Here is a 288,358-nt window from a genome sequence, read left to right as displayed (position 1 = left end):
GTTAGGATCAAATTGAATTCTGTCTTCATTGTGGAATCACAAAAATGGGGCACATGGATTCTGACATCCTTGTTCCTGAGATGCAACTATCAGCAAAGTAGATTTTCTAAATTACTATTCAAGCTTCATTTCCCTGGAATCACATTGGTCCTACTTTAAAACCAGTTCCCAGGTTCCCAGATTCAATGACTTTGGCAATTTTGTTATAACTTTCTCTTTGTGGTAGATAAGCCAAAGAGACTGAGCGGTACACTTTCAATTAGCATGGTATAATAGTTATATTGTCACTTTATTAGTTATAAAAACATTTGCTTCTTTCCAGTAGATGGCATTTGAGAAGCCTGTGCTCTTGATAATCACATTTTCCACCCCAGATTGAGCAGTTCAGAGCAGAAATAGGTTGCTTAAGAATATCTTAAGTTTCCCAATACTGGAGATTTTCAACAATAAACTAAGTAGACATTTGGTAAAAATGTTTAAGAAAGGACTCACCATTTTTCTAGGTACTTCTTCTATGAGATAGTTGGAGGTAAGTCCTTCTAACTCTGGAAATACAATTTTCACTCTTTTTCTACAGCCATCTGAATCTGTTTGGCCTCATAATTGCTCTAGATGAACAGGGAGAAACATCTGGCTCCTTTTTCTGGGATGATGGTGACTCTATTGCCAAGCATACCAACATGTAGAACAGTTGAAATGTTCTGGATTTCAGTGACTTGACGTAAAATGAAATATTGGAGACCTGGACCAACAAAGTAAGTATTAATAATAGATATCATGACAAGATTCAGCTTCCCCCAACATTACTGTACAGGAAGCTGAAATTTTCCTTATATCTGGACACTCCTCTTGGTTAAGCAACACAAGTGAGACTGTCATCTCCAGGAAAATGCTATCAAACTCACTATGTTTACCTGGGAGAAGAGAGAGTTTATCTTATTCATCTGCTACAATAAAAATTTTTCATTAATTAATTCTCACTATGGAAGGGATGAAGGTTCCAGTCTTAAGGAATCAAACTTTCAATGAAAATTTTTGAGAACTTGGCTTTGGTAGCATAGGTGTTAGGTTGGAAGTAGGAGGAATTGCTGAGATTCTATACTGAGGAGATATGGACCATTGTTTAAAGAGTAATGTATAGTAGAGGAAGAGGTATAGCCTGAATTGAAAAAACAGGTCAAGACTTAGCTGGCTAAGGCATAAAATCAGTGGTTTTTATTTATTCACTTGTCTCTTATTATCCCCATGTTCTCCTTCAGTCTAATCTCATAGATCAGCAAACTATAGGAAAGGCTTTCCCTGGAACAGTACAAGTGACTTCTATGTTAAGAAAAGTACCAGGGTATGGGGCGCCTGGGTGGCTCAGTTGGTTAAGTGTCCGACTTTGGCTCAGGTCATGATCTCAGGGTCTGTGAGTTGGAGCCCCGCGTCAGTCTCTGTGCTGACAGCTCAGAGCCTCGAGCCTGCTTCGGATTCTGTGTCTCCATCTCTCTCTGTCCCTCCCTCTGTTCATGCTCTGTCTCTCTCTGTCTCAAAAATAAATAAACGTTAAAAAAAATTTTAAAAAAAGAAAAAGAAAAGTACCGGGGTACCTGGGTGGCTCAGTCGGTTACACGTCCCACTCTTGGTTTTGGCATGGGGCGTGATTCTGCGGTTCATGGGTTCAAGCCCAGCATCAGGCTCTGTGCTGGCCCTATGGAGCCTGCTTGGGATTCTCTCTCTCCCTCTCTCCCTCTGCCCCTCTCCGAGTCATGCTGTCTCTCTCAAGATAAATAAATAAACTTAAAACAAAACAAAAATTTTAAAAAGAGAAAAGTACCTACTGATATACACTGATAAATATATTCAAAGCAGCCACATTTTAAAAATCAGCAATGGACTTCCAAGGAAATGGGCATTATACCACAGAGACAATAATGCGTGTGAAGTTACTGCTAAGAACATTTCTTCTGTCCCTTATTAGTTAACTTCGCATTCATTTATCTTTCTTTGCCCCTCTTTCATGAGAAAGAAAGGGAGGAAGGAGAATCATTTTCATAAGGAAGAGGAAAAGGCAGAACAAGAGAATGTGAAGGTAAATAGGAAAATACATGTCTAATATTACATATAAACAATATGACTAGATGCTTCTTTAGTAGAAATTAAGAGAAGGTACAAAGGCTGCCAATGCCTGTATTTTCATATTAACCAGAATTTTCTGCATCCTTTTTCCGTTTTCTTTTTTCTTTCTTTTCAGCAAACTACCTCAAGAGACACTGATTAAGTTTCTAACCTTCACATTGTTTTTGAATTTTAGAAGACAGGGATTGAAATCAAAAGACTATTAGGAACCAAGGAAAAAAATGGGTATGTCCACCTGTGGTTGTATTTGCATCTGTGGATAATAGAGATGTGTGAGGAGGTTGTCTATAAAGTTGTTAAGCTCTATCCCTCCTTATTAAATTAAAAAGTTGAAAACATGTCTAAAACAAATCTCCTTCCTCCTTGTTTTTCCATATAAAATAAGCATGAAAAATGAAGGATAGGTGGGTAAGATGCTGAGGCCCCTTCAGATGAATTATTTTTTATTTTTCAAAGAGCCTCATGAATAAGTTTGAGGTCAGTGATTATTCCGTGATTTTTAAAAAATTTTACTTGTTTATCTTGAGAGACAGAGCCGGGGAGGGGCAGAGAGACAGAGGGATAGAGAGAATCCAAAGCAGGCTCTGTGTTGTCAGCCCAGAGCCTGACATGGGCTCGAACTCAAGAACCATGAGATCATGACCTGAGCCAAAACCAACAGTTGGATGCTTAAACAACTGAGCCACCCAGGTGCCCCCAGTGATTATTCAATGATTTTTTTTGCCCAGTATTTGTTAGGTCACTTAGTGGATTCAAAGCATAAGGGTTAGGCTGAGACCTTCTGGACTTGGAGACTAGTTGATCAGAAATTAGATTTAAAAATAATAATAAAAGTAAATTGACATTTATTTTCTAATGCTAATACTTTTTTTTTTGCAGATTCTACTGAAAGGGAAGAGTACTTCTATGTCAGATACAAATTAAGTAATGTAAATTTAACCATTCAGCATTTATAGTGACATAACAGTTCATTTTTATAAAGAAAAATATGTTCTAAGAGACTTTAAAAATAAGTATTTCAAAGTATTGGCAGTTATTCAAACCCCATTGCACTCTACGCTTCTGTGTATTGTCATAATTTAAAAAAAAGAATGTAAAAATCTTTTCTCTCCTCCATAACAGAAAGTTCTGAGAGCAACTGTGCTTAAAAATGGCTACCATGAAATTGCTACTCTGGCATATGGTACTATTCAGATCCTTGGTTTCATTTCAAAGCCCAGTGTTATTTTTCATGAATGGAGAAACTATCTCAAGCAACATAATACCATATCATTTCAATAGGGTAAGTTTTAAACATGATAATTGAATTAAACAACAAAATTTATTTTGTTATATCTCAACTGCTAATAATTGAATTTTCCCTGAATATTGCTTCCTTGCAAAAACCACAGATTGCATTTCTAAAATAATACCTTGCATGTTTTTGAAGTTCAAGGAAGAACAATTAGCATAAAGTTGTATTTCTAGATAAAAGTGTGCCTATGTCAGGGCTGGGAACTTTGTTGGATTGAATGTCACAGATAATATGCAAGGCTGGGGTGTTCCTTGGTGAATGTTAACATAAAGGCATGATACATAATTGGGTAAAATAAACAAGAATTAAAATTTATAGGAAATTAGAAGTGGACGATTCTAGAGGGACTCGATTCCAATTCCTTCATTTAACACATGAGGAATCTGAGCATCCAGGGAGGTGAAGTTACTCACCAAGATCATGTACTTTAATAACTCAATTGACAGAACTGAGTCTTGATCTTGAAACTCCTGACATTGCATAGCTCTTTCCTTCTACTCTGTCCATCTGGAAATTAAACATTTATTTATTGAGCTCTTACTGAGCTCCTGAAAGTATCTATTTGCTATAAATACAGGCTTATAGATACAAGATGTAATCCCCACCACTGAAGGATTTAATAGGAGGTGAAATAGACATCAAAGCCCTGTAATAGGAGGAGGATCTAGAGACTTTAGAGCCTCTGAAGCAGTCTTGCATTTCTTTTCATTTTTTCTTTTTCTTAGTTTATTTACTTTGAGACAGAGAGCGCCCGCGTGTGTGCACGTGCATGCATGTGAGTGAGGGAGGGGCAGAGAGAATGGCAGAGAGAGAATCCCCAGCAGGCTCCCTGCTGTCAGCACAGAGCCCCGATGCAGGGCTCAATCTCAGGAACCATGAGACCATTTCCTAAGCCAAAATCAAGATTCAGATGCTCAACTGACTGAGCCACCCAGGCACCCCTGTCTTGAATTTCTAATATCTTATCACACAGTACAACATAATGGTCTTTAATACTAATGCAGAACAGTGACACAGAGCTCAAGACACTGAATTTTTGTTTCCTTTTGCTAACTAAGGAAATAATTGATAACAAGGTCATTTGAATGATCATCTATTCAAAATTTACCCCTTTCTAATTGAATGGATTTTTTTCTCTGGGGAGTTTTGTTGAGCAAGTTGTTCAATATCTCAATCATAATAATAATTCTTTACTTGAGATGTTATAATTTACGGAGTACTTTGTAACATGACTCCCTTTGATTCTTACCATAGCCTTGGGAATAGATCTGTATGGTCAATATTATCATCCAGATATTAAAGAGGAAGAAATAGTGTCTTAGAATGACTTTACAGTTAGGAACAAAGGGGCAGGAAACCTGGGCTGTCCCTCCTTTTACCTGTGTGCTCTTTCTCTTTTCTAAGTCCTGATAAACTAAAAGTGATTGATTAGGTTAAGAAAACAAAAACATCTTTATTGGGAAATTAGTTTCACAAACTTTGGTTTCATACATGTGTATGGCTGATCTTGAAAAAGAGAAAAAAAAGAGAAGAGCATGCTAAAGTTCTATAAGATATAAAAAATTTCTTGAATAAACTAAGCTGTTTAATCGGAGCATTTCATAGACTTATATTGGTAGAGTCTGTGAATCATCAAATAACTGTAATTTACTTCACTTTATGCATATTACACATTACATGCAAATATATGAAAGTTATCCCTTAACACTTGATAACATTTGATTATCTCTATAGCATTGTAAGTTAATTCTGATGACTTCACTTATAACTAAATTTCTTTACATTGATTTACTTTTGCTACTTTATTTCCCTTCTCATCTGTTACACAAAATCACTTTGTGGATATTGGCACCCCTTTTCCAGGAGCTGACCATTTTATTAGAGTATTGAAAAAAAATTTAAGAGATAACAGCTCAAGCAACAGTGGTGAAAAGCTATCTACAACAGTTATTTACAACTGCTAAAAATTATTTGAATAATATGGAAAATGTAGTCTAATTTAAATAGCAATACAATTGAAGGGGCGCCTGGGTGGCGCAGTCGGTTAAGCGTCCGACTTCAGCCAGGTCACGATCTCGCGGTCCGTGAGTTCGAGCCCCGCGTCGGGCTCTGGGCTGATGGCTCAGAGCCTGGAGCCTGTTTCCGATTCTGTGTTTCCCTCTCTCTCTGCCCCTCCCCCGTTCATGCTCTGTCTCTCTCTGTCCCAAAAATAAATAAACGTTGAAAAAAAAAATTTAAAAAAATAAATAAATAAATAGCAATACAATTGAAATATTTCAATCTTGTATATTGTCTGTGTGTATTACTCAAATTCCCTGATAGTGTTTCTTACAGAAGCTAGATAAAATACTGGATAGAACTCCTTCCACTTGGGGCACCTGGGTGGCTCAGTCCATTACGCGTCCAACTCAGATCAACTGTGAGAATGTGAAACAGGAATAAGTATAGACAAATTTTCAGAAGGGCTTAGTTGTAAAGGGCAGCAAAGATCAGACAGTGGTTGGAGGAGATGTGGATACAGGCTTATTGTTTTTTAAGATGGGAATTTTTCCAGCATGAATGATGAGACAACTGGTATGATAGATAAAAATAAAGACTGATAACGGGGATAGAGGGAAAAATTTCAGGAGCTAAGTCCTTAAATATGTGTGAGTACATGGAATCTAATGCCCAAATGGAAGATTTGTCATTGGATAGGAGCACAGAGAGTTCATTCATCCCTAAAGAATGGAAGACAGCATATGTGTTGGTGGAGATGTAGGCTGGTTTGTGGATTTAGGGGTGGAAATATGTGGATGTTCTTTTTTAATGGCTTCTATTTCCTTAATGAAATAAGAGGCAATGACATCAGTTGAGAATGAAGATAGGAAAGGGGGTGTTGGAAATTTGAGGAGAGAGAAGGTGGGAGGGAGAGGAAAGGTAAATTGATGAAGGGGGTGTAATGGGATTTGTGGCTTCGCACTAAGATCCCATGTAAAATTAGACCAGTCGGTGGGGTTTGTGATTTCTGTAGCCCAAAGCCAGCTGCTTGGGTACAGATAGGAACTGACAAGAGAGTAGAATTTAACTGAGGTGGGAATTTTTCCAGGGGATTAAAAAAAAGGGGCAAAGAAATAAAGTATAACAGAGAATGATTATAATGATGGATCGTGGAATCTAAGCTTGGTAAGGAAAGAAGTGAGGACAGGCAGGCTGTGAGGTACAGAAAAAGCATGGATAGGGTCAATAGGTCAGAAGTCCCACTGAGCTGGAGGAATTGTTGGAGAGAGAAGGGTTTGGGAAATTGCCAGTGGGAGAAATTTCTTGAAATTAATGTTATATGGCTGGTGTCAGATAAATACTGGTCACAGATGTGCTGTGTATGTGCGTTTGTTGTTTTTGTCTGATTTAAAAAACAAACTGTAGGCAATGATTTGGTGATGTCTAAAGTCTGTGTTTGGATGTACTCTCTGTTTAAGCTTAAGACTGAGTAAAAAAACAAATCCATACAACAAAACCCACTGCATACCTATGAGAATGGCTAAAATCTTCTAAAAACTGGTGATACTAAGTGCTGATGAGGATGCAAAGCTGCAACAATTTGAGCAACAAAATGAATAGCATGGTGTTGGATTTTAACCTTAAGTATAAAATACGGGTCTACACTGAGATAACCGAATGATTGAATAAATGGAGGACAAGAGACATATCTCCCGGAGAGAATTTGACTCTTAACTCAGGAAGAACTTCCCCCTCAACTGTGGGCTCTGCCTGGTGACTTCCTTCCAAAGTATATAAAGAAAAGGGGGGAAATAAAAAAATATAACTATAAAAAGAAGAAACCTGACAGCCACCACCTCAGCCAGGCGATCGAGGTTAATATCATTGGTGATAAGTGATGCTGATAGTATGTTCTTTGAATTGTTGTGTTGCAAATGACACTTTACGCTCTGTGATCTTCCTCCTGAAAACCTGTCCTCCCAGTCTAAATCTGAGAAGAATATCAGACAAACCTAAACTGAAGGATATGCTACAAAATACCTCACCAGTACTGTTCAAACTGTTAAGATGATTAAGATCAAGAAAAGTGTGAGAAACTGTCCCAGTCCAGAGGAAGCTAAGGAAACAATGAAGATGAATGTAATCTGATATGTTGGATAGGATTCTGGAACAGAAAAAGACTGTTAGAGGAAAACTAATGAAATCTGATGAAGCATTGTGTAGTTAATAACAATGTATCAATAGGGATAAAGTAATTATGACCAAAGCACCATAGTAATAAAAGATGCTAATAGGAGAAACTGGATACAAGATATATGGAAACTCTGTGCACTATCATTGAGACTTTTCTGTAAAGATTTACTTTTCTGTAAAATTATTGTAAAATAATACAGTTTATGAAAAAGCAAACATTCGGAGCTTCACAAGAATTCACATATTTGCCAGAAATTTGGCATCCACTTCCCAGCAGGAGTCACTGTAGTCACTGTTAAATTATCTCTTCAGGTCATTACCATTTCAACTTCACATTCACTTTGACTTCCTCCAAAGTTGCTGTGACACCAATATGGCACTTGTAACAAAGTAGCTGGTTATCTTAAGCTTGTACACAGTGCAAAACAACTATGGAAATATAATTATCTTTTTAATGTCAAGAGCTTCCAGCTGTTTACACTATTCTAATGAAACTGTTATTAGAATCCAGATTGTTCCAGTATTAAATTTATGTTTGACCCAGTATTACAGAGGTGTAATAGGTATGGTGTGCATATACTTAATGATACTCGCAGTTTGTGACTCCTAGTATTGTCAGCATGGGATTAATAAACTCATTTATTTATGAGGTCTGTTGTGGGCCTCCTGTGTGACAAGCATTGTGCTAATGGCCGGGGACATAAGGGGGAGAGACATCTCTCAGGTCTCTAGTACATTTACATTCTCTTTAAGAAGCCTGGACCAGCCCACTAGGAAAGAGACAGCAACTTATGGCAAAGACCAAGCATCTAGCCAAACTCTTTAAAGGTCCCAAATGCTGGTACTGAGTCCAAATTATCCAGGTCCAGACGGCCTTGGAACAGAATAAAATTTCCAAGCCCCTTACAGGGGGCTTATTTGTTTACAGAATAAAATTTCCAAGCCCCTTCTAATGAGAAGAGATAGCAGAAGATTTTGAAAAACTGTACTCTGTTTTTGAACCAAGGGAAAAGGCATCAAACATTTCTCAATGTTGGAGAACAACTTATCCTATAACCTGACCCCCAGAGATGTTTGAAATTTCAAGAGGATCTCTTAAAGAACTACATAAAATAAATGTTTCATTTCAGGAGACATAGACCATACCACATAGCAGTGTGCCTCATCCCATCAAAAAATCACATGATGACTATCTTCTGAATGAGTGCCTTCTGCTGTAAGGATCTTTCAAGTGACTGCATTGAATCCTTAGCTTTTTGAGACTATCAAAGTTCCCTCACGTTGCACTTTCCAAAACAAATGTAATTTTATAAAGAGAAAGAGAATGATTTTAAAACATATTGAAATGAATCAGTTGACCATCTTTCATCTTTAAAATATACCTTGAGCTGTCCTGACACTTTCTTAAACCAATCTCCCTGAACTTTAAAACCTGAGATCACTTAGAACTAAGTCACAAAATCCTTCATGCAGCATTCATCAACAAAGCCCTATATGATTTCCTTGGTTTTGGAGTCCTACATGGTGTCTAACATTTTTTATTTATTTTACTAGAAGTAAACAATATTCAACAAAAACAGTTCCATGGAGATATTATGGTTGTCAAGCTTAACTGCACATGGTAAACATGGGATTAATTTGTTTTCAAATATTTCAGGTATATTTTGAAGACTAATTACTACATATTCCTAACCCACCGAAAATGTGAATTCAAACAAAGCGTATATCAAAAATAATGTTACCTCGGTCCAGTTCCAGTACATGTCATGAAGTGAGCAAGATGGAGGCTACATCACAAAATGTATTTCACATATTGATTATGAATCAGTTCTCCTTATTTGCAAGCAAAACAAGGGACCTCTGCTTATTTTCCTCCGTGTATTGATACAGAAAGTGAACTCACTCCGCTTTTCCAAACCAAGGAAAACAAATGATCCTGCAATTGGAGGGAAATTAGTGCCAATTAAGACAATTGTGCAGCTGTGAAAGAGGGCATGTTTATACTTAGATTGCTGCCCTTATGGTGTGCTTAATAATGGCCAATCTAACAATGTGATGTATAATTCAAGGCTTATAATTTTCAACAAAGTTTTAACTTTTATTTGACAAATTGTGCTATTTTTGTTCTGGCTCACAAATTGGAACAGATTTGTGTAAATTATGTAAAATGCATGCTGGGGTGTTCATTGTACCATCACATTTTTTTCATTCGCATTCCTCATTCCATCTGTCTTTTTTTTTTTTCTCCCCCGAGAGAATTCTGTACATGTTAAAATAGATAATTTCTTGAGTTGTTAATTATGTACAAGAGAAAACCCAACTGTGAATGGATTGTTATCATCAAGGTCTTTACTGTTTTACTCTTTAAGTGCTTTTTTATACGTGGTAGTAAAGTGTTCAAAGCTCGGCAGACATAATAATGTCAGTAACACATCCTACACCCTCAGACATTTTGTAGATGGATTTGTAGGTGACTTACAAACCTACAAGCAGAAAGACAAACAAAAAGATATGAAATGAAATGCTCACATTGTATAGAAGTATAGTACAGATCATGTTTCTTGGGTAAACATGAGGGCATTTTGGGGAACTCGTGGTAAGATACAGTGGCTTCTCTGGTTGGTAAGAGATCTTGTGTGTGAGAAAAAATTTCAGAAGTTTTCACACGAAGAAAGAAAGCGATCTGGTTATACCTAAGGAAAGAATTATGAGGGGGCACAGAGAGGAGGGCAGAAAGCACTTTCGAAGTAGAAAACGTTGGAAATCTTTCTAAAAGGACAGAAAATGGCATAACACAGGGAAGAACAAGGAAATGAGAGAGTTCAGGATGACTCAGAAATGGTTTTAAATCAGATGAAGAGGAAGTTAAACACTATTTATAACAAAATGGGAAAAATACTATACATGATTTAAAATAGGTGAGTTAAACTTCTTTTTTTAATTTAAAAAATTTTTAATGTTTATTTATTTTTGAGACCGAGAGAGAGACAGAGACAGAGTGTGAGCAGGTGAGGGGCAGAGAGAGAGGGAGACACAGAATCCGAAACAAGCTCCTGTCTCTGGGGTGTCAGCACGAAACTAGAACAGGGAGATCATGACCTGAGCTGAAGTCAGACCCTGACTTAACCACCCCGGCACCCCAGATGAGTAAACGTCTTGATTACAAAACTCATGGTGATGCTGAACATGATGAAGGACCAGGGAGAACCAAGATGTAGACAGAACCAACACCCCACAAATGAAGACAGTTGATAGGCAAAGAAATTATTGTACCTGGGCAAACATCACAACATGTTGTATGTTATTGCTCATGGTCCTGGAACATACAAGTGTGTGTGTGTGTGTCTTTGTGTGTATGTGGGTGTATAGAGATATGCACACACACCACCCACTTCCTCTCCCACACAGAAACACGCAAACGCAGATATTCAGCGGTAGGTCTTGGGCAGTTAAATGAATATTGTGTACTTTTAACTTGTAGATTCTCTAAAAAAGAGAATGTGGGTATGAACATATAAACAAAGCACAAAGGGAAGTATTACAGAAAACAGAATTTAGGGAGACAACCGAAGGTGCCCTCTTGCTATGCTCAAATTGGCCTCCTGGTGAGGAAGCATCATAGCATAGAACAAGCCCGTGAATTCAGCAATGAGCCAGTCATTTGATCCTGGTAAATGTTGCCTCTGAGGAGGTAATTTTAAATCTTTAAATTTTAAAGACTAAAATAGCATTGAAAGCATTCCTCTCTACTAAAGGTAAACGAAAAAGAAGACTGCACGCTCTTGGACATGAGGGACTATGAGATTTACTTCCCCCCATTGAATAACTGAAAATAAAAACAGACAAGCTACGTGAAAGAACAGTTTTCAGGCAGTAGGCACAAAGCAGTGCAGGACAGTGATCCCCGAGAGACGGGAAACAAGGAGGTGAGACATAGGAGTGCTCCAGCTTCTTGCCAGGACAGAGCTTCCCTCAGAGGCGACTGAGGCACAGCCCAGCTTACTCTGCAGTCAGGAGACAGGATATGGAGCCTGAGGCGAAGGCAAGAAGAATTTGTAGGGCAGAGGACCACAGAGGAAAGAGCTGCCCTGTGCTTTCTACAAAAACAGTCTGAGATTATTAGAGTCAAAGAAATCAAGTATCATTTTGGAACATGAGTTGTAACCTACTAATCTACAAATCGAATCCACTGACCAGTTCTAATCAAATTCAAAAGCACTTCTGTCTTTTAAATACTATTAAAAGGTATAATTTCTTTTTTTTTAATTTTTTTAACGTTTATTTATTTTTGAGACAGAGAGAGACAGAGCATGAACAGGGGAGGGTCAGAGAGAGAGGGAGACACAGAATCTGAAACAGGCTCCAGGCTCTGAGCAGTCAGCACAGAGACCGACGCAGGGCTCGAACTCACGGACCGCGAGATCGTGACCTGAGCCAAAGTCGGACACTCAACCGACTGAGCCACCCAGGCGCCCCTAAAAGGTATAATTTCTAATCCACAATAGTACTTCCTTAGAAACTAATTCCATCACTCTTTGCAGCTGAACTCGGGTTACAACTTCTCTTCAACTCCGAAATCTCAGCAAGAGGTAAGAGTGGGCTTTACTCTGCAGCCCCCTTCGTCTCGCCCATTGCCTGACCCTCTAGATTTTACCTGTCCGTTCTCCATATTCTCTATGGTATAAGCCCAGCATCTGGTGTCCCTTATCATTCTCCTTAAGGAAGAGTAGCTGAGTGGGCAGAGACAGACTTTCCTAAGCAACACTGGTGGAGGAGGAAAGAGGGAGGGCAGGAAACATCTGCATGTGAATAAATATTGTTCCTTCTATGAAAAGATGAGCTGTCATACATACTTCTCATCCCTTTTTTGGATGGAGTTCAACAACCTCTTCAATTCAGCCAAATGACTGAATTCTGGGTATTGTGCAGAATGGCTGCTACAGAATGTGCAGTCCAAAATATTAAATGTGGATCAATGTGACCAAAGCCATAATTAATTCAACTCCAAGTATTTTCATAGTCTTCATTTGGGAAAAGCAAATGGCTAGAAAAGAATTTTTGACAAATTTCTGGCAAAGCTTAAAAATATTGAATTTATTTGAAGGTAACAAACAAATTTAGAAGCCAGAATATTTTAAGACTCTATTGTTTCTTGAGTAACAAGTCATTTATTTTCATTAGATTCTATATACATGCACACAAAGATGCCAGATTCCTCCCACATAGATTTTCTTGGTAAATAGGGAACTTTTGAATGTCTCTTATAACCAATGCCAAGTGAAAAGTACAAAGGCGATGCTGAGCCCATGGAATTATTTTTTTAAAAAATTGTTTTAATGTTTATTTATTTTTGAGAGAGAGACAGACAGAGAGAGACTGAGATACAGAGTGTGAGTTGGGGAGGAGCAGAGATACAGGGAGACACAGAATCTGAAGCAGGCTCCAGGCTCTGAGCTATCAGCCCAGAGCCTGATGCATGGCTTGAACCCACAAACTGTGAAATCATGACCTGAGCCAAAGTCAGACATTTAACTGACTGAGATGGAATTATTAATATGATGACAATAACCCATGAAAATTTCTTTACATTTCTTGAAAAAATGGACAATTAAATGAGATCATTGCACATTCATATACTTTAGTTGTTAAATTCTGAGTAAAATTCCTTGGTTGCAAATTTTGAGGTATGAATTTTAAGTTGAGTGTTGTAACTGAAGATAATCAGAATTTGCTTGAGGAAAGAATATTATTGAAAAAGAAATACAAGGTCACATTCATATTTAAGTCTTTAAATTGTTTTAAAGATTTATTTATTTTTGAAAGAGTGAGGCAGAGCACAAGTGGGGGAGGGGCAGGGAGGGGGGAGACACAAAATCCAAAGCAGGCTCCAGGCTCTGAGCTATCAGCACAAAGCCCGACAGGGGACTCGAACTCATGGACCATGAGATCATGACCGGAGCCAAAGTCGGACACTTAACCAACTGAGCCACCCAGGCGCCCCAAGGGCTTTTAAATCTTTTGATTTAAATGTTACTAGTCAAAGACAAATCATAGGATGAGAATAATCTATAAATGAAACCTTTTCTTCCTCAGAAACTTGTCTTAGCATCAAACACAAATACAACTTTTTACTTCCAACTTTAAGCTTGGGTGATCCACAAAAGCAGTGTCTTATTGTAGAAATAATAAAGTGAATTTATTTCCATCCTCTTCGACATAATTAGCAATAGGGCAGAACTAGGACTTGTCAAACGGAAGATGCAAAGATGCACTGAAATGGAGGCTAAGGGTTACGTATAGTAGTGAACAGCATATGTCCTGAAAGAGGGGCCAGTGGGGTCACCTTTTGGGTGCAGAGTAGGATGCTGAAGGTTAGAAAACAAGAAAAGTGGTATTTCCAGGAAAGGGAAGAAAATGAGTAGAAACAAAGATTTATGAGGTAAGGTTTTTAAAATTGTTTTCAGTTTGCCAGTTTTTTCCCTCATCATGATTTTACTGAATATATCTTCCATGCCCCACTGATTTGGGGGCATTACTTTGGTAATATTTTAAATTTCAGGGGGAACAGTTCATCCCATGGAATAGCTGAACAATCACATTCCACTGATGTACCTGCTTTAGGGATCTCCATGTTACTAAATCTATATATTGGCGTCTCTCACTTAATGCCAGTAATCTGTTGCTGAAAATGAGAAGTTTTGTGTGAGAACACTAACCAAGAGCCTATAACCCATTATTTTAATAGAGGAAAATGACAGTGCATTATACATCATCCCAAATTCCCCAGCAAATTTCCAGAATTAAACTAAAAGCTAGTAAATACATATACAAAAAGCATACTGTAATGGTAGGAGCTACAATGCTTTAAACATAGCTTCCTGATCATCAGTGATTTTTTTTTAAATATAATGGTTGCTTTTTAAGCAGTAATATGTAGAATTTGCATGAAATACCATGTTAAACACACAGGAAAAAAATAGTAGTAAATAAATTTGTTATAAATAAGGCAGATCAAAGTAATAATTAAAAACAAGAACATTTCCCGTAATACCCTCTACTTACCAAGTAAAGTGCAGACTTAAAACTTGAAAGTTGTGGATGGAGGAGAGTTTAGATGCACATTTGCTTAGTATGGTTTTTAAAATGTTTAACACATTGTTCTGATGATCTACCCAATCTACCCAATAGTATACAGAATGTAATTTTCCTACACATCTCTTTTAAATATGTTTTATTGCATTTGGAGGAAATTAACATATGTTTTTCCATATAAACATTGCTCAATAAAACATAAATTGATAGCAATGTACATTCTTTACATCTGGGTACTAAAAACTAAGAAGCTTGTAAAAACTGGTGAAATATGAATAAGGTTTGTAGTTGAGTTAGTAGCATTATTTACTACTTACAACATAAATTTCCTGGTTTTGGCAATGTATTATGACTATATAAGATGTTTTCAGTGGGAGAAGCAGAGCAAAGGTAGATGAGAATGCAACTATTTTTTCACAACTTCTAATGAATCTTAAACTATTTCAAAATTTAAAAGTATTTTAAATAAAAAAGTATCAAAAAAGGATTAAACTGGGAAGATACTGTGTGGAGGATGTCTGTACTTTATTGATGTTATTGACTTATGATCTTGAGCTTAAATTAGGTTCACAAAATTAGAACTGTTCTTTGTACTGAAGGTTCTTTGTCTTCGAGTTTAGTTAGAATATGTTGATTACCATAATCTGATCACATTCCTCATTTTAGAAACTATATGACTTGTTAATTAGAATTGATACAGTCAATGGATTAACAGCTTCCAGCTGGAGATATTTCTGTGTTTTATACAATGTGATGAATTCATTCTAGGTTTTTAAAGTCAAAAGAAATAACTCATACTGCAATGAATAAAATGTGTGTACCTATCATTTCTTTTACAAGAGCCTTAACATCACTAAGTATATCATAAGACTGTAGTCTTTCCTGTGAGCAGAGGAAACGGAGTGAAGAAACTCATATTTATAGAATATCTATTGTGTATCAAACACTATGATGGGCACTTCCATTTTCTCATTAAATCTTCCTAATGACTCTACAAGTCAAGTATTATTATCCCCACTTGAAAGATGGGAAAATTGCCTAAAAGAGATTAAGCAATTTATCAAAGGTTTCATAGCGAATAAGTGTTTGGAATCATGATTTAAACTCAGATCTGCAGCTTTCATTTAGCTCTAGCTCTCCACTGATGGCATGGGGATACTGATTTTGATGCTTACTTAGTAATTGCACTTGTCAACAGAGATAATAAATCTTTGATCTTCCCCTAGCCTGAAAAATTATTCTGTATTGATCATTTTGTCCTTCTAATCTTCCTGTACTTATGGGCAATATTTGTTCAGATATGGACTAATCTCTACTTTAAATATTCCTGAGCACTTGTAATTTTCTACTGTGTTCTATACAAGGATTACATCTGCCTTGTTTTGTTCTGTTTTTTTTTTCCAAGTGCAATTTACTCCCACCACTTACAAGAGAAAGAATTTATTTAAAAGATGTAGGGTAGATCACAAATCTGTTGGTGAAGCAGAGAAGCAAAGAAGCCAGAAACAATGTCCAACCATATCTCAGGACTTTTCTAGCTAAAATGTCATCCTTATTTTGGTTGCCTCATGCTTAGTTTCTGTGATACTCAGAATTGGACCTTAGAACCTACAGTATAGGTTCCTCTAACAAGCCAATATGGCCTGGAGACATGAGCCATGAAATCAATTTTCCTAAATATAACTGTGACCACATAATGCACATTTCCACATCCAAGACTTCAGATACGTTTTATTGGCAGAATCTAGAATTTGATGACTTTATTTTGATGTGTTTTTTAAATTTATTTTTGAAGGAGAGAGAGAGAGAGAGAGAATGAGTGGGTGAGAAGCAGAGAGAGGGAGACACAGAATTTGAAGCAGGCTCCAGAGTCTATGCTGTCAGCACAGAGCCCCATGCAGGGCTTGAACTCACAAACCGCGAGATCATGACCTGAGCTGAAGTCGGACGCTCAACCGACTGAGCCACCCAGGCACCACTGATGACTTTATTTTGAACAACTAGAAGGCCAAATCTGTTTGAGGAAGCACCTTTCAATAGTGGTGACAGTAAAGTCTTCATAGCCTTCATCAAAAAATTATAGTTGTTTATCAGAGTGACCTTGCAATGCAGAATTGGGATAACAGAGCAGTGGCCCAGAGCTGACATGAATCCCAGAGGACCTAAAATGGCTTCATGCTCTATCAGTCAGTGTGAGGTCTAATGGAGGCCAAGAGAGATGAAGTTTTGCCTCAAGTTCCTTTAAAAATGGACTCCTAGACCTATGAGTCTACCCTAGACTTATTTACCAAGTTCCTAAATCCATGATTGGGATAGATAACTCAGCACTTGCTGCATAACATACTTATTACTAGCAAAAATCAACACTGCATATCTGAAATGGCACCATTTACCACATAATTATTTGACTACCTTTCCTTCCATTATGGAATAGGCAGTAATTTGACTTCACAGGACCAGACACTAAAAATACGGATTTTTTTTTTCCTACCCACAATATTTGGGACAGTATTATAATCTAAAGACTTAATGAATGCTTTATTAAAAATCATGATATTCAATAACAACAACATTACTTCTGACCAAAGAACTCATTTTACAGCAAAATAAGTGAAGTTCTTTGTTCAGACTCATATCCATGACAGTAGTAAGTCTTACCATATACACTGTCAACAGAAGAAGCAGCTGACATGACAAAACTGCGCAATAGTATACTAAAAATGAACTTAGACTAGAGATTCAGTAAACAACTGTGAAGTACTGATATGCTGTCCCAGAAGATTTACTGGGTATGCTAAACCAATATCCAGTTTATAGTGCTTTTTCTTCTGTATCCAAAATATATGGATCCAAGAACTAAGGATGCAAATACCTTCAATGTTTCTAATACCTATAAGTCTGGGCTCTATTAGTTTAGAAGTCTTATTTCTGAGAGAGTCAAAGAAAGGAAGGGGGTCATTGTATTTGATCAAGTGACTGGTTCTAATTATTAATGAAGAAAGAAGGCTGTTGCTACCCAGGGAAATCAGGAGAAGTGTGAAACCCAGAGTGTTTCCACATACAGTGATGGAAGAATAGAAGACTACATCAACTCAATGCAGTTAAGAACACTAATGGTTTAGTTCCTTCAGATGTAAAGGTTTGGGTAAACAAACAAACTTATGATCAATTGAGGAACTTAGTAATAAGTATTGGAAGAAGAAAATGATGAAAATCAAAATGGCCTCATGACTGGTTACAAAAATAAGGGCTGTATTGGCTATACATATTTTCTTGCTTTATATATACATATTGTAATATATATATATAATACAATGTATATTATATATGATATAATACATATAATATATAGTATATATTAATTTTTTCTTCTCCACTGTCCCAATTTTATGTACTGTGTGTCAATGATTTATTTTAGACTTCTAATTCTGTAGTTTATTTACAGAATGTCAAAAGAGATTGTGATTGTGCTTTAAAAAAATGACCATTACCCACAGAAGCATATGGTGTCTTATGGGAATTTGCATTTCCTTTGCCTTTAGGGTTAGATTACAAGAAGGGAGACAATCATGAAAAATTCTTAAGGAGAAAAGGAAAAACAATTCATCTCCAGCAGCAACTGCAAGAAACTCATGGACATCAACAGACAATATCTAGAGCTATAAAGGGTGTGAAATTGTACTCTGTTTAAAATTATCCTACTACAGTTTCATAAATGCTTGCAGTGATAGGAGACTTCTCGATCAGAGACAAAGATGGTACAGCAGGCAGCACAAGCTTCTTGTTCACACACTTGCCCAAGTCCCATAGGAGTGATGTGGAGCCACATGGGTAGATGATGCACACAAAGTAGCTTTGTGTTGCAGGTGAGAAATCCTGAACTTAGGAGACCTCTAGTCTTACAAGAAGACAGCCAATGTGTCCAATCTTTATCAGGAGGGAAGACATCTTTATTATCCTGATCAGGAAACAAACCTACTCTGTGCCCAGGAGACCTTATCTCTCTGTTCCAAGTTTGTTTGCTGAAAATATCCTTGGAAAGATAGTCTAGAACAAGATGCTATACAAAATATTCAGAAACACCATGGAGAATTGTCTTTTATTTATTTTTTTAATTTTTAAACTTTTATTATTATTTTTTTAATCTGAGAGAGAGAGAGCACCTGATTGGGGGAGAGGGGCGGAGGGAAGGAGAGAAAGAGAGAATCTTTTTTTTTTTAATGTTTATTTTTGAGAGAGCAAGATCAAGCACAAGCAGGGGAGGGACAGAGGAAGAGAGGGACAGAGGACCCGAAGCAGGCTTTGCACTGACAGCAGAGAGCCCAATACGGGGGTTGAACTCATGGACCCTAAAATCATGACCTGAGCCGAAGTTGGATACTTAACTGACTGAGCCACCCAAGCGCCCCATGAGAGAGAGTCTTAAGCAGGCTTCGTGCTCAGCGGAGGCCAAAGTGGGGCTCAATCCCATGACCCTGGGATCATGACCTGAGCTGAAATCAAGAGTCGGATGCCACCCAGGCGCCCAGAGAATTGTCTTTCAATAAGCAGGTATGGATGTGCTAAATTTCTTTCTACTCAAATTAGTTCTGTTTTCCTAATCAAACCCTGATAGACATTATTGTTTTTAGAAACTTTAGCCAAGACAATAAAATACAAAACAAAGATAAGACAAAATGGGGGTAAAATTATTATTATTTTCATAACACATAATTACATTTCAAGAATATCCTTGAGAATTCCCTGAAAACATTATAATTTCTAGAAGTCATTTAAGTGACTAGAAAAGTATATTATATATAAGTAAGCAAAAATTTCTAATTCCCCTATGTGTCAGTAATAACCAGTGAAAACACCACTTAAAAACTCAAAATTAAGGATAAATTAATCACAAAGCATCTAGGAATTAATTTAAATTAAGAAAGACAACTCTGTGACATAAACTAAATATTCTTATTACTAGATATGGAAGGATTGAATAAATAAAGAAAAATATAGAACTCTTGGGTGGTATAACTTGATATAAATATTTAAGTTCTTTCTAAGTTAGATTAAAAGATTTAAGATAGTGTTTATCAAAATTTCAACAGCATGAACAAAAGCTCAGAGCACTGAAAAGTGGAACTATACCTGAGGAGTAATCATCTAAGAATCTAGGAAGAAAGGAAACCCTGGTCTGGCTGAGTTAGGCCAGAGGGGAAAACCAGATCCAGATCCAGTGATTCAAAGTGCATTTAGTTCTTTCACTCAAAGTCCATTTATTCTGTCATAGTAAAAGCTTAAAATTTGTACAGGTGCCTGGCTGGCTCAGTTGGTAGAGTGTGAGACTCTTGATATTAGGATTGTGAGTTTGATCCCCATGTTCGGTTAGAGATTACTTAAAATAATATCTTTAAAAAAAAAGTTTAAGTGCTGTATACATTTCTCTCACAAAGTAGATTAATGAATAATTTTTTTCTCTAACAGAATTTCTTCAATTTAATCCCAAATTTTTAATGTAAGGTATGTGAAGGCAGCATATTAAAAGTTTTTTTTATTATATATAAATATGATATTAGTGCCAGATGAAAATTATGTGTGGAAGACTTTCTAATGAGCTGTGGTTTTTGTTATTCAGCATCCACTCCTCCCTGCATTTTTGTAATAGTACTGTTATTTCCCTTCAAGGACCACCTCTACTCAATTCCTCCATTCTCAGTCCATGTATTTTGATACATTGGCTCTTTTGGACTCCAAGAGTGTACATAAAATGCACAGATGGGTTGAAAAGTGGGGGGTTGGCTAATCAATAAGAGCATCACATCTTCATGCCATTGAGATTGGGTCAAGTTTCTTCATGGGTCCCCATCAGACCTAATGAAATGTAATGTGACAGATTTCTACCAGGATCACCGAGGGAGGCAAGTTGTCTTCTCTGGTGTGACTTTGGTATTCATAATGATGTGAGGCTAGTGCTAAGAGTATGATAATTAAGCCAAAAGAAGGGAAGAAGAGAACACATGAATTCCTGGGTCAAGTTCTGCTTTAAAAATATCATTTAAGAGGCACCTAGATGGCACAGTCAGTTGAGTGACTCTAGGTTTTGGCTCAGGTCATGGTCTCCTAGTTTGTGGGATCAAGCTGACAGAGCGGAGCTTGCTTAGGATTCTCTCTCCCTCTCTCTCGGCACCTCTCCCACTGGTGCTTTCTGTTGCTCTCTCAAAATAAAAATAAATCATGTTAAAAATACTATTTAAAATATTGTTACTAAGATTTTCAGGTTTTTTTATTGAATAAATTTTCTTTCTGCTTCAACTGATTGAGTGTTGTGCTCCTGGCAGTCAAAAAGAGTCCTAACTGGTGTAACCAGCTATCTAAAAGTAGGTAGGGTGAACACATTTTTTGGAAAAGAAGGGGAAGAATTTTATATGTTGATATACCACACAAAGTATAAATGTAATACAAGATAACTTCACTGACAATAATGCTTAAAAGTTTTTAAATTCTAGTCAGGAAATACCTATAGCTTTTGTTTTGAGATAAGCAGTTCTTTTGAAGGACACTTGCTTTTTAATGCAAATTTCCTTAATACTATTTAAAGAGTTCCATATGAAGAATTCCACTTGAAGATGCACAATTAATCATACTCAAGATAAGTATATATTCATACTTACTAATTCTGAACACAATTCCTTCATTTGTAGAAGGAAAATACGAACTGTGAGAGTCGACAAAATTTAGCCTGACTACTGAACTACTGAACCAATAGCAACGTGGAGATCAAAATCTTCCTTTCCAAATTTCTGACTTTTATATAGTTCCCTCACTCTTTACATACCTGATAACTTTTGTCTAGTTTGGGGAACCTCAACATGCCTGTGGTCACCCATTTGAAACCTGGCTGCTGAGACCCTGATCTTAATTCCTCTTCACAATTATATACAATGACTATTTATCAAGCTCCTACTTTTTATTTGTAGTGAACTAAAAATTTTCTGCCTCTAAAAAGCTTACATTCCACTGGAAAAGACTTGAAAATAATGCAATAAATAACTATATAATATAATTTCAGGTAGTTAAACAATGCAAAACGAAATATTACAAAGACAGAATGCTACTTCAAAAAGAGCGGTGGGGAAGGACTATGAGCAGTGACATTTAAGCAAAGATTTCAGTAACCTAAGGGGCGATACATAAAACATATTGGGAAGGAACTGATGAAACAGTAAGAATATTGTGCTTGAGGCCAAGTTTGCTTTATGTTTGAGAAAGAGCAAGAAACCTGGAGCAGAGCAAAAGAGTGACAGAACCTGAACTAGAAAAGGTAACCAGACGCCAGATACACATAGCCTTTAGGTGGAAGCAATTTTAATTTTATTCCTAAAAAGCTTTTGGAAATTTGAATGAGAGGAGATAGATGATTTGAATCTTTTTTTTTTCTTGAATGTTTATTTATTTTTGAAAGAGAAAGAGAGAGAGCAGGGGAGGGCAAAGAGAGAGGGAAACAGAAAATCCCAAACATGTTTCCCACTGTCAGAGCAGAGCCTGACATGGGGCTCAAAGTCACGAACCATGAGATCATGACCTAAGCTGAAATCAAGAGTCAGATGCTCAAGGGACTGAGCCACCCAGGTGTCCTGATGATTTGCATTTTAAAAGGACTACTGTGGTTGAAGTGCAGAAAAGAGACTATTCTCTGATTAAAGGAATAAAGAATGATATGAGTAGAAGCAAGAACAGCTGGAGTATTGCTTTAGGCAAGAAGAGAAATGGTGGACCATAGATCAGAACAAGAGAGTGGAGGAGTTTGTCCTCCTGATCACACATTCCTGAGGTCACACTTCTACCTTGTTATCGTTAGGGCAGTAATTCTTCTCTACAACCAAGAGTTCATGACATTCCAGGTTGCTTGATAAATTTGTCCAATTATGATCTTTCTTTGGCATCACTGGGGCCTCCAAGCCATTGGTTCCTATGCTCATTCCTGATCCATCAGCCTTCTCTCTCATTTACTCTCCTTATCCAGATTAGATTTCATGGTTCCTTTTTAAGTGACAGTCATGATAACATCAGGAATGCCATAGTTCTTTTTTGAACTTTTTAATGTTTACTTTTTCCTAATGTTTTTAATGTTTATTTATTTTTGAGAGAGACAGAGACAGAATGTGAGTGGGTTAGTTGGAGAGAGAGAGGGAGACACAGAATCAGAAGCACAGAGCCGGACGCGGGGCTCAAACTCTCTAATCCGTGAGATCATGACCTGAGCCGAAGTTGGACGCTCAACCAACTGAGCCACCCAGGCGCCCCCTTTAATGTTTATTTTTGAGAGACAGAGTGAGAGAGTGTGAATGGGGGTGGGGCAGAGAGAGAGGGAGACACAGAATCCGAAGCACAGAGCCCGATGTGGGGCTCAAACTCTCTAACCCGTGAGATCATGACCTGGGCTGAAGTTGGACACTTAACCCACTGATTCACCCAGGTGCCCCTGGAATGCCATAGTTCTTTAGCATGCTCATCTCACTAATCTGGCAAAAATTCAAGGCTACATGACACCATTGTTGACTTTCTCTTTTTTGGTACCACAACTTTGTATCATTACCCAACACATATCACAGAAGAACCTGGGTAGCATGCTTAAGACCTCCTCTCCCTCATCTCTTTTACCCTTTTCCATATATCATCAATTTGTCACCATCTGGTGTCCTAAATGTCTCTCAAATGGATTCAATTCCTTATGTGTAACTCACCAGTCTTGTCAGTCATTTTCAACTCTTGCCTAAACTCTTCAAGAACCTATAACTAGTCCTCTACAGTGTTGTACCCGTATAATGCAATCTCATTGATGAAACCAGAATGACACTATTTACAATCAAATCTGATCATCCTCCTTCTTTGATTAAAAATTTTCAATCACTTGTTCTAGGATTATTTCTGTAGGATGGCCTATAAAAGTAGGGGGAATATACATTATTGTCCAAAATGAGCCACTTTTGAAAGCAAAAGGGGAAACTATTAATAGGTATGTTAGGACAATTTACATAAACCTAAAAAACCTGAGACATATAGTCAAACAACATAACATCCCATTGATCCAGTCACTCTCTAATGCTCTAGTCTCATCTCACGTTCCATCCCGATCAAATAAAAATATTCCAGGGGTGCCTGGGTGGCTCAGTAGGTTGAGCATCTGACTTCGGCTCACGTCATGATCTTGCAGTTCGTGGGTTCGAGCCCCGCGTCGGGCTCTGTGCTGACAGCTCGGAGCCTGGAGCCTATTTCAGATTCTGTGTCTCCCTCTCCCTGCTCCTACCCGCTCATGCTCTGTCTCTCTCTGTCTCTGAAAGATGAATAAACGTTAAAAAAAAAAATATTCCAGCCACAGTCACGGTTCCTCTTTGCCAATCTAGATCTTTCATCCAGTATGTTCACACTAGAACACACTTCTTGTCCCTTCACCATGTTACCTTGTGAACTTCTTTTTCATTTCTCAAGTCAAATTTCTCTATTCTCTCCTCCCCCTTTACAGCAGAACCTTTGAAAAGAGGTGCTCATTTTTCCTTATTTTCTATTCACTCCACAGTCTGTGCCAATGCGGCTTCTCTCTCATCCAGGAAAGCCGTCTCTGGTCTTCCTGTTTAGGTCAAGTCCTCCTATTATATTCTTTTATAATATCACCTTATATTTAATAGTTTAAAATATAAATTTAAATTTAAGTAAATTTATATTTTATAATTTAAAATGTAAATAAATAAATGTATAACTTAAAATATAAATATATAAATTATAACTCCTTCTAATTTAACATTTATTTGTGTTATTATTTGATTGTTTTACTTTCTAGATTAATTTTGCTTATTATATACTTAAAATTCCTGGAGAAATGTCTACCACACTAGTAGACACTCAATACATGTTCATTTGCTAAACTTCTGACTAAATCAATGAAAATTTAAAGCAAAGAAGAAAAGAGAGTAACCACACTTATCACACGGTTCTAATGAATGGTAGATCTGAATAAGTCTTTCTCTATGTGTTAATTCCAACATGGTTTGGTTGGAAAAGAATGTGATGTATTTTTTTTACTAGTATGCTCCAAATATTTGCTACTAGTCTTTAGAGAATCTATAACTTTGCCGTGTCCTTTATTGGAGCCACATAGACCCATTTGTAGGATATTTCTTTTCCTTTTGTTTTGTCTCTTAAATTTATTGTGACTGATACACATGGCATAAAGGGACATAAGAACCAACGCATAAATGCACAAGAGAATTTACCCGTGTATCTTCTTCTATGTATATCCTGTTTCTACTGCCCCTACCACTACCCCACCAGAAAATTAGTTTGGGTATGAGACATAAAATTCCTCATATCTAAATGAAGGCAAAAATATCCTCCCCCCCCCAAAAAAAAAAATAAATGTGTATGGAGTAGAATGGGAATGGGGTAAACAATCATTTTGGTGTTTTAGTAAGCTAGATGAAGTTGTTTGGGTTCATCCTGTTTTATTCTTCCCACATCTGAGTCATAGTTTTTTCCTCATTAAGTTAGAGAAACTAGTACCAAACTTGTCAGCTTGTGAGAACAAACTTCACAACATAAAAGCGTAAACTCTTTTCAAAACTGAGTATCTCTAAGAGTGTAAGCAGTTAACATTAATGACTACCCAAATCACAAGGCAGACAACCAGAAACTATGTACCTGAGAACAGCACACAACACCATGTATATAGTAGTTTTTCCAAACAATTGAATCTGAGTCTGATCAACCTTTGGGTCTAACCAATTTATAGGAAATATAAGGGATAGAGGAACACATTAACAGACACAACAGAGATATAATCAATAAAATTCAGACTGTGGAAACTCTACAAAACAAAAGGTAGAAACAGAAGTTCCTACCATAAATAAATTGCAAGGATGGGGGAGGGTGGCTGGAGGGGACTCTACATTAAAATAAATTTAATAGATACGCTAAACAAATTGCAATGTGTGGAGTTGATTTTGATCCTGATTCAAGTAAATAAACATCAAAAATGTGAAAAACAAAACTATTAGGGAAAAGTGAATACTGACTGGATATTTAATAATAATGAAGGGCTGTGGTTAACTTTTTTGGTGGAATGTTTTTAAACAGGAATTGTGTTTTTAAACAGGAATTCTTGTCTTTTAGAGCTACATACTGAAGTATTTGTATATGGAATAAAATATGATGTCTGGGATTTGCTTCAGAATAATTCAGGGGAAGGGTGAAAGGGAGTCAGGTATAGATGAAACAAGATTAGGTTTGAATAGGTAATTATACAAGTGAGGTGATGGGCGCATGTGATTTTATTAAACTATTCTTTATATATTTATGTATTTGAAAAATTTTATGAAAAACACCTAATTTAAAAATAATCCTTAAGGGAAAGAAGCAATTCTTTTCCTTTTTCTTTTCCTTCCTCCTCTTCCTCCCTCTGCCCCCTTCTTTCTTTCTCTCTCTCTCTCTCTCTTTCTCTCTCTATCTCTCTCTGCTTTCCTGTCATTCTCTTTTTAGTGAGGAAATGGAGACTACGAGAGATTAAGTGACTTTTCTAAGGCACATTAATCTCCAAACTAACAGCTTCTGGAATGGAGATCATTAAATTCATATCCCTGCAAGAAGTATCTATATGAGTGTGTGTGTGTGTGTGTGTGTGTGTGTGTGTGTGTCTCCTTGTATATTGTTTCTTCCTCTGGAAAAAGATCCTTTCTTTTGCTTGGACTCTCAAAAGAATCTGATGTGGATGCGAATCTTTTTGAGAGTAAATATGGATGAAGAATCCGATGAGGACATAAAACTGATACTCTGTTCTTTTATTTTTTTAATTTTTCATTAAATGATTTTGTGCATCCAGATAATTTCTATCTGATTAACTATAAATGATAAAGTATACACCTTTGTCTACCTTCAGTCTTGGCCTAATTGTAGCTGCAAAATAATTGAAAGCTTCTTCTCAGAGCAATTTTATCGTAAGGAAAATAAGTTTCTTTTTTTCCCCTAAAAACTCAAGAAATAGATGCATACTCCTTGTTAAAAATAAAAATCAGGGGCGCCTGGGTGGCGCAGTCGGTTAAGCGTCCAACTTCAGCCAGGTCACAATCTCGCGGTCTGTGAGTTCGAGCCCTGCGTCAGGCTCTGGGCTGATGGCTCAGAGCCTGGAGCCTGTTTCCGATTCTGTGTCTCCCTCTCTCTCTGCCCCTCCCCCGTTCATGCTCTGTCTCTCTCTGTCCCAAAAATAAATAAACGTTGAAAAAAAAATTAAAAAAAATAAAAATAAAAATCACTAAGTATAAAGAGCTAAAGAGGAAATCCTACTTCTCCACAAACTATTTTTTTGGAAGTGTCTCCTGTTGACAGTTGAGTGCATATCTCTTCAGACTCTTCTCTAGGTTAACATATTTATGTAGATTTGTACACACACACATACACACAAATATATGTTTTTTAAAACACACAAGTGGTGGGGCATCTGGGTGGCTCAGTCGGTTAAGCGTCTAACTTTGGCTCAGGTCATATCTTGCGGTTTGTGGGTTCAAGCCCCACACTGAGCTCTGTGCTGACAGCTCAGAGCCTGGAGCCAGCTTCGGAGTCTGTGTCTCCCTCTCTCTCTGTTCCTCCCCCACTCATGCTCTGTATCTCTCTTTCTCAAAAATAAATTAAAAAAACTTAAAAAATAAAACATACAAGTGGGAGCATTCTATACATTATTTTCTTGTGGCCTGCTTTCCCCCCTTAATAATGCATATAATTCTCTGCAAGCTTGTACAGATTTCCTTATTCTCTTTAACCACTTTATTTTAATAAATAGCATATGCACTATAATTTAACTTCTCCCTTACTAAGACATATTTAAGTTGTTTCCAGTGTTTGTATTACAAACACTATTGTGGTACATATCCTGAACATGTAACTTTGTTGGCTTGCGAATATATTTCTATAGGATAAATGCCAATTTCTGTAGGATAAATTCCCAAAAGTGGAGTTATTGGATCAGTGGTTTTCTTTAAAGTTGTAGTCAGTACTACTAAATTGCCCTTTAAAAAACCATGCAAAGTACTCTCTCAACAGTTAATTTCAGGGTCCATTTCCCCACATTAATGGTAATAATAGTTATTATTAATCCACTTAATTTAATTCAATTTTGTGTACAAAACATATTTTTCTGATTCCTAGTCAGTTTGAATGTAACTTACAGATTTATGGAACCATTTCTACTTCTTTTGTAAATTTTTCTCTTTATTCTTTGCCTATTAAAAAAAGTTTTTTGTAGACACTCTACAACAGATATATATTTTTTTCTATTAATTTCAGATATTCTCTTTCAGTCCTTTGCTTGTCGTTGATTGTGATATCTTTTGACATAGGGAAGTTTTAATTTTTGTGCAATTTTTATTGTATGTAGTGTTATTTCTTGTTAAGAAAGCCCTCTTGAATATCAAAGTAAAAAATATGTATATGTGTACTTTGGTTTTTAAATGTTTTATTCTAGTAGTGTTATAGACTTGTTTTATATATTTGGGTTATAGTCCATTTGATATTTTTTAAATAGGATGTGAGGTAAAATTTTTTTCCAACTTGATTGTTATTCTGTTCACACCATTTATTAGATAAACTATGCTTTTATCCTTTTGATTTGGCAGTTTTATCATAAACTATATTTGCATTAAAGCAGGGTTATTTTTTTCTTTTTCCCAATTCTTTTGGCAACACGGTGGTATTTTTTATGTGTTTTAGTTAACATAGCCTTTCCTATATTTAAATGTACATTATTTTTTAAAACATTTATTTGTTTTTGAGAGACAGAGCATGAGCAGGGGAGGAGAGAAAGAGGCAGACACAGAATCTGAAGCAGGCTCCAGGCTCTGAGCTGTCAGCACAGAGCCCAACGTGAGGCTTGAAATCACAAACTGTGAGATCATGACCTGAGCCAAAGTCGGTCGCTTAACAGACTGAGCCACCCTGGCACCCCTAAATGTACATTACTGATTGGTATGTATCAAAAATATGTAATATGTAATATACATAATACAACAATATAAATAATATACCTTTTATGAACCATTTTTCAAAGATTTGTCTATTCATGCACATTTCCTATTTTCTTGAATTTTAGTATTCCAAATATCTGCTGGCATTTTACCATAATTACATTCAGTTCATAGAATAATTTCATAAATTTGGTTTTAATTTATTGGCAAAAGTAAAATGTATCTGTCTAGTTGAGACTGTTTTTATAACATTCTGTCAAATTTGGGTGGTTCTTACCATGTTCATTGTAGTGCTGGGACAAGGAAGCGCATAAGATGAACCCAAAGCATCCTTTCATACCACAAATACGAAACAACAAAACACTAGTAGAATCATGTCAAAAAGGTCCAGGAGCCAAGTTGAATGGACTCCCAGGCCAAAGATGAGAAAAAGAGGTTACCAATATAGGCAGTATCTACAATGGTTTGAACCAAGAATATGTTTAAATCCATATTTTCAAAATGCCACTAAAAATCATTTGTTAACTTTAAAGATTGCTAAGGAACTTGTTGTTTGGAAAACTACAAAGGAAAGAATCAAATAGTGATTATGCCTTTCCGATATAAACTTTACCTCAAGGTAATCACATATTTGATGAGAGGATGTTTCCTTTTATAGAAACATTCCAGATAACCAAAGAATCATTGCCATTTTGAATTATCTTAAGTGCATTTTGAGAATCATAATCAATGGTTGCTAACATTACATAGGGACAAAAAGATATTCCCTACATCTTGATAGAAGCCTACATCACCACATACACATGCCATGAAATAAAGGACACTGAATCTAATTAAACCACTACATATAACTATAAAAAATACAGAGGACAGAAGAACATGTTAATAGATAAAGCAGAGATGTGCTCAGCAAAACAAAGACTGTGATAAACCATATAGGACAACAGACAACCAAATTCTTTAAGATACAGCAACACCTCTCAAAAAGAAAAGGAAGAAAGAAAGAGAAAGAGAAAGAAATATAAAAAAGAAAAGAAGAAAAGAAAAGAAAAAAGAATGGAAAAGAAAAGAAAAGATATGGAGGGGAAAACTATAGAATACAATAGACCTAAGAGACCTATCAAAAAACTTAAATGTGTGCCTGTTTTATTTCCTGATCCAATAAACAGTAAAAACAATGGTTAAGAGTGAAGTAACTGGAGAGATGATGATAGATGGAAATTATTGTTACTTTTTAAATGATAAAATGAAATTGAAGTTATGTTTAAACTGCATTTTGAAGAAATTCCTTTATCTTGCAGCTCAATAGTGTAATCTTTAGCTATATTTATATTGCCATTAAGTCCATTTGTTGAATTTTTTATATTTTAACAATAATTTGTTTTACATTTCCACGAAGTTTCTCTCCTAAAATTGCATTAATGTTTTATGGGTGTCATAGGTTTTGTTTCCTTTAGGACATTATTTTTTTTTTTTAATTTTTTTTTCAACGTTTATTTATTTTTGGGACAGAGAGAGACAGAGCATGAACGGGGGAGGGGCAGAGAGAGAGGGAGACACAGAATCGGAAACAGGCTCCAGGCTCTGAGCCATCAGCCCAGAGCCTGACGCGGGGCTCGAACTCACGGACCGCGAGATCGTGACCTGGCTGAAGTTGGACGCTTAACCGACTGCACCACCCAGGCGCCCCTAGGACATTATTTTTAATTTAATGTGTTTTAAAGTTGTAGTCTGTGTTTCTTCCCCCTGAGATGTTAGTTGTATTTTTGACTGAATTCAATGATTCTCTTTCACAATGTTGATTTTCCCTAACTTTTTACAACTCTTTTTAAATATCTTCATATTTAAAAAACATTTTATTGTTTATTTATTTATTTTTGAGAGAGAGGGAGACAGAGCGCAAGTGGGGAAGGGGGCAGAGAGAGAGACACACAGAATTGAAGAAGGCTCCAGGCTCTGAGCTGTTAACACAGAGCCTGTTATGGGGCTTGAACTCATGAACCGTGGGATAATGACCTGAGCTGAAGTCAGACACTTAACTGACTGAGCCACCCAGGTGCCCTAATATCTTTATTTTGGAATAAATGCAATGTATTCATTTGCGTAGGTATGACATGACATATAGATGAGAATTAGCCAGATAAGATGAGGAGCAGAGCAGGAAGAAGGACCAAGTGAGGAAAAACTCAGGGCTAGTATGAAAAAGCACATTGTGAAGTATGGCTGAAACAATTTTTAAACAGGTATAATTATGATAGAGTAAGCCAGAGGCTTAACAAAAATAAGTCAGGAAAGGCTTTCTGGGCAATGCTAAGACATTTTGGTTTGCATTCTATAATCAACAGGGAGTAATAATTGTAGCTTATAAAAATTACTTTGAATAAGTGGCTTTTAAGGAAATGTAAAGCATTCCTTAAAAAGAATAAGCTTTGGAGATATAGGCTTCATTTGATAGCTGGCTCTACAAATTACAAGCTTCAGTATTAGGGCAAATTGTATTACCACACCTTCCTAAATTTCAGTGCTTTTCAACAATTGTAGCTAGTAATACCCACCTTATGGGTTGTGTAAGAATTCAGTGCTGTTGCCTGGCCAGCTCAGTCAGTAGAGCATGTAACTCTTGATTGCAGGGTTGTGAGTTCAAGCTCCACACTGGATATAGAAATTACTTAAAAGAAAAAAAGAATTAAGTTAGTCTTGCATTGGACTTTCCAGGAAAATGTAGTAAATGCCTAAGGAATGATGGCTGTCATAATTATTACCAAAGAAGGCTGGTAAGCCTTCCTTTGGACTTCTTGAGTTGGAGTTGTTGTAGGATATTATTAAAAGCCAAACAATTGACCTTTTAGTTTGTGCAGAGATTCTTAATGCATGCAAAACATCCTATATTTCCTCACCTCTCTTGCAGTAAGCTTAGGGTCAGATGATTAGTTTGAGCCAGTGAAATATGATATATTAAAAATAACTTGTAGATCATGTTTCATTTGGCATGGCTAGAATATAAAGATGAGATACCTGATTTGTAGAGGTATACAATATGAAGAAGAAATAAAACTTTGTTGTGTTAAGTCACTGAGTTTGAGGGGGTTTATTTGCTGATGCAGCCTATTTGATCTAAATATTCAAATATGGCCAAAATGATAGATGGTAGCATGGGGAACCTAGGGAAATTTTTTAGTCCACTGGCACATAGGCAAAATGTTTTAAAGAAAGAGCTTGTTAACTCGGCTGTAGGTGGAAAGGTAACATTTTTGGATCCCAAGGAGAATAAAACTTAGAATACCGAGAACATGTTGAAAGGATAGATTCCAAGGCCCTACCATGAAACTTTGGACTCAGAATTTGTGGGAGTGACAATCTGAATCTTTTACACATTATCCAGATGATTCTTAATCCATGTTGTAAAGTTTGAGAACCTCTAATCTGAGAGAAGGCTTGAAGACCTTATCCAAACAACTAAAATACAAGACAAAAAGCGTGATAATTATCATGAAGGATGTAAAAGGGAAAAAAATGTTTGAGGAGCTGAGAGGACATTTCTACAATGTGTTTGTGTCTGAGTCTATATTAGACAACCAGGGAAGATATGCATTTGAGATGGGAGATAAAAGGATAATAAGATTTTGGCCTATGGACACAGGCAGTTTAGGCAAAGAAAATGATGTAAGTCAAGCAAGAGTAGAGATAAATATTGAGTTTGCACCAAAGGTAATCTGATAGCTAATATTAATAGAGAGTCCGCAAGCTTTAGGCAGAAGATCTTCTATTTTAATGGCTCTCCTAAATATGGGTCTCCAGTTTTCATCTCTCTCTCAAGATCCTGTTACGAAGAAAAATGTCAGAATTTTTGGTTTCATGTAGTAGATATTCCCATACTTAAATTCGCCATACAATACCTTAGAAATACTTTTTGAAAATGGCAATTTAATGATTAGAGAACTAACATTTCTGCTAATATTATAAGCTGATTTTTGTCATAAATTTATAATGTTTTAATGTCAATGCTTACATTTATTACTTGTTTAAATTTTTTTCCCATAAATGGATAGATTACTAATCCTTCTTGCCATGACAACTGTTGGGTTTTCCTAGCTCTTCCACCAAATAATAGTTTTTAGGGCTCTCCTTAGATTCTGAGTCATAAAAGATCTCCAAGATGTGTTAATTAATGACTTCCAATGGAAACGAAGAAGGAGGTTGTGGGGGAGTGATTGATATTTACATCCTGTGGTACTTGAGTTCAATTATACCACTGAAACCTAGAACAATGCAATGCTTTAAAGACCAACTTCTCATATTCTTAAATGTTCTGTATCTACTTATTCTGGAGAATTGTAGGTTGCTTACAGGCTCTGGGGGGAAAGACTTTTGCATTTTAAGGTAGGTGAGAACTCAGTATTTTGCGTCTATTATTTGTGATGATATCTTGTCATCTACAGCTACCACTATGGCACTTACACAATATTTCTCTAAGTCCTGTTTAGTGTGTTACTATAGAAACCCATGTTCATATAAAAATATCTCTTTCAATTTAAAAATTAAGTTTAGCTCAATTCCCTTCTTATTTGTTCAGGTTCCTTGAGTCAAATGCATGGGGTCCTCTGGAGCAAGTGTCAAAACATGGAATACAGTAGGAAATAAATTTTTCTAAAGACATATTCTCCATGTAAACCCTCCATGTTAACATTTCCTGCCTTTCAAAATGAAGAGAATGTCTGGTGTTATTTCCTGCAATTACTTGGTAGGAACTACATAAAAGGGCACAACGAATGAAAGTTTTTTAAGTCACCATCTTGCAGTAAAAGCAAGTCTTGGAATAAGGCTCATTCTTTCCATCTAATTTTAGGCATAGTTGCACAGTGCTACTGAATACAAAAAAATCAAAGTAGGATGTAAGAAATTGCATTTCATTTTGTAATGAAAATCTCTGGGTTCAGCATTTATGGCTCATCTGGCTATCATTTCAAAACACTAGACTTGTGATACTAGCTTTTTCTGACAAGTGGCCTATGGGATTTTGGACTAGTTATCAATGAGTAACTTAGAACTGGGGAGACAGGGAGTCTACTGACTGGTTCAATTTTAGAAGTGCTCTTAATTCTAGTCAAGGATTTTCAATGAGTAAAGGTATGTGTGTAAGATAATGGAGTGGGTGGAACAATTCATTACTGTTGATATTGTACAACTAACGGAATCATTTTGCTAATGTGTTTCTTTCTTACTTTGTTCATTCATTCATTAAACACTTCTGAGTATTTATTCAGTGCTAAGAGTAAGTAGAAAAGTGAATATGACATGGCCGTTTGTCTCCAGAAATAAACGCAGTCTAGTGAGAGTTAAATATCATTATTGCATATAGGGGGAGATTTTAATTATTGATCATTTAAATTTGGTGCTTGCAACTGACTAAATATATAAGTAAGCATGAGTGTGATGGGGGTAATTTTGTCTCTTAAAAGGTATCATATTCTACACTACTAATTCAAAAAAAGAAAGAAATTTCTCCTTCTACAAAACTCACGTTCCTCCAAACTACTTTAGATTTTCTATGAGTGAACTTTTAGTCTCGGGTCCCTATTACACTCTGTGGAAGAAACTTAATCTTGCAAATTTAAGGTAAACTCAATCAATGTATTGTATTCTCTTCTCTTCCTCTCTCTCTAGGTTACCATTTAATTTTCTTGAGACTTCCATAGCATTCATGACAGCATAGGTCCAGGATAAAAACAGTTGAATGTCTGCTGTTACTATTAAACCTAAGAGTCCATTCACACTTGATTCCTTTCCCTGTGTTTCTGGCCTTTACTTCATTATTTAATTTACTGTAAGAGAAGTTCCTTGGACCGAAATATGGAATATGGTATTCCATGACAGTGATTAAGGTTTGGACATATTAGCATTTAAGGCAGGAATGCTTTCAACAGTAAAAACGGTACTGGTCTTTCTGTTGAATTAGATGCAGTGACTGTCAGCTGGATGGGTGTTTCGTATCTGGTGTTTTGAATATTGAGTCAGTCGATATTCCAAAGACATACACTTGTGGTACAGTGGGCTGATGTGTATGGGATTTCTTGGGTTTACCCTTTACCATAACATTGAGAAGCAGTTTGTCTTATAAAGCCACAGAAGATTTAGTTACAGTGCCAGCTGGGAGACAAATTTTTGCTGAGGTTGTGGTGCTCTCCTAGAGAATGGCTTTTATGCTCTGAATTCATCAAATAGTGCATTTTCTCATAGTCACAGTATTTGCTTCTTACGTATTCACCTCTAGTTCCTCTCATTTACAGGTTTCACCATCCCCAGGAAAGAATGTTTTCCCTGGAAATACTATAAAAAGTTCCATTGAATTGGGAGCTGAGATTGCTGCCTGTCAATTTTAGGCTCCCATTGCCACTTAATGAGAGGCATAAATATTCAGCTGGCTTGGGTGATTTAGCTTGAGTTTGAAAAGGAAACAGATTTGCTGCTACACCATGGGGACAGAAAGGAGTATAGATAGAACCCTGGAGGTCTTTGGTACATCCATGTCCATTAAATGGAATAAAAAGCAATATGATAGAGGGCAGAGCTTCCAGGGTATGGTTTCTAAAAAATGAAGATTTAGGCCAAAAATATAGGCAAGGAACTTAGCCCAGATTAGGTGGTGGCCGAAGGCAAAGGGAATGAGGTTATGGGATGATTAGTGAGATATGGAAGTCATAAATACTGATTGTAGCCTTACAACCAGTATAGATACAAACTGGGTATACTCACATTGTTTTTCCTTGAAGGGTTCGGTGTGTATACTCACTACAAACTAATTTTTATTTTCTTTCTTTTCTTTGCTCTCTCATGGGATTTTATGTTAGTTCATACTTTTAAAGATAATTGAGACAGGATTATGTTGGAATAAGAAAAGGAATGGGCATCTGCTTGAGGTCTTGAAATAGGATGTAGTAACTAATAAGTCTTCATGGAGGGAGTGGGTGTGTTGGTGTGCAAAGCATAGTTATGATATCTTATGTGTCATCACACACATAGGTATATGCATACAAATAAATATTTAAAAGTTCTAATAGAAGAATCTCACTGGATATTTTTTGGCTGCTCAGTGCCATCATTCCTTTCTGTATTTAGATTATTCTCACTGTGAGTTTCGGTGGGTGACATAGCCCATTTCTCAATATAAATGCTAATAAACCGGATACTAATTTTCTCAGCCTCTCTTGCTTTAAAGAAAGGGCCCTTTTTCTAAGTCCAGTAGCTTCAAGTAAAAGGGAGTGAGATATTCTCTTTTTTTAAACAGTGGTAGTGGTGTAAGTGGTATATGTGGTGGAAGCCGTGGTGAAGATGTGGCTATAGAGGTAGGAAAACTCGTGACAATGGTAACAAAGGTGGCAGTTGGGCTATGGTGCAGCATGTGCAGGTCTGTTTTCCAAAGATAATAATTAAGTGGGACTAGGGTCGGTATCAAGCAGCTTATTCTAGCAATAACAACAATGCAAGGGCAACATCTAATATGCAATGGTAGAAGTGATGGTATACTCACTCATACCCAGTAAGGTGTGATTTATGGGCATTGTTTCTAACTTTATTGCCTTTGAGATCGATTCTCTTGAGTTCCTACTGTTCCTGAGCTACACAATAACCAATCAATTAATTTTTGTATTTTCTGCTTAAATCAACCAAAGCCAGCTTTAGTTGCTTACAATTAAATTACGACTGGTAAAACTTGCTGATTTAAAGCCTTCCTCTGAGAGGGAAAAATATGTGGGCTCAGGGAGAGGCATTGTCAGTTTTACCAACAACAAGGATTTCTTCATTCTTCCTTGATTACATTCTTCCTTTGAATATGAGTCTTGGAATTTCTTTCTCACATCTAGATTAAACCTACAAGGAACCTGTGTCCTATAACCTTAAAAAAATGTATCATTTAGGGGTCCATTAAGTTACTTCCTTAAATATTAGATAGGCCCTTTCCCACCTTAAATGTAAATTTTCTTATGTGCTATTTTCTGAGGGTTTTCTGTTGGGGTCTTTTTTGTCCTAAATGGTTTATAAAATCTTATTTTTAATTAAGACTTTGGCTCAGTGTGAGAGAGAAAAAAGTAAGAAGGCTATTTATTTATTTATTTATTTATTTTTAATTTTTTTTTTTCAACGTTTATTTATTTTTGGGACAGAGAGAGACAGAGCATGAACGGGGGAGGGGCAGAGAGAGAGGGAGACACAGAATCGGAAACAGGCTCCAGGCTCTGAGCCATCAGCCCAGAGCCTGACGCGGGGCTCGAACTCACGGACCGCGAGATCGTGACCTGGCTGAAGTCGGACGCTTAACCGACTGCGCCACCCAGGCGCCCCTAAGAAGGCTATTTAAATAAAACTGGGAAAAGACCTTTAATTAAATGCTGTGTGCTTGGAAATTTAGAGATGGCTGAATTTAACATCAATTTAAAAAGGTAAACTACTGTATATTTGTTATAGGTGGTGTCAATGACATCGACCCAGACTGAAATATGTTAAATACATTATGCTTCTTAAATTAACTTGGTTCTAAAATAAAATAATTTAGTGAAAGATTTTAAAAAATATTTTAGGGTGGCACAAAAAAATGTGCAAGAGAAAAGAATAGAAAATATCTGTTATTTATGTTTATGTAAGGATTAACAATAATTTAAAGAAAATATGTACACTACTATATTATTATTTTTTAGTTTATATTCTCTGGAGAATTTCATAATAAAAGCTATACCTCTCCTTAGATAAAATACTCCCCAACACAATATTTTGTACATAATCGTAAAGGATTCATGGGCCCGTTGAGGTGTATCCATTAACTTTTTCTTTGGGTCCTTGGCTATTACATTTAAAATCTTTCTTCTACTCTAAATACCCTACAAAATATTCACTCACATTTTCTGCCATTTAATTTGTCGGTTTACATTATTATATCATAGATTTAATTGCTTCTTTAGAATTTAAAATTAACTTGATCCAAATCATTTTATGACATGGACTAGCTTAAGTAGAGTTTGGGGAAACATGATACATCGAAGAATAAATGTCATTATTATTTTAGGAACAGAATCTTATTTCTATTTGACTCAAGTAAGACGTTAAGTAGAATAATGGGACAAAATCTTTAGGAAAAACGACAGTAATTTAAAAATCTGAATCTGACCAGTCACAGCTGTACACAACAGCAGGAAAAGAAGGCCCTGGCAGATATTGTGGTTACTGATTATTCGTGCTTACATGCAGGTAGGCATGTGCCACCTGCTGGTCAGATAGTTTGAACTGTGCCTACTCCCGTTATGTTACAAGCATGAGTCAGAGTCAAGAGCAGTGATGTATTTTTTTAAGTAAAACCTGTTGGGAGTGGTCATTGTTTACCCTTGCTCTCATTTTTGTTTGGCTTAGAGTTCTAAAAAGAGGCGTTATGGTAGCATAAACCTTCAAATCAGACTTTCAGTGCCTGTTGGTTTAATTTATGAAGCAATAAGGAAACATTTATTATTTTTTGTTACATACTTGAACAGTTACATATTTGAACTGGCATGCACTTTGAAAAAACATAAGCCCTAGCTTTGATGTTGTGTTTTTCCTATTTGCTGAATCTCCCTTTCCATCAAAGCAGATACACTATAGTGGAATTTTCAACTGAGTTATAGAAATGATCCTTGGAAGAAGACGCATCTATTTAGCCATAATGGTCTGAGGTGGAGTACAGACTAAGTAGTCTATCAAGACCTCTTATGGTGATGTTCAAAAATTTGTAGATAACTTCTTGAAGTGAGCACGTACAAGGCCATAAAAGAAGTCTTCAGAAATCCTAAACTGTTATCACATATTCTGTGTTATCTGCTAACATTACAATGAAAGTATTAATTAATAATAAAAATGTTAAATAAAATGTCTTTGGAGAAAAAAAAGACAGGCTCATAATCAACTCTTTATAGATGTAAAATGAAATTTATTAAACATTTAGTTTTGAACAACAAAGTACTGTATATCAATTCTTGTGAGATGCAGCTAAAGTGGTACTAGAGGGAAATTTATAGCTTTACGTAATTTATTATAATACCAAAATAATAAACTAAGAATTAAACTTAACAAGTAAGAAAAATGTAAACAGAGTAAAGGCAAAAGACATATAAGAGCATAATAAGAATGGAAATTAATAGAATGGGAAATAGAACATGACACACAAAACATGTAATATCAGCAGAGTTAAATGATTGTGAGCAATAATAAATGTGGTGGGAGTTCAGAGGAGGAACAGATTAACTACAAAGGAAGGAAAGATAATGTGCTGCAGTGAGAAGACTCCAACATTTGGAGTTATCTGAATCCATCTGCCATGTGATCTAGATAAGTCACTCTGACTCCTTAACTCAGAACTTTCTTACTTTTTAAAGGAATAAGTAATACCTATTGTATATAATATTCACTTCACAAGGTTTTGGTGAGGATTAAATTATGTTAGTTATTAACATTATTTAATATGCTTTAACTTGGGCTTTCATTGCCCAGGAGTGCTCTGATAGACAGGGACAGTCTCTTGGAAGCTAGCTTAATAATTTTTTTGTGGGCCATTTTGCTTTGGATGAAGTATTTTGTTTTTGCAGTCATGGAGGGCAGTGTGGAGATCAATTTCAATGAAGAGAAAGAGGACTAAATTTGAACTTTTAGCCTGTGTAATATTTTCCCCCACTGGTTTGACTATATGTATTGGACTACATAGAGTTGTTTGCTTCTTTAAGTAAATCTATTTGTGTGGATCTTTTACATAGTTGTAAAATAAGCATTGGAAATTTCAGCATTTATTTGTAAATGCTAGAGTCATAGAGCTACAACTTGAGTGAAAAAAAGCAGATTTGTGAAAAAGGATTCACACTGAAGAAACATCTAACATTCACACTGTTGAGATTACATCATATCCTGCTATTTGGGGCAATAGCCGGCATAAAAACAACATAACAGGATTAAGTCTCTTGAAAAGAATAAGAAAATCGGGTCTTTCCAATCTGCAATTCTTTCAATGTTAGTACTTTTTGAAGCAGGAAAACATCCCAGAATGTTTTTCTTTTTTATTTTGTAAACCCAATGTAGTTGTCAGTCTTAGTAATGAAAATTAACTGCCCAACTCATACAATGAGTTACATTGCAAATGCTTCTTAAAATAAACACATCAACCACTGCTACCACATAAACAAGGAAACCTAAGATTTAATGGAAAATGTTTTTCATGGCCCTTGTTAAAGGTATGTCATTCCAAAGTATACATGCAGTCAACTAATACACAAATTAAATGTTGATATTTGTTGTATGACTGTTGACATTATTGGGATAAGTGTGAATTTACTTGTACTAATTTTACTTTATTTTTATTATTTAAAAAATTTTTTAATGTTTTTATTTATTTTTGAGACAGAGAGAGACAGAACATGAGCAGGGGAGGGGCAGAGAGAAAGGGAGACACAGAATCTGAAGCAGGCTCCAGGCTCTGAGCTGTCAGCACAGAGCCGGACATGGAGCTCCAACTCACGAAGTGTGAGATCATGACCTAAGCTGAAGTTGGATGCTCAACCGACTGAGCCACCCAGGCGCCCCAAGCTTGTATTAATTTTAAAGTCTATTTATTTTTGAGAGACAGAGAGAATGAGTGGGGGAGGGGCAGAGAGATGGAGACAGCTATCAGCTGTCAGAGCAGAGCCTGACATAGGGCTCAAACTCATGAACCATGAGATCATGACCTGAGCCGAAATCAAGTGTCGCATAACCGACTGAGTCACTCAGACTACTTGTACTAATTTTAAAAGCTCATAATAGAGATACATTGACTTTGAACCCTAGAAATACCAGATAGAATGAATAGGAATCATAGTGTTATTACTCTCTACACTGTAGACAGCTGCTACTACACCAAAATACAGGCCACTAAAATTCCTGTGGCATAGTGTAGCACTAATAATTTATGAAAATCAAACAGAAGGAGGCAGAAAGGAACGGCTAGAAGGGAAGTTAGACAGCACACACCCCCAAGCAACTTGCTTTTGTGGTTTGTGGTCAGCAGAGTTGGAAAGGATGTCAGTTATGAGTGGAAAATGAGGAATAGTTGGTATGATTGAATTGGTTTAATATTTTACCAAAGATCTAAGAAATATTTACTAAATATTTAAAGAATGAAGAGTTTTAGCTAAAAGTGTGCATCGTAATCAAGTTTTGGGAGTAAAAGCTGTCTTCCTTTAATTGAGTGACAAGGTCACAGAATAGTCATTATTATATCTGAGCCTTGGAGGATATAATTTCCTGGTCCAGTGTATCAATGTGTTCTTTTCTGGATCATGCTTTCGGTTTCATATGCATGAAATCTTTGCCTAAACCAAGGTCATAAAGTTTTTCTCCTATATTTCCTTCTATAAGTTTTATAATTTTAGGTTTTACATTAAGGTTTATGACACATTTGGGGTAAATTTTTGTATATAGTATAAGATATGGATTAAACTTCATTTTTTTTTCAAATGGACATCCAATGGAACTGTCTATAACTTTGATAAATATTACCAGGTTGTTCTTTATAAATGTATGTCATTTTATACTTCTAGCAGCAAAGTGTGAGTAAATACTCAACAGTCTACTGGGAAAATCTCATCTACTCATTTAACTCATCTACTGTTAAATTGCTTTTTGAAATTATAAGTGAGATTGAACATCATTTAATATATTGTATTTATTTTTTTAAGTAATGTTTATACCCAATGGGGGCTCAAATTCACTACCCCATGATTAAGAGTTATGTGCTTTACCAACTGAGCCAGCCAGGCACCCCATATCATATATTTTAGAGCTATTTGCATCTCATTTCTGTGAACTATTTCCTTGGTTCAATATTTTCCATTGGATTGTTTGTCATTTTTCTTCTTGTTTTAGAAAATTAAAGTGTTGAATTCTATTTGATTGCTTTAAAAAATACCTTTGAGATGGTAGTACATGAACAGTGAGTTTGTAAAACAAAATGAATTTTTAACACACTAAAACAATGTTTTTAAAGGAAGTCTCATACTACTTCATCAGAAAACTATTGCAGAGTCAAATGTGGGACTTTCAGTCTCTTAATTCACCAGGATAATTTTTAATCACACACCCTGACTTAGATAAGCATTTGAAAAGTCCAATGACATGGTGAGGCCATGTAAATAAACTGCTTTGACTTAAATAGACTAAATGTTTTATTTTCTTTTACTGTCTATATTTGCAAAACAAGACCATATAATACAAAAATTTGTCTTCAGTCAATAAAACATTCTGTCTTCAACAGAAGAATTTCCTATAGTGGCTTTCTTTGGCAACATCAGTGCTATTTGGCAAAAGTATCATCTGTGGGGGTTTGGTCCCTTAACACCAACGGGCAAAAATAGGAAGATTTATGATATCGAAACTTAAAGATAATTGTGACTTGGATAGCCCTTGGTGGATGAATTTAAACTTAAGAAGAGCTTAATGAATGCCATAAATTGGCCTTTTATTAAAGCAGATACTAAACCTCCACAGATTCTGTTAGGATAAATAACTGAAGTCCTTTCTCCTAAGGTTATTAGTCTTGGTGACTGGGAAAACTTTCCTCAACATCTGAAAACCAAAACAACAACAACAACAACAACAACAAAAACCCAAAAACATTTCCCCTGCCCCGTCCCCCATCCCCAAGACCCTATTTATTTCTGTAAACCCAACAACATTCTAAGGGACTTGTTCGGGAAACAAAGGTTTAATTATTTGAGCATGAATAGAAAATACTCCATCTACTGTGACAAATCATGGTAAATTTAACAGCAATTATCATAGTTATGGAAAAGTTTCATGGGTGATGAAATTCTGCCCAAATCTGTTGGACAGTTAGAGAAAGGTCCTGCAAAATTTTAGTATTTTCACATTCAAATAGTTATTTTCAAATATACTAAAAGGCCAGGTTATCCTAGAAGAATGTTAATTTCAGCAAGTTATTAAATACTCAAGATTTACATTCTTTTCTCTGTGTGTCTCTCTAGTTTCCAACAAAAGTTTTATTCTTTTGCATGGTAGCACATTTTAATTGTCCAAGCAGGAAAGAAACCAGAGTAGACTCTGACCACATACTAATTAATGCTTATTTGCCCTGCTCAAGGAGCGATCTAAATCAGGTTTGAAAATTAGGCATTAGTTCCTCACACAACATGGCAATAAGATGCCAGTGGGGCTCATTCCTGTGTGAGGTCTTCAGCAATGTGCTTGCTGTCTGGAGACCTGTTTTCTGTACTCATGACTTCTGGAGTAGGGTGGGTTTCAAGTTCAAGGTAATAAAGTGGGGCTAGGAGTGACCTGCCAGGGGCATTTCAGCAGAAGAATCTGAAAGACCTGGAATGAAAACTGAAAATCTGTATGGGTTTCTGTAATGTTGCTAACTCTCCAAAAAAGAGAGTGAGGCAAACCCACAAAGACCACAGAACAACGCAATAATGTGGCCTCTACAACATCTGCTATAATGATCCCATTGGCCTCTTTCTCTTTCAAAACCGCTTTTTCCTTGTCCTTAATGTGTTGATCCTGGGGGTTTTCTTCACCTTCTTGCCTACTTGTCCAAGTGGTTCTTCCCCACCAGTTTCTTTAGTAGGACTTTTTTTTTTTTTTTTTGGTGCACCTTTATTCAGGACTGATACTAATCAGATGTGATTCTTTTTATTTTTTTAATGCTTATTTATTTTTGAGAGAGAGAGAAAGAGACAGAGAACAAGTGGGGGAGGGGCAGAGATGTGATTCTTACTGTTATTCCTCTTTCCTTTTTCCCTGGAGTGTATACCCAAATGCTTGGCTTCAACTGCTAACTCTAAGCTATTGATTCCAACCTGATAATCCTGTCCCCTCAACTTAGCCCCAAATGCCTGTTGGTCATCACACCTGAGAGCCCAGCTCTCACCTGAACTTGACAAATCAAAACAAATTTACCCACTTTTCAATAGTCATGGCTACATGGGGACTGCCTCACATCAGTCTGCATGCTGGGTGCAGGAGATCATCAGTGGAGAAGATAGATGGGTACTTAGCTCTTGAAGCTCAAAGTCTAGCAGGAGGAGTAGGTATTGAGCAAGTTGTCACACAATAATTATTCTAATTGTGATAGCTAAAGGTAAAAGGTGCTGTGGCCTAGCCTATTTGGGAAAGCTCCTATAGGAGCAAAATATTTCAGGTATTATAGTCCTTTTGTAAGAAGGTTTCCTTTTCTATACTCTTTTGATAAGTTTCAAAAACTTTTAGGGCTGCCCTTTCTGATTCACTCTTACAAATGGATTTCTTCTGGCAGCCTTGAAAAATCAAACTCTCTGAATTAGCAGATGTACTGAAAAGCTTCTTGGAAGAAACTTTAAATTTGGAGGCTGAAAACATTTATAAAAAATAAGACCTGTTCTTCATTCAGTAACTGAAAATATGTCCTTATAAAATTCTAATGACAGACTCCTTTTAAGCACATTTGTATTTCAAGGAGTGTAAGGTTTATTCTATGAGAGTTCTTAATGTTAACTGGTTATCATTGTATAATCATATTCAAATGAACATCTGTAAGTCTAGAAGAAATGAAAACTGCCATTTTCCCTATTAGATAAAGCAGCAATCTTAGAATTTCATCTTTCTCTATGCATAAAGTAAATTGTTCTGTTAGAATAGTTACTTAAAAGCAACACAAAGATATTTGCCGGATACTTCCAGGAGGAAGTGACATTTTAGATAGATCATGAGGGATGAATAGTAGTTTGACCAAGTGAAGATGAAGTTAAGAAGATATATGTGTACATATAATAAAAACTTTGAGAAGGAGAGAAACATAGAGGGTTAGAATGGTTCAGGAAAGACCATGTGCCTGAATATAGTGAATGTGGATCTCCGTTAGTCGTACAAGTCATGTAAGAAATTTTAAATTACTACTCTGGGTAGCTTACATGAGAATATAGATATAGCTTAAACCATCATCACCAAATTGTCATCATCACCATAAGCATTATTAGTAGTTTCATTTATTACATAATCTTTAATTTTCATCAACTATGGATCATAGATGAAAGTATCATTTTAAAGATAAGAATACTGAGGCTCAGAGGTATTTGAGAAGGCCTGGTTGAAGAGGTGACATCTAACTTGGGACCTCAAGACTAAGCGTGAGCTAAGGAAACAAGCATGGAGGAAAATTCCAGGCAAAGAGAATGGTATGGGTGGTTTCAGGAGGAATTTTACAAGGCCAGATTAAAAAGTTTTATAAAGTGCATTTTAGCTGTAGAATAAGGCATGACTGGAAACAGGGAGACGAGGTAGGAGAGCGTTGCATTATCCCAGGTGAGAAAGTATCGTAAATGGAAATAATGATAATGGCAGAGGGAAAGTGAAAGTTGAATAGATTTCAGAAATATTAGGAAGTAGAAAAGGTTGTCAGCACTGTCCAATAGATCTCTATAGTGTGAACGATAGGTCCTAAAATTTGCACTATCCAATAGGGTAGCCACTACCTATATGTGGCCACTGAGCTTTTGAAATGCAACTAACTGCATTTTAAATTTTATTTAATATTAACTAACTTAAATTTCAGTAGCTACTTGTGACTTGAGGCTATCCTATTGGACAAGGCAGGATTGGATAATTTTAGCTTCTTCTCTTTTTTCATATCTTCTCTCTAATTACAAGGTCTTTTAAGATAACGTCACTCCATCTAAACTTGGCACGCTTCTTCTCTGGTGTGTTGGGTCTTCTCACTACTGTACAAACATATGAAATATTTATTTTTACTTCTAGAGTTGCTCATATTTCCACCCTCACCTATATTGCTCTATCTTCTTATTTTTACCTATTTAAGACCCCTTTTTCCAGGAAAGTTTTAATGCTTATTCTTTCTCATTAATATGTCCTCCCTTGAGTGGAGCCTGGGTGGCTCAGTCGGGTAAGGATCCAACTCAAGATTTCAGCTCAGGTCTTGATCTCACAGTTTGGTTCATGAGATCAAGCCCTGCATCCGCACTATCAGCTCATAGGCTGCTTGGGATTCTCTCTCTTTCCCTTTTTTTTTCTGCCCCTCCCCGCTCTTTCTTTGTGTCAAAATAAATAAGTAAACTTTAAAAAAATACATGTCCTTGAGCATCAGTCATTCCAGTCTATACTACACAACCTCATGACAAGTCATGGCTTATTTCTTGCTCATTCTTACTTTTTATTAATGTGATGAGTTGATGCTAATCTCATATTAAACAAAGATGCTTGAAAGTAGGAAACATATTCTTCATATTTTCTGTATTTCTTCCTCTACTGTTGAATACGTAGTTAGCAAAGGCCTTATTTCTTTTCTTTTCTTTCTTTCTTTCTTTCTTTCTTTCTTTCTTTCTTTCTTTCTTTCTTTCTTCTTTCCTTCTTCTTTTGAGAGAGTGAGGGAGGGGCAAAGAGAGAGGGGGACAGAGGATCTGAAGGGAGCTTTGTGCCGAAAGCAGAGAGCCAGATGTAGGGCTTAAACTCAGGAACCATGAGATCATGAACTGAGCCGAAGTCTGAAGCTTAACCAATGGAGCCACCCAGGCACCCTGGCAAAAGCATTCTTGAAGACAAACCCTTGCTTACTACTGTGATCCTACTCATTACAATGTACGCTATGAGGTTTCTGGTTCCTTATATACATTTTTTTTTTCAAACAAAACGAATTTAAAGTAGTGAAAAAGATCAGTGTTGTTTTTTTAAAATAAGAGATATACGATTATTTAAGCCTTACCCGAATTGACTGTTTTTAGTGGGTAGTCCCCAAAGATGACGGCTGTCAGTTCCTTCTCTTCCAATTTGTGCGTGCTGCTCCACCTTTTATGTCACTCAGCCACCTCCCCTGGTCCCTTTGAATCTGGACTGGCCTCATGACTTGCTTTGACAGATAGAAATCAGTGGAAGCAATACTGCGCCTGTTCCAGGCCTAGCCTTTTAGGCTCTGGCAGCTTCCACTTTGGCTGTAGGAAAGCCGGTCACCATGCTGTGCAGTTGGGGCTAGACTAGACTGAATGAGGAGAAACCACGGAGCAGCCACGTGGAGGAAGGGCACTGAGCTGCCAGACGTGGAAATGAAGGCTTCTTGTATTTTGCAGCCCAGCCAGCCTCTAGCTAAATGCAGTCTATGTGCATGACTCAAACTGACACTACATGGAGCAGAATTGCCTGGTGGAGGCCTATGCTAATTTCTGACCCACAGAATCATGAAAATTAATACAAGCACTGTTGTTTTGAGTGGTTGAGTTTTGGATTGGCTTGTTACACGGCAATAAATAACTGAAATGCTATCATTTAAAAAATAGAAGATTCAGTCGTAGTAAGATAACTAACCCCAGTTTGATCACTTCCTTGACACACCCCTCCCTCATCCCAAGTTTAGGGCATCTCTTTATGGAACAGGCAGTGGATGAGTCAAATGACTGTGTGATAATAGGAAACCAAATACTATCCAAACCAACATGAGACTTTCAACACACAATTTGAAGTATGTTCTTCCATATGTTTGAATATTAAGTGTAAAAATTCTGAATTGAAAGCATCCTATATTCTAAGTGTTCTCTCGAGTGTAAAATTTATTTATCAAACACAGGGGGAGAATCTTGTTCGAGAATAGGTTTACCTAAATAATTATCTAAGATCCTTTATAAAGGCATTACTTAATTGAAATATTGGGTTTAATGTTCCTGGATACTTACTCAAGACCTATCTTAATTTTCTATTATTTGTAAGATTTTAAAAGTGATATTTTTTTAAGTGCTTTAACCAGTAAAAGGGTGGTGTTTATAAAATTGGTGAGATATTGATCTCTTTTAGTCACAAGGTAACTTCAAGTTAAAGTTGGTAATATTGTTTTAATGTCTGGAATGATTGAGTTATCTGCAGATTTGACCAGTTTGAGTAAATCATCTTCAAATGATTAGCAGGTCACAGAAAAGGTAGGTATTCAGAGAACATATTTTGGCCACTCATCATAAAGTCTTCCTTGAGCTGCCATTTTTCCATAATTAAACAGTCAATTCTTTGCTCTTATATGTTTATTTGATAAGCTGTATTGTCACAGAGCAGGTCATGTGGCCCAGTGATTATACAGCTATCCGCATATCCTCATAGGTTAAGTAATGACATAGCTATTTTCTTCAATTTCCCAAGGGCATTATTATTATTATTTTAATTTTTAGAGAGCAAGAGAGAGTGAGAGAGAGAGCATAAGCAGGGGAGAGGGGCAGAAAGAGAGAGAGCAGAGAGAGGAGAATCTTAAGCAAGCTCCACACTTACCGTGGAGCCTGATGTGGGATTCAATCCCACACCCTTGGAATAATGACCTGAGCTGAAATCAAGAGTTGGAAGCTCAACCTACTGAGCCACCCAGGTGCCCCTCCCAAGGACATTTTGAAGATGAAAATATGGTAACGCTGTTATTTCTGACTTATCCTGGTGTGGAATAGTTGTTGGGTCCAGTAGAGCAAATTTTCTATTGCTATAGCTATAGTCTGAAGAACTGCTCAGTCTAGTTTGTTTTGGACTTCTGCACCAAAACACCACTTGCTAGATGAGGTAAATGCACTTTGTCCTATTATTATGAGGATATGCTCTTTTAGGCTAGCTGATTTATTTATTTTTTTTAAAGCAGGCTTAATGCCCAGCGTTGAGCCCATTGTGGGGCTTGATCTCATGACCCTGAGATCAAGACCTGAGCTAAGACCAAGAGTCAGACACTTAACCAACTGAGCCACCCAGGCGCCCTTACATTTTTTAAAATTTATTTTGATTTATTATTGTTATTTTTTATTACTTTTATTTTTCTCTTTTTATATCTATACAGTCATCATGCATCTCCTTGGCAGAAGGATCTTTACCTTTAAGATCTAACTCAGTGCCTAGCACATAGTAAACATTCAATTAATATTTGCTGAATTCCTGACTTGGTGAATAATGGCTGCTTAACAATTTTAGTAAATGAAATTTACCTTTGACTTTTAGCAATTCTAAAACCATTCATATTATTTAAATACATGTCAATAAATATAAAATTTATATTAAAATTTCTCAAAAATAAAAGTTAAAGGAAATAAACATGCCATAATTCACGATATTTATTAGGTTATTAAAATTATTTTTAAAAATTGTAGTTCTTTATGTACTGGGTTGACCATATTAACAAAGACTTTGAATATACTTGAAATGTTTTATCATTTAAAGCTTACCTCAATATGATGGATTTAAAGTACCAAACTTGAAAAAAAATCAGAAAAACGGAAATAATTAGTGTTAATATCATGCATTAGTTTTCTTAGGACTGCTGTAACAAATTACCACAAAATGGTTGGCTTAAAACAACAGAAATTTATTCTCTCATGGTTTTTGGATGCAAGGTGCTGGGAGGGCCATGCTGTCCCCAAAGGCTCTAGGTAAGATTGCCTCCCTGACTTTTCTAGTTTCTGGTAGTTACCAACAATCCTTGGCATTCCTTGGTTTGTGCAGTATAATTCCAATCTCTGTCTCTGTCTTCACATGGCTTTCTTCCCTGTGTGGCTGTCTCCAAATGTTTCTCCTTTAAGGGTACCAGTCCATTGCTGATAGACATTAAAGAAGACCTAAATAAATGGAAGATATATAATGGTCATGGATCAGGAGACTAATGTTATCCACTCTTCTTTAAGTGGTCTATAGAATGAATGGAATTGCAATCAAAATCTTGATAAAAATTTTTTTTGGTAGACATTACCAGGCTGATTCTAAAATTTACGTGGAAATTCAAAGAATCCAAAATGACAAAAGAATTTTTATTATTATTTTTAAAATTTTTTTTAATGTTTATTTTTGAGAGAGAGAGAGAGAGAGAGAGAGAGAGAGAGAGCAAGCAGGGAAGGGGCAGAGAGAGAGAGGGAGACACAGAATCCAAAGCAGGCTCCAGGCTCTGAGCTGTCAGCACAGAGCCTGATGCGGGGCTCAAATCCACGAACTGGGAGATCATGATCTGAACCGAAGTTGGACGCCCAACCCACTGAGCCACCCAGGTGCCCCGACAAAAGAATTTTTAAAATGATCACTACCTGCTTTCAAGAGTTATTTGCAAAGCTGCAGTAATTAAGACTGTGGTATTTGTTTAAAGAAAAACAAACAGATCAATGGAATAGGATAGACTAAAAAATGGACTCATGGAGAATTGATTTTTGACAAAAGTACAAAGATGAGTCAATGGAGAAAGGTTGGTCTTTTTAATGATGGTGCTAGAAAAATTTGATGTTGATGTGCAAAAAAGAGAACTTTGATTTAAAAAACTCAAATTAATCATGGGCCTAAATGGAAAGCCTGAAAATATAAAATTTCTAGAAGAAAACATAGAAGATAATTTTTGGCCTCAGATTAGGTAAAGATTTCTTTAATTCAACACCAACATGATAATCAGTATTAGAATAAAGTTGAATAACTGGATTCATCAACATTAGGAACTTCTGCTCTCTGACAGACCGTTAAAATGAAAATACAGGCCAGGGGTCCTGGGTGACTCAGTGGGTTGAGCATCTGACTTTGGCTCAGGTCATGATCTCACAGTATGTGGGTTTGAGCCCTGTGTGGGGCTCTGTGCTGACAGCTCAGAGCCTGGAGCCTGCTTTGCATTCTGTGTCTCTGTCTGCCGCTCCCCTGCTCATAGGTGTGTGCTCTCTCTCTCTCTCTCAAATACAAATAAACATTAAAAATTTAAAAAAAAATACAAGCCACAGACTGGCAGAAGTTATTTTGTAAATTGTATAGAAAATATATAAAGAACTCTCAAAACTCAGGAATAATACAACTAATAATGCAATAAAAATGAGCAGGGGTGCCTGGGTTGTTCAGCCGTTAAGCAACTGATTCTTGATTTCGACTCAGGTCAAGATCTAAGGGATCCTTAGTTTGAGCCCCACATCAGGAGGCTCTGAGCTTACAGTGTGGAGCCTGCTTGGGATCTCTCTCTCCCTGTCTCTCTGCCCCTCCCCCGTGTACCCGCGTGCGTGTATTCTCTTTCTCTTTCTCTCTCTTTTTCTAATAAATAAAAAAAAAATTGCAAAAGATTTGAATAGACACTTTACCAAAGAAGATATACAGATAGCAAATAAGCACAGAAAATATTCTCATCACTAGTGATTACTCCACAACGAGATCCATAATTACAACATTAGTAGTCATTAACCCACTCTAAGACACCTATTGGATTGACTAAAATTTAAGAGAATAACAATAATATGTATTGATAAGGTTATGAAGCAACTGGAACTCATATAATGTTCATGTATCAGAAGACTAATAATGTTACCCACTCACATAATGTTGTGGGAAAGGAAAATAGTAAAACTATTTTGGAAAACAGTTTAGTAGTTTCTTAAAAAGTTAAACATTCACATTCCTTATGACCCAGGTATTTCACTTCTAAGTTTTTTTTCCTCAAAACTAATGAAAGCATATGCCCACATAAAGACTTATACATAAATGTTCATGGCAGTTTTGTTTGTTATAGCCCAAACCTGGAAAAAACTAAAACGTCCCCTAACATGTGAATGGGTAAACAATTTGTGGCACATCTATATTATGAAATACTAGTGAACAATAAAAAAGAAATGCTCTATTGATGCACTCAACAAGGTGGCTAAATCTCAAAAGAATTTTGCTTAATGGAAGAAGTCACACAAAAAAGAGTACAGGTTATATGATTCCATATATATATGGATATATATATCTCCATATACAATTATATACAATTGTATATACATATACATTGTAATTATACATATACAATTACAATTGTATATATATACAATTATATATATACATATACAATACATACATATACATATACATACAATACATATACATATATATATATATACATATACAATTATATATATATAATTATAGAAATGCAAACTTATCCATAGTGATATAAAGAAGACCAGTAGTTGCCTGGAGGGTTGTTTTTAGTGGTGAAAGGAGGGACTGATTACAAAGGAGACATCAGAAAACTTTTGGGGTGATGGAATGGCTCATTATTTTGATTGTGGTGATGGATTTACAGGAGTATATATGTATTGAAATTTATTAAATGGTACACTTTAAATATGTGCAATTTATGATATATCAATTATAGGTCAATAAAGTGGGAAAAATTAAGAAGTAAAGGACCTACGGGCTGGGTACTATTTTAAAGTTCTAAACTTTTATTTCTTCTGTTGGCTTCTGTGAGATAAGTCTGGTTACCTTAAAAAAATTCACCTAGGTCTCGTCCTCCAAATTAATTTTGGCCAGCATAAGAGAAATGTCTGGAGTTTTAGGACATTTCCAAATAGTAATAAACCACAGGTTAATCTGTGATGGTAAAAGAGAACCAGAGAACCTCCGGATTTAAGGGATGAAAAGGGGTGGGCTGGGTGATGAGGAAAGGAAACCAAGACTGAAACGCAGGAAGGATCTTGACAGGGGGGAGAGAGGCAAGACTACGCCTACACATCCTCGCGGGCAACTGTACAGATTCTCCGGGCAGGTGGCTCCAAGTGGATTAAAATGTTACAACGTATGGCTGGTTCTGAACCATGAAAACAGTTCCTTTCTGAGTTAGTCCTGCCAGCTGGAAACTCCGTGCTTGGCGCGTTGAGAAGGCGGCCACCCTCCGACGCTCCCCGCTTCTTTACCTAAAGCCGCGTCCAGCTCTCCGTCGCCCCCTGGTGGCGAGCGCTCGGGGACCCGTAGGCGCACGGGTGAGGCCGGAGGGAAGGTGCAGCCAATGAGGTCATGGCAATGGAGGGGAGCCTCGGGTACCTCCCCAGGCTGTGTCTGCTTCGGCATTCTGGCACCAGCATGGCTGCCCCAGAATCCAGTTTCCCAAATGCGGCGCTCACTCCGGCTCCTCTGTGCTAGCGTCCGTCCAGTGTCATTCGGGTCTTACTGGGTGGGAGTCAGGGTGAGGGAGCTGCATTAAATAGTAGTGACCTCCAGGTTTCAGGGCAGAACTTTTCATGCATTTGGGAACGAGGGGCCGCAGCAGGGCCCTGGCTATAAGAACTGTCCCTATTAGACCCCCATGTTCCGAGGAATTGAGGGAAGAGGGAAACCAGATGGCCCCCTTAAATCCCAAATAGTTTTTCTCCCCACATTAGAGTCCACCCTGTTCCCGCCTTGTCCCAGATATTGATATGTCACTTTAGCACCGCGTACAGAACGTTGGAGATCGTCCTTCTGCCCCCTTGTCCTCAACCCTCAAGGGGCCGAGGGTGGGCAGTTCAGAAGCTCGGACCGGCTCTTCGGCCCGAGGGCAAGGACCTCCATGGGTTTCGAGGGTGCGGTGAGGACCAGCGCGGGGTGGGGAGGGGTGGACCTACGGTGGGGGGGGGGGGGGGGTAGGAGCGGGCAGAGGCGCCCACACCTCCAGCTTCCAGCTCAGGCAGGCGAACTGCGTGACATTCCCGTCCACACCTGATTGACAGGAGGAGGGAGTCGCGGCCCAGGAGGCGGGAGTGGGTGTGTAGAGGCGGAGACAACCCCAGCCGCACGCCCAGCCGGCCGGGGCTTGCGCTCCTAGACGGTTGAGGTCTGGGTCTCTTGCCCCCCGTCCCCCCCTCGCCGGGTGGCCCGCTGGCTGCTCAGAGCCTGACACCCAGAGCGTGGAAAGGATCACGGAGTGTCCCCTGCTGGGGCTGCTGCCTGCAGGGAGGGGGCAGGGAAGCCCGGAGCCCCGTGCGCCACTTCCCCGGCAGCCTCGGCCTGGGTCAGGACTGGCTCGCGGTTCCCTCGCGGCTCTGCGCGGGTCCGCCTCCCCCTCCCTCCCCCTTCCCGCGAGCTGCCTCCGCCCTCCTTCCTCTGCCTCCACCCTCAACCCCCATCCCCGGCTGTCGGGAGCTGGGCTCCGAGCCCTCAGTCTGCCCGAGCTCTGCATGTGGGCGCCGGACAAGTCCGCGGCGCCTCCATCCAAGATGGACAGCCGCTACACCAGCACTGCGGGCATCGGGGACTTGAACCAGCTGAGCGCGGCCATCCCGGCCACGCGGGTGGAGGTGTCGGTGTCCTGCAGGTGAGGAGGCTAGCCCTTCCCCTCCCTCCTCCTGCTCTCCGGTTTGCCGGGTGGGTAGCGCTTGCGAAGCGCTCGGGGCACCCCGAGGCTTTGCTGGGGTGAGAAGTTGCGCGATGAGTGGGAAGCACCCCAGCTGGGGGTCCGAGTCACCCCAGTGACACGGAGCGGAGAGCGGGAACGAGAAGCGAGTGGTGGGCTACGGAACTGAGACTTTTCGTTTTCTTTCTGGGAAATGCTGTAAAAGTTGGCTGGGCTGTGACTCAGCGGCGGGAACGCCGGCCGCCGCCCACTTTGCAAGCCCTTTTTACGTCCCAGACCCGAGCTGTTGGGTTGGGTGATGACGGGAGTCGAAGGGGGACAGCATTGCCAAAAGCGCTTGCGACCGCTGCGCGCGGTGGCCCGGGACTTCCTCCGCTAGGCGTGTGCGAACCTGCTAGTGCCACAGTTGGCACCAAACCCGGCAGCTGCCTCCCCACCCACTTCCTGGAGCCATCCAGCTTGCTTCCCCCCACCCTTCCGGGCTTCTTGCCTCGTGCCTGTTAGGTAGAGATTTGGGCTCCAGCCCTGTTTGCAGACGAATCTGTGCCGTACCTGAAATCTGGGAAGTCACGACTTTCTGCCTGCAAGTAGACACAGTTTTCAGTGCTTATAACAACTGACACTCTGCCCAAGGACTGTAAATTTCAACTCCTTGCCTGAGTTGCTTGGGTCAGTTTTCCTGTAAACAAAGCAGCATAATTGCTGTTTCGCAGAAGATTTTGAGAAGGAGATAGGCGGACTATATTTACTAAATTGATAATGGCACCAGGAGAGGGAGAATTTGCATAATATTGACTCTGGAGCCCACTTTCTTGTTTGCATACTTGGGTCTCTCTCAGTGGAAAACTCTCTTCCCTTTTGCCCACTTTGGCCTCAGGATTGTTTTCAGTGCTTCAAATTCCCCGCCCCCCTCCAATTCTTTTCCTTAGCAAAACTTGCCTTGAGAGAATGTAACAAACAAGGGGAATCTTGGATGTAAATAAACCCGGAAACTTAAAATGCTGTCACCCCACTCGTACTTTATTTTGCATTTTCACAAGACTAAGTCTAAAGCCCAAGGGATGGATTTTTTTGTGTGTGTGGAAATTCAAGCACCTACAACCCTAATTGAGGTGTTAATTAGGGGCGAGGCTTTCGGCTACCCCTGAAACTACATCCCATGATTGCTTGCTTCCTCTTAAGGCTGACCTCACAACTGTGGAGATACTAATGCTGATAGTGATAGCTAAGGTGGGGCTCTTGCCTTATTATGTTTATTGCTTTAAGGGTTGCCTGAGATTTCTTCCTGTCAACTGAACAGGTGAAACTATATGGAAAACTCTTTTCAGGCATTAATTTCTAGGCCTTTTTCTTTTCCCTGAAGCTGGCATTGGATGCTCCAGGGAAGTCATTAGTATATACACATCATACATAGCCAAAAGTCCTACAATAAGAGTGTTTTCTAGAGTTCTTCTCTGCTGAACATCCTGCAAAGCCTGAATGACATGTGGGCTGTATCTGGCATGAATATAAAAATGTTATAAATTAAATCTGAGTTTCCCAAAAGCTCTTTAGGACTGATGGGGAAATTGTACCTTCACTGGTCTTTCTACCAGTGGGATCCACATTTAACCACTCTTTTTGTGTGTGTATTGGGTGTGCCTGGAATCTTGTAATTAATTGGGTTTAACCCAGTTTGTTTAAGCTTGATACCTCAGACCCTGGACATCCTTGTTCCAGCCTTTTTTCCGTATCATTGATTTGGTGTCTTGTTGTCTTGTTTTTTGTTTTTAAGTTTTCAAAAGCAAAAAAAAAAAAAAAAAAAAAAAAAAAAAAAAAAAGTCCTGAAATAGAACCCAAGTACTTACAGTACTTACATTGTTGAGAATTGAATCTTGTAAACATAGATGGTGTCCTCTGGGCTTTGGCATAAGAGACCTGGTTACAGATTCTGGCTTTGTGTCTCAATCATGTTACTTTGGAGTTCTTAATCTGAGCTCCTTCATCTCTAAAATGAGGATAATTGTGGTATTTATCTTATATAGAATGTTATCAGAGCTTCATAACATGATGTCTGAAAAGTGCTCACACAATTTGTGACACAAAAGGAAGTGTTAAAACAACATTAACTATTTTGAAATTGGAAATAGTATTTACTGAATAAATGTTTTCTATATGCTTCAGTATGGAATTCTGTGAATATTCCTCTTTTGTTCTGCAGTCAATTAGTAAAGAAGACAGGGATAGAGGCAGTCTTGGGATACCTGCTCTCTCTTTCTCTTTCTTCTTTGATGAAAGTATAAAGAGCGTATATTCTAGGATGTTTGGGGGGAATTTCACTTAGCAACAAGGCTCAACTGGAGGTCTCTCAGTCTTACTCTGGACGAGCAGAGTAGGGAATTCCCTTGCTTTCTATGTTAGAGACCTCTGATGATTTGCTGACACTCCAAAAGCAACTCAGGAATAGAATCCTTTTTAATAACCTCCTTTCATTGTCCCCAGTCGAAGACCTTTAAAAAAATCTTTATGACATTTTCATCTTCATTTTGGGGGAGGTGAGAAAATTAACAATTGAAGCTTGAAGCTAAATATAATTCACGGAAATCAATTAGTCTATTCCCTCACCAACTATTTAATGTCTTTTGTATGTCGAGAATTATGCTCTGCTCCAGGAGAAATGTAAGAGAAGTTCTCTGAAAATGTAAAGTCTGGTTGGGAGATAAGTATTACGTAATATGTGATGACGTCGGACTAAATCCAAAGATGTGGTTCGTGCACAGAGAGGGAAGAGACCATAGTCGAGTGGAATGCTTGGAACATATTACAAAGAGAAGATGGGGCTTGAGGGGAGACGAGAAGGATGGGCAAGGCTTGCATTAGAGAAGGGACGGTAGTATAGCGTGGAGGTTTTGGGATGGCTACAAACTTGGTGTGTTAACGTGATGAGTGCTCTTTTCTAGCTGTGTTTATGTAGAGACAAGCTCCTACCCTATGACTTCCCTTCTATCCAGTTTAGTTCTCCCAGCATTCATTTTTCTCATTATGTTAATTCATAGATTTTTTTTTAAGTTAATTGGGTTACCTAATTAAAATGTCTGTAGCTGAAATGATACAACCTTACACACATAAAATAACATTTACAACATTCCCATTGTATTCTGAAAACAGATTAATTAGAATGAGGTAAAAACCAGTGGGAAAAATAATATGCAGTAATCACCTGTTTCCCTGGGCCTTTGGTTTAGTGAACTGTTTCCAACACATAATTTTGGTCATTTTCTCTGAGAAGTTAGCTTATCAATGAAAAAAAAACAGGAAGAACATTCTGTATTTCTAGACTTTGTGGGTTAGCCATCACATGTAAATTCTTTCACAGCAATAATTTTATAATGCTGATACAACCAATTTTAACTACTCAGGTTGAGGGAAGGATACAAAATGTGAGCCCCTACTTTGTGCTAGATATTCCGTGAGGTCTTATCTGACCTGGCCATGACTCTTTTGCCTAATCTACCACCTCTTCTCACATGAACACTGTGACTGAATATAGTCCAACCAATATGTGTTTACCATATGCTAGAACTGGTGACGGATAAATGTGGCTGCAATACACGAATAAGTGGTACAGTCCCATAGCACGTGCCGTTTTGCCAGTGAACTGACTTCCTCTTTGCCTATGGGGCTATGCTGAATGCCACTCTCTCTGCCTTGAATAGCCCTTCCTCCCTTCTTCCCCCTTGTCTTTTTGATTAGCTTGTGCTCTTTTCTTCAAGACTCAGGTCAAACATCCCTCTCACAACTCCTCTCCCCAACTGGGTTTTGCTGTTTTCCCAAAGCAGCTGGTATGTACTAGTATCATAGTTATGTTGTTAATTCTTGGTCTCTGCATTCACCTTGAGGACAAGTTTTGTTTCTTGAATAATCCGCGTGTCGTGAGTCTGGCACAGAGTATGTAGTCCATCAGTGTTGGATGCTGTCATTCTCTGAATAAATCAGCTGGCATGGAGAGGGCTGTGTGCCTGTTAAAATACAGATTTCTAGGTACCCACACCAGATCTACTGAATCAAAATCTCTGGGACTAGGGCCCAGGAATCTGGGCTTTTAACAAGTTTACCATGTGCTGATGATACACATTAAAATGTTTACCTGTTTGATGAGGAAATGACTGTGACTGTAGTCATTTTATACGGATTAGCAATCCCTGCCCTACACAGGTGCGAGGAGATAACTTTTCAGGGGTGTGCTGGACCAGACTTAAATGGGATTGAGACAGGAATTTGTCCACCAGTTGTTAAATATAGTGGTTATTAAAAATTAAATTATATAAACCTAAAATTAATGCATTATATTTTAAAATAAAGGCATAGTCAAAAGTTGTCACTTCCTAATTGTTTTACTACAGTTCACTGTTTTCTCTACTCTTTCATGACATCTATGCTCTTTTTAATCTGCGTGGTGAAAGTATTATGCAATCTTGTGCTACTGCTCATCTCTTCAGTCCTGTTCAGTGACGTCCTATTGGTAGACTGAAGTTGGTCACGGCGAATATTTACACCACGGAAACTGGCAAATAATGAAAGTCAAGATCAGGGCTTGATTTATGATTTTGTTGTTGTCTGCACTTAAGACCTTCTGTGGGAATCAATTGACCTTATGGAATTTAAGTAAAAATATTATTATTATTATTATTATTATTATTATTGTTTAGAAGTTGTGTGCTCAGCTACACATACTGTATGTCGGTAAGTTTATAACAAATTATATAAATACACACATGCATACACACATTTATGCATCTAGTTTTTTGTTTTTTGTTTTTTTTTTTGGAGAGCCCATTGTTAAACATGTGTTACATACACATCACTGTTCAGAGGCCTTTTGTAAAAGATTATACAAAGGAAAAAGTTTGTTGCTGTTGGACTGTCACTATTAGAAATGACACATTAGAAATGACAGTGTCCGGTTCAGCACTTTTGTGTCTTGCTTCTCTGCTTAGAATAAGTGGGGCCGTGTGGTTTCAGAATCCATGAGAGGCTGTGACAGTTTGCAAGTGTATTGTGAATGAAACAAGAAGATAATTGAAATTCTGTATGCTCTTTGCTTTCTTCACTTTTTCATGTATTTCTTTCCGCTTGTTCCTTATTCTCTTACTTTGAAGACTTTGTTTTTCTGTTTCTCCATCCACTGGTAGCATATACTTTGCAAGTTTACACGTTACAGTTCCAGTTCCAGACCACCTGGGAAAGCAAATTCGTATTGCAAGAGAGAGAATCTGCTTGGTCCAGCGGGGATTGGCCCAGTTTCGTTGAAGTAGGTGCATTCGCTGTTCTTATTATCTATGGCAAAAGAGGAAAGAGTTCAAACACAGCAATTGGGGTTTATACCCCAGTCCCTGTTGGTTTATCTTTTAGACATATTCTACCCTTTTTAAAAAAGACAAGAAGTTTGAAGTTAATTGTTAACTGATAATGTTACTATATGCTAGGAGAAGTAGAACGTCTGTTATGCTGTTAATAACAGGTAAACTGAGGGCCAAGTGTGGTATGGGCATAGCATCCTATTCTTCTGGCTCTGTAGTTTCTGAAGTCCTGTGGTTCAAAATTGTAGTGACCCCATGATGCTTTTTTCAGCCCTATTTGGGTTTGGCTTAGCCCCAGAGTTTCAGGAATATTTGTACTGGGGCATTTGTACTGTGATCTTAAAGTCTCAATGTGCAAGGTGTCCAGGTATATCTTAGCAGACAAAAGCCTTACTCATGTGGTTGTTCCACCAATGTTTTGGTCTGCCTTTTGTATTTTTTAATATTTGGGGCCTGCGATGTTCTAAAACAGCCCTGTGATGTGGAGAATGTGAGTCTGGACGCAATTCACAAAGCAGGGCCCCAAGGAAAAGGGTGTAAACGTCTGTGCTCTTTTACATACCTTTTTGTGGCAGAACAGGCAGAAGCCTCCCTACTTGTTTCACTCAAGACAGGGAAGAAAAACAATCCCTCTCAAAGGGGTTTTATGCAGTTGTTAACCTGTTTTATAATAATAACATTTGCTTATGAGAGCCAGTTTTACTTAGCCTTGAAGAGCATGGGTGTGGAACTAGACCAGTTCTACCACTACTGGCTGTGAAACGTTGGAAAGTTACTTAATGACTCTGTTCCTTAATTTCCTCATCCGTAAAGTGGGGAGAATAATAGCCCCTGTGACTTGTATTTGTTTTGAGGGTTAAATAAGTTGTTGCATCTATGTGCATTAAAATACTGCTTTTCATACTAGTTAAGTACTCAGAATTACAAATGGATATCCATACAAAATAAAAATCGCTCATATTCCATCCAACTATGAACGTTAAAATTGTTTTAATGTTTTATTTTTGAAAGAGAGAGAGAGAGAGGGAGAGAGAGAGAGAATGAGTGGGGGAGGGGCAGAGAGAGAAGGAGACCCAAAATCTGAAGCAGGCTTCAGGTTCTGAGCTGTCACCATAGAGCCCAAAACGGGGCTAGAACTCGCAAACCGTGAGATCATGACCTGAGCTGAAGTCAGACGCTTAACCAACTAAGCTACCCACGCGCCCCAAACTATGAACATTTAGTTCACTTCTTTCCCATTTATAACGCCATACTTACAGTCCCTCTCTTTCCCTTGAGTGTATGTGTGTGTGTGTGTGTGTATGCTCACATTATATAATGGGATCATACTATATTCTACATAATTTATCTTCTGTATTTTTTGTATTATATCATGTATATATTGCTGTCATTCGTTTTTGAAAAAACAACCTTCTGTGTCTCTAGTCTATTTTATGCACACACTATTTATTTGACTTCTCTATTTTCCAAAATTTATTTCAAAAAGTTACTATTCAGAATAATGCTAACGAGTATTCTTATTCACGAACACTTGACAGCAGTTATGGTTTTTTTTTTCTCCTGAGGATAGTTTTCTAGGACTGAAGTTATTAGTAAGCTGTCTTCTCAAGGGGATTTTAATAGCTTATTTTCATTATTCCCCCCTATTCCTCTTTAAATAAGCAGAGTCAAGTCTAAACTACTGGCTGCACCTTTCTAAATACTTTTATTCCCATGAGAAAGTTGCATTTAAAGACTAATGAGAATTTGGGGCAGCAGAGTATAGCAGCAAGAAAGTGGAATTAGGAGCCAGACAGATGTCTTTAAATCCCAGTTTTATCCCTTTTTGGAACGTTATTTTGGGTATCTTATTTCAACTTCCAGAATTTAATTTCCTAATCAGTAATACAGAAATGATTTAAAAACTAAATTTATAGTCTTCTTGGAGAGGTAAATGAAATAAAGTCTACAAAGTGCCCAGGATTGTGCCTGTCACAAGAAATGCACTTAGTAGTTGTTAGTCTTAGCTAAGTTTTTTATGAATACGTTACTAGCTGGCATACAAGCAACACAGAAGAGAGGACACCTGTATCTTGGACAAATTTATAATCAGTATGGGAAGTCATAGAAACGTGAAATGCAGTGTGAGGGAGGTACAGAGTAAAAGTGGTCACAAGAGTGTGGATTTGGAAATGCATAGGAAGTTCCTACAGATTCAACCCCATGGCTCCCAACACCACACACCAACCCACACAGTGAGACACGTGGCCCCAATGGGATTTGACAGATTGGAAGTAGTGTTTAACAACAAAGTTTTAGAGTGAAAGCATATTCTTGTATCCCACCAACAAAATCAGTGGGCTGACATTTAGACAACTCTTTCGTGTCTTACATGTGATAAAACGGATCCAACTAGATGATAATTCAGGCTGATGGCGGAGAAGGTTTTTATTGCCAATAATAAAGTGAGATATATTTAAAAGGTGCCTTGTCCCAAGGGCCAATGTTCACGGCCTGACTTACAATACCTTAGTGTTTTCAAATGTATTACAACCATCAATGTTATAGCCTCTTCAGCCAGAGACATTAGTTCTCGTGTATTCTTGTTCAAATTATGAGACCTTTTGTCAATTTTAGTCTATAAAGAATAAAACTCCAAACACTGAGGGAATTATCGGTTAACTTTGTGAAACACCGAAGAAGCAAAGTATCATTGATAGTCCCTGGGAAGCATTTCTATCTGTTAGACCGTACAACTATTCAATTATAAGCTAAAGTAATGAAGTCAAGAAACATGCTATATATTTTATTTAAAGTCAAAATGTATGCAAGACAATGTAGAAAACACTTAACATATACTGATTGACTCAGTCCTCACAATTTCTATAAAACAGGCGATTTATGTCCTATTTTATAGGTGAGGAGATTGAGGTTCAAAGAAGGTTTAAATAATTTGGCCTAAGTCGCACATCAAGGAGGTGGTGAGGTTGAGTTCCCAGTCCATATATGTCTGGTTCTTAGGTGTATGCTTCTGTCCACTAGACATACTCTGGCATTCTTCCATAAGTTACTCATTTTAGGCTTTAAGGGTGGGATTGTTTCCTATCAGTATTGATGTGTTGGGAACTAAAGAGAAAGGACAAAGCTGAGAGACACAATTATAGTAGATGATATCAATACCATCACAAAGGGGAGTACAGTTCCTCTGTGCTGTTTCTGTTCCCTATTGGTGAGAGCTGTGGGTAGAAACAGTTCAGATGAGTGCCATAAACCTTAACAATTTGGTGTTTGACTTCCAAGTATCGATTCTTACCTTTTTCTGCTGCTGAGTTACCTAATGAAGCTGTGGGAAATTAAGTAATGAGAGGGCTTTTTAACTAGAAATCAGCAGGCAGGGTGAGATGAAAGTTAAATGCTGGACAAAGGTGATGGACCCAGTAAATGAAAAGTAGAGGGAAATTAATTGAATTGACTATGTGACATTCATACATACCATTGGAGTTGAGAACCGATTGCAAGCTCTGTCATTTCCATCCCCTGCTTTCTTAATAATGAAGTCACCACTTAACTTGCTTGCTTTTCAATAATAGATTCCAGGGTTTCCTTTCACGACAAATATGCTCTTCAGAATTCTGTATAAATAAAATAATTGTTTAGATATTGAAAATGTCAGCACAGTATTCTGACTAACTGCGTTGTGACGTAACTGTAAAAGTCAATATTTTCTACTTGGCTAATTAGTTGCTCTCTCTCTCTGCAAATAAATAAATAAATAAATAAATAAATAAATAAATAAATATATTCTTAATATATATAATATATATATAATATATATATAATAATATATATATTAAGAATATCTCAATTGTCAAGAGAGTGCAGAGAACCAGATATGGTTATAATTGTCATACCTGATCGAAAGTAACATGTTTCTCAGCCTTAGTTAGTATATTAGTGGTTTTAGAGTCATTTTGAGAAATCTGCTTCTCAGTGCCCACAGAACTTTGTATTTTGTGTCATCTCTGTGTGTATGATGTTGTGGGCATTCTTAAAAATCTTTTTTTTATCTAAATGTCCTCCTGTAAAGGGAATATCACATTATTTGTGGCTTTCTAGGTAATTGAAAGCTCAATCATTCTTCTTTAATGTCTTCAATAGGTTTTCATGTTTCCCAGCCATAAAGCAAAGAATGAGAGAGAGTTTGGACAGAGCTTATTACCTTGCTATCTCAACGTTCAAATTAATTGTGGAAGCAGAAACACTACAAAGCTGATTGCAATTGATTTTATGTTAGAGGTTTCATCCAAAGCCTCTTTGTAGGCATTGGGAAAAGGAGGCATAATCAATATTAAGTGGGTAGTGAATGTTTCTCCTAATTGGTAATTTGAATTGGTGAATTTAAAAAATGTTTTTGGAGAGGAGTTTGAAGTATACTAGCTGAAAGATGATTGATTTTCAACCTAAGATATGTCTCACAGTTTAAATTAAATGGTTTTAATTTCTTTGTTTCACTGACGTCATTTTGTCATTTGAATGTCATTTATGTGACTTCTTCTTTCCTTGTGGAATATGACAGTGAAGTCTGGGAAATCCCTGGGCTTACGTTGTGTTTCTGATGCCTCTGTGACCTTTGGCAATGCCACCAGTACTCTGAGAAAGCATCATTTCCTAGGATGGTTGAATCCCTGGTTTAGACAACCTGGGATGTCACTCAGAGCTTGATAAGTCAATGGCACTGGAAGTGAGACCTTGAAATACAATGTAAACGTGCTTTGATTTGAGGAAATCTTATGATTGGCAATGCCATTTGAAAACCTAGGCCCTAATTCCAGTGTCTGAGTTTTTAAAGGGATATTAAGGTAGACTCTGTCTAATGCCAACCGCTTCCCACTTCAAAGTCCTCATTTCACTTAATATTCTCCCAAAGGGATGTCAAATTCTACTGTTGCCGTTCCAGGGATCTATAGCTTGCTTTCTTCATCCTGAAAATGAACAATGTTTGATATTAATAGATGTCTGTGCCTTTCTTTCAATTTACTTTCGTCATATGTTACCCCTGTGCCCCCCCCCCCCCGCCCCCAACTCTTGGCAAAGATAGAGCTTTGAGTGGAGATGGCAAATTGCTTCAATTTTGTGTTTACCAATCAGTTGTTCCTAAGCGCTGGCTGCCTGAAGTAGCACCTGGAAAGATTCTTAGGGAACATCTGGGTTTTGTGGGAAAGCATACTGTCTACATTTGACTTTGACTTTTGAAATAAAGTAAACCAATACCAACATGTATACTATTACTTTTCTATTGTTATAACCTTTAACCTACTTACAGTGTCTGCTCAGTCACAACTTTCTATTCGGCTCGGCTCTCCAAAATGTTTGTTGCTTCCCTTTCCATTCCTGCTGCCAGCCTTTTTGTTCAGGAAGTTGTATTTTCCCCCAAGAATGTTAAAATATTCTCTGAACTATTCTCTGTGACTCCAGAATTCATGTTTTTGGTCTATTCTTCACCTATTATGTAGTTAGCTTCCCAAACAAAGGTTGAATTATGTGGTTTTCCTTTTGCAGAAACTTTCAGTCTTTCTCCTTTGCTTACAAAATAGAATCCAAGCACCTTAACTTGGTGTTCACAGTCTTCCCTCATCCTGGACAGACATCCCCTGCCAGTCACATCTCAGACATGGACTCTAGCCAAAGTGGAGTACTTGCCAATCTCCATGTCTCCTGTGTATGCTCTTGCTTCTCACCATTGTTGGTACTTTCCTTCAGGCTGAAAAGCCTCCCACCACGCCCCCCCCCCCCCCCAATTTCTGTACCTATCCTTGATTGTCAGGGTATACATTGGAGATATTGTGGGTTTGGTTCTAGACTGCCACAGTAATGGAAATATTGCATTAAAATGAGTCAATTTTTTTGGTTTCTCAGTGCATGCGAAAGTTATGTTTATACTGTACTGCAGTCTGTTAAGTATGCAGTAGCACTGTGTATAACAAAACGTGCATTCTTTAATAAAAAATCCTTTATTGCTAACAAATGCTGACCATCCTCTGAGCTTTCTGCAAGCCATCACTTTGCTGGTGGAGGTTCTTGCATCGATGTTGATGCTGCTGACTGATCATGGTGGCGGTTGCTGAAGATTGGGATGTCTGTGGCAAGTTCTTAAGAGAACAACAAAGTTTGCTGCATTGATTGACTTTTCCTTCCATGAAAGATATCTCCCTCTAGCATGTGATGCTGTTTGAGAGCATTTTATCCACAGAACTTCTTTCAAAATGGGAGTCAGTTTTCTCAAACCGTGCCACTTCTTATCAATTAAATTTATGTAATATTCTAAATCCTTTGTTATTTTAAGAATCTTCACAGTATCTTTACTAGAAGTGGATGCCATCTCAAGAAACCACTTTCCAGGCGCCTGGGTGGCTCAGTCGGTTAAGCGTCCAACCCTTGATTTTGGTTCAGGCCATGATCTCACAGTCGTGAGATCGAGCCTCACGTTGGGCTCCATGCTGAGTGGAGTCTCCTTGGTATTCTCTCTCCCTTTTTTTCTGCCCCTCTCCCCCTCTCAAAAAACAAACAAACAGCAACAAAAAAAACCGACTTTCTTTGCTCATCCATAACAAGCAATAACAAGCACCCCCTCATCCATTCAAATTTTATCAGGAGGTTGCGGCAATTCAGTCACATCTTCAGGCTCCACTTCTAATTCTAGTCACTATTTCCACCACCTCTGCAGTTATTTCCTCACTGAAGTCTTGAACCCCTGAAACTCATCCGTGAGATTTGGAATCAACTTCTTCCAAACTCTTGTTAATGTTAATATTTAACCTCTTCTTATGAATCACAAATGTTCTTAATGTTGTCTAGAATGGTGAATGCTTTCCAGAAGGTGTTCAATTTTCTTTGCCCAGATCCATCAGAAGAATCACTGACTGTGGCAGCTTTGGCCTTATGAAAGGTATTTCTTAAATAATAATTCTAGAAAGTCAATATCACTCTTTGATCCTTGGGCTGCAGAATGAATGTTGTTAGTGGGCATAAGAACAACGTTAATCTCACTGCACACCTTCATCAGAGCTCTTGCATGGTCAGGCGCATTGTCAATAACCAGTATTTTGAAAGAAATCTTTTTTTTTTTTTTCCTGAGTAATAGTTCTCAATAGGGGGCTTAAAAGATTCAGTGAACCATGTTCTAAATATTTGTACAGCCATCCAGGCTTTGTTGTTCCTTAAATGGAGAACAGGCAGAGTAGATTTAGCATAATTCTTAAGGGCCCTAAGATTTTGGGAATGATCCATAAGCACTGGCTTCAACTTCAAGTCACGAGCTGCATCAGCCCCTTGTTAGGGGGTCAGCCTGAGGAGAAGGTATTGGCTTCTCTTCTCTACCTATGAAATCGCATCTTCTTCTAGTAGAAGGCTGTTTCATCTACACTGAAAATCTGTTGTGTAGTGTAACCACCTTCATTAATGATCTTAGCTAGAGTTTCTGGATAACTCGCTGCAGCTTCTCCATAAGCAACTGCTGCTTCGTCTTGCATTTTTATGTTACGGAAACGGCTTCTTTCCTTAAGCCTCATGAGCCAACCTCTGCCAGCTTCCAACTTTTCTCCTGCAGCTTCCTCACCTCTCTCAGCCATCACAAAATTGAAGAGAGTTTGCACCTTGTTCTGGATTAGGCTTTGGCTTAAGGGAACGTTGAATGTTGTGGCCAGTTTGATATTCTATCCGGACCTCTCAAGCTTTCTCCATATCAGCAACATAGTTTTTATGCTTTCTTATCATTTGTATGTCCACTGGAGTAGCACTTTTAATTTCCTTCAAGAACTTTTTCTTTGCATTCACAACTTGGCTAACTGGCTCCAGAGGCCTGGCTTTTGGCCTCTCTTGGCTTTCGACATGCCTTCCTGACTAAGCTTCATCATTTCTAGCTTTTGATTTAAAGTGAGAGGGGCGCCTGGGTGGCTCAGTTTGTTAAGCCTCCGACTCTTGATTTTGGCTCAGGTCATGATCTTACGGTTCATGAGTTTGAGCCCTGTGTCGGGCTGTGTGTTGACAGTATAGCCCCTGCTTGGGATTCTCTCTCTCCCCCTCTTTTTGCCTCTCTCCTGCTCCCAATCTCTCTCTCTAAATAAATGAATAAACTTAAAAATAAAGTGAGAGATGTACGACTCTTTCTCTCACTTGAATAATAATTTCGGTATTGTTAAGTCTCAGGGAATAGAGTAGCCTGAGAAGGAGAGAGATGGGGGAACATTAGGTCAGTAGAGTGGTCAGAGCACACACAACAGTTACGATTAAGTTTGCTGTCTTCTATGTTATATGGGTGTGGTACGTGGTGCCATAAACAATTAGGTGTTACAATAGTAACGTCAAAGACCACTGATTCACAGATCACCATAACAAACAATGCAAAAGCTTGCAGTATTAGGAGAATTACCAAAATGTGGACACAAAGTGAGCAAAAATCCTCCTGGGAAAATAGCACCGAGTGACTTGCTCGACATGGGTAGCCGCAAGCTTCAGTCTGTAAAAAAAAAAAAACAACAAAACAAAACAAAACAAAAAAAACCCCACCACAGTTATCTGTGAAACACAATAAAGGAAATCAAAATAAAGTGAGGTATGCCTGTATACCATAAAATAGATTCCCAAAGTAGAATTAATAATTTCTTCCTTGGAGTTCCTACACTACATTTCTTGTGGTTTTCTTTTATTCTGACATAATTATTTAGGTTTTTCACATGTTTGTCTCTATCAGCTTCAAGAGTGCAATATCTGTCTTACCATTGATTTTCACAAAACCTGTGTGCTTTGCACATGGAAGGAGTTTAATAAACATTTGCTGCCTTATGGACAGATTGGAAGAATAATTCTGGACACATGAATTTACACATGTGTAAAGACATGAATTTGTGTATATCTGTACTTTAAAAATATTGGTTTGTATATATAATAAAAGCATAAAAATGACTCGTTTTACTAGTATAATTTGGTAAAAACATACAATGAATCAAACTTAGTTTATCTAAAACATCCCATAAAGTTTTATTTGTGAACAATTGAAAGACAAATAAATAATTTTAAATGAACTTACTTTGCCTCCAAGTAACAAAACTAGTTTTAGAAGTGGACACTTAGTACTTTCTGAATACTGACAGGTGATTTGCTTCTTTAATCTGGGATGAATAATATGTGAAAAAGAAAAATGATAGAATTTGTATGTATGGGGATATCATATATAATATACCCAAATAAGAACATAAATGAGCAAATCTTTGACCCAAAGAAGATTTTGTCTTGGGGAGAGCTGTTTCTAATAAATAACTTGGTGAGCTGATAAGGTGCATCGACATGATGGTTTCACTTAGGTATAATCTTGGGGAAGGAGATCTGTTTGGTGGCCTGGCCTCTTTGAGAAGCAACGGGTTTCTTATCTAACGGATTTTCTGTCAGTCCCTGTGTTTTTGTTCCACCAATTTTAATTTTGTGCCATGAAGTGGTAAAACAAAATTTCAGAAAAGTCTAAATTCAACTAAAAAAAAGTATTAAGAATGGGATGATGGAAGAGGAAACAATGCTTTCTATAGAAAAAGGAAAAAAAAAAACCCTCACAGAACTTCTTCTCATGTGCACAAGTAAAAAATGAATATATTACTTAAGTCATTCTCCATAAACCACATTGTTTCCTGCACTTGTTTGGTTATAAAGTTTTGTTGGATAGGCTAAATGGTTTACAAAGTGCTTGTGACACAGCTGAAGTATCTAAGCGCTCAATTGATTGTATTTTGCCTAAAATGTTATATCCTGCCTGATTACAAATCAAATCGTTCCAGAGACACTGACCTCAATAGTGGTTCTTACTAGGAAAACAGAAACAAAAACAAAAGACAAAATTATGAAAGGGTTTTGTTTCGGTGAGGGCCATAAATGGATGAATTAGTTTAATACACGATGATATGATGATGATGATTGGTGAACATTTTCCAGTACACATATAAAAAGCTGTGATTTAAAAAAATGAAATTATTGGGTGGTTGGATCATTTTCATTTTGGGGGAATGATTTACACCATCTGTTCTAAACTAGGGTTATCATTATAAGAATTGATTCAGAGATTTTTCAGACTGTGTATGGGCACTCCTTAGAATTCCAGTTTGCCTCCCTGAAGGGAATGACTCCTCAACTCCATTTTCTCCATTTCCCCAAGTCCCATAGAATTTCTGTCAGTTGAGCCTCAAACCTTGATCTCCTGCCTCTTCTACTTCTACGTTAGCTCTTTAATGTGGCCGACTTCTCTGGTTCTGACTGGGCCCAGACCTATCTGACTCCTGCGGACACCATGGCAAACTGTTTCAACCCCACATCTTGTTCTGTCCCCTTGCCTCCTTCCTGCCATGAATCCTGCTCTTTGGGCTACTAGAGGCCTGTTCAGAAAGCACAAATACCATCATACTCTTACTCCCTTGTGTTATACCCTTTAATTGTCTATGTATTAAGGCCCTGAGAACGTTACAAACCCTCACTTATCTATTCAGCCTCTTCTCTTTCTCTCTATGTCCCACCACCCTCTTCTTCCCCCACTGGGCTCTAAAAACTCTCTCCAAAACTCTAAGTCATTTCAGACCCCCTGTATTTCCTGAGGCAACTATGATGCTTAATCCTTGTTTTTGGTGGCAATAGTTCTGCCTCACTTTGTTATCTCACTCGATAGACAGAATCTACTGATAGTTCAGGCATCACTCTCACTATGAAGACGTTCCCTGATCCTTCAGGTAGAATTGACTATCCCTCCTTTTCTGTCTTATGTGATGAATTTGTTATACACATTCCACATTCTGCTGCACGTATTTGTTTACGAATCTGTCCTCTTAATAGAATATAAATAATCCAGGGTCAGGAGCCCGTGTGTTCATATCACAGTCTCCAATGCCAAATCTTTTTTCTGTCATTTAGTAACTTAGTGTTTGTTGAATAAATATTTGAGAGTATCAGACAACTATTACATTATAAATTCCTATAGGACAGGAACTGTGTTTTCCCTTTGTATCCATTTAATATCTAGTAAAATGTTTTGCATATAGATAGTGTTTACTTATTTATTCAATGTATAGTTGACGAAAGGAAAGTAGAGCATCCCAGATGAATGGAACCATGACTGGAAGGCATTAGTACAGGAAAGAGAGTAACATCATTTGATTTGAAAAAAAAAAAAATCAGTTGTATAAAGGCAGGAACAATGAGGCTTGGCTGAACAATTGCCTATATCTGTTTCAGTATGTTATTTTTAGGATTTGTATAATATTATAGGCAGCATGGGTTCATAGTTGCTACTGAGCTTTATTTGTTTATATATTTATTTTTTGGACCTAGATGAGTATTTTTGAGTCGGGGAGATTCCTTGCGTAATCATTAGTAACAAGTATAACAGATGGTATTAGAAAATTATTTTCCATCATCCTGTCTCACCTGGTCATTTATGTTTACAAACAAATTTCCTTTCCAGATTCTTTCTGTTTAAAGTTTTTTTTTTTTTTTTTGATGTTTATTTATTTTTGAGAGACAGAGAGAGAGAGAGAGACAGAGAGAGAAGAGAGAGAGAGAATGAGTTAGGGAGGGGCAGAGAGCGAGGGAGACACCGAATCCAAAGCAGGCTCTAGGCTCAGAGAGCAGCACAGAGCCCAACGTGGGGCTTGAACCCGTGAGATGTGAGATCATGACCTGAGGTGAAGTCCTGACCTGAGCTGCAGTGGGCACTTAACTGACTGAGCCACTCACGTGCCCCCTAATTCTTTCTATTTAAATTCTGTTGTTGATTCTCAGATTGCTCTTAAGGACATTTCAATTGTTCAATGATCAGTGATCCAAAGAAATTACAGAAGATGTTACTTAAAATCTGGAGGACCAAAACTCAGCCAATCTAGCCTTACCTTCATAGGCAAAAATAATCAACTGTGCATTGATTAATAAATCTTAAAGAGAGCTGACTCAAGACAACCTTACATATAAAGATTCTTTTTGGAAATACTGAGCCTGGAGACACATTACTTCTTCCCCGCATAGAAGCAATATGTTGCTCAACAGTTAATAGATAAAGAAACAGTTAGAAAGTCTAGTCATGTGACCAATATATTTTTGAAATGGTGCACAGAAGGCAGCTACCTCTGAGCTGATGTTGACAGAGTAGTGTTAGCCTTCAGCTTTTTACTTGGTGGTGATTTGTGGACCTATCACGGTCACTAGCTCTTAGTGTTTGGACAAGTGATTGTCACCTGCAAATATGCTTTGTGCAATGACTCTGGGAGAAGTAATAAACCCTGAAAATTGTTTAAAATATGTGCAAGGTCATTGCCCACCTAGCTGTTAGCAAGTGAGCTGAAAGCAGTTCCTGCTTTTAGAGCAAGCAGGAGGAGAGATTGGGGAAAATGATGATACCTAGTCTCAAGTGTTGTAACATAATAAGGGAAATGGTGTAATGTATTAAGGAGCAGAGCACAGGTTTAGAGATGGAAATATCTGTATTGAAACTGCAGCTCCATATATTGCCAACTAAATTTAGGTAAATTAATCTCTCTCAGCTTTGGTGTATAAGTGAGGATAAAAGTTCCTTCTTGTATAGTTGCTACAAGGATTGTATGATATAAAATCATTTAAGTGTATAGAAAGTTCCTGTCACTTAGCAAGGAACTCTTATTTTTATACTGGTATTCAACAGAAATAGTTGGAAAACAGTGGATCACCTCATGAAGGTGGCAAAGGTTCTCTAAAAAATCTATTATTTTAGAAAAGTGCTACATGCTTGTATAAAAACCCATGTGCACATGCACACACACATAGACACACATACACAGACATATACACACAAAACCAAGCAGCACCGGAAAGAACAAAAAAGAATGTACAAATCACCCCAAATCCCGCCCAGTGATAGAGCACATCAACCTAGGCATCTCTTTGTGCCTTTTAAAAATTTAAACAGTATCTTTTTAATGAAAAAAAAAAAGATTACTTTTTGAGAGAGAGAGAGAGAGAGAGAGAGAGAGAGAGCCGGGGAGGGGCAGAGTGAGAGGGAGTCTGAGGGTGTGAAGCGGGCTCTGTGCTGACAGCAGAGAGCCCAATGCGGGGCTTGAACCCAACGAACCACGAGATCATGACCTGAGACCAAGTTGAGGCTTAACCGACTGAGCTAGCCAGGAGTCCCTCTTTGTGCCTTTATTTAGATATATTTAAAGAATATATCCATTTATATCCATGTTATGATGACTTAGACAAGATGGTAGTCTGCTTTTTTTTTCTTGTATTTTCTACTCCGGATATAAATACCTGAACTTGATTTCCTTTCTACAAGCCTAGAGAGCAGGAACTCAGAGCACACGACTCCACGTGAATGATCTCCGCTGCTATCCCGATAAATCCCTTTCCACCGCCTCCACAGAACCCTCACTGCTATTGTTAAAATGCTCCTGTTGACATGCCACTGGAAAGTTTCAGGAGGCCTGGCATGTGGTCTTGCTGTCTGCCGACCCTGGATTCCTGCTCATTGCCTCATGGTGTTGTTCTCTGCTGATTTGTCAGGGCTTTGTGGTTCAGTTCTTTCCACGGGGACTGCTACATTCCTAATTCTGGGTTCCATAAAACATCACCAGGCTTTCATCCTGTTTCCCTTTTTTATGTCACTTACAACTAAATGAGCCTTATTAATTCACGCAGCTAATATTTATATCACAGGAGAACACTATCTTAGTGTATTTGCATGTCATTGATGACTACTGAGTATGAACTTCATTTAGCACGTTCAGTGAGTAACTGTATTTCTTCTCTTACAAAATGCCTATTCACTTCTTCAGCCCATTATTTAGAGAATGTTTTGCATATTTATAGCTTTAACATTTTATCCACCGTATATGTAACAAATATTGTATTTTAATTTTAATTACTGTATCATTTCTGTGTAGAAGTTTAAAATGCATTTATTAACAGTGGTGCCTGGGTGGCTCAGTCGGTTGAGCACCCAACTCTTGATTTCAGCTCATGTCATGATCCTAGGGTCTCAGGATCAAGCCCCACCTCAGGCTCCGCACTGAGCATGGAGCCTGCTTAAGATTCTCTCTCTCTCTCTCTCTCTCTCTCTCTCTCTCTCTCTCTCTCCCCCTCAGCCCCTCTCCCCTGCTTGCTCTCTCACTAAAATAAAAAAAAATGCATTCATTATCAATGAATCAATGTTCTCTGAGCTTTGTGTAAAGCTTAGAAAGTATTCTTCATGCCAAGATTTTAAAAGCAGTATGTTAAATTTTCTTCCAGTCTTTTCTAATTGATTCTGGCTGATGTTATATTTTCCATAATTTACTTTCAAATATTTCAGCAGAGACAGTATCATATAGATGTGTGTGTTAGATTGTAGAGTTAAATCCAACATATCTTAGGACCACATACTTTGGATGTGATCTGGTAGTATTTGCAGTTAATCAGAAGTCCACACTCCAGAAGTGCCTACTCTGGACTGTTCTACTCTCTTTATCTTGTTCAACACTAGAGGGTTTTGTTGTTAATATGGATATCAGAAATGATCAGATTTGTGGGTTTACCACTTTACGCAACTAGATGATCATAATTAAAAAAACACCAGACAATAATAAGCACTGGAGAAGATATAGAGAAATTGCAACCCTCATTTATTGCTGGTGGGGATGTCAAGTGGTACAGCTGCTCTGAAAAGTACTTTGACAGTTCTCCACATGTAAAAAACAGAGTTACCATGTGATCTAGAAATTCCACTCCTAAGTATATACCCAAGAGAAATGATATCATGTGTCTCCATAAAAACTTGTATGCAAATGTTCATGACAGCATTATCGACAAGAGCCAAAAACTGGAAACAGCCCAAATGTGTATTATCTAATGAGCATGTGATATATCCATACAATGGAATATTATTTGCCATTAAAAAGGAATAAAGCACTGATACTTACTGCAACATGGATGAATCTTCTTTTTAAGTTTATTTATTTTGAGAGAGACAGAGAAAGAGAGAGAGAGAGAGAGCGCGTGCGTGTGTGCACGCATGTGTTAGTGGGGGAGGGGCAGAGGGAGAAGAGAATCCCAAGTAGGCTGCATGCTAATAGGGGGGCTTGATCTCACAAACTGTGAGATTATGACCTGAGCCGAAATCAAGAGTCAGATAGATGCTCAACTGGCTGAGCCACCCAGGTACCTCCAATATGGATAAATCTTAAAAACATTAGCCTAAGTGAAATAATCTAGTCATGAAAGATTATATATTGTATGATTTCATTTAGCCAAATACATAGAGACAAAGTGGATTAGCGATTACCAGGGGCTGTGGAAGGTGGAATAGGGAGTGATTACTAATGGGTAGAGGTTTTGGGGGGATGGATGTGGATGGTGCCAATGTTTTAACATGAGACAGTGGTGATGATTGATTATCATATATTTCACAATCATTGCCACTGTCTCATGTTAAAACATTGGCACCACCCACATCCACCCCCCAAAACCTCTACCCATTAGTAATCACTCCCTATTCCACCTTCCACAGCCCCTGGTAACACTTTAAAAGGGTGAACTTTACAGTAAGACAATTATATCTGAGTAAAGTTGTTATAAAAGAAAGATATGTATATTAGCTAGAAATATTGCACGAGTGAACAGGTCACATACATACCTCATGAATCCTGTGATTCTGCCATTTGTAGTGGTGCTTTAGGCCTAAGGACTTCCTTGGTTATAGGCACAGAATGTTTAGAGGATTCTCTAGACTGATTTGACCAGAAGGTTAGTTGAATCTTGCTACCAGAACATTGTCACATAAGCCTTACGGTGCTATTTGGAATGCCTGAAATCAGCAATAGAGAGCTGGAACTTGGTTAAACCTGTAAAGCATATTGCCTGTTTTGAGTTCCACTTGGTAACAAATGTTTCTTTGTCAGAATTTGGTCTCAGTCTTGGTAGCAAGGTTATAGTATGCTGAAAGAGTTGCATAGTCCTCACAATACTTCAGCAATTGAAGGCAACAGACAACTACCAAAAAGTCCACATGGCATAGAAGAATTATTAACAGTTGATACCTAGGAAAATTATTGGCTTTTATGTATTCATCATGTCTCCAATTGCTTTTTACTGAATTATCTCATTAATTTTGAAAGATTTTATTAACCAATTCTCTTGTTTTTTTTTTTTTTTCCCTAGGTACAAAATTAAATCTGCAAGCAATGATAATTTGCAATACTGTGTCTCATTATCACTTTCTATCTTACTCCCTAGTGCTTCCAAAGTGATGAATGATAACATTAGTTGCAGTTCATTTCATTTTGTTCAGAATGTAGCAGGTATTTAGTGCTATGTTAAGGAGTTTGAAGTTTTTGTAGATGTAACGGATTTTATGCAATGAAGCCATTTGATTAGGTTTTACTGTGGAGAACTTTCTCTTGGAGGTGTCTTGACAAATGAACTGAGATACAGGAGGCAGAAAGATGACTTGAGGCTCTAGGGTCTGGGAAGTAGTTGGGACTTGGAAACAGAAGCCAAGGTGGAGAAAAAGCATTAAGGGAGAGAGGGATAGGGAAATGGGGGGTTGGGGAGGATGACTCTGGACTCTGGCTTGGAAGACAGAGATGTGAGTTGGATCGTGTTGCTGTATTAGCGTCCTGTGTAACAAAGGACCACAAACTTGTTGGCTTACAACATCAGAAATTTATTTTCTCACAGTTCTGGAGGCTGGAAGTGTGAAGTCAGTAGCAGAAACCGAGATGCTGGCCAGGCTGCTCTCCCACTGGGACTGTGATGGAGAATCCCTTTCTTGCCTTTTCCAATTTCTGATGGCTGCCAGCATGCCTTGGCTTGTGGCTGCATCACTTCGGTCTCTGAGGCCAAAGTCTTCTAATCTCTTTCTGCTTTGTTCATGTCATTGTCTCCTGTCAGTGTCAAATCTCCCTCTGGCTTCCTCTTATAAGGATATATGTGATTGTGTTTGGGGCTCACTCAGATAATCCAGAATAATCTCCTCATCTCAGGATCCATGTCTATGCAGGATTTTTTCCTCTCACATTAAGGCACTTTTAGGTTCTAAGGATGAGGACCTGTCTGGTATGTTTGGGAGGGAGCATTTTGCTGCCTTCCATGGTTGCCACTTACTGAGATATGAAATGGAGCCACAAGATTGGGGTAAATATAATGAGATTAGTTTTGTGCATGACTTTTTGTTTTTTAAGAAGCTCCATGTTCTGTTTTCAGTGTCTTTTTATCCTGCCCATTTTTTTTTCTTTTTTCTTTTCTCTCTCTCTCTCTCTTTTTTTTTTTTTTTTTTTTTTGGTTAAATGTTATGTATCACTTCTCTAGGTGAAAGAAGAGGATTGGGTTTTGTACCTTTTTCTGAAAGCTCGTATTGCCCCAAGCTGACCTTACATTACTTCAAACCAATGGGTTCTTCTGTTTACCTTAGCTCGGGCAAACCAGAGCTCTGATATGTCACATTTTGAAAAAGCCTGGGTTTTCTTTTAAGTAGTTGCCAAGAATATCAATCATACTGAATGCCTCTAGAGAAGCATAAAACTTTTCAGCATTATCTGCCCCTGAAATTTCTTTTAATATCAAAACCAAATTCAACCCATGCAAAGGTTGAAAATAGATTTTTGTCACTAACCCATTCAGCTCAGCAGTACTAATAAATAGTTTAAACAGCCAATTTCAGCAAAACTGAGAAACACTTAAGGTTATTTTATTTCCAGTTTTAGTGGGGTAATATGTATCACACGTGATAGAGTTCTCCTTGGTTGCTCAGGCTATGAGAGGCAGCTCTTGAACTGAATTTTTAGTCTATTTGCACAACTTCAAACCTGAAAGTCTATTCTTATTTTCTTGAAAGCCAGATAATCTTGTTAAGTACTTTCCAATGACCCTATCCTTCAGAATTACTTGGTATCTTAGAGTCTAGCTGACTTCAGCTTTTCAGTAAGCTTCAGTTTCAAAATACTTCATTTTTTCATTTCTAAAAGCTTTACTTTTTGCCTGTGCATAATCTGTTTGCCCTTTGCCATAGAAATTGTAGTTTCAAGGCACCTGGGTCGTTCAGTCAAACTTCTGACTCTTGATTTGGGCTCAGGTCATCATCTTACAGTTGTTAGACTGAGCCCCATGTTGTTGGGCTTAGTGTGGGGTGTTGAGCCTGCCTGGGATTTTCTCTGTCCCCCTCTCTCTACCCACTTCCCCGCTCATGCTTGCTCTCTGTCTCTCAAAATAAATAAATAAACTTTTTTAAAAAAGAAATCGTAGTTTCAGGAAAAATATTTTTTCCTTAAATTTGTGTGCTAAATTTCCAGAGATAATATTTGTTCAGTGAATAATAATAAAAGGATGACTAAGTGAGTCAAAGAGGATTAAATCTTACATTCAAATCACTTCAAAGATGGGATACATTTTCTTTCAATTGCTCAAAAAAGTTTTGATTTCCTTGTTTTATATAAAAAAATCTGGGGGTACCTGGGTGGCTCAGTTAAGTGTCTGACTTTAGCTCAGGTCATGATTTCACATTTGTGATTTTGAGCCCCATGTTGGACTCTGTGCTGACAGCTCGGAGCCTGGAGCCTGCTTTGGATTCTGTGTCTCCCTCTCTCTCTGCCCCTCCCCCACTCACACTCTGTCTCTCTGTCTCTCTCGCTCTCAAAAATAAATAAATGAACATTAAAAAATAAAAATATTAAAAGTATCTGAAAACCATTTTGTGTGTATGTGCGTTAAAATATGCTAAGTGTGTGTGTGTGTGTGTGTGTGTGTGTGTGTGGATATAGTGGAGATATATATATATCAAGAACTTCCTCGTTCTAGTCTATAAGACAATATAATGCCCAGAGTAAGGACCCTGGGCATGGCCTAGTGACATGGAGCATATTTATGATGCCAGTAAAGAAGTCATAGGTTTTTTCAGTTAATGGATTACTTATTAGGGCAAAGGCCATGAATGCCACCTTCTTCTGTTCTTCTTTCCATAATAAGATACTTCACCATACCTAAAGTGAAAAATGCTGATGCTTTTGACTGGATACTAAAAGCATTCACTCATTCAATTGGTGCATGTTGAGCCTGTGCTTATGTGCTAGGTTCTGTGGCTGCCTAAGCAGTGTTTGATAAAGACCTTGAAGGCAGTCGATGATGCCGAGACTATACTGAATAACAGGTAAATAAAAGGCTCCCAGTAATTTCCTAAATTTTAATTAAGCCCAGAATCATTCTGTTTATAGATACAAAACAAATTTTTAGGAGAGATTGTATGATTCAGAGATGTGGTTCTCTGTCCACATGTGGAAAATTTAAGCTGGACCCTGTTTATTTATAGCTTATATTTTTGCTCCTATGGAAAATTAAATAGAACAGTATCTTATTTGGCTCTATTCATAAACTATATTTTTGTTTTAATTAAAAATTAAGTAGATCAGTTCCAATCACATATAGCAGTATAACCCTTTATGTGTAAACTTTATTGACCACAAGTAGCTGTACTTTTGGAGCTCACTTCATATCTTCAATTTGAAGATTTAGTCCCTAAAACAACTATGTTGTGTGTTTTGTTAAATTAGCACTTTAGAAGGTCACAAATAGCAAAATTGTTTCTACAGTGAAACTATTAACTTTAAAATTCATAACATATATAGAGTAAATTTTCTTGTCCAAATTGCATTTGTGTTAGAATGATGACGTTTCCCTTTTAAAGAATTTTAAATCGAAAAGAATATTTATCAGGTGATTTCATTTACTGAGTGGGAAAGAACGAGCAGCATGCCTACGACTTTTAGGTTAACTTGCTTACAGATCACTTTATCTTAATTGATCATGTTATTCTATGATCACTGTACATATGAAGTATTAGAAGTTTTAATCCACTCATATAGCCAAATTATATATAACAGAGATGGATACTTGAACTTTTTATTTATTTTATTTTATTATTATTATTTTAAATATTTATTTATTTAGAGAGAGAGGGCGTGAGCATGTGTGAGCGGGGAAGGGACAGAGAGAGAGGGAGAGACAGAATCCCAAGAGTCTCCAGGCTGTCGGCAAAGATCCAGATGCCGGTCTTAATCCCACAAACCATGAGATCATGACCTGAGCCAAAACCAAGAGTCAGATGCTTAACCAGCTGAGCCGCTCAGGTACCCCTAACTTTTTATAAATAAGGTAGTTCAAGATGTTCATTTTTTAAGGTTTTAATTATGTAGACATACCTATAAATTGTTTTTTCCCACTAGTATATTTTTAAAAATATAGGATAGGGGCGCCTGGGTGGCTCAGTTGGTTGAGCGTCCGACTTCCGCTCAGGTCATGATCTCACGGTCTGTGAGTTTGAGCCCTGCGTCGGGCTCTGTGCTGACAGCTCAGAGCCTGGAGCCTGCTTCCGATTCTGTGTCTCCCTCTCTCTCTGCTCCTCCCCAGTTCATGCTCTGTCTCTCTCTGTCTCAAAAATAAATAAATGTTAAAGAAATTAAAAAAAAATAAAATAAAAAAATAAAAATATAGGATAAAAGCTAACCATTGTACGTGATTTGTTTTGATGTTGTATCTTAGTCAATTTGACTGTTTTTAGGTTACTGTTCCTTCTCCCCATAATCTACTGTCATTTTCTATACCGTCCAATGTTGCTAATTAGTTATTCCTGTGAATTTGTCTACCTAGCACAGTTCAGGTTTCTTCAAATAAAGGAACATGCCTTTAATATTTATTCTATCTTTGGTAGTGTTTAATTACGTCTTGGGCATAGAGTATTTGCTTGAAAAACACTTGCAGAATTGCCCTGAAGCTTTAAGAAAATTACTATTTTCCAGTGAGAAAAAGACAAGCCTGAGAGGTCGTTTTAAGGGACTAGTCAGCTGTTCAGTATGGGTCTTGGAATGATAATTAATAATAAAAACTAGAGGGGTGCATGGGTGTCTGAGTCGGTTGAGCATCTGACCCTTGATTTCTGCTCAGGTCATAATCCCACGGTGGTGAGATCAAGCCCTGCATGGGGCTCTGCACTGTTCATGGAGCCTGCTTGGGATTCTTTCTCTCCCTTGGCCCCTCTCTCGTGCTGGTCTGTGTTCTCTCTCTTTCTTTCTCTCTCTCTCTCTCTCTCTCTCTCTCTCTCTCTCTCTCTCAAAAAAATTAAAAAAAAGAATAAAAACTACAGTGATCAAAAAAAATTGTAATTTTCATGTTGGTCACTCAGTATAGTTCTGTGCTAATAATGATATGAGAACTACCTTACAATTGGAAGGTGACTTGGGCATAAAATCAGAGAAGGCAGAGTTATAGAAGGAGCTGACTTGTCATCAAGGGGGGGTAGGTTGATGTATCAGTCACTGTTACAAGGGATCAGTACCTATGAGGATTGAATAGTTAAGGGGGAGTCAGGGAAGCCTTTCTCCTGGATGGTCCTGGAAAGGTGTTACTAAATTCTTGCTTATCTGTTCTCCTGTTTCAGGTTTTGTGCAAAATACACCTCTTCCATTAACCTAGTATTTCTTCATGCAGGTTAGAGCTTAATTAATTGGGCCTCAGTTTTAGTGATGCTATTTCAATTGTACTCTTTTAAGTCCAGGGATTTTAATTGAAATTTGAGAATGAATGGTTACTAGAACAACTCAGGCAATTTGTGGATTATAATTTTGATTGGGTTATTTCTTCAGGTAAGTTTTCTTCTCATATACTGTATTTTTCAATAATTTATTTTCAGGACTTTGCTCTCTTTCTTGTTTTGGCTACATCTAGATTTACAGAATAGAAAGATACATTCGGGATTTTTAATCTATTCTTGAAATGCAACATCACATTATAAAATTATAGGCATAAAGGGATAGGTATCCTGACTCAAGCAAATTACAACCCCCATGGAGGGAAGAGTAACTTTCCCATATAAAAGTTAATGAGTGGTGTGTGTGTGTGTGTGTGTGTGTGTGTGTGTGTGTATGCGTGTGTGTGTGTGTGTGTGCGCGCGTTGTTTCTTATAGTGCCTCATATAGAAAACTAAGACATTTTTCTATGAATAAATACGGTTATGTTTGGTCTCTTATCCTAATGTCTTTATTCCGTAGTCAGGATCACTCTTCATATTGGTCTATGGACAATTTATTTTATTTTATACTTCAGTGGCTCAACTAGTAGATGTAATGGGAGACCTTCCAGATTTCCCAACCCTCATAGGAAAATAAGTTGTTTCTTTTGGACTTCTCCAGACACTGTGGCATTTTGTAAAGAACAGAGAAATCCAGTTCAGAGATACAGAAGGGTTGACTCTTTTGGATTAGTCAGTCCGAGGCTGTGTGTACTCTTATTCATTTATTCAGTGCCTCTGAGCCTCAGCTTAGCTTCTTTTTTATAAAACAGCCTTTGCAACACCTCTTATTTTACTTAATGTGAATGTGCTTTATTTTTAATAGGATGTTGAAAAGGTAAAAACCTTCATTCCTATCATCAAACCAAACTTTGTGATGCATTTTGGTAATTGCTGGCCTTTTACAGTATATATACTATTTAAGAATATTTGCCTTTTCTGAACTTTTAAATTCATACATGTTTGAATTTAGTAATGAAATTTATTGTCAAACAGCAACGGGAAAGTCAAATTGCAAATTTCAGGGGCTAATTTATGATGAGATTATGGAGTTTTATTTCTCATCATATATTGAACCTAAGATTTTTTTATTTCTTTATTTTTGGCCTTACCATGTGTAATATGGACCATAATGGTTAGAAGAAACCATGTGACCTCTAGAATCTATGTTTTAAAATATTTGTCTTTATTATTGATAGAAATCCATTATTGTATATTTGGGGCTAAAAACTGTAGTTTTTTTTTTTAAAGAAAATGTAGGGTTTTTTTTTAAAGCATGGAAATCACATTATTTTCTTTTAAATATGTGTATAATGTAGTTTTTGAGTCCCAATCACATTGCAATATTTTGCACTATCTTCTCTCCTGCATTTTTATGAACTCTGAAAGGAAGAACTAAATTACATTTTTAAGGACACTAATGAGTGAAAAGCTAGAGATATGGGAAGGGCTGAAGAACTTCCACTTAAGTGGAGAAGCACCTTTGTAAATATGTATCACAGTAATTTTTCAAATGGAAATGCTTTAATTTACTGTTTGCTAACCATTGCTGGAGTCACTATGTCTGCTTAGGATACAGAGGATTATTTTAATTTGATTTTTGACTAGTGGTTCTTTGAAGCTGGCTTAATTCCAAATATAAATATATCTGATATTTTCTCTTCCTTTTAGGAACATTTCAAGACATAATGTCATTTATTTTGGTCTGTGCTGCATTGTTCTGTTGATTGTTTTAATTTTCTCTTTGTACAGTGATTCTATGGATGCAGTAACTTTTGAGAACCTGAAATAAGAAAGGATATCATTGGATAATATCAAAGGATAACATTGATATTAAAATAGGCCTTTCAAATACCATGGGCAGCACAGATATATGCACATGAGTAGCAGTCCTGAGTGGAGGAATAAGACAGTTTGTAAATATGAGATTTTTAGTATAAGTATTAAGAATAAAAATGTAATTAATGATTACAAATTATTGCCCATTAATAAAAGATGAATATGAAATTTAACTTTGGAACCTTTAAATCATCATTCTAGATAGCCGCATTTTTCATGCAAGGATATAGCTTCAAATTACTACGTTTTAGGAAAAAATCTGTTTTTGATGGAAACTTTTCTTTTTTGTCAAAGTTTATTTTTGAGAGAGAGAGAGAGAGAGAGAGCACAAGTGGGAGAGGGACAGGGAGAGAGGGGGATGGAGACTTTGAAGTGGGCTCTGCTCTGACAACAAAGAACCCAATGCAGGGCTTGAACTCACCAACTGTGAGTTCACGATCTGAGCGGTAGTCAGATGCTTAATTGACAGAATCACCCAGGTGTCCCTAGATGGAAATTTTTCTAATTGTCTTATTAATCAGGGCGTACCGAGTTAACTTTTTTTGATTACTCAGGGTTATTGTTATGAGCATATTGTTATGAGCATAAATGACAGCATTACTGTCCTTGAAGGTAACAGGATACCCCAGTACCAGAGGAACCGAGACCTTCACAGTTACTGATTTTCCATTTTTATTCTGGTTTAGATACAGAAATATCTGTAAATAAGAACCAGTAGATGCTAATGATGGCCTCTTCTACCTTTTAAACGTTTTCTTCTACTGAAAAAATCTTCAGGCAAGATCTGTATGTTCATCTTGAATTCCCAAACCACAATAGCAATGTAAAATTCCTCAGAATTGATGTCACAGAAATGTCAATAGATGGTGCTTCCCTGTCACCTTCTAATTGTGTGAACTAATGTGATCATGTGCTCTGAATCCAAAACAATTTTTCATCAGTAACAGCTCACAGTTCAATTCAGGAAACATTTCTGACCATCTGTATACTGATTAATGAAGGGATAAAAGGAAACTTGAAATAGTTAAATTTCTTTCTTTCTTTTTTTTATTGTTTTATTTATTTTTGAGAGAGCATGAGCAGGGGAGGGGCAGAGAAAGAGAGGGGGACAGAGGATCCGAAACAGGCTCTGCACTGACAGCAGACAGCCCGATGTGGGGCTCGAACTCATGAACCATGAGATCATGGCCTGAGCCGAACTTGGATGCTCAACCAACTGAGCCACCCAGGTGCTCCAATAGTTAAGTTTCTCAAAGAGATTTTAATATAAGAATGTGGAGTGTTTTTGATATCAACCAGCTGTAGTACAAGACTGAACAAATAGGCCTCCCTCACCCTGGCTTCCTGAACTTCAGTGATGTTCATTTTGAATAAGTATAACCAGATCTTTAGTGAATTTTTATTTAGTCATATGTGTATATATAATATACATATATAATGTGTATATAACATATATCAAAGACCTATATATTACAATATATACTCTATATGTATTACATATATAATCTATATAAAGGTTACATATTTATATACATTTATGTATTTATGTAAATGTTTTGGCCTTATATTCATTTAACATTTTCTTTTATTCAACAGAAATCTCCTTGACAGAGACACATTCTCCAAATCTGATCCAAGTAAGTATCTTTTACTTGCTTTTTTGAAACAGTCTACTTATTTTTCTTACTTGATTTTGCAAAATTTGTATGAAACTTATTGTTCTTGTTTATTTTTTAATTTAATTTTTTTAAGTTTATTAATTTTGAGAGAGGAGAGAGCGCAAGCACTAGCAGTGGAGGGAAAGAGAGAGAGGGAGAGAGGAAATCGCAAGCAGGCTCCGCCCTGTTAGGGTGGAGCCAAATGGGAGCAGTGAGATCTTGACCGGAGCCCAAATCAAGAGTCATATACTCAACTGATTGGGCCACGGGGGCGTCCCCTCCCCTTTTTATCTTAAATACAGTTCTTGTTTAAGTATTTGTTTTAAAGCGCAGACAGCACGAAGTGGGATAGTCTCAAGCCCTGCATCTCATGTACCTGGGCAGTAGTCTGGCTAAAGAAAGGGAGTTGCTTAGCACTTTGAGAATAAGACAAAGATACAATGGGAGACAGTTGACTTTGAAATTGAAACCTCATGGTATTGCCATATGGTAGGAATTATATTTGAAAGGCGACCATAATGGACCATAATTTTAAGTGATTTAGCCCCAGAGTAAGACTTTTCCTCCTCCTCCTCCTTTTTTTTTTTTTTTTTTTTTTTTTTAAATAAAAGGAGTGTGCAAAGGTAGGTTTAACCATGGATGTGCTGAATTTTTTGATTCCTAATTACATATATTGAAAAACTGGAGATAACTTGTCAAATGAAAAAGATAGTTTAAATTAGAAAACAGCTGCAGTAATGTGCACATCAACAAGTGTTTCCAAATCTTGTAGTAGTTACAAATTAATATCCTGCACCTCTTCATCTCTACAAATATGTGGGCCAATGTGGATTAATTACAGGTGGAAGGTTTTGTAAGATGTTAGAATTCTTGAGGTACTCATTGGGGAAAAAGCATTATAATTTGTGGGTATTAAAAATTCCCGGGGCTCACTTGACAAATGACTGGGAATTTTTTTATCCCTTAATCTTTACCCCAAACACTTCATTTCTCTTTTTGTGACTTCCTTTCATGGTTGACAGGCTTTCTTACCAGTTTACAAATATTGAGGGTGGGAGTTGTAAATGTCATATGTAGACTGTGATATGTTCCAGATTGTCCTTCTTGTGATGACATTGAGCATTATAGGTATTGTAGGAAGAGCTTGCCTTATGTCTAGTAACATAACGAAATATTTCAAACTGTTAAACTGTAATTTAAAAATTTATGTATATGTGTAGAATAATGTAGATGAAAACATTAGTGAATAATTATTACATGTTTTTGTGCCTAGATCTATGCATGTTAGGTTCTAAAGATCTGATATAGTTTTCATTTCATTTCATTTCACTTATTTTATTTTATTTTTTAGGTAGTTTTTATCATTTGATGTTTTACTAGCAAGTTTCTTATAAGAAGAAGGCTAGGAATTAGGAATTTTTTTGTTTTTGTTTTTGTTTTTTTTGAGAGCAAGCAAGCAAGTGAGCAGGGGCGGGGAGCAGAAGGAGAGAGATAGAGAATCTTTTTTTTCTAAATTTTTTTTAATGTTTATTTTTGAGACAGAGACAGAATGTGAATGGGGGTGGGGCAGAGACAGAGGGAGACATAGAATCTGAAGCAGGCTCCAGGCTTTGAGCTGTCGGTACAGAGCCCAACATGGGGCTTGAACCCATGAACCGTGAGATCATGACCTGAGCTGAAGTTAGCCGCTCAACCAGCCAATTGAACCACCCAGGTGCCCTGAGAGGTAGAGAATCTAAAGCAGGTTCCGTGCTCAGAGATGAGCCTGACTCATGTCTCCATCTCACGACTGTGAGGTCATGACCTGAGACGAAATCAAGAGTCAGACACTTAACTGACTGAGCCACCCAGGGACCCCCAGAAATTATTTTGATGTAGCTTTTGGACAGCTGGAAAAAAAATTGTATACGTTCATATGTTGTATTTATAAAAAGACATTTATACATTTATTTTTTCATCTTTTATAGTTTGTGTCTTATATGTACAAGGAGTTGGAAATAAAGAATGGAGAGAGGTAAGAATTAAAAAATTTTTAAAAATCATTGTACTGGAAAATATGGTATAAGTTAAAATTTGGTCAAGGTGATACTGTCTTGATTTTAGTTATTTTAAGTGTTCTTCAACCCAAAGATTGGATTTTTTTAATTTATGAAAGTCATTTTGTGTGTGTGTGTGTGTGTGTGTGTGTGTTTTATTTTGGAGAGCAAGAGAGAGAGCATGAGTGGGGGAGAGGGGCGGGGGGTGAGGTATTGAGAGAATGTTAGGCAGGTTCCATGCTTAGCATGGAGCCCTATGCGAGGCTTGATCCCATGGGATCATGACCTGAGCTGAAACCGAGAGTTGGAGACTCAACCAACTGAGCCATCAAGGCATCCCGTGTTTTGTTTTTAATAATCCTCGATGTTTGCCTGATTTATGGCCTTCTTATAGAATAGTCTAGCCTTGAAACTTGTCTCTGTCTAAAGTAAATTTAATAGTTGCAATCCTTACACAATTGAAGTCTGGATTTAAGTCTCACTTTTAGAAGTCAACTGCTGATTTTATAAAATATTACTTTAAAGGATTTTAAGTGTGGAGCTTGATATTAACTATCACCTTCTTTTTGCCAGTTAGTAACTTATTGTTTGAAAATGAGGTAGAAACTCAGTTTCCTAATGCAGACCTACTTTGTTTAATGAAATAAAAACAAGGAGGCAGAATTATTTTAATTTATATTCTAGAGTATCTCTCCTTTCAAATGGAAGGATGATCCCTGGAAGACGGGGGTGCATATTAAAATAAAAGGCATTTCTATCTGCTTGTAGTTGCTGGTTATCCCAGGAAGTTAGCGCATTGTTTTAATGAGGTTACAGTTTCTGGTGAGATTTCCCTGGTGAGATTTCCCTAGTGAGATCTGTGCTATTTGTTGCCATAGATTGCTTTGCGGCCAGCCCTTTTACCAGCGTGTCTCAACTGTGAGATAGAGGATAAGAATAGGTCATTGTAATTTATTCTCAAAACTGGCAGAATAAACCAATTCAAAAATTGCCCCTACTGATAATGGGTCAGTGGGATAGTGAGCACCAGTTTCTCATATTTAATTGTTGCTGGACATTTCCATGTGATATTTTTCTCAAAGTCTATTTATACAAATGTAAATTCATCAGCTTTACCTTACGGCCACTGCCTCTTTGCTCCACATATAGCTAATGGCATCACCAGCCAAAATATCAAACTGCAATTTTTGCAGTCACTCTTGACTTTTCCTCCCACACCTTTCCTGTTTATCAGTTATCCAGTGGTGTGAATTCTCTTTAATCAAAAAAAAATCTCAAATGAACCACGTCCTTTATTCATTCAGACCTATGTTATCTTAGTCTTCTCTGTTATAACATTCTCGTGAGTGCATGCTTCTCTCTCATTCCTCTAATTTTTCCTGTGATTATTTTCCTAAGAGATATGCTGTCTCTTGTCATTTACTCTAGAGTTCCCTTTCTCAAAGGCCTGGGGCCGTCCAGTGGAACTGCTGACTGACCATAAGAGTCAGGCTAGCTGGGGGTAAGCACTTACTAGGAGTGTTCAGAAAATAATATTACTGGAGGGGCCAATAAAGGAACTGAGATAAACATTCAAAAGGTATGGGACCAGGCATCTGGGCCAATACAGATCCCTAGTGAAGAGGCTTTTCTATTGCCTACACAATGAGATATGAATTTCTTTCTTACTTTATAAGATCTTTCATAATAATAATGACTAATATTCTAAGTTGTTTAGATATATTGACTAATTTAGCTTGTACAATAACTTTAAGAGGTAGAGACTATTATAATTCTTATTTTACACATGAGGAAACTAAATCACAGAAAGCTTAACTGATATTATGAAATCTACCCACTTATAAATACTGGAGTAGGGATTTCAACCCAGGTCATCTGGCTCCAGAGCCCTTGCTATTAGATCACCTTGCTTTGCAGAATCCTTATCTGATCCCAACATTCACATTCTGGTTTTATTGATGGAAGGAAATTCTAGAAATTGATTTTTGGGTTTTATTCTTATTTAAGCTTGACTCTGAATGAAAGAAAAATAGGAAAAAGGTCTACTATTTAGGGAAAATAACCATAATAATAAAATAAAACAGAAAACACTATTCTTCTTGTTTATTTTTTTCTCCTTGAAGGAGTAAAAAGAATTCGTAAGAGGGAACAATACTCAAAGGGGGCATAAGAAAAAGTAGAAATTGCAAAAGTGATGAGAAGTAGGACCCAGAATTATCTAGTGTGGATAGGAGCAGATGGAGGAAGATGAAGAGAAAGCAGTTAAGAGGCAGTTTCAATAGACAGCATTTAAGAAGAATTAAGTGTTAAAAACTGGAGAATAGTCTGGAACAGTAGAAAGGAAGTGCCAGATGCAGGAGACAAGCATTTAGGAGCTAAAATCCATTGTATTTAACAGCTAATTGAACTTGCTGGATAAAGGAAAGGTGTGAAGGAATTAAATACATTATGTATATTATTAAATCTCCACAAAACCATGTGAGAAAGACAGTTTCCTTATTTTGAGAGCCAGTGTGATATAGTGGCTAAGGAAATGCACTTGACCCCTCTTGTTTCTTAATCTGTGATGTGGGAAATGGTAGAGATTCTAGCATATGGTGGTTCAGAGGATCAAATGTGAACCACTGATAACAGTGTCTGGCACATAGTAAACGTTATATGATTAAGGATACATGGGGACTCTAAGAGATCAAAAAAAACTTCTATAAGGGTAACAAAACTAGTAAGGGGCAGGTCAGTAAATTCCTGCATTATAAAATTCTGTAGAATTCATTGCACAAGCCCAGCTGTTGATGGGAAAATGACCTATGGGATTTACTTGGCCTCAAACCTAATATGAAGCAGTGGTGTTACGCAGCTGCTAAAAGGCTAATGCAATCTGAGGATGCGGTGATGGATGTGCAGCGCTTGCATCAAAGAAGATAATGCTGTTATGATGAACTACATGAGATTGTCATTTTCGCATGTCAAAAACGGTCGAGTGTTGGCAATTTCATGTGATTCAATCAGATTCTATTGTATTTTGCTCTGGTGGGAGCAAATCTGGAGTGTTACTTCTCAGTCCTCCATTTGAGACCCCCAAAATGCCAACTATGTATTTAAGGAGGGTTACCATCTTGAAGAAAGGGATAGAGGCTACGCTATAGGAATAAAGGAATGTTTAATCTAAAAAATGCAAAGACTCTGACTATTCATAATAAATGTCTTTAAAATCTTAATGTATTTTCATTTAGAAAACGGGAGTACACTTACTTGATGTTGAAACAAACAAGGAGGAAACAAAAAAAAATTGGCTCAAAGATGGAGAGACAGACATTATTTGATCGAATGTGAGGAAGACGTTTGTAACACTTAGAGTATCCCTCGGTGGAATGTATGTGGATATAGTGGAACTGTAGCCACAGTTCCTAGAACTGTATGCTGGCACTAGAGTGGATGTCCTATTTCTGGAAGTATTCAAACGGGCTGGACTAATTCACCAGGAATGAAATTGGTCTCAGTTCTAATTACCTAACTAGTCTGCTTTTTTTATGAGACTGTAGGGTTCAAAAGAGTTTTCTAGTCATTTTATCAGTTCTTCCAATCATCTTTCAAGTATTGAACATTATTTTACAAGATGACAGCAAAAATCACTGTGGTAACTACACTCAAGATATTTGGAATCAGATAAGCAAAACAATATTATAGATACTTTATTAATAACTTTAAATCCATTCACCCATTTATCAATTTGACATATTTTTAAGTGCCTGTTATGTGGTTGCAATGGTGGGTTAGATTTTTAAATAGAGGGTATTTCTGCCTCAAGGAGCATGTAAAATATGGTAGAATTTTACCAGCAACTTTAGTGTATCTGTACTATCAATATACTGATTTAGGTATCACAACTGTGTCGTAATATAGCAGTTGTGTTTGTATTTGAATTTAGTTATATTCTGGAAAAATACATAGTAATTAGCTATATGATTTTATGTTCTGGGATGAATTATCTTTAGATACCAAGGATTAATAAAAAAAAAAGGAGCTTAAACTATGTTGAAATAAATGCTCCAAATAAAGAGATGGAAAAAAATATTTAAAATTGATCTGTAGTTGAAATCTGCAATTTAAAAATTATATCTGACACTATTAGAATTACCTGCATATCTTATATAAATTCTAATGACTATGAATTATCAAAAGCTCTTGAAGTAATTGATCTTTTAAAACTAAAATTATATTTCAGTGCATAACAGTTTTGGAGCTAGAAATGATACTTAAGTGCCATGAATTATGAAAATATGAAAACCTCTTGGTGGCAAGTGGAAACTGCAAAGTATTATCCCTGAGGATGCACACTTAACTTTGAGAGGTTCTGAAAATGTTGCAATTAACTTCTTTGAGTTAAATTTTAGTTATCCATAGGTAATCTATTTTGTGAATTACCTTTTTTTGTAACATTCTTTTTTTTTTAGACTTTATATATTTATTTACTTTGGGGGCAGGGAAAGAGAGAGAGAGAGAGAGAGAGAAAGAGAGAGAATCTCAAGCAGGTTCCATGCTGTTGGTGCCAAACCCGACAAGGGGCTCAATCTCAAGAACCATGAAATCATGACCTGAACGGGAATCCAGAGTCCTATGCTTAACTGAGTGAGCCATTCAGGTTCCCCTGTGAATTACTTTTAAATATTTAAAATTATAGAGTTAGTTTCAGATTCTCTAAGTTTGTATGTTATAAAAGAAAGCAAGCTGAAGTTTTTATAATCCGCAGCGATCACAGTTTGGAGGCAAATCTACTGCCACAGGTTGATTACTGTAATTTGACATTGTCTCTGCTTCTGAACCATTCCTCTGATTTTGAGCTATTTTAACATGTATTTATCTCCATACTGAATAATATATGTATAATATGTGAACACACAAACATATTCAGAAAGGATGAGAATATTGCTCATAGCCCAGCTTAAATAATACTTTACCTATTTGACTTTTCTTTTTTTTTTTTTAATTTTTTTTTCAACGTTTATTTATTTTTGGGACAGAGAGAGACAGAGCATGAACGGGGGAGGGGCAGAGAGAGAGGGAGACACAGAATCAGAAACAGGCTCCAGGCTCTGAGCCATCAGCCCAGAGCCTGACGCGGGGCTCGAACTCACGGACCGCGAGATCGTGACCTGGCTGAAGTCGGGCGCTTAACCGACTGCGCCACCCAGGCGCCCCCCTATTTGACTTTTCTAAACTTCACAACTAGATTTTCTACCTTGCCCCTTTGAAATTCTGTAATTTCTATATGTTTCTCACGGTCCTTGTCACCTTCTTCTTTATATCATTCAACAAATATCAGTTTTGGTTTTTTTTTTTTTTTTTTTTTGTGAACATACTGTCTTTGGAATCTCAGCTTCACTTCTTAACTCAGTGCTCTTTAAAGGTCAACCTCTTGCACAATAGCATTTAGGATAGGGCTTTGTTCTTACAAGGTGCTCAGTTAATATTTGTTAAAAGGATAATTTTGAGGATACCCTCAAACGTAGGCACACACTCAACTCTCATGGTTTCAAAACTTATGAGTTTGAACAACCCCTGTAGATCATTGGGTGTAAAGGTCACATTTTTCATGTGAGAACATTTATGTGGTACTCTAACTAGTCATGAGTGCTTGTTCTTCCACTCCTGATCATAACTTTAACTATATACTTTCTTCAGCTCCTGATCATAACTTTAACTATATACTTTGGAATGTGAATTGCAGCATCCATTGAAAACATATTTACCTCTTGAAGCTTAGGGATACAAGTTTCATCCTCTCCTTTTTGTTCTATAAAAAATATTAGACTGAACCATCTAAGGTTATTGATATAGGACTGGCAGCTCCCTACAATCTTTAGGCATGCACTATGGCTAAGCCCCTGAGGGTCCTGTATGGCTACTGACACCACCTTTGCTCTTGGATTCATGCTGCAGAGCAACTGAACATTCTGTTTTGTTTAGTCTTCTTTTCTCTTTTTTTAAAAAGATCTTAAGGACAATATACTGTTGAGCATTCAATCTGCAGAGATTGTATTCTTCTCATTGGCATTTGAAGGATTCTTGTGATATATGTCATGACTTCTTCACTGTGATTGCTTGAGGGGATTGTAATGAAAGACATGTGAGGTTCTCTTACAAGAACATTTGCATGGCATACAGTTGAAAGAATTTTGTAGTACCAGTATCTTTGATGGTGTATATAGTCAATCTTATGGCATTATTATTTTAGCAAAAATATTTTGTGTGCCCCTCAGGAAGATACCCTATACACTCATTTGAATTCCCAAGGTCAGCCACACCAGTGTTGGAAAGAGACCTTTGGGCCTTGAAATTTTTCTGTTTAGAAAAGGACATAAAGTAGATTGACAAATATTCCTGGTTACAGATAACTAAAAGCTGTGGCTTAATATAAGTGGTCCATTCTTTATAAGGCTCAGGGAAAGTCGATTAACTCAATGAGTATTCTATGACCCATTGAATAAGAATCATACTTTGATAGAACTTTGCTGATTGATTATTAGTTGAAGAATTAGTAGAATAATTTTGGTCTTGAGTTATTTTTTTCCTGCCATTTATTTTTTTATTTTTCCAGCTTTATTAAGATATAATGGACATATAACATTATATAAGTTTAGAGTGTACAATGTAATAATTTGATATTTGCTTATATTGCAAAATGATTATCAAAATAAGGCAAGTTAACACATACATATATCACATCCCATTATATATATTTGTGTGTGTGTGTTATGGTGAGAACTTCAAAAATTGACTCTTAGCAGCTTTCAAATTTACAAAATAGTTCTGTTAACTATCATCACTATGTATACATTACATTTTCAGAACTTATTCATCTTATAACTGGAAGTTTGTACTCTTTGACCACTTTTGCCTATTCCCACCACCCCTGGCAACCACTAGTCTGTTCTGTTTCTATGAGCTTTGCTTCTTTTAGAGTCTACATATAAGTGAGATCATGTAGTATTTGTCTTTCTCTGACTGACTTATTTCACTTAGCATAATATCCTCAGATTTCATCTATGTTGTCTTGCAAATGGCAGAATTAATTTCCTTTTTATTAATGGCTGAATTTCTATTCTTTTTTTAAATATGCTTTTTTTTAACTAAAATTTTTTTTAATGTTTATTTATTTTAGAGAGAGAGAGAGAAAGAGAGAGAGAGAGAGAGAGAGAGAGAGAAATAGACAGAGCATGAGCAGGGGAGGAGCAGAGATCCCGGGGGGACAGAGGATCCCAAACAGGCTCCATACTGACTTTAGAGAAACCAATGTGGGGCTTGAACCTTTGAACCGCAAGATCATGACCTAAGCTGAAGTTGGACGCTTAACCGTCTGAACCACCCTGGCGCCCCTTTAATATACCTTTTTATTGACATAAAACATACTCAAACCAAAGGGAAAATAATACGGCATAATAATTTGTTATAGTGAGCACATTCATGTAACCACCACCTAGAGCAAGAAATAGAACCTTCCAGCAATCCAGCAATTCTGATTGTGCCCTTCTCTCCTTCCAGATTAAACCACTATCCTGAATTCTAACATTATAGAATAATTTGTTTGACCTCCTTGACTCATATTTTTCGCTTCCCACTCTTGCCTCTGGCAGAAACCACCAATGTGTTCTTTGTACCTGTGAGCTTTTTAAATTTATTTTTTATTTATTTTGTTAATATTCTACAAATAAGTGGGATCATGTAATATATGTCTTTGTCTGACTTATTTACTTAGTATAATGTCCTCATGGTCCATTCATGTTGTCAAAAATGGCAGATTTCCTTCTTTTTTTATGGCTGGATAATATTTTACTAAGTATAGTAGAATATAGTATAACCCTTTCTTTATCCATTCATTCACTGATGGACACTTAGGTTGTTTCCATCCCTTGGCTATTGTAAATAATGCTGCAATGAACATGGGGATACATGTAATTTTTTGAGTTAGTATTTTTGTTTTCTTTGGATAGATACACAGAAATGGAATTGCTAAATCATATGATAGTTTTATTTTTAATTTTTCGAGGAACTTCCATACTGTCTTCCACAGTGGCTCCACCAGTTTACATTCCCACCAATAGTGTAAAAGGTTTCTCTTTTTTCCACATCTGCCCCAACACTAGTAATTTCTTATCTTTTTGATAAGAGCCATTCTAACAGGTGTGAGGTGCTATTTCAGTATAGTTTTGGTTTGCATTTCCCTGATACTTAGTGATGTAGGGCACCTTTCATGTACCTATTGGCCATCTGTATGCCTTCTTTGGAAAAATGTCTATTCAGATCCTCTGCCTATTTTTTAATTGGATCGTTTTTTTTTTTTAACCATTGAGTTATAGGAGTTCTTTATGTATTTTGGTTACTAAACCCTTATCAGATACATGATTTGCAAATATTTTCTCCCATTCAGTAAGTTGCCTTTTCATTTTCTTGATGGTTTCCTTTGCTGTGCAGAAGCTTTTAAATTTGAGACATTTGTTTTTTATGCTTTTGTTGCTTTTGCTTCTGTTGTAAGACTGAAAAAAATTATCACCAAGACCATGTTAAATTGCTTACTGCCTATGTTTTCTTCTAGGAGTTTATGGTTTCGGGTCTTAAATTTAAGTCTAATCCATTTTGAATTCGTTTTTGCATATGGTGTAAGATAATGGTCCAGTTTCATTCTTTTGCATTTGACTGTCCTGTTTTCCCACCATTTACTGAAGAGACTGTCCTTTACTTACTGTTTATTTTTGGTTCCTTTGTTGTGAATTAATTGATATGCATAGGTTTATTTCTAGTCTCTATTCTGATCTATTTATTTTTGTGTCTGTTTTTATGCCTGTACTATACTGTTTTGATTACTGTAAGTTGGTAATATGATCTGAAATCAGGGATTTTGATATCTCCATTGGTGTGCATATTTTCATTTTCAGTACACACTATCACATCATTTTCCAGAATTTTCCATGTGTCATTCTCATTGCAAAGCATTCTTGCTAATGCTTTGTATTGCCAGTCTTTTTAATGTTCCATTCTGGTTAATGTGCAAAGATATCTTGTTTGGATTTTAACTTCCTGCTAATTAATGTGGCTGAGCACCCTTTGTCAGGCCTCATGCCCATTTGGCTATCTGTTATGAAGTGCATGTTTGTTGTTTTTCCCATTTTCCTGTTGATTTTTAGGAGTTATTTATATCGTTGGGATAGGAATTTTTGTTGTGAATATGTCTTGCAAATGTCTTCTTTCCTTTTGCAGCATGATTTTTTACTCTCTGAACTGTGTATTTTGATGAATAGTCCTTAATTTAGGTCAACATAGCAGTCTGTTCCTTTATGAGCTATGCTTTTGTTCTGTTAGAGGAAACTTTCTTATTTGAAGACCATGATGATGTTCCCCAGTGTTATAATTCTAGAAGTTTTATTGTTTTAACTTTTATATTTAGATTTAAAATTCCTCTGGGATTAATTTTTGGGTATGGTTTGAGGTAAAATTTACATTGATTCCATATGGTATCTAATTGACCCAGGAACATTTATTGAAGAAATTTCCTTTCTCCACTGCACAATCATATTACCATTATCATAAATGAAATGACTGTATACGTGATGGCCTTGTTAGGATTCTGTTGTGGTATACTGTTTAATAACTCTGTTTTAATAACTAAATCTGGTTGTTTGTGCTTTGGAGTTTTTTTTTTTTCCCCTTCAAGATTTTCTAGGCCAAAGATTAGCATTTTTTCTTTTTTTTCCTTGTAAAGGACCAGATGTAAATAAGGGCTGCATAAATATTTTAGGCTAGGTGGCCCTATGATCTCTCTGGCCATTGTAGCATGAGAACAGCCATGGACAATACATGAATGCTTTATCATGACTTTGCTCCAAAGAATCTTAATTTATTCAGCAGTCAGCAGGCCAGATTTGGCTCAGGGGCTGTAATTTTCTGAATCCTGTTCTAGGATAGTCTTAGGTTTTTACTTTACCACAGAAATTGTGGAATTATTTGCCAGCTTACACACATACATATGCACATATGAGATCTGAGATTGTGTTGAAACTGTAGATCAATTTCAGAGAATTGAAATATGTGAAATAGTATGCCTTACGACCTATGAATATGGATACCCCTCTATTTAAGTTGTCATTGGTTTCTTTTAATATGTGGTAATTTTTTATGTAGAGCTCTTGCACATCTTTAGTTTTATTTTCCTTTAGTGATTCTATATTTTTATTTTAATGTAACTCATCATTTTTCCTTTTTATTTTTTATTGTGATATAGAAAATATAATTTAGCTTTTGGATAATAACTCTGAAGTGACCTTGCTCAACTTACTAAGAATAGTTTGTGGATTTTTAAAAAATTTCTGCATAAATTATGCTGATCTACACATTAGAATTTTATTTTTTCCTATCTAATCATGATATTTATTGCACTGACAAGTACTTTTTGTACAGTGTTGAATAAAGGTGGTGATAGGAAGCATCCTTGTTTTGTTCCTGATCTTAAGGGTAAAGTTTTCAGGTATGCATCTATTGAGAGGATTATGTTATTGTTCTTTATTTTGTCAATGTGGTGAATTACATGTTTGGTTTTCAGTTAAATATATTTATGGAATAAAACCAACTGATTATGATGTGTTTCCTTTTAGATATATTGCTTGCTATGTTTTGCTAATATTTATTAGAATTTTGAATTTATGTTGTGATATTGATCTATAAATTTCCTTTCTTGTCATAGACTTCAAAAGTTTATTTAGTTTTGAGAGGGGAGGAAGGGAAGAGAGAGAGAGGGCAGAGGATCCAAAACGGGCTCCACGCTGGTAGCAGCAAGCTTGATGCCAGGCTTGAACTCACAAACTGCGAGATCATGACCTGAACTGAAGTCAGACACACTACCCACTAAGCCACCCAGGCGCCCCTCTTATGATAGACTTTAGAGTTTGTTATTTATGCTTAGGCAAGTCTCATTAATTTACTTGAAAGTATTTCCACTTTTTCTGTTCTCTGAAAGAATATATGAAAGGTTAATTTTATACTTAAATGTTTGGAAAAATTTGCTGCTAAAGCATTCTTAGCCTGGATATTTCTTTGTGGGGTATTTTAATTTCAGATTCATTTCCTTACTTTCATATATGTTTACCCAAGGTATCAATTTCCTCTTCTGTCAATTTTGTGTGCTATGTTTTTCCAAGAATTTGTTTTGCTCAAATTCTTAAACTCATTGGTGTAAAGTTTTTTATAATATACTTTTATGATGTGCTTAATTTCTGTGTATTCTATAATGATGCCCTTTTTACTTTCTGATTTTGATAATTTGTATTTTCCCTCTTATTTTCCCCTTGATGCATCTTAGTAGAGATTTATCAACTTTATTAGTCTTCTCAAAGAATCAATATTTGCCTTTATTGGTTATTTAATATATTGTTTTAAGTTTATTAATTATTGCAATTATCTTTGTTACTCTCCTCACATTGTTGGGGGTTTAATTTGCTGGTCTGTTTCTAAATTCTTCAAGTAGATAACAATATTTATTTTTAGTCATTTTTCTTTTCTACTATATGCAGTTTAAAAAAAATTAATGTTTATTTAGTTTTGAGAAAGAGAGACAGAGTAAGAAGAGGGGCGGGGCAGGGAGAGAGGGAGACACAGAATATGAAGCAGTTTCCAGGCTCTGAGCTGTCAGCACAGAGCCGCATGTGGGGATCAAACCCATGAACTGTGAGGTTATGACCTGAGTAGAAGACCAGTGCCCCACCGATCGTGCCACCCAAGCTCCCCTCAACTGTATGCATTTTAGGCTACATTTTTTTAATAAGAAGCTTTATATCCAGCAAGTTTGATATGTTGTACTTTTGTTAGCTTTCAGATTCAAACTATTGTTTTTTTTTTTAATTTTGAAACTATCTTTAAAAGTTTTTTTGGAAACTATCTTATATTTATAGAAAAGTTGCAAATATATAAAGAATTTTTTTTTCCTTTAAACCATTTGAGAATAACTTGCCAATATGATGACCTACAGCACTTGAATACTTTATTGCACAAAGGATGTTCTCCTACATAGCCATAATATAATACTGAGACTTAAGGAATTGACATTGACATGTTTCTACCACCAAATCCTAAGACCCCATTCAGTTCTCACCAGTTGTCTCAATAATACGTTTTAGAGCAGACAGATTCCATTCAGAATTATTTGTTGCCTTAGTTGTCATTTTTTTAGGTCTCTTTTGATCTTGAATACTTAGTCTTTCCTTAACTTTGATGACCTTGACACTTTTGAAAATGGAATGTCAGCTACTGTATAGAATTTCTCTCATTTTGATTTTGTGTGATATTTTCCTTCATGATGCAACTTGGATGAAATATCACAGAGGTGATACTACGTCGCTCTTCTTGTATCCCATCTGGTGGCACAGGATTTTGATTTGTCCCAGTTTGGGTTAGGTTATTTTTGATCACTTGATTAAAGTGATGTCTGCTAGCCTTCTCTACCAAAAGTTACTTTCCTTTTTTGTAGTTAATACTTATTTTGGGAGGAGACTCTGGGAATTATGTTGGGAAGGTAGTTAACGAGTGTGTGGTGAGATACTTTTTAAGAGTATATAAATATCTCCTTCCTCATTAAACTTTTAATTTATTCATTTATTTTATAAGTGTGGACTCATGGCTTCCTCTTTTATTCAATGGAGTTTTATATGTTATACCGTTTATTTTGGGGTTCAAATTTTCATAAATTTGCTAAATGGAAGCACCTTCAAGTTGGCTTCTGTATGTTTTAAAAATGTGCCTTGTCATTCTTTTTTAGCAGTTCCTTCCTTCCTGAGACAAGATGTCTAGGGCTTTTACTCTTTCTCTGGAAATATTTCTTAAATTCTACTTCACGTGATATTTGAATAGTTAATCTGGCTCTCTTTCTTTAAAGTTTGTATAGTTTGTCTTTTTTTCCCCACGATTTACTTTGAATTTTCTTGTGTTTTTGTATTTATAGTGTGTTACTTGTAAGCAGCTGACACTTGGGCTTAAAAATAAATCTACATCAATAATATTTATCTTATTTGAACTGTTTAGGTTATTTACAGTTAATGGGATTGCCAATATGTTTCAGTTTAAACCTACCATTTAGCTATTTTTTTAACTTTTAAAAATTTTATTATATGTTTTAAATTCTTTATCTCTCATTTCTTTTCTTCTTTGGATTTGACTAAATAATTTTTTTAGCATTACTTATTTTTTCCCTTATATTAGCTTGTTAGTTTTACTTTCTTTTACTATTTTTAGGAGTTACCCTAAAGATTTCAACATACCTATGACAATTTCTTGATATTTTAGAATCCGATAAATTAGTTTTGTCACAACTTTCCAGAAAATACTTAGTCCTAAAACACTTTAATATATAATGTGTGTGTGTATATATATATATATTTGTGTATATATACATTATGTATATATATTGTGTATATATACACAAATATATATGTGTGTATATATATACTATATATATATAATGTAAACACACAAGATAGTTTATTATTATTTTATATCATCAATATTCTTTTTTATTCTACATATATTTACTCTACTAGGTGCTCTTCATTTCTTCGTGCATTTGAAGGTTTCCTTCAAGCATCATTTTTTTTTTTAATGTTTATTTATTTTTGAGACAGAGAGAGACAGAGCATGAACGGGGGAGGGTCAGAGAGAGGGAGACACAGAATCTGAAACAGGCTCCAGGCTATGAGCTGTCAGCACAGGGCCCGACGCAGGGCTCAAACTCACGGACCGCGAGATCATGACCTGAGCTGAAGTCGGCCCCTTAACCGACTGAGCCACCCAGGCGCCCCTCAAGCATCATTTTAATTTCATATGAAGAATTCCCTTTAAAATTTATGTTGGTGCAATTTTGCAGTTGTGTTGTCAGTAACTGTCTCAATGACTACTCTTGTAGAGGGATGTCCTTATTTTGCATTCACTTTTCTCTGTTGTTTTGTTGGAAACACATACACAAAGCAATGCAAAAAATGAAAACCTTGGTGAATTATTAGAAAGCAAACACCCATGTAAACCATTAACAAGGTCAAGAAATAGAACTTTGCCAGCACCTCATGAGTTCCATGAACTTTCCCAATCAGAGTACTCTTTTAAAGAGTAACGGTGAGTGTGTTTATGGTTTTTTTATTCAAGTGTGCACTTCTCAACATTACAGTTTGGTCTTGTACACTTCAAAAAATGGTATGTATTTTCTGTGTCTTTTAGTGTACAGCTTTCCCTCCATTCCTTTGTTTTTCTTACAACTTATCTGTTACAGAAACTAGACCATTTGACCTATAGTTTCACAGTCAGGATCTTTTTGACTATATGCTTATGGTGCAGTGCAGTTCATGGGTTTTGTTTTTTATTTTTTGTTTTTCTTTTTTTTTTTTTTTTTTGTATTTCTACAATTTAACAGATTATGTCAGAAAGTTGATCAGACATGGGTTCAGTTCCTTTAGCAAATTTGTAGGTGATGGCGTGAACTTTCAGTAGGAAGCAAATGATGTCTTGTTTTTGGTCTTTTTTGATGTTAGCACCCATTGATTCTTAGTGCCTTGATTTTTGTTCTTTTTCTACTTGTTAGTTGGAGTGATGTTGTATTCTATTAACATTAGCAGATCATATTGCCATTGCATACTTTATTTTCTCCCTTTTAGCCCTAATTTAGTCTTAGTTCTATAAGTAGTGCTCACCACCACTCTGTATGTCAATATCTCTGTAGTAATTTTGGTTATCTAAAGCTCATTCTCTAATAGATTCTTTGGAAGAGCTCATGGGAACAATATTTATTATTCTTTTTTTGTGTGTCAACAACAATTTGTGTGCTTTGAATATACAGAACATAAAATTTTTTATTACATTTTCTTTCCTTAAGTATATTAAATGTTACTCATTTTCTTTTGTCATAAAGCATTTCTGTCAAAAATTCTAAAGAAAAACTAATTTTATCTTTCTTTAAGCCACATGCTAATGAATTAGAGTTTTTTATACTTGTCTGTTCCTTGCTATGATTTTCTTCCTTGTGGGCTTCTCTTATTTTATGATAGGCCCACTTTGCCTCTGTTCAGTATTTGTTACTTTCTTCTCATTTTCTTTTTTTTCCATTTCTTTTTGATTCTTAAAAACAAAAATATTTTTTTTCCAATTTCTGTTAAGGCTTTATCTATTGTGATGACTCTTGGGTCCTTACTAGTTTATTCCGTTTCTAAAATGCTGTTTTATTTATTTTCTCTTTATTTCCTCTTTGATTTATATCACCTCCTTTCTCAGTACCACTAATTCTGGTTTACACAATTCTTTTAGGATTGTATGTGTTTTAGCTCTGTTTGAAATACTACATTATAGTTTTGGTTTGGTTTTTGATTATATCTTTTGGCATACTTTCATTTCCTGTAGAGATATTTATTATTCTGCTCTCTAATCTCTCTCTCTCTTTTTTAATGATAACATTGTAATTGAGCCTTGACACCTTTAATTTTCTTGAAATTTTAAAGAAACCTGGGTTCAGATAGCCCTTCTAACTTCACTAGGGTCCTACTTCTGTTCAGTTGTGCAGTCTTCAAAAGTATAGCTCATTGTTGCTGAGATTTCCTGGCTTTGCTTCTCTCTCCATTTTTATGTGGACTTGTTCTTTTCTGTGTCACTGCTTGTTCCAGATAAAAGTTGGGATCATGTTAATTAACTTCTTTTCTCTAGCATTGGGCCTTTCAGCACCAGGATACCCTTGCATCTCTGCAATAACATCCAACGATACATTTGTGTATTTGTCTACCATTTCTGGTTCTCCACTCGAATGCTGGTCTGTTTTAAGTGACTCCATTAGAGCTGGAAGCATGTCTTCATGCCTGATAATAATTGCTGAATATCATATAAGAACAATTAGAGACATACTTGAGGTGTTGGATGATTTTTTGTTTCTCCAGAGTTGGTTTACTTTTCTTCTGGGGAGATAACTAGACTAGGAAAATTTTATTTTAATTCAATATTAGATTTGATTCACTCTGAGCTGAGATTCATTCTTCTTCAGGGTTTCTCTTCTGATTCGTCCTTATTCCTTGGTGCAGCCTCTTGGAGCCCCAACTCAAAGCCTTTGTTACCTTATTTAAAAAAAAACACTTAAACATGTGGAAAGAAAGCATGAACATGCATATAACCCCTTTGGAGATTTAAAATTTTTTTTTTTTTAACATTTATTTATTTTTGAGACAGAGAGAGACAGAGCATGAGTGGGGGAGGGGCAGAGAGAGAGGGAGACACAGAATCGGAAGCAGGCTCCAGGCTCTGAGCCATCAGCCCAGAGCCTGACACGGGGCTTGAACTCACAGACCGGGAGATTGTGACCTGAGCCGAAGTCGGACGCTCAACCGACTGAGCCACCCAGGCGCCCCTTGAGATTTTTAAAAACTCCATTGTCTCCCCTAGTTTGATGAGATTGCTGAAATCAGTTTGGTTGGCGTCTTTTCCAAATACAGGGCCCCTCTTTTGGCATCTCTTTTCTCTGGGTTTTTGGTTCCACGTGTATAATTTTTTTATCAGCTCTCTGCTGCCTCCAAAAAGATTATTTTAATATTTTGTCTGATTTCTTTAGCTGTCCTCAGTGGAAAAGTTAGTCTTAAGCAACCTAATTTGCCATTGGCAGAAGCAAAAGTTTGTTCTGATCACTTTTGAATGAAAATAATTCCCAGACTTAGCTTTGCAGTGTTTCTGTTTTCTTGCTAAGTTCTCAAAAAAGATAAAGTGAATAAAACTCACAAAAACAAACACACTGAGAATTTAAGAATTTCAGCATTGAAACCATGCTTGAAAGTCTATCTTACACAATAGTTTTAGGAAGAAGAGAAAATTAAAACATAGGAATTATTCCTTTGGGGGATTTTTAAGATAATGATCAAAAGTTAGTTTTGAGTATATGAAATTAATAATTGTCTACTTTCTAATGAATGTGAATAAACATTTATTGTACATCTGTGTGTAGAACTGCTTTTAAATATTCAAAGACTTCAGGGTTAGTGTGAATACATTTTCAAGTTTATTTTCAATAGAATTTAGGTAATAACCTAACTCAGACAATCTAATTTAAAATAATTGGGTAGATTAAAATAATAATCTACCCAATTCATTTAAAAATATTTTGCCTCATAAATGAAAATCTAACTGATAATATGATAAAAATTAACCCATATTTCCCAATAAGGACCTCTCAGATAAATTGAGTCCATTTTTTTTCCTCTTCAGATGGTAAAACATGTCACTAATCACAGAATTAATGGCAAGCAATGACATGGTTATCAGTTTCTTGAAATACTGTTATTTTTTAGAGTATGATTTCATCTTAAAATGTTTTAACTGAGGTTTTAAAGTACTATAATTTAAAAAATTGATGGAGTTAATGTCCTTTCTATATTTTATGTGTAACCATTATAGAGAGGTAATCAGGGTGTCTTTTTTTCTTGTTGTTGGCTAATGATTTATGTTCATTCCTAAAATCAGAAGATCCTAAAAAGTGAATAAAAGCCACGTATGTGTAATATACTTTTTTAACCAAGAATATTTTCTCTGTGTGTTTATTTACTTTCTTATCTACATCTATAACTACATCTCAATGATGTATAATAATGTAACACCTAGATAAAGCCTTCAGATTTCCTACTTGTCTTTTTATACTTAAGTGACTTTCATATCTTTGATCTGTTAAAAAAGAAAAGAAAAGGAAAGAAAAGTCTTATATGATGAGATACACAAGAAGACTATATCTCTTTCCATCAGAGGAAGAGGTCCATGGATTTTCTGGTAATCCAAGTGTTTAACGTACAAGAGGAAATGGATACAAGTGGTAGTAGTGTGTGTGTGTGTGTGTGTGTGTGTGTGTGTGTGTGTTGTATACTTTATGCAGGGTGGATATGTATAGTCCTAAACTGAGCTTTTTAAATTGAATTTATCTTAATAGTCTCTTTGCAATATTCAGTTTCTCTAGTCTTCCTGTCTGCTTTCTGGAGACTATGTTCTGTGTATCACCACCACTGAGATTTAATTCTAATCTAATAACCAAATTACAGATGTGCACTAGTCCAGATGACCTTTTTCCTTCATCACCTTTTCTTTATTTGACAAATGAACATGAACTAGGTGGCTGTTTTGGACCTTCACAATATATTAAATCTTCCTGAACATTTTTCTCAAAACAAAGGTCACCTGCTTGGTGCCATAAATAGATGAATGTTCTTCTGATACTCCTCCCTTGAAGCATTTTAACAATTAGCTGATTTAGAAATCAGGAGTATTTCCAGTCTATCATTTTCTGCAGGATTTGTTCCTAAATTGGAAAAGTAGGTATTTATCTGATTAGCTCAAGCATAAAACAAAGGAAAACTTTTCAAAAACTTGTGTTTTTTTTTTTTTTTTGGTTAAAGTTTTACAAGAAACAATGTTTTATCTTCCAATAAAATTAAGTTTACCTACTTTTTTCAAATGACTGAAAACTTTCACACTTGCAGAGGAAAATAACATTTTTTCTCACATTTTCCTAATTATAAGGTGATGAAACTTAATACTGTATAATTATGTAAAAGTGCTTGACTGTCTCGTATTTGCGTATGTTCATTGTTCCAGACAGTATTGTAGTCAAGTTTGCAGGTACTTCTGGCAATCTAGGGTAGTTGATACTCAGAAAAAGACTTTTTATTCATTTATTTTTATATTAAAATATTTTTAATGTTTATTTATTTTTGAGACAGAGAGAGACAGAGCATGAGCAAGGAAGGGGCAGAGAGAGAGGGAGACGCAGAATCTGAAGCAGGCTCCAGGCTCTGAGCTGTCAGCACAGAGCCCCACGCAGGGCTCGAACTCCTGGACCGTGAGATCATGACCTGAGCGGAAGTCGGACGCTTAACTGGCTGAGCCACCCAGGCACCCCAAGAAAAAGACTTTTTAGAATATAACTTTCAATTCTTTCAAATGTAGCTATTTCCTGGGGTATACCATCAATAAATGTTATTAATAATTGTCTTTCCTCCAAGTTTTATTTTTATTATTTATTTATTTTTAAAAAATTTATATATTTATTTTGAGAGTGAGTACATGTGCAATCAGGGCAGGGACAGACAGACAGGAAGACAGAGAGACTCCCAAGCAGGCTCCATACGTCACTGGGGAGCCTGTCACAGGGCTCAGACTCAGGAACCTTGAAATAATGACCTGAGCCAAAATCGAGTCTGACGCTTAACCAACTAAGCCACCCAGGCACTCCTTTCTTCAACATTTTAATCCTTTCTGATCTGCATAGAATTATATGTGAATATACATTTTCCAAGGAATTAGAAATTTCTTATTTAGTAGTATAAGGCATTAGCTGAGACAAATTAGGTTTCGAGTCAAAAAGATTAATCACTTAGTTGATAGCTAATATATTCCAGCCTCTGGGAAAGAACTAATATATTTCCCATAAGCTAAACCAGTCATAATGTATCTGTGATTTCTTATTATTGCCAGTTTTCACTTTTCATAGTAGAATGAATTAAAAAAAAACAAGAACATTGCTTAAAAGTTTTATGCTTCTGATTTTAAAAGTAAGACATAGTCATTGCAAGAAATTAGGAAAACCCAGAAATGCATAATAAAAAAAACAATTGGATGATAATTTCTACATTCTTGTATATCTTCCTCTATTTTTATTTCTATCAACATAAACATATATTTATAAAAATTTTTTTGCTGTTTATTTTTGAGAGAGACAGAGACAGAATGCGAGTGGGTTGGGGCAGAGAGAGAGGGAGGCACAGAATCTGAAGCAGGCTGCAGGCTCCGAGCTGTCAGCACAGAGCCTGACATGGGGCTCGAACTCATGAGCTGTGAGATCATGACCTGAATGGAAGTCGGACACTCAACCGACTGAGCCACCCAGGTGCCCCAACATAAACATATATTTTAATCAAAATTGGTATTATACTGTAAGTTATCCTTGATCTTTCTTTCTTTGAATAATATATTATAAATCTCCTTTAGTTAATCATTTGTTCAATTTTGTATAGGTGTAAGTAAAACAGGTATGCATGTCTTGTGCCCTCATGAAGCATACTGTCTGGTGAGGGGACTCTAAAACAAAAGTGTAATTACAAAATACAAGTTTTATGGAAGAATAAACAGGTGCTATGAAGGAGAATAATTTTAGTGGTAAGGGACCAACATTACTGTATTTAGAGCCAGAATGCTGACATTTAAATAGAGGCTTAAGGGATGAAAAAAGTCAACCATGCAAGAGTGGGGTTAAGCGCATGCCAGGAAGAAGAAATAACAGGTGCAAAGGCTATAGGAGGGAAAGGATTTGGTGAGTAGAGGGATCTAAAAGGCCAACAGGCTTGGATAAAGAGGAAGGGGAGATACTGGCCCATGATGAAGTTCATGAGGTAGACAAGGGTCAGTCCTACAGACAGAAGAGGTTTAATTAGAAGTATTATGGGAAGCCATTAAAGACTTTTTGGGTGGTGAAATTGCATACCTGTGTTTACATGTTTTTAAAAGATTATTTTGGATGTGATATGGGGGAAGAATTGGAGGGAGAGCAAGAGTTCACAAAGATGTGAGTTAGGAGGCCCTTGAGGTGGTCCCTGAGAAAGATGAAAAGTTGTAATTAAGCTGTTGACAGGAGATATGGAGAGAGGTAGACAGCTGTGAGGTGTGTTTTGGGGTTGGAATTGACAGCTTATGAGGTGGTGATGAGTAAGAGTCAGTGGGTTAAAGACAAGGAGTTAAGAAGGATGACTCTCATTTATGGCCTGAGTAACTGAGTGGATGATGATGTCATTTATTGACAAGGGGTGGACTTGGTAAGGACCAAGATTGGGTATGGTTGTGATATAAAAAAAGTATTTAAAGTCAGGTGATAATTCTGAGGGACATGTTAGACAACCACATGTATGAGCCAAGAAGGCAGTTGTGTGCATGAGTATACTCAGAGGTGAGTCTGGGCTGATGCTTGCATTTGGAAGTTATCATCATGTAGATGGGATTTAAAACCAAAGGAGCAGATAAAATAATCTAACGGAAGAGTGAATATAGACAAATAAAGAGGCCTAGAAGTGTGCTCTGACAACTAGAGATTGCATGGCTGAGAATCTAGGAAGGGAAGAGAAATGGGAGTGTGGTGTCAAAAGCTAGAAAAGACTGCTTCAGAAAGGAAAGTGTGGACAGCAGTGTCCCCATGGTGCTAGCAATCTAGTGTGAGAAGGGTCAGAGTGACCACTAGATTTCACAGTGTGAAGGTTACTGGTGAGGTCATCAGAAGCAATTTCAGGGCTTTGTGTTGACTAGCTAAAAATTTAATGGCTACGTTATTAATCTTCACTTGAGATAGCAGAGTATATGCAGTTACCTGTAATGCTGACAAGCCAGTGGTCCCTAGGAAACAAGCTTATGGGATGGCTCAGGCCCTGGGAAATTGTTGGCTTTAACTCCGGGGGCTCGCACTTGGAAATTTCACTCTCTTTTCTTCCCTCTGAGTGTGAGTTTGGGTTAAAATCCACTAGAGGGTTTTGGGTGCTAAGGAATATGGATACTGGCTGGGTTTCTATCTGAGAGTGTTGGACGTTTGTTTGGTGCTCTCTTCTTTGGTCTGGGGAGCTTCCAGGCAACAGAAAGGCTGGGAGGGCCCAGCCTGTGTCTGCTTCAGACTTAAACTTCTTGACTTCTGTACTTCTCTTATGGGGTGCGTGGGCACTGTCAGCACATGGTTACTTGGTACATGTTCTTATTCCCACTTTTTAAAAATTAGAAAACCCTGGATAGGCCCATTGTTGGGTCTTCTCAGGGCATCACATGTTTTATTCTGAAATAGAAGAGGGTCTTAGAAAGAATGTAGATATTGTAGCCAAAGTGAATGTAGATTTTGTAGCCCAAAGTTGGGACCCTTTGCCTCAATGTTCTCATCTTTAAAATGGGCTAATAATACCTACCTTTCATGGTTAAAGTAATGTGTAAAAAGTACTTGGAACAAAGTAAATAATAAATGGTAACTGTTATTATTATTATTGTTCAAAGTAAATGTTCAATATTTTGGACATACTGAATTAGTTACTTGGGTTGTGGTTTACCTGTATGATATTGGTCCATGATTTAAAAAAATTGTCAGATACATAAAACTAGTTCTTTTTGGGGTAATTAGTTAGCAATAGCCATAGTAAATCCTTTGTCATCAATATTTTGTACCATAGTTTTATCATCAAAATTTATGTAAACATGACCTTCACTTTTTACTGGATTATCACAGTTCTCTTATTCCTATTAAAAAATTGTATTTCCATGAACTTTAATAAAAACTGGTTCTCTGATAAAATGACATGCATAATGCTGTTCACAAAGGTTTAAATTCCCTTATTAGAATTCCATGGGAGTGAGAGGGGAAGAATGCAAGCCAAATACAAAAAGATGTAAAATTTGAATATCGCTCTGTCTTTGGAAGCAGAGCCTGGTGGCCTTCCTTCACAGTTAGAGGAGGGACTAGAAAGTGTCTTTTCTTGTTTTCCACTTCCGCTAAGATGGAGAGACTTAATGTTTTTAAGCAAAAGTGCAATTCACTAGCTTAAAACATGTAAGTATCATAGGTCCTCATCTGGCTGTCTAGATGCCATAAGAATTAAAGCAAAGCCAAACAAAACTCACATGATTAAAGTGTATATTAGATTATAAGAAAGTTCTCCCCAAAACATAGCTGATGAACCCTTTTGTGTGGAGAACTTCTGGAGTATGAATACTTGGACCCCTCCAGTTGTAAAAATATATGTTGCTTGGCCTAGTTTTACACTAGGTTAGGAAAAATAATCTGTGATACATTAAAATTTAAGGGAGAAATAACTTCTTTTGACTAGAATGAGATTTGGTTTTCAAGAGGGGAGGATGAGGAGGGAAGAAGGTGTTACAGCTTGTTATATGAATTTTCAGAAGCTGCTTTTCTAATAATGTGAATGAACTCCGTGCTCATTTTTTCTGATTTCCCTGAGTGAGTCAGAGGGAATGATTTTGTCTCCAAAGACTTTTTGGTAGTACTTTATTTTATCAAGCCATTGGGATATTTTTTGCTTCTGTTTTCAAGGAACTGTATTACTACAAAGTAGTATACTGTAATAATCATGCAAGACTTGATTTTAACCTCTCTCTTTCTCTTTTTCTCTATAGTTTGGAAGGACTGAAGTAATTGATAATACTTTAAATCCTGATTTTGTAAGAAAATTTATCCTGGACTACTTTTTTGAGGAAAGGGAGAACCTTCGCTTTGACTTGTAAGTTCTGATATAACTTGCATTAAAAAAAAAAATGATTGTTAAAGGCAAGTTGTGTAACATAAGGCTGGGTCTGGTTGCACTGAATACTAGATTACACTGGCAGGAAACCAGATTAATTCTATTTAGAATGTGTCCTGAGCACTGTCTCTAGCATTGCTTTACATTTTATAGGTTTTTGGCTATATATTTATTGAAAAATTAATGAGCAATTTAACCACGTAGAAATGCTGCATGGTATATATGGACATTCTTTCAAACCATGTTAAGCCTCAGTGATTTCTTTTCAAGCTCTGCATATATTCCAAGGTGATCTCATGTACTCCCATGTCCCCCAGATCTTTGTTTCTCTCAGCCATTTCTTCGTATAGTATATGGATATCTGCCTTCCTTTTATCCCTTTGTGGCCTCATATTGCCAAGGCATAGGGTTCTAGAGCCAGACTGCTTGATATTTTTAATATTCTTGTTATTTTGACACTAAATTAAGCAGATCAAAATATTATCGTCAAATTCAACTTCTTGTCCACAGGGAATCTAGTGTCAGTTTGTAAGATGTTATTTGTTATTGAGTTTTTGTTTCACAGAGGGAAATTGTGGTGATTGTTGAAACATCTGGATATTGTTAAAAGAAAACCTATTGAGAGGGAAAAGTATAACATATGTTATAGCATGTATTTAATAAATTTAAATAATTAAAGAGAGTTTATGAGCATTGCAAGCATTTAAAAATATAAATGTCTTACTTTAAATAGCTGGAAACAATAAAATGTACCAGGCTGTCACAGTTTATAGATTTTTTTTGATGAAAGCTATCATCTCTTATTTGAAAAAGTCACCATTTGCCTCTTAATGTAGAAAGTTGTTTACTGTTAACAGTCTTTCTTGTTGTCCCCTAAAATGTGTGCAGTAAAATAACCCACCATGCTTCTGTTTAAAAAAGGAGAATTTTATGCCAGGCCCTTTCCTTCAAGAGTTATAAGAGTTTTTACTATTCATTATATTTATCAAACAAAATTTATTATGGCCTGTTTGGTTTTTATTTTATTGAAACCCCTTCTGAAATAATAAAAATGATACTTAGGAGAAAAAGTAGAATGTAATGGTTTCCTGACCATGTTTATCCTGGAGATTACTCACAGTGATATTATTTAAAAATGAGATATAAATCATGTGAATGTGGTTTCATTTTCTCATTGTTCACGGCCTTCATAGCCATTGTTTTTAAGAATTCTCTTTCATATACCAGTGTGGTACTCCCTTAATTTTTTGCCCCTGGTTTTAGACTTAACTTTATCCTAAAACCAGCCATTATTTCATGATTCTTGTTCTCTTTATTTCCCTTTCCCTCTCTCTCTTTCTTATTCATTTATATTGTTTTCTCTCATTTAAAAATAGTAAATATTGATTATAAATTTTAAATAATGTAGGCATTTAAAAGTGAAAGTTTTGGCACTTGGGTGGCTCAGTCAGTTAAGCCTCCGACTTCGGCTCAGGTCATGATCTCATGGCTCCTGAGTTCGAATGCCCTGTCGGGCTCTGTGCTGACAACTCAGAGCCTGGAGCCTGCTTCGGATTCTGTGTCTCCTTCTCTCTCTGCCCTCCCCCACTCGCACTCTGTCTCCTTCTCTCTCTCTCCCTCTCTCTCTCTCTCTCAAAAATAAACATGAAAAAATTTTTTTTAAAGTCAGAGTTTCTTGTTCTTCCAATACCAAAAAAAAAGTACCAAAAAACAAAAAATTCACAAATAACCAAAAATGTACATGACTCAATGTATATACTTGCATATGGGAATCTCAGTATTTTGAAAATCACGAATACTTTCCTATTACTTGCATTTTTCAGATACCTTTTTATGCCATTATGTGTGTGTGTGTGTGTGTGTGTGTGTATTTCATTCATTTTATTTAGCCAAACATTTACTGATGGATCCTTTGGCTGGTTCTATTTTTACTATTACATATAATCTTGCAGTGAGTATCCTATTAGGTAAATTTCTTATATATTTTTTTCATTTTCAGAATGTAAATTATTCAGAGTCAGATATTAGGATGAAAAGATGTATGTGGTTTATATACACAATGGAGTACTACATGGCAATGAGAAAGAATGAAATATGGCCCTTTGTAGCAACGTGGCTGGAACTGGAGAGTGTGATGCTAAGTGAAATAAGCCATACAGAGAAAGACAGATACCATATGTTTTCACTCTTCTGTGGATCCCGAGAAACTTAACAGAAACCCATGGGGGAGGGGAAGGAAAAAAAAAAAAGAGGTTAGAGTGGGAGAGAGCCAAAGCATAAGAGACTCTTCAAAACTGAGAACAAACTGATGGTTGATGGGGGGTGGGAGGGAGGGGGGTGGGTGATGGATATTGAGGAGGGCACCTTTTGGGATGAGCACTGGGTGTTGTATGGAAACCAATTTGACAATAAATTTCATATATTGAAAAAAAAAGATGTAGATAGGAGTACTCACTCTTCATGCTAATCTTTGAGACCAACTTAGAAATCTTTTTTATGTTAATTTTTAAAACTTTTTAAAATTTAATAAAATTTAATTTATAGTTATTTAATTTTTTATATTTTTATATGAATTTAAATTTATTTTAATTTCATTAAATTATATTTCATTTTCATATTTTTCATTAAATTAATTTCATTTTCATATTTTGTTTTAATTTAAATTCATATAAAAATAAATTTAATTTCTCTCTGTCTCATTGTTTTTCCCCTTTGTTTTATTTCTTAAAATTTACATATAAGTGAAATCACATGGTATTTGTCTTTCTCTGGTTATTTTGCTTAGCATTATACTCTCTAGCTCCATTGATGTCATTTCAAAAGGCAAGATTTCATTCTTTTTGATGGCTGAGTAATATTCCATTGCATATATACACCACATCTTCTTTAACCATTCATCAATTGATGGACACTAGGGCTCTTGTGTCCATCAATTAGCCAAATAGACATTTTGGCTATTGTAAATAATACTGCTATAAACGTAGGGGTGCATGTGTCCCTTTGAATTAGTATTCTTATATTCTTTGGGTAAATACCCAGTAGTGCAATTGCTGGATCATGAGGTAGTTCTATTTTTAACTTTTCTATACTGTTTTCCATAGTGGCTGCACCAGTTTGCATTCCCACCATCAGTGCAAGAGGGTTTCTTATTCTCCATATCCTAACCAATACCTGTTGTTTCTTGTGTTGTTGATTTTAGCCATTCTGAGAGGTGTGAGGTGATAACTCATTGTAGTTTTGATTTGCATTTCCCTGATGGTGATGATGAACATCTTTTCATGTGTCTATTGGCCATCTATATGTCATCTTTGGAGAAATAACTGTTCATGTCTTCTCCCCATTTTTCAATTGAATTATTTATTTTTTGGGTGTTGAATATGATAGGTTCTTCATAGGTTTTGAATACTATCCTTTTATCAGGTATGTCATTTGCAATATCAGGTATGTCATTTCTCTCATTCCATAGGTTGCCTTTTAGTTTTGTTGATTATTTTCTTTGCTGTGCAGAAGCTTTTTATTTTGATGTAGTTCCCATGGTTTATTTTTGCCTTTATCCTTGCCTTAGGAGACATACCTAGAAAGAAGTTGCTACAGCTGATGTCAAAGAAGTTACTGCCTGTGTTTTCTTCTAGGATTTTTATGGTTTCAGATTTCACATTTGGTCTTTCATCCATTTTGCATTTATTTTTGTGTGTGGTGTAAGAAAGTGGTCCAGTTTCATAGTTTTGCATGTTGCTGTCCAGTTTTCCCAGCACCGTTTGTTGAAGAGACTTTTTCCCGTTGCATATTCTTGCATGAATTGTTGAAGATTAATTGACCATATAATTGTGGGTTTATTTCTGGGTTTTCTATTCTATTGATCTGTGTGTCTGTTTTTGTGCCAATAATAAACTGTTTTGATTACTACTGCTTTGTAATATAACTTGAAGTCCAGAACTGTGACGTGTCCAGCTTTCCTTTTCCTTTTCAGGATTGCTTTGGCTATTCGGGGTCTTTTCTGGTTCCATACAAATTTTAGGATTCTTTGTTCTAGTTCTGTGAAAAATGCTGTTTGTATTTTGATGTGGATTGCATTAAATCTGTAGATTGCTTTGGGTAGTATGGGAATTTTAACAATATTTGTTCTTCTAATCCATGAGCATGGCATATATTTCCATTTCTTTGTTTTGTCTTCTTTCATCAGTGTTTTATAGCTTACAGAGTACAGGTCTTTCACCTGTTTTGTTAGGTTTATTCCTAGGTATCTTATTATTTTTGGTGCGATTGTAAATGGGAATATTTCCTTAATTTCTTTTTTGGCTGCCTCACTGTTGGCCTATAGAAATGCAACAGATTTCTGTACATTGATTTTGTGTCCTGCGACTTTACTGAATTCGTTTATCAGTTCTAGCAGTTTTTGGTGAAGTCTTTCAGGTTTTCTGTATATAGTATCATTACATCTGCAAATAATGAAAGTTTCACTTCTTCCTTACCAATTGGGGTGCCTTTTATTTCTTTCTGTTCTCTGTTGTTGTGGCTAGGACTTCTAGTATTATATTGAATAATAGTGGTGAGAGTGGGCATCCCTGTCTTGTTCCTGACCTTAGAGGAAAAACTGAGAGATTTTCCCCATTAAGGATGGTGTTAACTGGGTTTTTCATATATGGCCTTTATTATGTTGAGGTATGTTCCCTCTAAGCTTACTTTGTTGAGGGTTTTTTTTTTATCAATAGTTTTTTATCAATACTTTTTTTATCAATACTTTTTTATCAGTACTTTGTCAAATACTTTTTCTGCGTCTACTGAAATGATCATATGGTCTTACCCTTTCTTTTATTGATGCAATTTATCAAATTGATCAATTTATGAATATTGAGCCACCCTTGCAACCCAGGCAAAAATCCCACTTAATCACCCTTGCAACCAGGCAAAAAATCCCACTTGATTTTTTTAATGTGTGGTTGGATTCAGTTTGCTAGTATTTTGTTGAGAATTTTTGCATCTGTGTTAATCAGGGATTTTGGCCTGTAGTTCTCTTTGTTGATGGTGTGATTATCTGGTTTTGATATCAGGATAATACTTGCCTCATAGAACAACTTTGGAAGTTTACTGTTTATTGGAATAGTTTAAGAAGAGTAGGTATTAATTCTTCTTTAAAGTTTGGTGGAATTTGCCTTTGAAGCCAAGATCCTATATACTTTGTTCTCTGAGCCCCTTGCCTATGTTTTAGCTCCAATTTTCAGAACCCACTTCTGTTTCATTTTGGTTGCTGTCTGCCAACAGGCTCCTGTCACTGTCACAAGCAGCTGCTGCCAGGTGACTGTTTCACCACTGTACCCACTTGGCCCTGGCTTCTTAAGCCCGTGTCCTACTCAGCCTTTATCACTTATATCATAACTGTGGCTATTATAGAATGTCACAAGTGGAATGAAAAGAAAGGAAATAGTGCTTTCAAAAGGATGATAGCAATCAAATGTTTGTTAGAAGATGAATGAGCAAAAATTGAGAGCTGGGCTAGTCATTCTGGAGAGGAAACGAAGGTAAAGAATGATTTGCCTGTATGGAGGCTAACGATTGCATTCTCATCTCTACTGAAGATGAGGATGTGGAAGCCAATGGGTTTTAAAACGTGTTGAGTGCAAGAAATGTAATTCCACTGAATTCAGTGCTGGTTAGTCTCCAAATATTATGCCTGTTTTAAGAGATAGCATTTCAAAAATCACTCTGACAAAGTAGTGAGTCCAAATGAGAATGTATTGTGGTAGGGAGGCACCTGATACTTATTTCATGTTTCTAAGCTTTCTTGGTATGCTTAGCATGGACAAGGAAAGGCTTAAAGGTAGGAAGAAGTTAGGGCATTGCTAGAACTTACCACACCTCTCTAGTATTTGATGATAAATGAATGACATTGTTTAACTTCACTGTATGTATTTCAGAGACTTAATAAAAGAAAACAAAACTTCAATACACTTACAGGTAGAAATATAGAAGGAAAGAATGATAAGAAGGTTTAATATATTTGTTGCTAATATCTTCCAGTTATTTATAAACTAAATGAAATAATTACAGAAGCTCATGGAGTTTGAGTTAGCATGTAAGTTTTGTAGGCACAGACACAAAGAGGTTATTTTTGTTAGCACTACTACCCTTATTCACAGTGTATAATAGAATCATACGAATACATAACTAACCCACCCAACACATTTGTGAGGTGGAGTTAATCTATTTTTGTAAATGAGAAAACCAAGTCCCAGAAAGTTTAATATGTTCAAAGGATCTGTGCTCTCCAATATTGAGTCAGATTTTGCCTGAAATAGTTTATAATTAAATGGTGCAAAACACGAATTTCTAAAATGTTATGAATATTAAAGTTAATGTCTAAATTGGGATATTTTTATTTTTGCCTTGGTTATCTAGTACTGATGAGCGTCTACGTCTATGTAGTCTGCCACACATTGAATACAATAATATGATAGAATATATTTAATCTAAGTAAACAAAGTAAGACCGTTTGGGAAATTGTTTTGTTTGATTGGAATGGGAGCATGTTGTATTATTTTATCTCAGTGTGACAAGAAGAAATAATGTGACAGAAATTAGTGTAGGTAAATTGATATGTTTTAACTTCTTCAGCTTCCTCTTTTCTTCTAAAAATTATAGCAATTTTTATGGAAGTTGTGTAATGTTCAAAATGTGAAAGCATATTGCAAGACTGAATTAAGTATCCTTTTACCTTTTGAATGCATTTGGGTAATTTCAGCAATTTGATTCAAATAACTTTATTTCAATTGTGTATTATCTCCAAATAATTCAAACAATTAGGGCCAGAGAAAGGGATACTTGGAGAAGATTACCAAGAAAAGCAACAAGTATATTTTCTTGGTTCATGTAGTATTTTTCATATCATTTTAATTAATTCCTTTTGACTTACCATGTATTAGAATATTTTACATAACACCTTTCACCTGTGAGAGCAGACTTTTTTCTTTCTTTCTTCCTTTTTGTTTTTATTTTGCGATTTTTTCAGCAGATCTACCCAAAGTAATGTGGAAAACACTGTATTTCTTCTCTAGTTATGTGGATCTACTTACTCATTAGTATACATGATTATAATCAATTTTTAAATTTTGCCTTAGCAATGTCTTATTCCTAGGGGAAAATATTCATTGTAGCATATTTGGAAAATTAAAATAGGATAAGGTAGGAAATAATTCACCTATAATCCTGATCTGCATCTCTCAAAAAACTACAGCAATACTCCAACACATTTATGTAACATGTTCTCTTGAGGGAACAGCAATGTTGAAGATGACAGTAGTCTGAATTGGCCAATAGACAGATGTAAATGGTTTTCAGTGCTGTTTTTTATTTAATTGGTCTATTGATTTTATAAAATTCTAAAAAGTAAGAATTAAAAATAGTCTGTAAAAGTGTGTCATAGAAAGAACTGCATATTATGGTAGGTTTGAGAAACGGTTTTTAGGAGCCTTTTTTGTTTAACTTTCAATAATAGAAAATTGTAATGACAGAGATAGAGAGGGAGAGAGACAATGAGTATGTATTCTTGTCACAATTGGCCCAAATTCTTGTAAATTCTGGTTAATCCATAGTTGTTATTGTTATTACCATAATATGCTTGAAATGGATATTTAAGATTAATTTACCAATCACAAATTTTAAAATTCTCCTGATTTTTTGATGTGATGTGTACTTCTTCATTCAAGATCATGGTTTCTAAAAAGGAAAAAAAAAACCCCACCAAATCCCAAAACCAAAACAAACAAAAAAGAGACATGGTCTCTGTCATCATGCTATGCCTGTATCAAGATAAAGTCATAAACTTTGGCATTTATTTATTTTGTTACAATTGTCACACTGACAATAGTATAGGTACCTCATAAATCACTTTTTTGCCACAGTTGAAAACTATTACTGGCAGAACAGCTGCACAAAAATGAGTTTGAGCAAAAGGTGTGAGTAGTCACGTCACTGCATAACATGAGCAGAAGAATAGGAGAAATTAGATACAATATATTTCACTCTTGCTTTTCCACTTTTCAACAAGATAGTTATGAGTCTAGATTTGCCTTACCTAGCAAATTATATTCCTTCTTGATAAATCAATGGCAATAATTATGTATTGTATAATATTATTCCATTTTATTTTTGAAGGATTTCAATACTTCGGGGCAATTAAGTTTTTTATGTTTTCCCAACACCATTAATTCCAGTTTTTCCCATTGGTTAAGGACTCCCTTAACAATGTCAAGGTCTATGGGGTGCCCGGGTGGCTCAGTCGGGTAAGCTTCCGACTTCAGCTCAGGTCATGATCTCATGGTTTGGGAATCTGGATTCTGCTTCGGATTCTGTCTCCCTCTCTGTTCCTCCCTCGCTTCCACTCTTGTCTCTGTCTCTTTCAAAAATAAATAATGTCAAGGTCTAATTTCATGAGTTTTCAGTCACTTTTGTTTATTAGAACCATTTTATTTTATTTTATTTTTTTGGTGTGTATTTTATTTTATTTGAGTGGGGAGGGGCTGAGAGAGAGGGAGAGGGAGAGGGAGAGAGAGAGAGAGAGAGAGAGAGAGAGAATCCTAAGCAGGTTCCATGCTCAGCACAAAGCCTGAAGCAGGGCTCAATCTCATGACCTTGAGATCATGACCTGAACCAAAATCAAGAGTTGGACACTTAACTGAGTCACCCAGGCGCCCCTAGAACCATCTTATTTTGTTAATCATTATACTCTTCACTTTAAAACTTTAATCTCAAACTTCAGAACTCTTCACTTCCTCTCCCATCAGTTGGAGCTATTTTCAGCTACTTGGGGGAGAGCAGAGGGTGGAAAAGGGAAAGGGTAGATGAGCTGGGAGGCAGAGGTGTGGGTCTCTTATCTTCTGAAGAATCTAGACCTTAAAGGGGACACATGTCACACATTCTACTTGTTTCTCAGCCCTCAGAAGGCACTTCCTAGGACTGTCAGCTGACATAGTTTTTAATGGCAGCCACAGGCTGGACTTGTAGGCAGTTTCTGTAGCTCAGCAGCATCTGACTGGGGACTCAGATGCTATCTTTTTCTTCAGGCACCCCAGATTTAGGAGATCCCCTTCACTTGACTTTGGGGAATGGGACGAACCTCCCCTTGCCCCCCAAGGGGTAGGAAATAGCCTGTCACTTTATGAGTAAGTTGTGAAGAAGGGTCTGACCGCACCTCTGACCTAAGCATATTAGCATCTTTTGTTTTTAGCTTTGGACCTTAGCTGGAATTCCAGAAGTACAGGAAAAACTCTAGTCAACATCTGTTACCTCTAACTGAAAGGTAATCTTTAGGATCAACCCAAATCAGTTACTGCCAATTCAGTAGCAGCTTCAGGTTTGCAAAATTAACGTTAGTAAATTTAGGCAGTGGGATGTACCCTTGTAGGTGTAAACTACTTAACCTCTTGCTTGCCAATATGATCTTTCTTTCTTAATAAGAGTATGGCATTCAAACACGTAAACGCGCGCGCACACACACACACACACACACACACTTTAACTATTTAGGATGTGGGGTTTATGTCTGAGGGTAAGGACCAGAGTAGTCTTGATACTTTTAGAAAAGTTAGAAGGAAAAGTCCATTAAAGGAAAACTCACGATAATTTCAAATGCGTCATAATCCAACTATTATCTAAAGCCATCAGAACTATGCTGCAAATTACATATTTTCAAGAGAGTAGCATTGAAAAAGCTTTGTTAAAGGCAATGAAAGAAGATTATACTTGAAGATACTTAAACTTTGTGATGAAAATAAACTCCTTTTCTTTTTGCTTCTTTTAGCACAACTGAACATACCATGTTGTTTCTCCCCGGTCCACAGTATACCCTTTATAGAAAACAGTTTCCAGGACTGATTCTTGGGAAGGAACCAGCACAGTTATTTTTCACCTTTGATACTGCTGTAGTTGCTAATTTCAATTTTCTCTTAAAAAGTTGTCTTGAATAAGAAAAATTTCTTGAATAAGAATTTTTTTTTGGTGCTAACACCTGTAGGTTTTCAGTAGATGTTGGCAGTTTGCTGACTTAAAATTCTAGGTTACAGGTGTTCAGAGTTGATCGGAATGCCCTAATGTGAAGAAGAGTAATTTGTAATTCTTCTGAGGCAGGTATTTGCCTCATACAATTTGAAAGCCAATCTGTGGTAAACATTCTTAGCTGGGGAGTACGTGAACCTCTGCCCAGCATTGGTACACTCAGTGAACTCTGTTTCTTTGCCTTTTATTGATGGAGATGCTTTGTTTCTTTGTAAAAACATTCTTGTTATGTGAGAGTGAAGGCTTTAATTAATCTTTAAAAAGGCAGTTAATTTTTGGTAGGAAGCTATGGACAAGGAATGTGAAAGGAGTATAATTTGGGAGAAACACTGGAGCCAGTGTTGAATAGGAAAAAAATATTTTCCTATTCAAGACTTCATTTATTTGAGGTTGTTTTGACTGGTAGCGACCTTTCCATTTCTACAATTTCTTTAAAATGAGAGGTTAAGGTAATAGTGAGTGATGTTTTCCCAGGATCTTTCTAAGAAATCATTTATTTCCAGTACCAACTGGTCAAAATCAGGACCTAACGTAGTACTATATGAATGTATTTATCTTTCGTAAAATATTCGGTTTCCCTAAGTCCAGTGATTGGGGAAAAGTAATGTCTCCTTACTTTAGCCAAATTTCAAAGTCAACAGTAGCATTTAAAATATTAAATAGAAGTTAAAAGGTACACAAACAACAGCCTGTTCCCAGCACCTGCTTGCTTATTGAGTGATTGATTGATTGATTGATTTTAAAAGATTTTATATTTTTAAGTAATCTCTACACCCAACATGGGTCTTGAACTCACAGCCCTGAGGTTAAGAGTTGCATGTCTCACTGAGCCAGCCACGTGCCCTGCACCTGCTTATTTTTAAATGGTATCCAGAGGAGAGGAATTGCAGTTGTTAGGGAGTTTTAAACAGTTAGGATACTACTCATTCACACAAAAGAGAACGGTTTTTGTGTTTTGTTTTACTTTTCAAACTTTTTTTTAATGATAGTACGAAAGAGAAGTTTATAACTTTCTTATCAAGCAGCAGAATTAATGACTGAAAATATCAGGACTTCTACTTAGGTTGTGGAAATAAAAGGACCCAGAGATTGTGAATGCTACTATTGGTATATAGACTACAGATTATAAGAAACTTCTTAATTTGCTAATTTTTCCCTACTGGTATATTTTTGGTTCATTATAATGTTACTTATTTTTTGGGAAAATACTGATATTTTTTCTGTAGCTCTCTATTTTGTGGAAATAATCTGAGTTTCATATTTTAATCTTTTAGGTATGATGTTGACTCAAAGAGCCCCAACCTGTCCAAACATGTAAGTTCACACTTTATGTTTTTAGGATGATTACATAATATAGACCGCAAAATCATAATATATGATTGGTATTTATGTTGATGCATTAATATTAAAGGTATATTTCCATGAGTTTTCATGTAATAATTGTCATAGAAAATAAATAACATTTTTAAAGGACCCTAGAATAGCACGTGAAAGAAATTCTTAAAGCAAAGGTACCTTTAGTGTGTGAAATGGATTAACCTTATTTATTTATAGATTTTTAAAAGAAATTCTTTCAGTTCCCTGCAATGTTTGAAATTAATTCAGGTTGAGCAAGATGAAGCCCGTGTCATTTGGAGAGGCTTCGCTTGTGCGAGAATGAGAAGTACTTGGGTGTAGGGCAGAGTGATTTGCCATTCTTCAGTCCTTGTGGCTCATTTGTTCAACCATATTTTCTAAGTGCCTCCTCATGCTGGCACCATGTCTGTTTCAGAGGGTACAGTATGAGCAAGATGGACATACAGAGTCTGTCCTCAAGTTCACTTACAGTCTTTTTTTCTTTTTGGGTCCTGATCTTCCCTCCTTCTACCCATTCCTCTTTTCTCAAGAGCTCTACTCCCCAGGCCATAACTATTCCCTGGGGATATTTTTAGGTTCAGGGGCAGCAAAGGCATCAGAGCTAGGCAGATGCAGAGGTTGAGATCTGGAGGGAGAGTTAGGTCAAACTAGCAGGAAGAGCTGAATGGGGGTGGGGGTGGGTTGAGAACAGCATTCTGAAAGTTTAACCAGGTACCAAGTGGAATCTGAATAGATGGATGTAGAACTGGCAGCCGTGTCAGAGTTGAGAGGTGGGAGGCTGGCTGGACTCACGGTCATGCCCAGAGGGTCAGGCGGGTGAGATTTTTTTTTACTTCTCCATTGTTGTAGCCTATTGACTAGAACAGATGGATATGATTTCCAATGTAGTTTGGAGAGGAGGGATGTCTTAATTCAGAGAAGAGAAGACACATGAGAGGTAATCTCAAGCTAAGAGGTTGAGAGGCTGATTTGTGGAAACTAAAAAGCTGGGTATGGTGGTAAAAATCACAATTTACTGTTCCTTTCCTTCATTGTAAAGAAGCTATGATATTTATTTTTGTCATGAAGCAAAGAGAAGAATCATTTGATGAAGGATTCAAAGAATAGTCTTTCTGATTGACTTTTCTACAAATTGAAAGCAAATACTGTAATAAGCTCATTCCTCCCCATAAGTAATGCTCATTACCATTGCCATGCTGCCTTCTTGCTCCTCATAAGACTCGGAGCATTGTGGCTGGATATTTAAATTTTATTTGCATAGCTTTGTATTGGAAGCTTTCCAAATTCCACTGGAAGAACCAGAAAAAGAATTCCATTTTCTAGTAAAAAATTTAGTTGCAAGGAAAGAAAATGCATTATATTTATTTCACATGTAGGTGGTTAATATTAAAGAGATTTAGGAGCATCTCATAAATGTGATGTGTAGCTTGTCCTTGTAGGAGCTACAGCCAGAAACAGGCCTGGAGGGTTGGGATTGAGACAGCAATTTTCTCCATTTCTTTTTCTCTGAGGCTACATATTCTTTGCATTATGACTCTTCTCTGAGCTTCTGTTTCTCTCTGAAAACCAAGTTTCTCTGTTTATTCATCTTTGTGCATGTAGGAAAAATGAACCCCCTAAACTCTTGAGTGGACATAGGTTTTCAAGTGCCCATTCTCCCTGAATATAATTTCTATGTTTCTCAAACTACTTTTTAGAGGGCATGATAACTTGGCAGTTAAGGACATTCCATAGGGTTGGATATTTTGAGGGTGAGTGTGAAGGTGGTAACATGTGGTCCTTACCCAAGTGGTGGCCTTGAATTCAGGGAGAGACTAGTATATGGGATAAGAAGGTACCTCAAACATGATATAACTATATTTTCGTTAAATAATCCATACTGAGGTATGTACCATAGAAGGCATGAATGTATATATCTTTTAAAATATTTTTTTTTGCAGAATAGCTTTTTATATTTTCCATAAGAAAGATTTCATGTCTTCCTCCTGACATCTTGACTCTGCTTCACTCTCATGCTATCTCCTTTACCACCTTCTTACTGCTGCAGTTCTTTTCAGAGCAGCCTGGGTTTCTCCCATCTTACTCTACTGTATTCTGGTTTTCATTTCTGCTTGAACTATTCTGACATGGGTTAGAGAAAAATATCTTGACCTCTCTTCACTTTCTGCTTTACCTGGCCTTCCCATTATTTTGGATACAATTGACTGTTCTTAACAAACTCATCTGCTCTTAATTCCACAGAAATGTCTCCCTCACTTCTTTTCTTACTTCTTTGTCTACTCATTATCTATCCTTTTTCAGTTTCTCTTCCTCCTCCTCTCCCTTATTACTGCTTTTTCCCGGTTTTGTTTTCCATTGTCATCTCATCTCACTGAATAAGCTCTCCTTGGGAAATCTCAGCCATTTCCATGCCTTACCCTGATGACTCCCAAGTGTCTATCTCTCTTTGTACCTTAGCAAAAACAAGTTTCCAACTGCTTGTTAGCTAGTCTGCAGAAGCCTAAAACTCAAATTATCAAAAATGTATGACCTCTTCCATTCCGTTGTTGGTCCTCTGCTTGTATTTTCTATCTTGAGAATTATCATCATCATGGTATACTAAGTTAGAAAACGTGGATGTATCGTTAACCTCTTTCTGTCTCACATACCACATCTTGTGAACTATAAATCCTGTTCATTATAATGAAGTATTATTTCTCTTCTGTCTTCTTTCCTTTCTTACTGTTACTTAATTCAGATTGTCATCACCTTTCTCCCAAAGTATTGCATAGCTTCCTATAGTTCCTGTGGTTCGTATTACCTCACATTTTAATGTATTTGTTTACAGTAGTCTCTGTATTATATTTCTTAAATATATTAAGCACTCAATACAAATTAGTTAATAAGTGCCTGAGCTTACAAATGGATGAAGCATGTCAGATGAGGAAGGAAATGTGTTTTGGAATTGTGATATGAATTGTTAGAAATTAGTGTCCCGAATTTCTGTTAGAAATTAACAACAAAAGCCCTTGCTATTTGAAAGCATCCAAGTACAGATTTTATAACTCATTCAACCCAAAATGAGTTCAGGAGCGATTTAGATTAGAGAAGCCAATAAACAAACTAGGTCTACTCCCTGAGGATACAATTGTTTAAAAGTGTGATTGTCGACCTGCCAACTTTGCAAAGTGAAATAAAAACTGGAACCTTTTAGGAAAGACTGCTAAGTGCGTGGGTTTGCATGTGGAGTGCAGGCACTTACCTTTTACAAAGGGGATTTGGTAGCAAGAGAGACTCCTTGAGTTAACAATAATAAAATCTTTTTTTTTCCTATTCTCATTTCTGATAATTTTGACAGAAACCCATTTCGGGATGACTTTATTTGATTTCCAATATTCAGGGATCTTGGGTCAAATTCTTAAATTTTTGGTACTAGTAGGGAAAATAGAGATATAATATAGCATTGTACCTTAGATTCCTAATACTGCAAATGAATACAGGGTGAGTGGATACAGGATCGGTATACTTTTAACTGATTTTATTTATTTATTTATTTATTTATATTTTTTTTTTTAAATTTTTTTACATTTATTTATTTTTGAGAGACAGAGAGAGACAGAGCACAAGTGGGGGAGGGGCAGAGAGAGAGGGAGACACAGAATCTGAAGCAGGCTCCAGGCTCTGAGCTGTCAGCACAGAGGCCGATGCGGGGCTCGAACTCACTGACTGCGAGATCATGACCTGAGCCGAAGTCAGATGCTCAAATGACTGAGCCACCCATGCACCCCTATTTTTTTTTTAATTTAATGTTTATTTATTTTTGAGAGAGACAGAGACAGAGTGTGAGCAGGGTAGGGGCAGAGAGAGAGGGAGACACAGAATCCAGAGCTGTCAGCACAGAGCCCGACGTGGGGCTTGAACCCTCCAGCCCACGAACCGTGAGATCATGACCTGAGCTGGAGTCAGACGCTCAACCAACTGAGCCACCTGGTCGCCCCTTAACTGATTTTATTCATGGTAGGAAAGTTTGTAGTGGAGAAACATGCACCAGAAACATTACGTGATGCAGGCACTGGAATCCAGGGACATTTTCCTTAAGAGGTTTTATCCATTTTATGATTTTCTAGGGAAATTAGTAAAATATTAGTCCCCCAAAGTGTTAGATCCTGTGAACAAAATCTGACATTTTGAATTCCAGTTTTGTTCTCTAAGTTGCTGTCGAACCCACTCATCTTAATGCCATTAGCAGAACTGCATAGCATACTTTCATTTGCATAATTTAATTGCACCAGCCAAATCATTAATGAAAAGATTAATAACAGGCCCATAATTGGTGTATCTAGGATTCTGCTTGGCGCTCTAGACCAGATGACATCAAAACTGTACTTTGTGTACTAAATTTTCATACACACCAGGCAGTCCAAAATGCATTTTTCCATTTGGATGATCTTGGAAGGTACCTGCTAAAATTTTTGTTTTAGACATGTTAATAGCTCATTGGATTATTTTGGCCATGAAATACCAGCCTTCGGTGAAGGTGTGTATGTTCTTTAATATATTTTCTAAATACCATATATGTATAAACTTCCACATGTAGATCAGTTGTTTTGAAAATTTCATTTGAAAGATAATTGTTTGGACCATGAAGTGCATTTTCTCATAGAAAGTGGGGTAAAATTTTTCTCATCAGAAGAAAAACCAATTTAACCCATATATAACTGAACCAAATTCTAATGTATTTTCTTAAAATCAGGCAAACAATAAATATATTTAAGTGCTGTTCAAGTGCTCAGTAATGTAGCAGTGTAGAAGACAAACAAGGACCCCCTATCCTAAAACAGCTTACATTTTGGAGTTGGGGAAGTGGAATGGGCAGATTTATTTAATAGAAACAAATGCAAAATGATTAAGATAACTTACTTCTTTATACACTTAAAAGAAATTGATAGTGAGAAACAGTGACTGATGAAGAATGCTAGCTAGAAGCTTAGGTTCCTCTCAACCAGGTGGAGTGATTCTGCACAAGTTCTCATCCTGGGTATACTTATGCAAAGAGAAGAAGGGAACTACTGATAATCTAGACAAAGAGCATTCCAGGTAAAAGGAACAGCAATGCCAGGACCTTGAGTCAGGAAAATATTTGGAATGTTGATGTGACTGAAGATAGCTACCATATATGGGATTTTGTGAATGATGAGGAGAGCAGAATGAAATAGATTGAAAAGGTACACAGAATTCAGATGATGCAGAGATTTGTAGGCCATGGCTTCAAAAAAAGTTTAATGAATTTCACCGGAAGATGATTTATACATTTAAATAACAACCGACAGGGGCGCCTGGGTGGCGCAGTCGGTTAAGCGTCCGACTTCAGCCAGGTCACGATCTCGCGGTCTGTGAGTTCGAGCCCCGCGTCGGGCTCTGGGCTGATGGCTCAGAGCCTGGAGCCTGTTTCCGATTCTGTGTCTCCTTCTCTCTCTGCCCCTCCCCCGTTCATGCTCTGTCTCTCTCTGTCCCAAAAATAAATAAACGTTGAAAATAAATAAATAAATAAATAAATAAATAAATAAATAAATAAATAACAACCAACAGCTGAAGTGGAGAATGGGGCTGGGAAGCAAGACTGAAATTAAGGAGACTGTTGGAGGAGAACATGACTGCTGGTTGACCTGTGAACTGGATCTGGTCACTCCCTTCCCTGTCCTTGAAAAGTATGTTCTGCCCACTGGCCTGTTTCATAGACATAGTCTGAGAGAGTAATGGATGTTGAGACCATCTGGACTGAACGTATGACTGAACCCCATTAAGGCCTCTGTAAAAAAGTTGTGATTCTGGCAGGCAGGTGTGGAGATCTACTCATCTTGCAGCCATCCAAGACAGCCTCATAATGTAAGTTCCCTTGCTTATTAAACCTGCCACCTACCAATCTGGAGGGACCTGCCTTTTTCTTCAGTCTTTCCTTGCCCTCTAGGTATGGGTTCCAGTTTCAGATTTTACCCAGGGAACTCCCCTGATGGTGACCCAAAAGAGACCAACTGTAAGGCTATTGTGATTTGGCTAGATGAATAGTATTTGGTGGGCAGAGCCCTTGAAGGGCTAAGAAGTGGTCAGTTTTGGAATATGTTTTGGTGATATGATTGCTGATGAATTGGATTTCAGGTGAGAACATAAGAAAATAATTTAGAATGACTTACGTTACTGGCGAAAAGCCACTGAATAAATGGTGTTTAGTTTATTGCGAGGGGTACATCGTGGAGGAAGAGATTGAGGTGGTGGGGTGAGATTGGAGAACTCAGTGTTCAGAATGGGTTTATGTTGTTTGAGACCCCAATAAGCATCCAACTGGAGATATTGACTAGGCCGTATCTGGAGAATAGAAAGATGGTTTTGCAAACCATCAGCCTATAGAGTTGGAACTCATTAAAGTTACCTAAAAAAAAAAAAATACATATATATATATATACACACACATATATATATAAATATAAATATATATGCCTGAAAAAATATATATAAATGGAGAAGAAAATAGAATTTAAATTAGAAATTTTGGTGAACTGAAGCATTTAGAAATTTGAGGGAAGAATATTAGCCAGAATTCGCATTTTGAGAAGCTGGCCAGAACATGTTACTTTTCAATTCAAACCCTGCAGTGGCCTCCCTCTACACTCAGGAAGAATTTACGGTCCCTTGGGTGAAGGACCAGGCCCCTGGTTCTGTTTAATTCTTTTCCTTGCTCATTCTGTTCCAGGTCTACTGGCCATCTTGTTTTTCCTTGAATGCCCAAGTATATTCTTGTTTCAGAAACTTTGTTTTTGCTTTTCCTCCAGCCTGGAATGTTTTTTATGCCAAATATTCACATGGTTCTTTTTCTTACATTATTTAAATCTCTACTCAATTGTGGCTTCCTGAGAGGCCTTTGCAATAATGACTTTCTTTTTCTATGAAACATGCTTTCAGGCCCTTACTAGATGATGAGAGCTAGCTTTTTTAAGCACATGCAAGCTAAACTATTAATGACTGATGTTTTGTAAATGAATTATGTTTCCATTTGCATTTCCAGTAAGGGCTTGTAGAATCTTAGACTTTAAGAGACAATGCCTGAATTAGGTCTGATGACAGTATCTTCAGCACTCATTAAGTTATATTAGGTGTGATTGTTTGCATGCAAAACTGGCCCTTGTTTCGAATTCAGTATTTAATAATGATTTTGAATGATAGTATTACATTATATTTAATACTATTATCTAGTATCTAATAATGCTATATTATGTTTAATATTATTTAATAATAAGTAGTAGTAAGTTTTCTAGTTATTTGGCCTGTCAACGTCTTACCATGACTACCAGCAGAGAGAATATTTAACTTACTTTCTGTAAGCTTACACTTCTTGCTTCTTTGCTAATGAGAACAAACATAAAGTGATATGCCCCCAAAAGGTAAATATTTTCCATAGGTTTATCTCTGAAAAGTATAGCTTTATTTTGTAGTCTCTATATAGCATGGTTTTCAATTAAATATATATGTTGTGAATAATTTTAAAAAATTGGTTAATTTAGCTCAATGGCCATCCCTCATTGTTGAAAGCTTAATTTTCATTCAGTGGCTTAACTGCTTTCATCTGGACTCTTAACAAACAAAAACTATCTTTAAAATCAACATTTGTGCTGAAATAAAAGAAATACATTCAACTTTAGAGTATAATTTTGAAACTGTATTTGTAATTTAACCATCGATGTCTAAGTTTAGAAATTTTATTAATCTCTTGGAGGTAGATTAGCATTTTTGAATTATAGATGGATCTATCCATTAAATAGACAAATCCCTGCCTTAAAAAAAGTTGTATTATTATGTTAAAATGTGACAAATTGTTTCTACTAAAATATTGAATCCAATTGTTTCATGTTGAGTTTGCCTTATTTTCAAAATAGCATATAGATGTGCTAACAACCTTAAAGAAAGTAGAAGTCATTATTGGGGAATGGAAGTACCATATTTGATTATTATAAATGATTGCCATATTAGCATAATATAACTAAGTCACACCTCAGTCTTTATAGTTGATGTGATTAGTATGAATTAAATAGAGAGGTAGTCAGCAATATTAGCAGGGAATACCAGCAATAAAATAGATAATGCCAACAATAAATTTTCACAGGTAATATAAGCTTTCCTCATTAATTTTTTCTGCAATGGTTAAAATATTGTAAAAGCAAAATATTTTGTATTACTTTATCTTGCTCTTTGTGGCTTAGCATGAATATGCTTAATATGAGTTAAATGATCACAAAATGGGTACGAGCAATAAATGGAGGCAAATAGTCTATCTTATCAACAAATAGAATGATTAACTACTGAACAGTTGACTGCACCCAATTACTGTGCTGTGTTAAAACTTAGCTATCATAAATCAGTTTAATGTCTTTTCATCTAAATTATCTATTAATTAGAGATATTATATTTTCAGATGTTCCTTGATCACATCATAAAATAGGAAAGCCATTTACAGACTATCTTTATAAACTTTTAGGAGAAAGATGCCATGCTATTGAATGCTTATGAAATTGTTTATGATGATGCTGATGATCAACTACAGTTGACTGGCTTTGTGATAGTGTAGAAATCAGAAATTTCACTTACCATGAAGGCCTCCTGGTTCACTATACCATTGTTTTAAAAATATCATTCTTTTACATATGTATGTTTATATGTATACTACTTAACATGTAAGATAAGTTAGTGTATAAGGCACTTTAGGATTTTATGATGACACTTAATATGAGTATTTGAATTGGCTATGAGTGTAAAGGGGATATAAAAATATTTTATTCAGGTAATTATAGTACCTGCAGTACTGGAATCTAGTAGTCAGGGATAAGTTTTAAGTACATAGTAATATCCTTTTAACCCCAGGGAGGTAGGGAGAAGAGAAGCATATATTTATTACATGCTTACCATGTTCAAGCATCTTTTCTAAGGGCTTTGCATAAATTATCTGCATATATAATCTTATTAAGTACCTTGCATATAATATCTTATTTAATCCTCCCAATAATTTAATACATAGGCATTATTCATTATCTCTATTCTATGAGTCAGGATATCGAGACATAGAGTCATTAGTAAATGATTCAGCCAGAATATAAACACAAACAGTATAGACATTCATAATTCTCACTCTTAAGGAATATGTTATACTGTGTTGCTAAATAAATAAATAAATAAATAAATGTAAAAGATCTTTTATAAAGGATGTATCAGAATTTATACTGGTACCTAGCAAGCAAGCAAATAAACCAACAAAACAAGTTCATTTATTGCAAAGTAAGTTACCTTATTAATATGTGTGGAATTATTAAAGTACATAGCATTAATGTAATTTTTATGAATATAGATAAGTAGCTAGCTACAATATAATAAGAAATGTAGTAGAGGAATTGATCAGTAAAAATTGGTATGAAAAAATAATGAAGTAATAAGTTTGAAGGAATTAGAATATTTTGCTCATGCATGCAATTAAAGGAGACGCTCTTCTGAATGTTAAAAAGAAAAAGAAGAGAAATACAGTTGACCCTTGAACAACATGGGGTTTAAGGGTCCCAACCTCCACAACAGTCAAAACTCTGTGTATAATTTTTGACTCCCCCAAAACTTAACTGCTAATAGCCTACTGTTGACCAGAAGCCTTACTGATAACATAATCAATTAATACCTATTTTGTATGTTCTTTGTATTATATACCCTAATCTTACAATCAAGTAAGCTATAGAAAAGAATATATTAAGAAAATCATAAGGAAGAGAAAATGAATTACAGTACTATACTGTATACACTGAAAAAAAAAATCCACATATAAATGCAACCGCACAGTTTAAACTATCATGTTGTTCAAGAGTCAACTGTATATTTGTTCAATAATCAGCTAGACTCTGATAGTATAGCAGTGTTTCCTTGGATTTTTGTCTGCATTGTATTAGTAATAAAACTAGATTTAAGTAGTTATAGGAGTAATCCAAAGACTCCTTCTGATGTGCTGATAACTTTTTAACTACCTATGTAGCACAAAACTCATTGTTATATTGCTTTGTGTGCTATGCTTTCTGCTTTTTTCTTCTTTACTTTACTTTGCACTGCTAGATATTTCAGATTGAATACCAGCATATTGTATTCAGGGCGATATTGGGATATATTCAGGGTAATATTGGTAGAATGCATCCTATGTACTAACAACATGGTATTTATGTATGTTTAAATAGATTTCAAAACTAAGGTCTATCTGTGTATTATTTAGATTATAAAATAATAATTAAATTTGGCAAATATTTATTGATCTCTTGGTCATTTGAGGGAAAGCACAATAGTTAATATGGCTGAATAAATGGAAGCATTTCTCAATTGCCAGACACCGTGAACTAGATTTGGTCTATGTGTGTGTTAAAGCTGTGGAAACATGCCTGGATTTATTACTGGAAGTTCTATTTTAATGTAATTCTAATGACTCATCAACTGGAACACAACACCATAGTAAGAAACAGTAAAGCAGTTTGTGTTAAAGGTAATTTTTATTTCTATCTTTATCTAACTACAGACCAAAATATCTAAAAATAGCCATTAAAGGACACATGTATTCTGTTACCGTACTGTGTAAAATGCATAGAAAATGTGAAGCATTGAGATGAGTAAAAAATAAAGATTCAGTAGAAATTTCCAGCGCAAGGAGTAGTTAGTTGACAGACACTATATGCTTATTTTTTTCACTGTGAGTAGTAAATGTGTTGCTTGATAAGGAGTACGGAAGCACAGACAGATTAAAGGAACTACAAAAATGCTATAAACATTTAGGGGCAAAGTGTGCAATAACTATAGAAATAGTGTGTACAGATGCATGCCATAGCTTTTTGGTATACATTTTATTTTATTATTTTAATTTCCTTTTTGTTCATCACTGATGGTATTTGTGTGTTCTCCGTTTGCTATTATGTCTTCTCTAATATGGATATGCCCAGTACTTCAGTTCTGTTTTCTTGAGTAATGACAGTACAGAACAGCTTTTGGTGAGACTTGGCCATATCCATTTAACATGTAGTATGCACAGCTATCTATCAGTATTCATATTTTTTTTTCAACGTTTATTTATTTTTGGGACAGAGAGAGAGACAGAGCATGAACGGGGGAGGGCCAGAGAGAGAGGGAGACACAGAATGGGAAACAGGCTCCAGGCTCTGAGCCATCAGCCCAGAGCCTGACGCGGGGCTCGAACTCACAGACCGCGAGATCGTGACCTGGCTGAAGTCGGACGCTTAACCGACTGCGCCACCCAGGCGCCCCTATCAGTATTCATATTTTTTAGAAAAGAGTTCCAGAATCCCCCATGTTTTTCACTGCTAACGCAGAACAATGATCTATTCCAAATCTTGAGTATTCAGCACTTTCTGCCATGAGACTTAGAGAAATTTAGGTTTGTTTTTTTTTTAACCCATAAACATATTTGTAAAGTATCTCTTTTGAAATTTTGTATCTCTTTTGAAATTGGGAAAGACATGTTGCTACTAAGGATATTTAAAATATGTCCAGGCTCTACCTTAAGTACTTTCTAATTACTCAGAACCAAAATGTAAAATGATTTGCACTTTCATGAAGGTGTTGTAACTGAACTAATGTGAATTTGCTCCTTGGTGAGTCACCAAGGTGGAGATACACCAGATGGAGTTGTCACACAAAGGAATCAATTTGCAGCAAATAAGGAGATCATGGGGAATAACTTCCAAAGCCCTGACTCTCCGAGCAGGAGTGGATGGATTCTTTTATTTAGGGTTAGGATGAATATTTAGAAAGGGGAACCCTGTCATCATATGCAGACGTGGGCATAAGGTTGCATGTGCACCTTAAAACATGCCTATACCTATATTGTATGTTATGTTAATGAGGCTTGTGTTCCTCCTTGGACAGATAATTTAGCATTATATTGAAGTAGGAATAACTGTCCTTCACTCCATAGTCCATCTGCGCAGGTATGAGTCTGTGGTTGAGCTCAAACTGATCTGGGTGGTCTGGGCCTCTGGAACTCTTTGCCAAGCCAGTCATTATAGCTTAAGGGGTAGTTTCAGTTTCCATCATGGGATGCAGGGCCCGTTGGGCCTTTTGCCTGAGTTAAGTAATAGATAAACTGTAAAGAACTTAAGGAAAAATGTGGGACAAAGGTCATTGGGTACAGACAGGTGAGCAATACAGGTCATGTCTTGGGTTTAGCTGGTGATGATGTCATTCTGGAAGCCACCAAATTTCAGATCCAGAGTATTTCCTGTCCCTCCCTTCTTGTCCCCACTGTCCCCCTCCCCATCCTCATCATGTGCAAGGATACTTTACACCAAATCCTGTCACTTTTCTCTGCACTGTTTCCTACCACTTGCTACAACTTCAGTTTGGGTCTTAACACTTGGCTTCTTATTAACTGCTATAGCCTGATTGATCCAGATTGCAGATTTTACCTCATTCGTCAGTCCATTCTTCACACTGGTACCCGAGAAATTTGAATGTACTGTTCTAATGGTGCCCCTGCATTGCTAAAAGACTTCCAGTTGCTTCTGATTATCCTAAGACAACTTCCTTGTTTGTTTTTGACCGGCCAACTGGACCTTCTACAGTCTGACTTGGCTCTTCACCTTCAATTCTCCCCTTTACTTGAAGCCCATTCTTTTCTTATTACATTCTTGCCTGTAACTCTGATCTGTTCTCTAGGATTATGTAAGGGAGGAAAAATAATTCTCCCTCTACCCTTCTTATTAGCCTCTGTAATAAAAAAGACGATTAATAGGAGAAAAACAAATGAAAGTTTAATAACATGGTATACCTCCTGTATACATGGGAGATACTAAGGAAAATGGAGTAACTCCCTGAAATGGTCCAAGCCTTATACCATCTCTAACTAAAGACAAAAAAATGTTGGTGAGTGGGGAAGCAGTTATGGGAGGTTTTCAGGCAAAGCATTTTAAAGAGGGCATAGTTTATGCAGATTTAAGTCTCCACCTTCTCCACTGAGAAGAGATTTAGTAACCCCCTTCATCCTAGTACAGTGAGGAAGACAGCCTTAGAAATGGAAATTTTTCTTGTAAATGTCTCCTGCAAAAGGCTAACTTCTAACCTGGTTTTCTGAGCTTCCCCCATGTCTGCTATTTCTTAAAAATAATTAGCCTAAAATAATCCTTATGCCAGGGCACCCAGGTGGTTCGGTCGGCTAAGCATTGGACTCTTGATTTTGGCTCAGGACATGATCTCACAGTTGGTAGGATTGAGCCCTGTCAGGCTCTGCACTGACAACATGGAGCCTGCTTGGGCTTCTCTCTCTCCCTCTCTCTCTCTCTCTGCCCTTTCCTTGACAGCACTTTCTCTCTCAAAGTAAATACATAAACATTAAAAAAATAATAATCCTTATGGCAAAGAGATATTTTTGGGTAGCCAATTCTCTTCTCCTTTAACTGGAATTGTAACTGTACTCAAGGAGTTCACTGCCTGGGGTGCATTAAATTGAACACAACCGAAGGAAGTGTTGAAAGCAAAGAACTTTTTATTACTTTTCACAAGTAAGGAGCTGGAGGCAGCTCTCAAAGCACTGTCTGTCCCTGAAGTTAGTACAGGAAGCTTTTATCCAGTGTATTAGGGGGTGGGATCAGGGAGCTTGCATATGCATTACATATACATTAAGGAGTTATACATATTCTATTATTTAGGCACTTGGGTTCAATTCCGTATGCCTAGAATGTCACCATGCTAGTACATGCACCTGTGTTCAAACAACAGGTGGAAAAATAGGCGGAAAAATCTCATTTATAGGAGGGGATCCTAGTTTTATAATGAGCTAAAGGTAACTGCAGGACAACTTAGGCGAGGGGTGGGGGTGGGGGTGGGGGAACTTCTGCAGGTACTCAACTCCAAAATGGCTCAAACTGACTCAGCTGGTTCCTGTAAGGGTCTGTAAGGGGTTATCAGGTGAAAGAAGCACCTACCAAGGGACTAACAGGTGAAACACCTTACTGGGTGTCTGTTGGTTGGGAACTGCTGGTTTTTGCAAAGCAAAACACACTCGTTCCCTGCTTTTGTCCTTTCCCCCTCCTCCCTTCTCCTGATAACTTTCAGCCCTTTGATCTGAGTAACTTCCCATTGTATCCTAGCTAACAGAATATCCAACTCTCTTCTCTCCATGATCTGATTTCTCCTTGGCTCTCAAGGCTTACTGCCTTTGGGAAATATTACCCTGACTATCCTAGTCTCCAGCATGGATTTCTTTCATCAGACTTAGAACACTCTCTCCTAAGGGGCGCCTGGGTGGCGCAGTCGGTTAAGCGTCCGACTTCAGCCAGGTCACGATCTCGCGGTCCGTGAGTTCGAGCCCCGCGTCAGGCTCTGGGCTGATGGCTCGGAGCCTGGAGCCTGTTTCCGATTCTGTGTCTCCCTCTCTCTCTGCCCCTCCCCCGTTCATGCTCTGTCTCTCTCTGTCCCCAAAATAAATAAAAAACATTGAAAAAAAAAAAGAACACTCTCTCCTTTTACTTTTTAGAACTGAATACATAGCTTTTACTTGCTAGGCATTTAAAATTTTTACTTATTAAAAACTTTGAATATTTTGTTTCTTCATTCCTGTCCATCCTTCTTAGGGCTTCCCATGGGCCAGTTCTCTACAATTTAGGGAGATCTTCCACCTTCTCTTTTAGGACAGATTGAAATCCTATACAAGCTAAACTAGAGTGTGTGTATCTCTCTGAAATACTTGCATATTTTCTTGATTCAACACGCCCAGATGATGTTGGAACTCTTATTTTATTGGCATGTGAAATTGCATTGTGTTTATGATATTTAAATTCTTAGGCAGCATATTAATCTGGAATCAGAACATCTGGGTTAGTCTGCTATTTCTGACTGCTCAGACCATGAAAGAAATCAACCTCTTGTATGATTAGGATTTTCTTTATATGTGAAACAAAGATTAATAACAGATCTTTCATTGTGCAAGGTTATTCTGAGTCTTGAAAATAAGTATAAGATTGTACTTGAAATAAGGTACATCTAGTTTGTACATTAATGAACTTTACAATGTATTACACTTAACCTATTTTTAGGTATGTAACATATGCTAATATTAACTCATGTAATATTAACTCGTTCCTCCTCAAAACAACTCTGTGAGGGGAACTAGTACAGGTTAGCAATGAGGAAACTGGAGAGCTTAATTAATTGCCCAGTCCCAGGTAACGAGTGTCAGTAGTGGAACAGACACCTGGCTGTGTGGCTTGGGACCCCCTCTGTAGCCACCTCACATAGCCTGTGTGTAGGTAACGCTGAGTATGGTTAACCACCTCTGCTCTGTGTTTTCACAGTCTACCTCCTCAGCCCAAAGCTTACTAGTTTCAGAGATATCCAAAGCCAACTGTGGATTCAAATCCTGGAACTTCTTTCCACTGTTGTTGTAATTTCAAGAAGAAAAAGAAAGTAAAAGCAGTTTCCCGCTTACTTGCATTAACAAGCTAGCTGCGATAAAAGGACAAAAGGCTTTGCCAGTTTGCAGGAAAATCACATGCTAAAATTCATGCTTGTTGAGCTCATTTTATTCATTATTGGGAGTCGGGGAATTCAGTATTTCAGCAATGAAACCAATACAGATATGATGTACAAAATATGTAGTGTAAAGACAGCTTGAGAACTTATGAGCTTTAATCCTTTTATCTATTTTAGGACTTTCTGGGACAAGTGTTTTGTACATTGGGGGAGATTGTTGGTTCTCAGGGAAGTCGCCTGGAAAAGCCAATAGTGTAAGTATTTTTTAATGCAGACAATGAAATGTTAACTCTTCAGTTTTTATTTTGGTAGTTTGGAATTGGTAAATATGTGGTTGTAGACCAAAAGTGGGTTTAAAAATCTTCCTGAGTTTTTTCTTCTAACAAAATAGTTCTGACATGTTTGTAAAGAATCATTTATATTTTAGCTGTCATATGCCCTGCTGCAAAATGTTCACAAAATGAAAGGAGGAGACTTAAAAAAGCAAATGTATTGTTTTCTGTTTGGTTATAGTATTAATTCTTCTGTTTTTAAGAATTAAACATTTTGAAAAAGATATTTTCCTCCTTTGGGCTAGGAACTATATGTAGCACCATTCTTCATACCATATATTTAATAAAGGCATTTATACTGATTGAGATTGTAATAATAATTTTTACTACAAAATTGGGTCTGTGAAAAAGAAAGTAAGTGTATAAAGATTAAGAGAAGATGGTATCTCAGAATTATGTATTCTTCCTTCACTTTCAGTCACTGGGATCATATTTCATTTTCAATTTCAGATCAATTGCATGGGATGATCCTATTTTTCTCCAGTTCCAAATAAGACAGCAAACTAACTCCAGATATTTCTCCTAAATCTTCCCCCTTACTATCCTCCTTCTTCCTACCCTCACCCAATCTCAATTATTTGGATTCATTTAACTGTTCATAAAAAATCAGATGATTTATTAAGAATACTGAGAAAAAAATTGCAGAACTAACCACAATATCAAAAGGTTTGGGAAATTTGGAAGTCAGATTCTTTTAAGAATCTCAAACTCATAAAATAAATTTGTCAAAACTTTCCAAAATTATTCACCTTTGACATCCAAATACTTAAATGTCCAAGGGCATCATTCTCACATTATCTGTATAAAATTGAACTTTATGTTTAGTGTATTCTTTTCAGGTTAATAAGAAATCTATGAATTCTCACTTCTCACTTATTAACTTATTACTTAGTGCCAGTTTGAAGACTTTTGCATATCAACTACCTTTTTTAACATTCTTTCATGTATAATTTTTTTTATCTTTGTAGGATTTGTAAGCTTATAATTCAAATATGTTTATGCTCACTTTAATATGTCAGTAAAAAGTAATCTGTAAGGCAAATGCAGATAATTTTATTAAGTATATATAATTGTTACTGTATTGTTGAGTCTAATAATTTAGGCCCATGAAAATTCTTGGAAGGTCACTGAATCACCCTTCTTACTGAAAAACGAATCAATAACATACACAATGCTACCTCAGAGCTGCCTTTAATATTCTTTGACAGAAAACAAAAGCAATTAAAATAGAGAATTTTTATTTCAGTGTAACAGAATAGAGATTTTTATAGAACTTGCACTCATATTTTTAAATTGATCATTTTACTGGTTATTTTTATCTGGTGTTATTTTCTCCATAAAAGGAAAATATAACTCTACTTTCATAAGACTATTAAATTACTTAAAATTCTTCCCAATAGAAAATTTTTTTTATGTTGGTCTTGAAACATGTTAAAAAGTTGATATTTTATTGGTTGGGGCATGTGGTGAATAGAATATAGTGTGAAATGTGGCCCTTGTTCAGGTCATTCGACACTTTCCATTAGACAAGACCAACAAAAACACAATTAGGCTAAGGGGTGAAGATGTCTAGAGTAATGATTATGCAAATGTTGAGAGTATTTTCTGGCAGTTGGGTCATGATTATCTTATGTAATCAGAAAAGATGAGATGCCCTTTAGATTTTTCCTAGCTCCTGCTGAGGTTGGAGTAGCATAAGTGAGACAAAGCCTTGGAAACCTGTTCAGGCAACATGAAGCCATTGTAACCACCTGCTTTGCTTCATCTATAGGGTATTTTGTAATTTAGACAAGTTTATTGAAAGTGTTGATATTATATCTATCTTACTGACCAAGGTAGAATTCATTCATTGTTGTAAAGTGTATGTAACTAATCTTTTATTCAACCTTGGACCTTACTAGGCAGTCTTCTCAGGCAAATAAGTATTAAGAAAAGGGTTACTGAGAGAAGATGCATCTTCTGTTCAAATGGCAATTTACTCCCTTACCTCAACATCAAATGAAAAGCAATGAAAATCATTTATCCTTTTTGTTTAAAAGTGTAGTTGGGTTGAGGAAGAGAGTGAAATGTTATTTTCATGGAAGTTTTATCTGCCCATAATGTCGAAGTAGCCCTTAAAATTAGCAGGTCCACTAGATGGATGCTTTCAAATTCCACCCTCATCCCTGATCACCTTTAGTCACTGCCATGTATTTTTTTTCCTGTATGTGGTTTTTCAAATCAATCGAATGGAGAGATGGGAAGGTTGGAAGGTATGTGGTACTTCAGTGGAGGAGAGAATGGTTTTGGAAGAAAGGATAGAGCCAGGGAGAATATTGGAGATGATGTAAGGTCAGGGAAGTGTTTTCTCACAGGAAACTCAATGATAACCATAACTTCTAAAGGAGGATACCATGTTTTATCACATAATACATAAACATAGTGGAATATCTTAAAGCATGGCAGAAACAATAAACTTTGCATTGGGAAATAGTACGTATCTCACATGTAGCTCTTACATCCATTGCTCACAGCCCCCTCTGTCTCCTTCTGCCCTGCCCTCACCCCCACCCCCATGGAGTGAACCTGCCCTGGTCAGGGTTTAGCTATCCAGTCAAAGATAACATTGTAAAATGGTCACTAAACATCCCATTGTTTTTCCATGGTTGATTCATAGTGACTGGAGATAAAAATAGAATTTGTATACTCTCCTGTTGTAGCCATTACTTTTGCCTATCTTGTTAGGGAGTTGGAGGATTTTCCCTGTCTGGAAGGGTATAGGCTTTGGAATTGTAGCACAGGACACCTTCGGAGGCAGATTATCCACCTGCGATTAACAAAATTGACTCATCTTGAGTTTAGAAAGTCTCCCTGTGTCTCAAATGTTATTTATCTTAAATAGCATTATCCAAGTGATTTAGGGCTTATTCACCAATTTGTTTTAGATTAGAGATTTATTTTCCAGTTAGTTTTCCTTTTAAATTCTAAGTTACTCCAAAGATTCTATTGTTTTCTTCCCTTTAAAGCCTTCCCTTTAAATGGCCTAGTTTAAATTATTTTCTGTTAAGGCATGAAAAATAATTTCTTTTGGCTTCTAAATTGCACTTGTGTTATAATATCTCCTCAGTGTTGGGCTTTTAAAAATGATGATAACTATAAAATTTGGAGATTTAAAGCAGATATACTAGAGCTTTAAATTGTTTGTTACTCATCAAGCCTTTGAAAACTAAGTTATATTTATTACAAAGGAAAAATGGATTTCTAGTGTATAGCCTCATGCTCTATTAAATACAGAATGTGAATTTAATGTTTATTTATTTTTGAAGTTTATTTTTATTTTTTGAAAGACAAAGAGAGAGACAGAGTATGAGCAGGGGAGGGGCAGGGAGAGAGGGAGACACAGAATCCGAAGCAGGCTCCAGGCCAGGCTGTCAGCACAGAGCCCGGTACAGGGCTTGAACCCACAAACCATAAGATCATGACCTGAGCCGAAGTCAGACGCTTAGCCGACTGAGCCACCCAGGCACCCCCAGAATGTGAATTTAAAATCACTTCTTATTTTCTGTGCTTCAGTTATTGTTGTCACTTTTATTGTGAGATTCTCTTCTTTATGAGAATAAGAATTAATTTTTAAGGAGTGCCTGGGTGGCTCAGTCGGTTAAGCGTCTGGCTTTTGGTTTCACCTCAGGTCATGATCTCACAGTTCGTGGTATCAAGCCTACATAAGGCTCAGCACTGACAGCATCGAGCCTGCTTAGGATTCTCTCTCTCCCGCTCTCTCTGCCCCTCCCCTACTTTTGCTGTGTCTCTCTTAAGGTAAATAAACTTTAAAAAATTATTTTTTAATATTTTGTAGGAACTTAGGTTAATTTTTTTGAAATTGATGTTCAAGAATTTTTAATTTACTTTTTAATAGCAGCTCACGATTTTCACAATTTCCAATAATCTGTTCTGTTGAATTCAAGTTTTGAGCAAATTTGGATTCAAGTTTTGAGCAAACACATTTCTCATATCTTAATTCCATCTAACATTTTGGTCTTTTCCCTGAGCCCTCCTAAAATGACTCTTGTGCTACTTAATTTGTCTGCAGCACTTACTGTGTCTTCCTATGACTCACTGGCTCCTCGCTTTAGATCGTCCCATTATTATTTACCATTATACCCACTCAGCAGTGTGTTTTCTCATGCTGTGAGATTGTATCCAATTTTCTGCGTGATGCTGTCAGAGAGTTTTACTTCTTCTATCTTTAGGGAGCTCAGTGATGGATTCAGCAAAGCCTTCCAAAATGCTAGAATCAGCACCAGTTTAAGAAAGATTGCCATTCTCTTCTCTGGGAGGAAAGCATTTATTATATTCATCAAGTAATAGACCTGTTTGTTCCTGTTACGCTCATCCAGGCATGACTGGTTCTGTATAAAAGGATGGAGTGAGGAGGCAGGGACTGGTTGTGATTAGAAGGAAGATTCTTACCCTGGAAAGGAGGGGGAACTCCATGGGTAATTGAACCGGCAACTGTTTTGGCTAAGGGAAAAGATTATGTTCTTTGTAGGGTGGCTGTAGCAGCTTGTGATCTAGGCAATCAGGAGTGGGTAAAGGATAAAGAGAGGGATCTAAGAGTGATTAGTGACCAGTACAGTGAGAAGAGTACAGGGACAGAGGCTCAAAGGCAGGTGATAATTGGAAGACCGGCTTGCAGCTGATGGATGGACACTGGGATACCAACTCTGATAAAGGGTTTAAGGACAGAGCACATTGGGTGCTGAAGTTCAACAGGAGAAATGTGGAGAGAGGAACAGAGCAGAAGGGAAGCTGGGGAATAATGTAGAAGTAGAGGGCCTGTGAGGGACTTGAGGCAAGAGCCTTAAAGTCTTGCCTTAAAGATCTGGTTCAAATGTGGCCTAATTCTGAAAGCTATTTTGTAGCTGTGGGTGCATGTAGATGAAGTCAGTGTGAGAGGAATAGGAGGAGGAAGAATGGGAGAATGATTAGTCTTGAAGGTGGGAAACATCCAAACTTAACGATGAAGCAGAGCTTGTCTTTATTGTGCAACGTTTTGTATGTGAAAATATAGTCAACTTTGGGGGAAATTTTGACCTTCAAAGTCATCTTGACTTTAGTAACTTCCTTGCAGAGTAGACTGATAATTGTTATACTCCCTGTTTTTTAATTTATTTTTATTTATTTTTGTTTCTTATTGGAAAGAGCACTGGGCTGGAAATCAGAATATGATGTTTTTAGTACCATGGCTGGTACTAACTCACATGTTACATTACAAAATTTGTACATCTATATTATATTTTCATACCTGTGGGTTACATTTGTAGTATGGAAACTTTAGTCTAGAGATAAATAAGTAGCCGCTGTAACAGAGTTGATAAGATATGGGCTTTGGGGGCAGTCAAATCTGGGATCATAATTTATTGGGTGTACAATTTGAACAAATTGCTTTAAATTCCTGAGCTCCAGTTTCCTCATCTGAAACATATGAATAAGACACTTTTAAGAGAGCTATTAAAGAAATAACAATACTTTATACAATATTTTTGTCATGGAGGACACTGGAATTTAATAAACACCACAATTGCAGCTATTATTAATGTTATTAAATATAGCTAACGTCTTTTAGGAAAGACCTTAAATGCAATCACCTAATAAGCTCACCTTTCCATCTCTCCTTCCCTCTCTTCTTTCCTTCCTTTCCTTTTTTCCTTCTTGTCTTTCTGTCTTTTTGTCTTTCAGTATTTGTTTCCTTAGAGAAGCATTTAGCTAGGAATTCAGTAAGATTAGATAAAGGACAATTTTGAACCAAAGTATATTACATATATATAAATTGTTAAGTGTTGACCAAATATAAATATTAAACATTATTTTGTCTATTCTCAGTTTCTCTTGTCATTAGTTTGGGTTTTATAAGATAGTGGGTTTTTGTTTTTTGGTTTTTTTTCTGGAAATGTCCTGGATTTTTAGACCATTGCCCAGGTTCGTATGTAATTGCAAAATATAATCTAAAGGACAATATCGATTAAATTATTTTTCTCTTATTTGCAAAGATCACATTGATGTGTGTACATATTTATAATTTTCATATGATTCCAACACATTAAAAATTGAACCACTGATTGCATCTTAGAGAGATGTTAGGTGCTTCACTGATCTAGCATAAAGCATTTATCTACCTTTGGGAGAGTCTATATGAAAAATTGTGTGTTCTCTAAAGACTAAAAGTAGAGAGAATCTTAGTACATTTCCTTATGTATCTTGCACCAGATTATGAGTCTTCCATATAACAGAAACTTAGTAAATGTTCAACTGGCCCACTTTTTTAACATTCATTTGTGGATCTGAGCTCATGCTCTGGAAAAATCTGCAGAGATGTATTTATTTAACCTGAAAGAGTGACTGTATACAGCTGTAAGCCCCAACACTTCTCTGCTCTATGCAGAAATTCCAGTTGTTCTTGGTAAAGGCATATAAATTAGGAACTGTTCTGATTAGATAGGCTTGCAAAGAATATGGCCAGTCATGAAAGATATGGATAAGATAAATACATTTTTCTGAAAATAGTCCTTAATATCATCATCACAGGCAAGACCTAGAATGATTGATCTGCTTTTCTGATTTGGATGTTATTTCCCTGTTCTTATGAAGCTTATGTACAAGTAACTCCTTTAGGCATCCAAAATTGAGAAAGAAAATAAAAGGCAAAATTATTTTATCTAAGTGCTTATTATTTAGACTGTATTTATTGACTGGATTTGTTTACTTTTCTATCAGATACTACCTAAGTTTAGTAGAGGTTCTAAGGATTCTTTTTTTTTTTTTTCTTCTCTTAATTCATTTATTCAACACATCTTTACTGAGAATATATAACGGACCAGGAACTGTTAGGTACTAAGCATACAATTATGAAAACACCGTTGTTCCTGTCCTCATGGAGATAATCACCTATTCATTAAATCAATAGTCATACAAATAAATATAATTACATATTGATATAAATCCTATGAAAATTAGAGTACTGACTTAGACCAGAATATGTAGGTCATTTTTAGTAATTGAATTTTTATCATAAATACAGTGGGAAAAATCATGATTTTTGTTCAGAGAGGTTCTTTCACTTCTGTGTGCAGAATGGTTATGGGTAGTTAACAGGAACAATTAGTAAGTTAATTACTGTTGAAATAATCTAGTTCAGAGTAGACAGTAATGTGGACTGAAAAGATGAGAAATAAGCCGATCAAAATATGTTTTTAATATTCATTTCACAAGGATTGATGATAGGCTGATAGTCTTGATTGAAAAGGATTTCAAGGAAGGCTTGCAGATTTCTTGCACAAGTAACTGAATGGATGGATGTATCATTTTCTGACAAGGGGAAGATCATCCATGTCTGGGCTTTTCACAGTTGATCAGTGTTTTAGGAAGAGATGAGTCATTCTATCCTTGTATTGCAAGGTGTAAACATTTGCAACATTCTTTTTTGTTTGTTTATATTTGTCTAACCTCGTTGAGTTGGATTAAAAACTGATAAAGCTGAAGGAAAGAACTGATAAGATGTGATCTGTGTTATTTGGAAGATGGCTTCTAAACTAAATAGTACCTTCTTGTTGAATAGACCTACTTGTTGAACAAACATTCCCCATTTCACTTAGTTTTAGTATCAGACAAGTTTCTAAAGGGTTACCCTTAGTATAGACAATGTTTAGAGATTATGTTGGGATAAAATCTTTCAGAGAAATTATAGGTTCCTCTACAATGAAATTCATTGTTTCTTTCTTCTTTCTTCCCTCTTAGGTTATGGCATAATTTGCTGATTCTGGGATTCAAGATGTAGCCCAGGGAATATTAGTTTTATAGTTAAGCAAACTAGTTGTAAAGAAAGACCCTTATGGGCCAACCTTAGAATAAGAATCTTGGTCTGAGCTCTAGCCCACTGATGAGATGAATGTTTGGAACTAACATTTGGGGATGGTCTCTGCTCCTGTATTTATACCCAACTGGTTTTTGTCTTCAAAGCAATTGAAAGAGAGCGGTGAATTTTTAAAAACATAATACCAGTGGCTAACTTGATTGAATTCTTATAAGGTGTCAGTCAATATACTACCTGCTTTGCACTTAAAAGTTCTGTAACCCTTACTGCACCATTGTGAGGTAGATAGGTATTATAATCATCCCCATTCATCAGAGAAAGAAACTGAGACAAGGATTCTGGAGAAACCGCGCTTCAAATAGAAGTTGTCTGGCTTGTGACCCATGTGCTTAACTACCGCATTATAATGCCTTCAACAAATGAATATATTTATATAGGGCTCTGACGGAAATTGAATTTTTTAATTTTATTTCATTTTAGTAATGAAAAAGTATTTACTTAAAAGTCAAGAACGTCTCTGAATGATAAGACGAGCTTCCAAGATACCCATCTTGGCTTAGGTCATTTCAAGGATGAGAGGTTCCTTTGCACTATGTCTTACCCACACAACTCTTATGCCAGCACAGTCCAGAGTAAAAACAAAAATTCCTGAGGTAAAAATTCCCGAGGTCATCTCCAGAGCGATTTGTTTTTTGCTTCTGTCTTGGGTCATGAAGACTTAGCTTCTGTGGGCTATACCAGGTTTCCATAGGGAATGTGCTGCACTCTTCTGTTCCCTAGGATGATTAAGACAACAGCAATAGCCCTGGAAGTGAGGGGAAGAGTGGCTTTCCTGTGCCAGCTAATCTCATTCTAGGGTTACTGCGCCTGCTCTCTGTGGTCAACTAGGGTGACGGAACCCTTCTCTAGGGGTAACATTAAATTTTCTCAGAGCCAACACAGTCTAAATAGGAAGACTATTGGAAGGCGTTTTAAAAATAAATCCATATCTAGTTTTGGAAAGAGCAAGTGTGTGATGTTTTTTCCTGATCTTTTAGAAAATCATCATTCTGAATTCAGTGTGTTGACAAGTACATAGCACCACGTACTCATTCTTCCTGGTCATTTCTTCCATTTGGTAATGCAGGATGATGTGCTTCCATTTCTAAAAGCAACGAGCTTTCTGCTGCTTTCTTCTTTTTCAGTGTTCAGGGAAGAGAAATTAAACATATTGTTAGGGGTTTTATTTATATTATTTTTGTTGAAGGGGTTTTATTTATATTTATTTATATTTTTTTGTAGTAAATAAATAAATATTTATTTATTTATATTATTTTGTAATTATCCTTGATTGGGCCACAGTGCCATTTTAGGTACAGGCAGATTCTTGCAATGCAGTAGGCTGCTCTGAGAATGTATTCTAGTAAGTGAAAAATCTCAGTAATCTTTGCAACTCACTGTCTGCTTTGATACCAGTATTGGTTAGAGCCAGTAATCATGGAGACAGATCAATTGAATCTCAGGTGTTTCCCAATTTGAGTTAATTCTGATGAAAGACTCTAAACATGGAGGGCAATTTAGTAAACTGACATTTCCAAATACATCTAGATTCCAACATATATTTTTAGTCATTTGTATAAACATATTGTGTTGTTGTTTTTTTTAGTATAAATATACCACTTCTAGCTAACTGAATTGTTGGCTTCTCCCAACATTTTAATAAAGGTTTTTACCTTCTCCCTTTCATACTATTTTTGTTTGTTTTAAGTTCCCTATTGCCCTTTCCTAAACAGGTCCACTTAAACAATAATCAAAGGAATACACAGTAGATGTTCCTGTTCTGTTCTTATTAATTCTTCTGTTCACCATGACACATGTGGGTTCCACAGCATGCTGGAGCAAAGCCCTGAACAACCTTCTAAAATTCAATCAAGCTGCTGAATGCCTTTCCTCCATCCTTTTTTTCTTTTAACAATTGTGAAAAGACTTAAAAAGAAACCATTATATCCTCTGCATTGTAGAGACCTGTTGTTGTGCCTTGTAAATGGTAAGATTCGGTAAATGTTTATTCAACTGAATTTTCCAGAATAAGAATCAAATTTATATGTTTTTCTCTTTTTTGTTAAGAACACAAAATGTCTCTCCTGCGCATTATAACTTTGCACTTCAGGGCTTGGAATAGAATTTTTAGATTATAATAATGTTGCTACCTATGCATTTTACTACATCACAAATGTAAAGGGTACTTGCAATAATATTAGTAACCTAATATTTCTGTACGTAGATGGACAGATCTAGTTTATCCCAGCTGAAATAATTTCTTAAAAATTTTTGACATGTGGTATTTAAGAGCTAGGATCACATCATTCTTGTCAATAATTACTTTTAAAGAAAATTTTCATCTCCAGAGATTATGAACAGTTTACTTTGTTTTTATTACTGCAAAGCTGTGTCTCAAATCACCGATTGTGTATTCCCCATAATTCTGTACTGTGATAATAACTGCCTTGCCTTTCTTTTAATGTCAGCATTTACATTCTGACCATAAAAGAAGACCACATTAATTTAATTGTAATTTTATTTTTTTTTTATTAAAAAAATTTTTTTTAATGTTTATTTTTGAGAGAGAGAGTAAGACAGAGCATGAGCGGGGAGGGCCAGAGAGAGGGAGACACAGAATCCGAAGGAGGCTCCAGGCTCTGAGCTGTCAGCACAGAGCCCAACGCGGGGCTCAAACCACGAACCGTGAGAACATGACCTGAGCCGAAGTGGGCCGCTCAACTGACTGAGCCACCCACGTGCCGCTAATTTAATTGTAATTTTAACAATTACAGGGGAACAGATGGATTTCTTGAGCACAGTGTTTAAAAATTTCAACAAAATTTGCTATTGCCGTTTTCTGGCATTTAACATATTTTAACAGTGAATGTCATATATTTTCTTTTGTGATAACTGATAGAGTAAAATCTTAGAAATGATGTCTTCATAATTTTTAGAGACAAAACGTATTGCCTGGAAAGATAAACGTATGAGATTTAAATTAAAATATTCATTCGTTTTGAAAAACTACTTGCATGCATCTTTAGTTTTGCCTTTGGAAATGACATCATTTCTTCCTGTAATTAGATTTCAAAAGAAAACTAATATACGAAAAGTATGTTTCTTTTTGCTTGAACATCAGTGTTAGTTTTCAATTACTGAGCTATTTATGTGGCTTTGATTTTTTTCTTTGTTTAACAAGAAACATTTGGTATCTTATGTTATCATCCCCAGCTATTTACCTTCTCTGTATCTACACTTGTGTGATCTGAGCACCTCAGTGTCACAGTCCAGAATCAAATGGTCCGGTGACACCACTGAATCCCGATCTCCAGCCCGGCTTCAACCTTCTATGCTCTGTCATTCTTGTGGGTACATTTTTCCTTTCTTCTTAGCAGCTTTTCCAAAAGGCTACAAATAACTTTCTTCAAGCCCTCTGTCACATAACCTTTCTTCTCCTCACTCCTAGCCTTTTACTTTTACAACTTTACCTTTTTACTTTCAGAGAAAATAATATCATAAATACTATTAGTTGCTGCATCTATTATTTAACACTCTAACACCCTGCACCAAGAGCTTTCCATATATTGTACCATTTAATCTTTCCTCAACCTAGCAAACCAGAGATTGTTGGTCATAGTTTGCAGATGAACAAATGAGGCTTAGATAAGTCAAATACTCACCCAAAATCTGGAGAGGAAGGAAGCCAGGAGCTGAGGTGCTTTTTAAAACTCAGGTGTGACCCCTTAATCGTTCTTCCATTTTTGGCACACTACGGGGGAGGTTTAGTTTACCTCCTCCCCTCCTGGTTTAGTTGAGCATATATTACTTTTCTCCACCTGAACAACTGCCTTCTTCTAAGCCCTGGATTGCACTCCACACAGACATCCCTAGAGACTTTGCTTCCGCCCTGCCATCCTCCAGACACATAACTCTGCCTCTACCTTACGCTATGGCTCTGCCTCCAGTCTTCCCATCACAGCAAATAATCTTCAAAGACTTCTTGCACAGCTGCTCCATCGCTCCACTGCCACTACCTCGTCAACCCACTTTGCATGATTCCACTTAAATGTCTTGCTTCGGGGGTCAGCTATCTCCTGTGTGCCATATCCGTAGATGCTTGCAGTTCTCATCTTACCTGGCCTCTCTGTGGTGCTCGTTGCTGTTGATCAGTTCTTTCTTGAAACTCCTCTCCCTGTGCTTTCATGACACCGTCTTTCACTGGTTCCCTCATGGCTCCCTGGATAGTCCTCTTACCTGCATCATGGGCCAAACAATGACCTGAAATTGTGCACAAAATGCTGAGTGACATTTTTCTCCTGAAAATGTCTCTGGCTTTTATTAGAGTCTCAAATGTGTCTGTGACTTAACATTAAGTTTAACACCTACACCCTACAGGATATGTTACTCTGGATGATGTCTTATATGTCTCTGATTTCAGCTGTCACCTATATAACAATGATATCACATCTTATATCAATCATATTTCTTTTGTTGGCTCCAGATGCATGTATATAGCTGCCTACCAAACATAGATGTCTCAAAGAAATGTCAAATTGAATATGCCCCAAAGGTGAATTTATCATTTATACCATCAAAATTCCTCCTGCTGTGTCCTTTCTCTGTGATGGCACTGCTAGGCAGTTTCTAAGCAAGGTAGGTGGGAGTCCTTTTATGCCCTTTATCCCTCTCCTTCCTTGCTCAGCAGCCAAGCTGTCCATCTTCACTTCCACTACTCTTTTGCAGCAACCCCTCTTACTTAGTTGTACAGCCCTTCCTGACCAGCCTTGATGTCTGTAATTACAGTCCGCACCAGTTTCCTCTGCATGCAGTAGCTCCTACTGGTCTTTTTTTAATTTTTTTTTTAATTTTTCTTAACGTTTATTTATTTTTGAGACAGAGAGAGACAGAGCATGAACGGGGGAGGGGCAGAGAGAGAGGGAGACGCAGAATCAGAAGCAGGCTCCAGGCTCTGAGCCATCAGCCCAGAGCCCGACGCGGGGCTCGAACTCACGGACCGCGAGATCGTGACCTGAGCTGAAGTCGGACACTCAACCAACTGAGCCACCCAGGCGCCCCTCCTACTGGTCTTTTTAGAGTCAGATGTAGAATTCAGCTCCTTCTTCAGCTCTTCCCCATACCCTGTTGGGTAGAAAACTCAATCTGCAATGGCACTTGAGACCCACCAGTGTACTCTAATATTCCTAAACACACATTATCCTCTGAGCGACTTGAATGTCCTTCATTGGATCATATTCTTACATCACTGTGTCTGATCCTCGTGTCTGGAAGGCATTTATGCACTTTGCCCCACTTGCCAGTTTGCACCCACCTTGTTAGACACAGCTCCTGTCACCTTCTCTGAAATCTTTCTGGTCTCTACCAGACTAGGATTCGTGCCCATTGTTAGTGTAGTACCTGAATCTTTGTTCAGTTATAATATTCTTCATCCTTTATTGTTTATTTCTGCATCACATGTTTTGCATTTCACTACAGGGCAAGTGTCAGTTAATTCTTTGCATAATACTTCTCCCTAAACTCTACGTCACTTCTCCCTCACAATTCAAGTGTAACAGAGCTCTCATATATGAATAATTTATGTGTTGCCAAATTTTAGTGTAATATTACATAAATAACTCATTGTGCCACTAGGTACTACATTAATTTTTTCATTCAATTTTTTTGAAAAGAGTTCATTCAGTTTGAGTTGTTTTTGTCCCTGTTCAAATAGATCGGCTTAGCATGGAAAGGTGTTGGATTATCCTTTATCCAGTTAAGAACTAGCTCTTATTAGAGTCTAGGTCCTTTCTCCAACTGCCTCCAATTGGGGATTTGTTACTGCAGTTAAGACTAGTCCATATGTTAAGTTGGCAAATTTTGTATTGAAGATTATCTCTTAATGCCATTACCTACACAGGTGAAACACTTAGAATTCCCATTCTGCTTCTTTAGCTGCCTAACATTCTATATCAGGGACTGTTTTTTCATATTTTATCACCTCTTCCCTTTTCCTGCCTTCAGTCAGTGAATATACTTCATCCTGTTATTATCTGGCCCACTCATGATTGAGCTAGTATAATCACCGAATTAGTACTAAGTTTGAACAGAAGTCATGCTACTGGCTTAATTTGTTAGTTTTCTTGTACATCCATAGTGAGTTACATTATTTCTCTGGGGACTTCTGAAATCACTCTCTTAAATGTAATGCAATTCAACAAATGCTTAGAGAATGTCAATATCAGATGTCTTTAGGTGTAGACAGGCAGAGACGGTGATGCACAACCCTTCCCCTTCTGGAGCTGCCTGGTTTTGTGAATAATACATGTAAGCACATGATAATAACTATAATGTATGGAATACTTGCTCTGTGCTGTTTATACACATTTGATATTAAAACTGAATTATTAGTCCTCAGATGAGGATACTGAGTTTCAAGAAGATTACACAACTTGTTCAAGGTCACAGTCATTAGTTGATGTACCAGGGATGTGAAGTTAGCTTTGTGGAACTCTCAAATGCGGTGCCTATGTCCAGGTCTTGTAAGACAGCAGGAGTTTCTACAAGGTAGAGAGGGTGGACGAATCAACTCTAGTTATGAGAGTCAGAGAAGCAGCATTTGAGTTGGGCTTTGAAAAATGAAGTGTTTACCAGGTAGATAGCCTAAAGATGAATCTGAGATCCTAAAAATTTTCAATATTGAGAAAGGCTGATGAAGGAGATATTTTAAGGCAGGAAGCATTGTAGATTACTGACGGCATACCTCTTTAGTGATGTGACTTACTGCCTTCAGCTCAGCATAAGCAAATTAATTTTCAGAAAAAATATTAAGCTTGATAGTAGCTCCTTCATAATGTTATTAAGTGTGATGTTTCATTTTTCATGTTTTCAACGTCTATGACTGAAATTCTTCTGCATATATTTTCCTGTGACTTGATTTTTTGCTCAAAATTGTTTGTGATAGCCATATATGTAATGTGTGATGTGTGGATGTGTGAAGTTATACTTTACTCATTTATTTCATTACTGTATCAGTTTTATGAATTATAAACAGATTTACCTAATATTAAGTTGGTGGGCCTTTATAGCTTCCAGTTTTTTTTTTCTGTATAAACAGTGCTATAATAAAAACTATTATATATCTCCTAATTGGATATAAAATGTAAAATTATTTGCATATAAAAAATATTGGATGTCTTCTTACTATATGCCTAGGAATGAAATTCTGGGGTCTTAAGGTAGGTGTGATGTGGAAGGGAGAATTTTGGCCCATGACCTTTGCTGTCTAGCGTCACACCAATGGTCATGTTACTTATGTGGCAAGAGGAACTTTGCAGACATAATTAAAATTACTATTCATCTGACTTCAAGATACAGAGATTATCATGAATTATCTAACTAGGGTCAGATTAATCACATGAGCCTTTAAAAACAGGAAAAAAAGCAAAAATACAAATAAAAATTAAAATTAGAAGCAAAAGGCAGAACAGAATATGAGAGAGATACAGCTAATGCACGTGGGGAGGTCAAAGGACTTCAAAGCATGGGAAAGACCTGACCTGCCTTTTCTGACTGGAAGATGTAGGGGCAACATGAAAATCAAGAAAAGGCTCTCTGTTCTTTTTCATAGGTCTATTTGTCTGTCTTTGTGCTGGTACCATATTGTTTTGATTACTCTGGTTTTGTAATAGTTTTGAAATTGGGAAATGTGAGTCTTCCAGGTTTGTTCTTTGAAATTGCTTTGGCTATTTGGGGTCACTTGAGGTTTCATATAAATTTTAGGATGAGTTTTTCTACTTTTTTTTTAATGTTTATTTTCTTTTGAGAGAGAGAGAGGGGGAGAGAGCGAGTGGGGTAGGGGCAGAGAGAGGGAGACACAGAATCTGAAGCAGGCTCCAGGCTCTGAGCTGTCAGCACAGAGCCCGATGCGGGGCTTGAACCCACGAACTGTGAGATCGTGACCTGAGCCGAAGTCGGACACTTAACCGACTGAGCCATGCAGATGCCCCTCTACTTTTTTTCTGTAAAAAAAAAAAAAAAAAAAATGACACTGGGATTTTGATACGGATTATGTTAAATCTGTAGATTGTGTTGGGTGGTATGGACATCTTGACAGTATTATCTTAAAATCACGAACACAGGATGTCTTTCCATTTATCTGTGTCTTCTTTAATTTCTTCCAGTAATATTTTATAGCTTCCAGTGTGAGAGTCTTTCACCTTCTTAGGTTATTCCTAAGTATTTCATTATTTTTGGTACTATTGTAAATTGAATTATTTTCTTAATTTCCTTTTTGGTTTGTTCACTATTAATATATAGAAACATAACTGGTTTTTATGTTGATCTTGTATCCTACAGATTTGTTGAATTTATTAGTTCTAACAGTATTTTTTACTGTGGAATCTTTAAGGTTTTCCACATATAACTTATATGACATAACCTTCACTTCTTCCTTTTCAATTTGGATGTCTTTTTTTCTTTTTCATACCTAATTGCTCTGGATAGCACTTCCATTGTGATGTTGAATAGAAGTGGCAAGGGTGGACATCTTGTTTTCTTCATGACTTTAGAGGAAAAGCTTTCAGTCTTTCTCCATTGAGTATGAGTTTACCTGTGGATTTTTCAAATATGGCTGTTATTATGTTGAGATGTGTCATTCCATCCCTAGTTCGCTAAGTGTTTTTATCATGAAATGGTGTTGAATCTTGTCAGATGCTTTTTTGCATCAATTGGGATTGATGATCATATGGATTTTGTCCTTCATTCTGTTAATATGATATATTAAACTGACTTGGATATGTTGAGCCATCCTTGGATTCCAGGGACGAATTCCACTTGGCCATTATGTATAATCCTTTTAATGTGCTGTTGAAATCAGTTTGCTAGTATTTTCTTTTGGAGTTTTGCATCAATATTTATGGGGGATTCTAGTCTTTTTCTTATAATGTCTTTGTCTGGCTTTGGTAACAGGGTAATACTGGCCTGTTAGAATGAAGTTGGAAATACTCCCTACTGTTCAGTTTATTGGAAGAATTTTAGGAAAATTGATATCAATTCTTTAAGTGTTTGGGAAAATTCTCTAGTGAAGCCATTTTATCCTGGACTTTTCTTTGTTAATAGGTGTTTGATTACTGATTCAATCCCCCTACTAGTTACTTATCTGTTCATATTTCCTATTTCTTCATGATACAATTGTTAGATTCTGTGCTTCTTGGAATTTGTCCATTTCTTCTATGTTATCCAATATGCTGGTCTATAATTGTTCATGATATTCTCTCATAATCCTTTTTATATCTGTGGCATTGGTTGTAATGTTCCCTCTTCCATTTTTTTTTTATTTTAGTATTGTCTCTCTTTTTCTTAGTCCATCTAAAGGTTTGTCAGTTTTGTTGAACTTTACAAAAACACAACTTTTAGTTTTATTTGTGTGTGTGTGTGTGTGTGTTGTTTTTCTATCATCCATTTTTAAATCTCTGATCTAATCTCGATATTTCCTTACTTCTGCTAGTTTTGAGATTACTTTGTTTTGTTTTTCTAGTTCTTTGAGGTATAAAGCTCGGTTGTTCATTTGTAGTCTTTGTAAAAATTTATTTTATTAAAAAATTTTTTTTGAGAGAGAGCAAGAGCAGGGGAGGGACAGAGGGAGAGAGAATCTCAAGCAGGCTCCATGCACAGCATGGAGACTGATGCAGGGTTCAGTCTCACAACCATGAGATGATGTAAGCTGAAATCAAGAGTTGGATGCTTAACCGACTGAGACATGCATGCAGCCCTGATTTGTAGTCTTTTTTTTTTTTTAATATATGCATTTACAGTTATAAACTTCCCTCTTGGCACTTCTTTCATTGCATCCCATATATTTTATTTTAGTTTGTTGTATTTTTATTTTCATTGTTTCAAGATATTTTCTCTTTAAAAAATTTTTTTTCTTTAATGTTTATTTATTTTTGAGAGACAGAGTGTGAGTGGGGGAGGGGCACACAGGGGGAGACACAGAATCTGAAGCAGGCTCCAGGCTCTGAGCTGTCAGCATAGAGCCTGATGCAGACCTGAAACCCACAAATTGTGAGATCATGACCTGAGCCAAGTCGGATGCTTAACCAACTGAGCCACCCAGGTGCCCCCAAGGTATTTTCTGATTTCCTTTGTAACTTTCTCTCTGAACCATTGGTGTTTAAGAATGTGTTGTTTTATTTCTACATATTTGTGTAGTTTCCAATTTTCCTTCCACTATTGATTTCTAACTTCATTCCTTTGTCATTGGAAAGCATACTTTGTATAATTTCAAGCTGCTTGAATTTGTTAAGACTTGTTCTGTACCTAATATATAGTCTCTTCTGGAGAATATTCCATGTGAACTTGAGAAGAAGTATGTTCTGTTGTGTTGGAGTGTGATCTTTATGTCCATTAGGTCCAGTTGGTCTGTGATGTTGTCCATGTCCTCTATTTCTTTACTAAACATTGGTCCAGTTGTCCTATCTATCATTGAAAAGTGGAGTGTTAAACTTTCTTACTATTATGTGTTGGTATTGTATTATCTTTTATTAATACACTGCTGCATTCTTGTTTAATACTATTTTGTTTATTTTTTTGCATGCAAAATACTAAACTAGTAGAATCTCACAGGTCTTATTTTTATTGTGCAATTCTAAGTATTCTTTCTTGTCTGCTATTCCTTCTTTTAATAATGAGTTTTCAGAAATGTCTTAAAAATTGCATTTGTCATTAATTTCTAACTCAAATTTTATGGTCAATAAATGTGATATAGTTTAGTAAATATTCTATGACATAGTGTGTGGTCAATTTTAGTAAATGCTTCATAAATTAAAGCAAAATTTTGAGAATGAGTGGAAATCACCGAAATGAAAAAGGGGCCTTGAGTGGTTGGTAGGATGAGTATTCTGGGTGCAGCAGGGGGAAAGGAGACATCTGTTATGGATTCAAGGAACAAAAAGCATGGCTCTGTTCAAAAATGGCAGAAAAGATGAAATTAGATATTTTACAGTGAATGTATTTTATGAAGGATATTATGTCCTAATTAATCAGTTTGGAATTATTGTAGGATCTATGTAGAGCCACTGGAAGATGGAAGGCTTCATGGTTAGAATTCATGATCAAATCAATCTGACATCCATGGAGAGGATACATTAAAGGAGAACCAGCCTGAGACCAGTTAGGTACATTAAAACTACAGTAATCCAAGCAAAAGAGTAAAGGTATGAACTAAGGCATACCTGCTAGAGGTAATGGAGAAGTAGTAAGAGATATGGAAAAATGTTACAGTTAGAAAACTAAAACAAACAAACAAACAAACAAACGGAACCCTGATGGCAACAATCAACAAAAAGCAAAATCAAACTAAACAAAAACAAACCACCCAGTCTCTCAAGAGACCATTTATGTGTCATGTGTCAATTTTGGAAAGGATTATTTCATCTTTAATAATTCTCTTGACATGTCTCTTCAGCTGTCTTGGGGATGAGTTCTATTATTATTACTATTATTATTATGTGTTGTAAAATATAATAGAAGAATAGTAGTATGGGAAACTTTTCAAAATAGACTTTTTTGAACAACTTTCTATTTTGATTAAATTTCAGTTATACAGAAAATTGACTAGAAAAGTACCAGAAACTTCTGGATGCCCTTTACCCAGAATAACAGACATTAACTTTGTCCGAAGTGCTTTTATCATTTTCTCCCCCACCTTCTTTCTTCTTATCCCCCTCTTTTATATTCTAGTTCTAGTAGTAAGTTGGAGGCATTGTTGGAGACACTGTGCCCCCTTTCTTAAAATTCTTGAGTGTGTATTTCTTAATAGGGAGTTGATGATCAAAATCAGGAAATTTCACAGTGATACAATGATATGTAATCCATACTCCATATTAAAATTTCAACAATTATCCCAGTAATATCCATTAAAGCGATTTTTCCCCAGTCTAAAATTTAGTCAAGAATCATACATTGTATTTAGTTGTCCTGATTTTAGTCTCTTCCAACCTGGAATAATAGTTCCTCAACCTGTCTTTTCTTTCGTCACATTGTTTTTAATAATCTTTTTATTTTAAAATAGCTGTAGATTTATAGAAAAGTTACAAAGACAGTACAAGGAGTTCTTATACATTCTTCACCCAGTTTCTCCTAACATTAACATCTTAATTACCAATGGACATTTGTCATAACTAGTAAACCAACATTGATACATGACAGTTAACTAACTCCAGACTTTATTTGAATTTCACACTTGTTTCTTCCATTAATGTCCTTTTTCAGCTAATGTCCTTTTTCTGTTTTACAGTTCAGGTTAGGATACCACATTGCATTTAGTTATCCTGTCTCCCAGTATCTTCTGTTTTGTGACAATTTCTTACTCTTTCCATGTTTTGATGCCCTTGACAGTTTTGAGGAGTATTAGCAGATATTTTGTAGAATGCCCCTCAATTTGGGATTGTCTAACATTTTCCTCATTGTAGGTTTGGAGGGGAAGTTCACAAAGGTGAGGTACCCTCATTAGATCATATCAGCAGTACATGATATCAACATGACTTATTGCTGGTGATGTTAACTGTAATCACTGGCCAAAGTCATGTTTGCCAGATTAAAATGGTCACTGTAAGGTACACATACTCTTTTATAGTATGATGAGTTTTTCATATGTTTTTGGAGCTATACTGTTAGATGCATAAAGTATTGAGATTTTTATATCTTTCTGACTAATTGAAACTTTTGTTAATTACATAAGAACTATTTGTAGCAATATTTTAAAATTTAAAATCTATATGTTTAGTATTAATGTAGGTCCACTGATTTTCATTGGGTTTGGTTTTTTTTCGCCTAAGCATATCTTTACATTCTGTTCTTTTGAACTTTATAAATTCTTAAATTTTGATATCTGTAGTGAATAGCTTATAGATGAATTTTATGTTTTTTAAGTTTTTTAAAAAAAATTAATGTTTGTGCACTACTAGGCATTTATCCATGATGTACAGGTTTGCTGTTTCAGAGGGACACATGCACCCCCCATGTTTACAGCAGCACTATCAACTACAGCCAAAGTATTGAAAGAGCCCAAATGTTCATAGATGGATGAATGGACAAAGAAAATGTGGTATATGTATATAATGGAGTATTACTCGGCAATCAAAAAGAATGAAATCTTGCCATTTGCAACTATGTGGATGGAACTGGAGGGTATTATGCCTAGTGAAATTAGTCAGAGAAAGACAAAAATCATATGACTTCACTCATATGAGGACTTTAAGAGACAAAACAGGTGAACATAAGGGAAGGGAAACAAAAATAATATAAAAACAGGGAGGGGGACAAGACAGAAGAGACTCATAAATATGGAGAACAAACTAAGGGTTACTGTGGGAGTGAGGGATGGGCTAAATGGGTAAGGGGCATTAAGGAATCTACTCCTGAAATCATTGTTACACTATATGCTAACTAATTTGCATGTAAATTTTAAAAAATAAAAAATAAAATTAACAATTTTAATGTTTGCTTATTTTTGAGAGAGACAGAGCACACACAGGGGAGGGGCAGAGAGAGAGGGAGACACAGAATCTGAAGCAGGCTCCAGGCTCTAAGCTGTCAGCACAGCACCCGATGCGGGTCTGGAACTCATGAGCAGTGAGATCATGACCTGAACCGAAGTCGGTCACTTAACCAACTGAGCCACCCAGGTGCCCCTGAATTTTATGTTTTTATGCAAAGTGACAATGTGATTTTAATCTGGACCATTTATTTCATTATCAAATGCCTTAGTGACTATTGCCCTGGATTTATTTCCATTACTTTCTTACTGCTTTCTATCTGCTCTACCCTTTGTTTCTTTAGTTTCTTTTGAGTCGGTTGTATTTTTAAAACACTAGTTTACAATTTTCCTATTCTAAACTTTAGGTTATAAAGTCCTTTAAAGACTGTAGTTTTGCAGAAGTTTTAAAACATATATGCTTAGGGGTGCCTGGGTGGCTCAGTCGGTTGAGCGTCTGACTTTGGCTCAGGTCATGATCTCACACTCCATGAGTTTGAGCCCCGTGTTGGGCTCTGTGCTGACAGCTCAGAGCCTGGAGCCCGCTTCGGATTCTGTGTCTCCCTCTCTCTCTGCCCCTCCCCTGCTCATGCTCTGTCTGTCTCTGTCTCAAAAATAAATAAAAACATTTAAAAAAATAAACATACATGCTTAATTTATCAAATTCTATTCACTTCGAAGCATCTTGTCCTTCTTGAACAAAGAACATCAGAAGATTTAACTTAAATTCTCACTCTCCTAATTAATCCTATCATTTGTATTGTTATGTAGTTTTTAACATTTTGATTCTTGTCTTATATTCAATATTTATTAAGATTTATTTGTATTTTACCACTTCCTTTATTGTTTCTTCTCTCATTGCAGACTTCCCATCTGTGATCATTCTCCTGTAGTTTGAAGTCCTTTAGAAAGGCCTCAAGCAAGGATCTTTGGCTATAAATCCTCAGTGCTTACTTGTTTAGTTATTTGTGGGTCATGCTTGTTCTTAAAAGGGATGTGCACTGTATACATTCCTAGGGGGATAGTTACTTTTTTCAAACACTGAAGACGTTTTCACTTGTCTCTCACCTTCAGTGTTCTTTCTGAAATTCCCGTCCCTGTAGGCAATCTGTCTTTTCTCTCTGGCTCATTTGAACATGTGCCCTTCATCTCTGCTCTTTTGCTATGGTCCTCTCATGTGTATAGGTATAAATTTACTTTTATTTATGCTGCTTGGGATTCATTCAGCCTTTTGAGTCTGGAAATTGATTTTTTACATCACTTCTTGGAGTTTCCCAGCCATTCTCTCGTCAAATATTACATCTTCTCTATTCCTTCTTCTCCTTCTGAACCTCTGATGATATGTATATTAAAACTTTTATCTGGTTCTCCATGTCTGTAAACCTCTTTATAATAGTTTCCAGTACAGTCTGCCTCTCTGTACTGCATTGTGGATAATTATTTTACATCTATCTTTCAGTTCACTAATTCTTCTGCTGTGTCTAATCTGTGGTTAAATCTGTTCACTGAGTTTTCTTTTTCTATTATTTCCAGACGTTCCTTATTTTTTCTCCAAATATTCTCAACTATTTTTATTATCCTTTGCTAGTTACTCATATTTCCATATCTTTCTTTAAATTTTAGGTATATTATACACGCTTACATTTTGTAAATTACTCATAATATTTCCAGTATTCTAAGTCTGTATTTGATGCTGTAGCCTGTTGTTTCTAGAGACCCTAATACATGGTACAGTTTTCCTTTAGTTTTTTTGTGATACTTGAATATCTTAATACTTAATGTATTAATAATACTTAAATACATGAACTCATATGTATTTAAAAATTTTTAATGTGAGAATCTTTCGAGATGTAGTTAGAAGGCAAACTCTGCAGAGATGTTTTCCATTTACCAGTTACCTATGATCACTTCAACCAAACAGAATTCTTGGTATTAGTAATTTATTGAATTCTCCACCTTGTGAGTCTTTCCCTCCCCCGCTTTTTTTGTCTCTTATTTTTATGTCCTAAGGTGTCATGAAAAAGAAGCCCAAGATCAAGCTCTACAGGGTCACCTCTGCTTGTCTTTCTGGTTTTTCTTCTTCAGGCTCTAATTGGTCCTTACTGTTCTTGCCAGGTTACTAGAGCATTTATAAAGACTTTGTGGCAAATTTTATTCAGCATTTTACAGTCTTTTCAGGTACATGTTCAGTCAGGGTGTTTAGTTTGTCATAACATGTAAAATGTAAATCTGGAAATTGACAGATAGGAGGAAAAAAGGTACAGCTAGATTAGAAAAATTAACTGATTAAGGTTGCTGGAAGGATGCTAAAAAAGTTGTATGTAATATTCCGAGGAAAGATGTGCAAGAATAAATTAATTGATCTTTTATTCATAAAGACTTGGAGAAAATGGAAGATCCTGATATGTAGTTAACCTAATGGGGAGGAAAGATATAAAGAAAACAAAATGTTGTGATAGGCAGTTTACTGCACAAGCTATGAGATGGCATTTTTAGTTCAAAACCAAGTGGTACTCTCCAGAAGAAAATACTACAGTAGAAAGGAAGAAAGGATAGAGTAATTTTAGAATATGTATAATTTACACTGTTAAATTTACAACTCAGCCTTTTTATTTTTATTTTTTTGCCTTCTTCCCAGTTAGGCTAAGAGCCAAGTCTCTTTACACATGGAGAACAGGGGATTATGTATTTGTTGCATCCATGTTGATATAGGTTATCAGATATGAATTATATTCTTGAGGACAGACACCCTTGTTGGGCTGCAATTCCACAACTTATAGGTCCCAGGAATAACGGAAGAGTCTGAACTATGATTTGTGATGGGACAAAAGAACCATGAAGTATACTATGAGAGCATTAGGATTACTCTTTGGGGGATTCTTAGGGACTTGTCTCTGTATTCCCTCATGTAACGCAGGGAACCATACATACACCTTGCATTTTCCTAGTGCACTTTGTGTCAGCTGGAATCTATGTGAGCATAAATATACCAGATACATGTACAAAGAAAAATGTGTGCGAGTTCGACTTTTCTTAATTTTGCTTATGTATTACATATTTTCAGTGTATATGGAGCACCTGCTATGTGTAGACATTTAACTCTATTGCTTCACAAGAGGTCTATGTCATGAACTTTACTCTTATGGATGTTATAATCTACTTGAGAAAAGACAGGGAAAAATATGTGATGGTAACAAGTTAGGAATAATTAAATGCTAAACTTGTGTTACTTACTTCAAGCGCCATGGGATTGTGGAGAAGGCCGAACTTTGTGTGAGGTTGACGGGATGAAGTTTCTGGGGACAAATGGAACTTCTTCTAGGGATATGGAAGGTTTGAGGTGAAATAGGGAGCAGTTAGCATGATGAGGTGTATCAGGGCATGGGAATGGCCGTAAAGAGGAAATAAACACCAAGAAATAACCATGTTGATGAAAGGGGAAAGAAATATTGAAAACCAAGGTGAGGAATAGGTTTTAATCACATAATAGAAATTTTAGAACCCATGGGAGAAAGTTTTATTACATTATAGATATTATGTTATATTACATATGGTAGACAATATGAAACGATGATTCTTGGGCAGATGTCTGATATGTTTAGCTTCATTAGGAAATGTGGATCTATAGGATAAACTCAAGGTTGAAACTAGGAAGGACTACATTTTGTTAGGAAAGAGCTCATCTCTTAGTAGTATGCTCTTTATTTGGTTCCATAAAAATAAAACATAATATTAGTTTATGATATAAAATTAACATAAATTATTAATCTATATAAATATATTTTTGTTGTTTTAGAGGAATTCCAGGGAAGAAATGTGGTACAATTATACTTACAGCAGAGGAATTAAACTGTTGCAGGGTAAGTAAATATTTCTTTGGTTTAAAAAGTATTTCCTATACTTCTGAAAAATATTTTTGAAACTATACTTAAATGATTAATTCTTGAGTAATTTTATAATTTAGACTATGTTATATAATTCTGTGGTCTGTAAGACATCATTTTAGATACTTAGCACTTTAACCAGAGAGACTACATTTATAGTCCAAAAAGGATATCAGTTATTGTAACAGTCTTTTTAAGAAATAGAAATTATTAAAATGTCATTGTCAGTGTCATTAATGGGGGAGGGGCATTACTATTAGAAATTATCAGTTGTACCAATCAGTTCAGTCCTTGTAAAAATTTTGAAGGCTTCTGTGTGATTTTCAAGGAGTGTTTCTATTCGTTTGACTTTAGTCATTTTGCATAACGTACTTGTTTGTCCATAATTCTAATTGAATTAATTTAGAATTTATATAAGCTCCCATCTTTCGTTAGCTTGGGAAGCTCACGTTTGAAGAAAGGACCAGCTACTATTCCAACTAGGAATGTGATTATATAGACTGCACAGTCAGTATTTTTAGAAAACTGCTATTTTTAGTTGTGATTTGCTGATATAGCCATTGACTCATGTTCAGTGATTTTACTGTCATCAAGAAATGAGGTGATGTCTTTGACACTCCACACTGGAATTAATGATAGCTCTCTGAATCTGAAGTCAATATTGACTATTTAATGTTGCCCAGAGGATCCCTGGGAATTGTTGTTTCTGGGAGGGGAAAAAAGAAGATTGTCCTGGATTAAACCTCGGGGGTTTTTTATTTTCAACTTTTGCTTCATAATTTTAGGAACAGAAGTTCCCAAAGAATACTAAAAACTTAATGCTTAGACACTGGCTGCAGTTTTCATATAGAGAACTACTATTTATTATCTGAGTGTGTAATTATTATCTGATTATGTAACTTTAATCTCTAGAGGTTGTCTTTAAAGGTAATTACTATGGCTTTATATGCATAATATATTTCTAAGACAATATGGTCAGAATCCTGCCAGCAAATGATGGAAACTGAAATTTTGGTGGGGTAGGGAGTGGCCAGTGAGATAACAAAAGGGAAGTTTAGTAATAGTGTTGTGGAGCTGATTAAACAAGAAATATTAGAATTTAAGTAGTTAAAATGCATTTAAATTGAGACACTCCTCTTCTTCCTTCACTCTTTTTGTTGTATCTGACTGCTTAGATCTGTTTTTCATGTCTAAAATGCCCAGAGCCTAAATGCCCAGTACAATGCTGTTAAAGACCAAACTAAGTTGAGTTCTGGATTTGTTATGAATTTGTGTTTTATCATATGAAATCACTTGACTCTTCTGATTTATTTTCCATATTTGCAAGTGGGGGGGCGGGGAGCCAGATGTGAACCAAGTCACTAGAATATTTTAAAAAATTCTCCCAGCTCTCATAATTGACTATCGTGACATTAAATCTGAAAGTATAACATACATGAAAACATTTTATGTATACTAAAAATGCACCACAAAAAGTGTAACACTTTAATTGCAGAAATATTACTTACCATCTTATTCTTTGTTAAAATGACACAATGAGGGGCGCCTGGGTGGTGCAGTCGGTTAAGCGTCCGACTTCAGCCAGGTCACGATCTCGCGGTCCGTGAGTTCGAGCCCCGCGTCGGGCTCTGGGCTGATGGCTCAGAGCCTGGAGCCTGTTTCCGATTCTGTGTCTCCCTCTCTCTCTGCCCCTCCCCCGTTCATGCTCTATCTCTCTCTGTCCCAAAAATAACTAAACGTTCAAAAAAAAAAAAAAAGAAAATTAAAATGACACAATGATTTCTTAAAATTATATCATCTAATGATCATTTATACTTCTTGTTTCTAAATTTATATACGTGTATGTATGTATTTTGTACAGTGAGGGAAGAAAGAGAAAGTGAAGTTCAAGGTCAATACGATACATGTTTTTTGTGTTGAAATTAACATGCCATTTTGCCAAAATCTTGGTGTTAAGGTAATTTTGTGTTATGCCAGTGAACACATGATGATTAGTTCTATTTCAAAATAGAACCAATATACCAAGGGCATAGATTGAGTATGGCCAGTTTGCATCTTAAATACCTTCCACTTTAAATTCTATTGTTTTCCTTGGAAGAGCAGAAAGGAACAGGAAAGCTTACATGCAAATGAAGTGGAATCTGTTACTTCGTCATCTAGAGGCATTTACCACTCTTTCTGCTACTAAAGCCTTTAGAATGTCTGGAATTATCTTCCAATAAGTAAGCACATATTTATTATACTTAACAATTATAGATCTAATATTTTAAAAACATTGCTTAGAATCTAGATTTGACTTGACTTACGTATGGTGTGTTCTCAGTCTTACCTACAGCCTTATTGATAATCAGCATCATTGAGGTGTATAAACCTTGAAATAATATTACTATGCTCATATAGTAGAAGAAGCAAATATATTCAAAACAATGTTCATAGTTACTTCAGAAGAGGCAGTGCCTGTTAAACGTACATTTAAGGGTACCTTGAAAATATCAGGCATTATCACAGAAATTTGAATGAAATAACTATTTTGCATTTGACATCCTACAAATTGATGGGTTTTTTTTCTTTAAAACACATTGTTAGTTATTTACGTGGGCATAACTTTGGAATCAGGGCACCTAGGTTTCAGTCTTGCCTCTTTCAATATTCAGCTGGGTGAGTTTATGTTCTTGGAGCTTTAATTTCTGCATTTGTAAAATGCTAGGTGTCTTGATATCTTCCCCAGATAGTTACTTGGTAGAATAAAAAAGGGGCAGAATTTGAATGATGTGTAAATTATAAATTTGTACAAATTTTTATTTTTACTGTGATTTTTTTTAATCTATTTATTTATTTTGAGAGAGAGAGAGACAGTGCAAGTGGGGGAGGAGCAGAGAGAGAGGGAGACAGAATCCCAAGCAGGCTCCGCACTATCAGCTCAGAGCCCAATGCAGGGCTCGATTTCATGGACCATGAGAACATAACCTGAGCCGAAATTAAGAGTCATATGCTTACCCAACTGAGCCATCCAGACGCCCCTTAGTGTGATAATTTTAATTATCTCAACCTAGTATTACATTATTTGAAATGCAACTTTTGTAATATATCTATCAAATGCCAACATAAGAATTAATGCAATTTTTTAAATTATAATTATTTTTTAATATATTTTGAGAGAGAGAAAGAGAGAGCTGGAGAGGGTCAGAAAGAGACAGAGAGAGAGAATCCCAAGCAGACTCCTCACCGTCAGTGCAGAGCCCGACGAGGGGTTCGATTTCACAAACTGCGAGATCATGACCTGAGCCGAAATCAAGAATTAGATGCTCAACTGACTGAGCCACCCAGGTGCTCCAGAAATAATGCAATTTTGCATCAATTTGCATAATTTGATAGAGTTGTTCACTCAGTGCTTTAAAAGTAGCTTGAAATTATCCAGAAATAATGTTTTTCCTTCTGGTTAATTGATTGATTCCACAATATTTACAAAACATACAATATGCTAGTCCCTGGAATGGATGCTTAGAGCACAATGGTGAGAAAAAACAACAACAAACAACCCCTGTCCTTGTCTTTAATGAACAAGTAGTTTGTGGGAAAGACAGACATTAGTCAGATGACCATGCAGGTAAATATGTCATGATGTATACAAGTGATCCAATGTGAGAGAGTACGATGGAGAATCTCATTTATATTGGAGAGGGGATCACTGCAGGCTTCTTTGAGAAAATGACATTTAAGCTTAACCCTAAGGAATGGTTTGCCAGTTAAATGAAAGAATTCCACTGAAACGCACAACTTGCATAAAATTGTGAGGAGGGAAGTGTGTCAGGTGTGTGTTGGCAAAGGGCTGGGAGTGGGAGACGATGGAGACAAAACTTTGGGGGATGAAGGTGGAGAAGAAGGTTGCTCAGAGCCCATTTAGGGCTGGGCTTTGTAGACCACATTACATTTCTGTGTTTATCCTCAATACAAGAGAAAGCCTTGAAGCATTTTAAACTATGAACAATATTATTTCTTTTATGTTTGGGGAACACCATGGCGTCTACTGAATGGAACATGGGTTGGAAAGTTGCAAGAGTAGGAGGGGGAGAAAGGAATAAATGCCACTGTGCATGTCCCAGGCAAGAGGAGATTGGCTCAGACTAAGGGGAGGCCAGTGTAGCCAGACTGAAGATTTGAGAAATCTTTTAGAGGTGGAATGGTGTGACTTGATGGTTTGGATAAAGGGTCAGGAAAAGGAAGGAGTCAAGGGCAGCTTCCTTGATTGCTCTGACTGGATGACTAACCACTAATTGAGCTGGGAAGATTGCAGGAGGAGCAAGTTAGATTTGAATGAGTTAAAAGTGCCTGTGGCATATCCGAGTGGATTTCTTCCACAGGAAGCTTATTTTACTGGTGTGAAGCATTGAAGACAAACCTTAAAATTCTCTCAGGTGGCATAAAGCACAAGAGATTTAAAAAACACAACTTTGCAACGATGCTTATATATTTCTAAAAATAAGTAAATGCTTGTCTTTTCCTCCCAGAAATTAGTTTTCTTTTGTGCTAGATGCAGATGGAATCCCTGCTAAATTACTAACTTGGGTAATTGCAAAACATATTTCCCCCAAGTTTATACAATTTAGTACATTGAAAACAATCTTTATTTTTTATTTTATTTTTTAAGGTTTCTTTTTTAAGTGTTTATTTTTGAGAAGAGAGTGTACATGTGCATGCAAATGGGAGAGGGGCAGAGAGATTGGGGGACAGAGGATCTGAAGCCGGCTTTGTGCTGACAGCTGAGAACCCAATGCGGGTCTTGAATTCACGAACTGGGAGATCATGACCTGAGCAGAAGTTGGATGGTTAACCAACTGAGCCATCCAGGCGCCCCAATGTTTTTTAATCAATTATTTTTTTTGCAAATCTTAAGGAATATAATTTGAAAAACTACAACTTGGTATTACATTTACCAGTGATGAAAAGTTGTTTCATTAATATTTAATCTCTGTGAAGATTTATTCGCAATTTGAAGTATGTACATTTCACTAATCTATTATGCATTTTGAGTATATCAGAATTTTTTTTTGGTGGTTTATGTTTTGGTCCAGGCACTTTGAAAGAATGTGTGTGTGTGTGTGTGTGTGTGTGTGTGTGTGTGTGTGTATTTTTTTTCCCTGTAGCAAGAACAATATCCTGTCCCTTGTTCCTAGAAAACTAGAAATCATCAGGATGATTTTCTCACTGCTTCCTTGAAGAATAGTAAAGAGTTTTTTGCTCTTTCAACCTCAGATTTGAAAAGTGATCATGGCTGAGAGGTTTGAGGTGTCAGTGGTGCCCATATTCTTGCCTTTGTTCTTTTAATTTTCTTTAAAATACATATTGGTTATTATGCCTGTTCAGCAGTGACCTCTGCTATGAGTGTTCCTCTGTTATGAGTGTTCCTCTGGCAGAAGTTACTGCATCGGTGCTAAATTCCAAAGTAAAATGACACTATACCAATGCTTTGAAGACCAGAAATCGGGGCGCCTGGGTGGCGCAGTCGGTTAAGCGTCCGATTTCAGCCAGGTCACGATCTCGCGGTCCGTGAGTTCGAGCCCCGCGTCAGGCTCTGGGCTGATGGCTCAGAGCCTGGAGCCTGTTTCCGATTCTGTGTCTCCCTCTCTCTCTGCCCCTCCCCTGTTCATCCTCTGTCTCTCTCTGTCCCAAAAATAAATAAACGTTGAAGACCAGAAATCTAGAGCTATGAACTTCTAAAAGGGCAGAAATATGTCTTATTCATCTCTCTATTCCCGGATTCTAGTCTGAGTACTTGAGAAGTGTTTGCTAGGTAAGTGAATGAATGAATGAATGAATGAATGAAAAAGAGACATAGCATCATCTCTTGTATAGTGTTCCTTTAAATGCTGAAGTAATGGGAATTTTAGGTGGATGTTTATTTCTTTTGTATTTTTTTTGAGGGAGAGTGAGCAGGGGAAGGGCACAAGGAGAGGGAGAGAGAGAATCCTAAGCCAGCTCCACATCCAGCCTGGAGCCCAACTTAGTGCCGGATCTCACAACCTTGAGAACATGACCAGAGGCAAAATCAAGAGTTGGAAGCTTGACTGACTGAGCCACCTAGACACCCCTACGTAGATTTTAATAAATAATTGCTGGACTCTGCAAAATAAAAAAGTGGTGAATAAGAGTGTGCCTTTGTAGTCATAGTTAATACCAAATAGTATTTAAAACTGCAACCTCTTGGTTGAATCTGAATTACTTTGACACTCTATGTCTTTTCAAAATTGTTAGCATCTCTTTTCAGTTAAAAAAACAAATCAAAATACTGATTTTTATTTTTAAATTATTTCTACCTTTCAAAGGTACTTCTCCTACATAATTGAACAATGTTTAACTTCCTTAATGTATGATACTCCAGCTTTTTACTTTTTTTTTTAATTTTTTTTTTTTAACGTTTATTTATTTCTGAGACAGAGAGAGACAGAGCATGAACAGGGGAGGGTCAGAGAGAGAGGGAGACGCAGAATCTGAAACAGGCTCCAGGCTCTGAGCGGTCAGCACAGAGCCCGACACGGGGCTCGAACTCACGGACCTCGAGATCATGACCTGAGCCGAAGTCGGGCGCTTAACCGACTGAGCCACCCAGACGCCCCCAGCTTGTTTACTTTTAAGCTAAACCATGTAGCTTATGAGTGCTTAAATATATACATTGATAACAATTACTGGTTTGGCTTAATAATTAACATACAAGTGTGTAATTAAACTATAGATAAACATGAAAGTGCTTTACTTTTCTTGAAGCCCAATATAATAGGAATTATTATTAAGACATTGTAATACACTTACGTATAATTAAAAAGGAACCCTTTTTCCCCCTAGATAGACAACTATGTGGTCAGTCTGGATCTGTCTTGTACCTCATTTAGTGATCTAAAATATCTTAACACCTAATCCATGGCAGATATGCAGTAGATGATAAGTACTTATTTCCTGAGAAATTAAAAAAGCTATGTTCTAAAAATGTGTACTTGAATAACTGAAGGTGTGAACGGAGATCTTGTATTATAATATTGAATATCTAGAGTCATACTTAATATCACTTTTCCAGGGAAAAATGTTAGAAGTTATAAAAAAGTATTAGTTCTCTGACTAGAACAGAAACTTGCAGAGTCAGTTTTTTAGTCTCACAACCCTTTGAAAAGTAATTTATGTTGTCCGGGATTCTTGCACACTTGGCCATTTGCATTAAAATGGTAAATTTGTTTTCTTGTCAAGTCTTACTTGTGATCTGCAGTTTCTAGTTATTTATAACCCAGGTTTTGAGATATTTTATTAATTTTGTTTGTAGGATGCTGTTCTGATGCAATTTTGTGCGAACAAATTGGACAAGAAGGACTTTTTTGGAAAGTCAGACCCTTTTCTTGTATTTTATCGGAGTAATGAAGATGGCAGGTAGATTTATCTTTTATGCTTTTTGACTCTATAGTAAGAATGATATTTGAATGATTATTTTTTCTCAGAGAAGCTCAGTAAATTGATAAACAGTAACATATTTTGGTATTTTAAAAATTGATTTGATTTTTGCATCTCAATAACAATGTGTAATTTTACAAGCATTTTATATGTTTTGTGTGATGTTTAAAATGAATGATTTTTCAGCTTCAAAGAAACATTTCCCCTGTGCTTTCCCTACACTTATAATATTGCCTTAATAGTATGAAAGAGTTATATTTTTGTGGAAATCTAAAATGCTAAAACTAAGGTTTTGGGTTATAAAATTGAAAAACCATCTTTTTGGAGAAGGATTTGGATTTTATGGGTTGCTTTTTACACTCCAGGGTTTGGGATTTTTTCCCAATAATATTTACCTAACATGCAATAACATTTGTCGTTACATTTTTGTAGTTTGAATTCTTTTGGCAGTCATGATTAGATTGGTTTCTATATGGCTTGAAAATTTATCCATGGGTTGCAAAATATGATTTAATATGTATGATTCTATCATTAAATATATCTTATTTTTTCTGTTGTGATTCATATTGTACTGTCAGTATCTGTGGGAAAGTTTAGTGGTAAAATTATGGACTAAGGTTCTATTGCCCAAGTTTAAATCATGGCTTTGCTACTTAATAGCTATGAGACCATAGGCAAGGTTTTTAACCCATATGCAACTCAGTTTCCTCATCTGTAAAATGGGCTAAGAATCACAGCTACTTCACAGGGTTGTTGACAGTACTGAGTGAGTTACTACACAATCCAATGGAAGCTTGCTTAATACATAAAACATAAATGTTAGCCGTAATTGTTATTATTAATCTTATTGTATAGTGTTCCTTTTTTTGTTTTCCTGAACTGCGTGCAAAGTATTAGCTAAAGGGAAAATATTATTTCACGAATTAAAAATGAAGGGAACAGAAAGATAAAAACCTGTGACTACTGCTACACTTAACAAATGAAATTACCCATGTTAATGTTCTAAAACAAGTATATAAAATGTTACATAAAAATAGAATATTTGCTACTTAAAATATTGCTACTGAGCAATATCAAATGATGCTTTGCTCATTGTGAGATTTTTATGGATACAACTGAGCAACTGTTGGTGATGCTGTTAGGGTGTCATCACGTTTTTCGTACTTCACTTCTATCTTGGTGGTAAAAATGCCGATGTACTTTTATCCATGTGAAAAATATGGGACAACAAAGAAAATAGTTACTTGCCAGTCATTTCAAAGGTAGAAAAAGACTGAAGAATGGTTCAAGATTTTTTAGTCACAAGAGTGTTATCTCTCCTCCTGTCTGAACTACTTATTTTCTGAACTTTCCATTTTTGTTACTAGTTTTCTTTATTTATAAACATTAATTGTATAATTAGAGAATCTCAGTCCCTCACACATGAGTTATATTATGAAAATTAATCATGTGTGTAAAAAATGGTAGTAATTTATTCATTAAATAAAATGTAAATATTAAGAAAAGAGTACAATTAATCAAAAAAGTCTCAAGTCATTTAAAAACTGTTGCTAAAATTTGGTGAATCTCATTTCAGAAAACTTTCCATTTTATTACACACAGCAAAGTAGGTCACCGTCTATATTCAAATATATATTTTAAAGCATATATGCTAGTGCATTATGTATATTTATACTTTGTTTTGATGACTTTTGAATGAGTAAAAATGCTTTTACTCCTAACTTTTTATGTGTAAGTCTCTATTTTTAACTGCAAAGATTTTAGCTTTATTTTTAACATTTATTTGAATATGAAGCTATTTCAAAAATTGTCTGTTGCTTACTGTGTTTGAGCCTCATTTTATAAGATAGGGTAAAACTTAGTTTTAATAGAAGCATTAATAAAGATCCTTAACAACCTATGATTATAAATTCTTATTTTTTTGCTGTCACATTTATTTAGTAACTTAAACTGTATTCATAATTAGATAACAATGTCCCCTTGGAATAGCTGCTTTTTTGGTAAAAGGTATATATAATCCTATTTGGTATATATATATATATATATATATATAGAGAGAGAGAGCGAGAGAGAAAGAGAGAGAGAGAGAGAGAGAGCGAGAGCTATAAATATAGATATATGTATTTATGTAGCAATAAATATAGATCAATAAAGTAAGTCACTTTCTTAAGAGCAAAGGTTATCAACATATTTAACTATGGCTGGTTATACTATGAACATAACAGAAGTTCTGATTTAACCATAAACAAAAAGACCAAAAAGTTAATAAATTGTTGGGCATGTTAGTTTGAAGGTAGTCAGGCGGTTGCTCTATCTCTATCTACCTATCCATCCATGTATCTAGATATCATCTATCTAGATATCTATCTGTCTCTACCACCATACCAAAGACTTGATATATATAAGAATATGATACAAGAAGAGAAAGTCCCTTTGTAGATTTTTAATAATGTATTATGAAGGGAGGTGGATTCCTGTTTCTAAACAGGACAGTTGACTTTTGTACAAAATGGGTTTAAATTCCACAGGTCCACTTAAACGTGGACTGTTTTTTCAATGTTTTTATTTTTTTTTGAGAGAGAGAGTGAGTTGTGAGAGTAAGTGGGGGAGGGGCAGAGAGAGGGGACAGAGGATCAGAAGCAGGCTCTGCACTGACAGCAGTGAGCTCCATGTGGGGCTCAAAATCACGAATCATGAGATCATGACTTGAGCCAAAGTCAGATGCTCAACCGATTGAGCCACCCAGGTGCCCCAGATTTTTGTTTGTTTGTTTGATATAGTACAGTACTGTAAATGCATTTTCTCTTCCTTATGATTTTTTTCAAGTAATGTTTTCTTTTCTCTAGCTTACTTTATTGCAAGAATACAGTATATAATACACATACAAAATATGTGTTTATTGTTTATATTATCGGTAAGGCTTCTGATCAACAGTAGACTATTATTAGTAGTTCAGTTTTGGAGGAGTCAAAAGTTACATGCAGATTTTTGACTTGTGGTTGGTTAATGCCTCTAACCTCTGAATTATTCAAGGGTCAACTGTATATGTAATTTTGGGGGCAAAATTACATATTTTGGGGAGAGAGAGACATAGTGTGATCTGGGGAGGGGTAGAGAAAAAGGGAGACACAGAATCTGAAGCAGGCTCCAGGCTCTGAGCTGTCAGCACAGAGCCCGACACGGGCTCGAACTCACGAACTGTGAGATCATGACCTGAGCTGAAGTCAGAGGCTTAACCGACTGAGCCACCCAGGTGCCTCTCTCCCCATGAATTTTTCTTAACCATTTTTGTGTACTGTCTTTTCTCATTTGATTCCTTCTGTGTTTTTCCTGCCTATTCCTTCCTTATGTCCTTTGCTTTTTTTTCCATCTTAGGTATCTCAATGACCCTTTTTTGAATCTTCTCAGTCTGTCTTCCATCTTCTTTTCATGGCTTTTGCCCCTAAAGTGCTTTTGGGTGAGTCAACTCTGAGAACATATAACCACAGACCTGTTCTCTTGAGCTTGTGAATTTAGTGGCAGGAGTTTGTTTAGATGGGCGAGGGTACTACCAGAAAGGGGATAGCACTAATGCCATAAATCTTGTAATGAATACTTGATCCTTTTAGATTATGTTTCTATTTGATCTCTTAATAGAAATAGACTTTTCTTGACTGAGAGGAGGAAAATCAACTCAGAGCCTTTTTTGAAATGAGAGTATTTTCTTGTGGGGGTTATGTGCAGTATGTCCACTACGGTGATTATGTCATATTCTCATTTCATGACTGTTACTGGGGTCCCTGTGTTTGAAACACTTCATTACTAAGGTCTTCCTGAGGATTGGGTTTGGGTATCATTCTGGCCAGGATAATTTCATACCTCATGAACTTTGCATACATTTATGTTAGGCAAAAACATTTCCAGGACCTAATTGATATATCGAGATTGAATGGTTCAGTGGAAACACCATTGGAATTTGAATCGGAAAACCACCTTTAAGGCTACATAGATTTGACCTCTTATTGTGTACTCTTTAGATATATAGACCCCATGGTTTAGATAAAGAAAGAACTATAAGCTGGGTTGTCTCACTATAAATTCATGATGTTTACCTTAAGTGGGGCCCTTAGGCCTCTTCAAGAATCCTACTTTTTAACTTAATCCACCAACTTTCCCTCTCTCCCAGACACTTGAGCACATCTGCTCACTTTCTTCTTTGCTGATGATCATGCCTCCTATTTCATAAGAAAATGGAGACAGTTGGAGAATTTTCTCATGATCCCATCACAGCATCTCCGGTGCACTCTGCCTTCTTGAATGTTCCTAGAGAATGACTATCTGAGGTCCCAAGGCCAACTTCTGCATTGATGCCCTGGATCCCATCCACTTTCATCTATTTAAGGACATTGCTGTAGCCTTTCTCCCCTCTCTCGTATGCATCATAAATTGCTTCCCTATCTACTGGGACTTCTCCTTCAGTATACAACCTTGCTGTTTTTTCTTCCATCTTGGAGAGAAAAATTTAAAGTAATGAAAACCACAAACTTTCTAGGGACTAATCTATCCCCTGAAGCTACCCCCAATTTCTCTTTACAGTTAAACTCTCCAAACATATTGTTTCCACACTCTGTTTCTGTTTCTCTTTTCTGTCTTCAACCCACCCAACCAGGTTTTTCTTCTCAGCACTATAACAAGCTAATCTTGTTGGGCATACATAGATATTTTTCACTGTTTGATTTGTCATCACAATTTTTATAGAGATTATTTACAAAGCAACTTTAGAATTTATTGAATGTGCAGAAGATTGTCTTTCACAAACTTATTGCAGAATCTCATTGCTTTGTGTTGTAGTGAGCTTATCGTTAAAGTTTTAAAACAAATCTCTTCTTGCTAAATGGTATACCAGCCACAGAGCGACTGACAACATTTGTTCTACACAAGAAAGAAAAAGAATTATTACTACTTAAGCCGTATATAATAACTGAATTATAAAAATAACTGAAAACTTTTTTTTTTACAGTTTTACAATTTGCCATAAAACAGAAGTTGTCAAAAACACTCTAAATCCTGTATGGCAAGCATTCAAGATCTCAGTCAGAGCATTATGTAATGGTGATTATGACAGGTAAAATAAATGACGACTTTTCTGAGAGTTTTGAATATTTACTATAGATTTTGTATCTGATAATCTAAGCCAAATTTAAAAAATTTAGGGTGCTTCTTTACCTATGTAAATGTGTATTTACCAACAGACGATGTATTCAGAATTTTTGAATAGCTTTTTTTTTTATTCGTGATAATTTGGGGAAGAGGGATAATTTGACTAAAGTTTGGTTAAACTGATTGATTTTCCAAGGCCAGAAGTATGCAAAATGCTAAAAATACATTAAATTTTAGTTTGTTTTGACATATTATTCAAAAGTCACTGTAGAATTTTCATTGCCTCAATGCTTTAATTTGGCATTATCTTTCTGGAGTGGAATAAGTAAATGTAGAAGACTATGACTACGTATATTATCAACTCTGAGGCGTTCTTGAAAATGCTATTATTATTATTATTTAACTTACATCCAAGTTAGTTAGCATTTGGTGCAGCAATGATTTCAGAAGTAGATTCCTTGATGCCCCTTACCCATTTAGCCCATCCCCCCTCCCACAGCCCCTCCAGTTCTCCATATTTAAGAGTCTCCTATGGAAAATGCTATTTGGCATCACTGTTCTCATGGATGTTGAATCATAAAAGTTATATAGATGGAGGAGAGGGAGATTCTGGTGTTTTACAAGTAACTGGGTGAGGTGACCCTGAAGATCCTCCCACAATATACCTTAAGATTTCTTGACATTAAAGTTTTTTTTTTCTTTTTCAAATAGAAGTTGATTATGAGGTTTATAATTAAAGCCCTTACCCCCAAAGGAAAAGCAAACAAATAGAAAGTAAAAACCCAATATCTTTGCTATTTTATTTATCTTGTTACTTGAGTATTAGAAAAATGCAAATTTATTCTATTAACTAGTGTAGAAGGAACTATTGATTAGCAGCATGTCATTAAATTTCCTTGAAAATTGAAGTTGAATGTCATTTTTATTCATTTAACAGGATCATAACTTTATCTAACTGAACTCATTTTGTAAGAAAGTGGTTCTTGCAGTGTGGTTCTTGATGAGCAGCATCAGCATCACCTGGTTTAACTTGGTAGAAATTCAAATTCTTAGGCCCCAACTCAAGCCCACTGAACTGGGAACTCTGGGCATGAAGTCCAACAATTCAAGGTGTGAGAAGCTTTCCATGTGATTGTGATTCATGCTAAAATCGAGAAATCCTGCTCTAACACAATGGTTTTCAAGAGTAGGAAAGTAGTTGCAGACCTTCTCATTGAGGAGCTATGTCAAATTCCGCCTGCTCCTCCCATATACTTTCCCTATGCCTTTGAAGAATCAATAAGATTTGAAAAACCCATTTTAAGATATAAATCAAAATATAGTAATAAAATCAACAAAATCAACTTCAAACTATTTTATGAAACCTACATTATTTCATCTAAGAAAATCTGCAACTTATTTTTTATTTTTTTATTTTTTTTTTTAATTTTTTTTTCAACGTTTATTTATTTTTGGGACAGAGAGAGACAGAGCATGAATGGGGGAGGGGCAGAGAGAGAGGGAGACACAGAATCGGAAACAGGCTCCAGGCTCTGAGCCATCAGCCCAGAGCCTGACGCGGGGCTCGAACTCACGGACCGCGAGATCGTGACCTGGCTGAAGTCGGACGCTTAACCGACTGCGCCACCCAGGCGCCCCTGCAACTTATTTTTTAATGCTCAGTCATGTTATTTTAATCTTACTAAGTAACTTTATGTGTATGTTTTCCTCATGGACAGAACAATCAAAGTAGAGGTGTATGACTGGGATCGAGATGGGAGGTAAGACAATCTCTTCTTTTATTCTTGCTCTTGAAATTAGTTTTCTTTAAAAATATATCAATATGACCATCTGTTTTAATTTTAATCTTCAGATTGCAGATTGTGTGATGTTGCCGAATGTTACTGAGGTGCTTACATGGGATTTTAAGCATTAGTGTAATTTTTCAATTTGGAGAATAAAATAGAGGTCTTCCTCATTTTTAGTACATTGCAGATTTTCAACTGGGACTTGATTTTTCATTGGAAAACTTACAGATGTCTTATATAGCTGCATAGTAGTGATTCTCAAATGTCTGTGCCTCATAATTTCCCTGAAGATTCCTATAACTTTTTATGCCCTGTCATCCATGGGAACACTTGAGTACCCTTAACCCCCTAAAAAAGGCACATACCTCACAAACAAAAAACAAAACAAAACTCTAGAATTATGTCTGGTGATTGCCAATGTTCAGAGCTCCAAAATCATGGTTTTCCTCTGCATATCACAGTACATGTTAAATACTAACAGAGAAGTTACACACTACTTTTTTCTCTTTCTTCTTTATTTTTCCACTGTTTCTACTGTTTTAAGTAGGATTGATACTGAGGTGTTTTTAAAAACTATTTTTTTAACATTTATTCATTTTTGAGAGACAGAGCGTGAGAGTGAGGGAGGGGCAGAGAGAGAGGGAGACACAGAATTTGAAGCAGGCTCCAGGCTCTGAGCTGTCAGCACAGAGCCTGACATGGGGCTCGAACCCACAAACTCAGATCATGTTCTGAGCCAAAGTCAGATGCTTAACTGACCCAGCCACCCAGGTGCCCCAATACTGATGTGGTTTTAAATGATGTTAAGCCAAGGGACCCAGAAATGCTCACATCTCACTTTGCCCTAGGTCATTCCTTTTTTTTTTTAAATATAATTTATTATCGAATTGGCTTCCATACAACACCCAGTGCTCATCCTGACAAGTGCCCTCCTCATTGCCCATCACCCATTTTCCCCTCTCCCCCACCCCCATCCATTCATTTGCATACATGGTCCAATTGGTGACGTGGAATTTGGCCCAACTAGTATTTTCTCCTTTTTGTGGACTGATAAGGGGGGATGGAGAGAGAGGTGAAGATACTATCCCACACTTCAGCTCTCACCAAATAATTGGTTTCATTCTTCAAGTGGTATCTCAAGCATGACTGTGCTAAAGCATCCTAACACCATTTGAAGTTACTCTTTTCTAAGTTTATTTATTTATTTTTGAAAGAGAGAGAGCACAAGTGAGGGAGGGGCAGAGAGAGAAGGAGAGAGAGAGAATCCCAAGAAGGCTCTGTACTGTCAGCGTAGAGCCCAAAGGGGGGGGGGGGAGGCTCGAACTCACAAACTGCAAGATCATGACCTGAGCCGAAGTCCAGAGTTGGATGCTTAACTGACTGAGCCACCCAGGCAACCCTAAAGTTACTCTGAAAGATAATCGATTTCTACATGAATTCTGGAGAAATCTCAGTAGAAAATATTGTTTTCTCATAGAGACATATGCTCGCTCCATTGCTTCATTAAACTTTATTCACTGAGAAAATGAGTTTTGCACCTCAGAATAAATAGAAGAAATAATGCCAATCTGAGTAAAGCAGGACTTTATGCTTTATATCATACCCTGTTTTAAATTTTAATTGAGAATGCAACAATGGTGGCCTTTCTCTATTAGGAAATTAGGGAAATTTTAATTTGAACACTTTGAAATGAAGTGTATAAATTCAGATTTCATTTGCATCTATGACCTTTAATCTAAAATTTGCAGACATTGTAGATGTTTTATTGTCCTGCTTTGAAAAGTGAGATTTTATGACTCTCCTTCTGTCTTCCAGTCTACTTCTGAGCCACAAAAATTTTTAATAGTTTTGGAGATCGGAATTACCTTGGAATTTAATTATCATTTTTCTTTCTTTTTTGATATTGGAGTTTTGAGCATATGATTTATTGAATATTTTTAATATGCCAGGTATTCTCTCAGCATTTTTCATGTTATTCCTTATTTAATTTTCACAGTAAGAGATAGGTAGTGTATTAATACTATTTTACAGATAAAAAAAATCAAGGCAAAGAAGTAATGTGCCTAGGTCACACAAGTAACAAATGGTGGAGCCAGGACTTGAACCCTGGCAGTGTTCTTCGTCCAACAGTTCACTCATAAATAATACACTGTATTTCTCTAACATTATAATTATAAATTGTGGCATATAAATAAAAGCCTTCAACCTGGACATTGGTCTTACTCTATGATTCTTTGGCAATTGATAATGTTGTAATGAAGAAGAATGCAAGTACTATTTAAGAAATGTTTTAACATAAGTATGCCATTACCTAACATTTTATATTACTCAGAGAGGTGGATGAAGCATTCCTAGGTAGCAAGTCTTATGTAACAGGAAGTTAGGAGAGGTAAATGAGTATTTCAGATTTTGAAAGAATCTTGATAGCTATCCAATTGTATAAATGAGCTGTCTTAGATTATGAGAATAAGAGCTTGAGTGAGAACAAGCGCATGAGGGAGAGTAGAAATAGAAAGATGGGGGGATTATAGAATGTAGTTAAAGGAAGTGAAGCATTTGGGTCATTAGATTAGGGTTTTGTTTTTTTTGTTGATATACAATGATTTACTTTTGAGACATGAATTTAGATGGAAAGAAAACATTTAGGTGTTGAAATTTGATGAACTCATCTTGTCATTGGATCTTCACCTATTGGTGGTAGTGGATCCCATGTTGATTTAATTTTAAATTCCACCTCCATATACCATCATTAACAACATGTTCAAAAGAACTCTCAGGAGTAAGACTGTCTGACAATAAAAAGGGGATGAAGGTGGCAGGGGAAGGATTGTTAGGGGGAACTTTGAACATTCCTTGGAAATGAATTATATGATTAGCAGAATAATTGCAGGAGTGTATTATAATTTTATAACTGGTTTAATAATTTTTTAACGGGTCAAAATGCTCTTTCTTTAATCCAGAATATAGATCCATATTTTAATCTAAGAAACTTCAGTGCATAATTTTCTATGACCCGGGTATAGTAATTAGCTTTTCAGTGTTAGCAAAATGATGTTTGAGAATGACATATAAAAAGCAAAATTAAAATAATTAAATAATTTTTGATAAGTGTTTCTTCTAAATAAATATGATTGATGAAATTTGAAAGGCACATTAGTCTCTAATAACAATAATGCCTAAAAGCCATAGAATCCAGATACTAGTTTTATAATGTGTAGTAGTCACTGTGTAGATTGTTCTACAAGTTGATATTCCAGCTTGTGGTTACATATGCTTATGATAACATGGTTATTATACTTTCTACACACATTTTGTTTATCTGACATAATTTCCCAATGTAGATGTTCTTTCCTGAAATCAGGGTGAACATGATTTGACATTCATTATATTTCGTGATACAATGTAATTATCAGCAGAAACTGTTTCCTGTTGTCTTTAGTATTTGTCACGAATCATGTACATGTATCAATTTTTAAATTCTGTACTAGGTTGAGAACTTTTGTTTCCTCTATTTAGAAAAAAGATTATTTACTCAGTGGATTCCTCTCACCTGTTTTTGACAGCTATATCAGCATTGTTCCGTATAAATATAATGCAAATCACATATGTAATTTAAAATTCTCTAGTAGCAACATTGAAAACTAAAAATAAACCAATGAAAATGATGTAATAATATATTTTATTTAATTCTATATATGCAAAATATTATTTTAATATAGAATCAATATCAATATAATTAGTAATGAGACATTTTACATTTTTTATACTAAGTCTTTGAAATCCGGTATGTTATTGACGCTTGCAGCATACCTCATTCAGACTGACTATATTCCAAGTGCCCTATTGCAACATCTGGTTGGCAACTGTCATACCGGATAGCACCATGTAAAGTTTAATTAAACCCATATAATATACATCTTAAGTAACTTTATATCAGCTCTTTGTTTTATTTTTAAATCAGTTTTATTTGTCTGTATGTCATAGTTTTGAGTGTCCCCTTACAAAGTGGGGGAAAACGGTTCAGATATCTATATTATTTTGTGTATGAATTTAACCATAGGTAACCCATAAAGTAACCTGATCTGTCAGTTCAGAGAGAATATTTCAGTCAAGAATTTAAGTGAACAATGCTTGACGGTGTTACTTGCTTACAATCACGTTTTGTTTTACTAGCTAGGGTGCTTCAGATAATTGAGGTGATAATTGTATTCGCAGATTAGGAACTTCACGAAGTGGTGTGATTTGGGGTCAGAAATCTAATGGTATGTTTAACGTAATTCATCAACTTGAGATTAATTCTGTAACAAACATCTCGTGCACCCTGATGCCTACAAAAATGTGGCAATGCTGTTGCGCAAGTAACCAGTTGACATTAAAATGGGTAGCCTGAGCTAATTTGCAACAGAAGAAATATAGTCACTTGTCCTTTTCTATTTAAACACCTTGGCAGTGGTCTGAGTGCAGAGACATTGCTTGACCTTAGTATGAATAATCAGTGTAAATGTACCAATTTTCAACAAGTTAAAACCACTTTACGAAAATCGTCTCCATAATCCCCACCATTTCGTCAAGTGATGTGAAGGAAGAATATTTAAAACCTCATTTTAACAATTGAAAAGCTGAAGTGCTGAGAAACTGACTTGTCTGGGTTACAAAGCAATCAGTGGTAGTATCTTTGAAAAGCTTCAATTGCTTGAAGTAGCTTCAGCTGACTTTGTGGCTCGTTTAAAATTCAGGGAGCGTTCACAGAACAGCTCTGCGTTAAAACCTCGTGGCTCTGATGTGGGACTGATTGTAAATGGGCCACCGAGTAGATCGCTATCTCTCGAAGATGACTTCATGAAAAGGCTGAACTAGTGAGCTGCCAGTCATAAAATTTGACTCTTGAAATGTGCTGAACAAGGAGAGTAAAGGTTTTATTAGCACTCTGCATGGTGTCTAATGTAGTCGTTTTAAATAGTGACACTTAGAATAAGTGCAAACTTCATTTATCTGGGAAATACCATGTAAGTGCTATCTATCATTTTCTAGTCTGTTCCCTTTGAAGATAGTTGATAAACACACTTGATGTTTTAGTTCTGCAATTATGCATCATCGTGGTGTCAAATAACAGTCATTCTCGGTCCAGTGCCCCACTCAAGAATTTACTTGTAAGTTGTCTGAGGCATTTATAACTCATTTAGGAGAAGCACGTGCAAACCTTTTGTAGTTTTTTCATTTATTTAAAATCTTCTCACTTACTCTAATTAAACTTTCCCTAACAATAGCTGTCTGATTGCTTGCAGTTAACCCTGAATGTCCTAAATGTGTATTCACTTTTCTTTTCTTGTTCCACCACCTCCACTCCTTGGAGACTTTTTAAAAATGTAGATAAATGGAATTTCATAATCTACGTGTTGTTTACTGCCATACCGTTTGTTCCTCCACCTCCTACGAATTTAGGTAATGATTTTCCTCACATATAGTTTGTGGGGTTTTGTCCCCTTTTCCCTCCAATCTATAATTCTTACCCTCATTAAAGACTGATTTAATTATGTATATGATGATATCTAAGGTGGTAATCATTTTTGTATGTCTCTATGTCCTAATAGAAATTCTATTAACTAATTTTGGAAGAAATTGTTATTGAGCATTTATTATGTGCTTAACAATTTGTCAGGCTAGTGAAAATACACAATTCTAATCTTTATACAAGAATATTTTAATTTTCTTTAATGTGTTTTGTATGTCCTTCCATTTCTGTGTTAATTTTTGCCTGTTGGTTTTCTGTTCTGGTCCAATTTAAATTAAAAAAAAAATTTTTTTAAATGTTCATTTAATTTTGAAGGAGAGACAGAGCATGAGCAGGGGAGGGGCAGAGAGAGAGGGAGACAAAGACTCTGAAGCAGGTTCCAGGCTCTGAGCTGTCAGCACAGAGCCCATCGTGGGGTTCCAACCCATGAACGCTGAGATCATGACCTGAGCCTAAGTCAGATGCTTGACTGACTGAGCTACCCAGATGCCCCTCAACCCAAGTTAAATAGTCTCAAATTGTCTGAAAGCTTTTCCTATACATGTAAATTCATTTAATCCCTCTCTTTTGTGTATTGTGTTTACCATTTAGGAATGCTAATTAGCATATCTAGCATATTATGATTTATGCTGAAATTTTGTTTCTGCTTTAGCTGTCATATTAAATTGTAAACTCCCTGAGGTTAAGAACTGTATTTTGTCTTACTGTTTCCCACAATGTAAGTTACAGTGTCTTTAATGGAGTAGCTTCTTGTGTTATTTCAATGTTACAGAAGAGAGTATTTGAAATAACTGTTGTCTTTCTGATAAACACACAATCCTCTATCAGTGATGGTTATTTATCTTCTCATTTCTGCCCTTTACTTGAAATTATGAAATTATCTTGAATGATGTTAGCGATTATATCTCTTTAGTTGAAACTTCAGGCAGTAATTAATTCAGCTGTCATTTTCTCACTTTTTAAAAACTATTTGTAGACACCTTCGATTTTTTTTTTATTTAACAAAGAAACTGAGTCTATTTAATTATGTCCAATGTGAATTAATCTTCAACTTCACCGCTAAATCTGCCTTTCCTCTCATAGGTTTTATTTTATTGTGAGATTACCAGGGGTGATATTCAAAATGTTTATCAACCATCAAAATAGATGACAGCTGTGCAATTAAAATAGGTCCCTGGAAACCCTTTTCTTTGCCAGGGTCAACTGTTTAATTGTTGGATTATAGGGTGACCTGGGGAGCCTTAGGGAAGGTCCTTGGAAACTGGAGTAGTAGGAAAGGCTCATAAGAGATTGAATTGTGAAGAGTAGACAAAGAGGTTTAGAGTAGACTCACTCTGAACAGTGGGTAAGTAGACAAATGTTTTTATATTTTTACATTTACTTGGACTCTACTGGATTTCACTCTCGAGTGTCATCTCCAGACATTATCATAATCCCAGGCTTGCAGACTTGAAACATGATATTGACTCCTCCCTTGCTCTCAGCTACCATTTCCAGTCATTTGCCAAGTCCAGCATATCTAAGAAATAAGTAATGAAATCATGCCATTATTGTAATTAATGTGAATTCATGATTTTCCTATATAGTTCTATAATTTTTTAGTTTCCACAAGGTTAAAAGGTGAAATAAATGTGGATATTTATGAAAAGAGTGTAAATATTTGTTACAAGGCTAAAATTGGTATTTATTTTGGCAACAGTATCATAATTGAACATTGTGATGGGAATAATTTGTTTTTAAGTCTATGGATACTGAAAGAATAGTAAAGAAAGCAACAGTACAGTAGAAAAAGTTTTTACAGTGCAGTTTAGGGAAAGAGAAAAGGAATTAGAACAAAAGAAATCCTGAATCATAGTAGTGGAGAAACAGAATTTTTAGTCATAGGATTTATATAGTTCTAGAAAAAGAAGAACGGGAATTTGTAGAGAACTGTTGAGAATAGCACAGAACATTCTGGCAAACTCTGGAAAGAGGGAAAATGGGTGGAGCTGAGGTTTTATAAATGTGTGTCAGAAAAGATGTGGGTTACAAGTCTGTGTTTTCAAAACAAGTGATTTTGTATCTCAATGCCACAATTGCTGAATTAGGATTAACTCATTGACATTGTTGGGAAGGAAAAATTTTCCTTTATCCTTCAAGAATCTTTCAGCTGGTCTAAGATTTAAATTGGCATAAGACAGATTAACAAGAGAAAATCAAACTTAATTACATATATATGGGAGTGCCATAAAGACTATAAGGGCCAGAGGCAGCTAGGCAATTGAGGCTTATATCCCATTCAGAGTTAAGGAGAAATGGGTAGAGGTCTGGGACTTCAAAGGGAAAGAAGATTTATTCACAGGAAGATAAAAAAAAGAATAAGTGTTTGGTAAGAAATGTTTGCTGGGCCCTACAGAAATAATTGGGACACAGGAGGAATTTTGACAAACAGACTTCGATAGGTCTGTTCACCATAGGAGTTTTATAGGGGGTTTACCTCCCTGCTTACTATACCTAGTTCATAGTATAGTAATCTATGGTGATAGTTCCCTTCCTGGAGTTGGTCCTTTATCTAAATTCTGTTAGGCAATTAGGTGGAAGGTCAAAGGTTCTTCCAAGCCTTCTGTTTCTTAAAAATAATCAGCATAAAATAATCCACATGCAAAAGAGGCACATTTTGGGGGAGGTTGGCTGGCTCAGTTAGAGGAGCATACGACTCTTGATCTTGGGGTTGTAAATTTGAGCCCATTTTGGGTGTAGAGATTACTTACATGGACAAAACTTTAAAGAGACACATTTTGGAGTGGTAAATGTCGCTCCCCTACATCACAGGAAAAGAACTCAAATTACCTGAAAATGTTACTTTTTACTTTGGCTTATCAACATGATTTAGTAGTAAGATCTATAACTCTCAGGACCCAATATTCTACAATAAGTCAGGTTCAGACCTGCTGGGAAAGAAGCCTGTGTTTTCAAGGCCAGTCAAGTTTTAATTTAGAATGAGAATAGGAAGAATGACAAATTGGAAAATAACCAATTGAGCATTTTACATGATTTGAAATAATTTATGTGTAAGATTTAAGTTTAATTAAGAATTAATTAAAACTCATACCATTGACCAAAAAATAGCCACATAAATGAAAAGAATAAAACACAAAGAAAAGAAAATAGAAGACTACAAAGTAATCTCTGAATTTGGAAGGTCTTTCCAAACATAATAAGAGATGGAGCTAAAGGGTCCTTTTTTAAAATAAACTTTTTAACATTTTATTTTATTTATTTATTTTTTGAGAGACAGACAGAGACAGAGTGTGAGCAGGGGAGAGGCAGAGAGAGGAAGACACAGAATCCAAAGCAGACTCCAGGCTCTGATCTGTCAGCACAGAGCAGGAGGTGTAAAATAAACTTTAATTCAACGTTAATGTAGTATAGAAAAGTGCACACATCATAAATATACAGCTCAATGAGTTTTCACAAATCTGAATACAGCATTCAATACAGTATATTCAGCACCCACATCAAGAAACAGCTTTACCACTGGGGCTCCTGGGTGGCTCAGTCGGTTAAGTGACTTCCGCTCAGGTCATCATCTAGCGGTCCTTGAGTTCCAACCCCACATCGGGCTCTGTGTTGACAGCTCAGAGCCTGCTTTAGATTCTGTGTCTCCCTCCCTCACTCACACTTTGTCTCTAAAAAAGTAATGAATGTTAAAAAAAAAAATTTAAAAAAGAAAGAAAGAAACAGCTTTACCAGCACTGCAGAAGCCTTCCTCTTCCCTCTTCCATTCATTATTTCCCCTCCTTCTAGTTAACCACCTTCCTGACTTTTGTTAACATACTTCAGTGTTGCCTGTTTCTGAATTATACAAAAGGAATTAAGTAGTAGGTACTCTTTTGTGTCTGGCTTCCCTCAACATTAAGTTTGTGAGATTTGTTTATATTACATGTGATTTATCTTAATTTTTTCATTCATTAAATTAATATGTATTGCACTCTTATTAGTTGAAGAGACAAAACCATCTAAATCCTATGCAAATTCAATCAGTATTTTCCAAATGTAGAATTCTAGATCCTATTTTAATATTGAGCAATAACAAAAAGGAAACCTTTAATTGTACTTTATTCTCCATGAAAATTAAGGTGCCACCTGCTTTACCTCAGAAGGTTGTGATTCAGGTTCCTGTTAGCATCTCCATGGGTTCTTAGTTTTTGTCCTTAAAATTAAAACCTTTCTGTTTCTATTATATTTAAAACATTCAGGAATAATTTCTTATATAGATGCTTTTAGCCAAAGAACAGTCTCCTAATGAAAGGAAGCAGAGTTTTAAATACCATTTCAATTGATGGACACTTGTATAGACAAGATATTCAGTCATTCAGCTCTGAAGCAACACAACATTGTTTCTTTTTGTCACTTTTATTATCATCTCATGCCATCCTTCAGACTATTTTGCAATTTGTAATTTTAGTCTGCAAAAATACAGCCTATTTATATTATAACATGCATGAAAAATGTGTTGAATTTTCCAAAAGAAGAACACAAAGCCCTACCTCTTCTTCCCATTCATGGTAATTGTTTTTCACTACGAAGTTAACATATTTGTGGGGCGCTTGGGTGGCTCAGTTGGTTAAGTGTCTGACTTCAGCTTAGGTCATGATCTCAGCGTTTGTGGGTTCAAGCCCTGCATCAGGCTCTGTGCTGACAGCTCGGAGCATGGAGCCTGCTTCAGATTCTGTGTCTCCCTCTCTCTCTGCCCCTCCCCTGCTCACATTCTGTTTCTCTCTCTCAAAAATAAATAAAAATTAAAAAAAGTTTTAAAATTAACATATTTGTGACTTCAGGTATTTTTATCATGTGTATCCCAAAAGATTTTTCATTCATTTTGAAACAGGTTTTCTTTTTGCTTATATTGAAGAATATCCTGCACATCTATATAATGATCTCAAGTGTCATCTCCATTCTATAAGATAGAAAACCTTGAAGTTTTCCTGTAATCAAGAGTAAAATGTGTTTTTTCATTTATTGCCAGAAACATTGTGGACCATTTGCAGCAGCTGGAGATGCAACTTGAAGCACTTTTCCTTAACATAATACCACTCCAGATACAGATACTGGTTCAGTAGGCTTGGGATACAGTCTAAACATGAATTGTTTGAAAAAACTCCCCAGGTCAGCCTAACTCAGATTTGAGTTGAGAACCATTTTTAGACACTCACTCAATCTGTTAGAAATGGGAAAATTAAAAACTAAAACTACAAAAACCTTACTTATGAAATCATTATTTTTTCCCCTGAGATTAGGAACTGAATATCAACACAATTAAATAGGACGAATGCTTTCTTGAGCATCTATAAAGTGCAGATTGCTATCCTAGTTACTACAGGCTAATTAAAAAATGATTCACAGCCCATATGGTCTTGCAGAATGTACAGTACCATTCTAGGAGCAAAATACTAGGCAGGGCGTGTTCCTTGAGAAAGGTATAATGTGTTGTTAAATTTTAGAGAAAGACAAGTTTATATCCGAGCAGAAGTGCCAAGATGTGCTCATGACAAAGTATGATAGGTGATTTATCTGAAAGGAGAGTAAGGATTTTAAAAGAAGGGATTTTGTGAACCCATTAAGTAAAGGATTTTGTTTTGGACTTGTGATTGTATGTTATAATGTATTAGAGGGAATTAATGGGAAATACAGATACATATACAAAGGTAGGTCAGGACCATATGATGGAAGGCTTCTGATAGACTGGAGAGTATTTTCTGAATTCCATTGGAACTTTGGAGTCATTAAGAGATTTTGTTACTGAATAATGAACCAAGGACATTCTAGCACTATGAGAGATATGGGAAAATATTTGCAGAATGATTTGGAATCAGGGAGACACAGAAGTATAAAAACTAGTTTAGAGGTTAAGGAGGTTATTGGGATAGTAATGAAACATATTAGGTTGGCAGTAAAGGCAATAAAAAATCATAAAACCCTTGCCGTGAAAAACAACTAAATTACATTTTGAATATGCATAGAGCTTTGCAGTTTACAAAAGTGTTTTTCACCACTTTCTCATTTGATCCTTATAAGAATCCAATAGGTATTATTTATTATCTTCCTAGTTTTGCTGATAAATGAATTGAGGTTAAGTTTTTTGCTTCAGATTGCATGGTTTGTGAGCTTTTCAGTTCTTTATACAAAATGAAGCTAGATACTAGAGCCAGTGTTAAGTAAATGGAGTATATAGGTTTGTAGCTGCTGGATGGTTACAGTTGAAGACTGAAGTAAAACACAGATCTCATATTCTGAATGTAGTTGAGAATGAAATATGCACATCACTGATGGAAATAGGGGGTTGCTAACTTGTCAGTTTGTGGAAATTGAGGTAGCTACGATGAACCTGATTTTGGACTTGGTGAATTTAAACTTTTTTATTAGCTTTTTTCTTAAAGTTTTTATTCAAATTCCAGTTCATTGATATACAGCATAATATTAATTTCAAGTATACAATACAGCAATTCAAGACTTCCGTATAATACTTCACAAGTGCCCTTCTTAATCCCCATCACCTATTTAACCATCCTCCCACCCACCTCCATTCTGGTAACCATCAGTTTGTTCTCTATAATTAAATATCTGTTTCTTGGTTGGCCTCTCTCTCTCTCCTTTTTCTCCTTTGCTCATTTGTTTTGTTTCTGAAATTCCACGTGAGTGAAATCATATGTATTTGTGTTTCTCTGACTGACTTATTTTGCCTAGCTTAATAATAACTCTCTAGCTCGATCTATGGCCAAGATTTCATTCTTTTCTATGGCTGAGTGATATTCCATTGTGTTTATATACCACATCCACTTTATCCATTCATCAGTTGATGGACACTTGGGCTGATTCTATAATTTGGCTATTGTAGATAATGCTGCTATAAACATCGGGGTGCATGTATCCCTTTGAATTAGTATTTTTGTATTCTTTGGGTAAATACTTAGTAGTACAATTGGTAGATTGTAGGATAGTTCTGTTTTTAACTTCTTGAGAAAACCCCATACTATTTTCCAGAGTGGCTGCACCAGTTTGCATTCCCACCAACAGTGCAGGAGGGTACCCCTTTCTCCACATCCTCACCAACACCTGTCATTTCTTGTGTTGTTGATTTCAGCCATTCTGATAGGTGTGGGGTGATGTCTCATTGTAGTTTTGATTTGTATTTCCCTGATGATGAGTGATGTTGGCCATCTGGGTGTCTTCTTTGGAGAAATATGTATTCATGTCTTCTGCCCATTTTTAAATTGGATTTTTTGTTTTTGGGGTGTTGTTTTATAAATTCTGTATATATTTTGGATTCTAACCCTTTATCAGATATGTCATTTGCAAATATCTTCTTCCATTCCACAGGTTGCCTTTTAGTTTTGTTGACTGTTTCCTTAACTGTGCATAAGCTTTTTTTTTTTTATTTTTTTAAAAAATTTTTTTTTTCAACGTTTATTTATTTTTGGGACAGAGAGAGACAGAGCATGAATGGGCGAGGGGCAGAGAGAGAGGGAGACACAGAATCGGAAACAGGCTCCAGGCTCCGAGCCATCAGCCCAGAGCCCGACGCGGGGCTCGAACTCCCGGACCGCGAGATCGTGACCTGGCTGAAGTCGGACGCTTAACCGACTGCGCCACCCAGGCGCCCCAAGCTTTTTTTTTTTGATGAAGCTTTTGCTTAGTTTTGATGAGAAACTCCCAAATGTAAACCTAGAGAATGGTCTCATTCAAACAGTATTAGAACTCATGATGGCCTCATGCCAGAGGAGCAAAAACATTCAGATCACATCAACCTAATTCTGTTGTGCTCTCTTCTACAATACCCAGCTCTCTCTTCCTAACAGATACATATATTTTGAAGACCTGGCTTTGCTTGCTCTCCCCCCAAGATTGCTTCTTTCATTCTATTTCTTTTTTTTTTTCATCCCCAATTCTTTTTTAAAGTTATATATCACAGGGGAGAATGTATATCAGGCTATTAGAAATATGAGACTAGGGGATGGGAGAGATGCTGGAATATAAATCAAAGGTATAAACGGGAGAAACATCTACCTAAAAGATCTCTTTTACACAGTGGAAGTATATGTGCTTACCTACTGAGAGTTTTGAGGGAAAATTCTACAGAGCTGGTCATAAAAGTCTTTCAATTAAATGAAACTTCTAGTTGTGAGTGATGAAAAGATTCTGATAGTAATGATGCTGATCATTTATGCAATAGGATTTACTGATATGCATTGGTCACCTATTATTTTCTCCACGATTCTAAATACCAAGACGATTTGAGATTTTGTGTTACCCACATGTGTTGTATAGTTGTACAGCGTTTGTCACTCACCTACTAGTATTCCAAATACACATAAAACTAAGCTTAGCGACAACTGAGTCCTGGAAAAAGTTTATTAAAATTTAGCAGGTGACAAGGTCACTATAGATGTACATCTGCCAAATACCTTTACTTTGTGACAATTTTAATATTTCATCGAAATTGTCTAGTCAGAAAGAGAAAATGAGTAAGAGAGACTGTGGTGTGTACAGTCCTTTTGTTATATAAATTGTTCTACAGAAAGCTTGGGAATCCCATTTTAAGATCATGCACCATACAAGTTTTAAATTTAATTTGGTATGCCAAGCAATTTTACACATTTCCTCTCAATTCTCAAAAAATTCCCAATAAAAAATATTATTATTGTTCTTTTTCCAGACATGAAAACGAAGGAAAATGTGGAAATGGTTTTTCCATTTTACATGACTAGTAACTAGTCATTGGCTGCAAATCAAACTACTGCTTATTCCTCTATCTTTCTAAGCATTGCTTTTATCTCCCATCATATTTCGCTTCTTAAGTGTAGGAGAAATGGAACATGGTATTCAGAATTCCAGAATCTTTTCTTTGAAACATAAGTTCTTAGCTTTAGCGTTTGATGCTGACTATTGTAGACATAACCTGAGAGAATTAAAACAAGACAAAAATACATTGTAGCCATTTATTCATGCTGCATTTCAATCCTGTTTGGAAAGGAAAATTTTATAGTTGCTGATCTGGAGAAAAATTAAGACACATAGAACACTGCCACTACCAATAACAATTTAGGCTTGGTAATATTCGTATATGTTTCAGTGCTTGGTGTTATTTATTTATTTTGTAAAAAAATTTGACCAAATGATTGACATATGTCTCTCTGGTATGGATAGAAGCTCAGTTTCCTAAATGATTTTATGTCCTAAAGGTTGATTGGCTGCACCCCATCAAGGATTTCTGCTCTGATTTTGATATTTAAGCTCTAATGTTCAACTATGAGATTCTTAGTTCCAACCTGTTTGGGTACATAATGCTGGTACTCATAATTTCTAACTGATGTCTGTACCTACAAGTTGAAAAGGGAAAATAAAGCCTTAAAATAGCTTTACTTAAAATATACAGGTAATTACGTTTGAATTATCTAAATAGTTGTCTCAACTAACCACTTCATTAGAAATAGAAGACACAACTTTCCTTTGTGTGTACATTTCATAATATTTGGAATAATTTTGCGTTGTAGTTTAAACCAGATAGTACAGTTTACATTCACAGTTGTTACTAAAAATCAGCAACATTTTAATATTAAGCTAACCTCGTATAAAGTTGCATTTTTGGTATTGCACTGAATTTGACACCATTAAAGAATATCTGAGAATAAACCATTCTTTTGGATTTTTCTAATCTGTTCTATATATATGTTTTTTTTAATATGAAATTTATTGTCAAATTGGTTTCCATACAACACTCAGTGCTCATCCCAACAGGTGCCCTCCTCAATACCCATCACCCACCCTCCCCTTCCTCCCACCCCCCATCAACCCTCAGTTTGTTCTCAGATTTTAAGAGTCTCTATGTTTTGGCTCCCTCCCTCTCTAATCTTTTTTTTTTTTCCCTTCCCCTTCCCCATTGTCTTCTGTTAAGTTTCTCAGGATCCACATAAGAGTGAAAACATATGGTATCTGTCTTTCTCTGTATGACTTATTTCACTTAGCGTAACGCTCTCCAGTTCCATCCATGTTACTACAAAAGGCCATACCACTTTCTTACACCATTCACAAAAATAAACTCAAAATGGATAAAGGACCTGAATATGAGACAAGAAACCATCAAAGCCCTAGAGGAGAAAGCAGGAAAAAAACCTCTCTGACCTCAGCCACAGCAATTTCTTACTTGAGACATCTCCAATGGCAAGGTAATTAAAAGGAAAAATGAATTATTGGGACCTCATGAAGATAAAAACTTCTGCACTGCAAAGGAAACAACCAACAGAATGGGAAAAGATATTTGCAAATGACATATTGGATAAAGGGCCAGTATCCAAAATCTATAAAGAACTCACCAAACTCCACATCCGAAAAACAGATAATCCCGTGAAGAATGGGTAGAAAACATGAATTCTCTAAAGAAGACATCCAGATGGCCAACAGGCACATGAAAAGATGCTCAACGTCGCTCCTCATCAGGGAAATACAAATCAAAACCACACTCAGGTATCACCTCACGCCAGTCAGAGTGGCCAAAATGAACAAATCAGGAGACTATAGATGCTGGCGAGGATGTGGAGAAACGGGAACCCTCTTGCACTGTTGGTGGGAATGCAAACTGGTGCAGCTGCTCTGGAAAACAGTATGGAGGTTCCTCAAAAAATTAAAAATAGATCTACCCTATGACCCAGCAATAGCACTGCTAGGAATTTACCCAAGGGGTACAGGAGTGCTGATGCATAGGGGAACTTGTACCAAAATGTTTATAGCAGCACTTTCAACAATAGCCACATTATGGAAAGAGCCTAAATGTCCATCAACTGACGAATGGATAAAGAAATTGTGGTTTATATACACAATGGAATACTACTTGGCAATGAGAAAGAATGAAATATGGCCTTTTGTAGCAACGTCTATGTGTATATTTAAACAGATTAAGTGTAATTGTTTGACATTGAGGTTCAGTTAAAGGAAGTACTCAGTAACAATCTTTTGACTAGGAAATAAAAGGTCCTTAAAAACAGCTAGGTATTTTTTTGGTATCACAATTTCTCCTATGATTAGTATTTATTATATAATGTATGTAAGGCTGTCAAAATTTGCAGTTTTAGATTTTTAAGGTTGATTAAATACATATAGTTATAATACAAGTGGCATATATTCATTTCAATTGTGTATACTTTGCTAAGGGGTGTTGCAGAATTATTGGCAACCTTTTCCAGAAACAAAATTTTTTAAATTTCCAGATTGAAATATACATACAAATGTATGAAAGTACATGAATATTCATAGATTATGGCACTTCAGTTGTTTGGTTTACTAGCACTATTCTATCATTATACACCACAATAGAGATAAAAGCTTATAAACATATTTTTGGCCACAATTGGTGATTTTGTACATAGATAGAACAAAATAAACATACAAATGAGAAGAATTTTCTAATGTGCCATTTTCCGTTTATGTTTAAAATGAATTCACAATTGGAATGTTTATTTAGATTTATAGAAAACTATCCTTACATTTAGATCTTCACACATTCATAGTGCCCACTGAAGTCATTGCTATCTAAATAGTTCTTTAGTGTTATTTTTCCTAAAAGTGTAGAATAGGATAGTTAATATGTGGAAAAACTCTACTTTAGATCACATACTAATACATTTACATATATTTCAGAATAGTCTAAATGAACAAGCCAATGAAATATATGTATTATAAACTTGTATTTTAACCTGTAAATTTAATTTTAACATATATTGATATTAGGGCTGCTTTTATGGCCATATTCTAATACAATATTTTTCTTCCAAGAACCCAAAACAAACTTCTGTTATTCTGTTCAGAACAACTGAAGTTAATCAACTCACTTTTTTTTTTTTTTGAAGTGAATAGGAAAATGTAGTTTATGCTTTTGAGGGGTGAAAAATTTTTACTAGAAAGCTTAATGACTTACGCAAAATCAGTAAATCCCAAAGGGAGAACTTATAGGCAGACATTATTTTTATTGGGTTGCATAGGTATTTCTTTCATTTCCACTAGAAAATTCCCAGATATTATACTATATTTTAAGGGCAAGTTTTTAATTAAGCTTATTATTTAAAAGGAAGAACTTTTATACATAAGTATTATCCTATCTAAGCAACCCAAACACCAATTCACTGGGTACTTTTAATTCTTTGATTAATGTTTTAGATTTGTATCTCTTGGGAACTCAGTGATTCTGAAATTTTGCTTCATAGTCTCCTGGAGCCTCATTTGGTTAAAAAATGTATTAATTTATTCAAGCTTCTAACACACATGGAAAAACTTTTATGATGTGGGTTATTCTATTTCCATATTTTAATACTTTGAAGATATTCACACTGTTAAAACCATTAAAAAGTAACATGCCTCAAAAACACATAAAATTATTAAAGTCTCTCAAAATGCCTAAAACCTTCGTTTCTCCATAAATAGTATAAGAAAAAATAATTTTCACTTCAAGAAATATAATGGGTAATAATGTGGGAATTCAAAGAAAGTATTATAAATCTTGAATGGCAATAAATGATTATTACTTTTGTATTAATATAAAAATAGCACACAATCTCCAGTGGTGAAATTCTTGCAAATCCAAAAGTTCTGAGCTGTCAAATAAGATCTAAGTCAGTCACCTCTAAATGTGAAATTTCACCAAAGTGGGGTGATCTTTTTTTTTTTTAATTTTTTAATGTTTATTTTTGAGAGGGAGGGGGAGAGAGAGAGAGGGAGACACAGAATATGAAGTAGGCTCCAGGCTCAGAGCTGTCAGCACAGAGCATGACACAGGGCTCCAACCCACCAGCCACAAGGTCATGACTTGAGCTGAAGTTGGCTGCTAAATGGACTGAGCCATTCAGGCCCCCCCCCCCCGGTATTTTGTTGTTGTTTTGCTTATTATAACAATACTATTATTATTCTCATTCAGCTGAAAAAATATCACTCACTGGCTGATAGTTTAAATTTCAAAAACAAGTTAGTGTATCACACATACCTTCCTTTCTAGAGATTACTGTTCAAGGTAAAAACTAGAATTCAATCACTTTGAAATTATAGAGAATAAAGTATGTGACATGGATTACATAAAATAGTTACAAGTTGATGAAACTGGAGAATCTAACTTCCGACCTTATCTCAGTTAACTTTTTAATTAATATAATCCTAGAAAAAAATATCCAAAGATCCTGGCTAGCTAAAGAAACTTCACCCTACCTTTCAATGGATTAAATTGCATTTGTGAAATTATTGGTAGGTAAAAGTGATTGTATATAAAGAATTTTTGGCCATATACAATTCACTTTGTTTAATGAGGCGAATTTTTATTTGCCTGATGATATATTGGTGCATTAAGCTTATTAGAGGCAATAGAAAAGAATCAAAGGTAATTATTTTTTTAAAAGTTAGATTTTATGTGTAGTTGAAATTTGCATTATATCTAATAGATACATTTGGACTTTAAATAATATTTATAAATATATATTATAAAAATACTTACATATAAATATATTATATATAAGAAAATATGTCTATACCCTGTATTTAAAAAAATGGAGTGATATATAGGCACACAGTTTGAGCTTAAATGTGATAAATCATCATACAGAACATTTTCTTTATGCTGCATATATCATTTTTCTATATAAATGTAAATCACATCAAAAATATTATCTTTATCTGAAAACGTGTTGTTTGTCCCAAGTCTTTGTATCGATGTAATAAATAAATGAAAATAAAGTTAATAAATGAAATATTAAATAATAATAGATACAATATATACATTAAAATGTACAATTATGTAGATGTAATATCATATTACTATGTAATATTTTATATGAATTTATACCTAAAATGACAATAGTATTTATTTTATATATATATATATATATATGCTATTTATATCTTTTTAAATTTTTGTCTGTATTAGAAATGTATCAAGGAGCTGGTATGGATAAGACTGATAAAATTAGCCTAGTTCTCCTGCTGAATTCTTGATATTTGAGATGATTATATCTGTTTTCCTCTTTTTTTTAAGCTTTTTTTTTTACATTTATTTTTGAGAGACAGAGCGTGAGCGGGGGAGGGGCAGAGAGAGGGAGACACAGAATCCAAAGCAGGCTCCAGGCTCTGAGCTGTCAGCACAGAGCCTGATGTGGGCCTCAGACTCACAAACTGTGAGATCAGGACCCCAGCCGAAGTCAGTGCCCAACCCACTGAGCCACCCAGGCACCCCTGTTTTCCTCTTGAAGGCCCAGAAGTATTATTGTAATCTATGGAGGGAATAAACCAGGACTTTACAAATAAAAAAAATTACTTTTGTAAGAATGTTTATAATCTTTGTTTACTAGCACAATTAATAATCATAATAATTCTGCAAATTTATAGACAAGTTCATAATCTGGGAATATTTAAACGTTATATTTCTAGATTTTTTTTAAAGTAAACTAAATTCTCTGTCAGGATTTGAGGAAGTTACAAGGGAAAGAAAGATTTGATTTTGTTGAAATTTTCACATAGAACTATTTCCTTTAAGAATCAGTAGGGGCTGGTATTCTCTTGTTTAAAAAGCCCCAGAAAACCAAAACATTCTTAGATGCTGAAAAGTCTTGTCAAATTTGATGGCTTTGACTAGAAGAAAAGCAAAGAAAATTAGCAAAATCAGGGACAGCTGATAACAATATTGGACTCATAAAGATGACTTTTAGTGTTGATTGTGAGAAATCACAAATCTGAGGGCATAGTTTACTTGTGATCATGGAGTTAGTGGTTTGGTTTCAGTCACCTCTAGAAAAACACTGCTGCTCTCCTACAAATACAGGTTTAACCAGTAAGAATGTCTGCAACCTATGAATTTAATTAGGGTCACCATGACTACACTTCAATTAAAAGTGTCTCTCACTTCTGTGACTGCTTAATCTCTAGCTATTTTTAAAAATGTTGTTATGCTTGCTAGGACTGGACCAGATTAGACAAGATAGAGGAACATGGGAAGGCAGTATGTTTAAATACCAATGGAGGAGACGGTAGCATCCGGGGCTGTTGCTTCCATGGGAAAGCTCATGCCCATTTTTGAGCTGGAATCTTTTCAACATCCTAGAGCAATTGTCTTTAACACACAATTTGTTTACAAATCCTTATGTGAGAGGTCCTTCAGCACACACCTGGCACACGGCACACTGTAGTGTATGTACTCCAGAGGAAAGGAATCACATTGGAATAGTACAAGCCACAGGTGTGTGTAACTCCAGAATATCATAACGCAGCATGTATCAGTTCATAAGCCTATTACGTCCTCACAAGTTATTTTGATGAAAGCTTTCTTACAATTATATATATGTGTGTCTGGAATCATATTCTTAATAATTGGAAAAAGGTATCTTAGTAGTGTCTTTTTTGAGGAGTTAAACACTTTTCACAGAAAAAAAAGAATCAAATGAATTTTCTGAGTCTGTTTTCAAAACCGTAAGTAGGCATTGCCTCCCATTTTTCGGTGAAGACTTAAGGACCCCGAAGTTGACTCACTCCAGACCACATGGTGGTAGAGAAAGGGCTGAGATGGATTCAGTACATACACGCCATTTGTATACACTATGTGCAAAAGTAGTTTATTGACAGTCAAGAAAGTAACAGTTATCTGTCCCAAGGCAGGGTGGCCTTCAGGAAGATCACCAGAAATGCCCACAGAAGGCAATATTGCCTGCTTCTCTTTTCTCTGCCTCTGGTGGGATTGTGTGGGTGCACTTCTGGGGAAAAGAACAGTTGTTCTCATTACTCTCAGAGTTGTTTTAAGGAGGTAGAGAGAGTGATGGTGGTTACTGTGATTGGCACTTGTGCCAGTCTTTTAGACTGAATATAGTCTGAGGCAAATCTGTTCATATGACCTGCAAGGTAAGATCACAGCATGACTGTGATATTAACCTGAATCTAGTTCCAACTTTCAACAGTGCCCATTTACCAGGCAATGAAGTAGATGCTGAAAACATGGAGATGAGTTTATCACCTTTCTCACCTTCAAGTACGGAGACTGAGAGGGGAGCTATGTAAAGAGCAGGTACAATACAATACAGGTTTGTGATGGTAGAGAGATACTGGCTTCTTTAAAAGCAAAGAGGGAATGGCATGAAGCAGGAAAGGCTTCTTGGAGGACATAATAGCTAGCCTCCATAGTATAGGTGAAGCTGGTAAAGAAGGTGCCAAAAATGGGAGGGGGGGGTGGTGGTGGGAAAGACACATTTGTTAGGTAGGGACTGTCCTACAGGTTTCAAATGTAAATGTCAGTAGACACAATCCCTATTTTTCCACTCTTAAGGGAGCACAGAAATAATTGTAATATACAGATTTTATTTAACAATTTAATCACTTTGCTCAAACAAGGATTTTAGAGGCAGACTACTAGCTATATAGTTGTAATCAATTTGCTTTAAAAATCTCTTTATTTCCTCAAATTCTAAGCTATATAGTCATAATCAATTTGCTTCAAAAATCTCTTTATTTCCTCCCTTATAAAAAGTAGGGAGAACAAATTAGAGAGGTAAACAGACACAAATCAGATAAGCAGCCCTGAGGTAGACTTTATTTTGTAAATGCAAAGACATAACATAGAATAATTATTTTAGATGCAATTAAATTAACAGGAAATAGCAAAGCAGTATTATTAAATCACAAGGAAATTGTTGGTTGTGATTTATTGTATAGTGATAATTGTTTCAATATTACAGTATTGAAAATCATGAACAGATAAAAATGTTAAAGCAAATTAATTTTTTCTTTTTATCTCAGTAAAATCTGGAATAGTTGATGATAGGGGAAAAGATAATTACAAATCAGTGAAAATTACATTTAATACTTTCTTCAGAGTATTTATCTATGGCGTACTAAATAATTTTTTAAGTAAGACAAGTTACAAAGGAAACTAAAAATGTCCATGTATTCAAGAGATCTATGATGAAATTGACCTGGGAATGAGTCCACTTATCCACCCAAATTTTTAGGATGTATTCTGGAGACAAAGCACCTTATATCTAGGGTTGGCAAGTTTACTGCTACCTGCTTTTATGCTTTATGTTGTTAACCTTTCAACAAATCCTCACTTCTTGGTCATCCATTTCTCTGGCTCTGAATAGATACAATAATGTGTTTTCTTTATCTCACAGAAATGTTGTCTTGGAGGTTGAAATGCAATTTGTGACTCACGTAATACATTTTCTCCTCTACAACACATCATAGCATTGCATTTATATGACATGCACGTTCAGTGTTTTATTCAAAATGATAATCTTGAACAAGATTCAGAATGGGAGGAGCAAATATTTTATTCATTCTTCCATTTATTTGTGTCCTGTCTTACTCTGAAAAGGATCCAAGGTAATTTACAGAAATGTATGTAGTAACATATGGTGAACTATAAACTGGGTGAGGAAATTGAAGCAAAGGGGGAAATTAGGGTAAGAAATTTGAAAAGCCTGCATAGGACAGCACATCATGCATACATATCCTGCAAGAAATGGCCATACATCTGGGTGTAAACCCTCTAACAACTAATGCAGAGGGGAAAATCTCCATTTATTAATAAACAGGGTGCTTTCAGATTAGGAAACACAAATGGAAGCACAAAAGTGCAGATTCATAGCATTGAGTCCCATTGTTCATCATTCAATTCTGTAGAGAGTAACAAATTTACCAAAACAAAACAGAACCAAATATCAGAGAAATGCTTCTTAGAGAGCTCCATAATGACTTCAACAGGAGCGCATCAATGTGTGCCGTATGATAAACTTGACCATTGCAATTAGGTCCAGATTTGCCATTCTGCTGGACTTTATCCAAATGGGTATTACATGTTCTTGAGACTTGATTGAGTAATTGTATTTACTTGAGATCAGTAAATATTGCTTCTCTCTACCAAGTTTTCGATTAGTGTTGAGTGGTGGGAATTTAGTGTTAATAGTAATAGCTGCATATTGAATTTAAACAGTTAACCAGATGAGGATTACCATAGTCAGAAAACTACCATATGGGCTTAAGTGATCCAGAGTTTATTTTAAGCCCTCTATGTTAAGTTCCCACCACTGGTGTGGTAAGTTCTGTTATATAAGGCTTGGCCACAGTTACCAATACCAAAGCATTGTGCTTGAAGTGCTCTAATAGAATGTTTTATCTCTGGAACTCTTTTTTTTTTTTTTTTTAATGTTTATTTACTTTTTGAGAGAGAGAGAAACTGAGCATGAGCAGGGGAGGGGCAGAGAGAGAGAGACACACACAGAATCTGAAGCAGGCTCCAGGCTCTGCACTATCAGCACAGACCCCAATGCGGGGTTCGAACCCACAAACTGTGAGATCATGACCTGAGCTGAAGTCGGATGCTTAACCGACTGAGCCACCCAGGCGCCTCGATCTCCGTGACTCTTAAGATATTTGAAGCACGCACAGCAATGAAGGAGGATAGATTCTAAACAGAATCCCCATAACTCAGTTTTTAAGGTCTCAGTGAAAGATACCAAGGTTATGAGCTTCCACCTCTGAAGGTGAAAGAAAATTATTCCACTTATTAGAAATATGTAGCACTAAAGTACTATTTTATAATTTTCCCTGTGTAACTTCAATGAGTGATTCCTAGGAGATTGGGTTCATACATACAAATATACTTACCACTGTTTCCAACCCTCTTTCCTTTCACATTTTCATGTGTGTAGATATGCTTCTGGAAGTCAAATCTAGAAGGGGTCAGCGTGGTACATCTATAAAGAGGGATGTCCCATTTCGAATAATATCATGTATGTGTAAGATCTTTGACATAAGGGAGAACTGAGAGGCTGGAATCTAAATGAGCTGTATTTTAAATAATGTTATAAAACAATTCCTATTGCAAAAACTCTACTGAAATTAATGGCAGCTAGTTTTCTCTTCCAAATGCCATCTTTAGAAATCAGTAATTTGGTTGGCTAGATAACAACTTATTTGTTGGTTGTCACTGGTCATCAGGTCTATGGAGATTTGATGGATTTTAGTGATTCACAACTAAGCATTAAACCTACCTCCGGTTTTGGGATATATATATATATGGTAATACACATATACATATACATATATATTACCATATATATATATATGGTAATAATGAACACCTTGCATTTGCAAAGTGAATGGGCCAAGCTTAAATTCTATGATATAAATAACGGTGACATCCCTTAGGGTTTGTTTTACCACTTTAGTTCCTGTAATCTTTATCTTCTTCCTCTGTCGCATTACATTTCACCACTGCACTGAAAACCAGCATTTCTTAGCAGTGTGTGTTCAGATTACATAGGGTAGCAGAATACAAGTCCCCTCTAAACTACCAAATGCATAACATGTTTTTTATGTTGCTAGGTAAACTTCAGTAGTCACATTGACAAAGATTTTATGGTGAGAACTAACACGTATGCTTAGTCAATTCCTATCCCCCCCCAGCTAAACTGAGAAGACACCTGTAGAAGGCCTGCTTTCTGAGAAGGCAATGATGATTGTTTCAAGATGAAAAAACTCAGAATAACCATGTTGATATTAACAGTATACTTTTAAACCATTATTATTGAAAATGAAATTTGGTGACTATTATCCATGTTAACATGGGATACCCTTGAAAAATAATGTCCTATTACATCGTGGTCATTAAGTTTTAGGAGTTTTGTATATTGTATTTGTGATTATTGATGTAAATAATAATAAGTTTTGAGTGTCTTAAGCTTTAATCCTTTTTGAATAAATTATTAATCATTTTGGTAGTATAGATGATGAAATGTCTTTGAGATATGAGTTATTAAAACAAGTACCATTTGAAATCTTAATGTTCAAATTAATATTTTATAAATATTAATCAAATTGGGATAACTTGAATATTATTTGAATACTAACAAAATGTAATTTTTGAGTGTACATAGTTCAGGGTTAAAGAACAATGAAGTTATGTATGGATTCTCTTTTAAAATATGTTATTAAATTATGCTCATAGTAATTTTTTCATGATTAGACTGTACGTTTGTGAAAAGCTTTAAGGTATAATTGGCAAATGTATGAAAGCTAATACTATATATTTTGCCCTTAATTTTAGTCATGATTTCATTGGAGAATTTACAACAAGCTATAGGGAACTTTCTAGAGGACAATCACAATTCAATGTATATGAGGTAAGGGGAATTCTATTCTATTATTTTCCTCTGGAATAAGTAAATTTATGCTCTGAAAGTATAGATTTTGTAAAGGATAATTGGCAAAGGTTAAGTAAGTACCAATATACGTAAGAATCTTTAAGCTTATTAAACAGACTTGTTTTGGAGACTGAATGATATTATTTCTCTTAAAGTTCCATGATCTTTTAACTCTGTTTTGAGAAATTTAAACATTCTTGCCAATGAAGCTTTTTATTATTTTTAAAACTTCAATATGAATGCAAGTTCATTTTTTCATAAGCCTCACCCTTTGTGTTTTGCCTTCCTACCAACCTCCTCCCCCAAACCTTTTTTTAATAAAAAGAGAAAAATAGGCATTTTCATTATGTCAACATGGTGTTATAAGATTGAGCGACTTCCCTGTTGTTTAGTTGAAGACTGAAAGGAATGACAAAGCTTGATTCAGTCATGAAAGAAATCCAGGTTATTAAGGCAAGCACAGTAGTTGTTTCTGCCTTAAACCTACCTTGCCAGTTAGCTACCAGATATGTTTTGAGCACATGGTGTGTTTTGGCACTGTTAATACCTGAGCTAAGCTACCTGTACATTCTCTATAATTTTTTTTATTTAACAAACATCAATAGGAAAGGAGAATATTTTAGTATTAGTCAATAATCGTAACTCTCCCTGCCAGATTGACACTAAAATTGTACCCTCTTTTAAGTTAGGAGTGGAGCACTTTCCTTCTTCTATGGCAGTAGCATTTTATTCATTCACTTATTCATTCATTCACTTGTAAAAATGTTTATCGCATGGCTTTTATATTCCACATTCTCTGTTAAGATGGTTAAAAATTTCAGAGATACAGAGATGATTAAAATTTCAGTGTGTAAGGGAGACTAACACATGAAATATGGTTTTTTATTTAAAAACATTTTTTTAATGTTTATTTTTAAGAGAGAGAGACAGAACATAAGCGGGGAAGGAGCAGAGAGAGAGGGAGACACAGAATCTGAAGCAGGCTCCAGGCTCTGAGCTGTCAGCAAAGAGCCCAATGTGGGGCTTGAACTCATGAACCGTGAAATCATAACCTGAACCGAAGTTGGATGCTTAACCAACTGAGCCACTCAGGCACCCCTGGTGTATTTTGTTAAGTGCTATATACTGTATAGTATTTTACTTAGTAGAGTATGAGATATTATAGAGCAAACTTCCCAGGCAAGAGCAAAGATGGGGTAAGCATCAATTTTTCTATCTGTGTCTTCCAGTGACGGAATATTAAGGCTCCATATAGGCAATGAAAATAATAGAAGACAGGTGGTACTTACCGATCCCTGTTTTCTCCACCTATCCTCGGGCTTCTATATCTCCAGCAAAACCCAAGCTTTTAAAACCCCCCTACAGCTTTCCAGGCTGGTTTTGGCAGATAAAGACCTCTTGTCAGTTCCTGAGCTGATGGGATTACCTCCAGAACTGCAGTCATGCTGGGTTGGAGCCGCTTTTAAAGCTGTTAGGTCTGCACTGGTATCTATGGTTGGGGTTGCTTTGATCAGAGTCTTGAATGGGCATGGATTCTATCTCATCCCTGAGTGGATGAGACTGGCTCTAGTACTTTATTCAGTAGGCTGGCACTGAACCAGTGTTCCTCTTCAGGGTATACAGTAGGGTCCTCAGTCAGTTGGCCTATTACTAAATGTGAGGATGTGTGTGGCTCCGGCCAGCACTTTTTGAGAACTCGTGTCTGATCACCTGATGGGTGTCTAAGCAGAACTGGCTGTGGACCATGCCTAAGAAGCTGTTTCAGGTACCATAGCTGAGACTTTGGTCTGTAGACCTGGCTTTGGAGGTACAGATGGGCATGTCTCCCACCAGGTCCCTGGGTGGGCTTCCTGATCAAGATCAGAGGGGCTGAGGCCTAATAAATATAAGGATATTTCATGATCTCCTGAGGTACAGACATGTGAGTGTCCCCTGGTGGGTCCTTGTGTCAGCAATACTCACAAACTATAGCTGGAAGGAGCTGAAACTAAGTATTGGGCCCTTTCAAGGTCTGGACAATTGCAGACAGGATTGTTTCTTACTGGGACCCTGGACCCATAGGACTGTTGGTGGACTGCAGCTGTGAAGGGGCTGGAGCAATGTATAGAGCCCTTTTGGGATCTCTAAGCTTGCAAAGAGCTTTCAGGATCTCCATGCATGCAGACAGGAGTGTCTCCTGCAGCCTTCATGTACCTGCAGGCCTTCAGGTTCATTTCAATAACATGTATTTGCACTCTGCTCCAGCCAACCTGGGCCGATTGCTTTTTCCTCTTTCTCAAATGTTGTCTTTCCTTTTTTTTATTGTAGCCTTAGTTTAAATTGATAAAGTTGAGTTCAAATACTACTTATTCATAAATTCTTTTAACTTGCTTTACCTGTCAAATGTTTCCTGTGTATTTTGGATTGGGATGTGCTGAAGGATCTTCTCTTAAAGCACTTACGTGTTCTTTTATCCTATTAGATCAACAGATTTTACTCATCTTCATATTCCCTATGTTCTTTGGTGTCTTACATAATATAGGAGTGCAAGAATATTTTCCTCATGGAATAAATGGTCAAAAATTAAATCTTAGGTCCACAACCAGACCTTTACCAATCATCACAGAGCCTGGATGTCTGGTGGAAATTACTGCCACTGACAGCAAAAGAGTAACAGAGCCCTCATATATGCACACAGCCAGGTGATTTGCTATGTTAGTGTTCTTTACCTAATGACAAATTTACATCTCCTGAATATACTCTTCTTTGCTATACATAATTATTATTATTTAGGACCTAGGATGTTAAAGGTCTCTCTTGCATCAAGAAGATACAGATGGATAAGGGTAACCAATGCATAAAGTGATTGAGAAGAATATTACTGAAAAAGAAATTTTTTTTAAAGAAAACAGTCATGAGTAAATTTTATAGAGAAATTTTGGCCTAAGGACTGTACAGGAATCATAGTAAAGGCATTTGTAAATGAATAAATGCATCAGCAGTGAAGACAGCAGTTTGAACTACACATTTTATATATATTTTGTATAAATCCTATGTATGTTATGCATAAATCCTAACACATTGTAATTATCTGCTTTCAAGGTGGTGAATCCCAAAAAGAAAGGAAAAAAGAAAAAATATACTAATTCGGGAACAGTAAGTCAAATTTTATGTTATTCACTAAAGAGCCAAATAAATGAGTTAAAAAAAAAAAGTGTAACATTTACATTGAATAGTACTAAAGACTAAACTCTTGAAATTTCCCAAAACCCAGACAGGGCCTGTCTTGGTAATGTATTATGGATTCTTATACCCTCAGGAATGGGAGTTTTTGTTTTTTGTTTGTGTTTTTTTCAATTTAACCTAGGATTTTAATATGAAGGTGTATAATAGAAAAATGAACTTGCCGTGGGAATGGTTGTAATGGAGAATACCTTATAAAAAGTAGTGATCCAGCTTCCTGCAGGTTGTCCTCAGAATTCTGCGGCCTCTGTGGGAAGCTGAAGTTTTGTTATGAAATCTTCATTGAGTGGAATCACACTAGAGAGAATCAAGTCGGTATGAAAAAGTGTGTTAGTAAGAATGACTATACTCTTTACAGGCTACACTTAACTATTAAGACTCATGGCACATGAAAGTACTTGCTTATAGTGTGTTAAGATTTGCACCTTGTAGAATGCAGGTCTAAACCGGGACAGGAAGATGTCGATGAAAGTATCTTAAGACTGTGAAAAAATCTTAAAATCATCCTATTCCTTCTTTTTGGAGAATTCAAGTGTGCCTTTTTTCCCCCATTGGAGTATTATTAACACACAATGTTATCATTCCAAGTGATTGATGCAACAATTCTGACCATTATTCCATGCTCACCACAATAAGTGCATTCACTGGATTTCACCACACAACCTTATTACAGTGTTATTGACTATATTACCTCTGCTGTACTTTTCATGTCTGTGATATTTCTATTATAATATACTGAAGATTTTATCATCAGATTAAGTTTTCTTAGGAGAAGCAAAATCTAAGTTCTCTTCAAGTTTCCTTTTAAAGATGTATACTGCAAGACACTTAAAATATTAGCCCCATTACAGGAACATGACAAAAGCACACCTTTCCTCTCATAAGGTTTAACTCACTGATTCAGATTTTTTAGTTTTAACTATGTTTCAACTCCTTTAATCTTTCCCATTTTATCTAAAATGGGAAGTAACACCGTGTCATTGTAAATAATTTTCATGCTATTCTTCAAAGGAACTAAACTGCTCATGGGAAGGAGTTAGTTAATTTTTTTGACCCTTTTCCTTCTGCTAAATTTTAAATATAAGAGCAGTCAGTCCTAATGGATTTTAATAAAGAATAATATCATTATTGATTTTCAAAATGTAATGTTCCTCTCTAATATGAAATATGAGTTCCTCTCTAATAGTTAGAATAAAGTCCATTTAGGTTTCAGTTAGTACCAGCAGGTAATTTCTGCCTTGTTTCTTCCCTTTTCTTTTTCAGGTAACCTTACTCTCTTTTTTGGTAGAAACAGAAGTTTCATTCCTTGACTATATTAAAGGAGGGTAAGTCATTCACTGAAATTGTTTCATTGCTTAAACATTTCTTTCATTGTGTCTAGCAAGTTCTACCATTAGGTAACAGGCAACTGAAATGATCAACTTTAATATAGTCTGATGGCAGCCTTTTTGCACTTGTGTTACAGACTTCAGGAGATAAACACAAAGAGCTATTACTTTGGGGGAAAACTGTAACTTCCTTTGACCAAGAGAAAAAAAATTCATTGTGTTAATAGTAGTTGCAGATAAAGCTATTATGTGTACTTTCAGAGAGTATTTTCACTTGCCTAACATATGGGACTTTTTATATGCACTTTTTATTATTTTTGAGATAGAAGAAAAGCTTAAGGGCTTGTTGTAAGTGTATATTTGAGCTCCAGAATATTAAAGAATGTATCTTGTCATAAAATCATAATGCAGAAATGAACGGTGAATAGTTACTTAGTTGCTCCCTACACTTCCAGACAAGAATACATTTCAGAAAAAAAAAAAATGTTCTTGCAACCTTTCTTGAAATGTTTCAGAGTCCAAACAGGGTCTGTGTTGGTAATATATTATGGATTCTTATACCCTAGTGAATGGGGAGGGTTATTTTTTTCCATTTTGTTCCTATTTTTAACCTAGTTGTCCCTGTTTTTTTTAGGGACAAGCATCCCCAGAGATAGAATACAATCATTCATTACCATACCATCTAAAATGTCCACATATTGTAATTTATTTGCTATTACTTACATTTACAACATACAAAAATGGTGAGAGGTAAATTTGAATGTGTTTAGTAACTTCATGACAAATAATAGCAGCCAGAGACAACACGCTTGTAAACCTCTTCCTAATTATGATTTAGCAATCTTTTTTTTCCTAACACCAGTTCATGAATAGAATGCCATGAGGCGGAGGAAACGGATGAGGAGGCCAAAGGAACAAAGATAGTTGACCAAAAAACAGAGAGCTTGACCTTTTTGCTCTTAGTTAAGCAAACAAACAAACAAAAACCAAAAACTATACTTGCTTAAGTGGAGAACCAATGCTATATATGGACATCTTGCAATGTGCCACCTGGCTGCACAGACTCAGAAGCTATGGTGGTTGTTTCCATAAAGTTAAAGGAAAATGTACTAAAGTAGAAAAAAAATGTTTGCTGTTAAAACCTTCAAGAGTGAGCCTGTGAATAAGGAGAAAGGAGATGGATCTTTATTTAGCTTTACAAACCAGAAGGACACCCAAACTCAATTGGTGTGCTTGTCCAAAAAGGATGAGAGGAGGTGGTGTTTTTAAAGCTTCAAACCACAATGAGGGAGAAATTTCAGTTGGTATCATTTGCTCAGTGATTGGTTGGCCTCTTTTGCTCAGTATTGTGGGTTGGGGGGAAGTTTTCTAGGTGTCTAAACCTCAAAATGATTATCCTGATTCTAGTAAGTGACTGTTCTGTGACCTCCAACTGGTGACAGTTGCAAGATGGACTCAGAGCTGTCAACTGTTCCTTCACCCCTTTTCCTCTTCATTTCCCCTTTTTGATCACTGGTGTATGAAACATCACCATGGTCACTTATGGTGGGGGAAACTCATTATGGTAGAGTTCCTTGTTGCCCAAGTGCTTGTCTGCTTGGTTCTATCCAGTCCTTCATAGGGGGTATAGGGATATACACTGGAGCAGTATACACAGAAGCTTAAGTCATCATAATTAGCTTGGGAGTGGAAGAGGAGAAGAGAGGCACTTCTGGAAACAAACAAAACATATTTTATGTAGCAACCAGATATTTAATCCAAACATTAATAGTCTCATTCAGTATTGTAGTCCAGGTTTAAAGATATTTCCTATTTTGTTAGGCAACCAACTAAAGAGATTGAATGATGGTAGGTAGCTTTTAATTTGTTGGAGGTGGGTTTGTTGTTATTGTGAAGCCAAGAGCCCTGTGTGAATTTTTTTTTTTTTTAATTTCTAATTCCATGTTGAACAAAGTATTTACCCAGGAGTAACAAGAGATATTAGCAATAGCACAGACACCCCCTTGTTCTACCAACCAGTAGTTAAGTGCTATTTGATTGTGTAGGACTACTGAAGCAAGAGAGTCCCAGGATCATTGTAAATTTAGTAGGGCTGAACCAGTTTCATGGGATAATTCCTATAGAACATTTGTGAGATTACATTGGGTGGGTTTGTGATAAGAAAATCCTCCTCAGGGGGCCAGCATGCCTATAGCCAGACCAAATCCAACAATTATTATACCTAAAGCCCTTTGGGTTCTATTAGGGGTAGGGTTGTGGGTAGGGTAGACAGATTGGGTTATATGAATCCTAGAGTACAGTGTCCAGTGACCCAGGTATTGTTAATGCTTTTGAAGGCTGAGGCTTGGTTAGTTCTTCCATAAGGTTTCCCATATAAGGACAGATAATTAAGAGGGCTGCCACAGATAAAAATACACCCTTCAGAACCACACCAAGATTCAGTTGCTCATGTTTTATTGTTCAGAGTGGTGCTTTTGATAATGGGGAAGGAAAAATTGGCACAGAAGGAAGATAGGGGTCCTGCAACATAAGGTTAGTGGAGATCACAGTAAGGATAGAATTTGGGATTTGTTTGGTTATAGCAAAACCTCTTACACATATTCCACTGATGAGACTTTCTATATGTCATTCCCTGGGAAATCACTGGACCCAAGTATTGATAGTAAGTTTCATCATTTGTCTTTTGTTCTGCGATGACCTGGTGGAGGGGAGTAGCATTAGGGGACGTGGATAAAATATGGTTGTAGCTTGATAGATTATAGTGATCAGTGACTGCAAAAGTGAGATTTACATCTGTAGAAACCAGACTAGGTCCCAGATGGACATATCTTATTTAAGAAGTGAAATTGTGGACAGCAGTAATGTCAAAACAAGGAAAGGAGGTTAAAGCAAATGGGGTTAGGGTACCTTTGAGAGAGTGAGGGGGAACAATTATATTTGACTAGAGGTGTTGTGCATGATCTTAGTGATCGTTATCTGTGGGACAATCTTCTTGAACCAAGGGGAGTTAATAGAGAGTATTTTTGTATTTGGTTGGAGTGTTGTGTGGGTTATAATAACATACCCAACAATTTTTAGGGGGTATGTTTGGGACATGGGCTATGTTTGGGAAGGCTTAACAATATATTAGTATTCCAATCACAGGGGTTCTCTCTTTGATAGAACATAGTAATATGGCTATTGTTAACTGGTTTTTCTTTTTGAATTTGTTTAGGAGTTGAGAACAAAGGGTAGGGACTATAGGACTAAGTCTTATTAAAGCCTGAGGGTCATTAAGGAAGTCTCCATTTAAGAACTCAAACCACAGGAAGAGCTAAGGGTCATAAAACTTCAAGCCAGTCTTGGGAGGGGGCAATAGAACAGTGATGAAAATGAGACAAAAGGGGAAAAAATAAGAACTAAAGTAAAAGTAGAGTTCTGGGTTGGTGCTGGATCTTGGGTCTCAGTTATTTCATTGGATATTGTCTGTTTCAGTTCTGGGTCTTGGGATATCTTCTGAAAGGGGAGTGGCTCACCAGTTATTTTCAGGATCTGGAGTCCTTTTTAAATGAGAAATGTGAATCCATGAGTTGGGCCCTGGTAGCTTTGTTGCACACGAGTTGGTTAGCAATACCTAATAAGGTCCTATTTTGGCGGTAAAGAATCTTTAAGTTGATGTCTCTTCAAGTATACTGGATCTCCAGGCTTAAGGTCATGAGTATTTTCTTCATCTCCCAGGAACATTCTGTAAAATGAATCTTTAACAAGTTTGGCCTTTTCTCATGTATTCTGCAGAAGTCCCTTACAGTACTGGAGAATTTCTCCTTGTAACAAAGTGGAGGGCAAGTGACCCTTGATTAGGTTCATAGGATGCCTAGTGATGATTTGGAATGGAGACAATTGAGCTTTTCCAGTGTGGCTAGATTTTAGATAAAAGGACAAGAGGCAGGGTTTGGGACCAGGGTTTTTTTTTTTTTTTTCTCAAATGTTTATTTATTCTTAGAGAGAGAGAGAGAGAACAACTGGGGTTGGAGCAGAGAGAGAGGGAGACACAGAACCTGAAGCAGCTGTGAGCTGTCAGCACAGAGCCTGATGCAGGGCTCAAACCCAGGAACTGCGAGATCATGACCTGAGGTGAAGTTGGACACTCAACCAACTGAGCCTCCCAGATGTCCCTGGCCAATTGAGTTTTGATTATGCCATTAGTTTGTTCAATTAATCCTGAGGGTTGAGGATGGTAGATGCAATGAAAATGTTGAAAGATGGATTAGATTTTGCAGATCTTAAAAAACAAACAAACAAAAAAACCGATTTTGCAGATCTCTCGGACAATTTGACCAGTAAAATGGGTTACTTGGTCACTATGTAGCTGTCAAGAAATACCCCAATTGGGAATGATTTTTTTTCTAATAGGTTTTTGGCCACTGCTTTAGCTGTTGCCTGCCTACAAAGAAATGCCTTGGTCCAGTGAGAAAACTTACAGATCATTACCAATACATATTTACATTTGGTAAATGGGAAAAGCTGGATGAAATCAATTTGCAAGATGTCAAATGGCCCACTGAGAATTGACCTAAAGCAGCATGATATGGTTCTGCAGGATTGTGCAAGGGGAAAATTTTTGAAATATTTGTTGGGCAACAGTTGGAGATGGTTTCCGATACTGCTGTTGTGCCCACTGGACAATTTTACTTGTGCCCTAATGTGCCATATCTTGGATAAATTTTTAAAGGAGCTCTTTGGGCTCTTTTTGGTAGTTCAGGTTTATTATTTGGTCCCACCCAAAGGTTGTCTTGGAGAAGTTCTCATAGGAGCCTTGTTTCATCCATTTCTCCTTTACATCTTCAGTCATGTTTTGTTGAGTTTGTTTTAAGTAATTTGGGTTAAGGGAATGAAGGTCATACAGATGGTTGTTTGCAAATCAGAAGTTTGAAGCACCACATTTTTGGCAGCCTGGTTAGCATGATTGCCCTTGGCTTCAGGGATATCAAGGTTGGAATGAGCTTGAATTTTTATAATAGCTAAGCCTAAAAGGGAAAGAGAATGGTGTCAAGGCAGTTTTCATATATAAGTTTTGTTTTTATGGATTGGCCAGAGGATGTTAGAAACTCTCACTGTTTCTGGAGCATACCAAAACCATGGGCAACCCCAAAAACATATCTGCTCCATAGACAGTGAGAGCTTTATTTATTGCCAATTGGCATACTCTTGTTAGAGCATGTAATTTAGCTTATTGGGCCTAATGAGCCTGGGGCAAGGAGCCTGCTTTGATCTTTTTCTCAATGGATACTACAGAGTATCCTGCACTGTATTTTCCTTGACCATTTTTAATGTAAGATCCATCAATAAACCAAGTAAAGTGTGGATTTGGTAGGGGAGATTTATGAAGGTCTAATTGAGTAGTAAGTAATGAGTCAGTTACAAGGATGCAACTGAATTCAGTTGAATCTTTGAGGGGTAAGGGAAGTCAGGTAGCAGATTGAGAAGAGGACAAGAGTGTGGAATGATTGGAAAGGATAGATGGACTGGCGGATTGATGTTTGGTGTGGTGGGAATCTAAGAGGTTTTTTTTTTTTTTTTTCCAAATGTTTATTTTTTTTTATTATTTATTTTGAGGGAGGGGTGGGAGGGGCAGAGGGAGAGGGAAAGAGAGAATGCTAAGCAGGCTCTGCTCTCAGCATGGACCTGACACAGGGCTTGATTTCATGACCACTAGATCATGACCTTAGTGGATATCAAGAGTAGAACACTTCACTAACTGAGCCACTCAGGTTCCCCTAAGAGAGTTTTAACTGTATGTGGGACTAATATCTATAGGGGAGAATTTAGTACGGTTGTTTTTTGTTTGTTTGTTTGTTTGTTTGTTTGTTTGTTTGGTGGCAGTAAGGAGTATTAAGGTGGCTGCTAGGGCATGGAGGCAGAGAGGTAATCCTTTGGCCAAAGGGCCTGATTAAAGTCTGTAATACCCTGTAAAGTCTGTGGGGCATTGTTGGCCTCCATACCTTTGGGTCAGGATTCCCAAGGTATTGCCAGAAAGTTCATGGACAAAAAGGAAGGGCCCGTTGGTAATTAGCGTATCCTAGAGTTGGGGAAGAGATGAGCTGTTTTTTTAAAGGTATGAAGGCATCACAGGTCTCTTGAGGCCATGGGTTAGGGTCTAGAGGGTTGCAGTCAGGAGAGCATATGAGGGAATATTAGGAATCCAAAGGTGATAGGATCCAGTAAGACCCAGGAAACCTCATTTATTGTCTTTTAGTCTGGGGTTGAGGGAATCGCGTGATGGTAGTAATTCTGTCTGGTTTTATTTTTAGCCCAACCGGTGTTAAAAGGTGGACTAGGAATTTGACAGAGACAGAGCAGAATTGTAATTTATCTGTAGATACTTTGTGTCCTTTGTTGGCTAATTATTGGAGAAGATACTTCATGTCAATGAGAGAGGCCTTTAGGGTGGGGGGGGGGACATAAAATTGTTTATATATTGTAATAGTACAGATTTCCCAGAGAGATCAAAAGTCAGCATGGAGGATTTGAGAGAAATAGGGCTTTTGATATGTCCCTGGGGTAGGGCTGTGCAAGTGTATTGTTGATTGTTCCATGTAAAAGCAAAAGGATAATGACTTTGGGGGTCCATGGGGATGTTGAAAAGAGCACTGCATAGGTCAATAACAGAAAAAGTAGTTGTTTTAGTGGGTATATTAGAAAGGAGAGTGGAGAGGTCAGGAACAGTAGGGTGATGGGTTGTAGTGTTAACTGCCCTAAGGTCCTGAACAAAATGCCATCCTCTATTATGGGATTTTTAACTGAAAAAATGGGAGTATTGCAAGATTTCGTACTGGGCATGACCAATCCTTGGTTGATAAGGTCTTGAATAATATGAGTTATTCCTTTAATGGCCATAAGGCTTGACAAGTACTGCTTAATATTAGATAAGGGCTTTGGTGGATCAATTTGAATGGTTATTGGGGAAGCTGAAATTATGTGTCCTATATTGGTAGAGGAAGTTGCCCGTAACTGATCAGGTACCTTTAGGAATGGGAGGGCAGTGGACTGACGGAAGAGTAGTATTTGGCAGATAGGTAGAATTAGGAATTCTGAAGATTGAGACGGCAGATCTAAAAATATTTCCTCTTTCCTTTTTGTGGCTGATTAGTCACCCCGATCATGGTAAATACTTTTCTACTCCAAGGAAGGGGATTGGAAAATAGAAAGGGATTGAAGACTGACTAAATTATTCCAGAGTCTATGAGAATGAAATGGTCTTCATTTTGAATCATTATAGGAATTTCTCCTGTGGTGTTTGCTAGGAGAAAGGGAAAAATCCCCTTTGTCCTCCGAGCATCCCTAATCTGATAAGAGAATTGTGTTTGAGATTTGTGGATTCTATTGGAGGAATCTTTTGTATTTCAGGCTTTCCTTGTTGAAATGTCTAGGTGTCTTGCAAAAGAAAAAGGGTTGTATCAGTTGAGCTGGATGTTTTAACTTGTGGCATGGATTTGGGGTTTGCTATTTGTAAAGCCATAAACTTCATCATTTGTTTTTGACAGCTCAAAAGTCTATTCACTCATATTTCTTTTTCTCCTTTGACAGCTTTTGCCACTCTTTTAGCAGTGGTTGCAAGGGTAAAGGAGTTTTGGTCTGCGAGTTGGCATCATTTTATTTGACCAGAGTTCAGACTGAATCAAAGAGGCCCTCTGGAAACATTGAATTAAACAACTTGGTTGCTCTTTTATCCAATCTAGGGATTCCAGAATCAGACAAATTTTGTTTTGAATTATCAAAAAGCTCTGAAACAGGTTCTTCCTTTTTTTGAGTAGTTTTTTGTATTGCCTTCTAATTTGTTGGAAGTGGCCACATTTAGGGAATCACTTTGATTAAATTTGCAGCTATTTTTTTTTAACTTGCAGCTATTTTAGAAGGTTTTTCTAGGGTTTCATTATAAGGAAGTTTAAAATCCCATAGGGAGTCTTCCCATCCAGATTTATCCATCCATTCTTGGGCCTGTGTAGGTCCAACAAGCATGCATACTAGTTGGTAAAGGTCAGGAGAACCTAGATTGTAGGCACTGATAGTCAATGTTAGTTGTCAAGTAAACTGTTCTGAATTTTGGGGTGGGGGTAGGAAATTTTGAAAGATTTAGAAGTTCTGTTTTGGACCAGGGGGGTGAAACAAAGTACCCGATTATCAGAACTAGGGCCAATAACTTCGACTTTGACTTTAAAGAAGCTATGATGAAATTATTGGTTCATTTAGAAGCTTCTGAGTACCAATTAAAATAGACCTCCTATTGATGTTGTGAAGTAGGATAGTTTTGCCTCTAGAGTTCTGCTCTTACATATACCAATTTAGGGACAGCAAAGGTGCCCCAACAAGGCCAGTGAAGTTTTAAACCATCTTCAGTAATTTGAACCCAGGTTGAGACAAATGTACAGCTCCCTGGGCTGTGGTTTTTATACATAAAACCAGCGAGGGGGCTAGATGACAGCAGATCAGCAAGAGCTCTTTCTGAGAGATTGGTACCCATTTTATATTGGAATAATACCTGCATGAATTGTTAGCAGTTCTGAAGTGAGGAAATTTCCTGAAAGAAACGTCTCCTGACCTCTTCCAAGGTTGGAGATGTGAGAAGACTGTACCTTAATCACCTCCTGGGATTATAGAAGCCACAGGAAGAGAAGCAACAAGGGGCTTCCATGTATACTTTGGCAGGTCCAGAGGTTCATAGGAGGTACCTAGGAGGTTGCTTCACATCCCATCCTCATTGCCCATTGTTAAAGAACTTCAGGAACGAACCTATGAGCAAGGAAAAAGGAGACGAATCTTTATTTAGGTTTGGAAAAGGACAACCCAACACAGTTGGTGTGCCTATCTGAAGAGATCAAGGGAAGGTGGTGTTTTTAGAGCCTAAAACTGCAGTGATGGAGAAATTTCAGATTGCTCAGTGATTAGTTGACCTCTTTTGTTCAATATTGTGGGACAGGTCAGGAAACTTTCTAGATATCTGAACCTCAAGATGTTTATCATGCATACAGGAAATAGCTGCTCTTCTAAGAACTCTACAATAGGCGGAAGTTGTAAGGTGGAGTCAGAGCTGTCAACCTCTCCCTGGCCCCTTTCTCCCTCATTGCCAACTCTCCTTAGTATTCCAATGTCTATGCATATTTTTATCTTTAGAAGATGGAAAATGGAAAGTTGAATTTGTCATAAAAAATAGATTCCTGTAGGGCCGCCTGAGTGGCTCAGTTGACTGACTTTGGCTCAGATCATGATCTCATGGTTCGTGAACGTGAGCCCCACATGAGGCTCGCTGCTGTCAGCACAGAGCCTGGAACCTGCTTCAGATTCCCTGTCCCCCTCTTTCTCTGGCCCTCCCCCCCACCCTCTCTCTTAAGTAAAACATTAAAAATAGATTCCTGGGGCACCTGGGTGGCTCATTTGGTTGAGCATCCAACTTCGGCTCAGGTCATGAGCTAATAGTTCGTGGATTCAAAACCTGTGTCAGGCTCTGTGCTGATAACTCAGAGCCTGGAGCCTGCTTTGGATTTTGTGTCTCCTTCTCTCTTTGCCCCTCCCCGCTCTCTCTCTCTCTCAAAAATAAAATAAACATTAAAAAAATAGATTCCTGGGGTGCCTGGGCGGCTCAGTCGGTTGAATGTCATAATGTTCAGGTCATAATGACCTGAATGTTCAGGTCATAATCTCACAGTCTGTGAGTTCAAGCCCCACGGCGGGCTCTGTGCTGACAGCTTGGAGCCTGGAGCCTGCTTTGGATTCTTTGTCTCTCCTTCTCTCTGTCCCTCCCATGCTCATGCTCTGTCTCTCTCTGTCTCTCAATAATAAATAAATGTTATTAAAAAAATAGATTCCTGTCTAAGTAAACACCTTAGTAGCTATAAATAATAGTTGATAAAAAAAAAAGATGGTAAAACAATGGACATTCCTTAACATTCTCTTTATAAGATTTAAAAAAAAAGTGCTTGCTATGTCTGGCTATAATTAGTGTGTTGAAATAATGATCAGAAGCTTTAAGTGTGAAAATTTCCTTTTGGTTTTTGTTTTGTTTTCTTTTACTTTGTGAGCATGTAAAATGTGTGTTTATATGAAAGAAACACCCTGTATGTTTTGTCAGCAGTGCCAATCTAGTAATAGTTTGATGTGAGTCTACTAGTAAAAGACATTTTCAAAATCTGTTACCATTAAATCTCTTTTATTGGTTGTGCATATTCTCCTTTTGAGGATCCTTAGGACTAATTACGCCAAATAGGTTTTCTACAGTATCTAGAGCAATGATGGTCTTGACTGTATCATGTTATCATATTTTTCTGCTGCTTATAACCTCCAAGATTCTTTTTTGACTTACACACTTCCTACATATAGGAAGTGTGTTCTGGAAGAAACACTAGTGATGTTTTTTTGCCAGGAGTCTGTATATAAATGGAGTCCCAACCTATGAGGTACACTTTGTTCTAATCATATCTTCCTGTCTTCTAATTCTTCCTTTATTTTTTTTTTTAATTTTTTTTTTTAACGTTTATTTATTTTTGAAACAGAGAGAGACAGAGCATGAACGGGGGAGGGGCAGAGAGAGAGGGAGACGCAGAATCGGAAGCAGGCTCCAGGCTCTGAGCCATCAGCCCAGAGCTCAACGCGGGGCTCGAACTCACGGACCGTGAGATTGTGACCTGAGCTGAAGTCGGACGCTTAACCGACTGAGCCACCCAGGCGCCCCTAATTCTTCCTTTATAAGAATCCATTTTTGATTTACAAATAGGGCCAGGGAAAATAAAGGTTGAATTTCAATCTAACTGGACTTATATTACTTTATATATGAATATATTCAGAACATAAACAGAACATAAAAATGTTATTTACATATAATGTGTTATCTTCATACGTAGGTATATATATTAAATGTATTATCTTTTAAATATATTGCAATTACACACTTACCTATTATCATTATTTGTAATATGTATAATATAGAATTGTTAATAATATGCTGTTTCTTTTGATGATGAAATGCACATCAATAGACAAAATAATTATCGTATTCTGTCTTTATGTGTCTTTGCTCTTAAGGACTTGTTAAGCAATTGAGTAAAGAATTTAAATTCTGATTTTTATTAATGATACCATGAGGTGGTTTATCATGACACTCCTCATGACATATAATGGCAGACAAATAATTTCATATAGCCAAGTTTCAGTTTCCTACAGTTCACATGAGTCTCTATAGTTCTATAGTTTATCTGTGAAATGATGGCATTCAACTAGATTTTCCAGCTCTTTCATGGCCTTAATGATATTTATTTTCCAGTTCTCTGAAGTTATTGTTTATATTCTTACAGAAGACTTACTCTAACCTATCAACTTACTATACAATGTAATTTGTATATAACAATAGCTAGCATCTTCTGACTACTTATGTGTCAAGCCATAAATGCCTCATGGGAATTAACTTTAGTCATCTTTCCATTGGTCTCTTTCCCCTGGTGCTCACCTACTTTCTCCTCTTTCTTTCATGAGTAATATTTTCATTGATAATTTTCTCTTTTTCCAAAAATCATTAAAAAGAAGCTCATTTACTTAACTTTTAGTCTGTATGTATGTAATATTTATGATCTAATTGATGTCAGTCAAAAATACAGTTTAATTTACATAGCCTAATGGAAAGTGATCGCTTAGCATGCGGAATATCTAAGAATTTTATTATTAGATATTTATGAAGATTTAAACTTCATTTAACTGTGAGTTATGGGGATTGATCAGAGTACTTACTTCATAGAATGCCTGATGGGTTCTGATTATAAGAAATGAAGGGTAAAGTTTCATGTTCCTAGCTTTCTTAAAGATTTCTGTTGGTATGAAAATAACAAATTATAGCAATTTGAGAGGAAAACACCAATATGAAAACCAAGGTAGAAGTACAGCTACAAATATCTAATCTAAATATTCAGTACATTATTTTTATTTTTATTGATAAATTTCTGTCAATTTTTTTTTCCACCTGTTTAGACATTGAAACATTTTGGCTTTCTACCCTTGCTATTAAGAAACTCAACCTCCAAGTAGATAAATGCACTGAAGTGAAGGGAAGTCATATAAAAAACAGACACATAACTACAAAAAAATTCTGAATAATAGTAACATGGAATATAATGCGCTGCATTCATTTTAAATTAGGAAAATTATAATAATTGACAATTATGTATAGTTTCAGTAAGTGGCTACTGACTTTTGTGAACATCAGTCAGAATTTCTTACAACTTAAAGTCTTAAAATTGTTAAATACTTTGGTTTTATTTCATATTCTTCATTATTTTTTTTTCAAAAATGAAATACTTTTATTTTTTCTTATTTTATTAGTGTTTTATATTCAGGTTTGAGGGAAAGAAGTATTATGTCTCCCAAATTTTAGGCATAAAAATATTTGTGTTTTGCATTATAAACATAAAGTGTGAATAGTAAGAAGGAAAATTAGGTAAAATGAACATAATTTAGTATGAAGCTAGATCCTCTGTAATCATACCTTCTAGAGATGATCATAGTTAGATATTTGTGTGCACAATATTCTATAATGTATATTTTGTTCATTTAAATATATTGTGTATATGTATATATCCTTGTCAGTACTTACTTAATCTACTTTAAGTTTTCCATTATATGGATGTACATGATTTAGTCTAAAATTTTTCTGTGACTGGGGCGCCTGGTTGGCTCAGATGGTTAAGCCTCTGACTTTGACTCAGGTCATGATCTCGCAGTCCATGAGGTCTAGCCCTGCACTGGGCTTGGTGCTGACAGTTCAGAGCCCGGAGCCTGCTTAGGACTCTGTGTCTCCATCTCTCTCTGCCCCTCCCCACTGGCACTCTGTCTCTGTCTCAAAAATAAACGTTAAAAAAATTTTTTTTTTAATTTTCATGATATACACTTCAGTTGCATCCGTTTTATTTTCTTGTTATAAACAAGGCTGCAATGTTAAAATCCTGGTGCAAACGTTTTATGTACGTTACTAAGCATATCTACAGGGACGTTTCCTAGGAAGAATGTTGTTCAATGAAATGGAATGTATATTTTACAGTTTGTTAGATATTTCTAAATTGTGTTGCTGAAAGGGTAGCAGTAATAATCATTTACACTCCAAACACTTTCATTTGTATGTGAAAGTTTACTCTATCCTTACCAAATAGTGCCACTCCTTTTTTATTTTTGATGAATTGATAATGTTATAAGTCATTGTCAATTTTTTTTTTTTTTTTTTAGAGAGAGAGAAAGAACAAGCAGGGGGAGGGGGCAGAGGGAGAGAGAGAGACAGAGAGAGAACCTGAAGCAGGCTCCACGCTCAGTGCAAAGCCCAATATGGTGCTTGATACCAAAACCCTGGGATCGTGACCTGAGCTGAAATCAAGAGTCAGATGCTCAGCTGACTGAGCTGAGTCAGTTTTTATCCATGAAACCTCTGTTTATTAGCTCTTGTGATGTCTTTTGTAAAAGCTCATGTCTTTGGAAACCCAAGTTTCAACCCCCCCCCCCCATTTTTTGTTGTTGTTGTTGTTGTTGTTTTGCTTTTCCTCTGCTCCTTCTTCCACCAGTTCTACCTAAAAGATTTAGTATTTTCAACTGAAGACAGAAAGGTAGCTGAAAGCTACATCCTTTAACTGTGGTCAAGTCTTCAGCTGAACTTCCCCAGTATTCACATCTTAGTCTTTGATTGAACTCCTCTTCAGCACACATCTAATAAGACTCTTCTTAATTTAGCCATCTGTTCTTCCCTTTTATCCTGTGATTACACTGAAGAACAATGAAATAAGCTGGCACTTTAGGCTGCAATCAGCCAAGCAACCCAAAGTAGTATTTTGGAGGTCATATTAGTACATTTGAAGATTTGTGGAATTATCAAGGTTAGCTTTTTTGAAGAGCTGCTATGCCATCTTTCCAAGTAAGTATGATATTTCTGAAGTGATTGGAACAAAGTGTTCAATTCCACTTTGTTTTTATAATGAACTGTAGTAATTACTCACTTTTAACTTGCAGGAACATGGCAATAGTTGTTACAGGTGTTTGTGGATTGTTTTATGGCTGACTTGGGTTAGCATCATTGTTGCTAATTTGGGTGGTATCAGTTCAGGGGCCAATTCATCATATTTTTTCTAATCTAGGAGAAACTCTTGTTAATTTATGATTATGCTGAACTTTAGTTGACAAGTAAAGCTAGAGGTCTTCAAAAAAGTTAAAAAATCATCATATACAATATGAGTAACAGTTGGTACTCTGGCTGGCTCTGGGCTATCCAAAATAAAGTTAGTTGAGATTTTCCTGCATTTATTTTGTGCTCTGCATTAATTTTGTAAAATATTTCCCTTGCATGTGTAGGAGCATGAGAAAAGCAAAAGATGGCAAACAGGTGACCGATGTGGAATAACAGCTTGTGATTAAACTCTTAGAAAGGAATTCTTGAATTTCCTTTTAAAATTTCATCTATCTTCTTGTGTCAGCTCACAAAAAATAATTCAATAGAAAATTATAAGAACATTATTTGTTTTCTCATGAATCTAAGTAGAAATTATGCAGAGTTAAGAATGAACACATTTAAATACTAAACAAAATTATTTTCATAGTCCTTTAATATTTTCCCATTCAAAGGAACATGATAGGCCTAATTTTTAGTATTGGGTGTTCTAGGTTTCCATTGCTTTAGTTGTTATTGATGTAGATATTTACATGAAAATATAACCCTGATTGTTTGTGAAGCCATACTTTCATTCACAATCTCGGTTCCTCAAATATTCTGTTTAGCTGTGATAGTCAGGTTTATGGATTCAGGCACACAGTGAGCATATGAGACCAATGCATTCTAAATCAGCCAATATTTATGCAAATATTCTCTGAAATAAAAATCTGATTTTTAGAACTTGTTTTTGGTGAAACAGTCCTGTGCTTTTCCTGGAGCATGAGACATATTCTATGACTTGAGGTCATAGAGAGGTTTATTTTCTAAGTACAAGACTAATATCTATAAAGGAGGTCTCACTGTAGAGTAATAAAAACTGCCTCTTTTGGATTGTTGAATATGAGGTCATTTTTTAAAAATTATACTCTGTACATTTATCCCAGTAGTTATTTTATTGTTTACTTATTAAGAAATCATTTTAAATATTAAAAGTCTGATATAATTAGCAACTAAAGATATTTATTCAGGAATCTCTAATCTATGGCTTTGAATACCCAATAACTACTAATAAGGACAATGTGAGATTCATATAAAGTCACAACTGCTCTGAAATCTGAGATTCTGCTTTAGGGTAGCATTATCATTATTACAATTATTATCTGTGAAATGTGTTTATTGACTTCTACAGATCTGTAAAATACATATTTCTATATTTCCATTGGATCACACTATAACTATCTCAGGGTAGAATCATAAATATTAATTTAGTTTTGTCTGCCCTTCAGTCCTCTATGTGTCTGAAGTCTTCATGAAACTCTTCACTCCGCCAGTAACATGACCAAGAACAAATATCTATAAAGTTTTCCATATCTCTTTGACTGGCAGATGAAGGAGGAAAACAGATCACAAATTCTGCATCTGAGTCTAAAATTCATGTTCACATGAAATTCATGTCAACATTGAATCCTAGTCCATGCTTTATTAGACTATTAAATGTATTAGAAACTTGCAGGACTACAGACTGTCTTTTTCTTCCTCTGAAGAAAGCCCAAACTCTCAACCAACCTCCCATGAGCTACAAAAGTCCCTACCACTTATATGGAGTGCTCACTAGTTTTGTTGGGTGTCATTTTAATTTGTCTGTTTATATGATTTATCTTCTCAAGGAGATTGGCAATTTTATTTTTTTTTTTAATTTTTTTTTCAACGTTTTTTATTTATTTTTGGGACAGAGAGAGACAGAGCATGAACGGGGGAGGGGCAGAGAGAGAGGGAGACACAGAATCGGAAACAGGCTCCAGGCTCTGAGCCATCAGCCCAGAGCCCGACGCGGGGCTCGAACTCACAGACCGCGAGATCGTGACCTGGCTGATGTCGGACGCTTAACCGACTGCGCCAGCCAGGCGCCCCGGAGATTGGCAATTTTAAAATATTTTTAATAGAGCTAAACACCAAGTAACCACTGAATAAATCCACATTAATGAGAAAGCTATTTTAAACCTGTCTTTCTTCTCTTTTTTCCCCCAAATCTCTTAGCATAATGAAACGTTATAAACAAATACGACTTTTAAACAAAGAGTGTGACAATTCAGTGACCTATGTTATAAACCCCCGTGTCTGTGTCTCTCAGACTTTATCTTCTTTCCACAATGCATACCACAATCACCAAACAAAACAGATAAATCAGGGTTTCTGGAATAAGAAAAAATGCTTTTTATGTTGCCTCTGCCAGAAATTATCTCAACTTCACTCATATCTGGGTTTGTAGTGACTTCAAGGAAAGACAAGATCAAGATTAAAACCATGGACTGTTTGTTTTCCCTCAAATCTTAGCAGAAAGGGAGGGACCATGAGAGAGGGTAATAGGTAAAACACTAAGTGGGATAATTCTGGGAAGGAATTAAAATCATAAGTAAATATTTGACAAAACGTCAGGTCAATTGCAAAGATATGGTTGCTGATAACTGAGGCAGTGCATAGTAGTGATCAAGAATTTAGGTTCTGGCATTAACTGCCTGGTCCAAATTCTAAATCTGTTTCTCGTTAGCATAACCTGTTTCCATTTATATGAAATAGGAATAAAAATAATAGTGCATATCTCATGCAGCGGCTGTGTGGATTCAGTAGCAGAGAGTTAACCCCAATAAATGCTAGCTACTATTTTTCTGAATAATTTGAACTTGTTTAAATTTCCAATGTGTCCTATCTCATTTGGTCTTCATAATATCACTGGTGGTAATTGTCCTGCTTATCAGAGACATGGAGAGAAAAAGATATATTCAAATTTACAGAGTCAATAAAAGTAATTTTTTATAGTTCACTTCTCTTTGGAGGAATTGCCAAGACATTCCCTACATTCCAATTTCAACCCAAACTCTTGATCCTGATTCTAAAATTTGTCTGAAATTATAAATAAAAAGTTTATATTCTATTTTAAAAAAAGTAAGAAGTCTTTGAGGGGATAAAAAAGCTACCTACCATTATAAGCTAATTTTAAAGGCTAACGTGGGCTTTTGACACTGCTTATTTTAAGGGTGAGTTAAATATCAGTAAGTCCTCTTATCAACAAGTTCCATAAGGATTTCTTTTCCTTAAAAATACTTGAAGCAAGTTCAATGATGTTGTAAAATGTTTGCCTTACTTTTATAAAATTGGGAGCGTTATATTGGGTAGGTTGCCTCAGGGCGCACATCTTGCCAGAACATGAAATACTGTAAGTTTTTTTTTTTTCCTAACTAATCCAATTTCTTATTTGAAAACTGAATATCCCTGTCTAGGTTTTTTATAGTGTTTCTTGTTGTGGCACCCAAGTGTTTTATATTCATCAAATCAGTGGAGAGCTAAACCCTGCAATGCTGAATGGGGGTAAATCTAATAAAAACAAAGCCATTCTGCCTTCTATAAATACATTCACATAGAATATTATCATCTATAAACTAAACTAACCTAAACTAAGATTTAGAAAATAAACTTTTATGAATATTAAAACTCATAAACTTTGTTTTGGTTAATGCATGATTCTGATTTTTACATGTTTAAATGCATGCTTGAAAAGGCTAGAGAGGGGCGCCTGGGTGGCGCAGTCGGTTAAGCGTCCGACTTCAGCCAGGTCACGATCTCGCGGTCCGTGAGTTCGAGCCCCGTGTCAGGCTCTGGGCTGATGGCTCGGAGCCTGGAGCCTGTTTCCGATTCTGTGTCTCCCTCTCTCTCTGCCCCTCCCCCGTTCATGCTCTGTCTCTCTCTGTCCCAAAAATAAATAAAAAACGTTGAAAAGGCTAGAGATGTCCAGGTACATCTTTTAAGAGTGTGGTTTCATTAACAGCTTATGTTATTTTTCAAATGATTTTTTTCAGAGGCATTTATTTCACAGTCCAAGGAAACTGCATGTATGTTTTGTCATGAGAACTAGCACTAAGTTAGCCCAAACATTGACAATGTTTTGTATCAGGCAGTTTCTTAGTTATATTTTATGATCAGAGTATGCACTTCTAGCCACACATTCTCTAACATAGTTCCTCTCTGGTGGGCAGTTGACCTGGTGGGCAGGTTGTGATAGAGTAGGAGAATTTTATCATTTACATTGTTTAGAATTGCTGATTTATGCTTATATTAAAATGTGGACCGAGTATTAGAAGATTAAGTTATTGGTTTTAAATCATCTACGGACAGTGCACTTCCTACTGTCTACACTGGTTGGGAGTTTATTACCCTATACTTGATATACCAATGACCAACACTATGAGAAGAAGTAATGAAAAAGAAATATGTGTTAATGTTAAGAGAGAACTGTCTCTTGTGACCCAGCAGAGGAAAGGATTCATATGAACCAGGAGACGATGACATGGATTCTTCAGGAGATTTGTCCTCCAGCATGTAGAGTAATTGTTATAAGCAGGTACTTCAGGGTTTTATTTTTATTAGAGGACTTCTTCAATGTAGCTATTACCTGTTTATCATATGAGAAAGCTGGGGATCAGAGACTTGGTAATCTTGCAGAGGACTCACAACTAGCTAGCTAGTTGTGACTCTGGGTTTCAAGCTCCTCAATCTATGAGTGAAAAGTTCATAGTCTTTCTACTAGGGTTCATTACCTCTTCAGCACCTACCTCACATTAAATGGGATGCTGTTGGATAGTGCTTGCATTTTTGTTTGTTTGTTTCTTTGGGGTGATGTTTTATTGTTTATTTTGATGAGGTCAATTGTAAGATATTTTCTAAACTAGCAATTTGAAAAAACTTTGGCCATCTTGTAATACCTTTCTTGATAAGAAGCTCTTTAACTGCAAGACTCTGTGAAGTTGTACTTCAGAACCCTCTTATTGTGTTAAAAAATACTGAACTCAATCTTCAAAGTCTAGAGAAAGCACAAAAGTTTGGTAATTGATAAAAATTGGATTTAGTAAGGATCAAGAATATTAGTGTAAATAGTTGAAGAACCACATTGTTTGTCCCATTGCTTTTCATTCTTACTTTTGACATTTTACTGATCCATCAGAAATCCAGACTGTTTGGAAGGATAGAAAAGAAAATAAGGCATGAGTCATAGCTTACAGTTACTTTATGCCAAGGGATTTTGTTGGTACCCATCTGGGAGGTACCCAGATAACACCATTTTTAAAAAATCATTTATTTTTGAGAGAGAGAGTGTGTGGGGGGGGGGTTGCCGAGAGAATAGGGGACAGAGGATCAGAGGTGCAGTCTACACTGACAGCACAGAGCCCGATGCGGGGCTTGAACTCATGAACTGTGAGATCATGACCTGAGCTGAAGTCAGAATCTTAACTGACTGAGCCCCCTCAGGCGCCCCCCAGGTAGCACATTTCTACTGTGCTGCAGTTTGGAGTTGGGCAGGTTGGGACCTTTGTAGCCGGTATAAAGGAAAGAAAATCTTACATGGGAGAGTCAGGTTCTGAGAAATAACCTGAATCTCTGGTAAGTCCAGAAATTTGATAAGCACTGCGAGCTCCAGTTTTCAAAGTATGCTAACTCAGATCCGAAAAAGGTAGCATCAATAATGGTGATAAGGGGCACCTGGGTGGCTCAGTTGGTTAAGTGTCCAACTCTTGATCTCAGGTCATGATCTCACGGTTTGTGGATTCGAGCCCCATGTCAGGCTCTGCACTGACAGTGTGAAGCCTGCTTGGGATCCTCTCTCTCTCTCTGTCTCTCTGCCCCTACCCCACTTGTGCTCTCTCTCTCTCTTTCAAAAATAAATAAATATACTTTAAAATTAAAAAAATATATAATTGTGATAATAAGCATCAACTACTTATTGAGTGCCTGCTAAAGGACAGGTGCTTGTCCTCAAAACAACAATCCAAGGAAGGTTTTATTATCCTTAATTTAGTATAAATGAGCTGCAGGGAGGTTAAATAGCTTTTGCAAGATCACATTGCAAGTAGGTGAAAGTGTTTATATTTGAATTTACATTTGTGTATCTCAAAGCTTGCCATCATTCTAGATCTCACTTGCTGAGGGCAATTAATCCTTTGACTTGTTTATGGGCACGGGAAGCAGGGATTTTGAAGATGCAGCAAAATTTAGAATCAGGTAATGTTTTTGTTGTTGTAATTGTTAGGTAGTTGAACTACTTTTAAGAAAAAGGGAAAAGCGGGGCGCCTGGGTGGCGCAGTCGGTTAAGCGTCCGACTTCAGCCAGGTCACGATCTCGCGGTCCGTGAGTTCGAGCCCCGCGTCAGGCTCTGGGCTGATGGCTCAGAGCCTGGAGCCTGTTTCCGATTCTGTGTCTCCCTCTCTCTCTGCCCCTCCCCCATTCATGCTCTGTCTCTCTCTGTCCCAAAAATAAATAAAAACATTGAAAAATTTAAAAAAAAAAAAGAAAAAGGGAAAAGCTGATAAAGGAAAGGGTTTAGGCCATGGTGAGTTAGTGGTAAGAAGGGTTGGGCTGGATGATAGTGGTGCCTGAGGCAAGTGAACCAGAGATTCAGGCTAGATTCTAGAACCCAAGAGAGAAAGAGAGTACATGTCCGTTTATCAAGGCAGAAGCATGGTCTTGGTGCCAGCGTGGCGAGAATAAGAGGAATATTAGAGCTAAGTGGGCATCTCAATTTCATTTAAGCATTCTAAATTCCAACAGCAGGTGAATCAGAACCTGCATTTGTCAAGATTAACTTTAAAATGGAGGATGGCAACAGTTCATCTTTCATATTGATAATATTCAGTTTGTGTAGCTGAACAGAATTTGAAATTGGGAAGAAAATAAAACGGTCCTTCTGCACACCCCCATCACAGTTGTTGGTTCTCAATAACAAATTCATAATGACAGTTGTAGAAAAGTTGTCCAAGATAGTATTACTGTGTGTGTGTGTGCATGCACATGCACACAGATGCATGCATATGTGTCGTTTTCTTTGACATACATATATATGCTTGTTTTCTATGGATCTTTGCTGTGCTGGTTAAATCTTCTGTCTTGACATCTGATTTGTCATTTACAGCTTTTGGAAAGGTGGCAGAGTAAAACAAGGACATTTTCCAAGTATATATTTTAGCAGTACTAGGACATATGCATTGAGAAGTCTTATGTTACTACTAACTCATGAAATTTGGCAGGCATGCCTTTATTTATACTCTATAATATAATACTCCTATCCAGGTTTCTTGAAATTTTGTTCCTTCTTGTCTGCTTCTAAAATGCAAAATGACAGCTGAAGTAACGCTTCCTAAGCAGAATGTTTCAAGGATTTGTATGTGATCATTTTATGAATATTCTGCCAGGAGTCATCTTGTGCGACTTCGGATGTTTTACTTTGACGCTGATTGATTTTTTTTTTTTTTCCAACATTAGGCGTCATGCAATACTAAAGAATGAAAAAGGATAACAGGATTACTGGTGCAGATGTTTTGTTTGGTTTACTTTTATGACACAATTCATTTATCAAAGTCCTCAAGAAATCTGTCTTCTAGCTTAAAGTTATAGTATTGCTAGCAACTTTCTTTAAAATTTTATTAATTAATATTTCCAAAATACATAGAATGTAACACTTGGTGTAGCAAATATACATTATAATATGAATGGAAACTTGGGAATCCTGGAAATAAATAAGCTGTTATCCACAGTAAATGCACAGTTGAGTTTTAGGTTATGCTGTTGATTATGAATTCTATGATAAACTGCTGTGCTATTTTTGTCATTTTTTTAATAGTAAAAGCTACAATAGTAAATAAACTCTAGGAATTCAAGGATAGTTTTTAGTTTGCTCCTGTTTTCTTAACATAGTGCTTGGCAATCAGAAGATGCTCTATGAATGTTGAATTGTAGTTTTTTAAATGAATAAACCCAAATGGTATGATAAGAGGCTCCCTCTCTCTTTTTTCCTTCCTTCTTTTCTTTCTTTCCTTCCTTCCTTTCTTTTTTTTTTTTTTAAGTTTTCTCTTCTTTTTTTTTAATACCTCATTATTTTGGTGCTACCTAACTGGCTTGCTTTTGTAATTTAGTTTATTTAGCTAGCTAGAGGTTTTGTTAGCTAGAGGTTTCAGTCAGGTTAATAATAAATATCTACTCTTTTTTTATTCTTATATACAGTATAGTTCTTTAATAGTCATGCCTTTTCCTTATAGTTTTGCTAGGCACAGCTTTGGCTTTGAAAGGACCATTGTATCTCTGATTACTGAATTTTTTTAAAATCTGCAACTAATGCTTCTAAGAAGTTGGAGGTTATGCTACACATCCTGGGCTCTCCTGGAGAACAGATTAGAAGCAAGCATAAAATGAATGCATTTGATCACCCAATAAATACAGTGAGGTTCCAATATTGGCAAACCATTGTGCAGACAGTGTTACAAGAGACAGTTGAATCAAGACAAGGTGTCTGTCCTTACAACCTAAGGGAGATTGAACCAAAGACTCAACTCCTAAACTGCCCTTTATAATGTGCTAAAATATATGTTCTTGAAACTCAGAGTTATTTTTCATTTCTAAAGAGGTGACATTTGAAAAAAAATAACATAAAAAGATATTTATACTGATAATTTTGTGATTTATATATTTAACAACATACTTGGTAGATGAGCTAATTTGCCCAAGCACGAGAATGTGCCCTGGCATTCTTATCATAAGGATACTTGTATAGGATCATTTTTGTTTGTAACATAATAATCACTATCTTTTATTGTGTTATTATAGTCAAGCAGTTTATAAATATCTAATTGTAGAAACAGAGTAGTATGTATAGAGTTTATGAATGTGGTCTTTGAAGTTAGATGTGAATTCAGATTTCAATACTGGCATTTATTACTTGTGTCAAAAATTATGAAGTTTGTGAGCATAGAATCCTTGTCTATAAAAGGAGAATAATGGTGTCTTTTAAAAAATATTATGAAATTAGTTGATATAAGCTATGTAAAAGTACATTTTATATGCTTATAGTATATAATGTGTATCTGTAATCCACATTATATATATATACACACATATAAATATATAGAGATATAATATTTCATTTAGTTTTTCTGTTAGTTCTTGCTATTATTGCGTGCCAGGCACCTGACCTCTGAGGGTTTTGAAACATGACTAATGTCAGCAACTGGGTTGCTGGAATTGAAACCCTGTTCTTTCAGATGCAAAAGCTGCACCTTTCTAATACACCATACTACCCTCTATTAACACCATACTACCCTGTATTACAGTCACTTCTCTCCCTTGCACCAGAATGACAAAGCAATGTGCTGATGGTGACTGTTCTTTTCAGTTCCTCAAAGGGATTCATTATCTCAAAATGTTCTCCCAGATGTCTCAAAAATACTCTTTTTCTAAAAGTTTCTAACTCCTTTCGGTTCATACGGGTTAGTGTCATGCTCCAAATTAGCCTATATTCTTAGCCTATAAACCTAATTTCTACTGAAAAAAAATTGCTTATAGCTATAAAGAGAATCTATATTAGTTTTTATTAAATGCAAAGCACAAAAGGTTGTTCATTCCTTAGGAAAAAAAATGTGGAATATGTTTCAGTACCTCAATAGTCTAGGGAGTTGGAAGCTCAATTTGTAGAAAAAGAAGGAAATATTACTATAATTTATACTCAGAGAACCACAAGGGACCCTATGCTGTAGTACCCATCATCATCATCAACCTCATCACCATCGTCATCATTATATTCATCACCATCAGCACCATTTAAATAGCAGTTCCAAACTTTGAAGTATTTAATGAGTTGTGCAATATGTCAAAAGTAATTTGTCTCTAAAAATAAGGTGATTTATAGCACTCATGTTTTCAAATGGCTTACTTTTTATATTAAATTATTTTTTAAATTAGGTGTGATTGTGTGTTATCCAAGTAATCATCTCATTGTTGCTTATTTGTGGGTTTTTTCCCCTTGTTTGTTAAGAAAGGGGTAGAATTACATACAGAAAGAGTCAGAGATGTGTATCCAATCTCTGGAGTGAATTTTTTAATGAAAATGCTACCTTTTAGGTTTCTATCAGAAAAAAAAAAGGAAAGAAAACAGAACTAACCCAGTAAAATAATTTTGGGGAACTGTGCTGAAAATTTAAACTATATATAACCAATATCATCTATATAAATATTTATCTATGTCTATAAATTCACACACAGAGGAATACTGATCAGGATCTGAAATGCTTCATTTATGAAGAAAGCAGAAGAAAGTCCTGTGTGTTCAGGATTGTGGAAAGAATTGGTTTAGGAATGATATTATTAGAGATAATTTCAGCTGTGCCACACTTTTAAGGGCATAATAATTCAACAATGATTGCAAGATGGTTTTAAAAGCAAATTGATAGTAAATGCTGGCATTGGAGACTGACAAATCGTTATTTGCAGTTTGACTTCTTTATTATACAACCCTCACTTAGTTATTGTGTTCCCAAATAGGAGCTATTTTTATTCCTGACACTCGTTTTCATATTTTACAGCTGTATGATTGTAAAGGTGTTTTGCCACGCTTTTACCTTTTAAAACTGCCTATCTTGATGCTATCCAGTATATACTGTATTTTAAGAAACTTAATGATGCTAAAAAAAAAATAACACAAATGGAACTCAAACTCTTTTTTATGAGATTATTTCATTATTAATGATTCTTGTTTACTTATATTCTAGAACACAAATCAATTTCACAGTGGCTATTGATTTTACAGCATCAAATGGTGAGTATTCTGACTATCCACTAGTAAAAAATATTAGCAATTAATTGAAAGATAGTTATTTTCATAAGTTTAGATATTTGATTCCTACATTTATATCCTTCTGAACTGTTGTTTCATATAAAATTCAGGTAATTTTTCCTTTCTTTTTACTATTATGAAATAGTTCAGGTATACAAATGACTAAAGGGAATGCAAAAAAAAAATAGCCTAATAGTCCCATTCAAATTTATTAAATATTGAAGTATTATAATTTTTATTTCACATATTTTTTTTTAAAAATTCAGATCTAGTTAAGCCCATGGTGTGCTCTGTCCCACTCCTTCCTTCATCTTGATACATAACTATACTGTTGAAGTGTGTTGAATTATCCTCATTTTATAGTACCTTAAGTACCTGTACTTTATGCAACTCTCTTTGTTTTTACTTGACTATTTATTTTTAAAAATTACTCATGTTAACATATTTACATTTAATTTAGAGGGATTGTCATGTAACACCCCATTATAGATATTCATAATTTGCCTATCAAACATTTCAAAAAGAAAAGAGTCAGGTTTTTAAATCTTATTTTGAAGTAACTTTTTCTGAAACAGAACAGTCATTTGAAATGAGTGATTATGTATCCTAATAACTTAAATTTCATTATTTAACTTTTACCAGAATTTGCCATCAATTTATATTTATCTAGTTTTTCCCCCTAAATTACTTATTGTGCTTATGGCTCTCACATTATATTCCCTTTACCTCACATTTCTCTCAGTGACTCACATTTCACAAAATAGTAGAATTTTCAGGTAAGAAAGAACCTTAGAGATCACTTACTCCAATCATCCTCTTATATAAATGAGGAAACTCATATTCATAAAATCATTTTACTAAATGCATCTTGGCTTGTTAGTACTAGAATTAAGAATAGAGATGAGACCAAATTCTAATTGAACTCACCTTTGATTAAATATTAAGTTTATTCTTCAACACTATGATTTCAAGTTAATTATTTTTATTCATGTATTTTATTTAGTAAAACATGAAACATAGAATAAAACAAAGTCTAAATGATTTAAAACACTACTTTTATTCACTAATGAACATTAGCACAACTAGAAGAGCAAGAATCTATTGAATAGGAAGACACAAGCTACTGAAACTGACTTAAAAAGACATAGACAATCTGAATAGACCTATAATAAGAGATGGAATTTGGAATAAAAAAAATACCCTCACAGTTTATCAGGGTCCATGTCCATATAAGCTTCACTGGTGAATTCTACCAAATATTTAAAGAAGAGTTGCCATCAATTCTTCACAAACTCTTACGAAAAATAGAAAAGGAGAGAATACTTCCCAGCTGATTCTATGAGGTTAGTATTACCTTGATATCAAAACTAGACAAAGAAAAGAAAAGAAAAACTAAACAACACTCAACAAAACACTAGCAAACTGAATCCACCAACATATTAAGAAAATTATATATCCTAAGAAAGTAAAATTTATCTCAGGAATGCAAGGTTGGCTTAGGATTCAAAAAGCAAATAACATACCATGTCAATAGAAGAAAATGTAAAAATCACATCATTCTCTCAATTCGTGCAGAAAAGAGCATTTGGCAAGGTCCAACATATTTTCATGATAAAAACACTTAACAAACTAGGAATTGAAATTGACTTACTAAACTTATGAAGGGAAAATATGAAAAACCCATACCTAGCATAGCTTAATGCTTTCCCCTAAAATGAGGAATAGGGCAAGGATGACTGCTTCTGCCACTTCTGTTCAGCATTCTACTGGAAGTTGTAGTCATGGCAATCAGGCAAGATGAAATAAAAAAAAATCCAGGTTGGAAAGGAAGAAGTAAAACTATTTCTATTTGCAGATGACATAGACTTGTGTACAAAAACCCTAAGGAATCAATTCACTAAAAATCTATTAGAACTAAGAAATGAACTTAGCAAGATGGAAAAATAAAAGATCAATATATAAAAACCTGGTCTTTTTCTATGTATTTCCAATGAAGAGTCTGAAAATGAAATTATGAAAATTCTATGGACAGTATCAAAAGTAATGCAATACTTAGGAAAAATTTAACAAAGTGAGTGCAAAGTTTATACTCTAGAAACTATACTCTGAAAAAAATTATTGAAATAAATTAAAGATCTAAATAAATAGAAAAATATACAGTTTTCATGGATTGGAAAACTCAACTGTTAAGAGGACATTTCCCAAAGCAATCAACAGATACAATGCAATCTCAGTCAAAACCTGAAAGGCCTTTTTTGAATAAATGGATGATTCAAAAATTCATATCGAAGTTCAAGGGACACAGAAGAGCCAAAGCAGGCAGACATGAAAAGAGAGAACAGAGTAGGAATGTTTATACTTCCCGTTTTTGAAACTTACTGCAAAGCAACAGTAATCAAGACAGCATGACGCTGGTATAAAGATAGATATATAGTTCCATGAAGTTGAATGGCGATTCCAGGGATAAACCCATGAGACTAAGGTTAACTGATTTGGGAAAGGTGTCAAGACAATTCAATAGAGGAAAGAATAAATGGTCTTTTTAACAAACAGTGCTGGGACAACAGGATAGCCACATGCAAATGATTGAAGTTCGACCTTTTTCTCATATCAAAAACAAAATTAACACAAACTAGATCAAAGACTTAAATGTAAAGGCTAAAAGTATAAACTATTGGAAGGAAACATAGGGATACACCTTCATGATCTTGGATTTGACAGTTGATTCTTAAATGACATTAAAACACAAGTAACAAAAGAAAAAAAATTAAGTTGAACTCCATCAGAATAAAAACTCTTTTATTCTTCATAGGATACTATTAACTAAGTGAAAAGACAAACCCCAGAATGTGAGCAAATATTAGCAAATCATACATCTCATAGGGGATTTGTATCTAGAACATATAAAGAACTCTTATAATTCAATAAAAAGACAAATAACCCAATTTAAAAATGGGCAAAGGATCTGAATGACCTTTCTCCATAAAAGATGTACCCATGATCGTTAAGCACATGAAAGGATACTGAGTAAACTTAGGCATGAGGAAATGCAAATCAAAACTATAATGAGATAATATTTCACACCCACTAGAATGGCTATAATCCAGGCATAATGAGTGTTGATGAGGATGTGGAGAAATTGGAAGCCTCATGCACTGTATGTGAGAATGTAAAATGGTGCAGCCACCTTGGAAAATACATTGGCAGTTTTTCAAGTTGTTAAACATACAGTAACCATACGACCCAGAAATTTCACCCCTAGATGAATACACAAGAAAGATGAAAACATATGTCCACACAAAACCTTGTACACAAAAGATTATAGCAGCATAATAGCCATAATGTGGAAACAGTCCAAATATTCATCAACTAATAAATGGTTTTCAAAATGTGGTATATTCATATAGGAGAATACTATTCAGGAATAAATAGGAATGAAATATGAAGTGCTGATACATAGTAGGACATAAGTGAAATCATCATGCTAAGTGAAAGATGCTAGTCACAAAACGCTAGTCCTACATAGTAGGACATAAGTGAACCTTGAAATCATCATGCTAAGTGAAAGAAGCTAGTCACAAAACACTACATATTAATCTATTTATATATGATGTCCAGAATAAGCAAATTGATAGAAACAGAAAGTAGATTAATCATTGTTTAGAGCTGGGCTGCATGGAATGATAACGGAGCAATAGTGAATAGGTACAGTGTTTCTTTTTGAGGTAATAAAAATGTTCTAAAATCAGAGTGATGGTTGTAATTATCTGTGAATATATTAAAAATCATTCAATTGTACATTTCAAATGGCTGAACTGTAAATTATGTGAATTATATATCAATAAAACTTCCTTAACAAGAATGTATTCAAGTGTGATTTTTTATAAAGGTATAATGTAACTCTAAAACAAAATCAAATATAAGTTTCATTATATCCAGTGTTTAAAGTATTACAAAATCCTTAAGTATAGAGTTCTAGCTATGAATAAACATTATGGAATCTGACTGCCTAGATTTACATTTGAATTTTATCAATTTTTACTATGCCAGTAGGGGTAAGTTATTTAATCTGAAAAATGGGTACAATAAAATAGTACCCATGTTGTAGGTTTGTTGAAGGACTTACCTTGAAGTAAGGTGTTCAATACATGTTAAATTCCCTGCTATCATAATTACTATTCATGTAACTTGGGCCCCAGTGTTATCAACCTACCACAAGTTCATTTTCATATGCATTGTTGCAGATACAGAGATAATACAAACATGGTCCCAGATTCAAAGAATGGACAATTCGGCAAATTTTTAATTGCCAGATTTTGTGGTGCAGAACACAAGAGGCATTTGAGTAGGAGAGAAAAGACTATAAGTGTTGGAATAAACAAGGAAGGTTGTCTGGTGCAAATAAAACATAAGCTGCAGAGAATGAAGTGAATTTCAGGACAAGGTGGCAAGTGAGAGGCAGAGATAGGAAGGAAGATATCATTAGTGATACAGTGAAGAGACTGGTCTGACACAGATGCCGGAAAGAAGTGACGTCCTTGCATGAGTGGGATCCAGCCCTGATCTGCATGATAGGCGAAGATGTTTAGACATGCTAGGGTATGAGTGGTATTTGCATTTTAATTTTAAGTTATGATTTTCTTAATGAGATAGAATTAGTCGCCTTATTACAGCCAATAGGTAACAACTCTTCTTATATTTGAGAGTTGTGTTAGATAACCACTTAGTCAAGTAATGATATTGCTCCCCTGTGGCTCCAGTGGGCTTTTGACCAAGTGCAAAATTCTAATTTTAGAATAAAGTGTCAATGAAAAATTGCACCAGACAATTTAAACGGGCAAGGAAGACATTATTCAAGACTGTTGACATAGAGGAAAGTCTACTGGAGGTCAAGTCTACTGGGATATAGGGAAAAAATTGAACTCAACTCCTCTAAAACAAAAGGTGGGAGGGATTTTAAGTGCTTCTGTGATCTAATGGAAAAGTACTGAGGGACCTTACAGGGGTCATTGGTCTGTTTGCTAGTCAGCACTTATTGAAGCTAGGCTCCTACCTTCCCAAATGGACTAGGAGATAGGAGTGCTCTCTTTCTCCATGATTACATTTCAAAGGGATGTCTCCAGGTCCTAGAGAAAGACATCCCTGGGTAGTAGAAGATTTACATCTCAAAGGTGCAGAGAAAGAATTTATAATTGCAAGTTTTGTAAAGCAAATGCTCTAAGAAAAGGAAGGTCAGGGGTCTATATTTATGAAGAACTCTTTCCAAAGTTTAGTCAAATCGAGAGGAATGAATGTTAAGGCTATTTGGTCAGAAGATACTTTTTCAGAAATTTTGTCATGTGGGGCCAGCCCTTGAATGCGGGTAATCCTTTGGAAATACAATTGCATTTATGTAATGCATTATTTTTAGACCAAAAATGTTCTGTGTACAATTATATGTATTATAAACCAAGGGGATATCTCTTCTTAATTTTGTTTCTCTTTGGATCACAAGTGCTGATTATTATTATTTTTTTTTTTTTCTTATCAGAAAAGAACTGTGCCCTGAGGCTTTCCTTCTTCAGGCAATGTTTTAATGTAGAATTGAGCTTTATGTGCTATTACAAGTTCCATTTAACTTTCCATTTTCACTTAAGAAACTAAGTGGACTTTCAAGCAGCCTTTGTGCTGGTAATTAGGACAACTCAATGTGAATCTCAATGTATTTGAGTGTAGCACGCATATTTCTTTCTGACTCAAATTCATCTCTATTCAAATCCAACACCCTATAGAGTATAAGTATATTGAAATTTCAGAACCTTGTGGATGACCCAGACAGTAATAACAGTAGCAGTTAAGCCTTACATTTCTATGGAGCTTTGGTATTTTTAATCACTTCACACATAATCTCATTTTGTCCTTCAGTAAACACTGTGTTAGGATTTATTGCAGACATTTTATAGGTGTTGTCTTGAAAATTCTGAGACTGGACTTTGAGCCTTCTGACTCTCAGTTTAATGTATAGTTAGAAACAGTGAATAATTTTTCAAATACAGATATTTAATTAGCTTGAATTTGAAAATCGCTATGCTTTCTTTTCTTTAAGTGATTAAATTGGGATATTTCTCAAATATTCAACTTATGTTTGTAACAGAACTTTAAGAAGCTTTGTAATTATTGAAGCCCATTAAATCAGTTGAGTCCTTTAATTATAGGTATAAGGATTCAAGGCAAAGGCACATGATTTTTTAAAAATAAAGATGACAATAAAATCAGTTTAACAAAAGTATTTAAATACTTCTTCTGTAAATGAGATTCAAAAATAGCCTGTGGCATTGACAGTGAGGAATAATTTCTGACAAAATCTGCATATGCTTTGGCATATCTTTGGAAAACTTTCTACATGTCTGTATAATGTAATAACTATTTCTGTGTTAATATCCATCCAAAAAGAAACTATTTGACATAGTATGGATGTAGGCAGAAAACATAATTTTAAGTATTTCATTCTGAAATAGACATCAAGAAAATGTTGTCAAGAAAATGACATCTTTAATCAGTTATGTTTGAAATATTTTTTTCTGTCATCAGGCAACCCTGCCCAGCCCACTTCTCTCCATTACATGAATCCTTACCAACTGAATGCCTATGGAATGGCCCTGAAAGCAGTGGGAGAAATCGTTCAAGATTATGACAGTGATAAAATGTTCCCAGCTCTAGGTTTTGGTGCAAAACTGCCTCCAGATGGAAGGATATCTCATGAATTTGCTTTGGTAAGAGTACATCACAAGGATTTGATCTTTTGAAAAAAATAATATCTTTTAATGTTGGTTCACTACTTATGCTTTAGTCAGTCATGTAGCAACTCTTTTGACTATAGACTCAGCTCAATTTTGCAAAATGATTGATTTAGAAGTGTGATATAATGGAAGAAAAAGACAGTGAAATAGATTAGTAATAAATATATCTATAGTCCATCTGGTTTCAGAGGGTCTAATCTGGTTGTCTATTGCTATATGACGAACTCCTTAAAAGTTAGAGGCATAAACCAACACCATTTCATATACTCATAATTTTGGAGTCAGGAATTTAAGCAGAATACAATAGGAGATGATATATTTCTTCAAGATGTCTGGGGTCTTAAGTAGGATGCCTTGATTGGCTAGAGGTGGCTGGAATTGTTGACTAGAACCATATATCTGGGCTTCATTCTGGCTGTTGGTTGGATTGCTCAGTTCTTCTCTATATCATGTGTTCTGGGGCCAGCATGTCCCCTAAGATGGCTTCTTTGCTCATATCTGATACTCAAGATGACTGAAATAGCTGAGTTGCCTGGACATCTCTCCCTTTTTCAACATATGACCTGCCCATGTGGTTATCATGGACCTCAGCACAGTATGGCCATCTCTTGGTAGTCAGATTTCTTACATGGCAGCCAGCTTCCCCAGAATGAGTATTCTAAAAGGCTGAGGCAGAAACTGCAGGGCTCTCTATACCATAGCATTAGAAATCCCAGAAAGTTGTTTTTGCTAAATTCTCTTAGTCAAGCAAATCACTAAGGCCAGCCAAGTTTCAAAGTAACCTTCACCTCTCAATGGGAGGCTGTCTCAAAGAATGTGTGACTATCTTAATCTACCATATTCAAATTTAAAGGATTAGTTATGACTAAAATTAATTTCTTTTAATGTGAAGCAATAATTGTGGCTATAATTATGATTTCAATAGAATGGAATAGATATGACTGAAATAAATATCTATCTAGTTAATGTTTACATAGATCTAGTCCATATTTTGTGATTGAAGATAAGCAATGTTGATAATTGAAGATAATGCACTCTGTCTTCCAAATAAACTCCACAAAGATAATGCTTATACACCCAGTCAGCCTTATTCTCCCTGTACTTTCTGATCAAATAATGGGAAAATCAATATAGGAATGGTTGCCTGTCATTTTGGAAAAACTTTGGCTTTTTCTGTTTAGAAGTGCCTCCCTACCCTCTATACATTTCAGGAGTAAATCCTTGCATCCCCATTATCTTTGTAAGTCTTTGCTGTTTTTATTCATGTTACAGAAGCAATGCATAATCAGAGATTTTTTAGAAGTTCTGCAAGCAAAATAAAAATAATAATACTACCATTTTTTGAGTAATTACTGGGTGTCAAGCCAAATATTTACAATCATTTTCTTATATGGTCTTCATAAAATTCCTGTGTGGTAGGTATATCATGACTGTCACATTGCATCACTCTAGGAAGTGTCAGTCATTGAATACAGTTAAAGAGTGTCCCATGTGTTGTGTAATTCAGCTTAGGGTCACAGGAATTAACCAGGATTCCAGAAGACAGGACTTGAACCCAGATCAGTCTTATTTTAGAATACATGCTCTTTAACTACTACTAAAGCAAATTTTATAACAGTACCTATATGAATCCCACCTCTCAGATATGTGCTTTTTAACACCATGATATAGTATGATTATGATACATACATATGCACACGCACACTTCCCGAAGCTTTTGTATGATTAGATTTAAACTTCCTTAAATATCTTTTAAGAGCAGTATTTTTACATTTTTATTGCTATACTTATCCTTGCTTATCTATTCCATTGCCCACACAATTTCAGGAAAGGTTGCTGGAGGCTTTAATTATTTCTTCCATGAAATAGCCCACATGCCACATTCCCACTGTCATATAAAAATAAATATCTATTGGGATTTTGTTGTGTCTTAGAGAATTAAAATCTCCCAGAAACTTATAAAACCATGAAAATCACTCATGTGATGCTAAGTCTTAAGTGCTTCAGGAAAAAGGTCATGAGCTATTTTAAAGCTTAAGAAAGACAATAATTATGTTAAACTAAATGGGGCTTATTAATTTTTCCTTCCATACATTTCTTCTCACCCTTGTGTATGTTTTTTTTTTCCTTTTATCTCTCTCTCTAAACCTCTCTTTTTCTGCTTTTCCTACTTCCAAATTCTTTCCTCACAACAAAACCGATGCAAATATCTATTGCCATGGAAGGATTTTTTTTTATTATTTGCATCTTAAAAGTTCGTGAACCCAACTCAAATACTTATAGGATAGAGATCATACCCCTTTAAAGTTATGAAAAATAGTCCCCCAAATTGAAGATGAAAATAACACTGATGATAGCGCATGAACTTTAACATTACTAACTGATTAATTTTTTCAAAGCACTTTTGTTTTCTTGGGTAAATAAGACAGGTAAGACTTAAGTAGGTCTTCAAAGAGTTAGTATTTGATTTGATTTTTTGCTAAACTGTTCTGTTAACTTCATCCTTAACTGTCTCTAGGTGCTGAAATGGCAAATAGAAAAACTGTCCCATATCAATCTAACAACTAATATACTCTGTAATCCTAACAAACCCTCATATTTTCATGGTAAGAATTTGTGATGTATATTCATAAACATTAATCTATTTATCACACTGAGTTCAAGTAATCTTTCAGTTAGCAAGGGAGGCCTTCTTAAAAATTAATCCCTCATTGGTGAGTTTAGGGCTAACACAAATGTTGAAAGTTGAACATAAAAACTTATTTTTTTATGTTTTCTTTGCTGTTAATCCAAAGGGTCCCAGATAAACCCCAGCTTTTTATTTGAAATATGAATAAGAATATATTCATGTATTCCATTGTGGAAAAAGAACAGGGAATGGGAAAAGGAAAGGAAGAATGTGCTGGTACCACCACATTAGCACAAACGTTGTGAAAAGGAGTCATTGCTCTCCTCCCATTGTGATTTTGATGACTCCTTAAGGTGTTATAACCGAAAATATAATAGCATAATAGTGTGGAACTTTAGAGGAAGTATTTGTAATGGGCATGAGGCCAGTGACCCTTAAAGGAAAGTCTCCTGCAATGATCAATAGAGAAATGGTACACCTGTCCAAGTGATTTTTCATACTAGATCTCGAAAAGTGCTGGCCTACTTTTCACTTATCTTGTCATTTATAGATATCTGCACAATTTAACATGTGTGTGTGTTCTCATCCATCTAGATGCTAACAATTTGAGGCGGCTGGGTGGCTCAGTTGGTTAAGCATCCGACTTTCAGCTCAGGTCATGATCTCATGGTTCGTGAATTCGAGCCCTGCATTGGGCTGTGTGCTAACAGCTCAGAGCCTGGAGCCTGTTTCAGATTCTGTTTCCCTCTCTCTGTCTCTCTGCCCCTCCCTGGCTCTCACTGTCTTTCTCTCTCAAAAATAAAAATAAACATTTAAAAAAAAATTAGATGCTAACAGTTTAACAAGCAAGGGTCTTAACAGTGTATGCATAAAATAGAAGCTCAACAGATGTTTATTTATTGAATAAAAGGGAGACTTTTCCCCACAGTAAGCAATCTCTGGGCAGCAGCAGATACGTTTCAAAGAGTAAAGTAACAACTCCTTAGAGCTTCTGTTCAACATTTTGTCAGCTTGTTAGGCCTGCTGAAAAGTATTATAGGTTCTAGGCAGCAGCAGAGACTATATATAGTCTTCTCTTTTAGAACTGAATCTAAATATTCAGTACAATCTTTCAGGGAACCAAATGGAGGGGAAAATGAAGAAGGGCCCAACGTCCCTCCCCACACTTAAGTCTGCACTGTGGGAGTAGTGCTCGTTTCAAATTCTGCTCTTTATGTGCTATGTGTTCTACAAATTAACATTCATTATTTTATAAATGGAAAAGGTTGTTAATTAAAATGGAAATATAAAATAGGGCATCCACTGCCCCCTTCATTAATAAACAACAAAATTGAATGCACTTATTTTCAAAAATATCCTGTGCTTTTGGGCTAGTTGCACACATGAGCTCATTTTAATTTGTTTTAACAAGTAAAAACTAATTGCTTGTTAGTAATTAGTAACTAACACATAATTGGTTTGTGAAAGGAGTTTTAAACAGACTTAAAAAAATCTTTGTGTAACTCATTATAACTTTGTTATTAAAAGGAAAATCTCATTTTAATAGCTGTAAATTATTTTAAATAATCCTGATATGCCAACCATATATTAAAAAGTGTATAATTTTACATCATAAATATTTTTATCATCCAACTCATATGAGGAATTCTTAGAGCAATTTATTACAGAATTAGGACTAATGCAGAAATCAGTGCTTTATAATTTTTTTTTAATGTTTATTCACTTTTGTGAGACAAAGAGCATGAGCAGGGGAGAGGCAGAGAGAGAGGAGAACACAGAAATCGAAGCGGGCTCCACGCTCTGAGCTGTCAGCACACAGCCCGACACGGGGCTCGAACCCACGAACTGTGAGATCATGACCTGAGCTGAAGTCGGACGCTCAACCGACTGAGCCACCCAGGTGCCCCAGAAATCAGTGCTTTAAATATTCCATAATGATGAATAGAACATCCACTAATTATCTTTCCACTAAGAAATAAAATGGTGAGAAAAATGGTGACCTTGTAATTTCAGTTCCACAGGAATACAGAAAATATATTATTTTCTAGAAATATAAACCCTTAGTCAAAATGTTAAAAGGATAATGAAAGAGTTGCTCAGAACCATCTTGGTTTGTATTTCTCCCCCTAAAGGCAGATATGGAATACATTTTTATATGCTAAAAATCAATAATAAGTTTTAATTTTAATCAGCTTCATATCTGATTAAAGGAAAGAACACTGTAAAATTTTATTTAAAGGAAGGTTAAATAGGTCAGCTCAGATTAACATCAAAAGCAATCATTAACTGCTTTGTGCTAAATATTAAGCTTTTACATTATAATTTCAGTCAATTAATGTAACCAATTGTATAATATAAAATTATAAAGAGGTCTATATTATTATAAATTATGAGGGCTTTTATTATTTTTATGTTTTTAAAAATTGACATGATAGTTAATGAATAAAAAATTTGATGAAAAGACAAAATTAATAGGAAAAAGTGGGTAAAAATTCCTCTCTCAGAAATGGCAAAATTGAAGTGGTTGAAATAACTTTGGGGCACAGTTATCTAAGCTCTCAGTGCCTTAGTTTCTTCATTTGTAATGTGGAGATAATGACAATACTTTATCTGCTTTTTTTTTTTTTAGGGTTGTTATAAAATCTATATAATACATGTAAATGCTTTAGTGTAAAGCTTAGTATATAAAATTCAACAAATTTTAGTTATAAATGGCCAGTGATTGTTCAGATATAAACATGCATCATGAAATTATTATTAACTATGTTTAAATATAATTAAGGTCTCTAGTGTTTTAAAAGGTATCTACAGTTTTTAATACTTCTCCCCTTTCAGACGTGGAGCCTAACTCCCCTTCCCTTGAGCATAGGCTATACTTAGGGATGCATTTTTAGCAAATAGATTAAAGTAGAAGTGATGGTGTGGATCTTATGAGACTGGCTTATAAAGGGCATTGGGTGGGGCGCCTGGGTGGCGCAGTCGGTTAAGCGTCCGACTTCAGCCAGGTCACGATCTCGCAGTCCGGGAGTTCGAGCCCCGCGTCAGGCTCTGGGCTGATGGCTCAGAGCCTGGAGCCTGTTTCCGATTCTGTGTCTCCCTCTCTCTCTGCCCCTCCCCCGTTCATGCTCTGTCTCTCTCTGTCCCAAAAATAAATAAACGTTGAAAAAAAAATTAAAAAAAAAAATAATGGGCATTGGGGCTTCCTTCTTGCTGTCTTCTTGGATTGCTCATTCTGAGGAAGTTTGCTGCCATGTTGTAAGAACACTCAAGCAGCCCTGCAGAGAGACCATGTTGACCTCCTGCCGTCAGCCATTTAAATGAGCCTTCTTGGAAGCAGATTCTGCAACTCTGGTTTAGCTCTCAGGTGTCCAGGTTGGCATACTGACTGCAAACTCATGAGAAATGCCGAACAAGAACCATCCATTAAGCTGCTGCTGACACCCAAAAGATGTTGAGATAAGAAATAATTACTGTTTTAAACCACTAACTTTTGACGTAATTTGCCACAAAGCAATAGATAACTAATATACTGCTTCATGTTATTTGTTAAATCTGGTCTAGGAGAATTAACCCTCATAATACCAAAGCATTTAAGGTATGGAAAAGCTGGTCTAGGTCTCCAGGTGTAAAGTTGCCCTTCTAGGTGCCATCTCCAGAATAAGAACCTAATGGCAAGCTCATTTCCCTTAAAGAACATGGATGATTCTTTGATTCTATTCCTTTTACCTTGTCTTGACATTTCTCACACCAAATTGCATTCCTTCTCTGCTTGGGGTTATTGCAACATGAAAATGTGCATGTGGCAGTTGTTTCATATTTTTCCTTCTATAAGGTAAAACTGAATGGATAGCAATTTTTTTTCTTGATTTTAATAGATATCACTGCAGAAAACTCAGAAAAGACTGAATAGTTTAAAGAATGAAAAAAAGCCACCAATTATATGTAATCACCCAGAGTTAACCACCATTAATATTTACTCCTTTTCAGGATTTTTATATGTTCTTCTCTACATATTCACAGACATGTGTAAAATGAAGACATTAATTATGGAATGTTGTGATATTCAGCTTCTCAAGATTATTTAGAATTTTCTGCGGTTCTTTTTATGAAGAGTATCAGTTTTTAATGACTATATTAGATTCATCATATCATAATCTACATAATACATTGTAATCTATTGTTGACCACTTCATTTATTATGTTTTGCTATTATATAAATGTGCTTCCAAAAAATCTTTGAGTATCAACATATCTTTTCTCTTTTTCATTTGATCTTTGTAGACACTATTAACTTTTACTCTTTTTTGCCTGTAAATTCTACAGAATGGAAACCCTCAAAATCCCTACTGTGATGGCATTGAAGGAGTCATGGAGGCTTATTATAGGAGTCTGAAATCTGTACAACTGTATGGGCCAACCAACTTCGCTCCTGTAATTAATCATGTAGCAAGGTAAGTGGACGGAGACAAGATGTTTATCCCAGTGTCCCAGACAGCAGTGAAATTATATTATTGTTACCATGACTCCACAAATGGAAAGTGTTTTCTTCTAATTTACCTCTAAGAAAATGAGGAAAAAGATACAGTGGGAAGAGTCTCCACTGAGCTATCGTAATACTTTGCTAGAACTTTACAGCAAAATCTCAAGTGAAGAAAATATACACTTAGTTATTATCAGAACCTGTATTTGTTCAACCAAGAAAAATGTTCTATTCTTTGAAAAGGCAGCCATGAGAGCAATAACAAGATCGATTATGATCTCAGTGGTGTAAATCATTCAATCTAATATCACGTCCCATGGTAACATAGAAGTAATAAGAGACCAAATTCCATGAAGACAACTAAAGTCTTTCAGTGATAATATAGGGCACATTATTTTAACCACTCTGAAATTAATATAATAGCTAATTTTAAGAATTCCCAGAGCTTTACCTGTATATAGTACATAGTATTGAGTTCAGAATATAATTGCTTATGATTCCAACTACATATTCTAGAAAAAAAATTTAAATGTAAAAATGTACACACACTTATCATTTTCTTCATCAGTGTCTAAACAAATAAATTAGACACCACTTTTAAAATCCCTAAAAGGTTTGACCCAGTTGCAGATCCTATGAAACGCTGCCTTATTTTTAGAAAATTTAAAAATTGTAGCTTTTGTGTCCTTCCAAATAAGTAGTAAGAACGTGAAAATATACTACATTTGGATAATTTTATCAATGCACAAAGGTGATATGAAAACTCAGTTCTCTGTTTAAAGGTTCTGGTACTGAATCATCTCCATACTGGACATCATGAGTGACTTAAATGTGTTCTACTTTCCATTATCTGGGACATAGACAAGATACTAAAATACCCCTGTATTGGGGCTGACCTCAGTGGAACTCTGCTGTGGAAGTCCACCTCAGGTTGACAATGATACATTGATGACCATTTTCTGAGTGTTTTTGAAATATTAGTTCAGGTTTTTGAAATATTTCCACCCACAATCTGTTTTAAGTTATGAATTTTACATCTCAACTCTGGACACAAACAACTAAAAAAAAGGATTATTTATGGAATAATACTTATCATATATTTCCTTTTTATTTCTATGGTGTCCTATTCTTTTATTTCTGTGGTGTCCTAATATACAATTTATTGTCAAATTGGTTTCCAGACAACACCCAGTGCTCATCCCAACAGGTGCCTTCCTCAATGCCCATCACCCACTTTCCCCTCTCCCCACCCCCCCAATCAAGCCTCAGTTTGTTCTCAGCTTTTAAGAGTCTCTTATGGTTTGCCTCCTTTCCTCTCTGTAACTTTTTTCCCCCATTCCCCTCCCCCATGGTCTTCTGTTAAGTTTCTCGGGATCCACATATGAGTGAAAACATATGGTATCTGTCTTTCTCTGCCTGGCTTATTTCACTTAGCATAACACTCTCCAGTTCCATCCATGTTGCTACAAATGGCCATATTTCATTCTTTCTCATTGCCAAGTAGTATTGCATTGTATATATAAACCACATCTTCTTTATCCATTCTTCAGTTGATGGACACTTAGACACTTTCCATATTTGACTATTGTTGAAAGTGCTGCTATAAACATTTTGGTACAAATGCCCCTATGCATCAGTACTCCTGTATCCCTTGGGTAAATTCCTAGCAGTGCTATTGCTGGGTCATAGGGTAGCTCTATTTTTAATTTTTTGAGGAACCTCCACACTGTTTTCCAGAGAGGCTGCACCACTTTGCATTCCCACCAACAGTGCAAGAGGATTCCCATTTCTCCACATCCTCTCCAGCATCTATAGTCTCCTGATTTGTTCATTTTAGCCACTGTGACCAGCTTGAGGTGGTATCTGAGTGTGGTTTTGATTTGTATTTCCCTGATGAGGAGTGACGTTGAGCATCTTTTTATGTGGCCATCTGGATGTCTTCTTTAGAGAAGTGTCTATTCGTGTCTTCTGCCCATTTCTTCACTGGGTTATTTGTTTTTTGGGTGTGGAGGTTGGTGAGTTCTTTATAAATTTTGGATACTAGCACTTTATCCAATATGTCATTTGCAAATATCTTTCCCCAGTCTGTCAGTTGCCTTTTAGTTTTGTTAATTGTTTCCTTTGCAGTGCGGAAGCTTTTTATCTTCATGAGGTCCCAGTAGTTCATTTTTTGCTTTTAATTCCCTTGCCTTTGGAGACGTGTCAAGTAAGAAATTGCTGCGGCTGAGGTCAGAGAGGTTTTTTCCTGCTGTCTCCTTTAGGGTTTTGATGGTTTCCTGTCTCACATTCAGGTCCTTCATCCATTTTGAGTGTATTTTTGTGAATGGTGTAAGAAAGTGGTCTAGTTTCATTCTTCTGCATGTTGCTGTCCAGTTCTCCCAGCACCATTTGTTAAAGAGACTTTTTTCCATTGGATATTCTTTCCTGCTTTGTCAAACATTAGTTGGCCATACACTGGTGGGTCTAATTCTGGAGTCTATATTCTATTCCGTTGGTCTATGTGTCTGTTTTTGTGCCAATACCATACTGTCTTGATGATTACAGCTTTGTAGTAGAGGCTAACGTCTGGGATTGTGATGCCTCCAGCTGTGGTTTTCTTCAATATTACTTCGGCTATTTGGGGTCTTTTGTGGTTCCATACAAATTTTAGGATTGCTTGTTCTAGTTTCGAGAAGAATGCTGGTGCAATTTTGATTGGGATTGCATTGAATGTGTAGATTGCTTTGGGTAGTATTGACATTTTAACAATATTTATTCTTCCAATCCATGAGCACGAAATGTTTTTCCATTTCTTTGTATCTTCTTCAGTTTCCTTCATAAGCTTTCTATAGTTTTCAACATACAGATCTTTTACATCTTTGGTTAGGTTTGTTCCTAGGTATTTTATGATTCTTGGTGCAATCGTGAATGGGATCAGTTTCTTTATTTGTCTTTCTGTTGCTTCATTTATTGGTGTATAAGAATGCAGCTGATTTCTGTACATTAATTTTGTATACTGTGACTTTGCTGAATTCATGTATCAGTTCTAGTAGACTTTTGGTGGAGTCTATCGGGTTTTCCATGTATAGTATCATGTCATCCGCAAGAAGTGAAAGCTTGACTTCATTTTTGCCAGTTTGGATGCCTTTGATTTCCTTTTGTTGTCTGATTGCTGATGCTAGAACTTCCAACACTATGTTAAACAACAGCAGTGAGAGTGGACGTCCCTGTTGTGTTCCTGATCTCAAGGGGTAAGCTCTCAGTTTTTCCCCATTGAGGATGATATTAGCTGTGGGCTTTTCATAAATGGCTTTGGTGATGTGTAAGTATGTTCCTTCTATCCCGACTTTCTTGAGGGTTTTTATTAAGAAAGGGTGCTGGATTTTGTCAAAGGCCTTTTCTGCATCGATTGACAGGATCCTATGGTTCTTATCTTTTCTTTTATTAATGTGATGTATCACGTTGATTGATTTGCGAATATTGAACCAGCCCTGCATCCCAGGAATGAATCCCACTTGATCATGGTGAATAATTCTTTTTATATGCTGTTGAATTCGATTTGCTAGTATCTTGTTGAGAATTTTTGCATCCATATTCATCAGGGATATTGGCCTGTAGTTCTCTTTTTTTGCTGGGTCTCTGGTTTGGAAATCAAAGTAATACTGGCTTCATAAAATGAGTCTGGAAATTTTCCTTCCCTTTCTATTTCTATTATTTTTTGTTATTTTTTTTCATATATATATACAGGTCTTGACCCACAAAATTGATTTCAAAATCCACTAATGGGTCATTACCTGTAATTTGAAAAACATATCCTAGCTAATTATATTAGCCTATGTGAGTAGTGTCATCTGTACTCTATTTCCTAGTTTTTTGATGTTTGTCAAATAAAGCAGTATCAAAAAATAATATTAGTACAAAATAAATTATAGTTGTCTCATTCTCTCTCACCCAGTACTATACAGATGACTGTCTTTTATAAAAAGATAGAAAAATCATAGGATTTCTTTTGTGCGAATTCATGCTAGTTATGATAAATGTTCTCGAGGGTTTACTAGTTAATTTTATATTTTTTACCCTGGATATCTCTACTATTAAAATTACACTTTTAGATATACAATTTCTAGCTGCATTTCTATATACCATTTAAAACTGTAGGCTCTATACTGTCCTATTACCATTTTTCATGTATTGTCTAGCATTTTAAGAAATTCTCAAAGATAGGGATAGATGCCAGCTAACTATCAGATTCTCAGCAATAATCCATGATCTAATAATTCTTTATTATTTTTTTTAATGAGAGAAAATAAGAAACACATAAGATACGGCTTTTGAGGAATCCTCTTTTCCTTCCAATACAATCTGAAGTCTCATGTATCTATGTCTTACTATGAAGCTACATAAGAAATGCTTTACTCCTTTATCTTTGAGAAGAGGTTTAATTTTTAAACTTTTTATTAAGACAGACAATTTCTGTCTGACCCAAACTCACCATCCAAAAAATTTATCAGTTTAAAAGACAAGGTACTATTTTTTCTAAATCATGAGAAGTTCCATAGTTACAGTGTATGAGACTCCTGTTTTAAATAAAACTCAGTGAGTATTTTGTTACTTTGAAATGCATTCATCAGTTCTTCAACATGCCCATCATATAGGAGGTAAGTGTACTTAACAAATGTTTAATAACTGAATTCTGTATGTTAAGGTATTTGTCATTAAAAATACATTTTGTAAAATAAAAAGCAAATGGTTTTTTATTTGCTTGATTTTTTTCTTCTTATAAAGTGTGTTTTCTGTATTGATAAAAGCTTAATTTGTGATAGTTTTCTATTAACATTTTGAAGGATTCTCATTCCTTTTAAGAATAATAATTTTAACCGTATGCTCATTTTTAGAACTTAAATCTATTTTATAAGACTATTGACTTTTTAGATAATATTGAAATAACAATATTGTGAGTTAACACCCAAAGCATCATTTTTGTGAAACTTGAAAGTTCTTTGTGATGTTCTGAGGTTATCGAACCGCTTGCTTCTAATTTCCTGTCTTACCAGTTTTCCTTTCATAGAGTTGTCTAGGGAATAACATTTCAGACAATGTAAAAATCCCACTCAACATCCATTGGTGCCCTGTGACAAGTTTAAGTTTGAACACTTTGGTTTGGTATTTAAGAACTTTTAATATCCAACTACCACCACTCATCCACTCTCATTTCCCTCCACATTCTCCCAAATGTGCTGTACTTCAGCCATAGAGAATCATTACTTCTGAGCTATGAATTGTCATTTTATGAATACCTTTATCAAAACACTCACTAATTTGATTCCACTCGATTGTTACATGTAGATTTTTTTCTCCACTGAAGACAGGAATTGTGACTTAATTATATATATATATATATATATATATATATACACACACACACACATATATAAATACCATATGTTATAAATTATATTTAAATTAAATTTAATATTTATAATATAATAATTTATAATGTATATGTTATAAACCAACATAAAGCCCAATTCTTTGCATTTGCTGATAAATCCACACCTATTTGTTTAATTGAATTTTCTGTACACCATGCATTATAACTACATTTTAATAAGCGGGTTTATAATAGAAAACTAAAGGAACTGTTAATGATAATCCTTAGTCTATTTTAATGACCTATGGAAAATGTGATTGTGATAGATACCTACTGTATGAGTCAGGGTCCTCAGGAGAAACAGAACTAATAAGACATACAAATATAGATATATAGATAAATTTATTTTAAAGAATTGGCTCATGTAATAGTAGGCACTGACAAATCAGAAATTTGTAGGGAAAGCTGGCAGGTTGGAAACTTAGGTAGGATGATATTCTTGCAGTTTGAGTCAGAATCCCTTTTCCTTTGGGAAAACCGTTTTTGTTAAGGCCTTCAACTGATTGAATGAAGCCCATCCACATTTTTGAGATAGTCTCATTTACTTAAAGTCATCCAATTGTAGATATTAAATATATCTTCAAAGTAGCTTCACGGGAACTAGATAACTGGCTATCAGAGCCTAACCAAGTTAACATGTAAGACTATCATGCCTACCAAAACTAATGCATGACCGTTATGTTGTACACTGAAAACAAATTTAAAATCAGAGAAATCCTTTCCATGTATGAATTTATTAATACACCTAATGTCTATAACACTATGTTTAATTCTCAATAACTAGCAATAGGAAGAAGAAACATGTTAAGGAAATCATGTGTCTAGAGACATGGTTGTAATAGAGTGGAGTTTACTCATCCCCTGACTAATGTCAGTGCCCTCTTGGATATATGGCGATTACTATTTTTACATTCCTGTTTACATCATCAAAATTTCTCTTCATCTAGAATTCTACCTCAATAACTTTAAGTTATTTGAAATATATTTTGTTGGTATTTTTTACCAGCTTATAACTTGAAAATAAACTAATATACCAATGAAAGTATCAATTATCTTTTCAGGCTATCATGAAAATTTTACTATTTTCTTCCCTTGACTTGAATAATATGCATTATTTCCTAACTACTAGTCCTCTGTTTCTTGTGCCTAACCAGTTACTAGTTTTGAGGCTGTCATATTTCGGTTTCTATGAGGGATCTATCAATTTCTAACTACTGACTAGATTTTTGTATCTAGATATCTAGATGCAGGTAATCAACTAAAATTAATTTTCAGTTTTGAACCCATAGTCTGTCTCAGACAATGTGCTCAATGATTTGTTTTAATCTTCACAATAACTCTATGAGCTGTCAGTAGTGTTATTATTCCTATTTTATTGATGACAAAATGGATATGGAAGAGTGGCCATTTGAGGTGAAGCTAAAATTCCTAACAGAATAATCTTATCCCAGATAACTGTTATGATGCCTTGCATAAACTTAAGCTCTTTTAGCTGTGCTCCAAAGATAAAGGCACATAAAAGAAAGTGCAACAAAACTACCTATGGTTGTGGACACAGTCTGTCACTTCATCACACTGCAAAAAATACAACTTTGTAACATAAAAATTACTGTTACTTTGTATTGAAATATTTACGTATTAAGATTTAACTAGTAAGATTTAATTAGTATTAAAATTTAATTCATTGCATATATCAAAAGTAAACTACCTAAATAAAACATTATTGAGTCAGTTTCTTATCTCGTTGCCCTCTTTATTCCTATGAACCAATAGTAAGCTGAAAGAATATCCCACAAATCTGAACCAACCACTTATGCACTTTTATAAACATGATCCCAGAAAGTTGCCTGACAAAAGACTCCAGGGGAATGCGTTTGAATTCCAGACCCCTGACAAAGTTAACCTCTCTCTCAGATTTATCACAGTAATATTAAAATATAAATTATGGATTGCCTATATATGAAAAAAGACATTTAGCAGGCTTTTAATAATAAAAGTTTTAATTATGCAATTTACAGAAGGATTCATCATCAGTTTCCTTTAAGCAGCAAGCTTCTTTAATACCTTTAAAATATAATTTGAATCTGCAAGAGTATATGTCAGGGTTACCTTCTGGAAGATAGATTGAGATGTGATCAGCCTCTACTTTCTACTTAGCACATTTCTGTAGCATTTCAATTATTTTATCACAAATTATAATATTTTAAAGTGGGCTAAATTAGAAGAAATGGTAGCACAAAATATGATTTTGTTTGAAACTTAGCTTTACTTGCAAAGTGCAACAATATGTCAATGCATACGGCAAATGCCATAGAAATCATGGCAAGTTTTAAAAGATTAATTTATGGTGCTTTTGGTGATAAAGACTAAAATAGACTGAATAGTTCTTATGTAAACTGAAATTTATTTTCAAATTAGTGCATCTGGCAGTAGTGAGAGCCACACATAAGCTCATATATCTTTCTACAACATTCGAAGTTAAGAAATATAAAACATTAATAAAAGCACATGTTTATTATAAAGTAAAATGCAGAATCCCTATGAAGTTTTAAGATAAACAACAAAGAGAAATTCCAGGTTTACTATATCTGCTTCAGGTTCTATTCCTAACTCTTCTGGTGGTATGAATATATTCTCTCCTTCTCTTAGGTAAATAGTTTCTGGTGAATCAAAAGAAAACCAAAATGAAAATATATTAAACTCAGCAATGAAAAGACATGGAGTGGCTGGATGGATAAAAAACAAGTCCCAACTATATGCTGTCTACAAGAAACTCAACTTAGATCTAAGGACGTACATAGGCCAAAAATGAAGGGATGAAAAAAGATACTCTATGCACATGGTAACCGAAAGAGAGCAGGGAGGGTGGCTATACCTCTATCAGAGAAAATAGACTTTAAGTCAAAAACTGGCACAAGAGGCAAAGAAGGTTATTACATAATAAAAGGGTCAGTTTATGTGATATGTTGATTGATATACACAGGTATCCTCCAGTTTTCAAAAGTTCACATTACACCACGTCACTTTTACAAAAGACCTATATTAGGATCTGTTTCCACTAACCAAAAGAAATCCAGAGATTTTTGCTTTTATGAAATAGATTGCAGTATTTGTTTTACTGCAAGCGGTCATAGAGGCAGCGTGCATCACGAGCATGAGAGTGATGCCACCAGGCCCCTTCCCTGGGAACTACACTCAGCATCTCATCATCAAGGTGCCTTAGCTTTGAACCATGTCTGTGAGCATCTGTGCTTTATCTCCACTTATTCTGTGCATCTGTTAGCAAGATGTGTCCTAAGGTGTCAGAAAATCTAAGATAGACTATTGTTTAGGTCTGGGAATGAACACTCAAAAAGTTCCATATAAGCTAATGGTACTTGCTTTTTTTTTTTCTACTTTATACCATTTCTGCTTATAGAAGATTTCATAGGAAAGCTCTACTTTCTGATAGTGGGAGAAACGTTCATATTCATGAAGTATTATTCAGCCTTAAAAAAGGAGAGCCTACCATTTGCAACAACATGGATGAACCTGCATTATGTTATGCTAGGTGAAATAAGCAAGACTTAGGAAGAAAAATGCATGATCAGTGAAAATCACTGCATGATCTCATTTATATGTGGAATTTTAAAAAGTTTAATACATAGAAGCAGAAAGTAGAATGGTGGTTAGCAGGAGAGGGGAGGTAGGGAAAATAGAGATATTGGTCAAAGGATAAGGAGTTGCATGATGTAGGATGAATAAGTCTAGAGATCTAATATGTTGCATGATGACTACGGTGAAATACTGTATTGAATACTGGAAATTTGCTAAAATAGTAAATATGGGAACTATGTGAGGAGATGATATGTTAATTAGCGTGATTGTAATAATCATTTTACTATGTATATATCAAACCATCATGTTATATATCTTAAATAAAATATCTTAAAATGAAATTTTTCTTAAAACGTATCAATTCAACAGGAAGATATAATCATTATAAATACGTATGCACCCAATATCAAAGCACCTAAGCAAAAAATTGACATGTATGAAGGGACAAATAGACTCTAATACAATAATATTAGAAGACTTCAGTACCCCACTTTTAATAATGAATACATCATCCAGATAGATAATCAATAAGGAAACTGCAAACTTGAGCACCTCTCTGGACCAAATGGACCTAACAGATATATACAGAATATTCCACTCAGTAGCTCCAGAATACATATTCTTTTCAAGCATGCATGGCACATTCTCTAGGATAGATTATAGGACACAAGGCAAGTCTTAATAAATTTAAGAAGATTGAAATAATTCCAAGTCTCCTTTGCAAACACAGTAGAAAAAAAAAATCAGAAAGATTCATTAATGAATAGAAATCAACATACTCTCGAATGTCCACTGAGTTAAAAAAAAAATACAAAAGGAATTGGGGAATATCTTGAGATAAATGAAAGAACAATATACCAAAACTTACAGAATATTGTAAAGGCATTATTAAGAGGAAAGTTTATAGCAATAAACATTGCATGTTAATAAAGAAGAAAAATCTTAAAGGATCTAACTTTACACCAAAAGGAACTAAAAGAAGAAGAAAAAGTACAGGTTAGCAGAAGGAAAGAAATAATAATAATTAGAGCAGAAATAAATGAAATAGAGAATAGAAAAACAATAGAAAAAATTGACAAAACTAAGAGTTGGTTTTTTGAAAAGGTAAACAAAACTGACCCTTAGACTAAGAAAGGAGAGACAAGACTCAAAAAATGAAAGAGAAAACATTACAACTGATTTCACAGGAATAAAAAATATCATAAGGGATTATTATAAACAATTGTACTTTAACAAAGTGGACAACCTAGAAGAAATGGATAAATTCCTAGAAATATACGATGTACCAAGAATACATCAAGAGAAATAGAAAGGATGTACATACCAATAACAAATAAGGAGAATGAATCTCCCAACAAAGAAAAGGCTCAGGGCCAAGTGGCTACAAGGCATATCTTACCAATGATTTAAAGAAGAATACCAATTCTTCTTAAACTGTTACAAAAAAAAAAATAGAAGAGCAAATACTTCCAAGTTCATTTTATGAAGCCAGCATTACCCTGATAATAAAGTCAGACAAAGGCACCACATCCTTGATAAACTACAAACTACAAACCAACATCCTTGATAAACATGGATGTCAAAATCTTCAACAGATTATTAGCAAACTGAATACAAGAGCACATTCAATGTATTATAACCATGACCAAGTAGGATGCATTTCTAGCATGCAAAGATGGTTTGACATATGCAAATCAATAAATATGATACAACACATTAACAGAATGAGGGACCAAAATCTCATGACCATTTCAAAAGATAGAGAAAAAACATTGATAGAATTCAACAGTCTTTCCTGATAAGAACTATCAACAAATTAGGTACAGAAGGAATTTACCTCAACACAATAAAGGTCACAGCTAACATCATACTTAATGATTAAAAAAAAAACCAAAAACTAAAAGCTTTCCTCTAAAATATAGAACAAAGCAAGGATGCCCATTCTTCCACATCTATTCAACATGTCTCTGGAAGTCTTAGCCAGAGCAACTGGACAAGAAAAATAAGTAAAAATCATCCAAATTATAAAGAAAAATTAAAATTACCTCTGTTTACAGATGACATGATCTTACATGTAGAAAACCCTAAAGACTGAAGGAAGTAAAACAAAGCAAAATAAAACAAAGCAAAACAAAAAGAAAACCCATTTACTGATGAACTCAGTAAAGTTGCAGGGTACATAATCAACCTGTAAAAAAGTTGCATTTCTGAACAAATAACAAACTATCTGAAAAGGAAATTAAGAAAATAATCCCATTTATAAAAGCACCAAAAAAGTAAAATAAAATACTTAGGCATAAACTTAAGGAAGTGAAAGGCTTTTATAGTGAAAACTATGAAACATCAATGGAAAAATTAAAGCAGACACAGTTAGATGGAAAGACATGCCATATTTATGGATTAGAAAAATTAATATTGTGTAAATGTCCATACTACCCAAAGTGTTCTACAGATTCCGTGCAATCCCTACCCAAATCTTAATGATATTTCTTGCAGAAATAAAGAAAAAAAAATCCTAAAATATATGTGAAACCACAAAGGACCTTGAATAACTGAAGCAATCTTGAGAAAGAACAAAGCTGGAGGCAAGCATCACAGTCTGATTTTAAAACATATTCCAAAGGTGCAATAATTAAAACAGCAAGGTACTGATATAAAAAAAATAAGCGTCTATACCAATAGAATAGAATAGAGATGCCCAGAAAAAAACCTGCAGGTTTTTGCCAAAAGTGCCAAGAATACAAAATGAGGAAAGAATTCTCTCTTCAATAATTGGTGTTGGGAAAACTGGATATACACATGAAAAAGAATGAAATTGGATCCTTTTACTACCACTCACACAAATTAACTGAAAATTGAACGTAAGACATGAAACTATAAAACTCAGAATAAAAGAGAAAACCTTGACATTGGTCTTGGCAATGATTTCTTTGTCTTGGCAATGATTTCTTGGGTACGACACCAAAAGCACAAGCAGCAAAAGCAAAAATAGACAAGTGGGACTACATCAAAGTAAAAAGTGTCTACACAGCAAAAGAAACCATCAACATAATGAAAAGACAACCTACAGAGTGTGAGAAAATATTTGCAACTTATATATTTGATAAGGGGTTCATTTCCAAAATATATAGGGAACTCATACAACTCAATAGCAAAAATACAACTAATTTAGAAATGGGCATAGGACTGGCACCGACATTTCTTCAAAGAAGGCACAGAAATGGCCAATAGGTACATACAAAATGCTCAACATTTCTAATCATCAGGGAAATGCAAATCAAAACCACAGTGAACTATCATTACTTTACACTTGTTAGCATAGCTATTATCAAAAAGTCAAAAAGATAGTAAGTGTAGGCAAGGATGTGAAGAAATTGGAACCCTTGTGCATGGTTGGTGGGAATTTTAAATTAGTGCAGCTGCTATGAAAAACCAACATAGAGATTTCTCAAAAAATACAGAGCTACCAGAAATCCCACTTCTGAGTATACATCCAAAAAAACTGAAATCAGGATCTCGAAGAAGTGTCTGTAGCATTATTCACAACTGCCAAGATATGCCAATGGGCAACGATGCGATAGTGTGCACTTAAATTTTTGTTAAAAGGGTAGATTTTGTATTAATATTTTTTTACCATGTGCACACAAAGGGGACACAGAAAAATTTAAGAAGTGGTATACTTATTACTGTGATTGTTTTGATGGTAACATGAATTTATGAATATGTCCAAACTCATCAAGTTATATATCTTAATTCTGTGCAGTTTTTTTGTATACCAATTATACCTCAATAAAGCTGGGGGAAAAACTATACTAACAACTGAGACTTTATGGGTGATCAGAAGTGTTGGAAGAGAAATAAAAAGTAAATACCAAAAAAAAAAAAATTCAGACAGTTAAGCCACTTGAAATGATATTTATAGAAATGCATAATATTTTACTTTCTGTATTGTTTCTGAATCTGGTAAAAATTTTCCATTTTAAGAGCATCATTTGGTAAGAAGAGCAGAAAAGCTACATTATTGTACTCAGAAGCTATTTATAGTCTTCCATTAATCTCATGAAATATAAAACCCTGTTTCTGAAACATAGTAAGAAATGCTTTTTAAAAATAATGGGTATTGGGGCACCTGCATGGCTCACTAGGTTAAGGGTCTGACTTTGGCTCAGGTCATCATCTCACAGTCCATGGATTAGCCCCGCGTGGGGCTCTGTGCTGACAGCTCAGAACCTGGAGCCTGCTTCAGATTCTGTGTCTCCCTCTCTAATTGCCCCTCCCCTGCTCATTCTCTCTCTCTCTCTCTCTCTCTCTCTCTCTCTCTCTCTCAAAAATAAATAAACATTAAAAATTAAAAAAAAATGGGTATTTAAAAATTAAAAATAAATACCTGACAGAGATTACCTGACTTCTTTTAGTAAGAAAAAAAGCTAAGCATTAAATAGAATAGTCTCAGATATGGTTTCGACTGTTTTTCATTGTGTAACCATCAAACTTATAAATTCCTTAATGGAGAAGATCATTTGTTCAATATTGTGGGAATAGTTTTGACTATACATTGTGGAACCAGTTCAATGCTATTTTTATAGGGTGTGAACATGACACTTACTGTATTCTCTTGATCGGTCTATGAAATTACCATTTTGTTAGTTGTATGAGCAATTATGAGTTTCTCTAGTCTACGGAAAAGTTGTAAATATTTTTCTTGTCCATATCGTTGTTAATTCTGCTCTCCAAGAAATAAGTGTTGCCCTGACATGTGATTCGTCTGTCCCTGATCTGCTCAAATTTGATTCCTTTGGGTACTTCAGGTTATGAAGGAATTTTATTGGTAAAAAGTAGATGTTTTCTTGAACCCAATTTCTCTGTGATACTATCTTTCTGTGATTCTATGATACATAAATATTCAATGAGTTTTACAGAAGTCAACCAAAGTCTTCTCATTTACTGTTTATCTCCTAAGAGTACCACAATGCTTGCTTGTTACTAGATATCACCTGCATACTAATTATATTCTAAAAATCATAAAAGTTATTCTTGTTGAGGGGCACCTGGGTGGCTTAGTCGGTTGAGCGTCCAACTCTTGATTTCCACTCAGGTCAGGATTTCACAGTTGGTGAGTTCGGGCCCCATGTCAGGCTCTGCACTGGCAGTACAGAGCCTGCTTGGAATATTCTCTCTCTCTCTCTCTCTCTCTTTCTCTCAATAAGTAAGTTAACTTAAAAAAAAAATAAAAGCATTGTCTTAAAAAAAAAAGGTATTCTTGTTGAGAATATAATCTAGATACCCAAAAAGTAGAACACAATGGAAAAAAGAGGTATAATAAAACACAACATGCATAAAATTCACCTCTAAATTACTAAGTATTACTTGGTGAGAACTCTGATAAACTTCAAGAACTAGAATATACTCATTTTTTAAAAAAATTTTAATGTTTATTTATTTATTTTGAGAGAGAGCGTGAGCGCAGGAGGGAAAGAGAAAGACACAGAATCCAAAGCAGGCTCCAGCCCTGAGGTGCCAGCACACAGCCCAACACAGGGCTTGAACCCACAAACTGTGAGATCATGACCTAAGTAGAAGTCAGACATTTAACTGACTGAGCCATCCAGGCGCCCCTAGAATATATTCTTAATACATACCTAATTTTTGTCTTTGTTTAGTATTCTTTTCCCCATCTTTCATCAATTTAACACATATTAAGAACTTGAATTATGGGGCCACCTGGGTGGCTCAGTCCATTAAGCATCTGACTTCCACTCAGGTCATGATCTTGTGGTTCACGAGTTCAAGCCCATGTTGGGCTCTGTGCTGACAGCTCAGAGCCTGGAGCCTGCTTCAGATTCTGTGTCTCCCTCCCTCTCTGCCCTTGTCCCTTTCATGCTCTCTCTCTCTCTCTCAAAAATAAATAAACATTAAAAAAATTAAAAAGAAAAACTTGAACTATGGATGTGTCAAAAAGAATTTCTTCTGTTGCATTTCTTAGGTGAAATTCACATAACATAAAAGTAACTTTTGAAGTTTACAGTTAGATGATATTCAGCACATTCACTATGTTGTATAATCATTACCTGTGTCTATTCCAAAACAAAAAGCATTTATGATTATTGTCTTTATAATAATCATACCATTTATAAAACTGTATTATATATTGGGTAGCATGCATGTGGTTTCTGTATTAACAATACAGAGCTGTGTAATCTTGATTTTAAAGGTAAAGAAATAAAGTTTAGATAGATCAAGTAATTTACTGAAGATCATACACATAATATGTTGCTTAGCCAGGGTTTCTGAAAGCTATATCTATTCCTTTCTGCTAAACATACCCTCATCCATCTCACCTTTTATTAGTGAGTGAATTTCCAAGGCAGGCAGGCTTTTCTATGTGCTGGCATGAAGTAATGTTGCTGTGTTCTAGCGTGCTATTTCAGAAAAATGTATTGAGAGCTTGCATGATATAGATTCCTAATACAAGTTTAAATATTTTCTTGAGATTAAAGGTTTGTTGACTATCGCGATTATATTTAGCAACCATCACATACAAAGGAGCTGTTTTATTTTCTGTGGTATTCTTTATCTTTTTATTGCTCTAGGTATGCTTCTTCCGTAAAAGATGGTTCCCAGTATTTTGTGCTCCTGATTGTGACAGATGGTGTTATCTCGGATATGGCTCAAACCAAGGAGTCCATAGTCAATGTGAGTGGGGATCGTTCAGTCTTGAGCTGGCTAAGTGACAGCAGGGTGCTTTCAACCTATGTTGAAAGAGTTAATGTTAGTTGACTTAATAGTGAAACAAAATGCTCATGCTTTTGCAACTGATTGCATTCTTAACCTTATCCAGAAAACTCAAATGTATATGTACCATTAGTTCATAAAGACTAACCTAAGCAGTATGGATAACTGTGTTATAACAAAATTATTTTCCTCCCAGAATAATAAAAAAAAAAAATAAGATGATACCATCACCTTCATGTGCATGAGTGTGCTTACCTCTACTAGTTGGATGTACTTGTACACAATCTTACAATTTGTACAAAGTATTTCTTAATATTTACATTTCAATTATAGGAGCACTGTACTGACATTCTTATTTCTATATAACTGGAAGGGACTGGACTTTATTCAAAAACCATCCTTGTATAATTCCTAATTATTTTTTTATGATTATTTGTCTTTTTATTAGATTATAATCTATAAAATCTATATTTATAGACTATTTTTTTGAGATATGGCATGAATTGGGGAGGGACAGAGAGAGAGAGAGAGAGAGAGTGAGAGAGAGAGAGAGAGAGAGAGAGAGAGAGAGAATCCAAAGCAGGCTCCACACTGTCAGAGCAAAGCCCAATGTAGGGTTGAACCCATGAACCGTGAAATCATGACCTGAGCTGAAGCTGGACGCTCAACTGACTGAGCTGCCCACATGCTCCTAGACTATATTCTATAGAATTATATCTTACTCACCTTTCCATGTCCAAGTTTAGACATATTTGGCACAAAGTTGACATTTAGTGAAAATGGGTTTCATGAGTGCTTTGCATATCATAGCTCATAATTATTAATAACATAGGGAACATATAATTAGCTGTTTGGTGGAGGATCATATGGGGGGAAAATTATAGACATTTACTGAAAAAAACATACATAAACAGCAGTTGAAGTAAGGCTTACACATTTATTTGTTATTTTTTAACTAGAATTACTTGGGTTGAATTCACCTTGATTTCCTTTATGTTCTGGTCAGTGGCATTTGTGTGCACTTGAAAATAGGAATTTAATAATTTGGGCTTAAACTAATAAGACATGATGTATTGAGGACCAATTATTCATAATTTGATGATCTTCATGCTGAAGATGTGGTTGGTACAGTGTTCCTTTTCTCTATTGCTGGATCTCACATTCTGACCATTAAATTCTTTAAAATGATTACATTGTTTAAGTGATACATATGTTGGGAAAATATGCAAATATTTTTGAATCAAATATTCAATATCACTCACAATCCCATGGATATTTAATACATAAATTAATCATTCTAATACTAACTTTCTGTAATTATCATCTGTATTCACTCATTTACAATGAAAATTGCTTTCCCTAACTTTGGGTATAAGTGGGATAGAGTAGGGTACTATTCTTTCACAAATATAGTACCATTTTTCCCTTACAGCAACTAAAAGATTTTTTATGGGAGAGAAAACATGAATAAAATGCCCAGAGATACCCTCAGTCAAGAAGATGTTGGCTGAGAATAGCAAGTGAAAGCAGATGTGCAATACTTTTTATTTTTCATATTGTCCAAGGCTGGTCATTCCCAGAGAATGTCCCACTGAATAAGTGTATGTACAGTTAGTTCAAAAAGAATGAGTAGAATCGAGCATATGATTGTGATGTGTTCAAACCTATTTTAGTGAACATCTGAAAAAAATATCAAAACAGGGTATTATTTTCTTCTTAAATTATAATTCTTTTCTTAAGAAGTCAACTTCTTAATTGTAAACCAATTGTGTATTCTCTTTGAAGGCTTCAAAACTTCCAATGTCAATAATTATAGTGGGTGTTGGACCAGCAGAATTTGATGGTGAGTAATAAAATTTCAATAGTATTCCTTGGGAGTTTATTTACTGATTCATCATGCTGTAAGGTTTCTGTTACTCTTTTTTGTATATAAGAATGTGAATATGAATGTGGATCTGTATATAATATCCATGTACATAGAGATGTAAATGTAGATATCTCACGATGAAGTCTATTCAGTTGAGCAAATGAAGAGATTGTCTTCTAAGCCTTATCTCTCCAGTATCGATTAATTCAACATGTAGGTTTCTACTCCATTAGATATGGTTTGTACCCCAAAATAATATTTTTTATGAGTGACAGAGTGATAAGTGGAGTTGTTGTTCCCAAGGCAAAACACACTCTGGGTTCACTAAAAACCTTTAAGGATGAGCACTAAATTAATAAACCATTAGATTGTGAAGAGAGATGTTAACACAAGCATAATATGCTACTATAATGGATTTTCAGACACTAGCTAGTTGATAGACATTAGCTTTATAAATATATAAGTTCTGCATTATGAAAGAGCAAAGTAAAATGAAAATGGAACTGAACATCTGAGATTTAATGACACTTTATAAAATTATGCTAAATTGAGTTACTGGGTAGTTCTCTGTTTGGGCTCAGACCTTGCTCAAATGCCAATGAAGTGACTGGTGTTTTTGTAACTAGTCATCTGGGTAAACTTCTTTAAGGATAATTTGTTCCCAGTCATCTGGTGAATTCCTTTCAAAGACAACTATGCTAGATGGCAACTGCATGATCACATGGCATTCACCTGGTTCAGGTGTTTTTACTTTAACAATGACTTTATTTAGCTTGGGGCTTTGGAAATGAGAATAATTTTAGAATATTTAGAACAAGCTTTAGTACATTACAGGTTAATTTAAGCACATAGGTGGCTGATTATACTATCATCATTGCTGGGATGATTCTCCTTTAACCACCAGAGCCGCCTCCATAAGGATAGTATAGATCTATCCATCTCAGGTAAAGCACCACAGGCAAAGTTGTTATATTGCTGACCCTGGAAATCCTTTCTTTCGATTCCATGGTTGGTTGGTCATGCTTTGCTTCATTATAATCTTCCAGTGTCTAAAGCAAAAGTCACTTAGCTCTGACTGCTGCTGCTTCTGCTAATATTTTCTCTGTCTTTGAATATTCACATCTGTTTGCATTGTATGTCAGGCATGAATTTGAGACAACCTCTCTGCAGTCAGGAAAGCTAAGGGACATCTTTCTTGTTAATGCTTTGTGTACTTGATCATCTGCATTAATCAGTGATTGACTGTGATTCACAAACTTCACTAAATGCTAGGGTAAAATAACTCATGCCTTCTTTGGTTACTAATTTGCATTTGCCTTAAGGATGCACCTCTCACTAGGTGCATCCCAGGTCTCCCCAACTCCTGTGGAAGTCTGAGGTTAGGTGTATGACCTAACCTCATTCACTTGTTCCTCAAGAGCCTGCACACATCATGTGTGAATGCAGAGCCACTGATCCTTCCTGGCATGTATTTCTGGTCATATATTTCTTTTCAGAGCAGCAGGCACAGTTATTTGGGTACTCCCTCATCCAACTGCCACGGCTATTTATTTTCTTCATTTCTTTTGTTCTCAATGAATTATTTATTAAGGTTGGAGGCATGATAATTCATCATTTTCCTCTCTGACTTCCCAAACTGAATAAAAATATGTAGGAATCCCTCAGACGAAGACCACAATATAAGCGTTATTACTAATAATGCAGAACTGAAGAATTTGGGTTAACCTCTGCACAAAATCAGACTTGTCACTATTTTCCTCCCAAGATTAAATGACCTCAGCCTTATCTCCAGGCCTCCTCTGTGCAAGGGTAGAGCCTGGTCTATTAAGCACACCACAGGGAAAAAATACATCCAAAGTGAGGATAGCCTGTTTCTAACCAGAGAGATTTCAAAGTCAGTCCCTTCTCATTTTAGTAATCCCATAAATCAATTAGTCCTCTTTCCATGTAGAAAAAAGAGTGAAGACTATAGGCAAAGAGGGAAATTGCCTTCCCAGTAGAATTGCTTCCTGGGTATTAGAGTGATACTTTCCTCTGGCAAACATGGGGACAGGGAATTAGGTCCTGTGACAACTGACTTGTGCTTTCACCATGACCGAAGTTTCAATAGGATGGGAAAACTTCCAGGCCAGTACTAGAAAAGTAGACTATTCCTCTAGGAGACACAAGTGCTTTTCTAAAGTATTTTTCTTTCTCTACTCTCAAAATACCTCTCTTCTCTCCATGGCTAACAAGAAAAGGACAGAATAATCATGTTTCACATAGAAAATCTTTGACTTCCATTCAGATTGTGCTGTCCTGTCAAGAAGAGCCTTTCTCTCAGCACTTCCAAATCTGCTGTAGAGTAAGTTTAAATATTACACATAGAAACTGACATAAGGAAAGACTGAGATAAAACCTGCACAATCTGAATCTAAATCTTGCACATTTTATCAGTTAACTACCTAAATCCAACATCCAAACACTTTTGACAAGAAAGACATTATTTGCATGGGCAAGAAAGGTAGTATCTTGCCATCCATTCTTTGAAGTTAGATGAATTGGGAATAACCTATTAGATTAATGAGTATTCAAATTTCTCATTTCTGTATTTTTAATGAGAACAATTTAAAACTTTCTGTGTAGCTTTTCCCCCAATGCATTGTCACTCCACCATAAAGCATCGTCATTGAGAAGAAAGATTTCTCAAGGCAGGATTTCTTTATCCTTAAAAGGCAAAAAGTCAAATTAAAGCAGCATCGGGCTACCTGCTTGATCAGATTTAGTAGAATGGGAGAAGTAGAATGGGTTCTACTTTCATTGTGTCTTGCACAGCTAGAAAGAAGTACATCTCTGTCTCTTATAGACCTTTTTTCTCAGAAGTACTTGTGGGGCTTACCATCTCAGGCTCCTTGTGGACCAGATGCAAATCTAGAGGGTGAATGGTACCCTTCCACCACTTTCATGCCCTGTCTTTTCTCCTTGCTCTCAAAAAGATAGCCTCCATTTCTTGCAACAGCAGCTTTTTAATTCAAATGATGTGCTGAAAAGTGGGAGTTATTTTATAGGATCATGTTCTCCTATGTTATTATTATCTTGATGACTGTCCATTTCCTTAATTGGAATGAAACACAAAGACTGATGGATATCGTAAGGGACCATGGACAATGACATCCAGATTATCACTGAACTCTTGTTTCCCAGTAGAGAGTAAAGGAGAACTTCCTGCAATTGCTAGGTTGTCACCATCATTGAACATTTATGTCTCAGAAGTCACATGAAAATTTTGAAACAAAACGAAACCGAAACAAAGGAATTAACATTGAAAGTATTTGAGCATCAGGACATTCTTATTTACATCCCTAATAAGTATGGAAGAAAGATAGATCTTTTGTATGGTAATTTATTATTATTAGTAGTAGTAGTAGTAGTAGTAGTAGCAGTAGTAGTAGTATTTTAATCCAAGTATAGTTAACATACAGTGTAATATTAGTTTCTGATCTACAATAAGTGATTTAACACCTCCATACATCACTCAAGTGTTCATCACAACAGGTGCAGTCCTTAATCCCCATCACCTATTTCACCCATCCCTCCACCCACCTCCCATTTGGTAACCATTAGCTTGTTCTCTATTATAAAGAATCTGTTTCTTGCTTTGTCTCTCTTATTTTTTCCCTTTGCTCATATGTTTTATAGGTATTTTGTATTTTAATTAAGTTAATTATAGTATACACATTTTACTAAATTATGACATGTATTGTATATCTAATCAAATTATAGAGTGGTAGCTCTCTATCAATTATGTGCAGTAACAATGTTTCAGCCCAGATAGTGACTCATGAACATGTATATAAAAGTAAAATTTAAAACAGTGTTTTTAACCCAGATGCATTATCCAAACACTGAAGAAAATAATGAAAAGGTTCTGGCTGAGCTGTAGTTTTTGGAGGGTGAAGAGGCAAACAAATTGCAAGTGGTCACTAGAGTCTGGTAAATGTCATGTGTATACGAAATGAATTATCAGTAATAGAATTATACTTTTAAACACAAATTAGCATTCCTCATGTAATTAATTATTTAGAGAATTCTCACTGAAAACTTAATAAACTCTGGAAAATGTTCTTAATTGCAGCATTACTTTACTTTATTACCAGCTGTTCTATTATATCACAGCATTTACAAATACCAGCTGAGCTGATCTATGTAATGTTGAAATTATTTCTTAACTAACAAAAAAAATCATACTTCAGAATAATCACACTTTATTCAATCAATATAAGGTAGAGCAAATGCCTCTTTGTTTAAAAATCCATTAATAAGGTAGAAATTGGGCAATATATTGGATATACAGTTTTGTAGTTTCTTTCTTTTTTTAAATTTAAATCCAAGTTAGTTAACATACAGTGGATTTGTTGTGGTTTCAATGGGAATAGAGTTCAAATTGTTCCTGGTAATTCTGTGATTACTGTCAAGTTTCTTAAATTAGAAAGAAGACAAAAGTTGAATGGATTAGCATCACTTGCCCAATGAGTCATGTCAGCATATAACCCAGAATTGAGAACCTCTAGGATGGGGAGATATATCTATATTACACTGGCTCTTCCATTTTGCAAGGGTCACATGAGGTCTTGGCTAGCTTCCTTCATTTGTAACATTTGCGCTCAGTCAAGTTCTGTGGTAGAAATGACTGAGGAGATGGGATCCACAAGCCTTCTGCCCTGACATAGGATGCGTTGCTACTTCATACATCTTGATTTCCTATCACCTGTGTTGTTTTAGTACATGACTGAAATGCGCTGGATAAATGGTCTTATTTTATTTTCAAGCCATGGTTGAATTGGATGGAGATGATGTAAGAGTTTCCTCCAGAGGAAAATATGCCGAGAGGGATATTGTACAGGTAAGAAATTTAATGGAAATTACTCATTTTGTTCATTGTGAGGAACCTGTCAGCTCTGATTTGTAAATAAACAACTTACATTGAAAGCAGGACTGTCAGTTTCTGTTTAATTTAGTTGATTGATTCTCTATGAGATGCGTGGCAAGTAGGGCCTAGAATAAGTACCTAGTGATTTTTTTCTTCTATTTCAAGTTCACCATATATAAGATAGAAATGTTAATAAGTGTCTTTTCCTACTTTAATACTACCAGAAAATATCATAGAGGTCGTTGGTAAAATTAGAAGCCAGAAACATAACAGACTTTTTAATGATGCTTATCCATTATGTACTCCTCAATAAAGACTAAGTATATTTTAAGACAGCTGATTATATTTCAATGTAAATAAATTTAGTGGAAGCAAACCAAAACTATAAATATTTACATAGTCTACCTAGATTATGGTTAGAAAAGTGGAGAAATAGATTTTAAGATTCTATGTAATATAGAATTATATATAAAAATATAAATAATATATAATTTAAGTGTAATTATATATAGATGTTATATAATATAATAATATATGATATACAATAACATAACAACCTATGTAGTATATATCATTTACACTTGTTATAATCAAGAAAAATATGTAACTAAAGCCTACTATTCTAGGAGTGAATAGAAGGGAAAAATCTGCAACCAATCATTATAGTTCAAATTTATCATTGAAAGTAAGCATTTAATTCAACTAAATGGCTACATACTTTAGAGTTTCCATACTTCTAGGATTTTACAAGGGGAAAAAAAAGCTGTGAAGTATACTTTTTTAAATATGAAAGCCAAGATCTCAGCACTGTTTAAGCACATGCTATAAAAGTTTTGAAGGGGCAAACAATGGACTTCAGTGTTATCTCCTAAATAATAACCTGTATTTTCACCCAAAAAGCAGTCATTAAAAGAATCCCACAGAATTTAGAATCCTGTGGAATTTGGTTCAAATCCCAGTTTGGCCACTGTGATGATTTGAATGAGCTTTCTAAATTTCAGTGTTCTGGTGTTCTGGCATTGTTGTTAAGATTCAGTAAGGTCATGTGTATAAAATACATTTCTGAAATATAACTCAGTAAAAGACAACAAAAACTGATTAAAATAATTTGAAGGAGAAATATAATCCGTAAGTATGTTAATATAGAGATTAATATTGATAAAGATTTAAAAAAGCATTGTTCTTTATCAGGCAGCAAGATTAAATTTTAAAATAGAAACATCTATATAACAGTTTTTTTTAAAGATAATTAAATATGATTTAAACTTTTTAACCTAACGTTCTTGGTAGACTAAAAAGAACACATGCACATGAATGATTAGGTTAAAAGCACCTGAAAAGGGGAACATGATGATGTGGTCATTTATTTAAGTATCCCATGGTGTTTTGTTTTCATAATTAGACACATGATTATTCACCTTAACCTTATTAGCATAATTATACGTCTAAGTAATTACACTTTATCTAAAAGCTCTTCATAATGTATGACTCACAGTTTCCAAAAAATCAAATTACTGAAGGGAAGTATGAATTTGAAGTTCTTTGGAATGTGTTATGCTGCTATTGTAATGCATTTTTCAAAATCAGTAGAAGCAACCTCATGTCCCATAGCGTCATCATAATGCTTAAGGGAAACTTGTTACTATTTTCTTCCTTTAGAGGTAGTTAAGCTTGCCCACATGGTTAAGGTTACCTTTAAGAGGGCTAATCTGTTATATTAGTGAAAAACAATAGTCATGCCTGTTAGCATTTATAAAATAAAAATGTCCATGATCATGAAAGTATTTAGTCTCTCAGTGGAAATACTATATTGTGGAGAATATTGAGATTGAGATGCCTAGATCTATGAAAGTATAATATTGTCACTCTGATCTTGAACAAGTCAAGTAATCTCTCTGAGCCTTCATTTCATTACCTCTAGACTTTAAATTCTTTCATCTCCACTCTTTTCATGATGTGAATCTCAGAAGAAATTAAGACATGAAAATACTTGGTATAATCATGTTTTTTCTCCTTGCAAGTCAGACAGAATCCATGAGACAGACCAGTCTGCCACCTTAAAGTGACATGGGGATCCCCAATGATCCTGAAGACATCTGGCAATATAACTAAATATTCAAGGAATTCTATCACATAAAGTTGAACTGAAGTGAAAGAGTCATTGGATCTTACAGATATTGAATAGGAAATTAAAATGTGCCCAGGGAATTAATAGCCTCTTGAATGACTGTGACTTCTTGACTTGTATGCCTACATTTGGTTAAGGACATTTAATAGACTCTTCTCTAATTTCATGGAGAAGATACTAGGTGGTGACTGGTCTTTTCAAAATAGTTAGCAAGGTAACCATTTACCTTGCTAACAACACAATATCACATTGTGTTGAAGAGGAATTAGCATTCTCTCTCACCTCAAATAAGGTTTTACAAACTTTCTCACCATCACAGTTTTCCAGTTTCTACCATCCACTAAATGTTACTTAAATTAGTTATTTGCGAAAAGGGGTTTATGGAGGATTGCGGGAAGATGGCGGCATAGGAGGACGCTGGGCTCACCGCGCGTCCTGCTGATCACTTAGATTCCACCTACACCTGCCTAACTAACCCAGAAAACCACCAGAAGACTAGCAGAACGGAGTCTCCTGAGCCAAGCGCAGACGAGAGGCCCACGGAAGAGGGTAGGAAGGGCAGAGAGGCGGTACACGCTGCACGGACTGGCGGGAGGGAGCCGGGGCGGAGGGGCAGCCTGCCGGCCAAGCAGAGCCCCAGAGTCTGGCTTGCAAAAGCGGAGGGGCCAGACGGAGTGTGTTCCAACAGCAAGAGCGACTTAGCATCTGAGAGGTCATAAGTTACCAGCTCTGCTTGGAAAGCGGGAAGGCTGGAGGACAAAGGGAGGGAGAGTTGTTGAGCCCCGGGACGACAGAGCTCAGTTTGGTGGGGAACAAAGGCGCTCGACAGCGCCATCTCCCTCGCCCATCCCCCAGCCAAAATCCCAAAGGGAACCAGTTCCTGCCAGGGAACTTGCTTGCTCCGGGCAAATACCCAACGCTGTGCTTCTGCGGAGCCACCCCTCCGGCAGAGGGTCTGACTCCCTCCAGCTGCCACAGAGCCCCTCCTGAAGTGGATCACCTAAGGAGAAGCGAGCTAAGCCTGCCCCTCCTGCCCCCGTACACTTTGCCTACCCACCCCAGCTAATAGGCCAGATCCCCAGCACCACAAGCCTGGCAGTGTGCAAGTAGCCCAGATGGGCCACACCATCCCACAGTGAATCCAGCCCCTAGGAGAGGGGAAGAGAAGGCACACACCAGTCTGACTGTGGCCCCAGCGGTGGGCTGGGGGAAGACATCAGGGCTGACTGTCGCCCTGCACACCAGCTCCAGTTATACACCACAGCACAGGCGAAGTGCCCTGCAGGTCCTCACCACTCCAGGGACTATCCAAAATGACCAAGCGGAAGAATTCCCCTCAGAAGAATCTCCAGGAAATAACAACAGCTAATGAACTGATCAAAAAGGATTTAAATAATATAACAGAAAGTGAATTTAGAATAATAGTCATAAAATTAATCGCTAGGCTTGAAAACAGTATAGAGGACAGCAGAGAATCTCTTGCTACAGAGATCAAGGGACTAAGGAATAGTCAGGAGGAGCTGAAAAACGCTTTAAACGAAAAGCAAAACAAAATGGAAATGACAACAGCTCGGATTGAAGAGGCAGAGGAGAGAATAGGTGAACTAGAAGATAAAGTTATGGAAAAAGAGGAAGCTGAGAAAAAGATAAAAAAATCCAGGAGTATGAGGAGAAAATTAGAGAACTAAGTGATACACTAAAAAGAAATAATATACGCATAATTGGTATCCCAGAGGAGGAAGAGAGAGGGAAAGGTGCTGAAGGAGTACTTGAAGAAATAATAGCTGAGAACTTCCCTGAACTGGGGAAGGAAAAAAGGCATTGAAATCCAAGAGGCACAGAGAACTCCCTTCAGACGTAACTTGAATCGATCTTCTGCACGACATATCATAGTGAAACTGGCAAAATACAAGGATAAAGAGAAAATTCTGAAAGCAGCAAGGGGTAAACGTGCCCTCATATATAAAGGGAGACCTAAAAGACTCGTGACTGATCTCTCTTTTGAAACTTGGCAGGCCAGAAAGGATTGGCACGAGATCTTTAATGTGCTGAACAGGAAAAATATGCAGCCGAGAATCCTTTATCCAGCAAGTCTGTCATTTAGAATAGAAGGAGAGATAAAGGTCTTCGCAAACAAACAAAAACTGAAGGAATTTGTCACCACTAAACCAGCCCTACAAGAGATCCTAAGGGGGACCCTGTGAGACAAAGTACCAGAGACATCACTACAAGCATAAACCATACAGACATCACAATGACTCTAAACCCGTGTCTTTCTATAATAACACTGAATGTAAATGGATTAAATGCGCCAACCAAAAGACACAGGGTATCAGAATGGATAAAAAAACAAGACCCATCTATTTGCTGTCTACAAGAGACTCATTTTAGACCTGAGGACACCTTTAGATTGAGAGTGAGGGGATGGAGAACTATTTATCATGCTACTGGAAGCCAAAAGAAAGCTGGAATAGCCATACTTATATCAGGCAAACTAGACTTTAAATTAAAGGCTGTAACAAGAGATGAAGAAGGGCATTATATAATAATTACAAGGTCTATCCATCAGGAAGAGCTAACAATTATAAATGTCTATGCGCCTAATACCGGAGCCCCCAAATATATAAGACAATTACTCATAAACATAAGCAACCTTATTGATAAGAATGTGGTAATTGCAGGGGACTTTAACACTCCACTTACAGAAATGGATAGATCATCTAGACACACGGTCAATAAAGAAACAAGGGCCCTGAATGAGACATTGGATCAGATGGACTTGACAGATATATTTAGAACTCTGCATCCCAAAGCAACAGAATATACTTTCTTCTCGAGTGCACATGGAACATTCTCCAAGATAGATCATATACCGGGTCACAAAACAGCCCTTCTTAAGTATACAAGAATTGAAATTTTACCATGTGTAATTTCAGACCACAATGCTATGAAGCTTGAAATCAACCACAGGAAAAAATCTGGAAAACCTCCAAAAGCATGGAGGTTAAAGAACACCCTACTAAAGAATGAGTGGGTCAACCAGGCAATTAGAGAAGAAATTAAAAAATATATGGAAACAAACGCAAATGAAAATACAACAATCCAAACGCTTTGGGATGCAGCGAAGGCAGTCCTGAGAGGAAAATACATCGCAATCCAGGCCTATCTCAAGAAACAAGAAAAATCCCAAATACAAAATCTAACAGCACACCTAAAGGAAATAGAAGCAGAACAGCAAAGGCAGCCTAAACCCAGCAGAAGAAGAGAAATAATAAAGATCAGAGCAGAAATAAACAATATAGAATCTAAAAAAACTGTAGAGCAGATCAACAAAACCAAGACTTGGTTTCTTGAAAAAATTAACAAATGTGACAAACTTCTAGCCAGGCTTCTCAAAAAGAAAAGGGAGATGACCCAAATAGATAAAATCATGAATGAAAATGGAATTATTACAACCAATCCCTCAGAGATACAAACAATTATCAGGGAATACTATGAAAAATTATATGCCAACAAACTGGACAACCTGGAAGAAATGGACAAATTCCTAAACACCCACACTCTTCCAAAACTCAATCAGGAGGAAATAGAAAGCTTGAACAGACCCATAACCAGCGAAGAAATTGAATCGGTTATCAAAAATCTCCCAACAAATAAGAGTCCAGGACCAGATGGCTTCCCTGGGGAGTTCTACCAGACGTTTAAAGCAGAGATAATACCTATCCTTCTCAAGCTATTCCAAGAAATAGAAAGGGAAGGAAAACTTCCAGACTCATTCTAGGAAGCCAGTATAACTTTGATTCCTAAACCAGACAGAGACCCAGTAAAAAAAGAGAACTACAGGCCAATATCCCTGATGAATATGGATGCAAAAATTCTCAATAAGATACTAGCAAATCGAATTCAACAGTATATAAAAAGAATTATTCACCATGATCAAGTGGGATTCATTCCTGGGCTGCAGGGCTGGTTCAACATTCGTAAATCAATCAACGTGATACATCACATTAATAAAAGAAAAGATAAGAACCATATGATCCTGTCAATCGATGCAGAAAAGGCCTTTGACAAAATCCAGCACCCTTTCTTAATAAAAACCCTCAAGAAAGTCGGGATAGAAGGAACATACTTAAACATCATCAAAGCCATTTATGAAAAGCCCACAGCTAACATCATCCTCAATGGGGAAAAACTGAGAGCTTTTTCCCTGAGATCAGGAACACGACAGGGATGCCCACTCTCACCGCTGTTGTTTAACATAGTGTTGGAAGTTCTAGCATCAGCAATCAGACAACAAAAGGAAATCAAAGGCATCCAAATTGGCAAAGATGAAGTCAAGCTTTCACTTTTTGCAGATGACATGATACTATACATGGAAAATCCGATAGACTCCACCAAAAGTCTGCTAGAACTGATACATGAATTCAGCTAAGTTGCAGGATATAAAATCAATGTACAGAAATCAGTTGCATTCTTGTACACTAACAATGAAGCAACAGAAAGGCAAAGAAACTGATCCCATTCACAATTGCACCAAGAAGCATAAAATACCTAGGGATAAATCTAACCAAAGATGTACAAGATCTGTATGCTGAAAACTATAGAAAGCTTATGAAGGAAATTGAAGAAGATATAAAGAAATGGAAAAACATTCCATACTCATGGATTGGAAGAATAAATATTGTCAAAATGTCAATACTACCCAAAGCTATCTACAAATTCAATGCAATCCCAATCAAAATTGCACCAGCATTCTTCTCGAAACTAGAACAAGCAATCCTAAAATTCATATGGAACCACAAAAGGCCCCGAATAGCCAAAGTAATTTTGAAGAAGAAGACCAAAGCAGGAGGCATCACAATGCCAGACTTTAGCCTCTACTACAAAGCTGTAATCATCAAGACAGCATGGTATTGGCACAAAAACAGACACATAGACCAATGGAATAGAATAGAAACCTCAGAACTAGACCCACAAATGTATGGCCAACTAATCTTTGACAAAGCAGGACAGAACATCCAATGGAAAAAAGACAGTCTCTTTAACAAATCGTGCTGGGAGAACTGGACAGCAACATGCAGAGGGTTGAAACTAGACCACTTTCTCACACCATTCACAAAAATAAACTCAAAATCGATAAAAGACCTGAATGTGAGACAGGAAACCATCAAAACCCTAGAGGAGAAAGCAGGAAAAGGCCTCTCTGACCTCAGCTGTAGCAATCTCTTACTCGACACATCCCCAAAGGCAAGGGAATTAAAAGCAAAAATGAACTACTGGGACCTTATGAAGATAAAAAGCTTCTGCACAGCAAAGGAAACAACCAACAAAACTAAAAGGCAACCAACGAAATGGGAAAAGATATTTGCAAATGACATATCGGACAAAGGGCTAGTATCCAAAATCTATAAAGAGCTCACCAAACTCCACACCCGAAAAACAAATAACCCAGTGAAGAAATGGGCAGAAAACATGAATAGACACTTCTCTAAAGAAGACATCCAGATGGCCAACAGGCACATGAAAAGATGCTCAACGTCGCTCCTTATCAGGGAAATACAAATCAAAACCACACTCAGATATCACCTCACGCCAGTCAGAGTGGCCAAAATGAACAAATCAGGAGACTATAGATGCCGACGAGGATGTGGAGAAACAGGAATCCTCTTGCACTGTTGGTGGGAATGCAAATTGGTGCAGCCGCTCTGGAAAGCAGTGTGGAGGTTCCTCAGAAAATTAAAAATAGACCTACCCTATGACCCAGGAATAGCACTGCTAGGAATTTACCCAAGGGATACAGGAGTACTGATGCATAGGGGCACTTGTACCCCAATGTTCATAGCAGCACTCTCAACAATAGCCACATTATGGAAAGAGCCTAAATGTCCATCAACTGATGAATGGATAAAGAAATTGTGGTATATATACACAATGGAATACTACGTGGCAATGAGAAAAAATGAAATATGGCCTTTTGTAGCAACGTGGATGGAACTGGAGAGTGTAATGCTAAGTGAAATAAGCCATACAGAGAAAGACAGATACCATATGGTTTCACTCTTATGTGGATCCTGAGAAACTTAACAGAAACCCATGGGGGAGGGAAAGGAAAAAAAAAAAAGAGGTTAGAGTGGAAGAGAGCCAAAGCATAAGAGACTCTTAAAAACTGAGAACAAACTGAGGGTTGATGGGGGTGGGAGGGAGGGGAGAGTGGGTGATGGGTATTGAGGAGGGCACCTTTTGGGATGAGCACTGGGTGTTGTATGGAAACCAATTTGACAACAATTTTCATATATTGAAAAATAAATAAATAAATTAGTTATTTGCAAGAATAGAAATACTCTTGGGGAGACTGGGTGTTGCAGTCAGTTAAGCATCTGACTTTGGCTCAGGTCATGATATCACAGTTCATGAGTTGGAGCCCCACATTGGACTCTCCTGACTGCTCAGATTCTGTAGAGCCTGCTTCAGATTCTGTGTCTTCCTCTCTCTTTCTGCCCCTCTCCCACCTGTGCATGCGCGCTCTCCCTCTCAAATATAAATTAAATTTTTTTTTAAATTTAACAAAAAAGAAGAGAATAATCTTGAATACTTAGAATAATGGGGTTTCAAGGGCACACCAAGGATAATGTTGTTAATCTTCCCATCAGAAAATACCTAAGCCATCACAATCAACAATATCTAAGCCATCACATCAAATACTACTGGCTAAAATATTTTCAAAAAATAAGGACTGTTTAGACTCTCTTACCTTTTCACTGCTTCCAACCTCATATATGTTGAAGCTAATCAGGTTAATACACTGCAAATGGAACCCAAATTTTTTAAGTGGGCAAACAAAAGCCTATAACTGCAAATAATAACAAAAGCCAGAAGTAGCTGAGTTTCAGCAGAAAGTTGAGGGTAGTGGATGGGGTTCTCATTATTATGTGAAACCTTCAGTGGCTTCCAACTTCTTCATATAATAATAATATTGAGTCATTTATTAACTTCGTTGTATGCTAGGCAGGTACTTTCACTAAATCTTTAATTGAACTTATGCAGATACTTTGATTACATTTTATGGAAAAAAAAAAAAAAAAGAAAGGAGTTTCAATTCTTGTCCATAGTCATGTAGCTAGGAAGAAGTAGTCAGGATTTAACCTTAAAATGTCTGATTCTAAAATTTTTAACACGGGGTGCCTGGGTGGCGCAGTCGGTTAAGCGTCCGACTTCAGCCAGGTCACGATCTCACGGTCCATGAGTTCGAGCCCCGCATCGGGCTCTGGGCTGATGGCTCAGAGCCTGGAGCCTGTTTCCAATTCTGTGTCTCCCTCTCTCTCTGCCCCTCCCCGTTCATGCTCTGTCTCTCTCTGTCCCAAAAATAAATAAGCGTTGAAAAAAAAATTTTTTTTAAATAAATAAATAAAATTCTTAACACAAATTATGTATAACTTTGATTCTATAACCTAACCATAGCATTTAAGAACCTCCATGACCTGACCCCAATCTTCCTCTTTAGCTACACACACACACACACACACTTTGTATAGATAAATAGGACTACTAGCTGTCTTTGAGTCAACATTTTCATTGTTCTTGCTTTTATTTCCTCTTATTATTTCACCTGGAATACTCTTCTTCCTTATCTGTGCTGATTAAAACCCTACATTTTGAAAGATCCCAGTATAAAGCCTTGAACAAAACCCTCTGTACACCTGAGCTGATTTCCCCTCTGTCAATTTGTTCATATATCACTTTATATCATCCTAAATACTGGTCTCTTTTTACTTTATGGTAGTTTATAAATGAGGAAACGGAGGCAGAGGACGAGATGTTAAACAACTTGTGCAAAATTAATTAAGTCATAAATTGGTAGATCCAAATTTCCAACAGAGTTCTGATTCCAAACCCTGAGTTCTTTCCGTTACAACACACCTACTCTCCTAAAAGCCAAAATTCTACTGAAGATTATTAGGCTCTGTTTCCCTTTTCATACTACTGTAGTGGTTTATATATCAGGGTTAGATTAATTTAGGTTCAAATAATGACCAATACTGATAACTATCTGACCTTGGGTAAGTTAACTAATCTCTCTAAGTTTCAGTTTCCTCTTCTGTCAATTCAAAATATGGGTAACATGCTAATAAAAATTAAATGAAATATTGTACTAAATTTTTTTGCAGAAGACCTGTTACCTACCAGTTGTTCAATAAGTGCATTAACACTAATATTAGTTACTGCTATTAGTGAGTATGTTGGCATAGTCTAATGCAAAGGCATTTTTTATGTCAGTATATCATAGTAGCTATACCCTGACTTGGGACACTGTAATCAGCCTTGTGTGTGATTACATTCATTGCCTCAAGATTGAATCTCATCTGACTATAGTATAAACAGTAAGCAAGATGAGAATCTATGGTTGTTTTTCTAAAACTTAAATGAGTTATTTTCTTAAATCAATATATGTAAAGGCTTTCAATATTTGTTTGTTTGTACTATGGATTGGCCCTTGTGTATAAAGCAATGTCATTTCTCTTGGCTGCATGCAGCTGTTGGCCAGCCTATCATTTCCTTAAAATTTATATTTAAATCATATTTTCCATTAAAAGGAGAATAATAACCTTGAAGGCTTAGACTTGAAAATCACTAATGGAGCTCTGCACAGTAGGAACAATCGAGTAAAATTGAGCAGAACAGCAACTAAAAGTCCATTTGCCCAAACTGATTCAAACTTGTTTTCACAAATAGGCAAAACCAGCCGTTAGAGCCGCCATGTGGAACATTTTCCTTGTACTGTATGGATGCTAAAAAAAATAAAATAAAAAATAAAAAAAAAGTAGAGTATCAAGGATATAGTATATTTCTACAGAACAGAATGCATTTGTTGGTATTCTTCAGACAAATGTGATAAATTAGTAAAAATTAAATACTGATTTATCCCTCTAGACTGAACATTTTAAGCGTCTGAGTTAATATGTGGTGATAGTCAGTAATCAACGCTCATCCACAAATGTGTGAGCAATATTTTGAACAGGAGGTCCCCGGGTACAGTGGCCAGAAATGAATGATAAAAAGAGACAATAATCAGAGTGGTCTGAGAAGTTAAGTGGAAAACGATTGTAGAAGGATATGAGCAATAGTGTTACAGAGGGCATATTTTGTCCTAAAATCCGTAAGATCTGGCATTAATAAGAGGTCAAGGAAATGAAGAGTCACTTGTCATTTTCATCTCTCACTTAGGAGAGTACCTCATGACATGATTGAATAGCTCAATGTTCCTTTGGGAGAGGTTTACATAATTTAGGTTAGTGAGTAGAAAGTTCTCAACGTTTTTTTTTTTTTTTTTTTCTACTCCCAGCACACATGTGGAATGAGCTGTACTCCTGTTGGTAACAGGAACCTGCTATGGCAGTGATTCTTACCCTGGGGGCAAGGACCTTCAGTATTCAAGGGCCAGGCAGAATTACTGAACAAACCTAACTTCAATGTGATATAAACTTTCCTCTTCAGCTGAAAACTATGGTTCTTCTTACCCATGATTTATAAACATATTTTAAATAAGAGCAGAACCACATGTATTATGACAATAGCGATTGTGAATGTGAGTTTTGACATCCCAGAGCATCACGACATTCTTAAAAATGAATTGTAATGCCCTTCAGTAACAAAAATTAGCAAATCTCATAGCATCTGCTGGAAAGATGAAGCAATGGGTGTTTTAAAATAACAAAAAGGCCAGGAATTACTATCTTAGATGCCAATAGCGATATTATACTCAAACTTGATAGAGATAAAACTGATAAAGGATATTCCTTGTATTTAATGTTTGATATGAATGTAAATAGGAAACTATTAAGAATATAGTTTCATATTTATATTGAATACATACATGTTTGAGCTGGTGAGTAATAAATAATACTAGTGATGATTGCAATGACTACCCTGTATGGCACATATTATGACTTGAACACTGTTTTAAGCAGTTTACATGTTAACTGATTTAATACAGCAACCTAATGAAGTAGGTATTATTGTTTGAAGTAGGTATTATTATTATTATTATTCTCATTTTTAGAAGAGGAAACTGAGGCAAAGAGTGGAAAATCATCTGTGCAAGATCATGTAGCTATTAAGTAAAAGAACTGGGCTCTGAACTGGGGAAAGTCTAATTCCAGAGTTTGGGAGAATAGGGGGTAAAAAGAGAAAAGAGCTTAATGTCCCTGGCACAGAAGAAAAGTAAAGCATCCAATGAAAATAAAAGAGCAAAGTTGAGGTCAACACTTGATCTTAGCCAAAAGGCCGAGAAGCGATGAGGTAAACACACAAACAGGTAGGATCAACTGTTTGCCGGAGGTAACACCATCCTTTCCCTGAAATGTAGGTATTAGCCACAGATTTCTGAAAAACTGAACTATTAGGAAAAAAAAGTTTAAAGGATAGTCATTGTATACTAAACATATTGATACCTTATTAGTAGTTTATTTTTAAAATGCTGTGTCTTTTAAAAGAAGAATGAGCTAAGCTATAACAATTAGATATCTTCTTCTCATTAATCCTGTCTTGTTGATTCCTATTTTCTCACTTTTCTAATTATCGTTTCAGAGAAAAAAATAAACCCCGACTTTTTTTTGCACTTCTTTGTTGTTGTTGTTGTTGTTGTTGTTAAAAATGTCATCTTGTCCAAAGTTAGATAATTTAACCTCACAAAAGTTCACATCCCCTTAGTTCTCTTCTCAGTTGAAGACTATATTTGCTGTTAGATTTTTCTTACCCTTATTAGCTACCTTTAGGGGTAAGAGAAAGCTTCGTCACCTTTCTACAGTTTTCTAAAAGCTAGATTGAGTTTTCTTCCTGGTTAGCAAGACAGGGTAAAATTAAAGTCATATAGGTTGCTTCTGCCTACAGTATGTCTTATTTTATTTAAAAATTTTTTAATGTTTATTTATTTTTAAGAGAGAGACAGAGACAGAGTGTGAGTAGGGGGAGGAGCAGAGAGAGAGGGAGACACAGAATCTGAAATAGGCTCCAGGCTCTGAGCTGTCAGCACAGTTCAATGCGGGGCTCGAACTCACAAACCGTGAGACCATGACCTGAGCTGAAATCGGCTGCTTAACCGACTGAGCCACCCAGGCGCCCCCAGTATGTCTTATTTTGAAAAGAAAGTAATTTTCTACTCTTGCTTAAAGAGACTGTGTTCACTGCATACAAGGTATTCTACCTGCTATTTGATTTCTTAAAATTTTAATTTGGCTTATCTTTAGGAAACTAACCATTTTAAAACGTGCTTCTTCATAATAGTTGTTTCCTGAAAGCACATCTTGAATAACTATGTAAATCAAAAGTAACTTTCAAAATAAACTTAAAACAGTTATGGCATAGTTATAGAGATGGGTGTGTGTTCTCTCTAGAGGAGAAAAAAATAATTCAGGCTGTTAAATATTATAATCAGAAATTGCTTCAACATTCTCAAATGTCTTCGCTATACCTTTTCCCTAAGACCTAAAATTACTATGTTCCCAAACTATCACAACATTAACAGTTCAAACATTTCCAAGTGGCTTCAAGAATCATCATGTCTCTGAGGGGAAATTGAACTAATGCCCTCAAACAGCACATTTTTATTAACTTAACCATTACAAATGAAGATAGAATCAGGCAATTTATTGTCAGAGTATTTAATGTTGAGCTGATAATGGCTCTCACGTAATTGCTAACGTGAAGATAGTGCAATTATTTTTATGTGATATAAAAATAAGAATGGTGATATTTCAATAAGAATGCCAAATCTCGTGCTGAATTCTTTTTCTTTTCCATTCCAAATAACAGATTAAAAGAAAAAACAATATCTGGGACATGTGGTTTTATGTTTTAGTAATAATTAAAAATACTTCACATGTGTTTAGGATACCCACTTCTTTTTTTTACCCTCCACTGGATACTATTTCTGATTCAAAGCTGAATTAAGCATGTATTAACTCCATTTGACAGAAAACTGAGCCCTGAAGAGGTAAATGCTCCAAGTTATTGGGAATCAGGTTAGGTATAGAACTCAAAACTGCAGAACACATGTAGCAACATGATGGACCTGTCGGGAACAAGAGACTTGAATTATCGGGAGGAACAAACATAGAAAACAATTCCATCCCTTTTTAAAGTATATACATTAGAAAGGTTTGGTCACTGTAGTAGCTGTTGGTAATGAATCAAATCTCTTTAAAATGCGTAGTAATTATTATCCATCTAACCACTACCCCAGGCTTCTTCAGTTCTCAATGAAATGTTTACATATGTTGATTTTTGTGTCTATTAAATAGCATGCTTTCTTTCTTTCACCTCTGTTGTAGTTCGTGCCATTCAGGGATTATATTGACAGAAGCGGAAACCACATACTGAGCATGGCTAGATTGGCTAAAGATGTCCTTGCTGAGATCCCTGAGCAGTTCCTGTCCTACATGAGGGCCCGAGGAATCAAGCCATCGCCTGCACCCCCCCCATACACCCCGCCTACACATGTGTTACAGACTCAGATATGACTGTGCTCTGAACTGCTAATGTTAATTACACATCAGTTAGAACTGCTGAGTCAATGCTTTGCTCCTGGTGCTCTGTAATGAACCAGGGAATGAGATCCTTTTCTCAGTTTGTTTTCAGCAGTACTGGTTAATATGCTTTCTTGGATCCAAAATTAATTCTCTTCCTAAACCAAAACTGTAAATATGGTTGTTGCATGGGCAACAAAAAAACAATTGTTTAAATGCTTGAAGCAAAATATGGATGTCTTCTCTGAATCTTTTTTTTTTTTTCTTTTGGACAGAAACAGCTAATTTCCAATATATTGTTGGGAAAAAGCACAAACTATGTTTTTAACTCAAACACTGTCCTCGACTGCTGTGTGTCTAGGAAAGCAGTCTCTCTGTATCAATGTTTACATGTTACTACTTTTTAAATTTCAATACTTTTATAACTGTTCTTAAGAATAAGAGTTTTGAATATTGAATCCTTTGTCTTCTAAATTGCAATAGCTATAATCACAAGAGCAATATCTCTTTGAATGACTGTCTGGACAAATGCAATTGCAAACAAGGGGAGGGAAAGATACTTTCATATTTCTCAGTAAGTGAATTGTCTTATAAAGCTGCATCTGCTTAGTAATGAGTTCCTTTGCATTGTTTGCTGAGTATGGGAGTTTAAGCGTAGCAGGTGTGTATCCTGTAAGGACATGCATTTTTCATGGGGTTTGGGTTCTAAATTTAGACTGCCGTCAGTTTATGTTTTGTAATTCTCCGTAGAAATAGGAAAAAGTCAAACATCGTGAACTGTAAAATGCACAGAAAATACTTTGTGTAAAAAGTAGCGTCTTTATATTATAATGCTATTTAAAAGACTAAAACCCAGAATATTTAACTGTGAACCATGTAGCAGAAGTTTTAAACTTTTTATTCCATTCTACCTTGTCTAGATATTTTAATTCAAAGGGATACTGGCTCTGTCAATTTGGACTTCTAGTTCTCACCTTTCCATGTGGCCATGCAGGGTGCACAGGCTGGAAGTTTTTTGTGTAATTCCCAGTTAAATACACACAACCTGTGACTTAGTGCACAACACATTTGTGAAATAACCTACTCCTACATACGGAACTGCCTGTCCACCATTGTAAAATTTTTGCATGTACAGTTTTTACAAGAATTACAGTTTTGTGATGTTGTGTCTGAATTAAAGCATTTCTTTAGAACAAATGGCCTTAAATTCTCACAGAATTCCTGGAAATGATTGTGAATTGCCTTCAAATAATAGAAAAGTGTATTTATTTTTTTTCTTTTGTGTCAACAATGTAACTGCTTTATAATATTTTTCCTTACTTATGCCCGATTTACTACTTGGTTTATTTCTACTGTATGTTGTTCTCTTTGTCCCAAGTTGACTTAGGGTGACTTTTATAAGCATGAAACTATTTTAATGAAAAGAAAAATATATACACCCACATATCTCACAGTATCAATGTTATATAATTATGTAATAATAAATTGTCCATTTTTAAGTATGTATTAAAATCTTTAAAAGGATAACTATTTGCTCTATAAATTTTATGTGTGAGTGACATGGAGTGTGATGATTTCCCTTATTGATCTTAAATAATTTTGCCAGTAGAGCTTATTAACCTCCTGAAATTTTTTAATTTACCTTCATTCATCAGCCCAAAGAAACAAAAGTGAATATGGTCAGTATTCCTTCTTGTGAACATCAGTTATTTTTCTTTGATCTCATCAGAGGAAATGAAGGATGTCTACTTTCTTATCTAACTAATAGCGTACCCAAACCTAGTGGGGGCACATGGCTGAGAAACAATCTTCAGTTATAAACCTTGCCCTGTGTATGGTTGAGAATAGTGACTGGAAATGCATGTGATGTTAGTTCTATATGTTAGGTTAGAAAATACCCAGTCGTATCTCATCATTGCATAAATGAAGAAACTAAGTCTGAAGGGGCTGAGTGATTTATCTAAGACTGTAGGACGGAACAAAAGTAACTACCTACATTTTGTGGACCATCATTAGGGGCTTTACAATGAAATATCCCAGAAACATAATCCATAAATGCAAACACATATCAATATCTGGACATACAAACTAGGTATGAAGGATATGCAAACATTAGATAATGAGAGACAAGAAAGGTAGGATATGCAAACATTAGATAATGAGAGACAAGAAAGGTAAGTATTGAGAGAAGAGTGATAGCTCCAAATCATAAACCTTGCTGCCGAAAGCAGATTAAGAACAAAGGTTCTGGATGCTCTCCTCTCTAATCCTATCCCTTTTCTTCTCTGATGAAAGCCATTTTAATTCTAGGATAAGCCCTCGGGCTTCTATTCAGGCATCTCCATCACTGAGTTATGTAATATGAATTCCCATTGCTTCCCAAATGAATATTAAAATCATCCAGGCTTGTCTCATCCTTTTCCCCAACTGATCTGAATTTATCTGGAGTCTCAGACATAGTTCATACTGTTTCCTCCCATCTCTCCTTAGGCCTCCACCTAGAATACCCTTTGTATCTTCTAGCCCAAGCCTCAACTCTTAACCATATTCTTTAAAACTTCTGGTGACAATAATTTGCACCTTCTGTGAACTCATCTATGTGTTGCAATTTAGCATATCCACTGCCTCCTATTTTTTATCAACTATTTTACTTTGTGTGGGGAATCTTGATACCTCCCCAAAGTTTTTTCCAGAATGTAACATGGGGAGAGAAGAAGAGGTGGATACAACTTTGAATGGTGGGGGGGGGGGGGGGGGGAGAGGGCCACAGTGGGAATAAGGTTGGAGGGCAGGCTGTTTTGTTCTTCAGATTTAGTGAAGAGAATCAGGTGGGCTCATATATATATATATATATATATATATATATATATATATATATATATATATATATATATTTTGTTACTGTAGCTTATCATCCACTGAGGACATAAAGAGATTTCTCTCACAAGGATTAGGATGATGTGATTGTTGTTTCCTAGAGGAAAAGCAACTGCCCAAGATTTCACGGAAAAGCATGCTTATCCCTTCCAGCTTGTGTGCATTTTAACTATTTTACGTCTTTGTGTTACTCAGATGTGTAATTGACACAAATGGCCAGCTACTTAATAAAAACTCACTTAAAGACTAATTTCTGTCATTAGCACAAATCAGATACTCTTCCTAATAAAGAAAACAGAGCTGAGGATCAGACTGATTGTGAGTGCATGTGGTATCACTTAATAAAGACTGAAAGGCTGGAATCTACTTGTAAAGAGTTAATATGGTGCAGGGCTTTCCCATCAGCGAGTCAGAGATCCCACACAGGTTCTTGCCATGAAGATGGGCGGAAGCCTACACCTTGCTGACGAGCTACAGGGTTTACACCTTGGGTGTACTGGGACTCCAGTAACTTTAGGGAGCTCCCAGGATCCAGCATCCTTATTGGTTAACCTCAGGATATCTTACATTCTTTTTTTTTAATGTGTATCTTGACTGAAAAAGACAGTAAAGCTCCGCATGACAGAGATTTTTTTTCTCAAATAGCTATGAATGCCCTTATGATCATCTCAAGTTTGCATTAATCACATACATCTTTTTACATTGAATGACAATTTCTGAGAAAACTTTCTTGCCCTGTTCAGTCACCTCCATAAACATTCTACCACTCACAGAAAGAGTAGGTTCCTTAACCTCTGTCACTAGATGACTCACAATACTTCAAGGAATAAAATCAAAGGGATTCAGTGTTGTTTTGGCCCTTAGAGTAAACAATTCTAGATGACCTCCCCTCCTCCTTACCATTGCTGTGCTTCTCACCCCACCTCCTCTCCAAATATTCTTCCATTTGCTCTGATGATCCCTGAAAGTCATTGAGCAATTAGCTTTTCACTCCACAAAATATAGGGAGGTGCTTAGATGAAATGCATGGAACTTTTAAGAATTAATAAACACATTTTATAAATGTACAGACATAATTGTATCAAGGTTTTTTTTTTTTTTTTTTTTTTCTGAAAGGCTTTCCTTCATCAGATTTTACAATGTGATTTTGGTGAGGAAGACTTGGTATATCACGAGCATACAAATGCTGAAAAGAGTTTCTTTGAAAATGTGAAAGAGGAAACAGGGGAACCCGCAAATACAAGCCTGAGCTCTGTTTATCACTCTCTTCATCGATGATCATCCCAGCAACATTCACACTCAGATTTCTGCTTCACAACCAGAATAAGGAGCCACTAAATAGAAATATTTTCCCAGTAGAGAGTACAGTAAATGCCCCATAACAAGATCATTTTTCTTTAAATTAATGTGACCAACTGCTATTGTAACTGTATGGAAATATTTAAATATTTTAATTTTAATATTTATTTAAATATTTAATATTAATATTTAATATTAATCAAAATATGCTAACATATACACGGATGTCCCCAAACATAATGATTGTACTAAGATTATTGCTTGATGACATACTGGTTCTGGTTCCTATCAAACTTCTGAACAGTTTTAGAGGAACCATCTTCAAACATCATAAGGCTGTGTTGTTGCTTATTTAATACTTTATCAAACCACCTTCAACCCTATCATCTTTTATTGCTTTTACTGTCTGGGCCTTGGAGGTCCTCTGAATGTCAAAATCCAAGAAAAAGATGACCACTGAGCTCTTACCATGGAAAGAGCAAAAGCAAACTGTTTTTAAAGATTTGCTCGTTTAGTTTTAAAGCAACAGTGGCCATGACCTTGTGATTTTCTCATCACAAAGTTATTCACTCATTTAATTTCCATGAAACAGGACTGCTGGATATTCTTAATATATTAGATAAGCTGATTTCATACAGATAGCATTTCCTATTAGTCAAAGAGGTGGATATCACTGACCTTACAATTAGGAGGAAGGATGAAGGAAGGAATACATTTAAGGCTGGCTTAAAAATAGCTCGTCTTTCAGAGATCGTCCTCACCTTACAAAATAAGTTAATCAAAATTACAAAAAACTGGTTTAGTAATTTTACAGTGAACAACCGGTTTGATAAATCCTACCAATTTCCACAAGATAATTCTGACAAGCAACACTAAATAAGGTATCTATCAAATCTTTTTTTAAAATATTTAAATCTATGGGGTGGGTGCCTGGGTGGCTCAGTCGGTTGAGCGCCGACTTCCGCTCAGGTCATGATATCGGGGTTGGTGGGTTCAAGCCTCGGGTCGGCTCTGTGCTGACAGCTTGGAGCCTAGAGCCTGCTTGGAATTCTGTGTCTCCTTCTCTCTGTCCCTTCCCCGCTCATGCTTTCTGTCTCTCAAAAATAAATAAACGTTAAAAAAAAATAAAATATTTATATCTGAATCTACCTAAAATTGGCAAAATTATTTTACCATTTCACATCCAATAATAACAAAATAATTCTATAATTAAGAGATGGGCAATTCGACATGCACTAATTCTGCATTACAAGATTTAAAAGAAAATGCGATAACCTTGAGGAAAACCAAATAGCAATTACCAGCAATCCTCTTGGGTTCATCAAGAACAAACTTTCAAGTCTCTAACATTATTTGGACCTAATAACAACAGAAAAATTTATGATACCATTTTCAAATCCTGAGTTGGGTCATCAAATGGTAGTCTGAGAAGATGAAGAATTATAGGTAGTTTTAGTTTTTCATTTATTTTCTGATGGTGCAGAGCAGTTTTAAATCAATGATTTGAAATCTAAATCTGAAGGATTATATATGTGCTTGGCCTCTTCCTTAAGCTTGTTATAAAATTGCTAGAAGCTTCACCAGGAGCATAACTCATTACCACACCATGTGTTAGAGTCAAAAGATCTGAGTTTCTA

The 288,358-nt window shown here is 36.1% G+C and overlaps 1 protein-coding gene across 3 annotated transcripts; it reads left to right on the top strand.

The window, feature by feature from the left end:
• The first annotated feature begins 53,419 nt into the window (after positions 1 to 53,419).
• CPNE8 (copine 8) lies at positions 53,420 to 284,066 on the top strand. Of its 3 annotated transcripts, XM_030322174.1 has the most exons (20): positions 53,422 to 53,734; positions 84,116 to 84,156; positions 86,145 to 86,191; positions 109,407 to 109,510; positions 120,856 to 120,895; positions 136,640 to 136,716; positions 161,992 to 162,055; positions 169,389 to 169,492; positions 174,513 to 174,617; positions 176,371 to 176,412; positions 202,053 to 202,128; positions 205,231 to 205,284; positions 206,635 to 206,696; positions 231,429 to 231,475; positions 238,064 to 238,245; positions 245,225 to 245,352; positions 260,979 to 261,081; positions 262,906 to 262,963; positions 267,796 to 267,869; positions 282,351 to 284,066. In XM_030322174.1, exons 1-20 carry the CDS (start codon positions 53,598 to 53,600, stop codon positions 282,537 to 282,539), a joined length of 1,734 nt encoding a protein of 577 aa, XP_030178034.1. In that variant the 5' UTR covers positions 53,422 to 53,597; the 3' UTR covers positions 282,540 to 284,066. The 3 variants fall into 3 exon arrangements, with proteins under 3 accessions (XP_030178035.1, XP_030178036.1, XP_030178034.1); XM_030322175.1 differs by lacking the exon at positions 282,351 to 284,066 and having other exon boundaries at positions 53,420 to 53,734; positions 267,749 to 267,808; XM_030322176.1 differs by lacking the exons at positions 260,979 to 261,081; positions 262,906 to 262,963; positions 267,796 to 267,869; positions 282,351 to 284,066 and adding an exon at positions 253,441 to 253,497 and having other exon boundaries at positions 53,420 to 53,734.
• Positions 284,067 to 288,358: the final 4,292 nt, after the last annotated feature.

This window comes from Lynx canadensis, chromosome B4, assembly GCF_007474595.2.
Source record: "Lynx canadensis isolate LIC74 chromosome B4, mLynCan4.pri.v2, whole genome shotgun sequence".
Taxonomy (NCBI): domain Eukaryota; kingdom Metazoa; phylum Chordata; class Mammalia; order Carnivora; family Felidae; genus Lynx; species Lynx canadensis.
This window is presented reverse-complemented; position numbering and strand designations above follow the sequence as displayed.

Coding starts and splice junctions, on each gene's coding strand:
- CPNE8 (XM_030322174.1), top strand. CDS start 53,598: ATGTGGGCGCCGGACAAGTCCGCGGCGCCTCCATCCAAGATGGACAGC. Junction 109,511..120,855: donor GAGAACCTTCGCTTTGACTT/GTAAGTTCTGAT, acceptor TTAATCTTTTAG/GTATGATGTTGACTCAAAGA. Junction 136,717..161,991: donor CGCCTGGAAAAGCCAATAGT/GTAAGTATTTTT, acceptor TTGTTGTTTTAG/AGGAATTCCAGGGAAGAAAT.